The sequence below is a fragment of the Pituophis catenifer genome, unplaced genomic scaffold (assembly GCF_029215685.1).
Source record: "Pituophis catenifer annectens isolate HBS135680 unplaced genomic scaffold, rPitCat1.0.hap2 SCAF_6, whole genome shotgun sequence".
NCBI lineage: Eukaryota > Metazoa > Chordata > Lepidosauria > Squamata > Colubridae > Pituophis > Pituophis catenifer.
In genome coordinates this window covers 94,596,452-94,884,809 of record NW_027256886.1, presented here as the reverse complement: position 1 = coordinate 94,884,809, position 288,358 = coordinate 94,596,452, and the positions used below count along the sequence as shown (strand labels likewise).

At 44.0% G+C, this 288,358-nt stretch overlaps 3 protein-coding genes across 3 annotated transcripts in view; all 3 read left to right on the top strand.

Annotated features, from left to right (window-relative positions):
• Nucleotides 1-52,554: 52,554 nt before the first annotated feature.
• On the top strand, nt 52,555-234,296 carry ANK3 (ankyrin 3). Its single transcript, XM_070944945.1, has 44 exons — nt 52,555-52,668; nt 110,974-111,075; nt 114,241-114,339; nt 116,995-117,093; nt 120,298-120,396; nt 121,994-122,179; nt 124,658-124,756; nt 127,566-127,664; nt 132,299-132,397; nt 137,002-137,199; nt 139,347-139,445; nt 140,618-140,716; nt 142,244-142,342; nt 143,723-143,920; nt 146,382-146,480; nt 147,604-147,702; nt 152,419-152,616; nt 155,106-155,204; nt 159,265-159,363; nt 159,489-159,587; nt 160,246-160,341; nt 162,147-162,219; nt 162,378-162,440; nt 171,673-171,796; nt 176,849-176,951; nt 179,653-179,759; nt 185,308-185,532; nt 191,143-191,297; nt 193,049-193,260; nt 194,687-194,894; nt 195,997-196,093; nt 197,017-197,245; nt 197,498-197,623; nt 198,460-198,582; nt 199,149-199,175; nt 203,266-203,347; nt 207,923-215,593; nt 216,253-216,327; nt 217,810-217,941; nt 218,401-218,544; nt 221,471-221,561; nt 222,711-223,092; nt 231,057-231,142; nt 232,659-234,296. The coding sequence occupies exons 1-43, from the start codon at nt 52,555-52,557 to the stop codon at nt 231,123-231,125; spliced, it is 12,996 nt and encodes a 4,331-aa protein (XP_070801046.1). The 3' UTR covers nt 231,126-231,142; nt 232,659-234,296.
• Nucleotides 234,297-241,559: 7,263 nt separating this feature from the next.
• CCDC6 (coiled-coil domain containing 6) lies at nt 241,560-274,758 on the top strand. Its single transcript, XM_070945178.1, has 9 exons — nt 241,560-241,880; nt 254,828-254,977; nt 260,460-260,588; nt 263,643-263,746; nt 264,614-264,774; nt 266,921-267,077; nt 269,303-269,403; nt 269,972-270,096; nt 271,578-274,758. Exons 1-9 carry the CDS (start codon nt 241,560-241,562, stop codon nt 271,728-271,730), a joined length of 1,401 nt encoding a protein of 466 aa, XP_070801279.1. The 3' UTR covers nt 271,731-274,758.
• Nucleotides 274,759-285,316: 10,558 nt separating this feature from the next.
• Nucleotides 285,317-288,358, top strand: part of SLC16A9 (solute carrier family 16 member 9) — a 13,086-nt gene continuing 10,044 nt past the window's right edge. The window contains exon 1 of the mRNA XM_070945755.1: nt 285,317-285,402. The gene's annotated coding sequence lies outside the window, so the exon portion shown is untranslated. The remainder of the gene's footprint in view (nt 285,403-288,358) is intronic.

Below are 288,358 nucleotides of genomic sequence, written 5' to 3'. Positions count from 1 at the left end.
ATTACATTTTTCTCTTCTGCAGCATACATGCTGCTTTTAAGGGACATCCAGGCCTCTAAAATCTTCAGCTTAATTTTCAGTAGGGATCATGTGATTTTCATCTGCCCCTATATTTTGCTGTAACCTTACTTTAAGAAAGTTTCAAAAGAACTTCCGGGTGATCTTATCTGCATACCCTGTTGTCCTGCAAGAGCTTTGACCACAACTTTGTGGCCACCATCTTGATTTGCTTGGCTACACACTGCAGGTGATTCAACTGCAAGGACAGCCCCTCATTCCTCAGATTTGTTTAGCAACATTGATTTTTTTTTAAAAAAATTAAATGTTAACACTTAGCAATATCATAAAAGAACAAGTCGATGGCATGTTTGCCATTGCTCAAGATGGATTCTTCTTCTTCTTGTGTCATAGCCATCATCGGACGTTGGCGATCATAGTGGCAATCCTATTTTTGTCAACAGCTGCATGAAAAAGTGTTGCTGAGTTTTGTCCAAACCGATCCCTTAGGTTTTGAAGCCATGATGTTCTTCTTCTGCCTGGATCTCATTTGCCTTCAGTCTTTCCCTGGAGGATTAAATTGAAGGATGCCATATTTTTCTGGGTGTTGCATCACATGTCCAAAATATTCTAACTTTCGCTTCTTGATGGTTTTGATGATTTCTCTTTGCTTTCCCAGGCGGCTTATCACTTCCTCATTTGTGACTTTGTTAACCCACCTTATACGTAACAGCTGTCTGTAAATCCACATTTCAAATGCTTCTAGTTTCTTCAAATGGTTTTCTGTCAAGATGGATAGAGAACCAAAATGTACATGATTCTGCATGTCTTAAGAAGGCATCTAAGTGGTGGCCCTCACTGACCCTCTTCAGAAGAAACGGGGCATCCCCCCCACACACACACACCCCGCAGGCAGAGAAGAAGGAAAGAGAATTAAAGGAAGTCAAGACTGAATAGCAAAAGTCAGTGCAGGCCTTAAAGCTGGAGGGCAGAGAAGGGAGGGAATCAGGGGAGAGAACCCATTCTGGCCCTCCCTCTAGAGGGAGTGTGGGAGAAAGACCCACTTCAAAATGTCCCACCTCCTCTGATGGGGGGGGGGGGAAATCAGTGTGCCTCTGCCATTAGCAAACCTGTCAGTCAGCATTTGATGGCCCTGAATTTCAACACTCTTCCCTTGATCAACAAGCTGTTCCTGCTGATTGCAGCCTCTTTCTCGGGGCTGCTATGAATGCCTGCGAAGAACTGAGGAGGCTGCTTAGACTCCAGACAAAAGGTGCCGATGACAGCAGCAACCTGTTCCCAAGGCAATTGGAGTGGACCTGTGCTTGGATGGCAGCGCAACCAGTCAGCCTCTTGCACAGAACGTTCCTGGCCATTCGTCACCAGCCTTTCAGGAAGGGGCCGGGGGCGTTCCTGAAGCAGCACCACAAGGAGGTCCGGGTATCACACGCAGCAGCGGCTCAAAGCTTTGTGCTTCAGTTGATGCATTAAACACATGGAAATATTCACAATTTGAGTAGAGGCTTCCCAAATAAAGGGAAGAGAGGCTCCAGGGCAGGGCAGCATCTGGCTCCTGTGTGTAGGTGGTGCAACAAGTGAACCCAGAAGGACAAATTAATTTTCCATAAACTACTGTCATTAATAGACACATTGGATCTGCATAGAATATGTGGCTGATAATATCTGTGGAGCGGTGGCTTGCCTCTAGACAAGAAGTTCCCACCATGGGGACAATCACTTCCTTTATTGTAAGGTCACAACAACAAAATCAAGTCTGAAAGTGCTTCTCCTTTACTTTTGTTTCCCCCCAAATTAGGCGTTTTCCCAGGAGCACGTAACATAGTGTGGGAAGCCACCTCCCCTAGAAGAATGTGTTGTGATCTGTAGCTGGGGCAGAACAGAATGAAATATTTTGAGGAATATTAAAAAAGGCAGAGTATTATATTTCCCAAAGGGAGAAATGGAGAAACATGTTTTTTTAGAGGCAGAAAGCAACCCCCACTTTCCTTCCTTAAAAGCAACCCCCACTTTCCTTAATCCACAGCAGATGTTAGCACTTAAGAGATAAAGAGCTTATTGAAAGAAGACAAGTATCTAGACACCTCTATTCATAAGCAAATACCCATACTCAAGAGCAAAAACAGGACAAAAGCCACAATAGGAATTACCCAGCACCCTTACAGAACACAAGCCCCTTCATTGCATCAGAGCAGTCCAAACTTCAACCAAACGTAGCTCAGACAAACACCTAGGATTTGTACTTTGCCTACAGAGCCAGCTATGACCCCTACACAACCCTTACATGACCCCATAGGAATCTGGCAAAAGCCAATAGAATACATGTTCTTGCACAGGAACAGGAAGTTCAAATACAAAGCTCAAAGAAGGTATAATACCCCCCCCAACTCCATTTTGTCAGCTCCCAGAACCACAAACCCTGGTGGTTTTGTTCATCATTAAGCCATCTTTCCAATCAGCCTCCAGCCTCCATTTTATTTCCAGTGCCTTCCTCCCAGCTTGGAACTGAACTAGATTTTTTTTTTTTTATTTATATGCCGCCCTTCTCCGGAGACTCAGGGCGGCTTACAATGCGTTAAGCAATAGCCTTCATACTTTTGTATATTTATACAAAGTCAGCTTATTGCCCCCACAAACTGGGTCCTCAGTTTGTGGTATCCATCCAGTTAGATGGATATTTCTTCCCACAATAGGAAACAGTTTCTCCTGAGCACAATCATGAACAGGAGATCCATTCCTATGAAGATGGAAAGCAATAATTTCTATCCCAGCAAACTCTCAAAATGCTCCTGCTTGTGTGTAAGAAATTGAGATGGAAATCTATGCCATTTTCAGGATAGCCTAGAGATCGGAGCAAGAGTGGGTCTCTGTTTACAGCGGAAGACACAAACCCTCCTAATTCAGCATGTTTTTACAATCCTTACACATTTTCGACAAATGAATCAACAGAAAGTGCCGATTGCATTGTAAATCGTGAAATAGGATATCCTGCTCTACTTAACAGTTGCTGGGTATGTTTGAGCTTGCTAATGGGGGGGGGAGGGAGAGAATTGTTAGTGATTTCAAAACTTGTTACTTCTGGTAAAAGGACTTGTCAACCTGGGCACAAAGCTCAATTCCTAAAGTCTGACAGCCAAGTTCATTCTAAACCAAGTGGTGGAAGAGAAAGGAAGAGGTCAAAAGCTCTGCCAAGATTGAAGGCAGTAGAGAGGAGAGATGGTTGGCAGGAAACAAGTCACAAGAGGGGCAACCTGGAATCTGAGACTCATTACACCAGGCTATTCCAGTGCCAGCTGGACTAACATCTAGCCTTGAAAATTAGACCAGAGATCATTCGACTCGAATAATTCAGAACCCATTCAGAATCAGTTGCTCTCTCAAATTATTCATCATAATTTTGAGTTGGGTTTACTGGGAGAGAATTCTGGGAGTCGCAGTTCTCATTTGGGTCAGAGTAGCTGTGGAGTGGGAGTGGTCCGGAAAGATGGCGCTCAGATAGATATTCTCTCTCTCTCTCTCTCTCTCTCTCTCTCTCTCTCTCTCTCTCTTTGGCAGCACCTCCATCAGAGGTGGGTTTCAGCAGGTTCTGACCAGTTCTGGAGAACCGGTAGCGGAAGTTTTGAGTAGTTCGGAGAACCAGTAGTAAAAATTCTGACTTGCCCCACCCCCATCTATTCTCTGTCTCTGAAGTCCCAGCTGATCGGGAGGAAATGGAGATTTTGCAGGAAATGGAGATTTTCCTCTGCCACGCCCACCAAGTCACACCCACAGAACTGGTAGTAAAAAATTTTGAAACCCACCACTGACCTCCATGATGGAACTTTTCCTTTGGAAGAAGACTGATATTTTCTTCTTTCAGAGGAAGGTGGAAGTCTCCTCTAGAGAGAGCAGGATCCATCTTTCAGACCTCACCTAACCTTAGTGGTTGAGGGATTGAGCTATCAAAATTTAACATTTTGTATTTATGTTTTTTAAGGGTAATTGCTTTGCATGTTGACGATTCTGCTCAAGGTTTCTTTTTATCTTGCTGAGGAATCTACTGGGAGAAAAAAAGAACAGTGTAAGAAATTAAGATACATCTGTTTCTTCCTCATTCCACCTCCCAAAAGGATCTTCCAAGTACCTTATTGTTTCTTTTTTTAAAAAAAACATTGCCTCTTGCAAGCCTACACTCTTAATGAGACCAAAAAGAAAAGGGTGGGGAGGGGAGAAAAGGCTGGAGGATGAAGCAAGTCTGCTTCTTAAAATGAGATACTCGATTGCAGTGGCCAAAAAGATCCAGTTTTGGCAAAGGAGGCAGCTGATGGGGCTGGTTTTTCAGCAGAGCTAATGAAATGGCCTGACTTCTCATCAGTGGGACTGTCGGCCAAATTGTCCATGACTCCAGCCGTTTCCTGCTCATTGCTTTATGGAGGAAATAGCACACACCAGTAACTGCACTCATTCCCCAGCCCCTTTGTGCCTTTTGCCACGTACCAAGGGCACCTCTTTAGCCCAGCAATAGGCACCGTGTGTGTGTATGAAGCGAGGAGCAGCCGTCAAACAATGGAAGGCTTTGCTCGCCTTGGCTTAGTTTCTTGCTTCCAATTCCGCAGCTTCCTTTACAGCCTTGTCGGAGGAACCCTCCTGAGCTGCCTTCTGCTTGGCACAGCACCCAGCAACTTTCCAATTATCTTGGTGGCACAGCTCCAGAAAAGAGGGTGGATTGTTACTGGCTTTTTTTTTTTTAAGAGGGCTTCCCTAGCCTGAATTGTTGTTGTTGTTTTTTGTTGCACAGAATGAATCATTAAGGAAGAAGGCAGATTCTGTTTTCAGTTGCTTCCCTTTCTCTTGTAGCCTTCTTTTCCTCCTCCTCCTCCTCCTCCTCCTCCTCCTCCTCCTCCTCCTCCTCCCTCCAAATGCTTCCACAGCCTGCCTTTTGGTAGGGGACAACTATCACCTCATGAGCCATTTCCTGTCCTGTAATATGTGAATCAGTGTTCTTGAATGTCCAGAGGCAACTCAAACACACGTTTCATCTGCAGTTTAGTTTGAGAATGTGATGTGGAACAAAGCCGAAGGCAGATGTTCTGGCACAGCTGCTTCAGATGTTATCAGTCTGGCTGTTTCCTCCCCACCCCCTGCCTTCATTCTCCCAGCTCTCCCTCGGAAAGCGTGAAGGTGAGGAACGACTTCAAACAGCCCAGGGGTTCTCTTAGCACTGCATAGAATGAACTTTCCCTTCCTCTTTCTTTTTTTAAAGAGATAGTTATTTCTGGAACTATTCCAAGAAGGACTTGCTGAAGGAAAGAGTTGGAGACTAGAGACTCAAAAGCAGCTGCTCATCATCGGCTGCCTCTAGAAAAGATTTAGAAAAGGTTGGGAAAGTCATCAGCCGTTGGAGATACAGAGAAAGAACTTCTTCAGTCTGGCCTGGGAACAGGGAAGTGGGAAGGTGGTCAGTCTCCAAGATCCCATTCTGGCAGCTGGGTCCTTAGCATGTGCCCACAGGTTGGTGTCTGAACTGATGTGGCAGAAGAATAATTCATGGAAGCTCAGTCACCAGAAGAATGAAGGACTGGGCATGGATGCAGACATCCTAGTGCAGTGATGGCTAACCTTTTTGCCATCGCGTGCCAGGAGGGGGTGGGTGGGAGGGGGGTCACGCATGCACATGCCCACACCCATAATTCTATGCACTCCATCCCCGCGCATGTGTGTGTGACCCCCCCCCCACTCCTGGCACCCTATGGCCCTGTAGGCCCGTTTTTCTCTCTCACCTAGCTCCAGAGCCTTTCTAGGAGTCTGGGGAGGGCGAAAACAGCCTTCTCCTCCCCCACCTCCCGGAGGCCCACCGGAAGTTGCAAACGGGCCACTTCTGGCCTCCGGAGGGCCTCCGGGGTGGGGTGGGGAAGGCCATTTTCACCCTTCCCAGATTCCTAGAGAGGCTCTGGAGGCTGGAGACAGCAAAAAACGGGCCTTCTGGTCCCACCGGAAGTTGGCAAACAGGCCGTTTTCAGCTTCTGGAGGGCCTCCGGGGGGGGAGGCTGTTTTCACCCTCCCCAGATTCCTAGAGAGGCTCTGGAGGCTGGGGACAGCAAAAAACGGGCCTTCCCCACCACCCCCCGAGGCCCTCCGGAGGCAGGAAACAGCCTGTTTCCCTACTTCTGGTGGGCCAAGAAGGCCCAAAAATCATCTGGCGGAGCTGAGCTTGCGTGCCCACTGATATGGCCATAGGTTCGCCATCACGGTCCTAGTGCTTCATCTATTCTCTTAAATTTTCCATACAGATCAGATTAAAAGAGGACCAATTATTGTTCAAGTGGGAAATGTGTCCTTTCATTCTAGAGGGCAACCGCCTTGGATCTCTGTAGTCCAGGGGGACTTCAAGCCAGTGGTGAAATGTAAAATTTGTTACTACCGGTTCTGTGGGCGTAGCTTGGTGAGGGGTAATGTGACTGGATGGGTGTGGCCAACTTTTTTTTTTTTTACTTTTAAAAGCATTTTTTCTATAACCGAAGAGGTTGCAGAAAAAAATGCTTTTAAAAGCCTTTGACAATCCCAGCTGAGCCACCAGATCATCAGAGGGTTTATTTTTTTTACTTTTAAAAGCATTTTTTCGGCCGAAGGGGTTGCAGGAAAAAATGCTTTTAAAAGTTAAAAAAAAAACCCAGCCTCTGATGATCGCGTGGCTCAACTGGGCATGGGGGGGGGCAGGGATTTTTACTACTGGTTCTCCGAACCACCCACCACCATTGCTACCAGATCGGGTGATCCAGTCCGAACCAGGAGCATTTCACCCTTGTTTCAAGCCTGGGCTTGCCTCTTGTCTTCCTCTTGTCTCCGGCTTCTTGGCAGAATGAGGAGAAGGTTCTCATCTTGGAGTTCCTCCTCCAAGCGAAGGGGAGTTGTCAGCCCTGTCACCAGCTGTGAAATCAGAGACGGGGCTTTCAACAAAATTGCTGCTGATGTACCTGAAAATAGATCATTCCTTTTTTCCCCAAAGAGGCTGGAGCTGCAGCTTGACGCACCGGTCAGGTTTGCAAGGCAAAGTCCAACCGAAGGGACTACTTGTCACTCTGAGGAGCTTCCAAAATCTTGGGGGAAGTAAGCGTAGAGGGTTTAAAGGTTAGCAGTGAAAGCGTTTTTTAAGAAGATACATTTTCTCGGTATTTGCATCTTTTGGAGGACTCTGTGGTGCTTGCTTTTCACTAGAAGTACACAAAATGGAGCTTCTGCTGCCTTTTTTGTGTGTTTCTCCAGAGTCTGGAGAGACAAGATGAAAGGAGGATCATGGTACCCTCTGTGTGAATCCTGCTTTTCTGGGATAAGAAAGGGAAGAACGGAGGCCCTGAAATGTCACCGAAGCAAACCCTGATTGGGTTCCTGAAGAAATAAGGCAGAGGGGGGAGAGAAGCATAGGAGAAAATCATAGGATTTTCTCACTCTCTGAAAATCTCTTCCCTTGAAGGGGTTGGGGAGGACTGGAGACATCCAGGATCACATTGTCCCATGGCTCTCCTTAAGGGGCTCACAGGCTAGTTATAGGGATAAAATGAAAAATCTCTGCCTCTTGACAGGCAGGATCTAAATCTAATTTGTAAAGCAGTAATCTCTTGCTTTTCTTTAAGGAATCTTTGTTGTATGACTGATCTTTGGCAATAGGATGGGTTGGTTGAGATCCCTTGCCTGGATCCCACCCTGCAATAAGATCCTACTGCTGTTAAATCTGCAAATTCTTCTATTTTTCTTACAGAATTTAGGTAATCAAGTGAATTCTTGTAAAACATATTGTCTTCCCCCCCCCAATCTTTCCTTGCAAAGGTGTCCTTTTTCCTTATTCCCAGCAAAATGAGAAAATATCTTGTCCATCAAAATAGAACAAAAAACATCTCTTCGATTTAAATGGTTAAAGGGTTTACCCTCTAAATTGGTTTGATCCCAGCCTGTCTGCAGAGATGAAGGTTTGCCCACAGAGGAAATATTTCCCCCAATTGGATTCAGCTGCCTTTCTCATTTTCCCCTTGCAGCGTTTCACCCTAAGGCTTTGTAGAGTATTTTTAAATGCAAGGAATGGCCATGTCTGTCTGTCTGTTTGTTTGTTTGTTTGTTTTGAATGATGCAGATTGAATTCTCTGCAAGGAAAAAGAGAGGAGAAAATGCACCAGAATTAAAGGGGCTCAGAGCTTCAACCCCAAGGCTTCCCTTGGGGGAAGTGGTGCTGGAGGGGCCCAGCAGGGCAGAGGGACGCATGGTCTGTATTAGCAGAGGAAAATTATGCTTCCCTCTTTTTCTCCCCAGTTTTCAATTTGAGATCGTAGAGCAGAGGTCTTCAAACTTGGCAGCTTTGCTGGCTGGAGAATTCTGGGAGTTGAAGTCCACAAGTCTTAAAGCTGACAAGTTTGAAGACCTCTGTCGTAGAGAATCAGCCTTCCATCCCCTTTCTCTGAGACAGAAAGGAGTAAAAACGGCTCCTGACAAGCACTACCTGTGTTTTGGCAAAGAAAACTGTACATTTTGGAGATGGGTTGGGGTGGACGATAATCTTTTCTTGGAGGGTGTTTATCCTCAGATCAACTGAGACATTTCACATCAAAATGTTACTTTCATGTCCCAAGCAATCACCCCTCCCATTATTTTCTGACAAAGACTTCAAAATGCATTGCTGCAAATCTTTTCTCTTGTATAATCCAGCATTCAGTTTGACTCTGAAAATCTTATTCTTCTTTGTAGCAATGAAAACAGCCGATCAAATAATATGGAGTAAATAAAGCCTTTAGCTTTGGCCTGGATATTTCTGGGAAGCCGTGGTGCTAAATACGTGCCTCCTGTGTCTTTGCAAACATCCTGCTCCAGATCTTCACCGTCTTTGCATTCGGACCTGGAGCTGAGGTCTATTCAGCTGCTGAGCGAGACCATGATAACATTCTCACGTGACTTTTTAAAATGGAAGGAGATGGGTTTCTCATTTTAAAAAAGGAAGACAATTTAAATTGCCATTTGCAACTTAGTTTTAATGCAGAGAAAATAATATTTTTTTTTTAAAAAGGTAGAAGCATTTTTGATTACCTAAACACTGGGGATTAGTTTTTACTTCTCAGGGGTAGCTGAGGATCCTTTGTTTAGTTTCCTGTTGCTGGCATGTGGTTATTCCAAATCTGAATGTGCTGGTTCTGGAGGCAACGTGTATTTGCGATACAAAAACAGCCAAGGAGGAATGAAGTATAAAATCAGGTGTAAGATCTGCCACACATTTTGCTGCATTCATCCTTCCTTAATTAATTCATTAAAGAATCCATTTCTAATTAACAGTTCATTCTTTGCAAGTCATGGGCACTGGTGAGTGTCTTATTTTCCTTTAAGGAGAAATACGTGGACCTTATAGCTTCTTCGCCCACTGCCTCGAAATATTTGAATGCGTTTGTGGCAATGTGGCAAGGATCCAATGCTGCTTGTCCTCTTTTAGAGATCTGAAGGCAAGACGGGAAGGAGAGCCTTCGTTTTCCTGCAGATCCCACTCATCCCTCAGGGCTGCCTGTTTTGTGGGGAAGTCTCTTGTACAGAGAGAGGGACGGGCATGGCCATATGCAAGACGGGGCTTACGGCTGCTATTTGTGGCTCCTTGGAGCAGCCGGTTGCCAAGGTGATGCTGGCACCATCCCAGGAACGGCGGGTGGGCACCACATTGGCCTCTGCCCAGTGGAAGAGCTGCTGCCTCTAATCTGCTGACCATCATTGGATGCTTCCTGAGAAGCCATCGGAGGCCTCTGGAGTTTTCGGTTTCTACCACCTGTTTCATTGCAATGGTGGCTCTTCTGCACAAACAGCTTGGCATGCCTATGAATGCATGAGGCGTGTGTTTCACACACATGCACGCCCACTGCTGCCTATTTTGTCCTTAGGATTCAGCCAAGCTAGAGTGATTAAAAAAACAACAACCCAGGTTAATTACTCCAACCTCAGGAACGTTGCGCTTCTCCTATGAATCAGAGCTAATTAGACCTGATCTTAAAGAGCTTAGTGAACGGTTGTGGATTAACCGGCTCTTTTTTTCCTTTCATGCTTCCTCTTTTATAGGTAAGTCACTCTGGCACTGACCAACCCTGATTTCATCTACTGTATAATCTCTTTCTTTCTTTCTTTCTTTCTTTCTTTCTTTCTTTCTTTCTTTCTTTCTTTCTTTCTTTCTTTCTTTCTTTCTTTCTTTCTTCTTACTTGCCAGTTATGGATTGCGAATCATAAAAGGCACTTGGCAGGAAATAGTAGGGTGCTTGTAGTGTGGATACATTGAAGCATGCGTGTTCTGAGAAAGATGGTAAGTGTATATTTTCCATCTTGGCCTTACTTTACCTGCAACCTCTTGGAGCATCTTTGAAGGTTGGGGGGCAATCGTCTAGAGCAGAGGTCTTCAAACATGGTAGCTTTAAGACTTGTGGACTTCCCACAAGTCTTAAAGCTGTCAAGTTTGAGGACCCCTGTCCTAGAGCCTTCTGAGCCTTGACTTGGACAATAGTTGCTGTGGCTGGAAGTGAAGGAGGTAAACAGGAGCACCCGGAGGTTGGATAGCCGGCTGCTGATTTCCTCCTAAGATTCCTTCTCAAATTGCAAAGACTCTGTAGGCCAGGAGCCCTGCATTGACCTCACATTTTGCAGGAAGTTTGGATGGTTCATTCTGGAAACCGGATAGCTATGCTTGTATGTTGGAGGAGTGGGGGATGGACGGACTTCAAAACAATCTATTCCAAGTAGCCTGAAGAAAACTGGGTGGCAGGAAAGGGAAGGGCAATAGGTAGGCAACTCTTGCTGCAGATTCTCTTCAAAGAGGTATTTGAATGTAAGGAGAAGAGGAAGTTGAATGCATTGTTGTTAAATATAGCTTTCCAAGGGTGGTGCCTAAGACTATGCTTATTTCATAGCAAGAAATTTCATTTTGGCATTTGCAATATAGATTTCATTTGGTTACTACATGGACTCACCATATGTCTTAGCTGGAAATGTTTATTTTATGGCTATAATACCCTAAATGATACCAGTTGGTCACAGTGATGTTCAAGGTTAATTTTGCACTTCACCCTCGTAACATAATAAATGTTGACATTCTTCCATTGGGTTATTTTAAAATTAAAAGAATTAAATAGGAAATGCGTTCACTATTTCAATTCCTATTTGAAGGGCCAAAGCTTGCTATTCATCTTAGGAAAGAGCTCACCTTGATGCAAAAATTTAAAAAATCCATTTTTTAAAGCAACTGAATGTTCAGGGAAACTAGAAATATGAAGACTCAGAGTGGGAGTTGGGCTCTTTGTCACTTTTCCCCCTGGATGTTGAAATGAAACTTGAAAAATATGATGAAATACATAAAACAAATAAGGCATGACTGAAATAATTTGTCATCCTCTTTAACTAATATTTAGAGATGTAATAGGTTCTCTCACTACAGATAAACTAGATTTCAGAAGTCCTCGGAAATGATAAAAATTAAGTTTGAGAGGGAGCCAAAGCGGCTATTAATGATAGAGAAAAATCAGAGGAAAATATATGGAAAACTTGGGTTGTAAAGTGGATTGCAACTTTTTAGTGTACAAAAAAGATTAAATTATGGGATAATTGCATTTTTAAAGTAGTGTATAAAAGGGGGGATTTAGTAAACAGAATTAAATTCCGAGGACTGCAAAGACAGATTGAATACAAAGGATATGAGTGGTGGCCTAGCTGTCATTTTTTTTGTTTCGGTTTCAGCATCTTGGCAGGGTGTTCTCAATTTCTCAGGAACGGTGGCATCTGAAAAGGTTAGAATTAGAATTAGAATAACAGAGTTGGAAGGGACCTTGGAGGTCTTCTAGTCCAACCCCTGCTTAGGCAGGAAACCCTATACCACTTCAGACAAATGATTATCCAATCTCTTCTTAAAAACTTCCAGTGTTGGAGCATTTACAACTTCTGGAGGCAAGTTGTTCTACTGATTAATTGTTCTCACTGTTAGGAAATTTCTCCTTAGTTCTAGGTTGCTTCTCTCCTTGATTAGTTTCCACCCATTGCTTCTTGTTCTGTCCTCAAGTGCTTTGGAGAATAGCTTGTCTCCTTCTTCTTTGTGGCAGCCCCTGAGACATCAGAACACTGCTATCATGTCACCCCTGGTCCTTCTCTTCAGTAGACTAGCCAGGCCCAGTTCCAGCAATCGTTCTTTATATGTTTAATCCTCCAGGCCCCTAATCATCTTTGTTGCTCTTCTCTGCACTCTTTCTAGAGTCTCCACATCTTTTTTACATCATGGTGACCAAAATTGGATGCTGGATTCCAAGTGTGGCCTTTCCAAGGCATTATAAAGTGGTATTAACCCTTCACATGATCTTGATTCTATCCATCTGTTGATGCAGCCTAGAACTGTGTTGGCTTTTTTGGAAGATGTACCACACTGTTGGCTCATATTTAAGTGATTGTGCACCAGGACTCTTAAGATCCCTCTCACAGTTACTACTATTGAGTGAGGTACCACATAGACTGTACCTGTGCATTTTGCTTTTCTTGCCTAAATGTAGGTTGAAGCTTCACAAATGCAGGTTGATAGCTTTCTTTGTTCTTGAACTGTTGCTCATCATCATCGTCATGAAGTTCTTGCCCCTTTTTCTTACTCATGTACTTTCATCCATGTCGTTTAAAGGTGAACAAATAGGACCAGGTAGCCTAATAGCTGAATAAATACAGCTTACTCCTTCCACCTTACAAAAAAAGCAGAAATTATTTCTTGTGTCTGAAAAACTTTGAAACATGCTGGCTCAGATCTAGTTTGCCTGCATTTTAAGGTCCAAGACCCACCATACATGGTCACAGCTCAGAAACTTGTCCTCTTCTTTGATGCCTCCAGAATTTCCTTGTAATATTTAATGCATAAGAGGAAAGAAGCTACTGTCCAAGTAGGGATGGTTTTCTGTGGTGGAAAGATAACATTTTTTCCCCATCTAAATATGAGGCTGGATTGGTAAAGCCACTTTAAAGATGGTTGAGGAGATGATAACTAGAATAACAAATCCAAGCAATTCATCTGCACAATAATGCTAGAAACATTCCCAGCTGCTGCAGCATCTTATTATTGTTTTTATTATTATTATTATTATTATTATTATTATTATTATTATTATTATTATTATTATTACTACTACTAGTACTACTACTACTACTACTACTACTACTACTATAGGAAAGGAAGAAAACATAGCTAAGTACATGATATCAATCTGAGTGAATTGGTGCACGGTTTAAAAAGACATCAGGCATCTGAAAGTGGTGATTTCAAAAATAAAAGTGCAATTGAATATAGTTAACAGTTCTATTCAGGCTCAAGCCTGTTTGTGGATTCCCAGTCTTGCTTCTGGTATGAAAAGGTTTCTTTCTCCTTCTTTTTCAATACACCTGATGAGATGAGAGAACTTTGATAACGGCTTTTGGCAGCCACAAACAATTAACATTGTCTGGGAAAATTTCATTCTATCAGTTTAGCCTGATGAATCTGTTTCCGTTGATGGAAGGCTGGAACTAAATTCTCTCCAGAGACATAGATCTGATGAAGATCCACTGGATGGTCCAGACCCCCAGACTTGCTAGGGGTCTAAAAATTAGAACAGGCGTATTTTGCTAGGAAGGCAAGCAATTACTTGGAGGATTGAGCACCTCTCTGGAGCTCCTTAAAGCAACCAAAGTTTGTCCCCAACTGAAGTGATCCTCTTCAGTTGCAGCACGATGTGATGGGGGACAAAGGAAGAAGACTTTACAGGTTGCCCCTGAGCATGTCAGAATAAGAGAGAAAAGGCTACTTTAAACACAGGTGCAGCAAGGATGGGTTACATCTGCCTCACTCATGGTCTGGCGAAAGGATGATGGGAACATCATGGAGACATGGTCGATGAAAGAGGTTGCCATGGCTCACTCAAGCCATTCTTAGGGGCATGTGGAGGTGGGGGAGACACACTATTAAAAAGAAGAATCTGCAGGGTGATTCTGGAGCATCCTTGGTGGGAGAGCAGGTCCATCTTCCTGGAAGACATCTGTGGGAGATGCAAGCATCATCCAAGGCAACCTGTTGATGGTTTATGGTTAAGACCAGAATTTAGGAAGGTTTATGGTTAAGACCAGAACTTAGAACTAACTTTAAACAGTTCTGTGGTTGGGAAATTAAATGGGTTTTGTATCTCGTTGGGTTTTGTATCTCGTCGAGGTGTTTTAATTAACAGCATTTCATATTAATGCGTTCTAACACTTCTGTCATCTTCCTTGACTTCTTCCCTTTGTTGTAACACATTTGCAAGGCATCAACTTAATTAGCTTAATGGGAGGCTGCAACAATTCGTCTCCTACATCCTCTTGCAAGGAGTTTCCCCAGTTTCCCCCGCATCAAGTTGTTGTGTTGAGTTACATATAGTGTAATAATGGCGGGATTAAATAAGATCTCACAAATAAATTAATAACTAAAGGAAAGAATGAGCATGTTCAGAGATTCTAACTGTGCATTTAGGAAGCTTCTCTTCAGTAAAGCTACAAAATGGCCGTATCAGTCAGCTTCTGCCCTGAGGAAATTTCTGAGCATCCGAAGAGTCAAGCATTGTGGTTGTGTTTGGTGTGGAGCCCGACATCTCCAGGAGAAGCTGTTTTAAAAAATGGCAAAATCCTCTCTAAGCCCCTGGCCTTCTTTACAAAAGGTACCACACGGCCCTCGTATCCAGATGTTGCCATACTCTGTGTGAAGCCTTGCTTTCCAAAGGGGATGGAGATCCTGGATAAATTGCACTGGAGTCCCTCGAAGAGGACCAAAGTACAGCAAGGCGCCATTTTGTTTGCAAATGTGTCATCACCATCAGAATGACACGGGCGTGGTCTTATTCCACATCTGGAGAGGACATCTGGAGATGAGACATTTTCTTTTTGTCTTTATGTATCCTGTTGGAAATTAATTATGAGAGCATTCTTCCTTGCCGCATCTCCTTCCCCAAACATGGGAGAAGAGCCACACGCCTTCCCGCAACCATGGCAGAAAATAAGAAACATCTGCAGAGGTTGGACTGCAGACTGAAAGCTATGCAAGCAGCACCCATTTGGCCATGTGTTGCTGGGTGTGTGTGGCTGCTGCCTACTCTTTGGATGGGCCGGGCAAGGGTGAGGGTCCTTGTGCGATCCTGTTTGAAAATCCTGTTTGGGGTTCCTTCATTGGGTTTTCCATTGTTTACGCCTTGTGCGTTGGCACGGTTGAAAAGTTTGTGTTGGGGAGATTTGTGTTTTTAATTAAACAGAAAAATCTGTTTAGATATTTTTAAAGCATTTGTATGACTGGGCATAAATGGCGATGATTTCAGAGCAGGTGTTGATGGAGGGTCTCAGCTACTTCTGAAGGCTTCCTATTTCTGTCATTGTTAATTTAAAAAAAAGGCAGCTCTTTTCTGTGCCAAGTAACCATGGAAACCCTGTGATCATTTTCTACCAGGGATTACGGGTGGTGAGGCAGAGGGTTGCCCGCTTGCATGCAGTTGGCTGATAACCATGTTAATTGACTGTAACCCTTATCGAGGGGGGCACATTTGGGCGTTTTAAGCAGGCTGAGATTTAAATCTCCTGGCCGTTTTATTTCTTGCCTGGAATAAAGGGTTTGGCTTCGCCTGCAGTGCAGTCCAATGGGATGTGTGTGTCAGATGCACCTTCCAGTCAAGGGGAAGAAAGCACTTTGCATATTTTATGGCTAAATTGTGTATCTGAAAGGAGCAGCCTCAGGTCGGTTGACCCCTTGCATAAAGGACCACTCAGCCGAAGGAGATCCTGAGGCTGCTGTACCATCCTCTCTTTCTGCACTGGTGCTTCAAGGAAGACCCTCTCTTGGGGAAGAGAAGGGCCGGCCGCCACCCGGCAGATCTTGGAGGAGAAGGAAGACTCAGGGTGGCAGCTGTCATTTTTAGCAACAGCCCCACACTTAAGATAGATAGTATACCTTTCACTCGGGAGGAAATAAAGACGGTCAGAAAATTAACATTTTTATTACTGCCTGAGTATTAGACTCCTGTTCCTGGATTTAGGCTCTTCCGTTCCCATTCATCGCACCCACCCACTCCTGTTTTTGGAGTTGCACCTGGGCCCACCAGAGCAGTCCTAGGAGCAAAGGACCCGAGGGGGGAGGGTCTCTGGCATTTTGCTAATGGGGACAAACTACTGCTAAGTCAGAAAAGTGAGACTGAGATGCAGGGACTTCTTCAAATAGAGGTGGAACAGGTCCAGAGGTGTTAGTGGGGCACCCGTTGAGCTTTTCTCTTGGAATCTACAGCTTGGTTTGTTGATCTTGGTTTTGGAGGTTGCCAAAACTGTGCATTGTTTCAGATGCTTTTGCCCCCATAAATAAACAAATAACTTTCAAAGTTGGCTGCACAGCAATTCAGTTTGATGCATTGGGTGCTATCTCTGTTGCAGAACATTGGAAAATAATTCTGGGCAGTGGGCACTCTAAATTAGGATGCTGCAGAGAAGCAAAACTCTGGGTCTCTCAGTTCTTTGCCAAAGTAGCAAAGAACGAGTGGTTTCCAAGTTTGGCCATAGAAAGCAGTTACGGGCATAACTAAATTCAATCTATGCTACCCATAGTTGCTATCTTTGAGTTGGGTGGCCACATAAATAATTTAGATAAAGAAATAAATAAATGGGAGGGGAAAGGGGAGTTGGGAATGTGGGGTTATATTTTCTCTGTGTAGGAAGTCCTTTGACAACGATGCCATCCTGCCTTCTGGAGATTTGTGATGTATATTTGTGTAATGCGTGTTGGAAGTCGTGATAAAGGACCACTCGCTTTTGACATCTGGTCCATCTCTGCAATTTTCCTTGTGAGAGAGATGAAGACCCACAAAGAGCCATTTCCTTTCCAGATCAAAAGAGAGGTCATTGATTTTTAGGATCTATGAAGGACAGGGATTTCTTGGCTGGTAGGCAGTATTGGAAAGGCTACTGAACTGGGCTGCAAAAATCTAGATACCTACTATAACATACAGGTGGCAGCAAAAAGGGAGGGACAATTCTAAACTTTCTGCTGCCATCTAGCAGTCATTTGCATTATTACATTCATGATTCAGAATCTCATTGCTGCTTCTGTAGAAATGTGTGAAGTAGGCCAGGGGTCTCCAACTTGGCAACTTTAAGCCTGGCGGACTTCAATTCCCAGAATTCCCCAAAAGCAAAGCTGGCTAGGGAATTCTGGGAGTTGAAGTCCGCCAGGCTTAAAGTTGCCAAGGTTGGAGACCCCTGAAGTAGGCAGCTTCTCCTTGCTGTAGAGTAGAATCCCAAATGGTGACAAACTGAGGCCCTTTTTTTTGAGAATGGAGAGCCAAGGGAGGCAGGGGCCACACATCTCAGAGTCCATAAAACAGTGTTTTTCAATCTTAGCAAGTTGAAGATGAGTGGACTTCAATTCCCAGAATCTGGGAGTTTGAATTCCACACATCTTCAACTTGTTATGGTTGAGAATCACTGCTATAAAACATTGAGATCATCTTTGTTTACCGAGAGAATTGAAATGCCGTGTGGAACACAAAGTTCCTTGCCTCTTCCCTGCCTTCCTTTTGTGATTTGATGTTCTGAGGACCATGAGATGGCTTCTCCTTTTGGAATTCTTTCAAGCAATGTGTCTATTAACCCTCAAATCAAATCAGGGGAAACAGTTTTACTGAGGGAAAAAAACCTCACAATCTTTTATAGCCTGGTCAGAAATGACAGGGAATTGGATCAGGTATAACGAATGACATGCTTATTTGCCTTAAGGAGTTGTATCCGTAGCTCTTTTATTGAATCATTTTGATAGAACAGTTTCACTAGATAATTCTTTCTTTTAAGATTATTCTGAGGCAAGAGTACGAGATCAACCTGCAATTTTGCTGTCTCAGATTAATACATTTTTATCCCAATTATCTGGTTTACATAAAAATGTTTTTGTATTGTTTCACATAGAGTGATATGCATTAATAATATAAAAGACTACTGTTTAGTAGTTAAAGATTTAATTTTGGTGGTTTGAATAATTATTTTCAATATTTAAACATGCTTGCTAATCAGGATACTGCCAAAGCAGGCTTGGTCTGACCACTAACCCTTATTGCACCCTGGAACATCTCCATGTTAATTCAGTACGGATAACTCAAGGAAGGCATTTTGCACATTGGAAAACAATTTATGTGTTTTCTAAGAAATGAACACTTGGATCCGAAAAAGCAATCAAGAAGATTTCAGTGACTTACAGAAAAAATCTGGAGTGTATTGTTTCAAATGATGATACAGGAGTTATACAGTACTGCATGGCAAAATAGATATATCAAGTAATTCAACATTCCATATTTTTCATTAAAGATCCATTAGTCTCTGATCTTCTGACAATGTTTGGAAGTCAAAAGCCTTGAGAATGTACAATTGAGATATTCTTTTTTAAATTTTTGTGCCACTTTTATTATTCTTAGAAGGCAGTGAGTGAAGATACCTAATACTCCTTCCTTCTCCTATTTTCCCCCTCAACAACAACCCAACTGGCTTTGGGGCCTAAGGCCGGACTACAACTCACAGTGTCCTCTTTTCTAGCCTGGTTCCTTCATTCAGAGCCTGAAAACAAAATGGCAGCATACCCAGATGACCTAAGCATAAAGACTTTGGGGCTTCAGAGGAAGCTCCTCCATTGCATGATAGGGTCTGTGCAAGAGACAGTGACGATTGTCTCAGAATACATCCAGGTAATGGGGACACCTTCCTCATATTCAGGATTTGCCTACTTGCCTCAGGCTGGATCTCATATTTGGAAAATATTCAGCAATTGCTGAAATCATGGTATATTAGCCAGAAGAAATGTGATCCTTTGTGGTCCAAAGAAGCAAGGGTTAACTAACAGCTCTTTATAAAAAATCCCTCTCTCTCTCTCTCTCTCCCTCTCCCTCCCTCCCTCTCCCACTCCCTCTTCCTGCCTCCCTTTCTCTCCCTCTCTCCCTCCCTCCCTCTCTCTCTCCACTCATCTCTCTCTCCCTCCCCATCTCTCTTCCTTTGAGAAATATGACAGAGCTGTGCACTTGCTCAGCACTAATGGGACCGAAAAAACATCAGATACAGACATCTTGGCAAATGGCAGCTATTCAGATCCATTTCTGTATCTCTGCAACGTAATAATTGTTCCATGCATTCTAGTTAAATCATGGTTACAGTACTTGAGACACAATGTTCTTTCCTAAAGGACAGGCTGCTATCCTGGTGGGAGTGCCTTAATGGGTAGGGAAAGAAGGGTTGTGTTACAGCAGCCTTTCCCAGTCGATGCACTCTGGAAACATAGACTGCAATTGCCAGCTTTCCCTACCCATTATGGGCAATGAAGCTGTAATCTATCGCTTCTGGAGAGCACCAGATTGGGAAAGGCTGCAATTCAACCTGAGGAGATAAATCAGGTAATTGTTCATATCAGGCTTCTGAAATTTTCCAGATCCTAGCTTGCAAAGAGATATTTGGAAGCACACAGACTAAACTTCCAAGGTCCCAGGAGTCAGGAGAAGAAAATGTCTAACAGGGGAGAGAATCAATGGGGCAATGTCAGAGCCTGGAATAACTCCTTGTTCCTCCCCAAATAGAAATAGAAAGTGTAGACCTAAGGTAAATTTGCTTTTCTCCTTTTATTTTGGATAGTTCACTTAATTGGAACTCTACTTTGTTCCTCGTGGAATTTGGGTTACCCAGGTGGCAATTTTGGGTCTGAGCTTGTTGTGTACATGTGTGTGCAGTGCATATGTCTGCAGAGGATACATAACTGGTTGTCCTGGGCATATACAAAACTCCCAACAGTTGGAAGTGGAGAGATCCATAAAAAGGTAGAGAAGGGGAAAAGAATGCACAGGGAGTCTTTTTCCATATTGAAAGGAGAAAATTATACCACTGAAGTAGAATTCCAAAGAGTTTATTTTTTAAAAAAATGTTTTTCAATGATTCCTGAGATGCTTTTTGTGTGATACATTGCTTTATTAGGAATAAATAGGCAAATGAGAACATTCCCTTTTTGCTGGTGCATTTGTCTTTGTCTTGAAATATTTATAATCAAAGAAAAAACACGAGTGTTCCATTATAGAATATCTGTAAGTCTTTGTTTTCGATTGAGTGGTAAGCTTGGCTCCAAGGAGAGACAGTGATATATCTGGGTGAGCTCAGAGTGGCATTATGTCATTTTTCAGTTTGTGGGGAAAACACTCCTAATATCCAAATGTGTTATTGCTGAAAGAACATTGGGTTGTTTGAGAATGTTTGAGGACAGCCTCCCAAATTTGGTGTATTCCAAATTTTCACTGCAGCTTTCATCCTCTTTAGCCATGATGCAGGAATGATGGGAATTGTAGTCCATGCATTTTGGAAGTTGCTTGGTTGAGAAAATCCAGGATACCATTAAATAAATGCTAAAAATGGAGAGAGAAGGCATGTTGTCCCTTTCTGATCTTCTCTTTTTTCCTAATGTGTGGAAATTACTATTCCTAATAATTACCAGTACTACTGTATGTTGGTGGATCAGGAATAAAAGGTGAGGAGGTGCTTTAAAAGTGGTCTCTCTCTTACATGCTGTCTGTAAAAATAATACTATAGCATAACTTTCCCCTCATCTCATTTTATCTTTACCTGGGAAAAAGAAATTTGCAAAACATCAATTCAAGCACCAAGCACCTGCAATTTCTTTCATCTAGAAATCTAGTAATGATTTCCCCAGGGCATCAACAGGCAATTAGCAACAGGCTCAAGGAAGCTAAAAAAAACCCTGAGAGTTAAATGTATGCATGCTAAGGAAAACATCTTCGTTATCCAAGTTTTACCCATGTAATTCCCTTTTTTGCTTTCAATAAATCTGGTTAAAGAAGACTAATATAATGTTACTCTTGGTTGTAAGCAGGTCTTGACAAAGGAGTTTTATAACATTTCAATAACATCTGTGGCCAGATCAGAGAAGAATTAGTTTTCCTTTCTCAAGACGAGAGGTTTTTTTTAAAGAAAACAAAACAAAAAAGCAGTAACCAGAAGTTCCAAAATTAAAAGAATTGCTTCCCCTTTTAAAAGTCTCAAATTTGCTGTCTAAGGAAAAAGTTTCACTTCAACTCAAAAAAGGGACAGCTCTGCTTATACAGTAAAATGGGTAAAGATTTTTAGGACTTCATGGACACTATTATTTATCTGTGTCTTTTAAAAACACATTTCATTTGCTTTACTTCTTAATACTTCTTTTTCCATTGAGAAAGGCTCAAAGAAAGAATTAGCTTTCTTTAACAAGACTGTTTCTTCGACTTTTAGTAACCTTGTATGCAAAATCAAGTCCAAATCCCAGTGGTGGAGATTTCATATTATATAATTAAGATGGCATGACTTATTATCTCTGATTCACCTTTATATACTGTAGCTGATACCACATATTAACTCAAAATGAGGGAAATATTGTGTTTCTCTCTCTCTCTCTCTCTCTTTATATTTCCAGAGGTAAACATGGAGGGGAAGAAACTTTCTCTCTGAGAAAAGGCGCCAAGCACTTTATGGATGGGTGGAGATGCCCCAAAATAGGACTTAGACATATACTTCTTCATTGAACTTTAAAGCCCTCTCTAAGCGATTTACAGAATCAGTATATTGCCCCCAACAATCTGGGTCCTCATTTTACCGACGGTAAAGGATTCGAGCCGGCAAGGATCGAAGCCCTGGCAGTCAGCAGAATAAACTTGCAATACTGTATTCTAACCACTGCACCACCACAGCTCCTATTTTAGTAGTTTAAAGGTCTAGGAAAAAATGCAAAATCTCATGAAGACTCTGAAGATTAGTGATGTATTTATAATCTTTGACAGTTTCAAATGTAGGCTTCTACGCGAGTAAATGCAGATTGGTTTATTTAAATCTTACACATCTCTGAAATAAATTAATTATGCTTCTAATATTGCCCTGCTAAATTCTTCTAATGTGTAGTTATAAATGGAGTAAAACCTTAGCAAAAGAGGACTGACTACTAGACTGTGTTTGAAAATGCCTGAAACAGAACAAGATAAAAATGAATTTCCGTGAACACACACAGTTTACCAGTTCTAAAAAGTTAGATAATTTATCACCTCTGATAAGATGGCTGTTCTGTCTCACAGATGAGTTCTCCACATCTCTAAAGGGGCGTGTAGCAGTGGTGGGTTGCTACTGGTCCGCACCGGATTGGGCAAACCGGTAGCAGCGGTGGGAGGCTCCGCCCACCCAAGCGAACCGGTAGCGATGGGTTTTGAAACCTGCCCCTGTCCTGTAGTACTTTTCAGAGGAGGAAGAAGGAAAACAAACTTGTCTTGAAGAAGAGGGAATGGATTCAGGGTTTTGTCTCTTAGCTGAGAAGAATACAGAATGCGATTAGCAAGGGGCATCTTGTTCAGGAATTGCAGGTAGTGGGTGGGTTTTTTTCATTAGATGTCAGAATTTCAGAAAATTTCAGATGTCAGATGTCAGAAAAGAGACCCAGATAATGCTAACTGACCTGCCATCTGGTAGTTGGCCACATTTTTGCTGCCTAGACTGGCTAGCCCAGACAAGATGGAGTTGTTTGAGAAAAGATAGGATAGAAATGTAACAACAATAACAACAAAGTAATGATTTATAATTCTTCAGTTTCATGGATGTTTGAAAGCTGGGAAGCAATAGGAAGCCTATATAGTTTATACCAATTAAATAATTAATATGTTATCAAAATATTCTGAAATCATAATTTTAAAATGATACAAGTCTAATAACCTTGGTGGATTTTACTGCGCAGCAAAAATAGCCACATATTTTGTAATAAAGTCCTTCCCCCCCCCCCATATCTGTGCTTTAAGATACACTTCCTGCTGATTTGTATTGACATTGATCAGGATGCAAACTGACTATGTTACTTTGATTTTGTAAGAGTTGGTTAAAAATAACACTTTCCCCACTTGTGGGAATCATTAAAAGAACACATAGATATGCAGGCTTTTAAAATAACACAAGGGGCATTTTTTGCATGGATGTGGAAAACAAGTTTAGCCATTTTTCTTGATGGTTTATGCAACTTGCTCAATTGAGCCCTATACTGAAAGGAGCTTAACGAGCCTTGACTTAGAGTCCAAATAAAATGTGTCTTTTTTTTCACTGAGCAATATTAAACTTCCTAACATTCAGACCTCGATATGCAGAATTAAAGCACAGGGCACATAAGTGAGGAAACAAGCAAATAAAACATTACAGTAAATGGTGGGTCCTTTAGATTTCTTGATAATTTGGTGGTGAAAAAAAAGACCTTGAAAGGGCAATGAGCCTCCTAAAGGCAGCATTTAACATCCAGCTGCCTGCAATTACTGCAGGTTCGAATCTCCCCAGGCTCAAGGTTGACTCAGTCTTCCATCCTTTCTAAGGTGGGTAAATTGAGGACCCAGTTTGTGGGGGCAATAAGCTGACTTTGTATAAATATACAAAAGTATGAAGGCTATTGCTTAACGCATTGTAAGCCGCCCTGAGTCGCCGGAGAAGGGTGGCATATAAATCAATTTTTTTAAAAAAATGATGAACTGGTTGGTGGAACAGCTCCTGATGGCCACAAGATCAAACCAGTGGTGAAATTCAAATTTTTTTACTACTGGTTCTGTGGGCGTGGCTTGGTGGGCATGGCAGGGGAAGGATATTACAAAATCCCCATTCCTTCCCCATTCCTGGGGGAAGGATATTGCAAGAGTGGGGTGGGAATGGAGATTTTGCAATATCCTTCCCCCAGGAGTGGGGAAGGAATGGGGATTTTGTAATATCCTTCTCCTGCCATGCCCACCAAGTCTTACCCACCAAGCCACACCACACCCGCAGAACCGGTAGTAAAAAAATTTGGATTTCCACTGATTCCCACCCCACTTTGGGGCCAGCCATGGGTGGTATTTGCTGGTTTTCTGAACTGCTCAAAATTCTGCTACCAGTTCTCCAGAACCTGTCAGAACCTGCTGAATTTCACTCCTGGATCAAACCCTGCCTTGGAGACCATGTGTGAAAAGGGTCATCTCTGAGTGACATTTGCATCCTTGTAGCCAGAAAGCTAGAGAGCTTTGGTGGTACCATAACCGTATTTTTCTCAGAATACACAGGATAGTCAAATCATGACTAACAAATATTTGGATTTGTACATCTTCATCAGTTTTGATATGCTCTGTGTTTATTATTCCTCCCTATTTTTCAGTACCACAGCTGGGGAGAGAGTGATTTTTTAAAAACAACTTGAGTTTTATATAGAGGGTTTGTTCAAGTTGACATGAGTGATGTCATGGTCTGCCTTTTGTAGAAGCTTTTGATGAATCTCTGTGCATGTTTCTGAGATTAATCATTCAGCCAAGTCTTTTAAAATCGCTTGCCATAAAGCAGGGGGTCCCTATATCTTTTGGGCACCAGGGACCGGTTCCGTGGAGAGGGGTTTTTTCATGGACCGGAGGGGGCCACGGATGGGGCTTCACTTGTTTCTGCAGCCTGGTTTCTGGCATGCCGTGGCCCGATGCCGGTCCATGGACCAGGGCTTGGGGACACCTGCCATAAAGAATATCTTTTTAATATTTAACTGGATTTTTGCTCTAAGGATGACAAAATGGGATGAAAGGACTTTCCTAGCTGTTTTGCAATAATGCCAATGGTCTGTAGTACTGTGCTGCTTTGCTCACTCACACACACACATAACAGTGGTTTAGTGGGTTTATTAATATTTCCCAGCAATTCCCTTCACCAATAACCCAGAATTGTCCCAATTAAGTCCAGCCAAAAGCAGCCCAATACTAATCCATGGAGCAATGGCTAATAAGTCCACAAAGCACTTGAAAGTTAGCCAATCAAGATACATCCCACCCCCCAGACAAAATTAAACCCACAATACAAGAGGCCTCATGAAGAAGGACCAGGGGAGTGAAGAGAAGGACCAGGGGAGACATGATAGGCATCTTCCAATACTTGAGGGGCTGCCACAGAGAGGAGGGAGTCAAGCTATTTTCTAAAGCACCCGAAGGCCAGACAAGGAATAATGGATGGAAACTGATCAAGGAGAGATTCAACCTGGAAATAAGGAGGAATTTACTGACAGTGAGAACAATCAACCAGCCTTCGGAAGTTGTGGGAGCTTCATCACTTGAGACTTTCAAGAAGAGACTGGACTGCCATTTGTCTGAAATGGTGTAGAGTCTCCTGCTTGGGCGGGGGATTGGACTAGATGACCTACAAGATCCTTCCAACTCTGTTAATCTGTAAGTAAGAAAAGTCCAGAGTTCACAAGGCATGAGCCAAGTCAAGGCACGGTGTCAATCCAAAGCAAGGCAAGAATCACAATGGCCAGGAAACACACAGCTATGAAATGAACATATTGTTCCCAACATTGCCTCCATCTGTCTGCTGTGCTAAATAGCCAGCTTTCGGTGCAGCCCATCAAGAAGGGCAATGTTCTGACTAGGCTTCCTTAGAAATTAAACAACACAAATTTAGTCCCAGCAAACCTCTTTAATTCATACGGCTATAAATTACTTTCATTTACAGTCCGCAAGGCTTGATAAACAGTCTTTCAGAGGAAGGTTATCAACACCCACCTATCTCATGTGGAACACTGCCAGAGAGCTAATTTCCAGACGCGGGGCAAGGCCAAACTTGGCACAGAGTCACAAACAGAAGTTTCAAATCTTGAATCGGCCAGATGAACTAATTGCTTCCTGCAAAAGCTCATGTCCCGTTCGCTTCTCTTTTATGTCTTATGGGAGGGGCCAATCATCTCCAAGCGTTACTCCCAAGCCAATCCTGTTTCCTTAATTGTTCCTGTCTCCTGGCAGCTCTGGGCATGCGCACATTGGGAACAGGCTCCCGCTGTTTTTCTGCCTCGCTGATGTCAGACTCCGGAGTCTCCGGAGGCAACAAAGAACTACCAGATGGCCTTGGCCCCCTCTCTGCCTCTGACTCAGAGCCCTCGTCCGAGGTTTCCCCACACTCCAGGACTGGCCCATGTTCCTCCCCAACCACCTCACTGTCTGAATCTGCTGCCAGCTCTGCTGGCCGCTGGCGGGCCACAACAGGCGAGGCTGCCTCCTCGCAAGTAATCAGGCTGACCTAGTGAGACAAAGTAGACAACTTGTAAAGTTGGCCTTGGCTCTATGTCCCAGTTTATTATTTCCTTCCTTTCTTCTTGGGCTTCTATCATATCTGACTCAGAGTGACATACCTACATGGTACAATAGTTGGATAATATGAGGTACCTAAAAGTATATAATCTTTCGATGTTGATGAAAGCACAACATACACAAACAATAACTCAAATCATGGAGGGGTCCTCAAAAAAACCAGGTCTTTATGGTTCTTCAGCATCTCAGGAGGATGCTAATTAGATCTAATGTCTGAGGGAATTCTGATCCAGAAATGGGGGCAGCAAGTGAGAAGGCCTTCCCCACTTCACCCTGTGAGGGAGGCCTGGAGAGAGCCTTTTCTTTCTGATATTATTTCAATGTCTGCTGTAGAAATTGTGCTTCACCATCTCAAACTGCCTTCTGTTTCTTCAAACTCCAGCATTTTGCAAGGAGTGTGCATGTGATAATGATTGTCTAGCAAACTGAATTTCTTGTAAAATAACTGTCAAATTGAGTTCTTTGGGAGCCCACACTTGCTAGACAGGGTTTCCGTGGAAGCTGCAACTGTCAGATATGTTTTCTGACAAGACGGGAACATTAAAAGCGGCTTTATAATTCAACCATATTATATGCCTTCAAGTAGGTATCTACTCTTAGCTACCACATAGACTGATTTTTCTCCAGGACGATCTGTTCCCCACCTGGTCTTTCAGGTCTTCCAATGGGGCACCCAACAGTGTTGTAATGGAGACCATCTTGCTGTTGCTTCTTTTTTTTCTTTTACTCTTTCCTGCATTATAGATTTTCCAGAGACTTAGATCTCTACATAATATGTCCATAATATCATAATTTGAGCCTGGTCTTTGTTTCTCAAGTAAGAATTCAGGATTGATTTGTTCTACAATCCTTCACTTACCTAAAGTTGTCAGGAAAAGCCATTACCTGTAGTATAGATATAACATCTCAATATCTTTTCCAAATTCCTTCATTGTTGCTATACAAATACTAATCAGTTAGGCAAACACTATCTACCACTTCTCTATCTTCATTGTCAATTCTAACGCTGGTTGTTCTACCAGTTGTCATTGGCTTACTCTTCTTTATATTTAATTATAGTACCATTTCCCCTCTGTTCCTTGATTTTCTAGAGCACGCAGATTAGCAATAGCAATTGCACTTAGACTTATATACTACTTCATAGTGCTTTTCAGTACTATCTAAGCGGTTTACAGAGTCAGCCTATTGCCCCCAACAGTCTGGGTCCACATTTTACCGATCTCAGAAGGATGGAAGGCTGAGAGAACCTTGAGCTAGTTAGGACCGAACTCCTGGCTGTGGGCAGAGTTAGCCTGCAATACTGCATTCTAACCACTGTGCCACCAAGGCTGGGATTGTTTGCATTTTCAGAGTAGCGTCATCAGCCTAGTGCAGGTTATTGATTTTCTTCCTCCAGTTTTAAAACTTCTTTCAACCCAGCTTCCCTCAATATACAGTATATTCTGCATGTAGGTTGAGGTAAGGGGAAAGTACATTTTACCATGCTCCATTCAGATTGTGGTTACCTGCCCCTTGTGTAGGAGGCTACACATTTCCCAAGAGATGTTCTGGGGTTTTCATTTTCCTAAGGACATTCCACAGTTTGACATGGTCAACACCATCAAAGTTTAAAGGCCTTTGTGTAATCTGAGGATCCTATCTTGACTTCTTTTTAGTATTCCTTGGCTTCCTCAGTTCATCCTGACTGGCAAAGGCTGGCCCACTTCGTATGCCCAAAGCATGTCTGGGGAGCCGTCCGCACCTGTTGTGTGTCGGTGGCAAGCTCTCTTTTTCCTGCAGGGGAAACCGTACAGCTGGATGCTGCTGTCACAAACATGACTGGCCTGCAAGGGTTGCTTGGACAGTCGGAATAACCTGCAATTGATGGATGATAAGGCTGTGGCTTGCCTAGGGATAAGGTCTGCCTCTACAAAGACAAGGAATATCTGTGAGCCAGAGAACAGGAGGCTGATCGCCTTATCCTTCAACAAATGAGTAGTGGCAGGAACAGAGGGGCACCCCTGCTGCTAGCAAGACACAGAATAGCATCGGTGACCTATTTTTGTCCTCTCTTCCCAAAACAGCAGAAGATTGAACAGTAACTCCAAATATGTAAATGTTTCAGTTTGTTCTGGGCAGATGCCATTAATCTTCTGGCAACATCCATGGCTTGATAGCTTCTTGGGATAAAATCACAACTCTGCTTTGGAGCAATGCATGGCTTGTGGGTCCTCTGTGTATCAAATGGCAGGGGCTTGAGGTTTCATCTTAGATAGCTGTCTCATCAAAATATTGAAGGACTGAAAGAGGGTTGATGGCCAACTTTGGAAAGTGAAATCTTATTGTTGGGCAACAGAATTGATAGAAATGTTGTAAGAAAGGGAGGAGGCAAAGAACACCTTCTTGCTGAAATCTCCCCCTTTTTTTAACCCTGTTTTCCCCAAAAGCTCGATTGGGCTTATTATCAGGGGATGTCTTATTTTGGGGGAAACAGGGTAAGCCCAAACAGGCTTTTGAGTGCATGGCAATAAGTCCAAGTGCTTATTTCAGGGTTCAAAAAATATATAAGACAGGGTCTTATTTTCGGGGAAACACGCTAAGAAATTGAGGCAAAAACAAGCTGGAATGCCAAGCATGTGATGAAATACTTTCACAGAGCCGGCCTTATTAGTAGAAGTAGTGGTTGAGCCTGTCTCTAGGAAGAGACAAATGTTGCCTTTAAATTCATGAAAACAGTGTGGACAAGGTCCTCTCTAGTTTCCTAGAAGATCCTCTAAATTGGAGAATCGCCCAAGGGCACATTTGTTCAGGACAATGTACTGGAGCCTTAGAAAGCAGTTTCACAGTGGGAGAGAAGTGATAGTTGCTGGCTGGGTGTTAAATTTAAACAAAGTAATTTGGAGACATAATAATTAAATCAACTGTGCTGGTACCCTTATAATATGTATATTCTCCCTTTAATTCTCCCCCCCCCACACACACTTTTAAAGATTTGTCTTAATGTTGCTGAATTGGGTTTAGGAATCATTGGTGGATCATCACCAAGCATCCTCATAATTAATTCTCTCATCATTGATATACAACACTGAAAATGAAATAAACCTTTGAATGAAAAGAAATAATTTCTCTAGCAAAAGGTAACAATGTCATTGTCAATTGGCCCAAGTCCAGCATTAAAATCACCAGCATAAATAGAGCAGAACCCAGCTGCTGTTCCTTTAGGTGGGTGTACCTCAACCTTGGTGACAGTAAGATGCCTGGACTTCAGCTCCCAGAATTCCCCAGAAGGCACATCCACATATCTTAAAGTTGCAGTGGTTGAGCCACACTGCTCTAGGTCAGGGGTTTTACAACAGGTTGTAAAAGAGCCACATTTGCCCACCCCTGCTCTAGGTGATCTCAACTACTGTGAGCTGACTCAGGAGCAAGTAAGGCACCTCCTGGAACCGGGTTTTTCCTACATTGCTGTAAATCAGGCAAAAAGCACACAAGTAGGAAAAGAAATGAGAATATTGAACGCGGAGGCAGTTAGTAGAATCATGTTGGATTCACGAGGAGAGCTCATATTTGTTTCCATATTCTTACTGTAGGTGGCATGATGGAAAGCTATCTGGTGGGCTAAATATCAGGTGTTTAGTAATTCCTTTCAAATGTCTGTGTCTAACGAGAATGACATCCAGACTTTGAAAGGAGATGAATATAGACCTCTTTCAGAGGCAAGTATTTTTATACATCTACCATGATGTCAGATCTCAAAAAGAAAAAAAATCATGTTAATTCAAATAATGTAATTGATGGTGTCATACATAGTGTAGCTTTTTCTGGAAAAAAAAATATGCCCACACAGAAGGAATGCATCATTAGCGAGGTGTTCATATCTTTATAGAATCATCAAGAATTTGAGGAACATTTTAAGGTCTCTGAGTCATAGCTTCTTTCTTTCTGAATTTTGCCTTCAATAGAGTCCCTAAACCAACATATGGGAGCGAGGGGAGAGATTAAATCTATGGATAATATGCCGTTGAGAAGTGTGAACACATCTGTTTTGCATACAGCTCTCCCCCAATGCCTTGCGTTATTACTTATTCATGGTAGAACTCAAAGTGGGCTGCTCTATTTTTCTCCACATTTAGCCAGTGAGGTATACAGAGCTCAGAGGGATGACTGGCCCCAGATCACCCTATGGCTGGGGAATTCTGGGAGTTGTAGTCTATGGATCTTAAAGCTGCCGAGGTAAAGAAACCCTGGTTTGGGGGTTGATGGGATACAAGGCGGAGACCAGCAGGGAGAGGCTTTCAGTGGGCATTCTCTAATGCAGGGGTCTCCAGCCTTGACAACTTTAAGACTTGTGGACTTCAACTCCCAGAATTCTCCCAGAAAGCTTTGCTGGCTGAGGAATTCTGGGAGTTGAAGTCCACAAGTCTTAAAGTTGTCAAAGTTGGAGACTCCTGCTCTACTGTAGCAGAAGATTCAGATGCGGCTGTTCAGCACCTCGGACAGCTCCAAAATGTGGCCTGGCCTGACTCCCATGGATCAGACCGATGGCCACTGAGCTGTCCTTGATTGATCTCAGATGCTAAGCAGGATTAGACCTGTTGGGGTCATCTGAGAATCCCAGAGCTGTAAACTAGCCTGAGAAGGCGAACATTTTAAAAAAAAAATCCTATAAATAGGCAATGGAAAACCATTTTGAGACCATTGTCCAAGTTGATTGGGGATGCCTTAAGTTAATACATTTGCAACTCTTCCAACGGTGTCGTCCATTCCAGCTCTGTTACTCTTGCCTGTTAATTCTGTCTGTCTGTCAAAGAGGTTACGATGGCTGCAGAAGAAGCAGCAGCATTTTTGTAAGGGGCAGAAAGGCAGCCTCCGTCTTGTAGGCGTAACATCAACAACTACCATAGCCAGCAGGAGGATTTGTTTGTTTTTTTGCTGAAATGATAAAGCTGATATTGAAATCAAATTTCTGGGCTGAGCAGCAACCTTTCTGCTTCCGAACATGTCTGTCTCTGATGGCAGTCCGTTCTGTGCCAGCCATTCTTCTCTGGCAGATCAGTCAGTGTCTCAGCACCAGGTTCCCATGGTGAGTCTGTGTTGCCTGCAACGGCCTCTAGTGAGACCAACTATTAACAGTATTGACCTCTCATTCCTTGAACTCAAATGATGCCCTGAAGGAGGGATACTTTGGCAAATGTGGCTGATCCCAAGGCTCTTCCTTCCTCTGAGACATTCCTGCACTGCAGATTTCACACAGTCTGGCAAAAGCTCAAGATCCCGCCCAAACAAAGACCAAGATCTTCCCTTCCGTTAGTCCCACTTCCAATGAAGTTGCTTGACATTTGATCTGGCCCATTGCCTCAGAAGCCCGAGCCCCATCTGTTCATCTTCTGGCAGAGCTCGGGCTGATCTCGCTGAAACTGCCAACGATGACCTGGTGCTTCCTGGGTCTCTCTCTCTCCTCCTCCTCCTCCTCCTCCTCCTCTCTAAGATCATCTCATGCTTCAGCTGAGCCCCAGCAGTGACCCCTCTCAGCCATAGGCCTGGGGGTGACCAGGAGCTCGGGGACTGAGCTGGGCTGCAGGTTATGGACATTTCTGGGAAGGCTGCGGTACCCTTGCTTAATGGGGATTTGGGGAGCTGTAGTCCTCCCGTTTGAAGGGTACCCTGTGGGAAATGGAGGTTCCATGTGGGCCAGGAAGGAGTAGGAGGTGAGAGAGAAAAGAATGCTTTGTGCATGAAGAGAGGCAGATGAGGGGCAGTGATTCAGCTACCGGAACAGCTGATGGAGATAGAAAAGATGGGTAATATCAAGATGAGAAAAAGGAGCGGGGCAGGGGCTGGGCTTGTCTTGGAAACTAGAGTAGATACTCAAGAGAGGGGCAATTAAAATTAACCAGTTGAAGAGCAAGCTCTTATCTGTCAATTAGTTTGCATTCACTTTCCTGTATAAGAGACAGAGTGGCCACTCCAGGTGATATCCCCCCCTGCTTTCAAGACTAAGGTGGTGAAAATGCCCTTGGTATTTAGTGGGCTTTGCTTTTAAGGGCGGCTGCTCTTGCAAAGGAGGCCCCGTCTCTCCCGTTCCCATCCATGCTGTTAAGAGTTATTGAAGGAAAGCCTTTGCTAACCAGAGTCAACTATGGCATTTAATTTGGACTACATATTGCAGCAGGCTGCCTGCCAACAAGAAAGGAATTAATTTCCTGGGATTCCCAAGGAAAGTCCTCCTCACCGTGTCTGTCAGGGAAGAGACTGGTTCCTGCAGTTTTCCAGGAGGGCTTGAAGAGAGATCTTTTTAAAGGCCTCCCTTGAGGACCCAGGATGACTCACTGAAAGGGTTGGAGGGAGCAGAGTTTCCTGAATATTTCTGCCACAAAACCTTTTCACCAGAAGCTTTGCTTTCAACTCTCTTTCACTGACCTTGGGTGATTAAAAAAGCCAAAACCAAATCTCAGGCTGGTTCTGGGATGAGAGACCACCAGGTGATCCCCCAGGATATGGAGACTGGGAAGTAGAATGAATAAAGGAAGGCGCAACCATTTCTGTTCTGCTGACAAGAAAGCTGCTTGTCTGTGTCCTGAATTAAGAGGGTCATATATAATATATAAGATTATATATATAATCTTTCCTCCACAGACCAAAGTAAGCTGGTATCCTGATAGCTGTTCTCACTGGCATCTACATTTCACTTGTCTTGCCTCTCTGTTTTCTTGGATGCTTCTATTGTTAGCATTTAGAGTGAGCTTGTGCATATGTGACACTCTTCAAAGTGTGGTACGCAAGCTATCAATTATGAGGAATGCACATTTTGAAAGGGAAGATCTATTAAAGAAACCTGATCAAGTTTCCTTGAAGGAGTTTCTGCCTCTGTCTTCTGCTCAGCTGAGCCTCGTGCCGGCCTCGAGAATCGGAGAGCCCAGAGCCTGGGATGACCGGTTCATTGCTCTGAAGGGCAGCAGAAGTCTCGCAAGGGCTCAGGAAGGCCCAAGAGACCCCAGTGGATGGTTCAGCTGCCCTGGGAGTTTTAGGATGGGGCCTGGCCACTAAAGCAAATGGTCACTTTGCTTTAGTGGATCAGTTAAGATTTATGATGTGCCACTTTTAAATGCTCACGTGTACCAAAGCCATTGCATGCCTCTTTGAAAATATCGCCAAATATTGACTGGTGGATTTAGCTGCTATTTATTTTGCAGCATTCTTAAACTTACAAAGCTTGAGTGACATCTCATTAATTCAGTTTAAGAAGCTGGGAAATACCTGCTACTTAAATTAGCTTTTTGCTAATTTACCAGGTATTTCCCAGCTTCTTAAACTGAATTAATGGAATGTATTTTAGCTACATGAATGTAGATTTACAAATCTGTTCTGAGGCAACCTTCATTATGACGTTAGACAATAAAAGTATGTTAATAGAATGGGCATTTCTTATCACAGAGTGTCATATGATTATGGATTCCCTTGCTGTCTTTGATTCTTTTTTCTATGTTCAATAGCAGTGTTTCTTTTCAGGCGGTTGGGATTGTCTTATAAAAATCAATAATATGATGAATTACCATACTCCGTTGGGAGACAGAGAAAGATTTTCAGCCATAAATGAGCTAACTACATGCAAATCACATTGTTGCCAGTTTTGTAAACATGGTGAGTTTTTTCCTCTTCGAAATGGATGAGAAACCTGGCCTTGGTTTGACTTCAAAAGCCTCGGTGTTTGGCCAAGCCCTAAATCCAGATTTCAGCCTATCATTTAACTGTTCCATTCCTGAATATTTTTTGACAAGCAAGGCAATGTTGCTACCCAGTGGCGACTTTGGCATATAACAACACAACCAGCCAAATCACAAGGGGAGAAGTTTCCATGGTAAAGGAAATGTCAGTCATCGCTGAATCGCTCTTTGTGTTTCTCAAAACCAGGGGCCGTATCCAGTGTTACTCTAACAGATCCTGTGGTTGCTTTCCCTTCCTCTTCTCCAGCATGCTCCCTGCTCTCTCCCCCAATACTCCCTCCAGCAGTTTGCTCAGCCAGGATTATGCAGACCAGGAGTGAAATCCAGCAGGTTCTGACAGGTTCTGGAGAACTGGTAGCGGACATTTTGAGCAGTTCAGACAACTGGCAGCGGAAATTTTGAGTAGTTTGGAGAACCAGCAAATACCATCTCTGGCTGGCCCCAGAGTGGGGTGGGAATGGAGATTTTGCAATAGCCTTCCCCCAGGACTGGGGAGGGAATGGGGATTTTGCAGTATCCTTCCCCTGCCATGCCCACTAAGCCACGCCCACCAAGGCACACCACACCACACCCACCAAGCCACACTCACAGAACCAGTAGTAAAAAAATTTTGATTTCACCACTGATGCAGACTCTTTGAAAGAGGTGTGAGGCACCTCCCTGGATCAGTTGCTTTGGATAACATCACCCCGTCTCCATTTGCCTCCTTTTAGGCAAGGTTGTTGACATTGGGGTGGAAATTAGCTGTGGGGCTGCCTAGAAGCAGCAGTCTTTCTGGACCCCTTTCAGACAGTATTCAAAGATTGATATGGGGCAGAAATGGCTTTGGTTGGTGTGGTGTGTAGCTTTGGGGGCACCCCTTTTGGTCATTTTTGATCTCTCCATGGGCTTGGGTACCATCAACCATGGTATTGTCTGGGAGCTATAGTGAAGCAGAGGTTTGAGGACTGAAGACACTGTTTGCCATGGCTCTGCTTTTTTCCCAGTGGGCAGTGCTGGACAATGGTTGTAGGGGAGAGGTTGAGGAGTGCTAGAGGGACCTGTTCTCCTCCTCCTCCTGTTGAACAGCAACATGGCACCCTTGGGAGAAGCCATCCAACAGTTCAATACGGCATTGATATCTTGACTGCACCTATCTTGGGAGGAACTGCTAGGAGTTCCCACTTCTAGGAAGTCAGCAGACTGCTGAGACGTTGCTTCTCAGAAGCTCTGCTCGTTCGTTGGAACAGTCTCCCTATCGAAATTAAATTGGCCACATGCCAATCTTATCCTTGGAGTAATGAGCTTTGGCCCAAAATGGCCCATGTTCTCACTTGTGTGTATGCACTAGGACAAGTCAGTTGAGTAGCTGTTAGGACCGTACAGACTTTGAAAAAAATACAGAAGTTCTTTGGAATTTGTATTGACAGAGTACCCACCTGTTCTTCCCAAGACATTTTTAGGGTCCTGCATGATTTTGAAAAGAAAAGAACACCACAAAAACATGTCCCTGTTACAAGTCTCACCCTAACCCTTGAAGGAAAGAGGTGGAATTAAAGGCTTACAAAGAGAGGTAGAATGTAAATGATACGGAGCAGGGTGGAGTATGGTGAGGAGTAGTGGTTGGAAGAATTGCTTTCTGTGTGAAGAGGAGAAGACCTGAATTTCAAGGTGAGATCCAAGACTCGTAGAGACACAGATCCAAGAGAAACAAGGGGAATTTTGATCCCCAAACCCCAAGAGATCAAAAGACCAACAAGGTCATGGACAACTGAGGAGAGGGACTGGAACATCTCCACCACCACCACCACCACCAACAACAACAACAACAACAACAACACTGAGTTGGAAGCTGGTGGGGGAAGACAACAAGCAGCCCCAGCCTGTCTTCCTTCCTGAAACTTGGGAGAAGTTTTCTATACATGGTAGGAGGGAATTGTTGGGAATAAAATTGGCCCCAGTGGAGAGTTACTTAGCAACGGATAGAGGCTAAAAGGAAAGGAAGAACTTGGAGATATAAAGAGAGCTGTGGCAATTGACTGGATGGAAAATAAACTGGATATTTAGGAAATGTAGAATCCTTAAAGTACCAGAATAGCAACTTAGGAGGAGGGAAAATTTTTTTGTGTGACACTGTCAATAATAATGCTTATTTTGTAAATAAACCTGCTCCGAAGAATACAACAGGATGGTTTTATTAGTTTGACTTTGTTTTGGCATTAATCAGAATAAGATGTATTCAAAAGTGTGACACATCTTTAAATTTAATGAGGATTTCTTATAGCAGGGATTCTTCTGAGTTAGCAATAGCAATAGCACTTAGACTTATATACCACTTTATAGTGCTTTTCAGCACTAACTAAGCAGTTTACAGAATCAGCTTCTTGCTCCCAACAATCTGGGCCCTCATTTTACCCACCTGGAAAGGATGGAAGGCTGAGTCAACCTTGAGATGGTCAGGACTGAACTCCTGGCAATCAGCAGAGACATCCTCCAATACTGCATTTTAACCACTGCACCACCACGGCTCTATCTTTTATGATCTTTAGAACATCTCCAAAGATCGTAGAGATGTTCTTTAGATCAGGGGTCTCCAACCATGGCAACTTTAAGCCTGGTGGACTTCAACACCCACAGCTTTTGGGTGTTGGGTGTTTGGGTGCTTTGCTGGCTGGGGAATTCTGGGTGTTGAAGTCCACCAAGCTTAAAGTTGCCAAGGTTGGAGACCCCTGCTTTAGATGGTCCCTCTTCAGATGGTACCTCTGGGTTGTGCCTAACTGAATGGTGGCATGGTTTCTTCCTATATTGTAGTGCAATGCACCCAGGCCCTAAAGTAGACTTGAATATGTGGTTGAAGGAACAAGAAGCCGAGGTGGCGCAGTGGTTAGAGTGCTGTACTGCAGCTACTTCAGCTGACTGTTAGTTCAGCAGATCAAATCTCATCAGCTCAAGGTTGACTCAGCCTTCCATCCTTCCGAGGTGGGTAAAATGAGGACCCAGATTGTTGGGGGCAATATGCTATTTAGTATACTGTTGATTGTTGTAAGTCGCCCAGAGTTCTCGGAGAGTGGGCAGCATAGAAATATGAATAATAAAATAAAAGAAATAAAGAAATAAAGAACAAAGTGAAGCCTCAGGGCTCCTTTCCCCAAATCCTGCAGTCACTGGCCCTGTGCAGCATGTCCCACTTCTATGCCATCCCTGCACTGAAGGACCTCATCTTTGGGTGGGGGGGATGTTAATCTAGATCCCTGGCCCTCAGAAACTCCCTCAGCCCTGCTGCAAGGTCTCTGGTCCCTAATTGGGAACCAGAGGCTGGAACTGATGTGGACCTTGGGATGCTGCATCTGGATTTCAAAACAGCAGATCACCACAGGATGGCATCCCAGTGATGCAAAAAATCCTGCTTCTTTGCCACCATCTAGTGGTAATTCACATTGAAATGTTTCATTGGTAAAGTATAATTAGAAAATATGATGAAGTAAAACCAAAGCTATAACATCGCTAATATAATAAAAAACCACCCATCATATAGTCTATCTATAGAAGCAGACATCATTACTGAGATTGCTGATATTGTGGCTACATTGACTACATTCTGATTCCATTCTTCAAAATTATCCTTCAGCAATTTCATTATTATAATGCTTTGCATTTTATAGGCTTGCATTCATTCTTCTACCTAAAATTTACAGCCCTCTCTAGTATCCAGTTTTTAAATTATGAAATGACTTATTTCTGTTTTGTGTTCCAAAAACAAAACTGATCTATTTCCCATGAGAAGTTGCTTGTTCTCAACTTCTCCAAATTCCAAAGTCGTATTGAAAAAAATTCAATATTCCAAATTGATCTGGACCTTTCTTCTGTTTATAATTTCCTAAACTCAAATTCTGAACTCTTTGTTGTTCATTTCAGTTCTCTAAATTTTTAAATTTATAATTAATTTTTCCTTTGTTCAGGGTTAAAGATAAACTCAGCCAATGAAGACTTTTCAAACCTGTCATTTTAAATGTTTCTAAGCTTAGAAATAGTAAGTGAGCAATTTCCAAAAGTGATTAGAAAGTGATGTTTGTGGGTTTTTTAGAAGTTTCCACTGCAATTGTAAGCAAGATGGCTAATCCCATCATCTCCAAGCGCTGAAACCCATGTAAAACTGTTATCCTGCATCTTCTCATGAGGAGCAGCCATCCAGAACTCATATAGGTGATCTCCCATCTTCTCCTTATCCAGAAAGATTCCAAGGAATTGGTCTACTCCCTGGCTCCTTGGTCTTTGTCACAGTCATTGGCTCCACTTTGGCAGGGCCATCTTCATTTCATCAATAACACCCCCAGAATTAAATGTGTTTTAAATAGCATTTATAAAACTGATAATTCTAAGTCCTGTTTCTTCTTCCTTTCCTGGACAATGACTTAGTCTTACATTTTATCCAGTTTGATTTTGAATTCCTGTTTCTGAAATATAGTTTCAGAAGCAAGGATGTGATGTTCTACTTCTTTAATGTTTGGGATCTTGGATTTGATTTCTCAGATTGTCCTCAGCACTTTGTTTCCGGGTTCTCCTGCACCAACCTCTCTATTCGGTTATCTTTTTCCTGCAATAATGAATAGTTTTCCTTGTAATTAAGGATATGTGAGATTTTTATTAGTCTCCACACTAAACTGTACATTGTCTATTAAGCTAGTGAGAAGACAACCCCATGTTTAAGGGATTTCTGGATAAGGATTGCACTAGTTTCTTTTAAAGATGGCAAAATGGAAGTGCTGTTTATAATTGTAATATGAGATCTAGTCCATGAAGAATTAGGAAAATTATTTCATTCCACCAAGCACGGCGTCTTTATGGATGGACAATCCCATGTGCTTTTCTTGGCAATGTAATTTCCTCCGCTTCCCCCTTCCTTTTATTCCCTAAAGTCCTATTAGTTGCTTTTCTCACCCCAGACCACAAGATGGCAATCCTCTAGGTTCAGCTGGATGAGAAATGCAATATGCAAAAGGTACTCTCATTCTAGAATATTTTTTCAGAAAGTTAATGATTTGGCACTGCAGAAAATGCAATAAAGGCCAGAGTAATGCATTTTTAGTTCAGGGAGTAGCAGCAATGGTGCTGAAGAAGCTAAAAATCACTGGGACTTTAGAATTCAAATAGACAAGCATCTGACACACAGCACCCCGGACTTAACAATTGTTGATAAGAAAGACAAAAAAGCCTGAATAGTGGATGCGGCAATATCTGGAGACAGCAGAAGGGAAGAGAAAGAACTGGAGAAAAATCACAAAATGCAAAGGCCTGCAAATATAAGTAGAACGACTGTGGTAAAAGAAAGCAAAGATAATACCAGTAGCGATAGGCACTTTGGGAGCATTCCCGAAACATTTGGGGAAAACCTGAGCACCATCTTCATCGACAAAATCCCCATTGGTCAACTGCAGAAGGCAATTTTGTTTGAAACAGCTTAGGACCAGTGGTGGGTTCCACTTACCTTTGCTACTGGCTTGCAATTGTGACCACGCGTGCAGCGCTTCTGCATATGCACAGAACCTTCTGCGCATGTGCAGTCAGTCCGTGATGACGTCCGGGCAGGTGGGCGGAGCCTCCCGCCACCGCTGCTACCGGTTCGCAGGGACTGGGGTGAATCAGTAGAAATCCACCAGTGCTTAGGACAGAACTGGCAGAATGCATCCATGATCACCAACTGGCAGTCAGAAGGCATGACGGAAATCCTTTAATTTCACAACATATAGCTAGATTTAACCATAGTTTCAATTGGGAAAATGTGACCATCCTAGACCAGGCCAAATCCAAAAATGCCAGGGAATTTCTAGAAGCCTGGCACGCTGTCAAATCGGCCATCAAGTGACACATAGACATTAACAACATCTATAGACCATGCAAGAGAGACAATCAACCAGCCTAAAAGAGAAAAAGACCTCTCCACCAGTAATCAGCACTCAGATCAGCATGGATTAACTCCAAGGTCAACTTCAGACCAACAATAAAGTAAGTGGTACCCCAATCAAGAAACTGCCAAAGAGCCATTAGTAAACAGCCCAACCAAAGAATCCCTAAGACTGCCCCCACCCACACCGACAGACAAGACACCAGGATATAAACTGACAGCAAACAGCACTCCTTACTAGCACTGATGATGTTACCTATTTAGAGTAATGAAACTTCTGCAAGAAAACAAGCAAGCTCAGAGAGCACCAAGGACCCCTCACTTGGAACCTTTCATATTATTAAACAACAACAGCTGCCTAGCCCAGGTCCTTGGGAAGGACTTGAGTGGATCAAAATGCCAGATCTACTCTAAACACCTGGCTGACTAAGCAGGGAAGCTCCTGTGGCTGGGGATTGGCCTGGCGTTGAGTGCAGACTGCACACGAAATACTGGGAATACCAGAATTTCAGGCCTTTGTTTTAGTCCAGCCATTCTTAATTGTTAGAATAAGAACAGAATAATAATGGAGTTGGAAGGGACCTCAGAGGTCTTCTAATCCAACCCCCTGCTTAAGCATACCAGGGGTGTCAAACTCACACCGTCACGGTAGCATCATGTGATGCAATGGGACTTCCTCCCCCCCCTTTGCTAAACCAGGTGTGGCCAGTGCGTGACACATCTGGCGTCACTCCCGGGATGGGCCTGGAGTTTGACAGCCCTGCCCTATACCATTTCAAATAAATGATTGTCCAGTCTCTTTTTGAATGCCTCCAGTGATGGAGCACCCACAACTTCTGAAGGCAAGTTGTTCCATTGGTTGATTGCCTTCAACATTAGGAAATTTCTCCCTCGTTCTAGGTTGCTTGGTTAATTTCTATCCATTTGTTTCTCGTCTTGCCTTTCGCTGCTTTGGAAAGTAGTTTGACCCCTTTGTCTTTGTAGAAGCCCCTCAAATATTGGAACACTATTATGGTCCCTAGTTCTTCTTTTCACTAGACTAGACATACCCAATTCTTATAACCATTCTTCATATGTTCCAGCCCCTTAATCATTTTTGTTGCTCTTCTCTGCACTCTTTCCAGAGTATCAACATCTTTTTGTAGTGTATTGTGGTGATCAAACTGGATGCAGTATTCCAAGCGTGGCCATACTAAGGCTTTGTAAAATGTAAAGTGGTACTAGAACTTCATGTGGATCTTGATTCTATCCCTCTATTAATGCACCCTAGGATTGCATTTGTTATTTTGGCTGCTTCTGCTTATATTTAAGTGATTGTTGACTAGGACGCCAAGATCTCTCTCACAATTACTGTCATTAAGCCAGGTTTCACTTAGCTCAGGGGTCAGCAACCTGCAGCTCTGGAGCTGCATGTGGCTCTTTCACCCCTCTGCTGCGACTCCTCTGCTGTCACTCAAAATATGCATCACAACCGCCAATGTGCGACACCTGCCAGCACACAATTTATTACCCCGGTAGGCCAACCATGGATAAAACCGAGAAAAGAAAAGTTTCAGAAGAAAACAGAACGTTTAGTTCAACTACATATGCTAGTTTTGTGGCCGCTCAAGAAATAGTCCGGCACGGGAAGGGTTTTGTGGCTCCCGGTGTTTTCTTTTCTGTGGGAAACGGGTCCAAATGGCTCTTTCAGTGTTTAAGGTTGCAGACCCCTGACCTAGCTTGTACCTATACAGTTGATTTTTTTTTGCCAAAGTGTAGAATTTTACTTTTATCTACATTGAATTTCATTTTTCTAGATAGTTGTGGGAGCCTCTTGAGAATCACCCCCAAATGAATCAGATCATTAATGTGTCCTGCACTTTGGGTCCTTATTGGTTCAAAGGTGAGGACTTCCCTCATTTGACTTCAGAATACATTTATGTTGTGGCTTTGTCTGATGAATTTAGGATCTTACTCTATCTTGCATTACAGACTTCATTTGTCTTTTGACTCAAGCTGATGAGAATCCATTTGTGTCCATTTTCAAAGACGATGCTATAAAAAATAGGAAGAAACCTCATTAGTGTTTGGAGGATTGGCAGATAATTTTTCTTCATTCTGCAAGCGTGTTTTAGAAAAGTTGCACCAATACTCTTTGGTCAATGACTTATGACCCAGAGGAATCAGAGATTAGGCTAAGGATGGTCAGCATTGATTGCCAAATTGATCGAAACACAATAACAAGATCAATCCATTTAGGAGTGCTGATTTACAACCTTCACCAGCGGGAGACTTGGATCAGCTCATTCTGCCGAAACATTGCAAGGAGATGCCTTTGGTTCATTAGAATGCCCATCAATTCCTTGAGGAAGACATCAATTTGAGATGCTTGTTTCCTTTTATAAACAAGGCCAGGCTGGTCTGGTGCACTTTAGGTCACTTTCTTTCCCTCTGACCAACATGAAGGGAATGTTTTGAAGAGCTGCCACCTTTGAGTATATATATCACATTCTTCAGCAGTTCGTCTGCAGGATCTTTTAACAGTATGATTTGAAGTTTACTGATAACACTTTATTGTTACTGATGCTTGTCATGTAGATTCATTTTTTACTCTTCCATCAGCTAGCACAATAAAATGTGCATAGTAAGATTTCCAACCCCAGTGCAATACTTGATTTGGGATTGTATACATCACAAATGAATAAATGAGTCCTCTAGTAAGAGAGATGTGGGTACAATAATCTAGTTAAGGCATCCTACCATTAATTTTAATTCCATTTGACATAACCAATATACTTGTAAATGCAATTCTGCATTTCATCATTCTGAATTTTGTCCCCCCATCAAAAAACCGTGACTCTTCGGTCTTGGGAAAGGGAAGTTGGTTGGCTAGCTGTGAACTAGAGGCAAGTATCTTACCAGCCTTAAATGGGACTAACTGGACCATGCTGGGGTTGCTTTTTCCGCGATGGACGCATTGTCATCTAGTTGCCATTCCATCTTGCTTATCTGGGTGCTGGATGATAGTATACCTAAATACATATTAACTCCAAATGAACATTCTCAGGAATAGAGTTTTTTTCTCAGACTTGACTCCTGATTCATTCCGGAAAGAGGGAATTTTCAGTTGTGTACAACGATTAACTGAAGAAGTCTTTCCAGGCACAGAAATGCTCTCAGGTGCTGGCTCTGCACCCACTGGCATCCACTGCCAGTCTTCCTGGCGGAGAGCAGGTTCTCTTGCCAGGAATTCACCTTGCCTGACCTGGTGCTCTTCTGGGCACCCAGCCTCCTGCCTTCCCACTCTGCTGAGGTCAGCCTGCTTGAGAGCACTTTCAAACCGCTCCAGAGCGCCATTACCCCATTACTGACACACAAAGTGGTTTAAGCAGTAAATAACAAAAGATTGTAGCTTTGGAATCCGTGTAATAATATTCTTGGCTTCGGAGCTCATTCAGCACGTGGCTCGGTGCCCCTGTCCTCTTCCCCAGGATCCGGTTCTCGAACGTTTGGTTCAGCCTGGCCTGTGAAACAACTCCAGAGCTGTCGTCACTCTGTGTTCTCCTTCAGTTAGATTGCAGGGAAGTGAGAATCTCCTGAGGGGATGTGGCTCTCTGCACGGACACAGAGTAAATGTTCGAGCTGGGCTGGGCTCTAACAAGCTGTGATGTTTGCTGAGAGATCGGTCCGCTGAAAGAGAAGCTTTCGGACTGCTGCCTGACATGGAGTTTTTGCCAGGCAGCAGAAGTCAGGAACGTTTCTCATCTGGAAAGACTCCAGAGTCAGCATCTTGCTGCCCATGCAAAGAGACTCCAGTCCTCCATCAGAAATGGGCACTTTCCCATGTCTGTTCTGGCCATTTGGGCCCTGGGCCAGGGGTGAAATTCAGCAGGTTCTGACAGGTTTTGGAGAACCAGTAGTGGAAATTTTGAGTAGTTCGGAGAACCGGCAAATGCCACCTCTGGCTGGCCCCAGAGTGGGGTGGAAATGGACATTTTGCAATATCCTTCCCCTGCCACGCCCACCAAGCCACGCCCACTAAGCCACACACCACACCCACCAAGCAACACCTACAGAACCAGTAGTAAAAAAATTTGAATTTCACCACTGTCCTGGGCGGTGTTCCTTTTAATCCAAAGGACAGCATGAACACCCTCTAAGTCTGGGTGAGGCCAGTGCTTCCGTACCTGAGGACAGCTAGGTAACATGTTTCCCCCGCCAGTCTTGGGGAGTAGGCAGGAGACCTTGTATCCTCCAGGTCTCTTGGGACACAAATTTCAGGTCCTGCCAGTTAGAAGCTTGCCAAGGTTTATTTCCATCTCCAGGTTGGAAAAGTGTTGCTGAAGCATCCTCCACAGAGACCTGGACAGCATATAGGCAGTTGCTCCTGAATAGGTAGGGTCTCGTCTTATTGAAACTTTAAAGGGCTGCTTTGCTAGATTCTGAACATTGGGGAGATAGCATTGACATTTGCAAAAGAGTTTTTCGGATAAAATATTTTTGAGTGATTTCAGCTTATGTTATAAAACATTTCAGGTCATCAAGGGATGCTTATATTCTTCTCCATGGTTCTGAGAAACGAAAATGATGTACCTGCTTTTAAATGACATATTCCATTTTTAAGATGACCACAAATGACTAATGACTTTTTTGAACCTACTAAGCTGCCAGTGGGCACAAATGAGCATCTTCCTCCTGCTCGTTGTATGCATTCACATTGAGTAGAGAAACAAATATGCACAGGTGCTTGACAGAAGTTTGCCTAACATTAAAGGAAGCACCTAGAGATTAGCTGGGAACATGGGCTAAAGGTATCAAAGGAGGTGGGAGCCCTATGCATTCAACACAAATCCTCCACCATGTTAAAATGTGCCAGTTGGACATATTTCTCTGCAGTTCTCCATTGAATCAAAATGCCTAGTGATTGGTTGCAAAAGCTACACTGGTCTATTGGGTTTTAGAGGAGAGTCACCATGAACTTCAGATTTCTTAGTCCACCGCCTTAGTCGTCTTCCCCATTGAAGCCCATTTAGTTGGGTTGGGACTGCGAGCTGGGAGTTTGAGGCACTGCAGGGCCAGCTCATCTCTGAGGCTGATGACTAAGAAAGGAGGCAGGTCCTTTCCCACAAGGGTGATCATCAGAGATGGAGTCAAACATCTATGTTGTAGCCCCACATGCCTGGGTACTCTCAACCCAAGGAAGGGAAACAAGAATAAGTTAGAGTTCTCACCCTGGCTTGTACGGGGGTGTTTTTATTTTCTGTGGCTTTGCTTTTTTTCAGAGTAAATTTTCCTACTACTTCTTGCTGCCATTTGTTAGTTCTTGTAGTGGTTTTCAGCTTTACTATAGATAGGGAATATTAGCCTCTCAGAGTCCTGCTGGATTGGTGTTATAAAAACTCCAGCAAACAAGGAAACAAGCAAGTACTTATTTCCTTCTTTCAGCTGACTTACCTAAATAAAACATTTTCTTGCTCTCAAAACTGATAACAAAATATTGGCAAAAGAGATGATTAATACACTTTGTTTCAGCTACCTTATGTTGCAGCTTGGCCAGTTTCTCATTTGTACCTTCTCCAGTTGCTGGATTTTTTTTCTTTTCTAATGCTAAAAATTCAGTCCTATGGACTCAAAAACCTGCCATAAACTCCTTCAAAGCAGATATGCATCCAGTGAATAATGGAAACCAAGAAAATGTGCTTTAATTAATCAGAGACTCTTAACATTAATAACTTTGCTCAACAATTACTTTAAGAATAGGCAACCTCAGAATTCCTGGTGTCTGAAAAGCCACACCAGGTGACCTTGAGACGTGACTGCAGCTTGGAGTCTTGAGATAAGTGGTGCGCCTGATTTATACTTTATGATTCCATCAGTTGCATAGATCTGCCTGGGCTGTGTTTTATATGCTCCTGTTGTCTGAAACTCACACCATCACAGCTGATGGGGAAGTAGCTACAATTGATTTGCATTTTTCTGGCTGCAGTTCCTTGCTTCCACATCATAACCAGATACAATTGCTTTCACTGGATTAATTTACTGATTCTTTTGATGATAACAAAATCAGTATTCAGTGATACAGCTTTCTGTTCATCACTTACATACATACCGGTATATCCTAAATAAAGGATGTGCTTGTCTCCTAGATCAGAGCAGCTTCAAAGTTGGTGTCTCCTAGACCAGGGGTCTCCAACCTTGGCAACTTTAAGACTTGTGAACTTCAACTCCCAGAATTCCTCAGCCAGCAAAGCTTGAAGTCCACAAGTTTAAAGTTGCCAAGGTTGGAGACCCCTGTCCTAGACCAGAGCAGCTTCAAAGTTGGTGGCACCTATTCACTTGGGTTGATTGACCCAGAACTAAACAGGACTGGCCCTAAATACTTATGGGGTAAAACAACATCAGAAAGTTAAAAAAAGAAAGAAAGAAAGAAAGAAAGAAAGAAAGAAAGAAAGAAAGAAAGAAAGAAAGAAAGAAAGAAAGAAAGAAAGAAGGTGGCGGCAACAATTATGGTCTATTTCTTGATTACTCACATAACATAACCCCCTCCATGAATGGGTCTCTGTAGCCAACAGCAGTTGAGAAGGTAACTGGAGTCTTTATGTGCAAAGAACACAACACAATGACTTTGCCAGCTCAAGTATGTGTATTGTCTGGCATGCAAATTATGAGCCAATCAGGTCACTTAAGCAACTCAGAGGTAGAGCCTGCATTCAAAAGAATAAACAGAAATTATTTTGTTTGTAGGCTGATTTCAATATCTGGTCATTCCTTTTTCTGACTATGTGTTGATTGGGTTGTGAATGCCATTGCTCATGGGAACAATTGCTTGACTGTAAAAGCCGTAAGGAGAGAAAGTTCCGTAAAATTCCAAAGACTCACAGAACATGACTTATAAAAGAGAAGATCTAGAAAACAGCAAAGTTGAGGGAGAATGAGAAAAGTGATTGGGAGCATTCCATGGTCCATGTTTTCTTTTGGATTTTACTGGCCATATTCAACCGAACCTCAGATTTTAGTGCTGAAGCCACAGTTCAGCCTTGAATTCATTTCGTTTATATTTTTGTAACATAAATCTTGTATGGATTTTTCTCCTCCACCCCCTCCCTCTCCCCTTCCCAGGCTCTGCCTTTGTGGTTTTAGGAAGCCAAAACCTAGGAAGCTGGTTAGACTATTGTTGATTTTGTGAATCACAGACTGAGCAGATTGAAATCAAAACAAGGCCACTAACTGTCCCATGAAAGTATTTAAAAATTTTATTTTATTTATTTATTTATTATATTTATATAGGTCTTTTATATATTTATGTAGGTCTTTTCTCTTTTGAATATGTGAAAGCAATTTCAAGTGAAAATAGTTTAGTGACCAGGAATTTAAATATAATACGCAGGTGAGAAGATTGACTTTTGATCTATTTGTTTTGATTGCCAGTTTTTAGAGCAGCATAAGGCAAGTTTAGTGCTGTAAGTCCTTATATTTCAGCAATTTATATACCATTATAAATGCTTTTCCTGAAGAATCCCTATTGCAACACAACAACACATGCTTCCTGGGCATCATGTCTTTTAGTTTTTGCCTCTTTTCCTAATAAACATGAATGCTCTGAAGTGCAAAATCAACAAGAGTTGGCTATTTTCTCCAAAATGATAGGATCTCAAGTTCACTTTATACATTTTATTTTTAAGTGCAGTTAGTACAAGTTTACAAAAACTGATATCATGCAAGTTATTCAACAGAGATTAGAGTAGAAACTGCTCAACAAAGTTTGTTAACTGCACAACTGATAAATCCACAATTGTATCATGTAACCTTGTAGCGAATGAAGTGGTCCTTTGGGAACAGATACCCTATGTTCAGAGTTGGCATTTATTTATTCATTATATTTTTATTTTATCTTTTCATTATTTTTAGCATTTTGCAATCTCTGAGTAATGTAAAAATGTCCTGCAAAACTTAATCAGGAACTTGTTAACCATTTCTGAAGCAATAATGGCTGGGTTAGAAATGAGATCCGGTTCCTATAGGACAATGATGGCTAACCTTTTCTGGACTGAGTGCCCAAAGCATGTCCGTGCGCCTCAACCCCCCAAATGCAATGTGCGTACCCTTGTGCATGCACACAGCCCCCCCGCACACACCCTATCCCTTGTGCATGCGCGGCAGAGGCCCGAAGACCAGCTGACTGGCAGCAGACCTGAACTGGGACGACAGCTTACGTGCCCACAGAAAGGGCACTGCGTGCCACCTCTGGCACGCATGCCATAGGTTTGACATCTGGGTTATAGGAGCTACCTCTGTAAATTTTCCAAATCTGCCTTTCCAGTTGGACTTTTTTATACATGTCAGCTTGCCTTAAGGAACTTCCTCTTCCTCTTAAGCCATGTGCCATGGCTGGTTCTGTACAGCTGAAAGGATCTAAGAGGAGAAATCTGAGCTCGTGATCCTCTGGGAGAGCGACACTCCACTTGACGATCTTGTACAGGAGCCAGAGGCCCTCATAGCTATTGGCAGGGGATCTTTTGTTGTAGGCACCATCGTTCATTGTCCTGCCTTAGATACCAGCTATTAAAATGTGGGCAGTGAGCCTTGGGAACAAAGAATTTGGACAGCTGTTGTGCATTGCTGAAATGCTACCATTGAAGAGATGGGGGAAACCTTTGCGTTCCATTTCTAAGGTGTAGAAATCCCCCATCTGTTTATTATTTGCACAGGATGCTATTTGTTGTGCTGTCTTCTTGTACCACGTGGCCGTTGCTACGTATGGACCAATAAGTACTGTAGTTGCTTTGGTCCATGTACATTCACAGTGGAACACGTTTCAGATGGCAGTTTTTTCCCAAGGGAAATCTTCCGTTCTTGGATTTGATGGGTGGGTGTTGGCTCTGAAAACCAGAGCCTTTTTAGAGTTGGATGCGCAGCTGGTTCAGCACAGGGGATTGGGGGGGGGGTCACCTGCTAGAGCGGATGAAATGCAGGTGATGACAGTCCCAGACAGTAGAGGAGTATGGAGTTAAGTGCAAGAACTTTTAAGTAAACCAGGAGGAAGAGGAGGAAGATCAAAATAACCCTGACTTGATTATGGTTGGCATAAAAGGGGACAGAGGGATGTCTTGGCAGAGTTTCAAGATTCTGTGATTATACCCTCTAACAATCAAGTAGAATTTCAGTAGCCCTTCTGACGTGTGCTCTGTGACTTGGTCTACCGCAGAGGCCTGAGTTACAGTGGTTCGGAATTGGACGAAGGAAGGTCATAAGCCTTGCCGGAAGGTGGAATTCTTTGGAAAGGGAATGAATTGAAAGGTAGTTTATTAACTAATTGCATGTATTCATGTTTAGCATAATGATAGACACAAGTTCCATGAGGCAAACCGTGTGCATAGATTTCTGCTGCTTTTGTTTCTAACGTTCGCACAATCTTCTTGCATTCTTAATGGCTTTGGCCTAGTTTTGCCTTTCTCCAAGGACTAGAGGAGAATTGTTCCAAAGGGCAGCAGTGACCCACTTTTTTTTTTAAATTTGATTTATATGCCGCCCTTCTCCGGAGACTCAGGGCGGCTTACAATGCATTAAGCAATAGCCTTCATACTTTTGTATATTTATACAAAGTCAGCTTATTGCCCCCACAAACTGGGTCCTCAATTTACCTACCTTAGAAAGGATGGAAGGCTGAGTCAACCTTGAGCCTGGTGAGATTCGAACTTACTTTAATTGCAGACAGCTGGTGTTAATCACAATGCTTTTAGTCTGCTGAGCCACCAGGCCCTTATGCCACTGTGGTTTCTTCCCGAGATTGTAAGGAAGGTTGTCCCCGAAGCTTTAGACAAATGACAGAAAATTATTCCCGCTGTGATGGATGCACGCTTGTAAATTAAATAATCTGATTGTTTGTTTCCTGAAAAAGGAACTGGATGATGTCTCCCTCCGTCAAACAATTTGGACCTGATGATGATGTGACAGGTCCATAAACCTTCTTGTTCAACTCTTGTGAAAAAGCGCCAGTGAACTGAAAGTCATGGACTTGGACCAGCTGCCAGACAGATGTGAATCTGTTTTCTTGTGATTTCTTGGCATTAGTTCTAATTCTGCTCTGTAGAACCAGGCTAGGATGACTCTCTTCAGTTGAGTCTCACATGGTACAAGAATAGTGCAACTGGGAACAGTGTTTATATATAGGGCAAACAGGCACAGGATCAGTGCAAAAAATCGGTGAGGCCACCAATCTTTCTTCCCCAAGGACCTCTTTTCTTTCTTTCTGATAGGCAGGATACTCTCCATTTCTCCTGGCCCAGAAGATTGCTGGAAGACAACAGGTAGCTTTCGCCACATCCCTGAAATATTGGTTGAAAAATACTGAGGGATGCATTAGATTTGGGCCATAAGCTCTCAGCCCCTGCTGTACCAGGACAAAAAACCCGAATCTGCTCTGTTTTCAGCATTTGGTTGGTCCCTTGAAGTAGCTGATGCCACCAAGGTGGTGGGGTCCATTTCACCAAAGGGAAGAGCCGGATGAAGCAAGTCCAGGCAGGGCAAGCTACTCTTGGCCCTTTCCCACCCTGTTCTCTGAAGAGGACATCCCTCCGGTCCTCCCTTGCACTTGGTGAGGAAAAGCTGAAGGGGCTCCAAAGCAAAGGGCGGGGAAGCAAGGTGTGTGTGTGTGTGTGTGTGTGTGTGTGTGTGTGTGTGTGTGTCTTTTTTTCATTCTTACAAGCCAGGAGCCCGAAGCAGCTTTGAGAGAAATCTTCCTTTGATTTTCCTTTGCAGTGAAGCACCATTGGGAGTTTGATGTGACCGATACCATTGGTTCCCCTTTGATTAACTTTCCACCTCCCAGAATCTGCCATGTTTTGCACTCCCCTTTCTTGCCCTTTCTCTGGGCTGCAGCCTGCAGGACTATATAATCAAACAGCCCAATGGGGGGAGGGGGTCCTTAATCCTAACAAATTGGGCTCCTCCAATACGTGAAGCTCTAATTGCATGACAGTTTTTGAGATGGTCAAAGGTGTTTTGAGTCTCTGCAGTTGATAATATTATCCTGGCTGCCTTCTTTTGTAAAACTACTTCTGCATGTTTTATTGCGATTTTATCCCCATTCCTTGCTTGGAGGGTGCTGGTGTTAGAAAAGAAGCTTAGGACTACTTGGAGTAGGTTGTACCTTTTACAAAGAAAGAGGAGAAAACTCTGCAAAAGTAACTGTGTAATTCTGGGGCTTCCTGAAGGTCACTGGAAAGTCTGAATGGAACCCAGGGACTTCTGCAACCCAAGAGTTGACACACACATGCACACACACACACACAGGTCTTTCACACACACCCTCAGCACCCAGGAGAAGGGTAGGCAAAGTACCTGCATTGCGCTGGGAAGGGAGACTAAGAAGTGGGTCATAGCTCCTTCAGCTGATTGAAACAGAAATCTGGAAGAGGGACATCTGCTTTGATGGGGGGGCAATCTCTCTCTCTCTCCCTCTCCCTCTCCCTCTCCCTCTCTCTCTCTCTCTCTCTCTCTCTCTCTCTCTCTCTCTCTCACACACACACACACACACACACACACACACAGAGAGAGAGAGAGAATGGCATGAATGGACCCCAGGGGAAATCACAATGCCTTTTGTCCCAGAGCTGGGATTCCAGCACAGCTGTAGGGAGGGCTTCTTCCACTAGATCTGATGGGAAGCAATCTTCTCCATTTGACAAGGAGAAATGGCCCTGAAATAATCCCTGCCTGCCTCCTAGGCACACAGGCGTGGAGCTGGGAGCCTGGGAAGGGATGGGTGCCATTGAAGGGAGGTTTGCTCTAAGGCCCTGGGGGGGGGAGGATTGGTGGAAAAGGCCCCTGCAGGCCTTCCATACCAATCCTGGTTTACCTCCCCTAATGAATATTCAAAAGCTGCAGTTGCTGAGGACTCAGAGAGCAAAAAATAGCAAGGTGACATAAAAAACCTCCCTCTGCACCCTGGGTGGGGTGGGAAGGGGGCTGGTTTCGCCTGTTGGAGAAGTGAAGGCCCCCCTCCCCTCTTTTGATCCTGGAGGAGAAAATGGCCAGGGCATTTCCCAGGCATTGGCTGCTGCTTTGATGCCTGCATGATGGCATCTCCAGCCTCCTCCAGAGCTGTGTTGTAATCAGCATGTGCTGGAACAGGGGACGACAACAATGTTTTCTGTGGTCCCTGCACCAAGACTGAACACTCAGCATAAAGGACGCACTGTTGATCCAGCAATGCAGGCATTGTTTCTTCCACCAGGCAGCAGTTTAGGGTCTCCATGGTAAATTTCTCTCTCTCCCACCTCCTCCCTTATTTCTTTGATTTATTGCCACTGCCAGCGGTGGCTCCAAAGTAGGAGCTGCTCCATTTCCTCCTGGCTTAAGGAGCTCAGCCCGCAAACCTGGGCGAGGGAGCGTCGAGCAGCAGCGTCAGGATGCTCTGAGGGGCGGATTTCGGGAGCGGACCTGAGGATTACGGAGGAGCAGGCGGGCGGGAGAGCGGGGGCTGCTCTGCGTCCCTCCGGGGAGAGCCATGGGCTGCAGCCTACCCCCTTCGGAGGCGGCACTTAGGCACTTCCAGCCGGTGGCAAGGCACCCAGCCTCCTTAACCCTGCTCTGCCCGGCCCCGCCGTCTTCCTCACGGGGCTCCAGGCGTTAGAATGGCTGCCCTCTTTCCTCCAGACTCAGGTGCAGGGAGGGCTCTCCGAGGCTGAGCGGGGTCCTGGATGCCTCCCTGCCTCTGGCCGGCGCATTCGTCCCTGGGCTCGGCTGAAGGGCCGGAGGATTTCCCCCACTCTTTCTTGCGCGAGAGGATTGTTCTGCAAGGGGTCCTGAATGCATTATGGCTCACGCGGCATCGCAGCTCAAGAAGAACCGAGATTTAGAACTTAACCCCGAAGAGGAGAATGAGAAAAAGAGGAAGCACAGGAAGAGGTCCAAGGATAGGAAGAAAAAGGTTGGTCTTGGCAAAATCTCCCCGTGGACGCCTTTTGTTTCACTTTGCTCCCACTGCAGCCTGAAATGTCAGAGAGCTTTGATGCAGGGAACTTGTGATGGAGGAGGAGGAGGAAGAAGAGGAAGGCTGCGACATGTCCTCGAGCCCTAACTCTGGGCCAGGGAAAAGGCTTTGAAAGGCAAATGGGCTTCTTTGAAGTTAGATTGTGCTTGAAGTGCTGTGACAACAGATCTGGCTGTCCGTGTGTCTGTTTCGTTCCAGCAGATTGCAAGGCGACCTGGTTCGAAGCCCAGGGCAAAGCAGGGTAGGAGTGGGGAGCTTTACAGGTTAGATAAATCACATCTGCATAGATCTGGGCAAAGAAGAGGAAAAGGGGACCGGGGGGGGGGAGGTTGATGGGTTGCAGAGTCAGGGCTTTGCGGATGCTGAGATTGGTGAAGGACCACAAGGAAACGTTGTCCGGTTTGTTTCTGACCTGGGGGCTGGTTCTCCTTTGGGAGGAGGTGCTTTCTAACTCAACTGCGTTGACCAACTTTCTTTTGTCAGCTTGTCCTCATGCTTACTACGGTGGAGAAGGGATGGCTGAGCCCCGGGGGGGCAAAGGATGCTGAGTTGCCCCTTCCCTGCCTGGGAAGCTGCTGAACCTGGAAGGCCCTCCCCTCCCCTTCTCCACCAGCCCCTTGGATGGCCCCCTCCTTCACGAAGAGGCTTTGTTTCAGCTGGCTCTTTAAGAGGCTCCTGTAAGCATGGAAGAGGCCCAGGGCTCCATCCTCAAATGCCTGTGAATTGTCTTAAAAGGCTCCAGCGATTGTAGCTGGAAGACAGGAATGGGGTCCGGGTGCCTTTGTGACTTTCCCCAATGGGCTCCGAGCAGCGAAGCCTTTAAAGGACGTGACGGCTGTCGAATTCTCTCGGGGGCGGCGGGGGTGGGTGGGCGCTTCGCCTCTGCAAGCAGCTTCACGTTCCTGGGCCGCCTTCCTCCCACCCGCTGCCTCTGCAAAGCTGCAGGGCCGAGCATCGTGTGAAAGCGCCGCGAAGCTTCTCCGTGCAGGGAGACCATGAGTGGGACCGGGCTACGGAGGGGTTGCGGTCGGCGCAGACTGCCGCATGGAAGCCCTGAAGATCCCGTCCTCTTAAAGGGACAGGCGCCTGCTGGTTTTTTTTTTTCTTCTTCTTCAAGGGCTCCCTGTGCCTTTTGTGCAAGGATGGAACTGGCTGGCGGGAGTAAAATATAGCTCTGAATTGTGGTTTGCTTTTCCCCCCCTCCAAGCCCTTTCGCTTTGCTCCCCAGCCTCCCATTTCTGAGGGATGAAAAGTGGAGCTGGGGCCTGTTTTTAGCAAAGTCCTCCTTCCAAGCAATCGGAGGACTACAAAAGGGCTGCCGATGTTTGGTGTTGGGGTGACCCGCATTGTCACATGCATTACAGTGGAACTAGCTACATGCATCCTTCAGTGGGCGTAAGATGCACCTTACAGCAGGAGCGGGATGACTTTGGGTCTGATCCTGCTGCTTTCTTGGAAGGGGGGGGCGGTGTCAGATAGAGAAGCAGAGAAGGCCAGGGAGTGTCTGTTCTTGGTTCAGAGATGAGGTCAACTGCTTTGTTGACAGAAATACTTTACTGTTTAGAGATCCTGATACCTTGGAAGGGAATCACCTAGCAACCACTGGGGACCCCGGGCAGAAATACCCAGTCATCATAAATGTCACCCAATTTCCTTCTTTCAATATTTGTGTTGTGGGAGAAAAGCCTCATACAGAGCTCTGATCCCAACCGTCAGGAAATATTTATTTTCCCCTGCTTTGCTGTGGGGGTGACTTGAGCTCAAAATACTCTGGAACCGTTTAAAGAACTTGAGTCTCATTGGGAAAAACGGGGATTAACTCTGCTGCATCTGCAGGCTGGGCCAGGCTGCCCATCGCCTGTGCTGGGGAGCGTTTGACATTCCTTAGTGCAGCACAGAAGGCAGGTTTCCCTTTTTGTAAATTAGGTAATTATTATTATTATTTTAAAAAAATTAGGCTTCCTTTTTCATGAGCTTCCCAAGCAAGGAGCCTATCCAGACTCCCTTATTCTGGCTCTGTACTAATGCTGGACAATGTTAGAAATACTCCTTGGAAGTTACATTCTCATATTGGCAAGAACTGGGTGTCTGAAATCACCTAAATCAGTCTGAATGGCCCTTTCAATTTACTGCCCTGAGGAGCTTCCACGGCCTTTCAAGAGCAGCCCCTGGGAGAGTTACATCTTGAGTTACAGGAAGCAGTTCTGCATTCCTTACATCTTAGGATCTGGCCAAGTTGATTGTTTTTGGATCCTGTTCTATTAAATAGGGGCTCAAGTGTGTGTGGGGGGGGGGGGGAGCTCAAACTTTGGCAGAAATTGTGATGCTTCAACCAGTACAGTACAACCAGTACAACCAGTACAGAAGCCAGAAGGCTGGGACAGTCAGGATTGGAGGTGTCACTCTGGGTTCCCAGAGAGTTTCCAGTGGCCACATTGTGGGGAGAAGGGTGGAGATGGTGGGTTTCTGACCACACAAAGGCAAATCACAGGACCAGGAGAGATCGACTTCCAAGTAGAACAGCTGGATTTCAGACCTGTGGCCCTGCCGTTGCCTGGACCTGCAAAGCTGACTTCAGTCGACGGAGGAGAATGTTTGTAGTTCAGGGTTGAAATGAGGGGTCCTAGGTTCTCTCTGAGCCTGGTGGTTTTCTTGCAGATGGTTCATGACCCAACTAGGTAAGTGCTGCTGACGTTACCTAGTCTGGGTAATGAGATGTCTGCAAGAAAGCAATTGTTCTGCCCCAGCTCTGGATTCCCGAGGATATTGACACACACCAACGGTCCTTATCAAATTTATTAAGTAGCAAGAATAAACCAAAGTCTGGCAAAGGTTGGCAACCAGCCCAGAAAACTAGATACCATAAGACTTTTCCAAAAATGCTCTGATGATAATTACAAGTTGTTTCCAGCAAGAAATTTACTAACGGCCTGTGACTTAAATAGGCTAAGGGAGTGGCCAATTATCCTCAAGCCTTACTCTCGAGGAGACCTCCTCCTCCTGAGTAGCCACTCCTGCCTTTTGGCAGCCCTGCGTGCTCAAACATTGAGAAGAGGCTCCTCCACTTCGCTCTCTCCACTTGAAGGAGCCTCTGGAGGTTCTGAAGGCCCTGGCTGAGTCTCTGCCTCTGGCACCACATCCTCTTCAGCCTCCTCGCTGTCCGACGCGAGCGCCAACTGCGCAGGCTGCTGGCGCGACCCCACACCAGCCTCATCGTCAGGATCAGCCACGATCCGTGCAGGCCGCTGGCAGGCCACAACAGCAACCAAGCTCCGAGAGCATCCAGGATCCCTGACCTCAGCATTTCCCTCCTAGGGCACTAACTCTGCAGGAGAGGCAGGAGCAGTGGGAACAGCGCCTATTAGAGATCATTTCCAATGATTCTGGGTCTTGTTCAGAGACTTGGGGTGGTGCTAACATAAGGACAAATGGCTTGAGCAGAAAGTTGGCATAGGTTTGTGTTTTAAGCAGAGGGGGGAATGGCAGGTAGAATTCCAGGCAGGAAATCTGTGGCATGGAGAAAGATTTGTGGCTTCTTGGCCTCACTTCCTTTTTCACTTGACCCCACAGTCAGTTATTAGAACAAAGTTCTCAGGAGTTGGAGCCCTGATGGCCAAGCAAAAGGCGCATTATGTGAGCCGGAGCCTAAATTAAGGGCATGCAATGCAGCACTGCCTATTTTGGTGATGGACTTTTCCTCTGTATAGGTAGTCCTCGAATTATGACCACAATTGAGCCCAAAATTTAAGTTGCTAAGTGAAACATTTGTCAAGTGAGTTTTGCCCCATCTAATGACTTTTCTTGGCACAGTTGTTAAGTGAATCATTACATTAGTTAACTTAGTAAAGTGGTTGTTAAGTGAATCTGGCTTCCCCCATTGACCTGGCTTCTTAGAAGGTTGCAAAAGGTGATCACGTGACTCCCGGACACTGCAACCGTCATAAATATGAACCAGCTGCTAAGCATCTGAATTTTGATCATGTGACCATAGGGATGCTACAACGATTGTAAATCATTTTTTGTCAGTTTCCACTGTAACTTTGAATGGTTACTAAATCAACTGTTATAAGTCAGGGATCGCCTGTATATTAATGCAGGACCTTGATATTCTGCCTTAGACAGATGAGCGGAGCAGTCCGAAATGGGACAACTTGCCACAGCCAACTCAGGGGCAGAAACATTTGTTAAGGGAAGGCCACTCCAAAGTTTGCACAGCATGTGGGAACCTGCACTCAAAAGCAGGGGTCTCTCCAACCTTGGCAACTTTAAGCCTGGAGGACTTCAACCCCAGCAAAGCTGGCTGGGGAATTCTGGGAGTTGAAGTCCTCCAGGCTTAAAGTTGCCAAGGTTGGAGACCCCTGCTCAAAAGGGAAGAGGACTAAGAGGCTTCTGTAAGGCTTTTAAAGGGCGGAGCAGATCCCTTTATCTCCTGCAAGATTGAAGGCCCTCTTTTCTTTTTTTTTTATTTACACTGTATTGATTTTTTTTACACAGATAAAATATAATAACAATTCTGTTTGACATCGGATTGCAGTGTTTGTACATATATACATGGGAAAATATCTGGTGTCATTTATACTATACATTTCTAATTAATTTCTACACCTTTTACTCCTTCCTTGATTCTATCATTTATCCATTCGTACCATCTTCCCCACACAGTATCATAATCTGAATTTTCATCATCATTTATCTCGTGCGTTAATTTACTTATCTCTGCACACTCTAATATTTTGCTAATTATAAGGTCGTCTGGTGGTAGGTCTTTCTTTTTCCAGTATTGAGCGTATGCCAGTCTGGCAGCTGTAGTTATGTGTATTAGGAGGTGGACCTTTTCCTTTCCATGCCCTTTCTTTACCATTCCCAGGAGAAATATTTCTGGATTCAAATCGATTTCTTCTTTAAGTATGTCTTTCAACCATCTCTGAATTTTGCTCCAGTATCTTTTTGCTTCGGGGCATGTCCACCACATATGAAAGAAGGTGCCCTGACCATGGCCACATTTCCAACAATTTGGGTGCACATTGGGGAACATCTTTGCTAATCTTGCAGGTGCTAAATGCCACCTATGGAGCATTTTATAATGGTTTTCCTTGTACGTGGCTGCTCTAGTTAATTTATAGTTTTTATTCCACGCCTCTTCCCATTCATTAAAGTTCAAGCTGTGCCCAATGTTTCTCTCCCATGCTCTCAGTTGGTTTCTGATTGTATCCTCATCTCTGTCTTCATCTAATAAGTAATTATAATTATAATTATAATTATTAATTAATTGAAGGCCCTCTTTTCATCCCACCATTCTCTCCTAGCTCTTCAAAAGAGGGAAGGTCATGACCTCCACCTACTCCAAAGGGGCCTGAGGCTGCAGAGAGATGCTGCAGGGATACTGTGAGCTCTTTATCCCTGGCCCAGCAGCCTCTTTGAGTGGTGGTGGCGGCCCTGATGGAAAAGTCCAGCATTTGGATAGCAAAAAAGTCTGGGTTTTGGGGGGGGGGGGTTTGTTCTTGGAGGACAAGATTTGACATCAGCTGTTGGAACAACAAGGAAAATATCACCAGCTATTAATTGAGTGAAAAGAAATAGCATTTATTTCTTCTCCCCATTTTTTTCTTTGCTTTCTTTGGAGGTTTGTTCCATCTGCTGTTGTTTGCTGATTAGATCTTGGGGGATGTTAGGAAAATTTTGCAACAAGTTTGAAGAATAGAATAGAATAGAATAGAATAGAATAGAATAGAATAGAATAGAATAGAATAGAATAGAATAGAATAGAATAGAATAGAATAGAATAGAATAGAACAGAATAGAATAGAATAGAATAGAATAGAATAGGATTCTTTTATTGGCCAAGTGTGATTGGACATACAAGGAATTTGTCTTTGGTATATATGCTCTCGTACCAGTTGGGCTTCAGGCAGGGGTACAGCACAGAAACGGCATTGGTCGCGTTGGTGGATGATCTCTGGAGGGCTCGGGACAGGGGTTGCTCCTCTGTCCTAGTCCTATTAGATCTCTCAGCGGCTTTTGATACCATCGACCATGGTATCATGCTGCAGCAGTTGAGGGGGTTAGGAATAGGGGGCACCGTTCTGCGGTGGTTCTCCTCCTTCCTCTCCGACCGCTCGCAGTTTGTGTTGGCAGAGGGGCAGGGGTTGACCTCGAGGCGCCTCGCATGGGGAGTGCCGCAAGGGTCGGTCCTCTCACCCCTTCTGTTCAACATTTATGTGAAGCCGCTGGGTGAGATCATCCGTGGTTTTGGAGTGAAGTGTCATCTGTACGCTGATGATACTCAGCTGTACATATCCACCCCAGACCACCCCAATGATGCCCTTGATGTGATGTCTCGCTGCCTGGAGGCCGTGCGGGTCTGGATGGGGAGGAGCAGGCTCAGACTCAACCCTTCCAAGACTGAGTGGCTGTGGCTTCCGGCGTCCCGATATAGTCAGCAGGTGCCATCGCTGACTATTGGGGGTGAATCTTTGCCCCCCACAGAGAGGGCTCGCAATCTGGGTGTCCTCCTGGACACACGGCTGTCTTTAGAAGAGCATATGACGGCCATGGCCAGGGGGGACTTTTATCAGGTTCGCCTGATCCGCCAGTTGCAGCCCTTTCTGGACCGGGATGCCTTGCGCATGGTCACTCACGCCCTTGTCACCTCCCGGCTGGACTATTGTAATGCTCTCTACATGGGGCTCCCCCTGAAGAGCACTTGGAGGTGCCAACTGGCCCAGAATGCGGCCGCGCGGGTGATTATGGGTGCAACCCGTTGTGCCCACGTGACACCCCTCCTGCACGAGCTGCCCTGGCTCCCAGTGGTCTTCCGGGTGCGATTCAAGGTGTTGGTCACCACTTTTAAAGCGCTCCATGGCATAGGACCCGGGTACCTTCGAGACCGACTTCTGCCAGCAATAGCCTCCCACCGGCCAGTTCGCTCCCACAGAGAGGGTCTCCTCAGGGTGCCATCGGCCAAGTTATGTCGGCTGGCGACACCCAGGGGGACGGCCTTCTCTGTGGGAGCCCCAGCCCTGTGGAACGAACTGCCCCCAGAAATACGTAAGATCTCCGACCTCCAGGTATTTCGCTGTGCACTCAAGACCCTGTTGTTCCACCAGGCCGGGCTATCAACATAATTTTAAATTGGGTGTTTTAAATTTCTGGGGTTTTAAATTGAGCCGAATTATTTAATAATTTTAAATTATTTTAATTGATGTTTGTCTTGTGCTTTTAATAGGCTGAACACCGCCCTGAGTCCTTCGGGAGAAGGGTGGTATAGAAATAAAATAATAATAATAATAATTATTATTATTATTATCAGTGTACATAAAGAAAAAATAAAATATATTCATCAAGAATAAAAGATACAACACTTAATGATAGTCAAGGTTACTAATAAGCTATCAAATCGTACTAGGAAACAAGTAAAAACATAAATTGAAAGATACAAGCAACATGGTTATAGTAATAAGTGGGAAGAGATAGATACTAGTAAGGAAGAGAAGAATAATAGTAATACAATCTTAGTAAATTATTTGACAGTGTTGTGGGAATTACCTGTTAAGCAGAGTGATGGCATTACGGAAAAAACTGTCCTTGTGTCTAGTTGTTCTGGTGTGCTGTGCTCTATAGGGTCGTTTTCAGGGTAGACGTTGATTGAACATGGAGAAATAAGTTTCCTCCTCTATTTTTGTTCTCAACTTTCTTGGTTGGTCTGGAATGATTCTATTAGTTTACATGTATATTTGGCTCACTTACATGGATATGATATATACCTTTTTGTGTTCTTTATTTCATTAACATGCGTTCGGCTTCAAGGTTTATTTATATGTTACAGCATCTTCCTATTTTCATTTGAATTTATGTTCTATTAAGGATCTTCATCTAGTAGATATATCCTTTGAGAGGTTTACTGTCTTAATTGCAACCACCTTTTGGAAATGTTTTCCCCACTTTGGGGACTGTAATTAGGAATTTATTTTCATCTCAGTCACTGATTGGAATAAGGATTTTTAGAACTTCCTTCCTTCTCTACAATTTTCTCACTTCATTAAAATCCTGGCAATTTTTGGATCCCTGGTTTTTGGATGATCAGTTCTAATGTTTGTGTTTAATTTCGCATGAGACATTGGAAAATGCTGGAGTGATTATTTTTATCCAATTTATCTACGAATAGCTCGTATTATGGAATAAGCTGAGTTTAAAAATAGCCAGCAAATCTATTTTCAGTACAAAGCCTTGTAGGATATTTTAGCCAATTCACTTCTCCTTAAAGAGTTTTTTTTTTTTAAACAAACTTTTGTTGAAGTAAACTCTGCATTTGATTTCTGAGTGTTTCTTGGCAGCTGAAATAAACATTTCCTGCTTGGAATTCTTGATCTTGATGCTGTTACTAGCCCCAAAGTTCCAAATTTGTCAACAGTTTTAGAAAGACTCAGTTGTGATTCCTAAGCCTGTAACTCATTTCTATAAAAAGTTGGAGGAACTGATGAGCTTATATTCATTATTTATGTAACCTTTGGAATAACAAGAAAAAAACCCACTGAAATGTGAAATTAATTTTATTCCTCTAAATCTTAAAAGAAAGTAAATGCAACAAGTCATTTTTTCTTATATATTGAGTTACCTCAAAGAATTTTTAAAAAATCAAATCGTTGCACTTGCGGCATTGTTGAGTTACAGTTTAGAAGTTGGAATATGGATTAATTAATTCAGACATGATTTTATTGTTACCACATTTGGAGTTGAAAGGCACTGGATTGTTAACATTAAACTAATCCTGAAGGTCAAGACTACGTAGGTCTTTCTTGGTTATATTGTCAATATTTGATCTTTATAAAATCATCAGGAACTGGGATGGTGGAGGTGGTGCCTGTAAGGTGAAATGGACAACACAATTCAGCTCCTAGAAGAAAAATCTGCACCTGGTTTGTTTCACATGAATTATTTACATATGTTGTCTTCAATTTTGAATCCGTTTTCATTTTTTGGACAGAGGGGTAATTGATACAGATGTAAGAATGCAGTTTCTTCAGTTGAATAGAATGTCATACTTTTGTCCAAGGGAAAGGATGAAGAGAATGGCTTGAGGGTGGTTAGTGAAAGGAAGAGGGTGAAGAGGGTGATACACAGAGAGCTTTCCAGGAATAATATATCTGAAGGAACAGAAAAGTTAAAGGTAGAGTGCAATCTACTAGGGAAATATCTTGCATTATTTCCTTTGCAATGAATAGAAATGTCTAATTATTTCAGTGGAACTGCCTAGGACAGTTTTGAGGAAGGCAGCAAGAACTAAGTGGAGGAAAACCTGTTTTAAGTCTGATTGAATTCTGGAAATGACTCATTATCAAGACTTTTCTGAGCCCTTCCTGGAAGTAAAGCTGTTCCTCTCTTGTTTCCTCTCCATGTTACCCAGCAGACTTTTCTGAGGGCTTCAGGGCCCTTTTGCATCATATACTCCCTTGGTAGTTCACTTCAATGTGTGTTGAGTAGACATTCTGATGGCTCTATAGTGGCTCTATAGTTTGAGCTGCTGGAAAGTTTGAGAAGTGGAAAGTTCTGAACTCAAAGGAAGATAATTACTATAATCCCATGTGTCCCACTCCCACCTGCCCCTAAGTCAGCCCAAGAGTCTTGGTTTCTGTTGATTGCTAGCTGTCCTGTGAGGGCTGGCAATTGGGTGGCCGTATCAATGTATCCCCTACAACAGGTAACTGTAGGGTGCTTCTAGATCTGTCTTAAATATTGGGTGCACAAGTGGGATTTATGGCATTGTGGTCATGTTCTACAACCTTCATCTTTGAGGGTCTTTTCTGGGAGATCCTGTAGGCCCGTGATAGTGAACCTATGGCTTGCGTGCTGGAAGTGGCATGCAGAGCCATCTCTCTGGGCACGCAAGCCGTCGCCTGTTGCTCTTCCGGGTCTTCTGTCGTGCTGGCCAGCTGGTCTTCACATGCGCCGGAGCACTGGAAACCAGAAGAGCAGCCTCCTGGTGCACATGGGCGCATTGGGAAGATGACCTTCTGATTTCCGGCACGTGCATGCGCACCCGCCAGCTGGTCTTCGTGTGCACATGTGTGCCAGAACCCGGAAGAGCAGCCAGCCAGTGCACGCATGCATACTGGGTGGCTGCTGTTCTGGTTTCTGGCACGCGTGCACACGCATACACACACACACGCTCCCGTTTTGGTACTCGGTGCTGAAAAGGTTCGCCAACATTGCCCTAGGGCAGGGGTCTGCAACCCGCGGCTCTGGAGCCACATGTGGCTCTTTCATCCCTCTGGTGCGGCTCCCTGTCGCTCAAAATATGTGTCACAACCGCCAATGTGCGACACCCACCGGCACGTGATTTATTGAGCTCTTCGGCCCATCTTTTTTTTCAGAGTTCAAAATGTTTTGTTGCATGCAGAAATAAAAATTTGTTTTCTCTATAGCTGTTTATTGATTTCATAAATGCAACACACTATAGTTTTTTTATACATAGCATAAAGGTAAAAAACGATATATGCAGTGTTATCTTCATTTGAGATGTCAAAAGGGTTTTGTGGCTCCCGGTGTTTTCTTTTCTGTGGGAAACAGCTCCAAATGGCTCTTTGAGTGTTTAAGGCTGCCGACCCCTGCCCTAGGCTGGGACTCAATGAGTTGCTACTCTGAAGATGGAAGGCTTTTCATTGGTGGCCCCCAGATGGATGCGGTGCTCCACGGTGGGACAAAGGCCCCGTCCTTACTCTCTTTCTGCTGTAGGCAGAGACGCGTTCATCCTCCCAGAGGGGTTATTATAGCATTAAATGATATGCTGCCCACCGTGCTGTTCCTGCTGTTTTAATACTCCGTTTTATTGCGTATCCTTGTTCATTTTATCTTGCGTATTATATAAAATATTTACACGTAGCTTTGATGCCAGCTGTTCTGAATTGCTGTTTAATCACTTTGAATTTTGTTTTGCAAACCATCTTGAAATATTTCCTGGGAAGCAGCATATAAATGTTTTAAGCAGAGAAAAACAATGGTGGCTTTCTCTCCATAGTCCTACCACTACCCAAAGTCCTGGCTTGCTGGCAATAACCGGCCCGACCTGCTTTGTGGAGATGGAGACGAAACTTTTTTCTTCCGTGTTCTGGGTCTTTGTGGCCTCCGCAAATGCGAGCTTAAAAATGTTTCACCCCGTGGGTGCATTTCAGTGCTTTTTCAGCCGCAGTGGTGATCTTCCAATGGAGTTGGGAAAATGGAACACAAATCATCCGGTTCAACCTTGTGCTTATCTCAGAGGGCTCTTCTAAAGCTGTAAACCTGGTAAAGACTAAAGACTTTGTGGAAAGAATTGTATAAATCAGGGGTCTCCAACCTTGGCAACTTTAAGACTTGTGGACTTCAACTCCCACAGCTGGCTGAGGAACTCTGGGAATTGAAGTCCACAAGTCTTAAAGTTGCCAAGGTTGGAGACCCTGGTATAAATGATCAGCAGTAGCCAAGAGGGCAGGGAGGGCCCAAATGCTCAGAGAAAGATTTTCTGACACCGAGAACATCTTCTGCCATCATTCAGCAACCGGGGCTCTTTGTGTGAAATGCATAATAAAGTATTAAGTCAGGCAATACATTTGTAAACAATCTCTCCTTTTTAAAAAGGGTCTCAAAGATGAACCTTTATTTATGCCTCTTCTCTGCTTCGCCCAGTTTATGTAGATTCTTGCAAACAAGAAGCGAGATTTAATTTCCCTTGTTCTCAAAATCTCAAATGGGTTGGTTAATTTTGCTGCCAAGACTCTTTATTAAATTCAGAAGTGTTTTTGTGCTGGGAGAGGTAAGATTGGCCGTAATTACGTCTTGCTCGGGGACTGTGTGCCCAGATTTGAATCTTATTTTGTTTTCTTAATTTAAACAATTTATATAGCCATCCAACTCACCAAAGTGACTATGGGCAGCTATATAAACTGTCTAAAGATATCCCCCTCCCCTCCCCCAAAGGACTGTGGTATGAAATGGTACAGCTTCAGTCAATGTTTGAGAGCTAAATCTAAAATCTTGGCTACCATTTTGAACAATCTTGATTGCTCCAGCTTTAATTGCTTTTTTTTTTTGTTGTTATAAAATTAGAATTTTATTTTTCACTGTTACACCGTGCCTAAGGAAAAACACCATGGAGTACCTTTAAATTCTTCATAGTCTTCAAAGATATTGGAAGGATAAAGTACCATTGAAGGAGATCTCTAAATCATTTAGGAAACTGTTACAACTTAGTGGCAGCTTTGTCCTTGAAAACTGGAAGTCTGAGCAACAATGGCAAATCACTTCCATGTTATTGCCAAAACACCCGGTGTAGAAGTGTCTTTGTTGTTGCCAAGAACTGAGCTTCACTGAAGCGTGTTTTTATTATTATTTAATGAAACGTGCCTTTTTCACGATGGAAACAGCATATGTGAACTGTGAAGCCACAGAACCAGTGACCAGAAAGTTAAAACTGTTTGAAGTCTTCTAATCATGGGGACCAACAACCAAGACGCCCTTGGCTTTTACTGCTGCTTTGCTTGCCTTTCAGTCTCTCTCCTTCTTTGAATGTTATGCCTTGGTTTGGGCTGAGAAGAAGATCCCTCTCATGGTAGCAGCCAAGGCTTCAGCTACAGTTATTCACGGTTTGTTCTGATGGATCTTCCTCTTTAAGGCCAGGATGCCAAGAGGCTGATGTACCCTTTTCACCCGTTGGAGCCTGGTGGAACTAAATCTTTTTTCCTTTTTTCTTTTGCATTTGGAGATGCATATCTCAGCCCTCACGCTTTCTCACCACTGCAAGCAAATTAGAGCAAAGGCTGGTAGTCTTCAACTCATATGCTGCACACCCTGCTCTAGGCTTAGAGATGGAATATGTGCTGCGTGACAGCACAACCAAATAAATTATTTATGGCCTATTACATAAACCAGTTTCTCAGTGCGTTGTTGGGGGATATGAAGTTTTGTGTAAGACAGTTACAGGGTCCCGTCTGTATCTGCTCAGAAGTAAGTCTTGTGATTAAGAGCATAACAGTCCTTTTCGTTTTATTCCAAAAGCTCAGGGTGTCTGCAGACAGGGAAGACGGTGGCCAGGATGACAATGTGATTGAAATCTCAGTTAGAATAATTTAGATCGAAATAAGCTGAATTAGAAGCCCTCAGAACTGTCAGAAATCACTGTGAAGTTTGATTTGGAATCATTAAACATGGATAGTCATTTGTTGCTTGCTTCTATTTACTGCCGGATCTCGCCACTGTTTCTTTTCCATTGCTTGAGTTTTTCTGTTTTCTTCTCTCCTCACTCTCCTTAATCATTTCTTTTGAGGATGATGAGTCCATTGATAACAGGCCTTTAAAACACAAATTCCTCTCCTACCTTATTTTTCTTGAAGTCTCCATGGTTTTGCAGGCATTCCGTACTTTTCCACCTGGGTTAGTTTTCTTCTGTGCTTATGATGTCTTTTTCCAGCTATGGTTTTCTTTCACTTCTGGTTTTTCCCCTTCCCCTTCTCCTCCTCTTTCTCCTTCTCCTCCTCTTCCTCCTTCTCCTTCCCTTCTTCTCCTACTCCTTCTCCTCTTCCTCCTTCTCCTTCTCCTAATTCAACGAGCTGGCTACTTTTCTCATCTCTTTGCTGGGTGTTTTCATATCCAACTTCCTAGGTGTGTGCTGATTCTTATTTGTCAAATGGTGACCCATTTCTTCTTCTTCTTTATTATCAGGAAGTTTCTGCATCCTCAGTTCTTACCTGATGCCTCTATTTTCTTTCTGCAGGTTCACAGTTACCTCATTTGCAATGTGGGTCACCCTGTCACTTCATTACGTTGGTGCCTGCTTGCATTTTCAGTTAGGTCTTGTTTACAAAATCATGTGGCAAAATTTCTGTTCTCTTTGTTTGTTGTGTATTTTTATTGTTCAACTGGTCATTTCTCAGGATTTTGAGAGAAAATATTTCTCAGCTTTAGTTATAGATTTCTAACTACTGTACCTTTTTTTCTTCTGGAAAACACATCTCTAAGCTCTAAATATTTATTGTCTGTCTGTCTGTCTGTCTGTCTGTCTGTCTGTCTGTCTCTATCTATCTATCTATCTATCTATCTATCTATCTATCTATCTATCTATCTATCATCATGTTTATGTATATAACCACCTAGCTCATGATTCTGGATGGCATAGAATAAAAATATTTCTTCTCGGTTCAATACAGAACCTTGTATTGAAAAGACACAGTTCTTTTTCCTCCCTTGCTTGATTACTGTAAGAGATGACCAGACTGAGCCCAAGGGAGGGGTCAAACGCATCATCAGCCATGAGTCTCTACGCACCCACAAGAGATCCAAGTCCAGCCTACCTTGAATGCCTTTCTTAACTCCCATTCATTTCCCTCGACTATTAGTGGCTCAGATTCTTGTAGAGGGCCTAAGCTTGCAACAAATCTTTATATTCATTTGAACTGCCTGAATCTCCCGATTTCCCTGGTACCTGACAATTATTGTAGCTATCCATATAATAATGCTAAGATAAATAGGAAAAACAGCTCAGGCACTTGCTGATGCCATATTCTTTTTTTTCTGTTAAATTTCATATTTAATCCTCATGGCCAACTAAATGGAGACCAGCAAAGGTTTCATCTCACACTCCTGTGTCTGCTCTCACACTGTTTTGGTACATTAAGGCAGAGATGATCCCAAAGATGTGTAGAGCGGTGGACTATTTTTGGAGGAGCAGAATGAAGCCTGGACTGTTTCTCCTGCTTTTTTTCGGTAAGATGCCATTGAATTAGCATTTTCACTCTGAAGAATTCTGCCAGGGAATCAAAGAAGAAGCGATTCCTCTACCCTTCTGCCAAGGTTGAAGATGGTGATGCCAAGACTGCCTGTCATCTCAATTAAAACTGCTCTTCATTCTTTATGACTTCAGACAGACATTCGGTATCTGATCCCTTCATGCTTCAAGAGCCTCATCAGATGGGAGAATGGCTGAAATGCTCCCATATCATTGTGCACGTTAAGATACATTAGGCGGTACGAGCAAGCAGAGGGGACAAATGTCCTTCGAATCCTTTGTTTACAGTCTGATAATGCTTCCCCTTTCTTTGCTGAGTCTTCCTGGCATCGGTCAATATGGGAATTTGTTTGTAGAGTGAAAATACAGCAGATTGTTAGAGGTGCATTTGCAGAAGGATGACAGCCTTTATTTCCTTTGCAATTCTGAAATTCAAAAAGCTGAAATCCAAACTGTACTTAGGATACATTTCTAGATATGGGGTGAAGATTCCATTTTCAAGCATCAAAATCAAAGGGATACTTTTTTCAAGTTAAGTTGTATACACTTGAAATAACCTCCAATGCCAAATTCATCCTGAATACAGTCTTCAACAGTTCTGTTCTGGAAAGGAGTAATTATATTAAGGACAATTATAAATGAATATTTATGTCATTGTTGTTTAGGAGCCTTCCTCTTCCTGGTGGTCAGTTAAATAGAGCTTATGGCTCAGTTGCTACTGAGCTGGTTTGTTTTCCTTCTGATATATGCAGGGCATTTCAAAATAGAAACAGGACGTATGGATGAGTGCCAAAGATCAGCTATGCCTTAAATGCACCTGCCTTTCTGACTTCTTACTTATTCTCCCCAGGGCAGGAATACTGTATTCTCACATGTGTCTTTCTGCAATCCCAGATGACAACATATGATTTTTTGCCCCCTACTATTTTTATTAGGATTTATTCTGTTGTATCTTCAAAGCATTCTGCTACTAAGAATGGCATTAATATCATTACAAAATAAATAAACAACATTTCCTTGACTCACCAACTTCCCTGCTTTGCAAGAGTGACCAAACCCCCTTGTTGGTGATGAACCATGTTGGAGGAAGGCTCAAGTCTGTTCAAGAAGCCGTCACTCTGAAGGAGGATTGTTTCCCTTCCGAGATACCATCACCAAGCTAACTCAGAGTGGTTGTGCAGTTGTGCCTGGGTTCCTGATAAGGTGCCGAAGGGACTAGGACCAACAAGAGAAGGCCACATTGGGAAGCACCTTCTTTCCCTGAAACTATCTTCATGGAAATGCTGATCATAATCTGGCTCAGACCTAGAAATGAAAGCCTGAGAAGTTCATGGTTTAGCAATAAACCCAGAGCCTTTATCCTGGTTGCCCATCGTGCAGCCTCTTCTCTTTTTCAGGACAGCTGGACTGGCTTCTGAGGTCCTCCAATGACATCAGGCAGTTAATGGCATCGATCAGAGGTCAGTCCCATCTCAAAGTGTAAGGATTCATTTTGTAGAACTGTCCTTGCACAATGCCACTCTTCATGGGGTTGACCTTCCCTTTGACCAACCTCTGGGTCTCCCTACAATACGGCCCATTCTTTCCACCCACACGGGCTAAGGTTTTTCATCATTCCTGGAAAGCCTCTGGGGGCCATCTCTACCCTTTCTCTGCAGTTCTGGCCTTCATCCTAGCTGGGTCAAATTGTAAACCTAGTATGTCAGTATGACGGGGGACGCCACTGAGGGAGTTTTGTCAGATGAGGGGAGCCTCTGGCTGCAATAGAACACTTTGATAAAAGTTTAAGAATGATTTCATCATGATGCTCAGGCTCAATTTTATTAAAAAAAACAATGACTGTTTGGAAATTGCCTTTCTTCCTTTTAACAACAGCTGGGCTAAGGGTACTCCATGTTTTGGATTCTGTTACTGATGCACCAGAAGATGTTCAAATCATAAATGAATTATAAAAGATGTCCAAATTTTACAACATAGAAATCTTAATTTTTTTTTTAAAAAAAAGGTGGGATATAAGCTCAACTCATGGTACATATTGAAAAATTTAATCAGGGTGATTAATGATTAGTGAGATAATAGAATGCTTTCTTTACTACATCAATTTGTATCAGTCACTCCAATTTATTTCAATCAAAGGTCAGAAACAAACAGAAACAAAGTAACATTTTAAAATACTAATAACGGCAAAAATTAGGCACCGATCCTATGGGACAGCCCCGTCCTCCCTGTTCTTCTGGAAGGTTGCAGAGATCATTGGACCAGGATATTATTGGACCCTTAAGTGTAGTTGTGTTGTGAGTTTGTCATGGTTGCGTTATGGCTATTTTTTAATCTAGTTTGCTCTCTATTTAGGTGAATTACTATTATGTTTTTGAGATGGGGGGGGCATGCAAACGGTCTAAATAATTAAAGCATGCATAAACATTTTGACTCAGGGGAACCAAAGGTCAATTGTTGGTGGATATTGACAGCACTATGCCAAACTTTGTAAGATTACGTCTAATAAAAGATTAATTATGTGATAAAAGGCAATTAAATCACCTTAACTTAGGACATTTAACAACAAAGGAGAAATTAGGCTACTTTGACTGTCATTATGAAAGAAGCAGTAAGCACATGTGAAGGAGTCACTGGGGCAGGCCTTCAGGCTACAGGAACTTGGTTAAAGTTCCCATAAATTGCCCATAACATACCTTGCTGAGAGTAAGGTTTTAAAACAGGTTCTAAAGAAAAAAAATGGTTGGAACAATGAAGGTTAGATATAAGTGGAACATTGCCATTTTACTGTAAAAAATCAACTTGGAAACAGTCTTATAGCATCACATTGTGTAAGAATTTGTAAGCAAAAAAGTCCATGAGTTTTCTAAGTACGCGGCAAAATATCTGAGACTTAACATAATAAAATATAAATTAAAAGTTGGACCAGAAAACAGCCCGCTTTGTATAATAATGTTTACAATTATGCACAAAAAGCATATTGCAGGATATTTATGTACAGACTGATCGTTTTCACTTAATCTGAGACAATCGACATTTTAAAGCCATTAAAATGTAAATTGTGATGATGGAAGCTTGCTGTTTTCTGTGTTGGTGGAAGAAAAGATTAATAGTTGAAATAGAGGAACATTACAGAGGCGGGTGCCATTGATATGTTTGTGTAGAATAGTCCTCTTAAATAGGAAGGAAGGTGTTTTCTGCTGAAATCTTAAAATTGTTCTTTCTTATCCTGTCATTTCTTATTGTGTTTATTGGCTCTGTTTTAAGAAGTTGTGGAACTCTGTGAAAACAGGTGGAAGGAACAGCTGAGAGCAATCTTCCCCCTGCTTGCCTGCAGGGAAGAATCCATCCAGGCTGTCTGTTCCAGATTTCCTTTCCCGAGTCCAGCAATGGACAGACGTGGACAGCAGGCATGGGCAGTCAGAGGCCCCAAGAGTGCCCCATACCTTCCTTCCTTCATTCCATTCGTTTTCACCAGGCTACACTTATTTATTATTATATATAATTATAATTATTATATATAATAATAATAATATATCATTATAATATATAATTATTATTATAGCTGGGCTACACTTATTTGCTGAGCATCAAAGAATTGAGGCCTTTGAACTCTGATGCTAGAGAAGACTCCTGCAAGTCCCTTGGACTGCAAGGCGATCCAACCAGTCGGTCCTAGAGGAGATCAACCCTGACTGCTCTTTAGAAGACCAGATCCTGAAGAGGAAACTCCAATACTTTGGCCACCTAATGAGAAGGAAAGACTCCCTGGAGAAGAGCCTAATGCTGGGAAATGAAGAGAACGAGGTGGCTGGATGGAGTCACTGAAGCAGTAGGCGTGATCTTAAATGGACTCTAGAGGATGGTAGAGGACAGGAAGGCCTGGAGGAATGTTGTCCATGGGGTCGCAATGGGTTGGACATGACTTCGCAACTAACAACAAGAACACTTATTTCATGTGTTATTTGCTTTCACAATTAGAATTAGTTTGCTCTTCTTATCTTTGTTGTTGTTGCTTTCAGTAGATGTCACAGCCATCATGAGGTTGTGGTGATGGTTCTGGATAGTCACCTGAGACTCAAGTTCACGTCTACTGTTTACTGGGGAAGCATACAATGACTTGAGACTGGTTACTCTCTTTTAACCCAAACTACTTCACAGGGTTTCTCTTATGAGGAAAAAGGGAGGGAGGAATGTTGTGCTTCTGGAGAAGAGACCAGCTATAAATTTAATATATATATATATATATATATATATATATATATATATATATGTATGTATGTATGTATGTATGTATGTATGTATGTATGTATGTATATATGTGTGTATGTATGTAAATATTTGGAGTATTTTAAGGTTATTTTAAATTCCTGCTAAATTTAAGACCACGATGACAAAAAAAATTTCTTTCGTGGAAGATATGACAAAGCCTGTAACTATCGTTGTCATTTTCCTTTGTCATTTTACTATTCAGAATTTCTTTGTTTGCTATCTAATTAGCTTTCTGGGTGTTCTCAGGAGAGTCAATTTGGCATAGGGCTTCAACGGGGCGTTTGATAATTTATAATCTGGAAAGGAAATGTTTGACCACCAACTGAGGAGAGATGAAAAATATAGGATTAATTGTATGCCGTCGTTAAAGTTCTTTATAAAGCTCTATATAGCCAGTGACTATGGTGTTAGTTGTAAACTGTATTGATTTGAAGGATAAGCATACCTACACAGTTTAAGAGCTACTGCTTCAATGCATTCCCAGAATGCTGCATATCTGTGTCTTCATTTTTAAATTGATTTAACGTTTTGGCTTGTTTAGTTTTGCATTTTTATGGTTTCTTATATTGCGAATTTGCCCATTGGCTGACTACAAGTATTTGTTTTGGTGACGATGAAATGTAAAGCAGCTCACGGAAATTTCCTATAATTGAATTTATGATTTCTGCCTTCTGTTGTTTAGAGACAGATTTCAGACATTCTGGTCTCTTCCATAGATTCAAGCAGAAATAACTGTTGAACAGAGACAGTAAATTCAGAGTGAAAGGCCATATGCACTATCTGCCTTGGGTCAAAAATCCAGGATAGCTGGACAAGCCGTCCTGTTAAAAATATTTCAAATGCTGCTCTCTACTGGAGACTAAAAAATATGCCACTCAGGCTTTTAAGAGAGTACCTCAAAGCAAATAATGCTTTTTAAAACAGGGGTCTCCAACCTTGGCAACTTTAAGCCTGGCGGATTCCAAGTCCCAGAATTCCCCAGCCAGCTGGCTGGGGAATTCTGGGAGTTGAAGTCTGCCAGGCTTAAAGTTGCCAAGGTTGAAGACCCCTGTTTTAAAACATGTCTATGGGTCAAGTCAGTGTGAAAGAGGCTTGACAGCAAAAGAAAAATCCACTGATCCAGGAGCTATAGTTTCACTGACGTGAGCAAGTGAGCAAAGGGATGTAAAAAGCAAACTGCCCTTCAATTTTTTTTAGGCCAGATGCAAAAGTTTCTCTGGAATGAGGAATGGCTGAAATGGCTGAAATTTCCAGCAGTGAAGTTGTTGTTTGTGGACACCTCCAGTTAACCATGAGAGAATTGGGAGGCATCTGAGACAAGCCAGGAATCTGAGATAAATACAAATTTTGTTTCTACTGAATTTAGTACAACTCCATCCACCTTGTACCCCACTTAACGAATAGCTTTTAATATTTCTGTTCTTTTCATCTTCCACTTTCTCCTTCTCTGTGTGTTTCTTTACCCAACTATTACTACACCACCCAACTTCAAGCAAATCAATTTACCAACTAATCAAAATGCAACCAGGTCCACCATCCAGGTTCTACCCACAGACCCCATCGAAAGAAGATGGTTTCTGAGTTTTGAGGTGTGATCTGAGTTTCCAGCAATGACTGAGATTCTGACATTTCTCCATGGTGTTTTTGTGTTCATCTGCTTCTCTCTGGGATTCTACAGGAAGCCCCCCCCTCCCCGCCTCTGCAGGCCATCTCCTAGGCACAGAAGATGATCAAGGCTACCTTTTAGTTCACCCCCAGTGTCTGAGAAGGTTTACCAGACCTCTACAGCATTAGGGAAACTTCAGTGGCACCTGTTGATAGGTGTTTTTTGGTCAGCTGGCCCTGCTATGCATCCTCTTCACACTTCTCGAGCTGTAATATGCTTTCTCCTAGTGCTTTCTTGTAAGCATTAAGCACAGTTTATGGTATATTAGGAAATTATCCAGTGTGGGTAACATCACACAATAAGAAGACAATATTCTGATAAACTATGGAATTCTAATGGAATCAGTTTTTTTGTCATTTGAAATCGAGGCAGGTCTAATTCCTAATCATTCCATTGCCAGTTACAATAAAGCAGTTGAATGGCACATGTTCGTTAGAACACTTCCAAGCAAACACACTTGAGAAGCTAAATAAACAAAGGATCTTATAAAGTTGCATTTTGAGCAGCATTGCAAGCCCTTAGTTCCTTGAAGTTCCCCTTTTCTGCATTTAAATGCAGGCATTTGTTAGAAACCACTAGAGTGATGTAATGCACTTCATATCATGGCACAAATTACATAACCGGCACAATGATGGCATGATGTGCATGGCACATGCCCTTTTGTTCCCTGCAGAGATCCTCTGTTGGCCGAGTCTGCAAGCATGAAGGGATGGTTGCACTAGAAAGACGTTATGGACATCCTGGGAATGAAACAACTTGCTTCCTGCATACAGTGTTTCTATCCAGCCAGAGGAGGGATCTGGATTAATTTATTGGTGACTTTATTAAATCCTGGCAAAGATGTAGGGCATGTTACTGTTCTTTTACATGGAAAAATTACTGGAGAACCATTTGTGAATAAATGAGAATTATTTTTAAGCTAATGAAAATAATATCCTGTTTCCCTGAAAATAAGACATCTCCAATAATAAGCCTAATCGGCTTTTGAGCGCATCCGCTGAAATAAATCCCCCCCGAAAATAAGCCCTCCCCCAAAATAAGCCCTCCCCAAAAATATTTAACCACATGCACAGCCAGTCCTCGCCATTTCCTCTGGTTAAGGTGAGGGAGACAGAGCTGGAAATCAGGTATGACGGCAAGAGGAGCCCCGTCTTGTTCCACGCACCCCAAAATAATAAGACCTCCCCGAAAATAAGGCCAAGCACTTATTTCGGGGTTCAAAAAATATAAGACAGGGTCTTATTTTTGGGGAAACACGGTATCTGTGGAACAGCATTTTAAATATCTCCTTAGGTTTGTGGGGTTTTATTAGATATTCAGATTTCTGTCTGAGACTGATTTAATATAATTATCAGGCAAGTCCAGATATCTGCTGTATGATTTACTCCCTGTGGTAGGCTTTTCTCCTTTTCTAGCAGGTTTCTGCTATAATACCTGAAGGGACACACATTCATACAACAACAAATATTTTTCAGTGGGTCTTCATTGTCAAGTACCAGCTTCTGCAAAGACATTGACTGGCTGCAAGTGTCTCAAGAGATCTGATCAAGGAGTTACTGGCATGCCCAGTTCCTCTGACTTGTGCCCGACTGTGGTGATATGCCAAGGGCAACTTTTCCCAAGCCCGCAGCTTACACGGTTCCTTCAAGCTAGTTTCTGCAATCATCCCCAAAGGAAATACATCCAAGACAGAAACATGAAGCACTTCTTGCAATACTGAACACCATCCATATTCAACTCTCCCAAAAGGCTTGAAATTGATTGATGGGTATCTCTGCTCCTGCCTGTTTAGTCAATTACATTTCCAGGTTACAACCCATTCCAATGTATTCCCATCATAACCTACAGCAGGGTGGTGCATCTTGGATCCCTCCACGAACTTCAAAGTTTCCCGCTGTCATCAGGTCAGTGCAGAGGATGATTGAGGGCATTGGAGATGTGACAGGAGATTTTGGTTGACCGACCTTGATAACCAGAGCTCAAAGGGCCAAGACAAGCAAAAAAGGGCCACCTGATTTTCATGGAGTAAAGAGTGGAGGCATTAGAAGCATTGGGACAATTGAATCTTGTTCTTTACTCATAAAGGGAAAAAAATGTCAGGAACAAACTTAATTTCTGTTCCAATGAAATCTTCCTGAGTGCCCTGGGCAGTTATATACGACTTTCAACAGAAACATGGCGGTTCACAGTTCTGCAAAGTACAGCACCCCTCCCCACCCATATTATATTCAGTGAATAAAAATATGGATGCTTTTATTTAGAAAAATGGGGAAACTTTGAACTATAGCAATAGCAGCAGCATTTAGACTTATATACTGCTTCACAGTGCTTTACAGCCCTCTTTAAGAGTCAGCCGATTGCCCCCAACAATCTGGGTCCTCATTTTACTTACCTCAGAAGGATGAAAGACTGAATCAACCTTGAGCCGCTCAGAATCGAACTGCTGACAGCAGAATTAGAATACTGCATTCTAACCACTGCGTCACTACTGCTCTTTATATAACTATAATAGTAGGAGGTTGTTGTTTTTTACGTTAAGCTGCAAGGACCTGTGGACAATGGCATTCTTGTCTTTGAATGTTTCCATTGGATTTATTATCACCACCTACATAAACTGTGATAGAATTATAGCATCGTTAGAGTTAAAGGGCTTAGTCTTGGATCATCAGACCCTCAGAAGGCAAAAGAAACATCTCCCACAGATGGCTGTCCAACCAGTCTTTGGGCACACCCAATGAAAGGATCACGTGACTGTCTTCCGCAGAACAAGGATGCATATTTTTGATCTTACAGAGCTGTCACATTATTGGGGGCTTTAAAGGGAAGCTTCCTTGCAGATGGAATTTGTGGTTTGATTTGGCACAAGTTCTTTCTCTCAAATCTGCCTCTCTCTAGATTTCCTGTGGACATCTTCTTGGCCACTTCTGTAGCATCAAGCAAATCTTATAACGATTCAGCCATGCCTTGCTGTTTCTCATGAAAACTTGCCACTAAAGTAGAGGTCTTCAAACTTGGCAGCTTTAAGACTTGTGGACTTTAATTCCCAGAATTCTCCAGCCAGCATAGCATAACTGGCTGGAGAATTCTGGGAGCTGAAGTCCACAAGTCTTAAAGCTGCCAAGTTTGAAGACCTCTGCACTAAAGTGTTATTTGTGTTAGCGCATCTTCTTCAGTTGCATGTCCAAATACAGAGGAGTTTCTACCAGCAGGAATGGCTCAAGGACACAAAGAAATTAACAGCTGTCTAAGCTCAATGCTACTTAGCTGCTCTGCCCAAGGTATTATAATTTAATTTTGCTTCTTTGTTTGTTTGTTTTGTTTTCCCCAGAAAGTGCCCAAACCTATACTTGCTAATCTCATTTCATTTTAACTCACAAGTTTTTCTTTCTGGTAACAAACACTTGCTGATAGATAATATCATTTGAAGTAACCTTGTGGCTGCCCTCTATTAATAACAAATTATGGAGCTCCTATCAATTCAATTCTGATTATTTTGCTTGAATTCAGGCATAATTCAGAATGTCTCAAATTCACAATTTACTAGACACTCATTCATCCCTACTTTGTTTTTCCTTGCCTTGTGAATTGCTATGCAACCTTGCACACACAACATTTCTCATTTTTGTCAGTGGGAAGTATATTAAACTTTGAGACAATTTCTTTTAATAAAATCTTAAACAGAAAACTTTATGTTTAAATACTCTTCCTGGTGTATTTCTTATGGAGCATTTTTGTGGCAGCATGAATAAATTATTGATACTTTTTATTGCCGGAGCTCAATTCAGAGCCCAATGGCATAGTTTACAAACTGTAAGGCTGTGTGTGTCCAAAATTCAATTTTCAAACATAGAGAAACTAATCCATATGTGAAAAATAGAGGACTATGCATATGTGTGTATGTTTTGCCTTCCAAAAGATTCTTATCGCTCAAAAAATAAATTTAAGGATTGTAATAATTTTCTTTATGCTGCCATTTTAATTTTATCTTCCCCCAGTTTAGAAAATGTATTAGCAAATGTTACCTGTAGTGATCATGTCTGCGATATATAATGTCTGACTGTCAGGAAAGATAGACTGGCACCATTTAATGCAACTTGGCTCAATCTTCAGAAAGAAATCCGTCATGTAACCCTGCTATTTTCTACATGAACCGAAAGACCATTAAAGTCCCAGATCCTCTCCCATCTGCCTCCTCCTTCCCCACTCCCACCCCAGGGGAGAGGAAAACCAACACAATCATTACACAGAGGTTGTAATCTATGAACAAATGACATGGTGGAATTAATGAACAATTAGCTATGATCATATGTTATAAACAGCCCTGATTAGAGTCAACCCTCCTACCCGCTTTGACAAAACATATCCTTAATTTTCACTTCTACTGTCGTGGGTTCATTCCACCTGAATTACATATCCGGCCTGAAAACACACCATAATTTCCTCAGAGGTAAGACATCATTTTGTCCTCTTAGCAACCAGACAAAGAACTGTGTCTCTTCTATACCACCTGCACTGATCCCCACACTGGGCCCAACACCCAGACAAACGGAATCAGATTGTTGTAGTTGTTTTTTAAATTAATCATTTAACCCTCATCTAAATGGTCTCTTCTGTTTGGCTAACTGTGTCTAAAAAGCTGATGAAAGGGGAGAAATATTCGCACGAGGGAAGGCAAGCCTTTGTTATAACATGTCACCCTGAACAAAGTAAAATTACGCTACTCTGTAATTTGCTGCTTTATTAACCCAGACAAGCATAAACCATGTGTGTAACGGTCCATCTGGATCCTTGGTGGGTTCTCAGTGATTGCTTTTCCAGCTTTGCACCCCCTGCCCGGGGGAGACATGTTAGGTGTCCCATATTATGTGTGTCCTAAAACATGAACGTGCAGGGTAAGCTACTGTGCAGTTCTTTGTGAAGATAATTTGCTTTACCCTGGGCAGTCTGGTGAGTGAGGTTTTTATGTTACAGTGCTTTGTTTGCCTTCCCCCTTGGCATCTGGGTGGAGAGGAAAAGGGAACGAAACAAATGTTTGTTGTAGATTGCAACCATGAGCCTAAGGCAGAAGTCTTCATGGTTCTTATAACATGGCTTGGCATCCTGCGGTGAAAATAATGTGCAGCTACAGAGAATGTCTGGGCTTAGCAAGATGTCAGAAGAGCTTCCATTTTGGGCAGAGTATGGCTCTTTCTCCCTTGCTTGGAAGCATCAGAAAATCTGGGAGTCTTTGGAGATACACCAAGATGCACATGGAATGGAGCCTGACTGTTGTAAGATAATGTAGATCTGATTAATGTGCGTGGTCTTTGTTCAAAAAAATATAAACAGGCTGGCTTGTATTTTTAAATCAAAGTGGGCCACAGATTTTGTAGTAAAATAATTATAACAAGAGGTGGAAAGAACCTAGATGAACTGTCAAGGAGGATGGTAGCCAAGGGAACCAGATAAAAGAGGAAGAAGGACCATTTCTACAAGCGAGTTGAAATGTCCACAGTCAAGGGTGAGGTTTTGGCACCTTCTAGTGAACTCCAGACACCAACTTCCATCCACCTGGATTCTTTATGAGGTGCAATGAAGTCAATTAGCACAAATCACCACACCTGGATCAGAGGCACCAACGCAGCGGGAGAAGAGGAAACCACAGGAAAGGAAGGGAGGTGTCTACAACCCAACCCAACAAGCCAATGTAAAGGCAGGCAGCTAAATTTAAAGGCAATCATTCCTAAATGAAGGGTTTAACTCCAAGGAAAGCCTCAGATTTGAAAGCCATTAGCTTAATGCTTTCTGTTCAAAGGAGAACTGAAATATTGACTCTGAGAATCATCCCATTTAGATCAAGATTGAACTGACAGGCTTAAAGGGTGGAGAGATCCCTTTTAGGTTAGTCAATATGCATCAGGAGTTGGCAAAAGCCTTGTTAATGAGGGTCTTCAAGTGAAAGCATGAGAGAACCTGTCTTCAAATAAATAAGGTGATGCTGTTAGGAACCTTGAAATTTAAGAAGATGAAAAGGTTCCTTTGAACATTGCAATCTGTCCTTTTCCAGTGTTCTCTCATTTGATATGCACCAGTGAATTAAAGGGAGTCGTATGTGTCATCTTCATACATGAAAGCCTTACTTCTAGAATAAAAATGTCAGATGGATAATTCAGATGTTTGAGTTACAAGAAAGCACAAAGGTATCATCTTCCCCTTGGGAGGCTTCTGGGTACCAACCAGAGCCAGGCTGAAGCTTTTGAGGACCCCCAAAGTTGGGACAGTTGTTTAATGTGTTCCTCATGATGCTGTTGTCATTATATAAGCTGCATATGAGGAGCTTACATGCTAACATTACCGATGCATGGACTACTCTTTTTCATGGCTGCATTGGGTTCAAAGAGATTGCATAACTACTCCGATGACACGTAAGTCTAAGTCAGTACTGTAGAAGGTCCCCTGTGTGGTCATTCTCGCCGCTTGGTATGTGTAGCTCGTTCCTGCAGCTTTTTGCTTCTGGTAGAGAAGAGTCTACCAGCAAACTTCGTGGAGCTCTTGGGATCATCCAGCTCTCATCCCGAATGTCTGGGTGTGTTTTAGATGCCTTCACTTCTAGGTAGGGCTTCCTGAAGACATCGGAGGTTTCCTCTTCTGCTTATGCCTTCCCACTGGGTTGCAAGACTGTAGTGGATCCTTCTGGAGAACTTCTTGATTTGGATCTAGTGACCTGGCTGTCCTGAGTGCTCTTTCATGGTTGTGTGTGTGGTGTGGTCCAAAAGGGGAAGATCAAGTTTCACCCATCATTTGTGTGATGCACTGCCAGCGCCACCATCTTGACCTCCTCCCCACCACTCACACACCCCCTGCAGACACTCCTGGGCTCTTTCTTCAACTCCGTTTAATTCTCATGGCAGAATTTGTACTATGGCTCTACTCAGTCTATGGTCTTGTTAGAATTTGTACTCAAGCCTCCTTTCGTTTAAATGCCTTCACTCTTGTGATTATTACAAGTTTTTGCCTCAAGGAGAGGATGGGATACGGTGACCTTTACCTCAGTTCTGGCAATGCAGTTTTCCTGGTTGGGTGAATTGACCTTATGCATGTATGTTTTTATGCAGCTGCAGAAGCTCCGATATTATTTTGTTTAGCTGTTACATTTTTCCTGCTTCTAAAACTACATGTAATTCGATCCCAATATGTTGCTTTTTTTTTTTTTTGGTGGCATATGACTTAATTTGTGGTGTGTGACTTAAGTGGTGTTTAATGTAGAGTAGATTAGGGTTTTAATTATTTTTCAGTCAGGTGCCCTTCTGCATATCCCTTAGAAGAATAAAAGCATTTCTCTTATTATTTCAAGGTGCAGATTCCTAAAAACTCTTAAATTGTAACGATAAACTCTCTCTTCACCCATCTCCACACCAGCGTGGAGAAGGGGAAGAGAAGAAATGGATGGTGAGTACATAGGAGGCCCTGTCCACATTGCTGTCTTGAGAATCATGGCCTCAACCAAGGCATGACAGCCCCTCCTGCTCTTATCTTTACAACACCGTGTAAATGTGCACCATCACCAGCGTGTATGTACGCTCCTCGAGTCAGTTCAGGTTAACACCCACAGATGGGCGTTTAAGTAAATTCCATGAGACATTTGAGAAGCTTTTTTCATTGGGGGTGTAAGAGCATTTTTTGTCTCTTGGTAGAATAACATTCTGTTTGCAAACCTATTTGCAACTGGTTGAGAGGAGGAAGCACAGCAAACCCAAATGGAAGGGGTTTTTTTGGAGGAGATGTAAAAAGATTTGCTTCCCAACAGCCAGGCAGAAAGTGAATCATATTTAAAGATAAACTGGTGAAGAGGGGACTCCTGGAAGGATGTTCTGCAACCCCTTTTGTGCCTAATAGGGCTGATCTGATCTTGCCCCCAAAGGACTTCAGCGCACAAGTGCAGCTCTTGCCTGCCATGCTGGAAAACTTCAGAGTTGGGCCTTGAAATTGATTGGCAGTCCCAGGAAGAGTTGATGCTGCTTGAAAGTGTAACAGGTGTTTCCCGTATTTGTGCCTTGTACTCCTGGTGTGCACACACTCCTGTACAGTACTTTGGCCTTGATTGACGTTTGTTTTTATTAAGATTGGATTGAAGGCAGTGGTGGGTTTCAAAATTTTTTACTGCTGGTTCTGTGGGTGTGGTTTGGTGGCGGCGGCATGGCTTGGTGGGCGTGGCAGGGGAAGGATACTGTAAAATCCCCATTCCCTCCCCACTCCAGTTGAATGTTACTGCAAAATCCCCATTTCCTCCCAATCAGCTGGGACTCAGGAGGCAGAGAATAGATGGGGGCGGGGCCAGTCAGAGGTGGTATTTACCGGTTCTCCGAACTATTCAAAATTTCCGCTACCGGTTCTCCAGAACTGGTCAGAACCTGCTGAAACCCACCTCTGAGGTATAGGTATAAACATAAACAGAGGAAGTAAGTACAGATAAATGGGCTCAGTAAGACAGGGACGGTAGGCACACTGATGCACTTATGCAGGACCCCTTTACGGACCTCTTAGGAATGGGGTGAGGTCCATGGTAGACAGTTCGAGTTTTTGCTCTTGTCGAAAATAGTGTATTTCACGAGGAAATGAAGCTTGGACATAACTTAAAATTTTGAAAAGTTTTGAAATATATAGAAAACATTGGTTAATCATTATTGCTGTGATATATAATGCTTGAGATTTTGCCACCCCCCGTGTAGAGCAAGCCCACCCAAATCCTCTGGCTAAATTGTTGCTCTGTGGTGAATATACTTCTCTTTCTCTCTATCCTCGCAGGTTCTCTGGTCTTTCTCCTGAATAAATCTCAAAATCAAAGCTTCTTATGATGTTTTTAAAAGAACGAGATAGATCAATGGAAAAAACCAACATATGTTGCTTTGTTAAGAAAAATATATCAAAGTATGTTTGGATTATGGATTTATTTATGCTCTTATACCAATTCTGAGTGGTTTTTTTTCTGTATATAAAGCTCCATATAAGTAACATACATAGAAACTTACCTAACAAATAAAATAAGATGGCTATAATGATATAAAATAAATATGATATTTATACCATATAATGTGCTGGGAAATTATATCTACCTTAATGTCATCACTTTGGAAAATTCTGCATCAAAAATAAACATGTTTCGTGATCAAAACATAAGTAATCAAAATAAAAGAATGCAAACACAGAGGACTAGTGAGATGATCCTGCAAACAATATGCAGCGACCATTAATAAACCATGAACTTAGTCCAGGAAACTGTGAGAAAGAACCTCAAGATTGTGCTGCTTTGACTTTGTTTGATATAAGAGAGACGAAAGAGAAAACAGTGTCAGGTTTTTGAGATTCTGTTATAACCTATATTAAGGCAGTTGTGTTTTTTCTTGTGGTATCTGTTTCTTGATTTGGTCTACTTCAAAGGATTGGGACAATCTGAAATATTCTCAGAAACTTAGACAGAAAAACTAGCTTTTGATCCATTTCTGTGATTCTTGTCATTGATTAGGGTATAAACTTAACTCTTTTTTTTTTTTAAAGGTTGCTGTTACTTCTAATATTTAACATCTCCTACTTGGCCAATGGTTGCTAAATAGTGTGCTAGATCTGGATACTTTGTGCATTGCATCTTTTATATATAGAGTAGTACAAAATAATAGTGTGCTTCAATTATATCATATCTCAAGAAACAAATACAGCTAGATTTGCCCTAAGAAAAAAAAGAAGAGCCAGGCCTGACATGATGCCATAAGATGATTTCTCCTTCTGCATTAATAACAGGTCTGCAAAACTGAGGAAGTGACCTCTTTATAGCACAGAAAGTTACAGAGAGAAAGAGAGAGAGGGAGGGAGGGAGGGAGGGAGAAGGAGAGAGAGAGAGTTAACTTGAAGGCTTTGGTAGTGAAGAGAAAGAGAAAACCAACCTAGAACTAAGGAGAAATTTCCAGACAGTGAGAACAATTACTCAGCGGAACAACTTGTGTTCAGAAATCATGGGTTCTCCATCACTGGAGGCTTTTAAGAAGAGACTGGACCAGCCATTAATCTGGAATGATAGAGGGTCACCTACTCAACCAGAGGGTGGGATTAGAAGACCTCCAAGGTCCCTTCCAACTCTGTTATTCTGTTATCTGTTATGATAATCTGTGTGGCTGTTTCTTAAAATGGGAGACGGGACAGATATTAGGCTACCACTGATGGCGAGATGGTTCCAGAATTGCCTCTGGAGTGACTGTATCAAGAAACAAAGAAACAGAAGTAGCTCCCCATTTCAGGAGTGGGGAAGTACAGCAGACGAGGGCAAGGAAGGCTAATATCCCTAAAGCGAGGCTTCACCTGGAGAAGCTGGCATTAACAAAGTCTTCTTTGTGTAATCAGAGGCACACCAGATACCCTCAGCCTGGTGCCCTCCAGAGATGTTGGACCACAGCTCAGATAATTTCTGCCTCGGGGGCCGTGGAGGAGATCTGAAGCCATCCCAGCTGGAGTGGGGAGGGCTGACGTAATGCATGAGTTGCCATGAACTCGTGGGCTGTTTGTTCTTTTCCTGCAGAACAACTTGCGATATCACTGAAGTGAATAATTCTATATTTGGCTGGAAGATTCTGTATGTCAACTGCAGAGCTCATAAACAAGCAGAGGCCCTTCTTGGCAGCCTGCCAGGAATACATCTGGGGACTTATTTATTAGATATGTCCAAATTGTGGAGTAAAGGAGAAAATGCATTCCTGCTTTCAGCGAGTTTGTTGCTCTGAAGGAGGTGTTCTGCTTTCCCAGCACACTCTTACATAATTTGTGGCCTCCCTGATAGGAGAGAAATAGGAGGAATTGGATTTTAGTTGTTTCTCATCATAGGGAGAGCGTTTCAGACATTTTTCTAGATTATTTAAGCTTATCTCTGTCTCTGTATTATTGTTTCATTCCACTCCTTGCTGTAGGGACTTTAAAACAGGAATTTACTTTGTCATGTGCAGTTGCTTTCTTTGCTGGGTGGGGTCTGTCCTCTACGATAAGAGAAAGGGATGCTGATACTGAGCTTCCTGCAGATCCATGTTGCACGTTGAGAGATCTACTTCCCAAGCTTATGTTCACATGCTGTTCAATATAAAGCAACAACAAATTTACCCATGCAAATTTAGATTTAGGGGGAGGATTAAAGGGGGTTTCAGGCCAGTGATGGGTTGCTCCCGGTTCTGTCCGGTTCTTTAGAACTGGTAGTAAAAGCAGTGGGAGGCTCTGTCTGCCCGCCTGGACGTCATAATTGATGATCTGCACGTAATCCTGTTGCGAACTGGTAGTAAAGGTAAGTAGAACCCACCCCTGTTTCAGGCTACCTGGTAAATCTAGATATTGAATGCTTCGGTGTCAGTGGTGGGTTGCCCCCGGTTCAGACCAGTTCTATAGAACCGGTAGTAAAACCGGTGGGAGGCTCCACCCACCGACTCCGACGTCATCAGGAAGCTTCTGCGCGAGCGGCCCCATTGCGAACCAGTAGTAAAGGTAAGTAAAACCCACCCCTGTTCGGTGTCCTCTTTCAGTGGGAGACAATGGGATTTAGCCTGCATAACAACCTTTTCGCCAGATATATACAAATAGAAATGGAAAATGGTACTGTCCACCAGCCACTGGTAGTCTCCACCTCCAAGTTTTTTGTAGCACAGAGGAATCTATCTAGGACCACATAATGACTCTATGGTGCCATTTCATTTACGACGTGAGCATAAAGCATATTTAGCCATCATATTTGGCGAGTGTCTAGAAGCCTTTTATGTTTTTCTACCTGTCTCTACAATGAACTTCCACATGACCAGTGGGGCTTATGGCTCCCTTCTAAGGTAGGAGTAGAGAGCCGGTTTGATCTAGTGGTGAAGCCATCAGGCTACAAACTGGGAGGCCGAGAGCTCTAGTTCCTCCTTGAGCATGAAGCTAACTGGGTGACCTTGGGTCAGTCCCTTCCTCTCAGCCCTAGGAAGGAGACAATGGCAAACCACTTCTGAAAAACCGTGCCTGGGAAACCACAGGGACTTGTCCAGGCAGACTCTGAGAATTGGACACAACTGAATGGAAAATAAATAAATAAAATAAAATAAAATAAAATAAAATAAAATAAAATAAAATAAAATAAAATAAAATAAAATAAAATAAAATAATAAAATAATAAAATAATACAATACAATACAATACAATACAATACAATAAATAAAATAAAATAAAATAAAATAATAAAATAAAATAAAATAAAATAAAATAAAATAAAATAATAAAATAAAATAAAATAAAATAATAAAATAAAATAAAATAAAATAAAATAAAATAAAATAAAATAAAATAATAAAATAAAATAAAATAAAATAAAATAAAATAAAATAATAAAATAAAATAAAATAAAATAAAATAAAATAAAATAAAATAAAATAAAATAAAATAAAATAATAAAATAAAATAAAATAATAAATGAAATGAAATAAAATAAAATACAGAATTACCATTTCCAAAGGAAATAGAAGATAAACTTTGCCCATGACTCACGTGAGCTGAGAAGCATGTTCTCCAAGCAGCCAGCTGAGGAATATAGCTGGCCAAGACGTATTTTATTGTATGTGCATGACATAATCCCTTTCAAGATAAAGAGCAACTGTGAGTGCCTTTGGTGTTGGAGGGAACGAGACAATGGCAAGATAGAAAGTGTCTCTACTGTAATGTGATGCATCATGTACTATTCTATAAGACAGTAGTGGAGTATTTCAGGGAAGGCCTGTCACTCGAGTGTGGCAGAAGTGATGCCTGTGTTTGCTGGATTAGTAATAGAGGAGTGGTTTTGTTATTGCAGGTGTTCCTCGCCTGCGTTTCTTCCAGGAAACTGAGGATGCTTTGAATCTCTCTCTCTTTCTCCCCTTCCCTCCCTCCCTCTCTTTCTCTTTCTCTTTCTCTCTCCCTCTCTCTCGCCCTCTTTCTCAACTTTGAGACCCAGTAACGAACACTCAGGGTAGACTTAAATGCAGATCTCTCCTAAGAGGTAGAAAACCCAGGCTAGGACCCCAGCCACCTCAGTTAGAAAGAAAATATGAGCTGTCAACCAAAAGAGATTATCTCAGAGGTCTTCAAACTTGGCATCTTTAAGATTTGTGGACTTCAACTCCCAGAATTCTCTAGCTAGCATAGCATAGCTGGCTGGAGAATTCTGGGAGTTGAAGTCCACAAAGATGCCAAGTTTGAAGACCTCTGGATTATCTAATGCAGTGGAAGAATAGGTTCATAAAGAAAAAAAAATGTTGTTTATGGGCCTACCTATCTTGGCGGGTATTGCCACCCGAGAACTCACATTATTATGGTTATTACTGAGGAACATGTTGCATTTATGGCAGGGGAATGAAAATCAACTATACTAAGCCCTGTCCAGAATCACAGAATGCTACAGATGACCTGGGCAATGCTCACTTTCTCTTGGGATCCTCTGTAGAAGACCCTCCCTGTTTATCAGAAGAAGACAAGTTGTTCAGCTATAGAGGACCAAGATGGGCTACACTGCAGTGTTCCTAGGAAGGCCTTTCCCAGGATGACCTTCCTCTGTTTGGCATGAATGCTGCCATTTTACAGGTCTGTTGTGAGAATGAGGGTTTCCAAATGTGATAGTTTAATGGCCTGGACGAGATGTCTCTATACTGCCATTAGGAGCCAACATTTCAGAGGTGGGTTTCAGCAGGTTCTGACCAGTTCTGGAGAACCGGTAGAGGAAAATTTGAGTAGTTTGGAGAACTGGTAGTAAAAATTCTGACTGGCCCCACCCCCATCTATTCTCTGCCTCCCGAGTCCCAGCTGATCGGGAGGAAATGGGGATTTTGCAGTAACCTTCCCCTGGAGTGGGGTGGGAATGGAGATTTTACAGTATCCTTCCCCTGCCACGCCCACCAAGCCACGCCCACCAGCCATGCCATGCCACGCCCCCAGAACCGGTAGTAAAAAAATTTGAAACCCACCACTGCAACATTTCCTCTCTGTGTCCATCAGTGTTTTTTTCCAGCCAACTTTTTCCATTTGGAATTCTTCTTTGAAATGTCATTAAGCTTTCTTGTTTTAAGGAAAGCTGAGATTCCCTGTGAAATAAAATCTGTGATGGGACGGACATCTGCATGGGGAAAAGGGATAAAATATGTGCCATAATATCGTAACATGAAAATCGTGATTTAGGTATTAAAATCAGAAGCTGAGACACAAAGGGAGGGATCATCATGGCTTGTTGTGGGTTTTACTACATGATGGGATCTGATTGGTTTAAAACTCTGTAGTTGAAAGGCTGTTTCCAAAGCAGCTGCGTAGATTTTCAAAAAAATGATGAACTGGTCACTTTTTTCCTTTTCTCTTTCTCGCCCCTGGTGGGTCTTTCGATGGAGGTGCTTTAAATTAAGAAAGATGCAGAATATAAAAAGGTTTTCTGCACGCCAACATGGACTTCGTGAAATTGCTTGAACGAAGGAATTTTGCAAGCTCCGTGGCTGTTCCTATGTTCCTATGCACATTTCCCTAAATGGTCCATTTTTCTGTGTGTGTTTTTCAGTTCTACAACTCTCTGTCTTTTCCTGCATCGGAGTATTTTTAATTTATAACAGTGTTGAGTCTCATTTCTTCATGGCGAAATACACTAGTTACTTTTTTAATATAACAACAACGAAATCTGAATATAAATTGTTCCACTTTCCTGATCGACTGTGGAAGCCTCTATGAATACATTGTCAGCACCTTTAAATGTTGCACAAATCTTGAGTAAGAGTTTTGAAGCAATGGATATCTCCCAGAATTTAAGACTTAAGAGTAGATGGTTTTTAAAATCTTGTACTTGGTTGTATATAATTTGATAAGGCTGGGAACTTTCAGAAGAGTGCAAGAAAGGTAGTTCCATGGGATAGCTAGCTAGAGTTGGGAGCAGAGGTGGGTTTCAGCAGGTTCTGACCAGTTCTGGAGAACCGGTAGTGGAAATTTTGAGTAGTTCGGAGAACCGGTAGTAAAAATTCTGATTGGCCCTGCCCCCATCTATTCTCTGCCTCCCGAGTCCCAGCTGATCGGGAGGAAATGGGAATTTTGCAATAACCTTCCCCTGGATTGGGGAAAGAATGGAGATTTTACAGTATCCTTCCCTGCCACACCCACCAAGCCACATCCACAGAACTGGTAGAAAATTTTTTTGAAACCCACCGCTGGTTGGGAGCCTTTTGTAATGTGCCTTAAGCATGCAGGGTTCTGTTTTTTTAAAAAAATATCTTTTTACTGTGATGTTCCTAGAAATGTGTGGTTCTGGAGAAAAAAAAGGGAGCATTTTAGGAAAATGAAGAAGTTGGAGGGAAATGATATAATTCAACTGGTCCTCTGACCCCAAAAGATTGAAAAGCCTGCTCCTTTTTCTTAATTTAGTTTATATAGGACGCTTTGTGGTCATTTTTGTCAAGAACAAAGATTAGATGTACATTCAAGATTATTTAGGTGAGACAATTCTTGTGATATGGTTCAATTCTCCTGGCTGTTGTGGGGCAGACAGATAGCATTTCACTTGTGGGTCATTTCATAAAGTGATACTGTAGCTGCTCATGTTTTCATGCTTTTATTCTTTTGATATTTTAAACAAAAAGACTATTTTTAGAAAGTCTATGATTTCAGGCAGGGATGAAATCTACTTATCTTCCCTATCGGTTCGGAAGTGCGGGTGCGCATCATGTGCGATTTTGGACCCTCTGCACATGCGCAAAGTCTTCTGCACATGCTCAGAGAGTAAAAAACAGGTTACTTCCTGGTTAAAACCAGGAAGTAATGATGTCCAGGTGGATGGGCGGAGCCTCGTGCTGCCGCCACTACCGGTTCTCCAAACCACCCGCCGCCCAAACGGGTGCGAACCGGTAGCATTTCACCCCTGATTTCAGGATCTTATAATCTGCACATTTTGCATCCTTGTAGACTCCCGGCATGAAAACATTGGACATTTTGTTAGCTGTTGTAAATAGAAGTTAGTTTCAAGAGTTGACATGGTAGTTAGAATTTTTTATGGCCTCTACTGTGATATAAAATATTGGAGCATTTATCACAGTAGTGAGTCCAGTGAGTTCATTTAACAAAATTATGTCTGGCCTGTGATAATTGGCTATGCTGTCTGCATAGTAAGCTGTTAAAATAAGTTTGTCTCAATATAAGAAGTCATCTTTGTTCTCAGCTCAGGACTGGGATGATCCTGGCCTTGAAGATTTGGCATTTTCCTGAGGTCTGGGCTAGGTGTTAATGGAGCCTGGCATGCGCTGCATGTGATAGGAAGTGAGATGATTTCTTAGATGTCCTGGTTGCCTTATATTTGTATTGATTGATTGATTATTCATATTGTGCTATTTTGTTCTTCATGTTCTAGCTACCCAGAATTGCTAGGCTGAGATGACAGCGGCATACATTCTTTAAATCAGAGGTCTTCAGACTTGGCAGCTTTAAGACTTGTGGACTTCAACTCCCAGAATTCTCCAGCCAGCTGGCTGGAGAATTCTGGGAGTTGAAGTCCACAAGTCTTAAAGCTTTCAAGTTTGAAGACCTCTGATTTAAATAAATCAGTACATATTTGTAGCCAGAAGGCTTACAGTTAGCAGTATAAACGCAGTGATAAAGAAAGAAACTCTAAAAATGGTCTACTATCTGGCAGTATAGTTCAATTCAGACGAAGCACGATATTCTGCTTCTTATTAGACTTTGCACTTCCTACAACTGCCTAAACCCAGGGTCTCCATTTTTGTATTTTTAAATTATTGCACAATCTTGAATACCTGACCCAGTTTTAAAGGCCTTTCTGCACAAGGCCTGCCCACTTTCTCTGTTAAAGGCTTTCTAGGCATTTCCCCTGCAGCCATGGGTGTTCCCGTGTTTTCATTCTTTCCTTTCCTTTCCTTCCATGAATGAGGTTTAGGAGGGGATGGTCTCAATGGCCTTTCCACTGTTGCAGAATCCAAGAGTTCAGATGTGTAATAGTTTTGATGAGTGGTTTTTGCTCATTATGCACCAGTTTTTTCTGTCCGTACTATTTAAGAACAAGTGGCATTGATTGAATAGCAAAAAGAGTAAAGAATTAGTTAGCATCCCACATTTTCAAGTGCTTCAAGTTGCCCTGGACTCCATTTTTGTTCATTAACAACGGATTGCTAATTGAGTGTTAAAGGAGGCAGAGGAAGTGGGTGGGCCAAGGTTAATTCACTGGAAGAATCAACAGAAGCTTTTCCATCAGGTCACTCACCCGATGCTCAGATGTCACACTGGACTCCTCACATTGGCAGTGCATAGTCTTAGGTCACTTGGACAGAGGGAGACGGAAGCCATAACTTCCCATTTTTCCCTGGCTGGAGAAGGAGTCTTTTCTGGCTAGAGTGATGGATTTTATTTATGTGGCCGTGTAGCATGGTCATTGCTCACCATTTTTAGCACTGAAGGTCAAACATCCAGATTGGCTTATGCGCCCCCCCTTCAATTCTTTCATTAAACTCACGTTTATTGAATGAAAGCCCCATCCCTTATAACTCCAGCCATCAAAAAATGTTGGAATAAGAGATACCTGAATGTTTCACGATATTGACGCTAGGTGTGATGAACATCTGGTGGTGCTTGGATGTATTTTGCTGCAAATGCTTTCCAAGTTCATGCAAATAGGCCAAGAAGAACAATGGAAAAAGGAAAACGAATGAAAGAGTGGTCTCCAATAACCAGCTGAGAAGCTTGTCCCTCTTCAAGTCTGTTGCCAAAATGACACAGCTGCGCACAGCAAGAGCAGATGCAAGCCAATGTGCCACAAACTGCCTGAGTCCTCCTGGATAACATTTCCTCCACCCCCAGATATTTGTGCACCTGCTCATCATTTAGCCTCTTGTTACTAATATTTTCACAGCTTTTGAGACAGGTGCACCTGAGTGTGGGCTGCCTCACTACTCCCAGACTTGTGTTCCCTCCTTTCTAGACTTCTCACAAAACAACTGAGGCCACTTCCTCATTCCCACCACAGCCAACACCCTTGGCCTCCCACCCACCCACCCCCACTCACATATCTGTTTCCTGGACTACATTCTAAGTAGTCTAACCCCGATAGAAATCTGTTGAACAGGATGATATTCTGCACAATGTCCAAGTTGGATAAAGCAAAATGCGTAAGGATTCAGAGAGTCATGTATTCCTTAACTTTCAAGACTGACGGTCTCTCTAAATCAGGGGTCTCCAACCTTGACAACTTGAAGACTTGTGGACTTCAACTCCCAGAGTTCTGGGGAGTTGGGGACTTGTGGGGAAGTCCACAAGTCTTCAAGTTGCCAAAGTTGGAGACCCCTGCTCTAAATCAAGGATGTGGATCTCTACCAAAGCTGTCCTTGCAGTGGGGTTGCTTCAAACAGGGCAGCAGCAGAGGGTAGCAGGCCTAATGGTTGAAAAAGTCGCGCTCAGGGATGACTAGCCTTCTGCTACAAAAAATCAGGATGCAACAAACAGGGATTGGGTTTTGCTCCAGTAAAGTTATTGGAGCTTCAGCTGAAAGTGTCAGGTTGCCTAACATAACAACTGGGACAGGCACAATAGGGCTCTGTCCCTCGATCAATTCAGACTCCAGCCTGGGTTTCTGGCCCTGCTTTTAAGAAGTAAACAGTGCTTACGATTAAATTTTAAAGACATTATTTGGAAGAATGCAATTTGAAATCATGTGTGAAGAGCACATGACGTGGCTTATGGAACGGCTTGTGGGAGAAGCAGCCTCTCCTTTGTTCTGTGGAGGGTATTTGTAATCCTGCCATTTGGACTATCAGCGCATGCACAGAAACAGGGACTTGTAGTATAGTGTTTCTCAACCTTGCAGCTTGAATATGGGTGGACTTCAACTCATTGTCCACCCATTGCCAAGACAAGAGAAACAATTGTTTTTGTACAAAGACTGGATAGTCACAAAGATTTTGCACCCAAGGAAACTCCTTTAAAATACTCAGAGGGAAGAGAGTTTCATTCTGTGACCATCCTCAATTGTTCTTCACCAACTTGGTGCCCTACAGATACATGGGACTTCATAGTGTTCTTTGGAAATTCTGGCACAGAGACCGGTCTTCTGAATTCTTCACTGGACCTCATCTTTCTCAGACTGAGGAAAGGATTAAAAAACACCCTGTATGATGCCCTGTCAGTTTGCAAGGAAGGGAAACTCTTTCATCAGAACATAGTTTAGGATCCAGGAACATACCAAAGGGAATTGTTTGGAAATTGGAGGAATTCACAGCCTTTCACACTCTGTTTTGCATTTTCTAGAGCAGGAGTCTCCAACCTTGGCAACTTTAAGACTTGTGGATTTCAAGGATGATGGGAGTTGAAACTCAAAAGGGCTTCCTTGGGGAAGAAGAGGCGGCCATAAACCAAATTGCTTCGGTTTTTAAGGGAGATGGAGAAATGCAAAATGCATGTTCTTAGAATGCAGAATGACAGCCTTCCTTCTGCTCCCTGGATAGAATTCTATTTCCTTGTTCTTTGTATGGCATCATTCATGTTCTGATGCATCTGTATTTTCCCCTTCCTGCAGTAATGAAATGTATGCCATGCTGTAACCCTGGCCTGAATCTCCAGTAAAGTCCCAAAAGTGGAATTATGCACTGCAGCACATGCCGTTTCATTTTCCTGATCCATTTGAAACCAAAGTGTTGTTTCATTTTTTTGTGGTGTTTGTCAGAAGCACTAAACGGGACCAACCCAGATTTGATAAACCTTGAATATGAATGTGCTGCAGAAGTGGGGGGCGGGGGGGGGGATTTATCACATGTGATTTTGGGGAAAGTACCCAGGGGCTTTAAATATGCAAATAGAAGGGCCTGTCATTAAGCTGATAACACCAGATTCCACGGATGTTGAGCCTCATTGATCCATCATCCGTCTCCGAGACCAGCAAGATAGTCAGCACTTTCCAAAATTCCTCTCCCATGAAGGTGGGAGGGGAGGGGGGGCTCGCTTGCACCGCCTTCCACCAGGAGCGATGAGTCACCTTTCCCTGCTGGGGGAGGAGCCCAGAACGAATTCTCAGGGGACATGAGCGTCTTCCATGACAAGTGATCCTAATTCATCTTAGTTTTGCTTATTTCAGTTTGTACAGTAGCATCCTTTCCTTTGCTTTTATGTTCTTGGGGATTCAGAGTTTGATCATCATTTGTCATAGCAGGAAGACAGGCAGAATTTCAGATCTTCCCGTTGCTTCGGGCCATTATTCATGATCTCTCTCGCTCTCTCTGTCTCTCTCCTTCCCTCCCTGGATTCTACCATCTACCGGCGTATGGGGGGGGATTAGAAAGGATCTGTAGGCACCCCCACTTTGCTCTTCATGGAACTGGAGAGAGAGCTTCTCTTTTGCACATGTGTGGGTGATGCTGCCTTCCAGAACGAAGGTTGGAGCTAGTTTTTGTGCTGAGCTGTCAGCAGCTGCAGCAGAGATGGGAGGAGGAGGAGGAGGAGGAGGAGGCCGTCCAGTTTTATGATCCTGCTGACAAATGTGAGCCGTGGCTAGAATGCAAGTCATTTACTGCTGGCAGCAGGTCCTCCAATGTGTAGAGAAGTTAGCCTTTGTTGGGTCTGGCAGGTGCTGAACACCTCCATGTGACCCCGGAGGTGTGAAGCTGGTAGCCCCTTGCCTCCTTCATAGCCACATGATTCTGTTTCTCTGGCTGGGGTTTTGCTTTGCAACCTGTTGGGCAGATCTGGAGGTGGGGTGGGGTGGGGGCCCAGTATAGTGCTCTTTGGAGATTCTGGGACAGAGACTGAATTCTTCACTGGACCTCAGCTTTCTCAGAGTGAGGAAAGGACTAAAAAACACCCTGTATGATGCCCTGTCAGTTTGCAAGGAAGGAAGAATCTTCCATCAGAACCTAGTTTAGGATCCAGGAATAGACCAAAGGGAATATTTGGAAATTGGAGGAATTCACAGCCTTTCAGACTTTGTTTTGCAGTTTCTAGAGCAGGGGTCTCCAACCTTGGCAACTTTAAGACTTGTGAACTTCAACTCCCAGAATTCCTCAGCCAGTTTTGCTTTGCTGGCTGAGGAATTCTGGGAGTGGAGACCCCTGTTCTAGAGGGTCAAAATTCACAATTTTATGATTAAAAAAAAATATTTTTTTTGTCAAAATAGGGCCCAACGTCTCCAAAACTAGGGTAAAAATGTAACCTCATGCAGTCTGATAATGCTGCCCTAGCCTCACGAGCTAAGTCTGCAGCCTGTAAAGAGTGGCTTCTGGTTGCAAGGAGGCTTCCTGCTCATAAGAAGAATCACCATTGATGTCCCACTGATGCTAAGTGGAGCATCCGACGATGGACCTTTCCTTATGAAGGACGTTTCCTGCCTGCCTGAGAACATGAGGGGAATGAATGACCTGCAGCTAGAGGGACCTTTTGTTCGGACCCTGCAGAAGTCGTCTGAGGTCCTCCTTTCCCTGATGGAATGAAAGGCCTTTATTTGAGCCTTTGATCAGTTTAAATAACACAAAGTGACATGCAATAAGATAAACACAGCCAGCGCAGGTGTTTCCTTTAGGGAGATCTACAGCAGTGGCCCTGCAGAGCTCTGGGGTTATTCAAAAGTAGATCTTCGATGCAAAGTCTGGTGAGCCGATTCGGACTTTGCCCTTGGCTTCGTCAAACCTGGCAAATGGGTGACGGTCCAAGGACCAGTGGCAGCCCCATCTTGGACAGACCTCCTGCTTCTGCCTTCTCTGTTGCCTCCTGCCAAAGCAGAAGGTGGGAAGAGGCAAGGTTTATTTTATTTAGAGCATTTTGTGTATCACAGCCTCAGGAACCTTATTTTATTTATTTATTTTATTTATTTAATTTGTCAAACATGTACAAGATAACAAGTATAGGTATGAACATAAACAAAGGAAGTAAATACAAATAAATAAGGACAGTAGGACAGGGACGGTAGGCCCGCTGGTGCCCTTATGCAAGCCCCCTTTATGGACCTCTTAGGAATGGTAGACAGTTTAAGGTTGAAGCTGTGAGGGTTTGAGGATGCAGCAACGGAGTCAGGTAGTGCATTCCAGGCATTGACCGCTCTGTTGCTGAAGTCGTACTTTCTGCAATCGAGTTTGGAGCAGTTTACCTTGAGTTTGTATCTATTGTTTGCCTGTGTATTATTGCGGTTGAAGCTGAAGAAGTCACTGAAGTTAACCTTCAAGGGAGACAAACTGGTGTTGGAAGAAATATCCTTCTGGGTTCAGCTCCAAGTGGGGGGAAAAGACACTGGATTCATGGAAGTTGCTTGGAAAGAAGATTTATTGATGAACAGGATCACATGGCTTGAGATCCTGGGCAGAAGAAAGGAAGAGATGCTCGGAGTGCCTGGGTTTTATTCCCTCTGTTGGGCTTTGAATTTGAGCTTGTGTTCTGATTGGTTGTCAGATTCCCATGGGGTCATGCAAGGGTAACTCTATAGGTTGTCTTTTGAGTCCCAGGCTTGGTTGAGTCTTGCTGGGTGATGGAATCTCCCCAGGTGCCATGTGGTGAGTTGTTGCTAGATGGGTAGAGGACTAATCCTATCTTTGTTATATAGAATGGACTGGCTCAGGCCTTAATGGCCCATTAACAAAGGGGGAGGGGAGGCGCTGAGTTTCTGCCTCCCTTTTTGGGGAAATATTCTGCCCTTTTAATATTTCCTAAAATATTTCATTTTTCTAGGAGAGGGGTGGGTGCTAACTTCCTACACTGGAATTTCACTTATAACACACACCAAGGATTGTGAGATTGCTTCTGCAAACTTGCTGCTCTCCTCACGTACACAATGCTTTAATATTCGGGTTTCTCTTCTCTCTGGCTTTAACCAAGGAAGAAATGATGTCTTGTAATGGCTCCACCTGGCATGTGATTTAACTTTCTTTCCCTCCAGGAACATAATTTATTTATTCATTGGATTTATATGCTGCCCTTCCCCTGAAGGACTCAGGGGGGCTCACAACAATAAGAAACAGAAAATACAAAAGTTAAAAGACAAATGAAAACAGAGTATCCAATAAGTAAAGTTAAACGTGGGAATACCAATTCAAATTTAAAATTTAAGAATATAAAAAGCTACAAAATCAGTTTAGAGTCAACCCAGACTCGCCCATTGGAAGAGCCAGGTCTTCAAGGCCCGGCGGAAGGTTTGGAGGTCGGGGATTATCCGGAGCTCCAGGGGTAACATATTCCAGAGGGTAGGGGCTCCCACAGAGAAGGCTCTCCCCCTAGGGGTCACCAGTCGACATTGTCTAGCCAAAGGTACCCTGAGGAGGCCAACTCTGTGGGAGCGAACTGGGCAATGGAAGGCCACCGGTGGCCGGAGGTGGTCTCGCAAGTACTCCGGTCCTAGGCCACGTAGGGCTTTAAATGTGATCACCAGCACCTTGAATTGCACTCGGAAGACAACCGGGAGCCAATGCAGACCGTGAAGGAGTGGTGTAACATGGGAGTACCAAGCCACCCCCATGACAACCCACGCGGCCGCATTCTGCACCAATTGAAGTCTCCGAATGCTCCTCAAGGGCAGCCCCTTGGCTGCCATAATGGGATGACATTCATTTTCCTCCTTCCTGGCAGACTTCCATCATTTGGGGAAAAATGGTGGTGTTAAATCAGTTCCCTAGGACCTGATTGTGGGATTCTCAGCCAACCTTCTGGTTCCATAAGAGCTTTTCTTTGCTTACAGCAACAGCTGATGAAAGGTTGGATCTGAAATAATTAGGGGAATCAGCTACATTGGAGTGTAGGAAGTTAGCACCCGCCCCTTTCCTGGAAGAATGAAATATTTTAGAAAATATTAAAAAGGCAGAATATTATATTTCCCTGGATGAGAAATGGAGAAGCATGTTTTAAAGATGAAGCAGCTCCCACCTTCCTGCCCCCCACCCTTTGTCAATGGGCCATTAAGGCCTGGGCCAGTCTATTCTATATAACAAAGATCTACCTCCTTCAGGCAGAGCCATAATAGGAATTGCCAAAGATCCAACAAAGATAGGATTAGCCCTCTACCCATCTATCAACAGAAGCTCACCACATGGCACCTGGGAAGATTACATCAGCCAGCAAGGCTAGCTATGACCCCCACCCCACCCCCTGGGAGTCTGACAACCAATCAGGATACTCTTTCTGGGCCCCAGGAAGTTCAAAGCCAGGGAGAGCATAAAAACCAGTGGACTCGCTGTATTCCTCCCTTCTTCTGTTCAGGCACTCAAGCCACGTGATCCTGTCCACCATTAAACCATCTTTCCAAGCAGTCTCCATGTTTCCAGTGTCTTTTTCCCCATTTGGAGCAGAACCCAGAAGGATATTTCTTCCTACAGGAGGGCTGTTGCTGTGGAGCAAGTGGGGGCAAAGAGAAATTCCAGCTTCATTCTTAGCGACTTCTTGGCACACCCATACCTTTGTCTTGGCGATCTTTACAGGCATTCTTCTGGGATTTCCCATACAAACACTGACCAGACCTGAATTTCCAAATCCAAAAATGCCAGACAAGACCCAAAGGTTTCCATGGAATTAATCCTTCCCTCTTATTTCACTCAATATGTAGCATCCTCACTCCATCCTTCAGTGATTATTTGTCACCTTTATTTGCTTCCAATAAAATTGACTCATGACAGTTAAGACAAGTCCAAAAATATAAAAACCACCCTATACAATACAGTAAATGTCTGAGGAGGGCAACAGGGGCAGAATAATGAAAAATCACTGTAGTTGGGCAACACAACCTCCTCATAACAAATATGAGAGGAAACATCCCTTTTGACTTTCTGACAAAAGCAGTAAGTTCCTGCAGATGTCCCTGTACTCAGCTGTCAAATACCATGAAGCACCAGCTTTTTATTGCTGATAGATCTGAAGTCCTGTTGTGAAATATGCACTCTTGATTCACGCATTGAATTAAATTACAACATTATTTGTTTGGTTTTGGCTTGGTATCGGATGTAATTTGTAAACCATGATATTTGCATCAATGTGTTGTATGAACCAAACTGGTTGTAATTTGTTCTACAAACCATGTCTAAAGAAGCCATGAGATCTCATGGTGTCAAATACCTCAAAGATGTCTACTGAATGTTTTGATCACAGTATTTATAAACAACAACAACAAAATTGGAAGGGACCTTGGAGGTCTTCTATCCAACCCCCTGCTTAGCCAGGAAACCCTATACATTTCAGACAAATGGTTTTCCAATCTCTTTTTAAAAACTTCCAGTGTTGGAGCATTCACAAGTTCTGGAGGCAAGTTGTTCCACTGGTTAATTGCCCTCACTGGCAGGAAATTTCTCCTTAGTTCTAGGTTGCTTCTCTCCTTGATTCATTTTCATCCGTTGCTTCTGGTCCTGCCTTCAGGTGCTTTGGAGGATAGCTTGACTCCCTCTTCTTTGGGGCAGCCCCTGAGATATTGGAACACCCCTATCATGTGCTTTCAAAACAGAGGAAGGTGGTTTTAGTTACAGTTATGAGAACAAAAAAGTGAAAGTAAAAAAAGAAGTAGAGTTGCTTGATCACTGAGTTCTCATACTAGCGACGAGAAATTGTTGTAGACATGCGGCTTATATATATATATGACGATTCTGACATATGTACAGTATATAGCCGTGATGGCGAACCTATGGTACGCGTGCCACAGGTGGTACACGAACCCATATCGGTGGGCATGCAAGCATTGCCCTAATTCAGCTGCACATCTGCGTGCCAGCCAGCTGATTTTCGGGCCTTCTGGGCCCACCGGAAGTCAGGAAACAGGCTGTTTCCGGCCTCCGGAGGGCCTCCGGAGGGGTGGGGAGGGAAAGGCCCATTTTTCGCTCTCCCCAGGCTCCAGGGGCTTTCTAGGAGGCGGGACACATTGCACATGGGTGTGGGCACTCACATGCGTAACCTCCACCCAATGGCAAAAAGGTTAGCCATCACTGGTATATAGGATGGTCCAAGGCACAAAACCTGCCAGTCTGTCTTGCTGTCCAGGCAGGGGGACATTTCCTTGGAAAGTCCATCTTCTGTCTTAAATTTCAGCAGGGAAGAGAAGTGCCATGAGGTGCCTTTCTGCCTTTCACATGGGACAGACGGTTTCATTGGAAAAAAATAAAATAACTGGACACCAGTCTTTGGCAACATATACAGTAGTGGCCAAAATTGTGGAAACCTTTTGGGAAAAGTGTATTTTCTAAAACTAGCTAATAACACCACTGTTTTTTTTTTGAGTAGTAACCATAAAGTTATATATCAATGGAAAGATACTTTAATCAAGAATGTGATGCAATAACTTTTATGAAGGATTTGCTATTAAAATAGCAGTTACGGTATAAAGAAGAAAAGTGAAACACGTAGAAAAAACGAGATATACAAAAATTATCACCATGTCAAATTGTAGGAAGAAATATCCTTCTGGGTTCAGTTCCAAGTGGGGAAAAAGACACTGGAAACATGGAGACTGCTTGGAAAGATGGTTTAATGGTGGACAGGATCACATGGTTTGAGTTCCTGAGCAGAAAAGGGGCGAGATGCAGCAAGTCTCCGGGTTTTATGCCCTCTCTGGCTTTGAACTTCCTGGGGCCCAGAAAGAGTATCCTGATTGGTTGTCAGACTCCCAGGGGGTGGGGGTCTTAGCTAGCCTTGCTGGCTGATGTAATCTTCCCAGGTGCCATGTGCTAAGTTTCTGTTGCTAGATGGGTCCTATTGTGTTGCAGATGATGGTCCATTGACAAAGATTGAGTTTCTGCCTCTGGCCCCTTGACAAAGGATGGGGGCAGGAAGATGGGAGCTGTTTCATACTTAAAACATGCTTCTCCATTTCTCATCCAGGGAAATATAATATTCTGCCTTTTTAATATTTCCCAAAATATTTCATTCCTCTAGGAAAGGGGTGGGTGTTAACTTCTTACAAGTTAATAGTTGGGTAACCTTTAGCATGAATTACAGCCTTGCAACATCTTCCCAAGGAGTGAACCAAGTCTTTTAGATCTGCAGCTGTTATAATGTGAAACCAAGATTTAAGAATGGCTTCTATTAACTGGGTCTGGTTTTATTGCTGGGTCGCTTCTGACTAACAGGTTTCTTTAGTCAGCTCCATAGATTTTCAATTGGGTTAAATGTCTGGGCTATTCCCAGGCCATTCCAGCATTGGAATAGGATTATCTTGAAACTCCAAAAAAAGTGGTGTTATTAGCCATCAAACCTCAAAAATACACTTTTCCCAAAAGGTTTCCACAATTTTGGCCACTACTGTAGCAAAAATATTTCCACTTCCAAGATGTTCTCCTACTAACCCCCAAAGACAAATGAACACATTAGTACTGTATGAAGAATTAGTTCTAAATTAGTAAATTCATCTGATATTCTGACACAAGCTGGGCAATGCATTTATTTGGTTTTAGAAGGATGATTGAACCATTATATTATGCTGTATAAATTATGGTTTATATTACTAAGCATTGCTATGGGCCTACAAACCATGGTTTTATCATGAAAAGTTGAGTCTTGTTGGTTGATACTGTTCCATATCCTTCCTTCTACTAGGCAGCTGCTTCTGTCTTCTGTTTGAATAACCATAGTTTGTTGTTTTAGATGCAATCAACAAACTGTCAGATACGCTGGTTTCCAGTGTGCTTCCAATTTGAGTTTAAGGTCCTTCATGGCCATGGGGCCAGATTATTTGCAGGACTGCCTTTCTCTGAATGCGTCTTCCCATCCTATCAGATCTGGCAAGAGAGACATCTCTGGGTTCCATTTGTGCAGAGTGTCATTTGGTGGGACCCAGGGAGAGATACCCATTGCATGAATCATCGTCTCCCTGGAGATCAAATTGGCCCTGTCTCTGTTGGCCCATCACAAGGCTCTAAGATGTGGCTATTTCCTGCCTGTGGGAATTGGATTTCCCGTGAAGTGGTTGTATTGAGAGTTCTTACTGTTTTTATGGGACGTGATGGCTCAGTGGCCAAGACATTGAGCTTGTCGATCGAAATGTTGGCAGTTCAACGGTTCGAATCCCTAGTGCCGCGTAACGGGGTGAGCTCCCGTGACTTGTCTCAGCTTCTGTCAACCTAGCAGTTCAAAAGCATGTAAAAAAAATGCAAGTAGAAAAATAGGGACCACCTTTGGTGGGAAGGTAACAGTGTTCCGTGCGCCTTTGGTGTTGAGTCATGCCGGCCACATGACCACGGAGATGTCTTCGGACAGCGCTGGCTCTTCGGCTTTGAAACGGAGATGAGCACCGCCCCCTAGAGTCGGAACAACTAGCACATATGTGCAAGGGGAACCTTTACCTTACTGTTTTTATTTTGGTGGCTGATTGTGGGTTCATTTTGTATTTTTTGCTTCTTTGTTAAAGAAACAAATAAACAAATTTTAGTATATTTTGAAACCATTCAGCTCCCAACTTTAGGAAAAAGTTGCATTAACCACAATTTAGGATTGAACTATCACTGCGTGAGCAAAAGAAAGAAAGAAAAAGATTTAGACTCTCTTAGTCTAAAGAGTGTGTTTTTCTCTATCACAAATGGATTTAATAAATCAGAGGTAGTGTTAGTGTTGCGGTCAATTATCGTAAGTTTATTTTCCATTCTTGAATGAAATAAAGGCTACATTTTTTTATTTCCACTGCAATTGGACAGCCCACAGGCCAGTGTGTTGTTTTCTCTCTCTCTCTTTCCCTCTCCCTCCTTCCCGCTCTCTCTCTTTTACATCTGTGCACCTGGCAATGCCACTAATTCTTCAAGCAGCTGAGAAGGCAACTCCAGTCCATCCAACCCATCCATGATGTTATTTCCCCAGGTTTAAAAAGCTCCTGAGCCCCTTTCCCTTTGACAGCATGCAGGCTGGGTAAACGTTGTGTTGCTTCTGGAAAACAAGCACAATGTCAACCCTGAAGCTGACCTGACCGAAGCCATCTTGGAGCTTCAGTGTTGCCTGAGGTCAGGTGAGCTTCAGGGTTGACACACAACCTGGGTCCTTTCCTGGAGAACAGCTGGTCAACAGCATCCCGGAAGCTCATTTCAGGAGTGACACTGCCTGCCGGCCGGGCCTTGTTACCCGCTGATTTGGAGGCTATTTTGGTCCTCCTCATCCCAGGCTTACGCAGCCCGGAAAGGGCTCAAGATTACAATGCAGGGAGGCATCTCCAGGACGTCTCTTCTGCTGGTCTCTTGGTGCTCCTAGCCAGACCCCGACTTGCCTTCCCATTCTTTAGAAATAGTTGGAGAGGTAGTCTATGTGACCATGCTGGCTGGCTTTGCTGCTTTCTGTTTGGCAGCTATTTTGGGCTGACAAGCCGTGTGCAAAGTGTTAACTAATTGAATCATCATGTTTCACATTTGACCACAGAAGATGGCAGTGGAAGAGGGGGAGCACTTCGTGGACCAAGTAAGTGTGTGCAGATGCTGTCATAAGGTTGCTTTTAAGATTTATTTCTCTGCACTTGTGTGCTGGTAATGAGTTATTATTACTATTATTGTTGTGGTTGTTGTCATTCTTGGCAAAAAGAATCCTGGTCTGCAGGTAAATGTGTACGTAGATCTGTTTGCTTCATTTTTTGAGTGTTTTTTCAAGGTTTACCTCTAAAGCAAGCAAGGGAGTCAAGGTTTAGTTCTCTGCCCTCTGTTTCTCCAGCCCTCCGAAAAGTTGCAATGGGGTGTTCTGTTTACTGCATAGAAGATGCGTGGAAGAAATGTAAAAGGATATGTTTGTGTCAAAGAAAAGGCCTAAAATACATCTGATGCGCATCCTATTTTTCATTGTGTGGTCTTCCTTGAGAGAGCTCGGATGACCTTACTCAATAAAACAATTGTACCTGATTTAACTGAAATGCTCATTGATAATAAGGAGCTAGAGCTGCTGAAGTTGAAGTTATAAAATCTGCCAAATTTGAGGATCCTGGATGACCTTCTAGATCAAACTTGGGTGAAAGAGGGATTCTTTGTCCAATTCTTCAAATGATCCTTAGAGCATGAATCTCTAAACTGCATAATAACCTACTTTGGCAATGAGTGAGATGGTTGGGACTGCAGGGGAACATTAAGTATTATCCCTTTGCAGCAGCTTGACTGTCAAGGATCAATCACCCTGAGTGAAGTTTGTTATCCACTGGTATTACTGATACGAGGATAAGGACTTTTCAAAGATCAACAGTGCTTATAGGAGAAATGGTGATTTCCTTGGGTGATAAAAATATTTCAGAATGAATACAACCATATTTTCTTATGCTACTTCATGGCAATTGCAGCAAAATATCCAGTATTAATAACTGTGTGGAATAAGTGCTGATTTTATGACTATTGTTATAATATTCATGCATCTTAATGTACATGTGCTCAATGGATCCGTTCTAAGGATGGTATGTGGTGATGGACCACGTGTAGCCCTTACCGGCTTACCCAGATGTTCCATGCAGATGTATTATTAGTGGTAGGGAGTTCCACCAATGAAATGGGGGGGGGGTTTGCTCTGCAAGAAAAGAAAAGAAAAGAAAAAAGAAAAGAAAAGAAAAAAAAGGGAAAAAAAGAGATTGTTGCGATGTAAAATTTCCCTCTAAGGTAGTATGGAAAATAAACATATTGCATCTGAAATAATTTTTGCAAGCATACCTTTGAAAGTGGCTTTACTTCTCCGATGACCCTTCCTAGTTAAGAGCAAAGTGCTACATGGTTAAGCTTGACTCCCAGTGATTGTGTGAACTGAGACATTTTAAAGATAGGAGCGTATCTTACAAGGCGTTTGTAATCATTTCTTGTAAGAGACCGCTAGGTGGCAGCCTGTTAGCCATGACATTTACAGTATTTCTCTTCAGGGTTTTTTATGCCACCTACTGGTGGGACTCTGAAGTTTCTGTGTCTCTTTGTTGCCATCTAGTGGTTATCTTGCTAGGACCCCTAACTCAGAAGCTGCGGGCCAGGAGAGGTTTGAAGGTTTGTCCATGTGCAGAGAGTGTGGACTTTGATAAGAAGAGAGGGCTTGGACATTTGCTTATAAGCATCTTTTTTTCCTGCCTAAAAACAGAATACTGATAAAATGGTAGGAGAGTATAGTCTTTTTGGTGAAATATCTTCTCCTCTCCTCTCCTCTCCTCCCCCTCCCTCCCTCCCTTCCTCCCTTCTTTCCTCCTACAATATAGAGGAAGCCTGCTTTGCTTAGAGCTGCTTGTGTTGGCTTTAACTTACTGGCTTAAGGGTCTATTTCTTACTTATCAGCGTTTGCTAAATCCTTAGCTGTATAGAAACGCTGAGCATACAGAAGAAAAGTGAAGGTAAAACTGAGGTTTTACAGGACCTCAGAAGGCCTTCTGCCTTTCCACCCAAAAACAGCCAGTTTTAGGCCAGTTTGCTTGGAAGAGATGTCCTGGTGGGATCAGGTTTCTGGCCTTCTGCAGGCTGAAGCTGGGGTGTCAGGCTGCCTGCCTGCTCTCGGCCGAATGTGTACAGAAGGGCTGGGTTGAGGCTGACATGGTCCTGCCCTAAACAGAGGCTCCGAGAGTGCATTGACCTGCTCCCTGTTCATGGGCAATACTGCTGCTCTGGCATTTTACTAGCGACTCAGCAAATGCTGCGTTCTCTCCCCTGAGTGCACGGAGACATGGCGTGCGCAGAGGACACCACGGGCAACACAAGCTGAACCATGGCGAGGAGTGAATCGACAGGGGTATGGTGCTTCTTTGCTTCCAGCAGGGAGTTGTGGTGAATAAGCATTGTAGATTTATGTAGCGTGAGCTTCAAGTGCGCTAAAAGGGACGCCGTACCTGATCCATAGATTAAGGGAGTTCCGCTTGGTAGCCCTTTGGAAGGATGTTCTGGAGAAATCCTTGGTAGGGTGCAGCACGCGTTGGGAGTAGCTACCAGAGATTTATGATGATTCCGTGGATTGGGAAAGTTGTCAGATCAATTATAGACTGCAATCAATTATATTACGGGGAGATTTGCTGAGATTAATAATTGAGATCAGAAGGATTTATAGGAAGCCATGTTTTAAAAGATAAAGAATGTTATGATGTGATGATTCACCTAAACACAAAATTTATCTGGCTGTTGAATTTTTTTTCCCCATCTAAAAAATGACAAAGCATTTAGGAGCGAAAGAAAGAGAAAGTATATCCAGAACGGGCAGAGCTTGCTGTTACAACTAGATCTTTTCCTGTAAAACCTAATTGTACCCCCCTGCTCATTATCTATGCTTTTCCCTCCTGTGTGCTAACTGGAATGCAGCTGGTCCTCTTCCTTTAAAACACCATGAAAGCACATGGCTAGCTTACTGTGTACCATTCTGAAATGCTAAAATTAAGCTACTGTTCGGGTGATGACAGACATAAAGCATTGCTAAGTATCCCAAACCATGTTTTACTACTATGCACAAATAAAGAGGTGGCCTATTTAAATTAAAGTGGAAAATTCAGAAGGAATCTGGAGTAACATCCCACCACTGATCCCTTGCATACTAATTGAAACTGCTTCTTAGCCTGTAAAAAAAAGGGGGGGGATGCATGATCTTTGACAATATTAGGGGCACAACTCTCCTCCCATACTTTTTGTGGCTCTAGGAGCTCTTCAGCCGCCCTCCCCCAATTAAGCAACTATACCAAATATCAATGATTGGGTTTTCTGGCATTATAAGGCTTCTTTTATTATTTTTAAGTAGTAGTAGTAGTAGTTGTTGTTGTTGTATGTTTGTGTGTGTGCCTTCGAATCAGTTTAGATTCTTGGCAACTTCCTGGCAAGTCTCTGAAGATTTCTTGACAGCATTTCTGGAAGTGGTTTGTTCTGCCTGACTAGGTGGCTCAGTGGCTAAGACACTGAGCTTGTTGATCAGAAAGGTCGGCAGTTTGGTGGTTCGAATCCTTAGTACAGGTCTCCTGTGTGAGCATGGGGTTGGACTAGATGACCTCCAAGGTCCCTTCCAATTCTGTTACTGTTACCATATGGCCTTCTTTTTTGTAGGGCAAAGAGAGAGGGACAGGCCCAGAGTCTCCCAGCTGCTTCTATCCCCAAGGTGGGACTAGAACTTGGTGCCTCTTTTTGTTGTTGTTAGTTGTGAAGTCGTGTCTGACCCTTTGTGACCCCATGGACAATGTTCCTCCAGGCCTTCCTGTCCTCTACCATCCTCTGGAGTCCATTTAAGCTCACGCCGACTGCTTTAGTGACTCCATCCAGCCACCTCGTTCTCTGTCGTCCCCTTCTTCTTTTGCCCTCAATCGTTCCCAGCATTAGGCTCTTCTCCAGGGAGTCCTTCCTTCTCATTAGATGGCCAAAGTATTTGAGTTTCCTCTTCAGGATCTGGTGCCTCTAATGCTACTTTTTTAAATCTTAGATGAAGCTTAAGCCATTCAAATAACTCTATAAACCCTGCCTCTTTCAGGTGGAACAAATCTAGACAATACAGCCTTATGTGGCATGGAAAAGCACAGAACCTGGTATAACCTGGAAAACCTGCCCATAGGATAACCACTTGGCACATCCATGTAACTCTTCATAAATGAGTTGTTCTTATTGACTTAAGTGTCCTACTTAAGTCCGCATTGACATACTTTAATTTAACATTGACAAGCTAACAACTTGCCCCAGAGTCAATGTTTCGTTGAGAAGACTTTGTCCCTAAGAGTTTTCAGGAGGGGGCCAGGTGATAAGATGTGTGTTGTGAAATTGTGATATCAACCCTATCAACCCATATCAACCCTATTTGTTGATGTTGATATGTTGTGACACAAGCACAATGGGGCAGTGCTTCAATCACAACAATAGGTTTTGTTGTTTCAGTGTCTCTGTGGCTAGAAACAGCTTTGTTGAGTCAACTCACAGTTGGCATGCTGTAATGCACTCTAAACTGCCCCTGAAGGCCACCTGGAAGCCATAGATGGTCCAGAATGAGGTGGCATGGACAATGTTGGCCTGCCTTGTTACCCCCAAGTGACCTCACTGCATTGCTTTCAATTTGTCTGGCACGATTGTGTGCTCTGAATTGTTCAATCAAACAATACCATTGTTTTAGACTTCTCTATCACAGCACCTACCCGCCCTAAGATCTGTGCCACCCTCACCTGGATGACATTCCAGATGTCTCTAAACACCTGGATATTGTTGGCTCTGTTTTCTGTTCAAGGGGCTGGGTTAAGATGCAAAGAGTTTCGGTTAGTGCCTCTTTATTGTTTCTTATTTTTAATGTAAGTCACTCAGAGTTGGGATCAGACATTCTAAATTAAACAAACAAAGAAACAAACAAACAAACAAACAGCTGTTTCTAAATTTAATGTGTGCATGTATCTATTGGTTTTCTTCAAATAAATAGCTTTATTGTACTTCTTGAATGTGAGAATGTTCCACAATGGAGAAATTCTGCAGGTGACTGACTTTTTCCTTTTACCTTGTGTGTAGAAGCCCCCACTTTATTCTGTAGTAGGAGTTTCCTCCTCCTTTGCGAGAAGAAAGTATCAGAAGGGTACAAAGATTTCTTCACATCGAATATTGATGGTCTAGGAACAAGTTCATTTCTCCAAAATACAGTTATTGCTCCTCTTCCACGGGGAAATCAAAATGAGCTCCATGCTAGGACAGGAGCCAGAATGTGTCCTGCCCTGGTTGAGGACAATGAGATTGTGCTAGAGATTTCCCTGCACAACAATGTTAAAATGGGCCAGAGAGCTAAACAGTAGCCAAGCACTCTTTTGTAAATCCAGTACAATGGCAGTCATGCTGAATGTTGAAATTAACACAAAAATTACTGCTATCATATACGGAATAGTATTTTGTTTCATTGATTAAAAGTATAAGATTTTTTAATGTGTTATGGTGAGGGTCAAAAATATTTCTTTGAGCTCCAGAGATTGGCTGACCATGAGCTCCTCAGTAGTAAAGTCCTTTAGTTTGGATAAGATTCCCTGCATCATGGTTTTCAAACATTTCTCTCCTGATGTATTTAAGGTAGTGGCCAAAATTGTGGAAATCTTTTGGGAAAAGTGTATTTTTGAGGTTTGATGCCTAATAACACCACTTTTTTTTTCTTTTTTGGAGTTTCAGGATAATCCTATTCCACTGTTGGAATGGCCTGGGAATAGCCCAGACCTTCACCCAATGGAAAATCTATGGCGCCGACTAAATGAACTTGTTAGTCAGAAGTGACCCAGCAATAAAACCCAGTTAATAGAAGCCATCATTCAATCCTGGTTTCACATTGTAACAGCTGCAGAACTAAAAGACTTGGTTCACTCCATGGGAAGGTTACCCAACTATGGTTACCCAATGAAGTATTAACTGGCATGGTGATAATTTTTATAGATCTCATTTTTTCTATGGTGATCATTTTTGTATATCTCGTTTTTTTCTACGTGTTTCACTTTTCTTCTTTATACTGTAGCTGCTATTCTAATAGCAAATCCTTCATAAAAGTTATTGCATTACATTCTTGATTAAATTATCTTCCATTGATATATAATTTTACGATACTACTCCCAAACAAAAGTGGTGTTATTAGCTAGTTTTAGAAAATACACTTTTCCCAAAAGGTTTCCACAATTTTGGCCACTACTGTAGCTTGCATGGAGCAAGTTGCGGGCCCTTAAAACCTACTTCTTTCAATTAGCCGGGCTGTCCTGATTTTTTGATGGGTTTTTAAAATTTGAAATTGGTTTTAAATTGAAATGTTTAAATTATGGGCCAAATTTATATAATTATTTTAAATCTATTTTTAACTTTTGTGTATAAATGTTTTTTATCTTGGCTGTTCACCGCCCTGAGTCCGAAAGGAGAAGGGCGGTATAGAAATCTGAAAAATAAATAAATAAATAAAATAAATAAAAATGGTACAGGTAGTCCTTGACTTACAACAGTTCATTTAGTGACGGTTCAAAGTTACAACATCACTGACAAAAGTGACTTATGACTGTTTTTCACACTTATAACCATTATAGTATTCCCCAGGGTCATGTGATCAAAATTCAGATGGTTGACAACCGGCTCATGTTTATGACGGTCGCAGCGCCCTGGGGTCACGTGATCTCCTTTTGTGACCTTCTGACAAGCAAAGTCAACGGGGAAGCCAGATTCACTTAACAACGATGTTACCCATTTAACAAGTGCGTGATTAACTTAACTGTGGCAAGAAAGGTCATAAAATGGAGCAAAATTCATTTAATAGATGTCTCACTTAACAACAGAAATGTTGGGCTGAACTGTGGTCATAAATCGAGGACTACCTGTATTTGCCTAAAAATGAATGAACCAAGCCAACAAACCATCTTCCACAATATTTAGACAACCCTTGGCAGATGTTGGTTGTCTTGAGACACGGAAGCCTTAAAACCAGGGGTGAAATGCTCCCGGTTCGGACTGGATCGCCCAATCTGGTAGCGATGGCGGTGGGTGGTTTGGAGAACCGGTAGCAGAAATCCTTGCCCTCCCTCCACCATGCCCAGATGAGCCGCACAATCATCAGAGGCTTTTAAAATTTATTTTTTAAAACATTTTTTCTACAACCTCCAGCTGAAAAAATGCTTTTAAAAGTAAAAAAAAAAAAGCCTCTGATGCTCGCGAGCTCAGCTGGGATCGTCAGAGGCTTTTAAAAGCATTTTTTTTACAACCTCTTCAGCTGAAGTGGTTGTAGAAAAAATGGTTTTAAAAGTTAAAAAAAAGAAAAGTTGGCCACACCCACTCAGTCACATTACCCCCCCAAGCCACGCCCACAGAACCGGTAGTAACAAATTTTACATTTCACCACTGCTTAAAATGAATGGTGACATTTAGGAGAAAGTCTGGTGGTTTGGTCAGGAGAATTTATTTTCTGGACTTCCCAAGCTGTCATTGTTGTATGATCAGGAGCAAGTCCTTTGCTTTCTTCTGTCAGGGAATAATGGCTACGCTTGTACCTGTTCAGCCTCCAACGCAGCGATGAAATGCTACCGGTTCGCACCAGTTCGGACGAACCGGTAGTAAAAAAAAAGCTACCGGTTTGCCCGAACTGGTATTTCCGACAATCAGCTCTGCTGGGCGATTTAAAGTCGCTAGAAAGCAGGAAATCCTCTTTCTAGTGAATCTAAATCACGCAGCACAGCTGTTCCCTCCTCCCTGTTCTACTTATCTTCCCAAGCCTCCTTTTTCGCATGAAACATGCATTTGGCACACGCTATGCATGCGGCATGCACAGCATGCATTTGGCATACACCGCACATGCCCAGGCAGTGAACTGGTGGCAAACTGGGGAGGATTTCACCACTGCTCCAATGCCAGGCAAGGTGCTACCTAAACTTTTTTTATAAGACAAACTACAGAATTCCTTTCCTGTTTCATTGAAGGCGTATCTAGTTGATATCTACATGGATGTTAATATTTTGTATTGCGAGTATCATAACGCAGTTTACACACAGCAGGCAGTAATAAAATATAAATAATACAATATTTAACAAAGAGGTACCTCGTTATATCTAGTTATGGACGTTCTGCTAATGCTCAACGTTGATTCCAAATGTAGCTCTAGGATCTGGGTGTGATGGCCGGTTATATAAATGTTCCACATCACAAAATTCAGATCGCAACTCATGCTTGGTTTTCAAACTCTTTATTTTCCCTTCTTTTTCTTTCTCTTACAGTCTGACACCAATGCAAGCTACCTACGAGCAGCCCGAGCAGGCAACTTAGAAAAAGCTCTTGACTACTTAAAGAATGGAGTGGACATCAACATTTGTAATCAGGTTGTACAAATATTTCATCCGCACATATTTTGTTTTTACCACTAGCCTGTGTTTGTGTCTGTGTCTTGAGAGTGCCTGTCCAGAACAGCCTCCTCCAGGATAAGCCAGATGTTCTTCTGCCAAGGCTGGCTGGGGAGTATGGGAATTGAAATCCAGCTCACTTAGAGGGTTTGAGGTTCGCTTAAGCAGTCAAAACAGCATATTTCATGTCCACTGGGTATTACTATTACTATGTTATTGTTGATGCTGCTGCTGCTGCTACTAATAATAATAATATGGTTACTGGACAAAAATTAATAATAGTTTCTCCTAAAAAGGTGGATGGAGGGAGAGAGGGAGGGAGGGAGGGAGAGAGAGGGAGGCAGAGAGAGAGAGAAAGAAAGATCTTAGTTGGGTAAAATATGTGGTAAGAAAAAACAATAATATTCATATATATTAAGGGTAGAGTCCCATACATCTAAACTAAGCCCCATTGAACCTCAATCAATCAAAATAGAACTGGAAGGGACCTTGGAGGTCTTCTAGTCCAATCCCCTGTTCAAGCAGGAGACCCTATACCATTTCAGATAAGTGATTGTCCAGTCTTCTCTTAAAAGCCTCCAGTGATGAAGCTCCTACTACTTCTGAAGGCAAGCTGTTCCACTGGTTAATTGTCCTCGCTGTTAGGAAGTTTCTCCTTAATTCCAAGTTGCTTCTCTCCTTGGTTAGTTTCCATCCATTGTTCTTGTCTTGCCTTCAGGTGTTTGGGAAAATAAGTTGACCTCCTCTTCTTCGTGGCAGCCCCTCAAATACTGGAATACCGCTATCATGTCCCCGCTAGTCCTTCTTTTCTCTAGACCAGCCAAACCCAAATCCTGCAATCGTTCTTCTAGTCCAATCCCCTGTTCAAGCAGGAGACCCTATACCATTTCAGATAAGTGATTGTCCAGTCTTCTCTTAAAAGCCTCCAGTGATGAAGCTCCTACTACTTCTGAAGGCAAGCTGTTCCACTGGTTAATTGTCCTCGCTGTTAGGAAGTTTCTCCTTAATTCCAAGTTGCTTCTCTCCTTGGTTAGTTTCCATCCATTGTTCTTGTCTTGCCTTCAGGTGTTTGGGAAAATAAGTTGACCTCCTCTTCTTCGTGGCAGCCCCTCAAATACTGGAATACCGCTATCATGTCCCCGCTAGTCCTTCTTTTCTCTAGACCAGCCAAACCCAAATCCTGCAATCGTTCTTCATATATTTTAGTCTCAAGGCCTTTAATCATCTTAGTTGCTCTTCTTTACACTTTTTCCAAATGTGGTGACCAAAGCTGGATGCAATATTCCAAATGTGGCCTTATTAAGGCTTTATAAAGCGGTACTAATACTTCACTTGATTTTGATTCTCTGCCTCTGTTTATGCAACCAAGGATTGTATTAGCTTTTTTGGCTGCCGCTGCACATTCCCGACTCATGTTGAAGTGATCGTCCACTATGACTCCAAGGTCCCTCTCCCAGTTACTGTTTTTGAGCCAGATTTCACCTAATCTGTACTTGTACCTTTGGTTTTGCCTGTCTAGGTGTAAAACCTTGCTTTTCTCCATATTAAATTTCATTTTGTTGGATACAGCCTATTGTTCAAATCTGTCAAGATCTTTTTGGATCCTGAGCTTGTCTTCTGGGATGTTGGTTATTCCTGCCAGCTTAGTGTCATCTGCAATTTTGATGAGTTCCCCTTCTATTACCTCATTTATGAAGATATTGGAGGGTTCTGGGCCCAAGACAGAACTTTGTGGTACCCTACTTCTTCCTTCCTTCTATGCAGATGTAGTACCATTAAGTATTACATTAAATACCTAGTAGGATTTACTTCCCTAGATTGCATTTGGAGCTTCTGCTGAACCCTAGAACATTTCTTCAAGTTACCCTCATTAGGTACTGGACTGTATTATTACTATTATTATTACTTTTACTATTATTATTATTATTATTATTATTATTATTATTATTATTTTAAAGTCAGCATGTAAATACGTGCCTATTAAGGTGTTTAATCTACATTACAACTTGAAATTAACTCCTCTGGATTTTATGGAGATGCACTAATATCAAACATATGATTCCATCTTTGCTTGACAGGAGAAATTGGCTGGTTTTGATACAAGGGGCATATTTGTACTGATTACAGATGAATTGGGTGCTGAGATTTCCAGACATAAAAGTACTTTGTCCTTTGATACTCTAGAAATGGATACCATCTTAAAATAGGAAGGCTGAAGCCATGACAGTACAGTTTTAGGAATTAAATGGGACTTCCAGCTGAGGAAGTATGCATGAGAGTCCCATTTCAGTGGCATCTGTAAGGTGAAGCTCTCATTTGATAATGAAACAGCCCATGGGTTTTTCCAGGGGATGGGTGGAGGTTGCTCTGTGGCCTCTCTGGGCATGGTGCCCATCAGTGATGCTCCAAAATTGATAACTTCCAGAATTCTCTGCCAACATAGGAATGTTCTCGTTTCAGTACATTTGATGGAAAGGTTGCTGACTATCATCCATGTTCAATATGCTATTCATGTAAAACATAAGGATAACTGGACTTTGTTTTCTGTTGGACTGATGATACATTGAATTGCAAAGGGAGTAAGTAATGAATTAAGTAAGGGACGTGGTGGCTCAGTGGCTAAAGACGCTGAGCTTGTCGATCGAAAGGTCGGCGGTTTGAATCCCTAGTGCCGCGTAACGGGATGAGCTCCCATTACTTGTCCCAGCTTCTGCCAACCTAGCAGTTCGAAAGCACGTCAAAAATGCAAGTAGATAAATAGGGACCACCTTTGGTGGGAAGGTAACAGTGTTCCGTGCGCCTTTGGCGTTGAGTCATGCCGGCCACATGACCACGAAGACGTCTTCGGACAGCACTGGCTCTTCGGCTTTCAAACGGAGATGAGCCCCGCCCCCTAGAGTCGGGAATGACTAGCACATATGTGCGAGGGGAACCTTTACCTTCATCTTAACTAATGAATTAGAAAGACATAAGCCCTTCCTTCCTTCCTTCCTCCCTCCCTCCCTCCCCTTCACTTTCTCCCCTTCTCTCTTCTTTCCCTCAAGTTCTCATCATGCTGGAATGTGACCTTTAGGCCTCTTGAGTTATCATCTGTTGTTCTGAGCGCCCTGCGTCAATCTCTTCCCTCCCTTTTCTTTTTATCAGAATGGGTTGAACGCTCTCCATCTCGCTTCCAAAGAAGGCCATGTAGAAGTTGTGTCAGAGCTGATCCAGAGAGGCGCCAATGTGGATGCAGCAACCAAGGTCTGGAGCTGGTATCTGAAACTTGCATTGCTTTCCTACTCAGGCCCCATGCCTGCAGAGGGCAACTGAAGGAAGGAAAAGGCCTTAAGCCTTTAAGCCGAGAGGTAAAGGGGGTGGGGGGATGTGCAGAGGAAAGGGAAAATGTTTTGGGGAAGGTAGAGTTGTTGTTTCAGAGACCAGAACTAGGCAAAGGCTGGTCAGGAGATGAATCTGCCTCATTTCAGCTTAAGTCCGCTTCCTGTAACGTCTGTGATTATGAAGAACTAGACCAGGGATCTCCAATCTTGGCAACTTTAAGACTTGTGGACTTCAACTCCCAGAATTCCTCAGAATCAGCTGAGGAATTCTGGGAGTTGAAGTCCACAAGTCTTAAAGTTGCCAAGATTGGAGACCCCTGAACTAGACTGATAAAATACCACAGTTCTCTTAACATGCTTTGTTGAAAAGCCACAGCCGCACAGTGGTTTACCATTTCCACGATCGGTATCCTACAATACCCTGAGCCCAAAGGCCACTGTCAACTCACAAAGCATCCCTGGCCTGCTCTTGAGTTGCCATAGGCCAGGGGGGATGGGAAACTGGCGAAATTGCACAGCAGCAAAGACAGATGCATATCCCATGCTTATCTCTCTCAAGGCTGTATCCCAGGGTTACTTACAGCAGCCGAGGGGAGTGACCTCTACAACCTGCGAAATTGCTCTGTTGGCGACGCACACTGGGGGGAGGCGGGGAAACAGGGTCATAATTGGAGCGTAAATTACATAGGGTCAGAACTGGCTTCACTTGGGAATGTGTGATATGAAGCTCCTAATAAATAACTGGATTTCTTTTGAAGCTTGGCTCGAGATTCATGCTTTAATTAGGGCATCCATCGGAACCCTGACAGCCACATCCCAGTCAAGTGGTTTTGCATCTCAAAGACCTTGAATTGGACCGCCACTAGGCCTGGAAAGGCTTTGTAAAGACAGCTGTGTCAGTGGCCAGCGCCAATGTGTTCAAGAGCAGCAATCCAATGCTTACAACATCTGGATTGCCAAGAGCTTATTATTAGGAGGCAGGGAAGAGAATTTGGCCATGGCTTCCATCAAATGTCAGAGTCAGTACCACTAAACCTCCAGTTGGGCAGTTTGAAACATTTTGCACACTCCTAAACAGTCAGAGCTCCCCTGTTGCTCGATTGTTCCATAGTAACCGACTCTCCAGCACTCGGCTGTGTTTGTGCAGAGTCGCTATTTTCATTCTCCTTCAAGGTCTCCGAGGAAGAGCTGGCACGGTTCTTCTGCAGCAGCAGCACACCTGCAGACCTGGGCCCGGGCCCGGCAGCTCCAGGGCTGGTGGAGGGCAGCAGGAGAGGCCGAGCTAGAAGAGAAACAGGATGGGTGCAGCGCACAGTGGCAATATCACAATGAAAAAATGGGAAATTAAATATATCTGCAAATGAAAAAATAAAATCAAACAATAAGAATGTTGCATTTCACCTTGTAATGCTACTTTATGGTTCAGTATAGTGGCTAAGACGCTAAGCTTGTCGATCGAAAGGTTGGCAGTTCAGCGGTTTGAATCCCTAGTGCCGCGTAATGGGGTGAGCTCCCATTACTTGTCCCAGCTTCTGCCAACCTAGCAGTTCGAAAGCACGTAAAAAATGCAAGTAGAAAAATAGGGACCACTTTTGGTGGGAAGGTAACGGCGTTCCATGCGCCTTTGGCGTTGAGTCATGCCGACCACATGACCACGGAGACGTCTTCGGACAACGCTGGCTCTTTGGCTTTAAAACAGAGATGAGCACCGCCCCCTAGAGTCAGGAACGACTAGCACATATGTGCGAGGGGAACCTTTACCTTTACCTTTATAATATGAATAAATGGCAGAAATCTCAGGCTTGCCAGACTGTTAAGATCAAAAGGAATGCAGAAGAATTTGAATTATCTATGGCTTGTCACAGCCAGAGACAAAAGATTATAAACCTTGACTGTGGCTAAAAGAAATACAGCAGCTCCAATAAACTCCGGCAGTCTAATCACTTCTCACTTTGTGTGAAAGAACCGTCCTTTCCCCAAGACCTGACATCCATGTGCAAAAGAGGTCACACCTGTTGTGCAAGTGCCTGTGTCATTTCCATTGTTGCCATGTTGCAGATGCTGCCGTTTGCCCACTAAGGTTGCCCACGGGGTGCATATGCTGGGCCCTTTTCAGATCACAATTGGTGGTGATTCCCACAGCCCACTGAAGCTAAGAGTTTGTATCCTGAGAATTAACTGCATGGGAACCCAAGTTCCACAAATTATCTAGTGCAGGGGTCTCCAACCTCAGCGACTTTAAGCCTGGAGGACTTCAACTCCCAGCAAAGCTGGCTGAGGAATTCTGGGAGTAGAAGTCCTCCAGGCTTAAAGTCGCTGAGGTTGGAGACCCTTAATCTAGTGAATTCTCTTTTGCAGCGTGTCTGCTCCTGAAGCTCAGTGAACTGTTGGAGCAGAGGCGCTTGTTCCTCGGTGCCTTAATCTCTGATCCCAAAGCCGTCCAGTTATGCGCAGAATCCCTGCATGGGTCATCTGGGGACCGCTGAGCTGTAAACAGGCTCATTGGTGTCTTCCTGCTGCCCCTGTAGTTGGAGGGCCTGGCACATTTTTCACATGCCATTCTCATCTCTCCTTACAGAAAGGAAACACAGCTTTGCACATTGCATCCTTGGCTGGGCAGACCGAGGTGGTGAAGGTGCTGGTTACGAATGGGGCCAATGTCAATGCGCAGTCGCAGGTAAAGTCATATTCACTTGAACCCCGTTCAGCTGGCGGGGGTGGGGGTGGGTGGGTGGGATTTTACCTTCTCTTCCTTTCTTACCAAAGTCCTTTAACCTCTTTGCTTTCCTCTTGTAGCTTCCCTGGAATTAACATTGGAAGCCGTCGGGCCAAAGTGGTGGGATTCAAATAATTAGGTTCTTTGCCCTAATGATCGGCTAGGTGGGCATGGCCAAGAGTGGGTGTGGCCAGGGGTATGTGACAGGCAGCACTGCATCCCCGGGAGCAAAGCCTCCTGGGAGCCAAAATGGGGTACGTGGCAACTCCTGGAAGGGGCGGGGTGGGAAGGGGTGGGGCCAGCCAGCAATTTAACAACCAATTTGCCTGAACCTGCTGAATCCCACCACTGGGCAAAATATATTGCATCAAATTATGAATATAAACCAACCTTTTCAGTTACTGTTTTATTCCTCCCTATTAGAAGGATAAAAAAATCTCCCCAGCTCAGATCCCAGGGGAAATCAGCCAGTGGTGGGATTCAAATAATTTAACAACCGGTTCTCTGCCCTAATGATTTCTTCCAACAACCAGTTCACCAAACTGCTCAGAAAGTTAACAACCGGTTCTTCCGAAGTGGTGCGAACTGGTTGAATCCCACCACTGAAATCAGCATACAGTATATATCTGAATGTGGGAAGGAGGGCATCAGGAGGACATAGTGGGGCTGTCCAGTGCTTTGAATTTAATTCCAAAAAGGTGCTTTGGCATATTCAGGAGTTCAGGCATGCCACCTTTCAAGCAGTTGCCTCTTTTCCTGTGCTGACCTGCCAGTTACAGCAGTGCAATGTCAGAAAAAGATGCAGCTGATTTAAAAGGTGACAAATAGAAGCAATGTACTTTCTGGAACTGAGTTTGAAGTATGCCTGGAAGCATCCTTCGTTTAAACCTCCATTAAGGTTTATTGTTTCATGCCCTGTCAGTTAATCTATACTGTGCCTTTGGCCCAATGCAGAAGGTACCTCACAAAACAAATCATCATTAACATTTAGTCAAACTATTTAAAGACCAAATGGTAATGAGATTACAGATAAAATACCCGTAAGATCACAAGGTCACAAAGCTGTGACAAAGGCAGCTAGAACAACAGAGATATTTTGCCCAAATATCAGCTGATCCTGACTCTCCATAAAGTCTGTCAAACATTTTGGGTGAAAAAGCCATTTAACAAAGACTTCATTTTCATTGGCTGTGGAAGGTGGGATAATTTTTTGCTGCCTTTTTTCATGACCAAAGCAGGGGTCTCCAACCTTGGCAACTTTAAGCCTGGCGGACTTCAACTCCCAGAATTCCCCAGCCAGCAAAGGGAATTCTGGGAGTTGAAGTCCGCCAGGCTTAAAGTTGCCAAGGTTGGAGACCCCTGGGCCAAAGGACACATTTCTGTCTCATTCTGATTGCTCAAACGGATTCCTCCATTTGCATTTGTGTTCAGCTTCATCAGCTGCCCTCCAGTTAAGGAGGAAAAGCTCAGCACTTCCTGTCCATCTCATTCACTGGAGACCAATGAAGTTGTTCCTCGAAAGCTCTTGGAGCTTGACAGCTGTTGTCCTGCCATTATGTTCAGTGGTGGGTTTCACTTACCTTTGCTACTGGTTCGCTCGTGCGCATGCGTGCCACTTCTGCACGTGCGCAGAGGGTATTTGATGATGTCCAGGTGGGTGGGCGGAGTCTCCCGCCGCTGCTACTACCGGTTCACCAGAACCGGAGAAAACCGGTAGCAACGCACCACTGATGTTGCCCTTGAGCAAAGAGAGGGCCTCTCAAGGAAAAGATCGTCTGAACCAAATATCTGCAGCCCAGAAAAAGAGGCGGCGTCACACATCTCCTCCTTTGTCTGGAGCCTGTCTGAGTCATGTTGCTTACTTCTCTGCTCCAACATTTCTCCCATTACAGTTTTCAGCTAAGACCCACCAAGGATCTGGTTGTGGCTTATGGCTTCAGTATTCACCCAAGGGATGTTTCAAAAACTATCCTACACTTTTTTCAACAGGATTAGTTTGTACTGCATTTTAGTGGGAAGCATAGAGTCTCAATTCTTTGCTGTGAGGATGTGAGGAAACACTGTTAAGAATAACAGAATAACAGATTTGGAAGGGACCTTGGAGGTCTTCTAGTCCAGGGGTCTGCAATCTTAAACACTCAAAGAGCCATTTGGACCCATTTCCCACAGAAAAGAAAATGTCGGGAGCCCCAAAACCTTGGTGGGCATGGCCAACTCGACGTCACTCACTTTCACCAGTCACATGATCCCCTAGCCATGCCTATCCAGCCAGTCATTAGGGCAGAGAACAAGTTTTTAAAAAACAACGGGAACCACAAAACCCTTTTGACATCTCTCTCTCTCTCTCTCCTTACCTCCCCCTCCCTCTCTCCCCCCCCTTTTCTCTGTATCTCTCTATGTCTCTCTCTCTCTCTCCCCATCTCTCTGTATCTCTCTGTCTCTGCCCCGGCCGCTTCTCCATCCCCTGCTGTTGCCCTTACCTTCTCGGGCCAGGCGAGGAGTGACTGGGAGGGGAGGGAGAGGAGTGGGGCCAGACAGTGGTGGGATCATCCAACAGGGAGCCCCAGCAGGTGGCCCAAAGAGCTGCATGTGGCTCCGGAGCCGCAGGTTGCAGACACCCGTTCTAGTCCAACAGAGTTGGAAGGGACCTTGGAGGTCTTCTAGTCTTCCCTAAAGCTGGTGTTGAATGTCTGTCCTTCTTAGCATTTCCTCTTTCCTTCTCTTCTAAGGAAGAGGCTGCAAACACAATTGTCGTGCCAGATGGGAGCATCCAGGCTGAGGGGAGGGAGTTGTGATCTCATAGTACTCATTCCCCTCCATTTTTACTGGTGACATATCACAGAAGTATGTAACGGAAGTACTTAGCCCATGATTTCCTTCTGAATGTTTCATCCATGGGCATAGCATGGCGAGCTATGCCCATCTCTAGAATAAAAGCTGGCCATTTGCAAGAGTCTAAACCCATGAGGGCAAACCTATGGCACACATATCAAAGATGGCACACAGCACCCTCTCTGTGGGCACATGAGCCATCACCCCAGTTCAGCTCCACTGTGCATGTGCGCGCAACTCCCACTACCCGCTTCAGCCTTCTACAACCCTGTGCTTCCAAGATATGTGGGATTCTGAAAGTTTTCAGTGTTTTTTCCTGTTTTTCCCCCCTAGAATGGCTTCACACCACTGTACATGGCAGCCCAAGAAAATCACTTGGAAGTGGTTAAGTTTCTTCTTGATAATGGAGCTAGTCAGAGCCTCGCTACTGAGGTAAATGCTCATATATATATAAACTTTGTCAAAATATTAAATATATTGTATGATCATGTTATATAAAATAAATGAAGATGATTAGGGGTGAGCCAAGGTCAGATTTGCCTTGTAAGTACTATCCCAAGAGCTGTTCTTAAAAAATAAAAATAAAAAGGGCCCATAGGTGGCTGGTACCCACACAATCTAACTTTTGCACATTGTTTTTATAGCATTCAACAGCCTTCAACCCAACTTTGGTTGATCTCAAAGAACATAAGCTGGGTCAGATCCAGGAAGTTCTTGGATGAGAGATCACCTCAAAACCTAAGCCTTCTAGATCTGGGTCTCCAACCTTGACAACTTTAAGACTTGTGGACTTCAACTCCCAGAGTTCCTCAGCCAGCAAAGCCTGGAAAGTCAATAAAATCCAGGCCAAAGGATTTTAATTGTAACTGCTATGAGTCATTTCAGTCAGTGTTGTTGATGTTACTGGGCAACATGTTTTTCCATCCATAGCTACTGATTGTAAACAGGACCAGGTGGACACCTTCCTCATGTTTCAGAGTGTAAATTAAATGCCTAGAGACCCAAACTGTAGTTCTGATGAATGCTTATTTTCCTGAGTCCATGCATTAACATGCAAAAACATAACATGGACTGTTTGGTTTTCTTCTGTTGTATTATATGAATCCGATCAAAGGTGGCTTGGCAAACAAGTTAAAAGGAATCCAGGCTTTGTGACAGGGAAGAAGGGCTCACATTCACACACTTCCAAATATCCAGATTCTTTTCAGGAATTCAGGAAATTTAAAATCTCTGCCCAACGGAAGACCCGAGGCAGGGAAGGATGCTCTGTGCCACACTTGTTGCCACTTTCTCCAGCATGAATTCCTTCAACTTTTTATGCAGTGAACATCTGCTGTTACTCCATTCAGGACCAAAAGGAGGAAATGATTATGCGCAATGTGGGGTTCATCATATTGATTGAATTCAGTTTCTGTGAATTTAAGTAGAAGTTTGCCCTGTTCTGGGAGCAGAACTCCTCACCTGCCATCTGTAGACAGGTGGCTCTTGGCCAAGAAATCACAGGTGCTGCAGATGCATCAAGAGAGGTTTGCAAGAAACCAAACAGCAGTTCTCAAGTCTACACATTTCACTTCCCATCCAGTTGTCTGGCAACCCCCAATACCTTACTGACTTGGTCACCCACTTAATGTCCTAATCTTGACGTTCCACTTTTGCTGAAAGATATTGTGCCTTCAGCTATCGCTTCAGCTCATTATATGATACCCTCTTTTACATTTATGAGACAGTTATTGGTGATTGTAAAATCCCTTCAGTTTTGTGAAGAAGGCACCATAACCCATTTTTTAACAGGGAAATATAAAATAAGGGCAACGAGAACTTTGTGTATAGTTCTCTTCAGAAAAGTAATTTCCAGATTTTCTCTTCCTTGTATTGAAACGCCGACAAAAGAGATGTTGCAGAAACATCCATTGGTATATATTGCTAAACGTGCTTCTTTGCTGAATTTACTTTAAAGAAAAAAATTCAGTGACCATCTGTGACTGATGTTGTAGCGTCTGCTGATGGCTGCGCCTTGTTCCTTTGGTAGGATGGCTTCACCCCGTTGGCTGTGGCTCTCCAGCAGGGTCACGACCAGGTGGTCTCCTTGTTGCTCGAAAATGACACGAAGGGCAAAGTCCGGCTTCCTGCGCTCCACATCGCTGCACGCAAGGATGACACCAAGGCGGCTGCTTTGCTACTGCAGAACGATCACAATGCCGATGTGGAGTCCAAGGTTAGTTATGCAACATTTTTTTTTCTTCAAAAGGACATTGATTGATGTGTGCTCTTCCTCTGCTGCTCCTAGACAGGCGTTTTGATTATGTAAGACATCTATGTCCTTTGCCGTGGCTTAATTGAAGCATTTTTTTCAAGTTGAATTTAACGTTGAATTTGAATGCACAAACCAATTTTAGCCAACCCATTATAGTTTGACTCTACCAGTTATTGCAAATGTAGAAACAGCAGCACCGGGGGGTCTATGGAGATTCTTGGTCATCCAGGTCATGGTTGTCCCAAAGGTGCTTTTCCATGAGAAGCAGAATGTTTTCAAGAAAAGGAAACCAAGAAAGTCCAGTTGCCTTTTAGAAAAGCATCTTTGGGACAGCAACACCAGGAGGCTGGTTAAGTTGGCTGCTGCTCCAGAACTGGTGGACTTTTGATTTATAAGCGCATGCTTTGTATCTGTATCTCCAAATCGTTGAAGGAAACCTGCAACATGCAACTGATGGTGAGAGGTCCTTCTCTATTTGAAGCATTTGAGGTCCACCAAGGGGCTATTTCAGTCTTGAGTTTACTTTACTGAGCCCACTGTCACTCTGGTGCAGGAGAGCAAAAGGTCCATTCCAGGGGCTACCTGTGTGACCCCATAGCCCATGAACCAAGGACTGGTTAGTCCTGTTTAGTTTCGAAGGGATAGATCAATTGCTAGGGCAAAATAGGGGCCTTTAAGATGCCCGAGAAACCCTTGAAGTGCCTGATGTTCCTTCCCAAAATGGCTCTGGCCTGGCTTGCCTCAGATGGGGCCCAGGACACATGAACGAAGCCTGGCACAGCTTCCAGCCCATGGAAGTGACTCCTTTCTTGTTGTGTGAGAAACTGGCAGGACTCAAAATCAAGAAGTCTAGAACTTGAAGGCTGTCATGGGACAGAGGAGGAGAGAAAGCGGTGGTGGTGGTGTGGTATTTGATTTCTCCCAAGGGGTATTTACTTACATTGTTTAACCATTTGTGTTTCTGCCGGTCAGCCCTGCTTCCCTTCTGTGCTTGTTTGTTATTTTATTTTATCCTCATCTGGCCTTCACAAAGCTTTCTGCCCCATTATGGCCGTTGGAGAACTAACCATTCATTTTTCCCCCTTTCCTTTGCTTCCCAATGTGTTAACCTAGATGATGGTGAATAGAACAACCGAGGTATATCTCTATAATCTATATAAAGTCTTCTCTGTGTTTCAACTTTGAGTCTCTCTGTGCATCATCGCTCTTCTTCTACCACTCAGAGCTGCTGCTTCTTTTCTTCCTTCTCTTCTTCTCTGCGCTGCCTTTTAGAGGAGTAGAGAGCGGCTTCCGACTGAACCGAGGGTGGCATGTGCTGATGGGGGTGGGGTGGGGGTCATTGGGGTGACGGGGAATGTAGTGGAGGGGCAGGGTTTTCTGCAGCTGAGTCCCGTGCTTAAAAAAATCCCCCTTGAGAGAGCTTCAGTGGAAGTCATGATTTCCCCCTCCCCCACCCCAGAGCCAGAAGACGGGGTCCGGCCGGGTCTCCATTGCTGGGCCGAGACTTTATCCGCTCCGTGCACAGCTGCAGACATCTCTGGCCACTTCTGCACCCGGGACTGGCTCCTGCATGACACTTGGTTGTCGGCATCCACCAGAAGGGACGGATTTTTCCCAGGGACTCAGAAATGTCTGAGCTGGAGGCAGAGGGAGCATGGCTAACCAGGCTTGTGGACCATTTCGGAAGCGGATGGGTTCCCGACGAAATTTTCACTCGTGGTGGGAATGGACGGAATGGCTGCATGTTTTAGCATTTGTCAAAACAGGGGAACTTAAAAACAAACAAACAAATCGCTCAAATATCAGAGGGACTCACTGAACATCTTTGTTTGGATGGATATTTCCTAATGAAATTGTAAGATTAATCCCAGCCTGATTGCTCACAGTGGGAGACTTCATCTTATATAGAATATTTTTTTAAAAAACGACCTCTTATTAATTTCTTTTAAAATAGACTCTGGTGTTGTTTCAATTAGTACCTGTCTTCAATCTCTGGATAGTAAAAATAGCCAGCAATTACTTTAGGGGATTTTTTTCTGAACTTCAGCAGGGAAATTTTAAAATATTTAACTGGCGAGGATGCTGAAATATTCATCCCAGATAGATATTTCCAAAAAGACATTGGACTTAACAAACTAAATGGTAGGCATCATTTGCCTTGAATTAGTAGCATTTTTGGGAGTTTCCTTTTGAAATAGCCAAATACGTTTTTCTGCTCTTCCTCTCTCAAAATATGAGTAACATATTTCCTTCTGAGCTCTCCCAACCTCCCCATCCGCAAACGGACCATTAAGCGAAACAGTGGTGAAAATTAGAACGCCCACCCTTATTTGGGGAACATGCATTATAGGAGCTCCTGGAAGACATTTGAAAAAAATAATAATAACAATAATTGATCTTTTGCTGTGTATGTTGTGGTTGTTTTTCTTTATCTTTCAGAGTGGCTTCACCCCTTTACACATAGCTGCTCATTACGGGAACATCAACGTAGCTACGCTTCTATTAAACCGTGGGGCAGCTGTGGACTTTACTGCCAGGGTATGTCACAATCCATTAAAAAAAAACAAACCATCTATGTATTCTGTTTAGGGCTACTCCCTTGACCCAGAACCTTTTCAGCTTTTCGACTACAACCCCCATCATCTCTTTTTAGTAGAAATTGTGAGCAGAAATGCTTCAGGGCCTTGTTTAGGGCAGAGGTCGGAGGCTGATTTGATGTTTGTTGGGTGTCAAACTCAAGGCCCGGGGGGCAGACCCGGCCCGTGGGGTACTTAGATCTGGCCGGCGGGGCCACCCTGGAAACAGCAAAGGACCGGCCCGTGGTGCTTTTGCTGGTGAAAGTGGGCTCCCGAGCTCGATTTTTGGCTGCCACGGCCTCCTGCAACCCTCTGCCGGTGAAAACGGAGCTCGGGAGGGCCGCATTGCGGCCCTCCCGAGCTCCATTTTCACCGGCAGAGGGTTGCAGGAGGCCGTGGCAGCCAAAAATCGAGCTTGGGAGCCCACTTTCACTGGCAAAGTGCTCGGCCGCCATAGGCGCCCCCAACAGGAATGACATTGAGCTGGCCATGCCCACCCTGACCCCTCCACCCTGGCCCCCCAAGGTCAAACACAGCCCTGATGCGGCCCTCAATGAAATCGAGTTTGACACTCCTGCTGTAACATGTAGGAACATTTCCAAGAAAGGTAAAGAAGGGTTTTTCAAATCTGGAGGTTCAGTTTCAAAACTTTGTTCCAATCCCCTCCTCGATTGCTTGGTGGAGCTGATTAAGGGGGGGGGGAAAGGAATCAGGTTCCTTGTAATCTGGCTCTTGGAGACACTCCCCCCCCCCGGGCACAATCATGGGGCTCTCTGGCCAACGGTGTGGAAGTCACTCCTCCTGATATGCATGGAAGAAGAAGTGAAGGTGTCAGGCTTCGAGGTCTGACTTCAAGCTGCATTTACTCTAGTGCTGACAGAAGGTTTCTTCTGCAGGATTAATGGTTCTGTTTGGATGGCAGTTGAGCTTTTGGTCTATTTTTCTTCCCCTTTAAGGATGAGTCTTTTTTTGGGATTCATCTCCAAGGACAACTTCACCGAAGTGAGTCAGCACAAGAAGAGCAGTTAAGATAGTTTAAGAAGACGATCATGCTACAAGCAGGGAGCCAGTTTCATTCCAGGGGAAGGAAAGACACTTCCTTGGAAAAGAGTCCAGTCCTCTCCTATTCTCCCTATCGCTCTTCTCAGCCAGAATGAGGCTTTGGCTAATGATAGGAACATGGAAAGAGGCCCTGTATTGGTTTAGGAGGCAGAGATGTCCTCGGGTCCAGCTTAACCTCTGGCAATTAATGCTTTCTTGGCGGTGTGATAGATGTGCTTTGCTGCTGCTGCTGCCTTCCAGGAAGTTTTTTGCAGCTTCCCAAGATATATTATACTTTTTAAATATGTATGTATGTATGTATGTATGTATGTATGTATGTATGTATGTATATATGTTTTCTTTTCGTAGGCCTTTATGTGTATTTCTCTTTAGCCAGGTTCTTCCTACGTAAACCAAGATTTTTATGCAGCCCTAGTTCCGTGAAATCACAATCCACTCGTTTCTAGGCTTTTTTCAGGCAGCCAGCAAGCAAACTCCTTAGTCTCCCAATGGGCAGCAGGGTGCTTGCTGGCTGCCTGAAAAAAGCCTAGGAACTAGTGGATTGTGATTTCCCTGAACTAGGGCTGCATAAAAATCTTGGTTTACGTAGGAAGAACCTGGCTAAAGAGAAATACATACATACATACATACATACATACATACATACATGTATACAGTAGTGGCCAAAATTGTGGAAACCTTTTGAGAAAAGTGTATTTTTGAGGTCTGATGGCTAATAACACCACTTTTTTTGGGGGGGGAGTTTCAAGATAATCCTATTCCACTGCTGGAATGGCCTGGGAATAACCCAGACCTTAATCCAATGGAAAATCGATGGAGCCGATGAAAGAAACATGTTAGTCAGAAGCGACCCAGCAATAAAACCCAGTTAATAGAAGCCAACATTCAATCTTGGTTTCACATTATAACAGCTGCAGAACTAAAAGACTTGGTTCACTCCATGGGAAGACATTGTAAGGCCATCATTCATGCTAAAGGTTACCCAACTAAGGATTAACTGACATGGTGATAATTTTTGTATATCTCGTTTTTTCTACGTGTTTCACTTTTCTTCTTTATACTGTAACTGCTATTCTAGTAGCAAATCCTTCATAAAGGTTATTGCATTACATTCTTGATTAAATTATCTTTCCATTGATATATAATTTTATGGTACTACTCAAAAAAAAAAAGTGGTGTTATTAGCTAGTTTTAGAAAATACACTTTTCCCAAAAGGTGTCCACAATTTTGGCCACTACTGTGTAGCATGATGCCCTGAATCACCAAGAGACCTTTCTGGCTGAGCCCCTATCGCAATGGTGCCAGCTCAGCACTCGGGGCAGTGCCAAGGCTATAGTGAAAATAGAGCCATCTGGTATTGGGCCCAGGGGTTTCTCATACCGTGGAAGAACTGCCCCTGAGGCTAGGTGTGCAGGCCATGAGACACCTTCCTACCAGCTGTGGTTGCTGATGGCTCTTCCTATGCTGATTAGAAGGGGCAGGAAAGGAGAAGGCAGGAAAACAGAAACTGGCCAGGGACCTCTGCTGCCCATGCTTGAAATCCCTGCAGAAGAGAGATTTTTCCTCTCCCCCACTTCCTCAGAGGTCCTCCAGGAAGGGAGGAGGCCATTTAAAATGGTACAAGAATGAGCATCTTGAAAGTCACAGTGTGGGAAAGAGATTCCACCCAGGTGCAAAATGCAAAGGCTGTTTCTTTTCCCCCCTGCAGAATGACATCACTCCCCTCCATGTAGCATCCAAAAGAGGGAACACCAACATGGTAAAGCTGTTACTTGACAGAGGAGCCAAAATTGATGCCAAAACAAGGGTAAGAGTGACCACTGTTGCTTTATGACTCTGTATTGCAAAACAGTCCTGGATAATCTAGTCAATTCTGCCATCTTCGGCTCCAGGCCTCATTGTTAGTGCAGTGTTTCTACACCATTGACTCTTGCTGGTTTACATATATTGAGCCGATTAAAAACCACACACACACACGCACAAAATCCACATCAAAGCATTCACCTTCTCAGCATTCACCCAACCACACTGCACGCCAAATGAGGGCAGATCTCTTTCACTGCCCCAGGCAGAGCAAGATCTAAGAAGGACAGAGATTTCAGGGAAAAAATGAGGGTGAGCTGGTCAGCGAGGAAGTTGCATCCATTTGAACCACCTAGGGTTGGATACCACTGTGGCCACCTGTGGAGGATGGGCTTCAGGGGTGAAATCCAGCAGGTTCTGACAGGTTCTGGAGAACTGGTAGCGGAAATTTTGAGTAGTTTGGAAAACCGGCAAATACCACCTCTGGCTGGCCCCAGAGTGGGGTGGGAATGGAGTTTTTGCAATATCCTTCCCCCAGGAGTGGGGAGGGAATGGGGATTTTGCAGTATCCTTTCCCTGCCACGCCCACCAAGCCACGCCCACCAAGCCACACCACGCCCACCAAGACACGCCCACAGAACTGGTAGTAAAAAAAATGTAAATTTCATCACTGATAGGCTTCCTTCCCTTGCAGGAGACTTTGAATGGGTCTTCCAGTCCTCCTACAACTTTGGGCCAGGGGGAGTTTACTAGCAGGACGTAAGCTCCATAGCTCCCTTGCAATTGGCCCTGAAAGGGACATAGTATTTAGATGGAGGTCCCACAGATGTCTGCTGGGAGCCTTTGCTATATCTATTGCTTAATGCACTGTAAGCCGCCCTGAGTCTCCGGAGAAGGGCGGCATATAAATCAAATTAAAATAAATAAATAAATAAATAAAATATCTTATGAGAGCAACTTTTACCGGCTGTGCATTGTCTGCAGGACTTCTGGTTCTGTGCTTCCATTATTCATTGGAATAATGAATAATGATTATTCAGAGCTCTGGTGGTGCAGTGGTTATAGTGCAGTAGTGCAGGCTACTTCTGCTGCCTGCTGGCTGCCTACAATTTGGCAGTTCAATTCTCACTGGCTCAAGGTTGACTCAGCCTTCCATCCTTCCGAGGTTGGTAAAATGAGGAGCCAGATTGTTGGGGGCAAGAGGCTGACTCTGTAAACTGCTTAGAGAGGGCTGCAAAGCATTGTGAAGTGGTATATAAGTCTAAGTTCTATTGCTCCTGTGACTCTGCGGGAGGTTTCCCTAGATGGGCCCTGGGCTCCATGTAGATTTATTCCCCTCTTTTTCTTTGGGAGCAGCTTCCTGAGAATCTCACACTTTGGCATTTGAGATACAACAGGATCTTAACAATAAATAAGATTGCCCTCACTAGATGTGATCTCAATGACTAAAGCAATAACACCACTTTTTCCCTGCCTAAAAGATGCTCCCCAGCATATCAGCGTGTTTAATGGAGCACACTGTGCACTCAAGGAATCATCAAAGCTGCTTTGAAAGCACTTCCCAAAAATGCGTGGAAAAGAAGTGATTGATGTAGCTTAAATAAGTAAAAGAGGTGATGTGACAGCTAAATAACATGTTGTATAGATCTTGTTTATGGCGCTAAGCTTGCTGGCATTCCGGAATGTCATTTTCTCTTCATTATTGTACTGATGGGTCCTTATATTTTTTCTGGTGTTTATTTGTCTGGTTTTGAACCTCTTTGAGATGGTGTTCAGGTGATCGTATCTTGTCTTAATAAATTGGCTTATGAATAGCTCTTCTGCCCACGCATTTATCCTCATCTCCCCTCCTTTTGTGGGAGGAACAAGCAAAGCACAAAGTCCCAAATTAGCTGGAATTGCTTTGATTTGTCCAGTGTGGCTCTGGAGATTGTTTTTTTCCAGGCGGTGTCTGCCCTTCCATGAGGCCCATATCCTAGGGAATATTGCCATCTGGGGCCACAAATGCAAGCTGTAGTGCCCCCCACTTAAGAACAGAGATGAGGTCACCTCGTTCCAGAAAGCACCTATAGGAGTGAGTGGCATACAAGCAAAACACTGAAATGACATGAAATGGTTTAGATCTAGTTTTTCTGAAGGGCACTTGGGAAGGATGAGTTGCAAGTGCTTTTGGGTAGAAGTCAGGCTGCCAGCTGATTCTGTTTCCTGCAGTTGTGGTATTTGGTTAGCTTTGGTCATGTGAATGTTGTTATATTTTAACCTGGTGACTAAAGCAAAGGTATAAACCACTCACATTCACATTCACTAAGTGGCTCAGTGGCTAAGACACTGAGCTTGTCAATCAGAAAGGTCAGCAGTTTGGTGGTTCAAATCTCTAGTACAGGTCTCCTGTGTGAGCAGGGGGTTGGACTAGATGACCTCCAAGATCCCTTCCAACTCTGTTACTGTTACTGTTACCTGGAGCATCTGAGCTCCCAGTAAACAAACACCTGGAGGAACCAAAGAACAAGAAAGTCATCTAAAGGCCTGAGGAAGCTACTCAGTCCTGCTTTCCTTCTCGGGATTTTGACTCTGTGGCACTTCCAGGTTTAAATGGAGCTTAGGAGAGTTGTGGGCTTGATGTGTTGTGCAGCCACTGAATGATACAATGGGAAATCACGAGGGCTCAGTCTCATAGACCAAGGCTACGGGTAAAATATGCCTCAGCTGTGAAGTAAAGCAGTGTAAGTGCTTGGCCTGTCACAAACTGCCTCAGCCATCTTAAAGAAAGTGACATTAGCTGACACACTGTCCTGGAGGAACATTGTGAGAAGTGCCAAGGAGCAAAAAATCCAAATAAATGTCAGTTAAATAGGAGAAAGCAGGACCTTCCTGGAGCTTGAAGATCCTGGAGTGTGAAGCTCACTAAGTTGTGGTTTTGTGAATTTGGGAGGTTTTTGAGGTAGTTTTTGAAATGATGACCGCTTCATGAATCCCATGAGTTCCGGAAGCAAAAGAACTGGGGAGAAGTGTTGTCAAACTCAGAAATTCAGGGATTGGGCTTGAACAGCTTGGAATGATTTACCTTTCCAAAAATAGAATATTCTTGGTTGTTTCTCATTAACTCATAGATGAGAGTATATGTTGTGGCCCACCAGCTGCCAGAGGAGCTGGCGACAGACTCGGACAATGAGGAGGTTGAGGAGGAACTTGGGCCAGTTCTGGAGTCTGGGGAAGGTTCTGATGGATGCTCAACATCGGACATAGAGATAGAGCCAGGGATGTCCAACATTTCCCAGCCACTGGAGAGGCAGCTGCCTTTGGAGGCTGATATGAGTGAGGAGGAAGAACAGCTGTGGCCTGTTCCAGATGCACGTATGTGCAGAGCAGTTAGGGGCGGGGAACAATGGAGGACAAGGAGTCGACTCAGGAAGCAAAGCAAACAGGGACACAGATTGGCCCCTCCCTGGCTGGGGAATAAATAGAAGGAAAGGGGTAGTGGTTGTCATAGGAGACAGTTCATATTTCTGAAGATTTTGCTCATGGTGTTTCGTGCCACAAAGATTGCTTGCCAGAGCTTAATTTGCAGCCTTTTGGCTGGGAGCTCACGGCCTTGCAATTATCGCAAGGAACTGATAAGGTCTGTTACTGCAGTGAACTCCTTGAAGGACTATTGCCTGGAATATGTGAATGCCATTAATTCACAAGAGGTAAATAAAGAGGGGATTTTTGTGACCAGGAGTCTGTTTCTTGTGTCTGCTAAGGCTGGGTCAGAACGGTATACAACAAACATTATCCTTTCACCATTTGCAATTCCTGAGGATTCTATGACAAGATGCATAGAGTTGCATCATCTAAATGAGGCACCTGCAGGATCTTTCCCAGTGTGTAAAAACTAGGGGTTTGAGGGTAGGACTGTGGTTAGGGAGGAAAAGCATTCATCCTACCCCAAAATTTTCATTATTGGGTGATGGAGAAAAAGTCCCTCCTGGTAAGAAGAGCATGTGAGGTTGAGTGAGTCCATCAGATGAAGAATTTTGCATGGGATCTGTTCTTTGTGTTTCATAAAATTGTTCTCCAAGGTTTTTCCTGGGAATGCCTTGTTCAGAAATGTGTTTAGAGAAAGTTGGGGTTTGTTATGGTGGGGTTTGAAGTAACTACTTATAAGATTGGACTTGGGAAAGACCAAGAAGAACTTCATCTGGGAGAGGAAGCTACAGTGAACTATTTCTTTTATGCATAAGCCAGAATAAATATTTATTGAACCATTATGCTTTGATATTGGCAAATGTGACTTCTTGATTCTGTTTTAATGAGTAAAAAATTTTAATTAAGATGTAGATTTCTTCCTGGACACTACTCTGCAGGCATTAATAGCAATAGCCCTTAGACTTATATACCGCTTCACAGTGCTTGACAGCCCTCTCTAAACGGTTTACAGAATCAGCCTCTTGCCCCCAACAATCTGGGTCCTCATTTTACCCACCTCGGAAGGACGGAAGGCTGAGTCAACCTTGAGCCTGGTGAGATTTGAACTGCCAAATTGTAGGCAGCCGGCAGTCAGTAGAAGTAGCCTGCAGTACTGAATTCTAACCACTGTGCCACTTGTTCGTTTTTGTTGGTTTTCCCCCAAAAGTGCTGTAACTTTATATCCTTCAGGATGGCCTGACGCCTCTGCATTGTGGAGCCCGAAGCGGCCACGAACAAGTGGTGCGGATGCTGCTCGACCGCGGAGCCCCTCTTCTTTCCAAAACGAAGGTAATGTTGTGGAGCTCAGGATTTGAGGAATCATAGATTCCAAAGTCTCCCACGATATCCATCTTTTGTTTCAGCCAAACACTTGTAAAGAAAAGTGTTTGGCTGAATGTAACATGATTGGAAATTCACTTCAATCCATGATTTCTATTATTTTCCATTTTAGGAATAGCCTTGCAATTAGGTGGGACAGGTAATGCCTTTTAGAATTCTCAGGATGCTTCTTTGTCTACATTATTTTGTGTTATTTATAACAAAATCTCTGTAGCTCAGGCTAGAACTTCTGCATCCATTTTTCAGTTGGGAAATGGGGCAATTGTAGAACTCATGGCAGGTTCCTTAATTCCTTGGTTCACCGTAAGATTCTGTCCTGTGTCTTGGTTTTTAAAACAGAAACATGTTGCTTTCTGTCTTTTCTGCCTATACCTGTGAGCAGGTGAGAATTAAGGGACTTCAAGCATGTAAGACAGACAGATGACAGATATTCAGTATATTTTTCTTCTGGTCTCAGGTGAAAATTTATTCAAACAAGATTTTCAGGTTTTGTCAGTGTTTGGCCAGAGATTAATCAAGCAACAAATCAGCGAACACCTCGAGGCAAACAAAGTCATAACCAAAAGCCAACATGGGTTTGTCAAAAACAGATCATGCCAGATAAATCTTATTGCATTCTTTGACAAAGTGATAAAATGGACCAGAGGAATGCTGTGGGTATAATTTACTTGGACTTCAGTAAGTCTTTTGATAAAGTAGACCACAACCTAGTTACTTGATAAGATAGAAAAATGTGGGTTAGACAGCATCACCACCAGATGGATTCATAACTGGTTGGCCAACCCCACAGAACATGTAGTTCTCAATGGAACTGTATCTACATGGAGGGGAGTATGCAATAGGGTACCCAAGGCTCTGTTTTAGGCCCAACACTCTTCAACATCTTCATCAGTGATTTGTATGAGGGGATAGATGGGAACTCATCAAATTTGCAGATGATACCTAGCTGGCAGGAATAGCCAACACTCCAGAAGATAAAGGCTTAAGATACAGAAGGAACTTGACAGACTTGAACATTGGGCGCTATCTAACAAAATGAAATTCAATGGGGGTAAAGTAAGGTTCTACATTTAGGCAAGAAAAACAAAATGCACAGGTATAGTATAGGTGGTACCTTGTTTAATAGTAGTAACTGTGAAAAGGATCTTGGAGTCCTAGTAGACAATTATTTAAATATGACCCAACAGTGTGCTGCAGCTGCCAAAAAAGCCAACACAGTTCTAGGCTGCATAAACAGAGGGATAGAATCAAGATCATGTGAAATGTTACTACCACTTTATAATACCTTGGTAAGATCATACTTGGAATACTGCATCCAGTTTTGATCACCACAATGTAAAAAAGATGTGGAGACTCTAGAAAGAGTGCAGAGAAGAGCAACAAAGATGATTAGGGGACTGAAGGCTAAAACATATAAAGAATGGTTGCAGGAACTGGGTATGTCTAGTCTGATGAAAAGAAGGACTAGGGGAGACATGATAGAAGTGTTCCAATATCTCAGGGGCTGCCAGAAAGAAGAGGGAGTCAAGCTATTCTCCAAAGCACCTGAGGGTAGGACAAGAAGCAATGGGTGGAAACTCATCAACCTAGGAGAGAAGCAACCTAGAACTAAGGAGAAATTTCCTGACAGTTAGAATAATTAATCAGTGGAACAACTTGCCTCCAGAAGTTGTAAATGTTCCAACACTGGAAGTTTTTAAGAAGAGATTGGACAACCATTTGTCTGAAGTGGTATAGGTTTCCTGCCTAAACAGGAGGTTGGACTAGAAGACCTCCAAGGTCCCTTCCAATTCTGTTATTCTTTTACAATCCTTCCATCTGTCAACTTTTGACCTGCAATGCCTGTGATTAATTTGACTGTTTCGTAATAAACATTTCCCCCTATCATGAGGGAAACCATTTGAGAAGCCTAAATTATGTTATTATTTATTAAATTTCTATGCCACCCAAATCTCAATACGTCTGAGAGGTTCACAAGTAAAAAGCATTAAAAAATATTAAATAATAGAAGAACGAGAAAGGAAATAAAGGACGGCAGATAGCAAAACCCAGACAGGAGCCAAAAACAGATGCCAGAAACTTGGGCAAAGAGCCAGGGCTTCCAAGCCTTATCCAGGCCCAAATACAACTTTTGGGGTGCCAAGCAGCCCAAAAGTAATTCTATCCACCCAATTTGGGCTTGATTTCCCATGTTAGTCTGTCTTTTCAAGCCAGAAGGGATTCAAAGCAGCTTGTGGTACAGAATTGGGCATCAATTGTACAAAGAAGAAAGGGAGGTTCGGGTAGAGTTTTTGTCAAGTCCTCCTATAATGTTTGCACCTCATTTTCATGTGTTGGCCTTCGGTCTTCGGTCTTCCTCCAGTGGAGAATCCTAAAGCTGTATTTTCTACTTGTTTCAGCCGAGGTCTCGAGAAAAGCTCAGATAAACTGTAAGGTTATTTTGTTAAGGAATTCCTAAAATGGCATCTTCTTTGTTTTTCAAAACATATGTTTAATCTGTGTTGACTAGTGTGTGGATTTGATTCAAAAATTGTCTTTTTTTATTTCTTGCACTGTCTTAATGTGCTGTAGTAGCAGAATTCAGCCTAATATGGATTTGGCCATGACCTGCTCTTCTCTGATCATTACTTTTGGCACCAGCAAATGTCTGCTAACAAGAAAAAGGAGATGCTAGTCAATTTTGAAGGAAAAGGTCATGGAGAACATCTTGCCTCCTTCACCTTTTCTGGTGCCTTCAGTTGTGCTTCCTTAGAGCCAGGCTTTCTACAGTTTGTCTGGTCACCCCAAGTGGTCTCAGGAAGTCTTCTGAAGCTCCTCTCCTGTCTCAGTAGGTGGCACCCTTGGCCCAATTTAGTTTAGGCTTGGAAGCTAAGCAGGGTTAGTCCTCTTCGGCTCTTGCAGGAAGCTCAACAGGAAGGAGAAGCTGTTTTGAAACCCTTCAGACCAGGGTTTGCTGGCTGAGAAATTCTGGGAGTTGAAGTCCACAAGTCTTGGAGATCCCTGCTTCAGACTATAATGCTTTTCTGTGTAAACAAGTTTTTAGAGTAATCTTGTTTGGACAAAAGTGGATGTGAGGGATACAGAATACCTCTTTTCCTGGTAAGTCAGAATCCTAAGCATGGGAATGCATATGAACGAGACTATTTTCCCTCTTATCAAACCGCTCACTCACAAATTACTCTAAATTGTGGCTCTCCTGCTAGGATTGTCATAATAGGTGCTCAATATCAAAGAGCAATTCTAAGCATCTCTCATATGGAAATCTCTATTAGCTACCAAATCTGTGCTTGAGGGCTTCTATTCATACATCAAAGATGGATTCAAGGATTCCATTTAGTCTTTGAGAGATGCATCCAGAAGGCATTTTCTGCAACCATTGGCTTTTTTTTTTATTAAAAAGTTTTACAAAGAAAATCCCCCCCATTATTCCCCCCACCCTTTTCCCCCACCCCACCCCTTCCCCCCATCCCATCCCACCCTCCCCTCCAGACTTCCCAGAGCAAAATACAGGGTATTTCAATTAGCAATCATAAGCTAAATTAACCTAACTATTCTTAAACTACCAAATCCCCCCCTGAAACCTTAACTCCACTATAGATAACGTAGTACTTCTAAAGTTTAACATTCATTCATAAGCTATTTGATATTTTCTTGTCTGATACTTATTTTGTATATAATCAATCCATCTTCTCCATTCCAATATGTATCTTTCTTGTGTATAGTCCTTCAAATACGCTGAGATTTTTGCCATTTCCGCTAGATTGGCTTTTTAAAGATCCATACCTAGAGATCTGTGCAAAGTAACTTTAGATTGTTTGCATTCCATCGCTGGGATATTTTGGATGCAGGTCTTTCTGGGTGTATGAGATAGGTTTCTCTTTATTTAAATACAGGGTTCTTACTTGATGAAAAACAATCCTGTGGGTTGTTCTTAAAAGATTAGAAATCTATTCCTGCCTCGGCCTTATTTGGTGAAAAGGTCTGACTTCCAGGTTAAACACTTCTACCACTGTAACTATTTTTTTTCCCTTTCCTGAGATTACTTTGAAGTTCCTTTTTTATATATATATATAATTTTTATTAATATATTCTATACACTAATATACAAATAAAATATACAATCCTGCCACCATGGTATAATATGATTACATTGTCCATAAGTATAAAATCATTCCTTTATACATACATATTTGCCACCATATATATATACATCATCATATATCTATTCTATCCCACCTTTTCTGGACCCAATCGTACCATACTTTCCAACTGTTATAAAATTCTGAGTCTTTTTTACCATTGATCAATCTAGTTAATCTATCTGATTCCGCACACTCATTAATTTTATATATTATTTTCCTGAGATTACTTTGAAGTTCCCATGGATGTGTTGCTTTCGTAAGATAAGAATCACAGCCCATTGAAAGGTTTTGCTGGAGCCTCTCCCTATAAATACCCATCCAGCTGAGCTGCTAGACAAGAACCAGATGTTGGTCTTGTCTTTCTTTTCCAGAGGTGGGTTTCTTACTCTGCTCCCCACTTTCTACTTCTAGAATGGCTTGTCTCCATTGCACATGGCGACCCAAGGGGACCATCTCAACTGCGTTCAGCTCCTGATTGAGCACCACGTACCGGTGGATGATGTGACCAACGACTACCTGACCGCACTTCATGTAGCCGCTCACTGTGGCCATTACAAGGTTGCCAAGGTTTTGTTGGACAAGAAGGCAAATCCTAATGCCAAAGCACTGGTGAGCACACTGGGGTCCCTCTCATGTCCCCCCCACCCCCCACCCCCATTTACCAGCTAGGCTGGGTCTGAGCTGGGAGGAAAAAACATTGCAATGGCAGTAGGGTTCAACAGAAGTGGCTGCAGGCCTCCTTAGAGGGTTTATTTATTTATTATTAATTTATTAGAAGGGAAGGAGGGAAGAAGGGAAGGAATTGGTTTCATTTTGTTGTTGTTGATGTGATTGTTTTAAAAAAGGAAGGGAGGGAGGGAAAGGGAAGGAAGGAAGGAAGGAAGGAAGGAAGGAAGGAAGGAAAGGGAAGGAATTGGTTTCATTTTGATGCTGATGTGATTGTTTTTAAAAAGGAAGGAAGGGAGGGAGGGAGGGAGGGAGGGAGGGAAGGAAGGAAGGAAGGAAGGAAGGAGGGAAGGAATTGGTTTCATTTTGTTGCTGATGTGATTATGTTAATAATTCTTCATACAAAAAGATTATCATAGTCATTTTTTTATCATTCTGAGAAATCTCTCTAGCTGGAGAAAGAAATCTATGAATAACCCCACTGTTGTTTTTTTAAACAAAAGCCTTAAAACAGTTTTAACAATTCTGGTTTTTTTACTCTAAGCAATCTCAGCCTTCTGTAACTAGAGGAGCTCCCTTGAACCCCGTTCCCTGGGAGCTGATTGTGATCTTGCGATTGGCCACGATCCATGCTCAGTCACGCTTCAGGTGGGCTGCAGAAGGCGTACCTTTCCCCCTCTGAGCAGGCGGAGTGGGACACCTGGGCCTCTGCAGTCTCCAGAAACGGCCTGCTGAGCAGGGAGCACAAATGCTTCTGCAGCTGCCTTACCTTTGATCCTCCTAGTCCAGCCTGCACCAAACTTCAATGCAACATTGAATTCTAATTAAAAGTGTCATCTCCTCAGGGCCAAGTAGAAAAAATGATGGCCAGGATTGGAACAAGCTGATTCACAGAATGGGAAAAAAAAAATACAGAGTTTATGGCTGCAAGAAAGCTATTGTGACTCCAGGAACACCAGACTATCAGGGGGTGTCCTAAAACAATAGCAAAAAAGTATACATCCATATTAATTTACTTATTTAAAAAAAATATTATCCAGTTTCCTTCAATAAAGTTCTAATGATAATAAAACACTCATTATACAAGAGGAATAACATACTAAAATTAAGCATACCTAATCCTAAATGATCTCAAAATCATAATTAGCTAGGGACTTTTTCAAGGAAGACAAGCCCTTATAGTTCATAAATTGATAAATTTTGAACCGGAAGGTTTTAACCTCCTACCCGAAGGCAGTGGAAGAGAGGGGTCGGTCACCAAGACCTCCTCTCTCGTGGACCAGCTAGCTCCAGATGGCATGTAGAAAAGTAGCCCTTAGCAGAAAGAGAGACCCTTGGCATGTGCAATCAGAAGATTTCCTGATGATGATGATGATGATGATGGTATTGGTGGTGATGGGGACAACAAGAGATTTTTCATTCAGCTAGACTAGGCAATGACCCTGAAAGTATCTGATTTTTTCCTCCAGTTGAGAAGGTAGCTGAAGTATTTTGCTTCCCAGGTGAGACCCAGTTCTGTCGGTTGCTTTTACAATAAGCGGCTGATGCTACTTCGACTAGTTTAAAAATTTATCGTCAACATCTAAGCAAATGCTGTGAGCAGAAATATATGGATCTTTGATAGTTAGGAAATTCTTTTTAAAAAAAAATCGTGTTGCAGTTGCACTAATGCAGTTGTGTGCTAAACTATACATCCATTTCTTTTCTTTGAGCCACGTTTATCATTAGCATTCTGGCAAGGACAATGAACTATTTTTACCAGCTTATATGACACTATAAATGATGTTTACTGAAGGGGTTGGACTAGGAGCGAGAGACGCCATTTCAAACTCACTTCCATCATGGGAGCTTCCGGGGGGAGGAAAGATTTTTCAGAGTCCCATCCCTCTCTCCCAGCCCAACCTACCTCACCTTTGTGTGGGGATAAAATGGACATCCTCACATCAAACTGCCTTGAACTCCTGGAGAAATAGAAACAAACAAATCATAAAAAGTAAGGCTTAGCGATCACAGAGTGTCAAAGGGGATAGGTAGATTTTGCAAACAATACTTTTGGGGAGTTTTTTTTTAATGGTTTCCAAAATTTTCAGAATGGTTTTACGCCTCTCCACATTGCCTGCAAAAAGAACCGAATTAAAGTGATGGAACTTCTGCTGAAACACGGAGCCTCTATTCAAGCTGTCACGGAGGTAAGGCATCTTTGTAGCTACGGCCGGGTTTAGTTAAATAAGCCACACTTCAGCCTTGGTGCACAAGAGCTCTGAATGCCAAAAGGGATTCTTAGTAAACACGATCACCGTCTTCTATTGCCTTGATTAATATTTCTGTTTCCTAATTTTAAGAAAAAGTCCTTCACCAAAATTTTTGCGTTCATCAATTACTGAGCAGAGCTGTATCCAAAGTTGACCCAGAAAAGGCCTTGTCCTCCTGGTCTTAGGGGCAATAAGTTGACTTTGTATAAAAAGAACACCTCTTAGGGGGGGGCCTAAAGCCCTACTAAGCAGGTATATACAAAAGTATGAAGGCTATTGCTTAACGCGTTGTAAGCCGCCCTGAGTCTCCGGAAAAGGGCGGCATATAAATCGAACAAATAAATAAATAAATAAATAAATAAATAAATAAATAAATAAATAAATAAATAAATAAGGTAATGACCGTCAATGGAGATATAACATTTTGAGCTGCATAAAAGAATTAGCTCAATTTTCACCATGAATTTTTAAGATAGCTTTTACTGCCATCAAACCAAAATAGAAAAGCAAAATCTCATTCCCACGTAGGTGAAGTGGAATATTGTATTCTCTGTGATGCATGTGAACACACAAGTTTGCTCTTGCCTGAATGCTTGAATTTGATCTGCTGATGTGGCCCTTTCCGACGTCCGGTTTCTGCCTTTCTGCACTCAACCTGCTCTGAACTAGAGAAAATACACCTTCTGGAGTGCTGGGGTTTTGCAATCTATGCGTACAGAGTGCAATGGAAGATTTCTTCCAAACCTATGTAGATGCGCAGAATGTGCCCGTAGCGTCAAACTGAACTTGCCACATGATGTCCTTATAATATTGGCAACAGCTAGCTGTGCATATTTTTGCAGCCACCAACTATCAGGTGTCCCGGACCAGGGGTCTCCAACCTTGGCAACTTTAAGACTTGTGGACTTCAACTCCCAGAATTCCTCAGCCAGCTTTGCTGGGAGTTGAAGTCCACAAGTCTTAAAGTTGCCAAGGTTGGAGACCCCTGTCCTAGATAGTTCAGCAGCCTGGGCCCCTAAGCATTCACTTCTCGGGGTGCTCTAATAAGGTTTTGCTTATATTATGCCAGCCCAGGAATGATTCTTTTCTTCTCTCTCCCCATTTCCTAGTCGGGTTTGACTCCGATCCATGTGGCTGCCTTCATGGGACATGTAAATATTGTTTCACAGCTGATGCACCACGGAGCTTCTCCCAACACAACCAATGTGGTAAGTACCAGGGTGGACCTTTCATTACTGGGCAGCCCGGTGGTCTCCTCCGCCTCCTCTTTATCTCCCTTGGCTGGGCCATTTCTCTAGGCAGAGATAATGACCTTGTCTGGAACCACAATTCTGAACCTCCAATTGTTGGTTTTTCTGCTAACCAACTCAACTGGCAGGCACTCGCACTGTCTTTGGAGTTCTCCCAGCTGGATTTCAGAAGAGAGAAGTCCTTTCCATGGGACCTTTCTTGTCTTCATTGTTCTACCCGCAGCACCCCTGTTGAGATGGTTCATCCCTGATCTTCACAGTTGCCCCCCGCCTCCCCCCAAGGAGAGATCTCCTGTACCTATTGACCAGGCTCTAAGCTTTCAGGGGTACTGAAAAAGACAGAAATGGGACAGCACATGCCAATCAGTTCTCTGTAAAGTTTCCAAACATTGACATTTCGCGTAGGCAGCCATCACCAAGCAGTGACATTTTTGACCAGAATTAATCACTCTCTGACATATCCATGAAGTGAAGACTTTATTTCTTTCCACTCTTGTCTCCTGGGCTACGAAGGGATGGGTCCTGCAGCATTTCTCTCTCTAAATCTTAGCCAAATTTTCTTTTTATCCTGATTTGTGCCACGGGGAGAAGATTTGTACATGATAATCTCTAGTCTGTGTCTCCCTTCCTTGAACATCATTTTAAGGCAACCCTGTCCATGGAGCTGATCCCAATCAAACTTGAGTGCCTTTCAATTCCCAAAGGAGGAAGAGAAGCTTTAAAAACCAGGGTGGTTTGGAGCGGATTTGTTCTCCCAAAGCCAGAGAAGATCTGCTTTTGTTTTTGTTTTGCTACGGTCGGCCACAGGCCATTCTTCGCTAGGCTCAGTGCCGTGAGAAGTGAGCCCCAGCCACAGAGAACAGGCACAGCACAATCTGTGCTATGGGCAGGATTTGGCTTTTAACTGTGGCAAACTATGGCTCCAAACATTCAGCTTCCCCTTTTCAGTTTCTTGCTGTCCTTGCCATTTCCCTAGTGACCCATCCTTTGGTCGAAGTGCATGAAGTTCCGCAGGTTGTTAATAGCCTTTTTTATTATTACTATTGATCTGTTTCGATTGGCCCAGCTGTGAGTTTGCCTGCTGACAAACAGGCGTTTCGGAGCCCTCAAGCACAGGGGCAGAGAATCAAATGGGGAGTGGGGGGGGGGCATTCAGATCTGAAGGTCCAAAGCTTGGCACAATCCCATGGATTTATCCTGTGGAAAACGTCGTTTAAGCACAAGGTTGCCTTAATTCCTCCAATAACATCTCTCCTTTTTGAAAACAGCAATGTTTTCATTTGGCAAAGAACAAAACCTTTGTGTGTTTTCAGGGCTAACAAAAAAAAATCAATCCTGAAATAAATTACTTTGTGAGGGCTAGACAGTCTTGGGCGGGGGTCAAAGATGTCCTGGTTTCACATTCTGATCCCAAAGAACTCTGTTGTTGCTAGTAACCTATTTTTCTTCCTTTTCTCTGTCATCCTAACCTCTTTCCACTGACAGAGGGGAGAGACAGCCCTGCATATGGCTGCCAGAGCTGGCCAGTCAGAAGTGGTTCGGTCCTTAGTTCAAAACGGAGCTCAGGTGGAAGCTAAAGCCAAGGTAAGCAGCTTCTCCACTTCTTCTGTGCTGCAGGCGGCCTTCAGCTCTGTGCATTGAGGGGCGAGATACCCCTTCCAGGGCCGCTTAGCATCCTTTTCTGTCCCTTGGCAAGGAGATAGTCCAGGGGTGAAATCTACTTACCTTCCTTACCTGTTCAGAAGCGCACATCACATGCACATGCAGAACTGCGCATGCGCAGAAGGTAAAAAACACGCTACTTCCTGGTTAAAACCAGGAAGTAATGACACCCGGGTGGGTGGGTGGAGCTTCGCTCTGTCATCGCTACCGGATCGCCCAACCATCGGCCAAGATCGTTACTGGACCGGGCGATCCGGTCCAATCCGGGAGCATTTCACCCCTGAGATAGTCCTAGGATTCTCTCCAGGAGACTGTCAATCATTTTGGTTGAAGCGTTTGAGTGTTGACACTTCCTGGGACGCCTCCTTTTCAGTGCAAAATTGCTTTCCCGTGTAGAGCATTTTCTGTGGAGCTCAGAGTGCTAAAAAAACCCCAATCCTATTTCTGCTCAGAACAGCCATTTTACTCTTGGGGAAGGACATTTGGCCAGTGGTGAAATCTAAAATTTGTTACTACTGTAGGCGTGGCTTGGTGGTGGTGGTAATGTGACTGGGTGGGCGTGGCCAATTTTTTTTTTTTAACTTTTAAAATCATTTTTTCTACAACCTCTTTGGCGAAGAGGTTGTAAAAAAAATGCTTTCAAAAGGCTCTGGCGATCCCAGGTGAGTTGCCTGATCGGCAGAGACTTTTTTTCTTTTAAATGCCTCTGACGATCAGGCAACTCGGCTTGGATCGTCAGAGGCATTTAAAAGAAAAAAAGGGTTTTTTTCTTTTAAAAGCCTTTGATGATCCCAGCTGAGCCGCGCGATCATCAGAGGCTTTTTTTTTTGCATTTAAAAGCATTTTTTCGTCCGAAGAGGTTGTAGAAAAGATGCTTTTAAAAGTAAAAAAAAAGCCTTTGATGATTGTGTGGCTCAGCTGGGCATGGGGGGTGGGGCAGGGATTTTTGCTACCGGTTCTCCGAACCACCCGCCTCCATCGCTACCGGATCGGGCGATCCAGTCCGAACTGGGAGCATTTCACCCCTGCATTTGGCCCAGTGTCACACTCAAAACAGTTTGGAACAAAACAGTTGGTGTGCTGCTAATCTGTCCCGGTTAGATGGCAAGGCATCAACATTATCTTACTTGACATGGTCTTCCAGTCAGAACTGAGGGTTTTGGAGTCACCATTTTAATTTATCCAGGCCCCTGTTGAGGGTCTCGTGCTTTCCTCCATGGGCCCTAAGCACAACCCTTGGCTGCCCATTTGAATCTCAGTGTGAAATTTGCTGTATTTTTACTCTTTCCGTGCCATTTCTAGGATGACCAAACGCCACTGCACATTTCTGCGCGTCTGGGCAAAGCCGATATAGTCCAGCAACTGTTACAACAAGGAGCCTCTGCAAATGCTGCCACAACGTCCGGCTATACCCCATTGCACCTTTCAGCACGAGAAGGACATGAAGATGTGGCGTCTGTCCTTTTGGACCACGGGGCATCCTTGAGTATCATTACCAAGGTAAGAACATTTAAGGCAAGAGGTCTTCAAACTTGGCAGCTTTAAGACTTGTGGACTTCAACTCCCAGAATTCTCCAGCCAGCTATGCTGGGAGTTGAAGTCCACAAGTCTTAAAGCTGCCAAGTTTGAAGATCTCTGATTTAAGGTATAGAAAGCAGGCCTTGGATTGATGTTTTAAAAGTGTTGTGGCTGCTCTTTATCCAAGGAGACAACATTATGTTAGAAATTGTTGAAAATATTCATAGCTCGGGTTGTAGCTTTTGGCAGGGGTCTGTTCTTCAAGCTTGTCATTTAGCTCCTGGACATTTCATTACCAAACTAGGTAACATTTTCAGTGAGGGTTTTGGGTGAAGTATCTTATTTGTTTGTATAGGTCCTGAGTGGTCAGTTGGTCTTGTGGCTGGTTGACTCACAAGACTGAATGAGTCACAAGGCTGATTGTGACTCAATAAGTCTTGTGATTCAACCAGTCCCAAGACCAACTGACCACCCAGGGCCTATATAAATGAACAAGACACTTCACCCTCACTGAAGATGTTACCTAGTTTGGTAATGAAATGTCCGGGAGATAAACAGCAAGCTTGGAGAACAGACCCCTGCCGAAACACAATTATGTCTTTGGGAATGACATGGATTCCAATAGAATTATTGTTCTGGACCAACAATGTACCAGGTAAGGTCAAGCTGACTGTTTCAGGACTCTGGAGTTTTTCCATAGGATGCTGAACGAGTAGATAGAAAGATGTAATTCTAGCAAGTAAGGGTTATATTGTTTTTTCCATGGAAAATCCCACATTTTGATTGATTGATTGATTGAGTGAGTGAGTGAGTGCTATTAAATCGCTGTTGACTCCCAGCAACCACAGAGATAGATTGTTCTGCCCAACCTGGTCTTCAGGTTTTCCAATGGTGCCCTCTTCTCTGTCATATTGGAATCCCTCCATCTTGCAGCTGGTTGTCTTCTTCTTTCTACCATTCTCAGAATTAAAAGCTTCTCCAGAGCTAGTTCTTCACATAATTGTCCAGTATATAATAACTTCAGCCTGATCTTTTGTGCCTTGAGTGAATTGTTGTTAGTTGCGAAGTCATGTCTGATCCATCGTGAGCCCATGGACAAAGTTCCTCCAGGCCTTCCTGTCCTCTACCATCTTCTGGAGTCCATTTAAGCTCACGCTGACTGCTTCAGTGACTCCATCCAGCCACCTCGTTCTCTATCATCCCCTTCTTCTTTTGCCCTCAATTGTTCCCATCATTAGGCTCTTCTCCAGTGAGTCCTTCCTTCTCATTAGGTGGCCAAAGTATTTGAGTTTCATCTTCAGGATCTGGCCTTCTAAAGAGCAGTCAGGGTTGATCTCCTTTAGGACTGACTGGTTTGATCGCCTTGTAGTCCAAGGGATTCGCAGGAGTCTTCTCCAGCGCCATAGTTCAAAGGCCTCAATTCTTTGGCGCTTAGCCTTTCTTATGGTCCAACTTTCACAACCATACTTGAGTGAGTATTCTGGATTAATTTGTTCAAAGATCTTTTTGTTTGATTTCTTGGCCATCCATGGAATTCTCAGGAATTTTCTGTACATCAGAGTTCAAAGGCATGAATACTCTTTTTATTCCCCCTTCAAAGTCCAATTTCTGTTTACATAGAGTGTCACAAGGAAACCATTGTCTGCACAATTTTGATATTTTTTTCCCTGCATATATTAACATAGTATATTAGAGAGATAGTTAGCCTCCTTTTCTACTTTCAGAAAATATTTACCTGGGGATAAACTTCCTTGGTGTTCAGGAAGAGAGTTCAACTCTCTCGTTCTGAAACTTCTCCAGAGTTTGTCTTCTGAATGGTCCCTTTAATTCAGAGCCAGTCTAACCTTGACTCAGAGCCAGTCTAACCTTGGCTCAGAATCAGGTCTGATCCTTTTGTAATGCAGAAGGTCTCAAGGGTGGTTGGCGGGGGGGGGGGGATTAGCAAGAGCAGCTTTTCAGCCATTCTGAACAACCTTCCTTCTTCAAAGGCAGTGGAGGACCCTGTACCCAAGATCTCCGTTCTGCTCCAGTTGGCTTCTGTGCTTGAAATGGGGGCCTGGAAGCATCATGTCCTTAACTTCCAAGTGGCAAAATAACTTGGACCAACTCTGTACACAGTTGAGAAAATAAAAGAGGGAAAGTGAGAGGGGGAAAAAAATCAACCAATGATTATTTAAGAGGACAATTTGTGCATGTGAAATTCATCTGTGTGTATTTAGGTTCTTAAAAGGTGGTAGTGATCTCTAAGTTTGAAGTGTCCCATCATAAAATATTATCCAAGGAGTCATTCAAACTGTTTCTGCAGATGAGGTATCATCTTAGCCGCCTTTGTTTATTTTTCTTTTCTGGAACACGGAAACACAACCTCTCTAGTTGCGCCTGGGTTCTGCAAAAATGGTCTTTGCCTCAAATAGAACTGTTAACACAAATGTTTATCTTACAGAAAGGATTTACCCCTCTACATGTGGCAGCCAAATATGGCAAAATAGAAGTTGCCAATCTCCTACTTCAGAAAAACGCTTCTCCAGATGCGGCTGGAAAGGTAAGGCAAATGTTGCTTCAACAGGGCCCACTGGGGTCATTCCAGCATCCACCAAAGCCATCAACTGGTAACAGCCTCAGGATCCCCCTGGAGTATTTCTCCTTTTCCATCACTTCTGTGTAGTATTGCAAAAGTTCTTGGTTTCTCTTGAAAAAAAGGTATTGATTTCTTGAGGATATTGTTCTACTTCAGAATACCTTGATGATTGATTGATTACGTGCCAGCAAGTTGTTTTATTGTTACATATTATTGTATATAGTGACCACAGAGATGGATTTTTTCTCCAGGACAATCTATCCCTAATCCTTCCCTTCAAGCCTACCAATGGTGGGCTCATTGCCACTCTTAACTGAGCACATCTTTACCCTCTGCAGTAGAGCTTGTGGTTGCCCACTTCCTACTAAAACCCAGATCTTTGATGACGTTATTCTGCATAGAAAATGTGGACCACCCATAATGTTCACATGAAATAAGAATTATCTATATTGGGCACAATTGACCAATTTTAGTTTTCATGGCTGCATACGCACATGGGAGTCACTTTAATTAGATGATGGAACTCTTGCTTGAGACCAGAATAGACTTTTCTCTTGATAGGCTGATTTGAATGTGTCTATCAAGAGCAGAGGTCTTCAAACTTGGCAGCTTTAAGACTTGTGGATTTCAACTCCCAGCATAGCTGAGAATTCTGGGAGTTGAAGTCCACAAGTCTTAAAGCTGCAAAGTTTGAAGACCTCTGATCAAGAGCTTTTGGTAAAGAGACATTCCCCGTTAAAGGGCTGAAAGTCCAGGGAGGGTTATAACATTAAACTGAAAAAAAAAACCCAAATATCTTAACTTAACAAACATGTAAATAAAGTATGAATCAACATTTCTTATCCATAGTCTATAAGAGATCAGGGAGGATAGTTATTCAGGTAGGCGAAGTTGACGTCTTAAAAAGTGTGAAGAGCATTCCCATACAAGTCAGTGTTTTGTGTTGTATCTTGTGTTGTAGTGGATCATTTCAAAATCTCAGTTAATACCATCGTAAACTTCATTAAAATGAGTTTAACATAATTCTTCAAGTGTTTCTGTAAAGTGGGTTTCTAACCATGCCTGTTTGTTCTGCATGTGTTTTTAGAGTGGTTTAACTCCACTGCATGTTGCGGCACATTACGATAATCAGAAAGTGGCACTTCTCCTTTTGGACCAAGGAGCTTCTCCTCACGCCTCTGCAAAGGTACTAATGCCACTGAGTGGGGTGAAAATCCAGCCACATGTTCCATCTTTCCCCTCCTTTGGAAGCCCTGCTGGACCTCCTCTAATAACACCATAGGATGATCCAAAACAGGAGAGGAATTAGATCAGGGATGTCCAACCCTGGCAACTTTAAGAATTGTGGGCCTCAACTCTTAGAATTCAGAATGACTGGCTGGGGAATTCTGGGAGTTGAAGTCCACAGGACTTAAAGTTTCCATGGTTGGGCACCCCCTAGGTTAGATGGTAGGTGACCTTTATCTTGATCATCCACACTAAGGAAGACATGGAGTTGGTAGAGGAGGATTTGACAAAGGGTTGATGCTTTGGGAAGTTCATTCTTCTCCCTTGGATTGGGAACCACAAGGTTAAAACTAAGGGCCACCTAAAACTTTCTGATCCAGATGAGATGGGCTTCCTCATTGTGTCTCTTCTGGACTAGTATTGGAAACCTGCAATGTTCTCTTCAGCCCAGAAACTCCTATGGAACCTCTAAACTGTGTTTGTACTTGTGCTTATAGAACGTAATTATGAAAGTGTAAATTAAATCTGTAGTGTTGTAGTTATACCTATGTTGTAGTTATACCTATGGCAGCAGTACAGAATCCCAATGAGTCTCTCAATTTGGCAAAATGTCCCCATTTTGGTACTCTGAGGGGACATCTGGAAAGCTTTGGTGTGCCAAAACATAGAGGACTTTATTTTGTTTAAGCATTATACAGTTTTAGATAGTTATGGTGATTTATGGTCTCAGGAATCTATGGATTGGATGGAGGTGATTATTCTGGCATTGCTATTTGCAGAGCACACAAGATTTAGTCTTTGTGGTTTACAGGGAAGGCAGAGGGAGGAGGAGAGAGAGAGAGAGAGAGAGAGAGAATGTATGTCATAAGGTCAGTAGAAAAACTTAAGGGATGATTGGCACAAGAGGACATCAGAGGTCACCCTAGATAATGTAGGATTCTGTGTAAATAGTAGTATATCCAGATTTCTTGCATCAGTATTAGAGACAGTCTCCATGAAGGAGAGGAATAGAAAGTGCATAGTTCCTTCAGGTTTTTTCACACATCATCAGGGAGATACTTGTTTCTAAAGGACTTTGGCTGCGTTCACACAACATGCTAAATGTGTTAGTTTATTTATTGATTTTCTGGGTTCCCATAATGCATAGAACCATTGGTAAACTGGATTTGTATAGTGCACTAAACCAGAAAAGTTGAAATCAGACCAAGTTAAGATATGGGTAGGGACCCTTTGGCTAGATCATGCCTGGTTAAATGTGTTGTATGAATAGTAGCATTGCCTCTTCCTTTGCGAAGAAGGAACAATGATGAAATATTGTATAGGCCAAGGCTCTCCAACCTTAACAACTTTAAGACTTGTGGACTTCAACTCCCACAAGTTGAAGTCCACAAGTCTTAAAGTTACTAAGGTTGGAGACCCCTGGGATAGGCAACATGAAGTCCCATAGCTTCAGGACTGCCCTGCTTTCTTCTTCCTGCATGGGGGCAAATGTATCACTTGAATGGGCTACTTTTTCCCTATTGTTTCTTGATGTCAAAGGGAAGGAGAGAGTTAAGCAGAAAAAGTCAGGTAAGACCCTTGCATGATTGTTTATCACTTTCATCAGTATCTGTGTGGCAACTCGACTGTGTGTAGATTGATTAGAGATTGGAAAGGTCGAAGTGGAAAATGCCAACAACATGCTTTGCATTCAGTGGAAACTTGGCAAACACAGACATGGATTTCTGTGCATGAGATAACAATCAGAATTCTAGAACATGGCCATTAGATTCAAACCCAACCTCCGATGCTCTGTTTTTCCAGTGCCATCCTGTATGTGCTTCCTTAGAGACTCTCACTCATATTCACTCCTAGAGAAGCGGATGTAGAATTTTGATCTTAATCCGATCCAGCAAAACTCTTGGAATAAACAAAACCATTCATACAAAATGTTGTATTCCTTGAATCCCTGCTAAAATCCCTGTGGTAGACTCATTTAGACTGTTCAGACAGCAGAAGAAACAATTTGGGAAAACGTTTCTGTCTTAATGGAACTGAACTGGTGGAGAGAGTTTGCGAGATGATGGATGAATTGTTCTCCTTTCCTCCTCTGGGGACTGCTGTGCTGTGGCCCGCTTAAAAGGGAAGGTGGGGGGGCACAAGTCCCCTAATTGCCCAATGGAGTGATGTTTAGGGGGGACTTGGTCATTTCCGATGTGTGCCAGACTCAGATACTTTGATAAGATCCTAGGCTCCAGCTTGCTGGCTCAAATCCAAGTGACCGTAGTGAGGAAATGTTACACACCAGTTGTGAGTTAAGGTGGGCTGTGATAAGATGGGATGGGAGAAACCTAACCATCAATCTTGAGGTCTGCAAATCAAGGGAATGACCTATGGCAGGGCACTCCAACCTTGGCAACTTTAAGAGTTGTGGATTTCAACTCCCAGAATTCAGAGGAGCAAAGCTGGCTGAGGAATTCTGGGAGTTGAAGTCCACAAGTCTTAAAGTTGCCAAGGTTGGAGACCCCTGATCTATGGCTCACTGCTCAGGGGGTTTATGCCCAAAGCAAATGTCTGGGTATCTTTGTCGTGTAATCTACAATCCACAGGCATCTCTTCCCTGATTCTAAACTGCCTTGAGAAACACAAGATATTTTATAAATACTGTCATAAAGCTGTAAGGCAAAGCAGCCACTATTTGGTCCATCACGGTTAGGATTGTTTAGGTACAATCCTCATTTTGGGCCACAGGGCTTTCTCATCACAAAGTCCTGTTTTAAGAGTTTGTTCAGAGAACAAAAACTTGCACAAAGGGGTTTCTTTAGGATTGCTTCCCACTGAACGGTGAAACACTTAGATGTCTGATCCTTTTTCTAAAGTAGGTCAGAGCTCCAAAGCTTTATCACTGGGTGCAATAATAAGAAATAACACGTCTTCACAGCGTCAGGATATTGCCTTAGTTTGATGCTGAAAATCTCTTTTCATAGAGCAGGCGCTTCTCTTTTTTCCTCCTGAGCCAGCGTTGCACTAAAACCCAAATGACAAAATGACAGACGAGAGAAAACCAGAAATTGTGGGTTGGCTCCCTTGATTCCTTCACCTTTGATCCAACGGCTGAGCAGCTGCTTACCCGGCCATTTTTGGCAAAGGCTTTCTGAAAGTCACAAAACTGAGCTGAGCTGAGCTTCAGTCGTGGAAGAGCCTTCCTGGCTGTTCACTCATCAGCTAAGATATATCTACATTGGCTGAGGGTTTTCTTTGATATTTTCTCTGGAAAGGAAGGATTTCTCCTGCTCCAGTTGCCTTCATCGACTGGAGGGTGGGAGGTCTGTCATCCCTCCCCCTGTCAAATATTTCCTTTTTCACTGCTCTATGAAAACAATATTGCAAAAAATGCAGATCAACTCTAATATGGCACCAGTCTGTATAACTAACAGACACAGCTTTATGCCAAAATCAGCTTCTGCAAATAGGATGGAAGAAAATGCCGTTTATATCTTTCTTGGAAAATTATCTCGAGTTATTTGTGCCTAGACTATGCAGTGCCAGCCTCTCAGCTTCTTAATCTGTCTTCCTTCCTCAAATAGGTCCTAGAATCAGAAAGTTGTCCAGAGTCTCTGAACAGAGATGATCGTAGTTGAGCTGCCATTACTCTGTTTTCTAGCCAGCTCATGCATCTCCACAGTTAAGAGACAGGATATGACCTACTGACTCTGTATTTATTTTTAATGCAGCTGCTCAAGCAATCTAAAATTGTGGATTTATGCTTGACATTTGTTCAATCCTCTCTTGTGATGAGGAGACCCAGGGTGGGGGTAAAATCAGGCAGGGGGCATATTTCTGCTTCCTAATGTTGTGCTTATTAAAACTATTCTATGTATCTTTTTAAAGTTTTATATCCCCCCCCCAATATTACTCTCTCTTTTCCTTTCTAGACCACCTCCCTAATCATCGCTCCCCTTTACAAATCCTCCTTTCTAGTAGAGTGGTTAAGCTGCTTTCCCCAAACTCTCAGTTGTGCAGAGATGAGGAAACAGCCAGATCTGTCTGTCCAGGGAACATCTATCTTAGTTCCACAACTTCCCTTGATGGAAGAGGTGGGGGGGGGGAGAGAATGCCTCCACTGTGTCACTGGAAGTTGCCCTGTGACATCACCATCACCATCACCATGTCCAGGGTTCTGCTTCAAGACGTTCTAACATCTCAGATGGTTTTCTTCGTCTCCCAATCCCTATCCAGGTTGCCTGCCATCTGAGGTCCTACAGACGCTGTTGCTAGTTTCATATATTAATGGAATTGCTTCCAATCTTCAGATTATTTTTTTTACAAGGGGAGGAAAGGAAGAATGAGGTTGGGCACCAGAAGAGTATTTCTTAATTGAAACTGATCCTTCTTTTCTTAGCGATGTTTTTTTAGCTGAAAGTGTAAGGAAAATCAACACAGGTATTTTCAGACAACACGATTGTCTTGGAAATCAGCAAGCAGGCCAGACCAGAAAAGAAATATTACTTGTAGGGGTGGAGAGGGAGGAAGGTTGCATAATTTCCTTGAAAAAGGAATAGGAAACCTTTTCCCATGGACTATGCAAGAGAAAGTATGTAGTTAAAGGTTTAGAAATCCTCTCCGGCAAATGCCAGTAATAGCTCCTCTGCTATTTAATGAAAGGGCCCATAACCAAAGACGTTTGCCTTGACAGAACGGTTACACTCCACTGCACATTGCTGCCAAGAAGAACCAGATGGACATAGCAACCACATTGCTGGAATACGGTGCTGATGCCAATGCTGTGACCAGACAAGGCATTGCTCCTGTGCATCTGGCTTCCCAAGAGGGCCACATGGACATGGTCTCCTTGCTTCTCACCAGAAACGCCAACGTGAATCTCAGCAACAAGGTGTGTGGGCAACAGAGAGATCCCCTACTCTCCAATGGCTTGGGCTCACTTGTGCTGCCGTCGGTTGTTCACAATAATGCCATAGTCCACAGGAAATCTTGTCCCGTGACCCTGAGTTTTACATGACATTCACTCTCTGCCCTAGACAAGGATGTGGAATAATTTGCAAGCCAGATTTAATAGCATGAATGCTGGCAGGAGAGGATCATGAAAACTCTGATCCAGGACAAATATAGATTCCTGCCTGGCATAGTAGAGTCGTGTGAATCCTGAATGTTGAATTCTGCAAGGGATAAAAAAAAGGTTTAATGAGATGTCAGATTCTCTTAATTCTTTCTCTCTCTCCTCCCTAGATAGATAGATAGATAGAGAGAGAGAAAGAGAGAGAGACAGACAGACAGACATATGATAGATAGATTAGATAGATAGATTAGATGGTGATAGAAGATAGGTAGGTAGATAGAGATAGATAGATAGATAGATAGATAGATAGATAGATAGATAGATAGATAAATAGATAATAGGTAGAGATAGATTAGATAGGGTAGATGGAGATAGATAGGGTAGATGGTGATAGAAGATAGATAAGAGATAGACAGACAGACAGATAGATGAGAGAGAGAGAGAGAGAGAGAGATAAGATAGGGTAGATGGTGATAGATAGAAGATAGACAGACAGGCAGAGTAAGAGACATCTCACACTGATACTTCACTTGTCTTACACCTCTCTTTATTTTTGTGTCCTGGTGTCAAATGATCCTGCTTCTGACTCATAGGACTGAATTACAGGGATATTGTAGTTAAATCCGGTAGTTCTATTACATCTATTGCAAGTTCACTATAGAACCACAGACCATGATCACATAGAGTTGAGTAAATTCAAATTAACTAGTTAATCTTCACTGAATTGATGCAAAACATGTGTAAGATGAAGTGAGAAAATTCCTTTTGCAGCCTGTTGCCTTGGACATCAAATGGTTGGCCCCCAGAAACACAGCAAAAGAAGCCACGTAGCCAGATCATGTGGGCCACCAGATCTGATAGCAAGAACATTTCTTCTGCTCTGAGGCTTGTAGAAGAACAAAGTATGATTGTAGTTGATAAAATGTTGTTCAGGTCAGGCATTGGATGGGCCTGTGGTGTCATTCTTAAAAAGTGCAGTTGCTGCTTTGGGTACCTTTGAGATCTTATGTACAGTCTTTTTCCATTGTAGGAAAATGCAGCACTGAAAGGAACCTCACAGTATCTTTTTGATTAGTTTTCTATATGCCAAATGAACGTTCAGGATGAATAAACCTTGAGGAAAGGGCTCCTGGAGGAGTAGTGCTGCGTCAGCAAGATAGTATCCTACACTGTATTTTACCCCAACACAAACAATAGTAGTCCCTTTATAGAGCATGGCAACTGACCTGTTCCTGTACCATCTATTCCTTTTTCAGTCTTTAATTGTGTAATTGGACATATCTGGTTGAAATGTGTATTGAGCACCACAAGTGCATTTTCTGTTGCCCTCTTGTTAAGCTCAGGAGGAGAACCCCCGGCATTTGCTGGGCATTAAACCCAGGCCCTGATGATACTAAGCTGGCAGGAATAGCCAAAACCATAGAAGATAAACTCAAGATCCAGATGGATCTTGACAGACTTGAACCCTGGACCCTATCTAACAAAATGAAATTTAGTGTAGAGAAAAGTCTTACACTTAGGCAAGGAAAACCAAAAGCACACATACAGACTGGGTGAAACCAGTTTAATAGCAGTAACTGTGAGAGGGATCTTGGAGTCTTAGTGGACAACCAGCTAAATATGAGCCAGCCGTGTGCAGCGGCAGCCAAAAGAGCCAATGCAATCCTAAATTGCATTAACAGAGGGATACAATCAAGATCACGTGAGGGACTAATACCACTCTGTAAAGCCTTAGTAAAACCACACCTAGAGTACTGCATCCAGTTTTGGTCACCACCCTATAAAAAAGATGTTGAGACTCTAGAAAGAGTGCAGAGGAGAGCAACCAGGATGATTAGGGGACTGGAGACTAAAACATATGAAGAACGGTTACAGGAACTGGGCCTGGCTAGTCTAGTGAAGAGAAAGACCAGGGGAGACATGATAGTAGTCTTCCAATATTTGAGGGGCTGCCACAGAGAGGAGGAGGGGGTCAAGCTATTTTCCAAGGCACCCAAAGGCCAGAAAAGGAATAATGGATGGAAACTGATCAAGGAGAGATTCAACCTAGAAATAAGGAGGAACTTTCTGACAGTGAGAACAATCAACCAATGGAACAGAAGTTGCCTTCGGAAGTTGTGGGAGCTTCATCACTGGAGGCTTTCAAGAAGAGACTGGACTGCCATTTGTCATAAATGGTGTAGGGTCTCCTGCTTGGGTGGGAGGTTGGACTAGATGACCTATAAGGTCCCTTCCGACTCTGTTAATCTGTTAAATCAGGTAAAAATCCTTCTGCCCAAAACTGATTTGCTGCATGTGATTTGCAGAGTGGCCTGACTCCACTGCATTTGGCAGCCCAGGAGGACAGAATCAACGTGGCAGAGGTGCTGGTCAACCAAGGAGCTGTGGTGGATGCACCCACGAAGGTAGGTTTTGAGGAAAGATTGTATTTAAACAATCCCGGAAGGGGCAAGTTAAAATGGGTAAAACCAGTCCCAACCCCCACGCCGCCCTTTCTGACTTGGGAATTATTTCTTGTGTCGACGGCACCTATGTTAAAAAAGGTATAAATAAGTAAATATAACACCACAGCTGGGTGGAATTACGGATGCAGTTGATCAGATCTCTTCTGGTGCCTGTCCAGCTGCCTATGGACTCCTTTCTGGGCCCTTCTATTGTATAACTGATGTCATCATTATGTTATCCAGTCTGTGGATGGATGGTCCTTCTCATTTCCACCATAAAGCCTGCCCCGAAGCCTCAAGTACTCTGTCTCCCTCAATCCCAGATGCACTGTTCTGTTTTGGAACTGATTGACCTGTTTAGCTGTGAGACATATGACCTTGTTAGTGTCTTGGACAAAAAATTCAGTGTCAGGAGGTTCAGACTACAACTTCCAAAATCATAATAATCGCTCCCCAGGCTGGCTAAGGCATACAGGTGGTGCGTCCCTAAATCTTTGGATGGTTGAAAGGCAGCAATAGATTTTCTTCAAGAAGCTTGTTGACTCCTGGCCAAAATTGTTGATGCAAAAGGCAGACTGAAGAACTCCTCAAATCGGGAGGAGTGGATCTCGTAAGAGTAGATAAATTGGACAAATTCTCTTCCTTTAGATCAAGGATCTCCAACCTTGGCAACTTTAAGACCTGTGGACTTCAACTTCCAGAATTCCTCAGCCAGCCCACAGGTCTTAAAGTTGCCAAGGTTGGAGACCCCTGCTTTAGATCAGGCGAAAGAAGGTGCTTGCCTTCATTCCCTCTCTAGCCTTAAAAACAATCACCACCACAACCAAAACCCAAAACCCAAACTTGTTTTGAATAGGAGGCCCAACTGCCTACCTGGGTGAAGGCAAGCTGTGTGGTCTCCCTGCCTTCCTGCTCACAGAAGGACCAAGGATCCGTTGTGGACATAATAACAGACATCCCAGCTGGATAGTCTGATGAAAAGGTTGCCAGCCTCTTTCTTTTGGCGGTGGAAAAAAAAGTCTGCTCCAGTAATAATTACCTGCCCTTGTCCTCTTATCAAAGGTCAGAAAGCTGATTACCTGTCATAAAAGTTGGTGCTGGCACGGTAGCCTGCAGTAGCAAAATTCATGGAGGGGAAAACAAGCAGAGAGAGGAGAGGAGAAATCCTAGACATAAACACATCACATAAACCAGAGGGCTCCAATCTTGGCAACTTTTAAGACTTGTAGACTTCAAGTCTTAAAATTGCCAAGTTTTTCTGGCTGAGGAATTCTGGGAGTTGGAAGTCCACAAGTCTTAAAGTTGCCAAGGTTGGAGCCCCCTGACATAAGCCATCACATTTAGGCCCAAATAAATTAGGAAATCAGTTGGGAACAGCTTGAAGAGGAGGAAGTGGTGGTTGTACTTTCAGTTTCTTATTCTACTGCCTCTTTCCAGCACATTCAGTGTCTCCAGTAAATCATTTTTAAAAGCATTTCTTGACACCCAGAAGCCCTGGCAACTTAATTAGAAGCCTCAAGATGGGACTCTGTTAACTTGCTTAGTGCTGATTGTAAAACAAAATAGTCTCAAACTGGGTCTGAAATGCAGTCTCAAAAATGGGGACATTGCTGCAATATTTAGGGCTATTTTCATTGCATTCTTTGCATTATTTACCTGGCACAGAGAATAGTAATCAAGATGTGGGAGCCCTGATAGTCAAGTACAAGGAGCAGCACTTGGATCTCAGGCCAGATCAGAATGAAAAGGTGCAGTCCAAATTGGGTCTCCGTACCAGGAATTCACCTGTAAGAAGCCAGTCATGTAGTTGTTGACTGTATCACTAGATGGCATCACGTATACTTTGCCCTCTGCTAAACCAATCCAGAAATTAAATTCCCTCTGCCAAAAATTATGTAGAGAGAAACAGAACTGTGCTCAAGGGTTGTGTTTGCACATCGTATTTACTAGTGGCTTTATTTGCAGGACATGTTAAGTTTGTTTAGCATTGCACTTGATTAGGTTCGTGTGAGATACGTTCAACCTGTTTGGTTAGCTTACAATTCATTGCATTGTTGAACCCACCAACTGGCGAATTCAATAACCAAGTCAAGTGTAATCTCATTTATTATGTTTCCTTTTTTAGATGAAAGAAAGGAAATTATAATGAATGGAAGATTAATTCTTTTTGTTGTTTCTATTGGGTCTTATATGCTCCACCAATCAGTTCCATAAAGGAAAGAGTGGAGAGGCTAAGTTAATGGTCAAAATATTCACATTTTGACTGAATTAAGCTGAAATAGTATCAGGGGCATTGGCTCTGTTTTATGTGCAATCTAAAAGGCTATTTGTTGTTAAACTAGAAAAGATAGATCAGGATCCAATCTTCCCAGAGGACTGTAGACCACATTTTGCTTAAATCTTCTGGATGGTCTTGCAATACCTCAAATAAATTTTGGGCTGATTCTCAAAGCAGGTTCATGTTCAAGAGTTGCGATGGTGCCAAGGAAGGCAACAGGACTTAGTACATAAAAGCGGATGCTTGTTGACCTCCTGCTGAGTTGTCTGTAGACCATCTGACCTTCTCCATCCAGAGATGCTGGGCAGGGCTGTGAGAAGGAAATGCTGGTCCGTTTCATCCTTGCTTAGCTCTATCAAGCAAAATCTGCTAGCTGGCAGGATCTCAGTACATCCTGTTGGCTTGTGTCATAGGAATATCACTGTATTTTAAAAACAAACAGTAGATGCCACCATAAAAATGTGAATAGAAATGCATATGTTTGTTATCAAGCGTGCAACTAAGTAAATAGCTGCATACTAACTTGCGTCTAATAAATAAATACTGTGTTTCCCTGAAAATAAGACCCTGTCTTATATTTTTTTGAACCCTGAAATAAGCGCTTGGCCTTATTTTCAGGGAGGTCTTATTATTTTGGGGCACGTGGAGCAAGATGGGGCTCCTCTTGCCATCTTACCTGATTTCCAGCTCTGCGTTTAAATATTTTCAGGGGGAGACTTATTTTAACGCATGCACCTAAAAGCCCATTGGGCTTATTATCAGGGGATGTCTTATTTTCGGGGAAACAGGGTACTTGTGTCTCAAGGAGGAGGTGTGGGAATGTGTGGAGGACTTTTATTTGTGACGCAATTATACATCAGAAAAGATCACATTACCTTGACTCTTTTGTGAACTGTCCCTGTCATGCGTTCCCAGCTCAGTTCTGCTAAATAAGCATCTGTCTCAAAAAGAGAGATAATATTATCTTGATGCAAATGATAAGGCTTAAATTGCTCATGACTTTTAAGGGTAATTGTGGTGATCCTTAAAGGTCTGAAGACACCACCGCCTCCTCCTTGTCATCAGCATTTTTGATGGAGCAGAATTTTTTCTCTCTCGGGGTTCCCTCCCTCCTTTTTTTTATTGTGTTGCAATCCTTGGGGGGCTTCCTCAGCCCTACAGTGTCAGTGTATATGTTCATTGTGACAGGAGCCACACAAAAAAGTGAGCATCCTTCTTGCCATGTGTCCACCCAGTGTTTTCATCTTGCATTTCCTCACAGTTGCTCAGGTGAACATTTCTGACCAGCCAGGCCCCTCCCAATTTGTGAGACTTTGTGATAACCCCATGAGATAGGATAGTTGTGAAGGAGCCTTTTAGCTCAGCTTCCTACTTGCAAGGGGACTTGAATCCAGATCTCGTGGCTCAAAGTCCAACAGTCCATCTGATCGAGGCAGCGTTCCCAACCTACAAAATTCCTAGCTAGCATCACAAATTCAGAAATTGGGGTATTGATTAAATATGGCTGCTGCCTTTCTTTGGTGCCCCATTGCAATAGGGATTCAGTAAACTGAGTCCATCTGCTTTTTGGTTCAGTGTATTTTCTGAAACTCTTTTTAAAAACACAACTGGAGCTCCTTTAATCCTTGGTGGGGGTGGAAGAGAAGACTTGGAGCCTAAATGCATTACGTTATTTAATTTAGTGCCATATTAATCATCCTGCCATTCTTTTTTGCACTTTCCTTTGTCTGGATTTAATTTTAGATGGGCTACACTCCATTACACGTCGGGTGCCACTATGGAAACATAAAGATAGTTAATTTCCTCCTGCAGCAATTTGCAAAAGTGAATGCCAAAACCAAGGTGAGATTTTTTTCTCTGACCCTTCTTCCTACCTTTTGCCTGCCTTCGTTTGTGTGGATGGGGGGGGTGGGGGGATTTCTGGAGGGTCTCCTGCAACAGCCCCCTTTCACTTTTCTTCTCTTTAGAACGGCTACACCCCCCTGCACCAAGCTGCTCAGCAAGGACACACCCACATCATCAACGTCCTGCTGCAGAATGGTGCATCCCCCAACGAGCTCACTGTGGTAAGAAATTGGGTGGGTGGGGAGATCTTGGGCCCTACTTTTGGCAGGCTTCCTCTTTGGCTGGTAACCGCTGCTCTTCTGCTTATGTTCATAATTCTGGGGTTCTCAGAATGGAAGGATGCAGCTCAACTCTCCATATATAACCCTGCATGTCATGGGGGTCCTTCATGTCAGACTTGTACCGGGGTCTCCTCATTCTCAAGGAGCAAGTTGCCCATGGACCATCCATCCCTCACTCCTGCCTGTGGGTGGCTTTCATAGAGAAGCTCAAGAGCGATCATCCCTGTCTCAGGACAGTTGAGATGTTTTTGCTATCTGGATTTTCAGCCAACCTTGAAGGGAAGCCCTAAAAACTAGTGTTTTCCTCACCTCTCCGTTCTGTACGGTGCATTTAAAATATCCCTTTTCTTGGAATTCATAAGCTTGGTCACAGATGGAGTGTTGATAACCCCAACTGTCTCTGTTTGCTCTTCAGTAGTTGGTTGTTCAAGCCAGACTTTACTTTTCCACTTGCTTCCCATGGAAACAGCCTCAAACTAACCCTTTCTAGTAGATAGCAGCTAAAAGTTCCTGAAGGGAAGCACGCTGGACTTTTAGTTGCCTCTTCAGTGGAGAAGTTGCTAGAGTCCCTCTTCTTAGCATGCTTTTCCTCCTCTAGAATGGGAACACTGCCCTGGCCATTGCCAAACGACTGGGCTACATTTCTGTCGTTGACACGCTGAAAATAGTGACGGAAGAGACAATGACGACAATTGTAAGTATGGCTACCTGTTCATAGGAAGCTGCTATGTCTTTCCAAAGAAACAAATAGAACAGAAATGCATCTGAGGGCTCCTTGGTGCTCTCTGAGCTTGGTTGCTTTCGTGCAGATAATTTAATTATCCTGATGATGTTTCCTAGTTTGGGTAATGAAACATCTGTAAGAAAGCCGGAAATGGGCCTGTTTCTGGCCTCCAGAGGGTCTCTGGATCCTGGGAAGGCTGTTTTCGCCCTCCTGGAGGCTCGAGGAAAGCCTCTGGAGCCTGGGGAGGGAAAAAACGCACCCCCCACCATGGTGCAGGGGGCTATCTAGTACATGCCCATCATGGCCATGCCCACCCAGCAACCGGGCAGAGAACCCCTTGCTAAAATTTTTGAAGCCCAGCCCTGCCCAGGACCCTTATTTCAACTTTGAGTACAAATATTCTCCTTTATTAGAAATGCATCTGGCTCCATGCCAAGGCAGTCTATCCACCTTAGATGAGAGCTGGTCCTCAGAATGATTCAGGATAGCCAGTTTCTATTACAGAATCCTCTCCGGGTGGGTTTTTTCTTAAAGACGCAGCAGGAAAGAGCAAAAGGAGCCAGTTTTGGAGAGCTGGAAAATTTTCTACACCACCTTTCCTGCAGTCCAGCTCGAGAGAGTAACCTCCCCTCCTGGTTATAAGAAGAGGTTAGCTGGTGCGCTTCAGGCTGCAGAAGTTCCCATGGAGACCTTTGTCTCCACCGCCTGAACAGCCTCTATTTGAGCTGAGAGCTCAGGCCTCAGAAGCAGGAAAGTGAGTGCTGAAGGCAGATGAATATTCAACAGAGGGAAGCTCACAGTAGAACCCATCTCGGCTCTCTCCTCTTTTATTTTCATCCATTTCAGAAATTCCTAACATAATTCTAGGCTTAGAGAGTTGCCTTTGCAACTTGCGAATAATTTTACAGAGGCAGGTTTAAAATAAAAAGAACTAATGGAAAGCAGAGCAGCAGGTCCTGTAAAATGGATCAAGACGAAGAGAAGCAGGTGAAACGGAGCAGTGAACACAATAACTACTGAAACAACAAGGAGCAGCCAGCCGTGTTGTATTGGGAAGGTTGTGTTCTCCTAATGTTGCACGACATTCGTTCAACATCTTTCTTTCTTTTTGTTACCGATTGGCAGACTGATATCCTCCTTTTGTCTCAAATTAATTTCCGCACTTGTGAAACAAATAATGTTCATTGTTTATTAAATTTATATCCCTCCCCCTATTTTTTAGGGTGGGAAAACTCAAGATGAAGTACATTAAATTCCCCCCACCTCCATAGGCTAGGTGGGACCGACTGGCCCAAGAAGTGAGGTGGTTCTGTGGATAAAAAAAAGAGGGGGGGTGTCCTTGAACCCCAGTCTTTCCACCCCGCCCCAGACCTTCCTTATTAGGAGATCCCAGGGCTGTGGAGTAAATGGTGTGTATATGGGGGGTGGGGGAGAAAACTTTTTGAGGAAACCAACGGAAAGTAGCTACAGTAGACTTGCCTGGGAGCAGCCATGTAGAAACATCCCAATGGGTAGCAGTAGAGATCACATTGTATTCAGACAGTGGGGGGATGATGGAGGTCGTAGTCCCACCTACCTGGAGAGGATTGGTCCACACAGTGACACTGGCATCCCTTTGAGTATTTGCTGTAATGATAAAATAGGCACATGAAATACTGCAAGGCGTTAGGGGAGAAAACACACACCATTTCATGTAGATTATTATTACAACAGTTTCTGGAGAACGTTACTGATCATTTTAAATTGAACTGATGCGGCTTCTTTCTTTTTAACAGACTGTCACAGAAAAACATAAAATGAATGTCCCAGAAACCATGAATGAAGTTTTGGACATGTCGGATGATGAAGGTATGTGGAAGAGAAAACGGTGCTAGTTGTGCATGAAAGATAACTTGTTATGAAGAAGACTCCCTTTCTGTGGGGTTTTCGATTAAAATTGCAATGGTAAATTGTTTCCCTGGATTTGTAAAATGAGGCTAACAATTTTGTTCACTTGAATTGTGCAGCATGTAAAGTGAATGCCCCTGAAATACTCAGTGAAGGTGAATATATTTCAGACGCTGAAGAAGGTATTTCTGGCGCCTTTTCTCTCTGAGTTGCAGTGGGCTCTGCCCTTCAGAGTTTCCACTTTTTCTCCTAACATGCCGCCTATCAAAGCTGCATATACACTACAGTTTGTACTTCTGGTGCAAAGCCAACAGGGCTGCTTTGACTCTTTCCATTAGACCTGCCTTGCCCTTGGTTAAGCCCACCCCTCCCTCTGCCTGTGACAGGATGAAGTTTTACAGAAGGAGCCCCTTCTGGGCATGCAAGAGTCTAGCATGATTGTCCTCCATTTGTGGGCCCAAGAAATGGGGCTACCATAGATGATGTGGCCCCAGGGGACCCGTTCTTTTTCTTCCATTGCACAGATTTATTTCAGAGCTGGAGTCCCAACCAGCATTAGTGTACCTGTATAAACAGAGATAGCGTAATGGGGTGAACGTAACGAGGTGAATCCCCATGACTTGTCCCAGCTTCTGCCAACCTAGCAGTTCGAAAGCACGTAAAAAAAAAAATGCAAGTAGAAAAATAGGGACCACCTTTGGTGGGAAGCTAACAGCGTTCCATGCACTTTTGGCGTTGAGTCATGCCGGCCACATGACCACGGAGACGTCTTCGGACAGCGCTGGCTCTTCGGCTTTCAAACGGAGCTGAGCACTGCCCCCTAGAGTCGGGAATGACTAGCATGTATGTTTACCTTTATAAACAGAAAACAGAGAGGTTTGGGCCATATCTGAGTGTTTGGGGATGTATCTTCAGACGGAGGTGCTAATTGTCTCCTCTCCCACAATCTCAAGAGTCCTGCAATAGTGATCTGTTCTGGGAAATGTTTTGCATCAGATTGGCTGATCCCAGTTTTGCAATGACTTTATATTTTAGAGAAGCATGTAAAGAACAATAGTACTGGCTGTGTTTGTGTATAGTTATGAAGAGAAGAGCCCCATTCAACAACATTCCTCATTTTGTCAATAGCAAAGAGTAGAGGTAACTTTTTCTGGCCTTTCAGTTTCTTCCGGCCTGCAGTTTCTTTAGCACAGATGGAACGTGCTTAACTCAGCAAGAATTTTAACCCTGGTCCAACTCTCTCACATTATCTTGCCCTGTTCAAGAACCCCGTGCATCTTTTACTATGCGAAATTCCTTATTAAGATGTCAGCTGAAACTTTTCTTTGATGAAAAGTACTAGTCATACACACTTATGTATATGCAGCAAACTCCTCTTTCACTAACCTCCTTTGTCAATTCTCTTTAGCCACTAAAGTTCCTTCGTGACCTCTTACTTGCTTTAATGACTGCAGTTAATCAGTATAACCTTCTGATTTGGTTCAGGTCGAATCTTTACTCTTTTAATCAAATTGCCATTAATCTTCTTGGGGTATTCTCTTACGCGGCTGTTGCTTTTTTTGTAAAATTAAGAGTTTCTATATTTTTGTATTAATCAGACTGATAAATATAAGGGATGTATATTTTAACTGTCTCTATGGAGGAAAAGTAGCACAAATCTTTCTTCCTAGGGTTGAAAGGAGATGGATGGATGGATGGATGGATGGACGGATGGACAGACAAATATGGGCTATTTTTAACTTTATTGTATATGCTGAAGTCTGAAGTTGATGTTGGTTAAATTTCATTAACAAAAACTCCTTCTCTATAGCTGTCTATTGCCAATTGCAGGTGATTTATTAATTGATTCTTTGACTGTCACATTGAAAGCCATCCTGAGTTGCCCATTAATGTACGGTGAGCCAACGTTGATAGAGCCAACATTGATAGGACAGAGAGTTGAGTTGTAAAGTTGAGTTATGTTTTAAAGAGATAAGCTTACATTTTGATGAATAACAAAATGTATTTTGGCTTTTGGAATGACAAGGAAATATTATTTGGAGGCCAGCCAACCTTGGTTCTTGCTTCTGCACTGTGCAAAACCTGTTCAGCCTGTATATTTGCAAACAAACGTATTAAACGCCTCCCAACAACAGGAAGAAAAACCCTGAGTTCCCAATCCTTGGAAAGTATGAAGAACAAAACAGCACTTACTAGGTGCCACATCCAGAATACATAATAATACTTGGCTGTGTCTTTATAAATGTTTGCCTTAGAACCAGAGACATAGTAGACTAGTTGGTGAGCAAGATGCCTGTCTCTTGCAGAGCAACAAGTCCACAAGGCAATGAGGAAAAACAGTGTCAGTTACTTCTGTTAGTCCTTTTTACAGCAGGGAGGTTTTCATTTGTGCTCAGATCATTCTGTATTATTTTGGAACAGGGTGGATAAAAATTGACGATTTTTTTAAAAAAAAGTAATTTAAAAATCAGGATTTTTTAAACTTTAAATTGGATTTTTAAATTTTTTTTCAAATTTATTTTAATAATATGTTTTTGGAGTAAAAATCTATCTGAAGATATGTTTTTTATTAAAGGTACATTAATAATTTATTCAGCATGAAATGGAGCTTAGTTATGTAGCATGAGGCTGTATATTCTGCAATATTTACATTTTTGGTAAACTCATTCAATGAATCCAAGCTCTGCAAGCTGAGATAACATGCACTGCATTGATGCATTCACACAATTTCATAGTAACCATGAGATAAATCATAAAAATTGAAAGGGCCTGGTGGCTCAGCAGACGGATAGCATTGTGATTAACACCAGCTGTCTGCAATTACTGTAAGTTCGAATCTCACCAGGCTCAAGGTTGACTCAGCCTTCCATCCTTTCTAAGGTAGGTAAATTGAGGACCCAGTTTGTGGGGGCAATAAGCTGACTTTGTATAAATATACAAAAGTATGAAGGCTATTGCTTAATGCATTGTAAGCCGCCCTGAGTCTCCGGAGAAGGGCGGCATATAAATATATAAAAAAAAAACCAAAAACAAACCAAAGTTCAGGAATATTCCTTTATTCCATTGTTTTGCAAATCTATATACAGTTTTATCTATCTATCTACAACAAATCTATCTTTTTTGCAAACTATGATTGTTTGAAGAGAAATGCATCTGTACCACCAGGCTCTTAAGTGTGAGGAGGAAGGGCAAGCCGTAAAAATGAAGGTGAAATATTCTAAGCAGCTTATAAATACAATATTAAAGAGCACCTGTCATTTCAGATCCATCATGGCAGCGGGCATCCACTCACCGGCAGCCCGCCATGTCCCTCACCTTGTGATGTCACTGCAGCATCACCAGCTGTCCCATTAAAGTGAATAGGACTGTTGGTGAATCAACAGTGGGTCAGAGGAGGAGCTGGTGCGGGACAGTTGTTCTTTTAAAATTATGATTTAAATTGAGTTGATTTAAATCAAGCCTTTTAACCAGTGATTTAAATCATGATTTAAATTGTGATTTAAATCGATTTGATTTAAATCAAGTCCACCGTTTTGGAGTATCCATCTTTAATGCCTGCTGAAAGAGAGGGTAAAAGTGAAGACTCCTTTAAGTAAAGGGCAGCTTCTGGTGGCCTCTTGGACACATTTGAGGAGCTTTCACAACAGAATGGAAGGAGTTGGCTGTGGGTGTCTTCTAGAGTATTTCTCAGGTTCTGTGGTCCAATGTAGAGCATAGGGATTTCCTGGTTGGCTTTGATTTAAGCATGAACCAAGTCCAATCTTGCTTAGCTACTTTTCCCTTGAATTGGTGCTTCATGCTGGGAACAGAAGAGATACTAGTGCAAAATAGTCCTTCAATAGTCCCCTCATCATGTGAGAGCCAAAGCACTCAGACCCAGGTATTTTTTTTTAGTAAAGCTAGAAATGTATATTCTTACAAGAAGGACAGAATGTTATCGCTAGTCTAGATTTCTGTTAAATCCATTAAGCGCCCACTACTTTTTCTCATATTGATGAATAAATTCAATAAATAAACTCAGTTACAGTGGCAAAGGCTGCATCATTAGAAGACTTGAAGCATCCATTAGGGACAGAGAAATCACAGAGAAAATTGGTTTGGTACCATCCTTTTCTTAGAATTTCCGTCTAGTCAACAAGTCTTCTTCCCAGTAGCTCCTCCTCCAATTCCTAATCAGCTCCAACCTGGCTAGATTACCTGAGATCTGTCAAGATCAAGTGTTTTTCGCACTATAAGATGCACAGGACCACAAGACGCACATTAGCTTTAGAGAAAGAAAACAAGAGAAAAAAATGCCTCTGCATCCCAGCATCCATCCGGTATTCATCTGGCCAGCGTCCTTGCAGCAAACAGCCTGGTCAACTTCAGCATGTTATCGCAGCCCCGGCACGTGGCTCGTCAGGGCTCTGCTCTATTGCACCCACCACCGGTCAACTGAGCTGAGCGGCTGCCACCGCTGGAACCACACTGGAACCTTCACTGCCGAACAGCTGATTGGTGGTTGGATCAGCCTATTGGAATACTGCTGATCAGCTGTTTTAGGTGGCGGGGATCGCCACCACCACCTATCACCGCTGTCACCTATCACTGTTGCCGATTGCCGCTGATCACTTATCGGCAGTGGGCAATCAGTGATTGGCAGCGGTGGCGATTGGTGGTGGCGGTAAACGGCAATTGACGGTGATCCCTGCTGTCTAGAACAGCTGATAGATGGTATTCTGGGAGGCTTCAACTACCAATCAGCTGCTCGTCGTGTTCCCCGGTGGCAGCGAACAGCGGTGGCAGTGACAGGTGGCACCAACACCCCCCCACACAATATTCACTCTGTAAGATGCACAGACATTTCCACCCACTTTTTTTGGGGGGGGGAAGTGCATTGTATAGTGTGAAAAATACTGGATAGGTGTTATAGTATGGGGAAAACCTCTGGTCCCCCCAGTAGCTCCATGGGGATGGCAGATCTTCAGTGCCTTCACAAATTTTTCAAAACTGAAAACATATAATGCAGTTGTTATTTTAGCTTTTTGTTTTTGTAAGAAAAAATTCTAATTCTGGTCTTTAACATAATTTGGGAAAGCCAAATCCACTGCATTTGACACAGAAACCAAATGAAGCCCAATCAAGCCGCAATCTTTCTGTAAGAAAACTCTTGACACCCTGCTTGCATCCCAAAACTTCAGAGGCCAAAACACCTTTAGGAAAGGTGAAGTGTGAAGCCAGCAAGAGGGTGTCCTGGCAACCATTCCTTCTTTTTTAGTCATTCAGCAATTGAGAAAAGGAAGAATAGCCTTTTAAATGGACTTGGAGAGCGCTGGACAAGTGGTCCATAACCAGAACCGAGGATGGGAACGGCTTGAGAGTCAAAGAAAGGAGCACAAGCCAGCTCTGAGCTCCTCCACACTTTCTCCTGCTCCCCTTTAGACCAGGGGTCTCCAACCTTGGCCAACTTTAAGACTTATGGACTTTAATTCCCAGAATTCTGGGAGTTGAAGTCCACAAGTCTTAAAGTTGGCCAAGGTTGGAGATCCCTGCTTTAGACAACACCTCAGTTGTGAGTTAAGGTGGGCTGTGATAAGATAGGATGGGAGAAACCTAACCATCAGTCTTGAGGTCTGCAAATCAAGGGAATGACCTATGGCAGGGGTCTCCAATCTTGGCCAACTTTAAGACTTGTGAACTTCAACTCCCAGAATTCCTTAGCCAGCAAAGCAAAGCTAGCTGAGGAATTCTGGAAGTTGAAGTCCACAAGTCTTAAAAGTCGCCAAGGTTGGAGACTTCTGCTTTAGACAACACCTTGTGTTTTTCAGTTGGTGCCCTCCTTCTCCCTTTCATTGCTTGCTGCCTGCCAGGGGAAAAATCGCCAGGTGGTGTTAATGATTAGCCAAAGCAGTTGTAGTCTCTGGCCTGGGAGGGAGGAGGCCCTTTCCTGACGTTCAGGAGACAAAGCAGATCCCAGAAGCCCCCCACCTAAAGGGATCTGGGAATCCTCCGACCTGGGCAACACCCCCCCTTTTTCCCCTCAGCTGTTCGCCCCTCGCAGCATCACCCCCACCCACCCACTCCCCCCACTTCTGAGGGCTGATGCGCCTTTTGGTTGGGTTTCCGCCTGTCCCAGGCCTGCAGGCTTAGCCCAGGAGGGAGTTTCATATTACAGGGCGAAGGGGAGGCGAAGCCGCTAAGACACCCAAGCGGTGCCCTCATTTCCATACAAATCACAGGCTCGCCCGCCTGCCTGCCCGCCTCCGGGGTGCCGCTTGCGCTGCCTGGTCCTTCCCGCCCGTCCGGCCGGCCGCGTCGGAAGAATGCCGAGAGGAGGAGGAGGAGGAGGCGGCGGGCGGGCTGGTTCGGTGGCCCCTTCCCTCCGGCAGCCGCTCTCCGCTTAAGAGCTGCGGGGAGTCGCTTTGGGGAGAGGAAGGCGCCCGGGTCCCCAGCGCACGTTGCGGCTTGGGGTGGCCGGAAAGCGAGGAGCCGCCCCAGACCCCGATGCTGCTTTGGCGGCTGAGGATCAACCGCAGGAGCAGCACCAGGAGCAGCAGCAGCAGCGCTTGGACCTCGCGGCCGCGGGCGGAGAAAAGCAGGCGGCCGAGGACGAAGCGGGCGGAGATGGCTCTCCCAGGCAGTAAGACCCTTTGGGGTTCACACACACCCGGGTGTCAGCAGCGACTGGGATAAAGGCGGAGTTCTCCAAGGGGAGCTCGAAGGAATCCCAGTTGGCGGAGAAAGGGGGAGAAAGTTGATCTCGGACTTGGTGGCTGGCGGGGGAAGGTATTTTTAGCCTGGCTGGGAGTTAAAAGCGGGACTCCGGTCATCTTGTTCAGCACCACCCCCACCTGCCCCCCCTCCTCCTCCTCCTCCTCCTCCCTCGCAAGGGTGGTGAGCCTAAAACCCCCAGAGCCGCAGTCGTGGAGGAGGGGAAGGAGGAGGAGGAGGAGGAGAAGAAGGGGCTTCATTCAGCCAGGTTGGGAAACCTCCGTGGGCAACTCTGGTTTGTAGTTGCTGGTGTAACCTCGGGCGGATCCAAGCACCCACGGGAGGTGCGCTAGCTTGCCCTCTTAAGTGGAGGGGAACCTCAACATTTCCAGGGCCTGTTTCAGACGATCTTTGTGGCTGTTGGAATGTGGCTTGGAGGATGACACAAAGGGGGGGGGGAGATTAAGGCAGGGGAAAGTTAACCCCTGGCGCCTCGGCTGTCTTCTGGTTCAGGTTGATGATGAAGGAATCTTCCCTGCAGTCTCCTGGCTGGTGAGATTTAAGGCCACAACCCGCCCTAGGAGAGAGATCAAAGCCCATTGCTATTTTGCCTGGGTGGCTGCTTTAATGGGGTATTTTACTTACATGGTTTTAGAACATGGTTCATAAACTGGTCTTTACCTGAATTATAATAATGAGGGAAGGCAAAGGCTTTGAAGTCAAGTCAAGTACTATAGATTCAATATGTTGTTTTCAAAATGCAAACATCTAGCAGTCAAGTGTGTAGGATGTGTGGCATTTGTACCTAAGCCACATTTACAAGGAAGAATTTATTTTTATTCTGACCTCCTGACATGGAAATCAAGGAAAAGGTGAGGGGGCATTTCATTTTCCTCAATATACACCTCCCAGGTTGTTATGAATTTCACTTCCACAAACCAGGATGCACAAATATCATCTTCTGCCCCATAGATGGATCTGGTCTCTTCTCTGAGGGGTCTCTGGCAGGCAGGGTTGTAACAGAAAGGAGACCAAGTAAAGAGTTTTTTTCTTCTCCCTAAAGCCAGGAGACCCAGGTCTTTGCTAAAATCTGTTTCTTCCTGATCTGTGTCACTCTGAGGTGTCTGTACCTCAAATAAAGCAGCTTAGCTCGGAATGTGAATCCAACTTTGGTCTGTCTTTCTTGGACCAACCTGGACCACCCTGAGATTGACCTACAGACACTGAACTTCTTTTGCCTTGTTGCCCAGAAAGAGAAGGGACTTCTTTGGTGTTTGTCATATCTTTACCTCAACTGTGGATTCTCTGTGCCTGAAGAAAAATATAGAGACAGCTCCCATTCTCTCCAATTCAGACTGCTTCAGTCTGAAGCCCCTTGGGATTCTATAGGTTGTTCTTTTGGGTCACCCTTGTCCCTTGCTCTGAAATGTCCCCAGCAGGAGCTCCTGGAAAAGAATAGAGAGCTATGATTCTGGCAAAGTGAGGAGAGGGTGGGACTCACTAAGGAAACATTCAGTGATTAAGTAAGATTACAGAGCAGAGCGGATGGCCCACCACAAATCTCCACATAAAGTTACACCCAGAATCTGAATCTGGAAAGGAAAAAGTCCCCAGCCATTTCTGTGGTTGGCACCAAACTGGTTAAAAGTTAAAAGCAGTGTGGACAGGTTTGGGAGGGAGAGAGCAGACAGGAGAGATGGAAGCAGAAAAGGGGGTCCTGTGAAAAGCCAAATTTTGAAGAAGAAGATGATTGCTGGTTTTTGAGCCTCCATAATGCTGGGCTACTGTATGGGCGAAACAGACCCATGACTGTCCTAGAGCAGGGGTCTCCAACCTTGGCAACTTTAAGACTTGTGGACTTCAACTCCCAGAATTGGAAGTTCTGGAAGTTGAAGTCCACAAGTCTTAAAGTTGCCAAGGTTGGAGACCCCTGTCCTAGAGAATGTTCACTTCATTTAAAAGTGATCACACTGAAAAAAAAAAGAGAGATGGTGCTCAGCTTCCTTGAATCGAGATTAGATTAACAGCTGGACCCACCTGTATTTTCTTTTCTGCTTGTGGGGAGGTACCAGCCTAAGCAGGAGATTCTCAGGTAATTAATATTTCTAAACTTAACCTTCAGGGCACAGATTATAAACCAGGGAGTGGAAGAATGAAAGGAAGGAGTTGATTTTAAAGTTCCTTGGATTTGGGCTGAGCATCTGGGGGCCAAAAAGCCCACAGCAGATCACCTGAGGCTGTCAGAAAGCAGCTGCCCAGCTGTATCACCCTGTTGTGAGTTCAGGTGAAATGTGATACAGGGATCCCTTTGTCTTTATTAGGTGTTCTGGATGTCACCAGTTTGTCTTTCTTTTTTTAAAGGCTGCTGTTGAAGATGATGATTAATCCATGAGATAACATTAGGCTCAATCTCATCCTTGAGATGCATAATGCCCTCTGCTTTGGCATGTACACAGAGAAGGGCCCTTTTTATGTTTCAGTAGGAATGAACCCATGAAGGAGGATTTCTCTCTTTTTTTAACAAGGAAGAAACAGATAATGGTTGATGTTTATCACCCTTCAGCAGGCCAAACTCTGTGTGTGTGTGTGTGTGTGTGTGTGTGTGTGTGTGTGTGTGTGTGTGTTTTTGCGTGTGAGTTTTATTTCCTAGCAAGGTTTTTAAAGGTGGGCACCCCAATGTTTTGGATATGTTCCTGAGTTCCACTTGCTTTTTTCTGCCGGCAGGTGAAGATGCAATGACGGGTGACACGGACAAGTATCTCGGACCCCAGGATCTCAAAGAATTAGGGGACGATTCTTTGCCTGCCGAAGGCTACGTGGGCTTCAGTCTGGGAGCCCGGTCTGCCAGGTATGAGCACGTTCTCCTCGTAAGCATCTTCTTCCAGAAAACATCTCTTTGTGCAGAAGTTCATTCAAGTCCCATAATGTCACGGCCTGGTTGCTTCCAGCCTTTCAGTGGTGCCTTCATTGTTTTCATTCATCTCTGCCCTGCCTTCCACGAGAGTTCTGTTATGGCAAAAGAGTAGCTCTATAATCCACCGCTTCCATTCCGCCACATTCAATAGGCTCATTCATTGATTCAGGTAAATGAATCGCCACTATCTGCTCACACTCCAGATCCATCAGAAGTTTCCTTTGGAAACAGAGGAGAGCTTTGTGTGTGACTCCCATAGCTGAGCTACCAAGCCCCATTTCGACAGGTCCAAAGAAAAACTGGTTGGTCAGATGTCTCTAAGGTTATTTGGTAGTTAATGGCTCCCTTTCCCCAAAAGAATGCATTATCATCCCCATGGATCATGATCACTGTCTCAGTTTGTTTGCCAGTTGTTGCCTTGCTGCCAAAGCCCTTTGCCAGCTTTTGTTTCGAAAGGAATGCACAGCTTTCTCGCAAGGGAGGAAAATGGGTCACCGGCTGCCCTCTTGCCATGGCGGGATAAGCAGAAAGCTCATATTAGTGAGGGCATCTTCCAATTTGCTAAGCTTGAAACATATAAAGCCATCATTTTGGAGATGATTTTCTCAGTTGGGAAAGAGGAGTCCCTTTACAGGCGGTGGAATTGTTGTGAGGCTAATAATTAAACCTCCCAAGCTCAACCCCGGGGACATTTTCCTATAGCTTAATGATTGCTTGTAGAAGGTCCTTTCATTATCTGACAGCGACTGGTATCTCCCTCAAGGCACAGTGCGGACAGGAGTGAATTTTTGGGGTTGTTCCTGGGTCTGCCTTGGTCCAGAAGCCTGTGCCCCCACTTAGCCCTTTAGACTCTCCCTTCGTGGGAAACCTTTTGAATTATGGAAATCATTTACTCCAGTATTTCTCAACCTTTCCAACTTAACAAGATGTGTGGATTGGCTGAAGAATTCTGGGACTTGAAGTCCACACACACTTTAAAGTTGCTGAGTTTGAGAAACACTGATTTACTCAATCATATGTGAGTTCAGCATTGCACAACTCTGCCAGATAAATAGAAGTCTTTTGGGTGTTAGTCTTCCCAGATTTCTTATCCAAATAGTGTAACATTCCATTGGTGGTGTTATTATCTGGGCTCTTATTCCACAAAATGTAAACTGTGGTTTCAGTTGTTTAACAAAGAATATTTCAATATTAAGCTAGCGAGTAGTACTTACTGGAAGAATGAACAATGAATGAACATATGCACACATCCCAAAGATATTCATGGAATGTTAATCTGTCACTTCCCTATTCTCCCTCCCTTAGGATCAGAGCTGTTTAGCTGTCTTTATTGCTCTTTGGTAGAACCTCAAATTTTTAACTGGTTCACCTAAGGTGAACGCAACAGTCATAAAACAATTCTTTATATCCAGAAACACTAAGGGACAAATGCAAATTGTGATCAGAAGCATTTAAACCAGTAGCAACTATCATGTCACTAAGGTTACAGAAAATAGTTGAAACTTGAAGGTTTTCTTAATAACTGCTGAAATGAACTTCTGTTAGTCCACTTCCATTTCAGAGTTGCAGAGCTGCTACACTAAAGCCTTTTAAGTCTTTTTCCCGTTAATTAGCATTTTAAATTGGCTTTACAAGTATGTTGGCTGAAATTGATTGGTAGAATATAAGTATTGCATGAATTTCTTGTATCTCTTCTGTCAGCAGTCAGGCAACAGTAGCAGAAGTGTTGACTGGAGCTTTCAAAAGATCAGGTTTCTCCAGAAAAGGCTAGAGCTGCCTTTGCTCATTAAGACCATCCCTGACCATTGCTTTCCTGATGGCCTTGGGATGCAGCTGACCCAGGAAGACATCAAAATGATGTATTGGGACTGTCTAGGACAGGGGTCCCCAAACTTGGCAGCTTTAAGACTTGTGGACTTCAACTCCCAGAATTCTGGGAATTCTTAAAGCTGCCAAGTTTGAAGACCTCTGGTCTAGGAGAGCTCAGCCCATCTAAAACCTGTTGCAACCCTCTAAGAGTAGCTCATAAGGATACCGTGCTAAGAACTGCCTAACAGTTTCATGGCAAGTGGTATATATCTTAAATGCATCATTCATTGATAATAGGGTCACACTGTTCTCTTTTTAGCCCTTTCCTTGTGTAAGTCATACGTCAGGGTTCTCATAAAAGGTTTTGCCATAAAAATAAACTAAAAAGAAGGTTGGAATGTATTTTAGGAAGAGCCATGTCGGTGTTGTTTGGCACTGAAAAGGTTTTGCCCACAAGATCAGATCAGAAGCAACTAGATCTCTGCTAGGTTTCTTCAGTACTGACCTTATCAGTACATCATTCTCATCACTAAACTAGCTCTGAACAATTAACCTCCTCTTGAGGCTTAACCACCACCCCAATTTTGTCAGTATCAAAAGTAGACTTTTGCGTAGATTCAAGTCTTCATGCCGTTGGCCATGGGGGCTCCAGTCCAGGCAGAGGGACTTGTGGTTGAGCAGCATCTGCTGGCTACTGGTTCTCCAGCCTGGGTTGAGAACTGTTCCTATCATCCCATAGGAACTGAGAACATGACAGGAGGTTATATTAGGCCGGGAGTTGTCCATGTAAGAGTTGTTGATGCCCATTGGAAGTTCTCCAGGATCACAAGCAGAGTGTTTTCCCATTTTTTCTTACCTAAAGTTCCTTGGATGGAGATTTTATATAGCCACTCAGAGTTAGTAGATGGGCAGTCACATAGATTTCTTTAATAAATAAATTATTAAAACCAAAGAATTTTGTACCACCACTGAGTGGGAAAATCAACCAAGGAAGTTTCCCCCCCCCAACCCCCCAATTCGGTGGCTATGTCATCCCGCTCTGGCACTGTGCTTTTTTTCCACTGATTCTTTGCTTTCTATTTCTCCTTCTTTTTCTTCTTTTCCCTTTTCCCGTGTACATTTCTAAACCTAGTCCTAAGGTCAGGTAAGGAAGCATGGCCGCAGCCTGGTAACGTTTCTCTGATTTTGCCGTTTCTCATTCCTCTGCTTGCTTGTGGTTTTTTTGAGTTAGCATCTCAGCATATCATGACTACTCGATTGCATCCAAATAATGCTGTTTTCCATGACTGCAGTGAAATGCCCTCGGGGGGTTTATAGTGCTTAATCGCTTGATAAGATGGACAGCTTGAATAATCCACCAAATTCTCCTCTTGTTCAAGATGGTGACCAATCCGCAAGATAAATATTCTAAAAGTGAAGGAGTTTTGTAGAAAACCCAATTTGGGAAGGTTTGCTCGGAAGTGCAGAGTGCATGTCATTGTCATATGCTGTTAAGCCACTTATGCATTCTTAGTTTTTTAAGTTAGCCTCCAGACACTCTTCTGTTTGCTGAATGCATATTATTTGACCTTTTTCTTTTGCAACAGTAAGCTTTTTTTTTTAAACATGGCATGTCTTCTAACGTTTGCTCTATGTAACTTCCAGGATTAAAACATTAGACATAAATGCATAGCCTTTGTTTTGGTGGATTCCGATTGTTTTCCTCCAAACTTCAGGAGAAAATGCTAGGTTGGCATGTTCATCCCATTGTATCCCTTGCATACAACGAAGAGACAATCTTACCAGGAGAGTGGACTTGGGATGTCTCCCTTCTGCCTCCTACCTTACCCCACTGAGCTAAGCTCTTGGACTCTCTGCTTATAAAGGGCAGCCTTCTAATCTTAACCCTGGAATTTGAACAAGTTAACCTCCGAAAGGATGGGCCCGTGACCTCTCCTTTGTTTCTGATGGCCAGTTAATCTGAAAGGCCTGAGGTTGGAATGAGCTTCCTTTGAGCAAGCTGCTTTCCCTTGTTGAGGTGCACTTGAAGTGGAAGTCCAGAGTGTGCTTCAAGTGCACAGCCAGGGACCAGAGATGGGGGACCCTCTTAAGGGTAGGGCAGTCAGTTCTTAAGGTGGGCTCCACCCTTTCGAAGAAGGCCAGTATAGACCAGGTAGCCTCTCTGAGAACTCAATTCTTAAAAACAACATGGAAAGATTCTCAATAAAATGGATGAGTTAAAGTTCAGAATAAAGCTGTCTTAATTAATGGGAAATGGTTTTTTTTCCCTATGTTAACCAAAATATTTCTAAATCGTTCCTTGTTTTACAAACTGTTAGCTGTGCATGGTTAGATACACAATCATATTTTTGTGTGATGCAAAATAAAATAAATCCACAGTCCTCAGTGCCATCATTTGAAGGGCAAGTAAAACATTGATTAAAGAAGTATCTACGTAAGTGAAGAGATCTAGGCTAAAGAAATTGAAGGGCAGTTTTGAGAAAATTCTCCTATAAATCTGCATCTGTATAAGTTTTGGAATAAAACTAAATTTGGAATAAATCATAAATTCAAAGTTATTACATCGCCCATTGAAATCAATCATGGTTATACTTTGAATAAATTTACTCGGGATTAAGTTTATTCAAAGTATAACCATGATTGATTTCAATGGGCAATGTAATAACTTTGAATTTATGATTTATTCCAAATTTAGTTTTATTCCAAAACTTATACAGATGCAGATTTATAGGAGAATTTTCTCAAAACTGCCCTTCAATTTCTTGAAGGGCAGGTGTACACCAGGTGTACAATTGGTAATTGTACACCTGGTGTATATCGGGCTTCAATGTTGTATTTTTACCACATTCATATAGATGCCGTCTGATTTTAAATGGATAAAATAGAAGTCAAGACAGCTCCTAATTTCTGCTGAGGGACAATATACGAAGGCTTCCTTTGACAAAACGAAACTGCCAGAATAAATGATGAAACTGTTCAGATTTTGTCAATGGGGGCAGGAGGGAATCACTAAAATCTTCATCAAAACTGCACTTGTAGCATTTTTAAACTCCCCCACATCAGTTACATGTGGTTTAGGAGCTTGAGCTTACTCCCTGGAAGTTGCATGAATTAATTTTTCTTTTGTTCATCTCATCCTCATCATCACACTCTCTGATAAATTGTAAATACAACCAGCCTCCGCTCCTTCAGTTCGGATAGGTCGTACACCTTGAATAGAAGCTCTTACACCCGGGACAGCGTGATGATCGAAGAACTTCTGGTGCCACCAAAGGACACGGTGAGTTCCTTATGACTCTGGTTGGGGGTTGGGATTTAAATACACCCTTTTTGCAGTCCTTCAGCTTGATTGGACTGGGGCTGCCATCCTTACCAGTCAGCGTACCCTGGGTATGCTTCCTGGAATTTTTAGCTGAGCTGATTAGGGGAGGAGAAGATGGACAAGATGTTTCCTCTTTATTTTCTTATTGCAGTAATGCAGAGGTCTTCAAACCTGGCAGCTTTAAGACTTGTGGACTTCAACTCCCAGAATTCTCCAGCCAGCATAGTTGAAGTCCACAAGTCTTAAAGCTTGAAGACCTCTGCTTCAGAGACTGTGTAGTTTAGGAATGACATTATGGATGGCAAGTTTTGGGATTCAGCTTCTTCCCACATTTTTATTCCTCCCTGTTTCATTGTGGATCAAATGCATCATGAATTTAGGACATTGGGGCAGCAACAGAGATAGGCCAGAGGGCCCTGGTTCATTCTGCTCTCCATGATGAGGGGCTGAAGGAGGCAGGGGAAGGGATATGTCCCAAATCAGGTCATACTAGGTTAAATCATAGTTAGCCCCGAGGGTACCTGTTCTTCCTCTCTTTTGCACCCCAATATGGAGAATGGAGCTGTGGCCATCCATCTTCTAGTTACCTCAGAAAGTGACCATAATATATACCAAGGCTTGAAGTTTTTTGGCATAAATTATGGAGTACCAAACTGAAAATGCCCTATAAGCTAGGAATTTCAGCTGGTAACCCCATTTCCGTGACTGTCCATGATTCTTCATAAATTCCAGGTTGAAAAGTTCTCAGTTTGTCGGCCTTCCCAATTTTTTATTTATATATTTACTATATTTGTATACTGCCACCTTCCATGGCTGTGTAGAGTTAGAAAACAACAACAAGCAATTTGCATCAAAGATGAAATTTGAATTCTAGGCTAATGCATCAGTCAGCTGTTGATGCAATTAATCCATTAAAAGCAATCAACATTGCTGAACCACAGCTCCCAACAACCTCAGAGTGCAGGGCCCCTGGAAATCAAAGTTCAGAAAGAGCCCGAGGCCAATGGAGCCCATGCTTAGAATTCAGATTCTTAGATTGTTATTATTGTTAATGGATGCCAGGTGACTAAACACAGGGTTAATTAAGCAGAATACCTGTACATTTTATGTAGTATTGCCTTCAGTTTGCAAAGATAAGGCTCCTGTTTATATCCTGAAATCACATCTGTAGTGAAATGTCCCTTTGATTTAAGACATTGTGGAATTTGAATGCTTTTTTTCTGTAGTTCAGGGAGGAAGGCCACTGAATAAGCTATAGCTACAATTGGTAGCCAGCATGGAAGACTTCAGCTAAATAACAAGATGCTGGCCTTTTTTTGCTAAATTAAACACACATTTCTACTGCATTATACTGTCACAAAATAGGGGCTGTGGCATCGGGACACAGGCAACATATCTGATTGCTGTAGCGGTGCTACCCAGAATATGGTGCGTCCACAGGAGGAGGAGATCAGTACAGTGAAGATAGTGGCCACAACTATGCAGTTGAAGGCCCACCCATTGTTAGGTGTACTGAGATCCAGTGGTGTGCTTCTGGCTGTCATCTTGATTCAGGAACTGCCCAGATCCTGAGTTCCATCAGACTTAAGAGCTGAGCTAGCTGTGAGGTTGCACAAGTTCCAAGAGCGCTGGCCGCCATTACAGTAAGCTCTGCCACTACCTGGCAGACTCTGGTCTGACATAGGCCTTTTGCCCACGTTCCTCCTCCTCCATTTCCTCAGAGATGTCTCGCCCGGACTTCAGGTTGACTTTGTTGTTTTTACTTAATTGGTGGAGCTGCCTCTTCTTTCCACTTTTGACAGAACACCAAATCTGGACCTACCAGTAGCATGAAAAGTGTCTATAGCCAATCTGAATTTGTAAGTTCTCTGGCTAATAGACACCTCACCCACCCCACCCCCGCGGGATGCAGAAAAAGAAGCATTCTGAGAAATAGCAGAATATCTGCATTAGAAACTCAGAATCTCCCTCCTCTTGCTTATCAAGAGAGGTGGAAGGGAGAAGCCTGCGCCTCATGCCAGGCATGCTATGTATTGAGTATCTGCCCCTTGCCTTTTAAAATTGACAGGTTGTTATAAGTGAGGCATCCATTTTCTTATAGGATGATATTGCAATGAAGCAATTGCTGATGAGTTTGATTCAGTTGGCTCACAGACGGGGTTTGATTCCTGGGCAAGAGCCTTGAATGAAATCACTTGTCCCCCTTTCATTCATCTTCTGACTACAATGGATGAAGGAAATGGTTGGGCATTGCGTGGGGAGATGTAGCTCCAAAACCCCATTCAACCCAGAGATTTGGGGGACAATGGCTGCACAGTCATCTTAGTCACCTTAGTCACACAGTCACCTTAGTGTTACAACAATGATAAGTGGAGAACGGAGATTTCTTTGAAGGAAAGGTGGCAGACAACACTAAGAGCAGAGCCAGCCTGCTCTAACCATGTAAGTAAAGCTGGCAAAGTATCCATCAAATGTAAAACAGTGGCAATAACCATGATCATTTCTTCCAGAGGACCTCTTAAGGCAGAGGTCTTCAAACTTGGCAGCTTTAAGACTTGTGGACTTCAGTTCTGTTTTAAGAATTTGATTGTCATAAAGCACAGAATATTTCTCATTTCTTGGGTGAATTAATTGTTTCTTGTTGGCCATGTCTTTGAAGCCCCCGACATTACCTAGAGAAGTGGACTCGGATTCCCTCCGGCACTACAGCTGGGCTGCAGAAACCTTGGATAATGTTAATCTTGTGTCCAGCCCCATTCACTCAGGGTAAGTAGTTTGGTACTTCACTCAGGGTGAAACCAGGCAATGGCTTGGAGAAGAGGGAATATCCTATTCACAGTGACCTTCCTTGACATACACTTCCTCCATACCAACTGTGGAATTTGATATTTATTGTTATTGAATATCTACACCATCATTGTGCTGCTACCAACACTTAGAACAGCTTAAAGTAATCAAGAGAGACAGAACAGGAAACCTAGCAATAAAGTTGATGCTTCTGATAGCAAAACAATGAAACCAATATCTTTAAAAGATTATTTTGACCTGAGCTTGGGCACCACTTCAACAGCCCAGAGCAAGAGAGAGACATATCAAGATAAATAATGAGATGGCTTTTCAGTTAAACATTGAAAGCCATGGGAAGTCCTATTCCATAATAGGGAGCTTTTTAGGCGATCCTGATATCAGTGCCAAATCTCTTATCTTGCTCTGAGATTAATTTGGGATTAGAAGTCAAAACATTTCTCCTTCTAATCCACAATGCTGTAAACATGTTTCATCCATGACTCAACTGGGTGTATTTGGAGGAACTGAAATAGTTGTGAGTTTCTTCATCTTGGATGTATGGAAGAACCTTTTCATTTAATGTATATCTATAGATAGATAGATAGATAGATAGATAGATAGATAGATAGATAGATAGATAGATAGATAGATAGATACAAATACAGATGCAAATTCTGACTCCATTCCTTTAACTAATAAGAAACCTTGAAACTGCTTCATATGCTAGTAGAGATGTGTCTGTTTTGCTCATGGATGTGGCTGATTTTGCTTTATAATCTTAACTCTATGTGCCTTGTGAGCCAGAATCAGTAGAGAGGGAGGTTCAGAGCACACCAGTATAGGATCACAAAGAGGACTGGAGCTCAACCACCGCCTCCCCCGCCCCCACGAATAACTCTGAGCTCAAAAGCTCTTAGTCCACTGTTTTGATTTAGAAGTACATTATGGAAGACAGATATTTTATGAGACTGACATCTAATCTAAGGGTTCCTTTTTCATACCTACACCAGTTGCATTCACTGTTGCAAAGAAATTAGCATTGATAATTAATTAGACTAGGTGCATGACAGAGAAATAGGTACGTGTCAACAAAACAGCTCAAGTTCCATGAATTTCAGTTCCATTTAAGCAAGATTAAGATGATTTGATTTCCCAGTAAGTTGAAAGATATATTATGCCTGCCAAAAAAAGAAGATATATTTTTCAAATGCTAGTAATAATCCCCTCAAAGTTTTTGAAGACTATTTTTAAATGTTTAGACATGTTTGCTGTAATTACAAGGTAGCTTCCATTTCCTCTTCTTCCCTTCAAAAGTGTATCTATAATTAGAGGTAAAAGCAAAATAATCTTCCTACCACCAAATCAAAATATGAACGAGGCTTTTAAAAAGATACACAGTACAGCTTTATTCTTCAGGAACGTTTCCTAATCGTTGTCAGTCTTGTTTACTGGCTTATCCCAAATTGACAGCTTTATTTAAATTCATTCCAGGAGTACAGAAGTCTAGAATAAACTCTCTGGTTCCCCCAAATGTCAACATTGTTTGTGGTACTATTAATATGGTGACAGTCATCTCCTTAGCTGATGCATCCAACATGCATGAAATAGGGATTGGGCAGCTGCATTTGAAAAGGGGCAGTTATTTTCATATCACTCCGACTGAGAATACTTTGCTCCCTTCCCCTTAAATGTTAGCTAGGAAATATTCCTGCAGCATAGAAAGGCCATTTTTATCTCTGTAGGGGGCTGCTAAATCTCTAGATTCCCACAACAGATTAAACAATTGTGAATTGTGCGAGATGGCAAAGACGTGGCCACAAGCGAGTATCGTTCCTTCCCAATAACTCCCACCGAAAGGATTAACCAGCCAGTTCATAGAATGGTTGCCCAAGCACCAGCTGTTAAAACTTGCACATCAGACGCCAAAGACCAGCTGGGAAAATACTTCTTGGCCATACAAGATGGGAACTCTGTAGAGCAGAGGTCTTCAAACTTGGCAGCTTTAAGACTTGTGAACTTCAACTCCCATGCTGGCTGGAGAATTCTGGGAGTTGAAGTCCACAAGTCTTAAAGCTGCCAAGTTTGAAGACTTCTGCTGTAAAGTGTTCTGGTAAAGGGGGCCTTGGTGTCCCCAAATGGCTGTCAGGCCCCACGTTGCTGGCTATCAAGAATGCACTCACCTTCCCCTTCAAGCATGTCCATTAAACCATTCAGTGTAACTCCTATATCTGAAATCCCTTAGTTTTTCCCGCACAGGTAAACGTCAAGTCTTAGTGGCTTTGTACTGTTAAACCTTCACTATTTTCCCCTAGAAATTGGAAACTCCTAGTATCCAGGCATCCAAACAGTCAACGTTTGTAGTTTTGGGCCACTTGTTTCTTTTTTCTGTCTCTGGCCTTGTGCGATTTAAGTTAAACGCTTTCTATAGCCCTTCAAAATTCTTGATCATTTACCACCCAGTGGTGGGATTCAGCCAGTTCGCACCACTTCGGGAGAACCGGTTGTTAACTTTCTGAACAGTTTGGCAAATTGGTTATTGGAAAAAATAATTAGGGCAGAGAACTGGTTGTTAAATTACTTGAATCCCACCACTGCTACCACTCTTATTATTATTTTTTTCCATTTAATTGGATGCTTATTGGATTTTTCCACAGTACTTTTTAAGGCTAACCATGATTTAGGATTCAGATGAAACCGTAAGTGTGACTAATTGAAATTGGCAGCAAATGCTTTTAATCTCTGCACTAGGTCCAAGATATACAGGAGCAGAGAGAATCAGTGCTAATCGATGCAAGGGGTAGGATCTCAGAGCTTTGCTGCAAATGCAGTTTATCCTGAACATTTGCACTGTATTTTCTCCTAGACATGTGCAAACTCAATAAACCATCAGCTGGGAGTTTCAACCAATAGGGGCCCGAGATCAAACAACAAGCTAAACAAAATCAAACATATATGCCCTCATATGTGTTGCATTGTTTCAGATAATTTGCATTCTCAAACATTTAAAATACTTGCTCTCATAAACCAACTGAACATCCTCTGCCATCAGCGTTACATCCTTTAACATAATCCAGGTTCCAAGAATGCTTGCACAATGCAAAACAATCCTTAATTTTTTCCTATCCCATGCCAGAATATGGGTCGTCATCTCCATCCAATTTTTGAGCAAAGGTTTTAATTTCAGCCAAATGTACATCGCTATCGCATAATCTCTTTCGCTTTTAAAACAGGGAAATAACCCCCATCTCTCTCTCCACCACCTAGGACCAAACTGAAATGCTTTGCTTTTGTTATACTGCCTTTGTTTATGATCAACATTTTTGTTGCTTGCTTCTAATAATCTCATATTAATTTTTCCCCAATTTGCTTTCTAAATTATTTTGCAGCTATTCCTCTCCACTCCCACAGTATGATTCAAGGTGATGATGCTGTCTGTGACTTCTCATTTTGCCTCTCTGTGTGTTTATTTTATTTTTCCTCCCCAGTTGCAATGTCTGTAGATGTTTCAGTGCGTCTCCAGTCTTTCCACCTTCTGCTGTAGACTTTTCCTCCTTTGTCTACTTGTTGTCTTTATTATTGTGCCTTAAAAATTGTTCTGTAACTCATATCATTAGTCTTATAATGATTTAGATGGTCACTAACTCTTAATGTCATTTATACAAACTGCATGAAAAAAAAAATTTTGTCTGATGTCTAGGAGGGCTGATAAACAGGTTAGTTAACAAAGGGTCTTGGGCATTTTGATCAGAAATACTAGAAGAATTGCTAAAGTCTGGTATCTGGTGGAATTTGCCAGTGAGGATCTATGGCAGAGAAAGGAACTATTCCTAAAATAATTAACAATCAAACTGCAGCTTGCTTCTGTGGTCTTTCTAGTTAGGGGACCGTAGTTGCACATTCCAGGTACTTGCTGAGCTTGAAAAATCAAGCCATGATCAGCTCTTAACCATGCCTGTATTCAATTTAGCATCAACAGTGTTGTTTAAGCCAAATGGTCAGAGAAAAGCACCAGATTTTTAGAGTGATTTTTGGTTTTTTGGCATGCTTCCATTTTCTATAAATTCAATATTGGTCCACAGCCTTTTTTTTTAATCAAGAATTTGTAGGAAGCAGCTTTTTAATCTACAATCACATTGAGATTTTAGGCCTGGAAATATAGAAAGGATAGTTAATAAACAAAAAACAAACAAATCCTGCTTTAGAATAATGTGCAAAGCAAGTTAAGGAAGCAAGAAACCAACCAACCAACCCAGAGCAGTTTAAACTCGTCTTTGAAGTAGGCGGAATGAAAGCTGCAGTTATTTTGTAGAGGCAGCTCTAAGGGCGAATGGACTGCGGAAACTGGACATGTCCATGATGCTTTCTGAGGAACCGTGTGGAAGTGGTCTGCCATTGCTTTCATAGGAGCACTCTTGGCCTCTTTCAATAAATGGTATTTAATTCCAGCAGAGCCTGAGGGTTAGATGGATCTCATGGCCAATGAGCTGATTGTGTCCCATTCCATTTGAGAGGAGTGAAGGGAACACACAAAGCTATAACTTGCTCGTGGAGCCTCACACCTCTGCCATGTCCAGTTTGAGAAAAACTTCTTCTCAGCTGCACTGCCCTGTTTGGTCTGGCTCATTGGTCCATCAGCCTGCCTGGTCTTCAGGCTGGACTAGGGTAAGACCTGGAGGACAGTCACCAGGAAATCCTGGGGGAATTGCAGGCTAGCCTGGAACGATGAAGGTCAGTCTTGAAGATGGCAAACCTCTTTCCTCCTAAGGGTCGTTTATCACTAAGGAAACCCACCTGGATGTCCAAGAAGTCACCAGGAACTTCACGTGGCTCAAGGAGGTCTTATTTTTGTCCTCTGAGCTCAGCAGAATTGGAAGAATTTTTCAAAAGAAAGCCAGAACATCCTTCATGGGGCAGCAATGGGATCAAAGTTGGCTGCTTTCTTTAAGAAATCAACTATGAGGAACTGCAGTAAAACACAAAGTTCAGGTTGAAGATGAGAGATTTAAAAGAAAAAAGAAAGTTTTTTTCAGGAAGCCTTTTTTTTTAGGGGAAAAAAATGATGTCACACATGCATGTTGCTCTGATAAGTTTCTGAAGAAATAGAGTATAAAGAATTGTTAAATGATTAATTGCTCATGCTGATAAGGCATGAATCATACACTGATAATTTCACTATGGGAGACGCTGTGCAATCCTTAGCCATGGTATCATGTGATCATGTGATCAAAATAAGAAAAAAAAACCCTGCTGTTTCTCCTCCAAGTAATCTCTCATGCAAAGAATTATCTATACCCTTTGCTGAGAAATCAGCTGCCTGAAAGCCACAGAGGCCCCTGCAGTCCTATCCAAATTCAGCCTCAATGGTCTTGGCTGCTCCAGGGAGCAGAGTGGTGGGCTCAATGTCACCTCCTCCTGAGAAGACCTGCACCCAAATGGGGCCAGCTGTTCCTTCTCAGTGCTTTAGGTTGATGTTAGAGATCTTTTGCTCCATCCCAGCTTTTCCTGACGCTGCCCATTCCTCTTCCAGTTTTCTGGTCAGCTTTATGGTGGATGCCCGGGGGGGCTCCATGCGTGGCAGCCGCCACCACGGCATGAGGATCATCATCCCGCCACGCAAGTGCACGGCTCCCACCCGCATCACTTGCCGCTTGGTGAAGAGAGCCAAGCTGGCCAGCCCCCCACCCATGGTCGAAGGAGAAGGATTAGCCAGCCGGCTGATTGAGATGGGGCCTTCTGGGGCACAGTTCCTGGGGTAAGTGGCCCTCTGGGCCAATCACTCAAGTGGCTTTTCCTCCTTAATCAGTTGGATCCTTGTCTTTCCTGTTGTGATCACCCTCTGAGTGTTCGTTGACTTGTTTGTGACTTGTGTTGCTTCCCTGGAGGCCAACTCCCCATGGAGCCCAGAGGGAGCGTCTCTTGAACAGGTGGGATGGGATGGAAGGAGGAAAGGAGGATGTTCAGCAGAGACCTCCCTCTGCCATGGGGTCCCGTCAGCCTTGGCAGTGCTACCCACTCGTGTGCAGAGCAATCCGTGACCATAGACACCCTGTCTCTCTAAAGAAACACTCTGTTCCACCTTTCCTTCTTCCTTGGCTGCGGCCCTCCAAGAGCAGAAGAATTAACCTGCAAATAAGCATACTGTAGCTGTCAACCTCTGGCTCCTAATTACCCCTCTTGTTTTTCTTCCTGCTGCATGGATGCTACTAGTAAACTGCATCTTCCCACCAATCCTCCCCCTTTAATTGAGGGCGAGAGCCTGGTTAGCCGAATCCTGCAGCTTGGGCCTCAAGGGACCAAATTCACTGGGTAGGCTCTTTCTAAGCAAAGATTTCAAACGTCTGCGGCTCTTTTCTTGTTTTCGGTTTTGACTTGCTTTTTTTTTTCTGGTTTTGTGTGTTGATATCATGCCCATCTCTTTTACATTCCCTACGACAGTTACAGCAAAAGCTTCCCGTTGGTTTAAATCTCACAGGCAGTGAAACCATAATGGCTTGATGATGATAGTCTAACACTGCTCCTGTTCAACCTGATCTTGTGCTTTGAGCATGTGGAATTCACGGCAAGCATTTCTGCTTTCATAAGTTCTGTGCTTTTTCTTAATTTTTTAAAGAATAGCTTTTCCTTACAGTCTCGGCTGCATCAACTGTACCTTTCAAAAAGAAAGATCCACCCAAAACACGTGTTTATTTTAATTTTGCTGATAGAATTATTGACAAGGCTTCGAACTCAGTTTGTGGGGGAAGAAGATGGGCCAAAATGGGCTCATTTTCAGCAAGTAATATTTGTAATACAAGGATGGCCCTATTTAAACCTAAGATGGTGTCAGGCCAAAAGAACCAAGAACAACTCTGATTCAAAGCAAAGAAATGTTGAGTAGTTCCTTCATTGTTTTGCTCATCAATAGACAGAATCTTGCCAGGCTAAAGCACTTATCTGCAAGACTATTAGATATACCCTGCAATCTGGTGCATGGGGTGGGTGTGGGTGTGGGTGTCTGCCTTTGCTCTTTTCCTGCATTCCAAAGACTCCCAAGTTTCTTTGTCTCTTTGTCCCTGAGAAAAGCCCCCCCCTCCCAGCTTCTTTGCCAAGACCTCACATATAATTCAAATTCTTGGGAGAAGACCCAGTTGGGAAGATGCTCCTCCTTGTTTGGGTTGGTGATTGCATTACAGGCTGCTCACCAATGAAGCCGAACCCAATGGAATGGGCTGGGTTTGAAGAATGCTCAAGGCTCCCAAACCCTGTTCCCCAATTAAAACTAAAAAAATATTATGTACCGTGTTTCCCCGAAAATAAGACCCTGTCTTATATTTTTTTTGCCACCAAAAAAGGCACCAGGTCTTATTTTCAGGGGATGTCATCCACTGACTAATCTCATGTGCACATGTCACACCCCGACCCCCACCCTCCTTTTTGCTGTCAGAGGCCTTCAGGAACTTATTTAGGGCTTATTTTGGGGGGTAGGGCTTATTTATTTATTTATTTATTTATTTATTTATTTATTTTTTATTTTTTATTATTTAAATTTTTATACCACCCTTCTCCCAAGGGACTCAGGGCGGTGCACAGCCACAATAAAACACATATCTCCATAAAATTTAAAAAAAGTTTAAAGCATATTAAATAATTTGGCCCTTATATTAAAAACTAAAAAACTAAAACACCCATTAAAATTCATTATTTAAGCCAGCCCAGCCTGTTGGAACAGTAAAGTCTTAAGGGCACGGCGAAAGGTACATAGGTCGGGATCATACGTATCTCTGGGGGCAATTCATTCCAGAGGGCAGGTGCCCCCACAGAGAAGGCTCTCCCCCTGGGGGTCGCAAGTTGACATTGTTTGGCTGACGACACCCTGAGGAGTCCCTCTCTGTGGGAGCGTATTGGCCGGTGGGAGGCTATCGGTGGCAGAAGGTCATCTTGTAAGTATATTGGGCGCATTTGTAAAAATCAAGCTGGGACTTACTTTCAGGATAGGTCGTATTTTCGGGGAAACAGGGTAGATATTTAAGTAGCCTGGGGAAACTTGTTGTGTGAGAGTGAATGCAGCCAGACAATCCTTGAAAGGATGAGGAGTGGCAGGTTGGCTAATTCTATCAGCAAAGGAGGAGCTTCTGTTCCATATATTACCATAAATGCCTCACTATCTCCAATCTAGCTCTTCCATATTTAGTTGCATATCTACACACACACACTTTTAAATGTTTATAATTAATATATGTATATAATTTATACATTTATGTGTATGTGTTGGTTTGTGTGTCTAATTTACAAGCATTTATATTTAGAATTCACACACAGGGACACTACCCATTTACACTGATCTGAAAAGAATTCATATTTAGAATAGTTGAACCCATTAAATATATTGGCAGCTGGTATTCCACAGTTGTGAAACTTAATCTATCCTGCTATTCCAAGCCCTCTGTTGAGTCCCTGTCCTACCTTCCCTGTGAGTTTTGTTTCTATTCATGGACATAACTGTGTGGGCTTTATCCAGAGAGACACTAACCAACAAAGATTGCATTTAGAAGGTATTTGTTGGTGTGTTTCAGTATGTGTTCCAGTACATGGGGAGCCCCACGTTAAAGTTAGATTACCAAATGCCACAGGCCTTGGAGATGGTGCTGTTTTCTTCCAGTCGTCTAATTTGAATAACAAACTCTGTTCTTGGGGGGAAAAAAATAAGAAAAGGCACAATTTAAGTAGAGTTAAGAACCTTTCCATCTCATGGCATTAAGCATGTAAGTAATAAAATCAGTGTTGTAAAAGAGGATAAATTGATTGGATGGTGTCCTAAGTGTCATTTTTAAAAATGCCGTTGTTCCTGATGCCATAGTTGGAAATGCAGAAGAACATCTGTGTCCCGTCCTGCTTCTTTATTGACTGTTCACTGCCTGTTCTCAGCATGGTCGGATGCTCTGTGGTGGTAAAAAATGATGAGTTGTCATTGTTTCCCACCGATAAAGCTCAGTAGGAAATTACTGAAATATATTAATCCGTAAATGCTTACCTTTCTGTGATTAAATTTTTCATGTAGGAAATAAAGAGGGTGCCTCTGCTTTGTTTCCACGGTGGGGTTTGCAATTCTGGGTGGAAGGCTCTTGAGTTATGATGTCCGTTACTTACAGGGGGTTGGAAAAGAGGGACAGGGCTTAGCTAACTTGGGGTGTGCATACAGCTACACAGGACTGCTGTGTTGTGTGACTATGCGAATCACCTGCTTCTTGATATTTGGGGAAAGAGCCAGGCGGGTGGATTGTACGTAGCTGATCAGTTTCACTAACTTGGGCATGGTAAGTTACAACAATGGCAGACAGGGGTGTCCTAAGCGTATGGTCAAAAAAGAGAAGAGAGCAGACATGATATTGTGACAGCTAGAACTTTGATGACAGCATGGTGGCCCCATCTTGGCTTTTTTGTCCTGCAGACGCCCCTTCCCAAGAGAGAGCTGCTCTGCTACAGCCATCAGCCCACGGCAGAGTTCCTACTCATTGGAAGATGGTCCCAGAAGGGGAAGAAGAACCTGGCCAACCTCTCATGGCTGGTCAAAATTTAATTTGAATTGTTCGAGAGTTCATCTTGAGCCAGGGGCTGGTCTTAGGGATTTTTTATATTACAGAATTTTAATGGTATAATAAGCCCCGTGGAATCACCATGCATCATCTGGGCAGCCATATAAATGTTGTTGAATAAATAAATCTCAGGGTTGTAAAATAGCTTTGGAGGTTGGAAAACATCTCCAAGAAGAAGCTTGCCGATCTTCCCCTTGTCAGCCAGGTTCAAGCCTCATCTTTTCTATAAAACCAGTGGGAGATTTTGCATAAAGGAGAGTCACCTTGTGGCGAGATGGGCGGCCAGCAAATTTAATAAATAAATAAAAATAAACAAACAAATAAATAAAAGGAATGGGCGGAAACCAGGGTCCAAACATCAGTGGTGGGTCCCTGATGATGGTGGGTCCCACATCTAGGATGTGGTTATGATGGAATAAGTCTCCTGGAACTCAGTAGGACGTTAGCATCTCATTGCATCTTCTGCCTTTTAGTTGCAGTCATTCCGTTGTCTGATTTCATCGTGAGCATTTTGCTGAGAAAGCTCTGCATCTCCATCCAAGGAAAAACAGAAGTAGCATGTCTGCAACGTGGTTCTTCTTTGAGACGCTGTTTTGCAGGGAGGGTTTCTCTCCCTGCAAAGTGGGAAATCCATGGGCTGCAGCACAAACCACCTTCTTGAGACTTGCACAACCTCTCCCTGTTTTCCCTTCTGGGCAGTTCCTAAGCTGGGCAGAAAAGAGAGCTTGAAATGGTCCCTTCTTCGCCAGGAGACAGAGCCTGCTTATTTTGCACCTGTGTCATCTCTCTTTGCAGAGAATTCGGAGGCACAGCGTTAAAAGCAACTCTCTCTCCCTCTCTCCCTTTCCGTCTTTTTCTTCTCCCTCCCACCCCTCTTTCTCCCTCTCCCTCCCTCTCTCTTTTTCTCTTCATCCTCCCTTCTCCCTCTATCTGCTTCCCTCCCTCTTCCTCTGTCTCTCCTTCTCCCTCCCTCCCACCCTCACCCTTCTGTCTTTCTCTCTCACACACACACATGCTAACCCTGAGTTTAAGTTTTGCATTTGGGATAAGGGTAGGACCAGCCCTCTCTCAGTTTGCATACTCAAAGACATCCATCTCTCTGTTTATCTGTCCCATAACCATCCACCTAAATTGTGCTCCACAAAAGATAAAGCCAAATGGGAATTCTCGGGAGTTGCTAAGTAAAATGGCGGCCTCTGTGACTCTAGTGATATCCGTGCCCAAGAAAGGGAGAGAGCTGGGACAGTCTCAAGAGGAGGCCAGGCAGGTACTGGATAAGATTCTCAGTCATTTGGGTTCTTTGCACCGTGTTTTTCTCTTCACGCTTGCCCAAAGCAGAAGAAATTATGAATGCAGAAAAAAATATATATTGTTACGTTAACATCCATTGCATGATGTAGAGCAGCTCAGGTGCAGAAAGCAGCTTTCCTTGAAACTGGCATTGTCACAGCAGATCTTTCTTGCCAGATCACATCTCCTGATTATGATCTCTTTCTGCATAAGCAACTTCCAAAAGTTTCTTTTTCATTTGCTTGTATGTATTTCTGTAACTTCTTGTTTTCATGTGAATCAGCGTTTGCCAGCACTTCCGTGTCTGCTTTCAACTTCAGTTTGGTGTTGGGGTGAATCCAACGGTCACTTGCAGGTTAAGCGGGAAAGGTTTCGTGGCTTTGCCAGTTGTTAATTGCTTGCAAACCGAATGGCAAACCGAGCCCATTTCCGACCCATGGAGACACAGCGGCCGTGGGGAGCCTTCCGGCCTCAGTGGCTTTTCTCTTTCTTTGATGCAGTCCGGTTGTGGTGGAAATCCCCCATTTCGGATCGATGCGAGGAAAGGAACGAGAGCTGATCGTGCTGCGGAGTGAAAACGGGGAAACCTGGAAAGAGCATCAGTACGATAGCAAGCATGAGAACCTCCTGGAGGTCCTGAATGGCATGAATGAAGGTAATGGCACTCGCCTTGCAAAGGTCCTTGGCTAGAACTGAGATGGTGCAAAAGTGAAAAATATGTACAGTCCTTCAGGTCGGGACCATGGAAGAAAGGGTAGGAAAAAAATGTAGCAGATTTCTCTCCCTACAGATTTTCTTCCGGTAGAAACAAAGGATGACCATTTGACCATCACAGTCTATGCTTATAATTTTTGCTATCTTTTTTTTTTTTACAACTTTTGATATTTTTTTTAACACGATGCTGATGTTTTAATGTGTTTGATGTTTTGGTTCTGTCAAGGATAGGGCTCACTAAGCAGCACAAGTATTAGGGAGCCCCCCCCCAGCCTTTTGGGCACCAGGGACCGGTTCCGTGGAGAAAGTTTTCTGTGGACCAGAAGGGGCGTGGTTTTGGGTGCAGTCCGCATTCTACAGACGGGACTTCGCTTGTTTGCGTGGCCCAATTTCTGGCATGCCTTGGCCCAGTGCTGGTCCATTGACAGGGGGCTTGGGCCCCTTGCTCTAACGTTTCTGGTTTTTTCCCTGCATCACTGCTGTTCTGAACCCCTACTTAGGGAGTCTCTAAGAATGCCTGGGTCCTCTCTGTGGGAAAGGGCTTCTTCAAATGAAGAAATTTCTAAATAAGCATTATACCTGCTCTCGGATGCACTGAGCAGTCTCCCAGCTCTCTGGTTCTTTGCTGTCTGCCAAATATTCCCCTCCCTTTGTCTTTTCAAATGTTAAAGCCAACATAGTTTTGCTGAGTGGAGTACCATCTGCTGGCCAAGATAGATATTAAAAGGGACCGAGACATCAAGCAGATTCAGAATGTGACTCTCTTGATCTAGTACAGGGGTCTCCAACTTTGGCAACTTTAAGCTTGGCAGACTTCAATTCCCAGAATTCCTCAGCCAGCTGGCTGGGGAATTCTGGGAGTTGAAATCCGCCAGGTTTAAAGTTGCCAAGGTTGGAGACCCCTGATCTAGCAGATATTGCAGGAGGAGAGTTAAAAATCAGAAAGAGTCGGGCAGACTACAAATGTTATTAAAAGGCTCAGAATTTTTTTTTAATAAGCTTGTGCAGTTTCAGCCACTTAAGATATATTTGGATGGGTATCGGTATCGAATGTGCTTGCCCAATGCTTCGGAGTCAAAGAAAGTGATTTCAAACTGTAAATCCAACTTCTTTTAAATATCTTCTGGTGTGTTGTTATTGAAGAATCTGGATATACTTTTTAAAGTTTTAACAATAAATTGTTAATTTACTTGGGTAGAAAAGTTCAATGTTAATTAAATAGAATATTGGTTCTGGAGTTGTGTAATTCTTGCCTGACTCAGAGTTCAAGCAAACACATTCTAAGAAAAGGCATAATACCAAGCTTGAAAATAGAAACAGAAGAAGTGCTTGCAAAACTAAAATCTGCCTGCTTCGAAGTTAATTCAGAGAGGTTTGAGCGTGAGGCTGACAGAATGAAGGGCAGAGGTGCTATTCAGCAGGTTCTGGAGAACCAGTAACAGAACTTTTGAGTTAGGAGAACTGGCAAATACCACCTCTGGCTGGGCTCAGAGTGGGGTGGGAATGGAGATTTTGCAATATCCTTCCCCTACCATGCCCACCAAGCCATACCACGCCCACCAAGACACGCCCACACAACTGATAGTAAAAAAAATTGAATTCCACCACTGGTGAAGGGATTCTCTGGGGGGTGGGGAGGAATTTCTGTGTGGTGATGTGGAGATGAGTCTTGAGCCCCTTTTCCTTTCCTAGAGCTGGACACTGTGGAAGAGCTGGAGAAGAAGCGGATCTGCAGAATCGTCACCAAGGACTTCCCTCAGTATTTTGCGGTGGTTTCGCGAATCAAGCAAGAGAGCAACCAGATTGGGCCGGAAGGAGGCATCCTAAGCAGCACCACTCTGTCTCGGGTCCAAGCTGCTTTCCCTGAAGGCGCATTGACGAAAAGAATTCGAGTGGGCCTCCAGGTAAGGGAGCTTCTTGTCTTGAGAAACCCCATGGAGGAGAAGACCCAAGTCAGGGACTGGCTGGCTCCATTTGGGCCCAACAGCACAGCAGTCCCATTTCTGCACACCTTTACAAAAGGTCCCCTCTTCAGTCCAGTTGGATTCTGGTGAACAGACAAGACAGGACTTCTTTTCTTGACCTTCCCTAGAGAGAGGCTACAGCTGTCATCCGGTCATCTCTCTCAAGTATAGCTTCCTAAAAGTCCCACAAGGCCTTTTCTCCCTCTTAACATTTTATTAACCTTTTGAATCTTATCCAGCTTCTCAACTCTATTCATAATGAGATGAAGCAGTATATTTTATTGTATCAACACATGGATAGAAGATTTTTGTTCTATCACCACCTGGAGATTTTCTTTAGATTCCCCCCCATTTGGTGGTGAAACTGATTTAATTTACATGAAGTAATTTTTTTATTTATTTATTTATATGCCGCCCTTCTCCGAAGACTCAGGGCGGCTTACAATGTGCTCAGCAATAGCCTTCATCCTTTTGTATATTTATACAAAGTCAGCTTATTGCCCCCACAAACTGGGTCCTCATTTCACCTACCTTAGAAAGGATGGAAGGCTGAGTCAGCCTTGGCGAGATTCGAACCCTGCAGTAATTGCAGGCAGCTGGTCTTAATAACCAGCTTAATAACAGGGTGCCTTAAACCCCTGTACTACCAAGGCTCTTGGAAAAAAGGCTAGGCATTAATCTGCATTATTGGACTGATATCTGTCACAAATGTTTATTGTTAAAGCTGAATTCAGGAAAATTTCACATCACCTACAGAAATGATACAATACATGCCGTTTTTGAGGTTCTGGAATGATTCATGGATCTGGAAAAGCTAATGTTATATTATATGCTGCTGTGAACAATGTGTATCTCCTGCTTAGCTGCTTAGCTTTTTAAAGGATATTAAGAAATGTGTGCTTCTCATACATGGGGGATGACCCCAAAATTAATCCTGGAAATATAGTCTCTTGTGAGATTGTAATTAGGTATTTAAGGTTCAGGACTTTCTGGGCAACTTGGTCAGATCACAAGAAGTTCTTTGTTCAAGACACTTCAGCAGGTGACAAAGGAGGATAAATCAGTGTATTTTTATAAAACATTGATGAAGCCCATATATTTATAGGATGGTGTCATAGTGCTTCAAGGAGGGAATTCAATGACTATCAGAAACCATCCTGAGAAAACCAATCCCATCTTGTGGTTGGAAGATATTGTATGGTCACTAAGTTGCTGAGATTTGAGCTTAGTTTATATGAATATGTTTAGTGAGTTTGACAAGATAAGACAAATCCTTCACATTTTGAAAAAAAAATAGAAGACAATTCACTTTTTCTGGAAAACAATGCATATAGCCATTAAAAACTCTTTCTCAAATTAATAATAGGCTCAACCAGTGCAGGACGAAATGGTTAAGAAGATCCTTGGGAATAAAGCCACCTTCAGCCCCATTGTCACCGTGGAGCCCAGAAGAAGGAAATTCCATAAGCCCATCACAATGACGATTCCAGTGCCACCACCCTCTGGGGAAGGAGTGACCAACGGCTACAAAGGCGACACCACACCCAGCCTTCGACTGCTGTGTAGCATCACAGGTGAGACCCAGCAGGGCTCATGCGCTTCCTTAGGATGAGCTGCACACCCTCTGGCAGCTTCTTCCAATGGTCGTGTGACACCCCCCCCCGGGTTAGTCATGGGTGCCTCAGGCCGCTTCTCCCCAGCCCACTATGACTGGGGTGAGCAGGATGGACAGAAGCTGACTTGCTTGCTTGGTTAGAATTTCAGGCCAACCCAACTCCATTGGGAGGCTGGAAGGAAGGCAATAACTCCAAGAAGTCTGCTAAATTCCTAATGTCTTAAAGCAGGGGTGTCAAACTCAATTTCATTGAGGGCCGCATCAGGGCTGTGGTTGACCTCAGGGAGCGGGGGGAGGGGGGTAACTGGGTGGATATGGCTAGCTTGACGCCACTCCTCAAACTGTTGGCATGTTTCCTCTTCGCATTGGGTAGACCAGGATGGCCCTGCGGGCGTTGAGTTTGACACCCCTGTCTTAAAGTCTACATTTTCTGTGTTCCTTCTGCAAATTTCTGACTGAAGCTTTTGACCTTTGATACACATATTTTCCTATCAGCAGAGATCTGATTAAACATTTTGCTGAACAGTATTTAAAATATTTTACATTTTTGGAGTAAAAGAATCTCTCCCCCACTCCTCTTTCCCTCCCTCCCTCTCCCTCCCTCGCCCCCTTCCCCTATCTTGCTATCATCTATGCACAAAACTGTCTCCAGACTTTCTAGGTGTCCTTACTGAGTGTTGGTCTTGGAAGATACCCAGAGACCATATTTACCAGCTGTTTGATTCTCTTTGTTTTAGCATCTCCTTAGTCAGCTATACTTATTTCAAGGTTGGAGCTGAGTCCTCCCAAGAGGCTCCTCATAGACACACACACACACACACACACACACACACACACACACACACGTGTGTTTTCTCTCCCTGCCCAAGGCCTGTCTCCATCATCCACAGGCAGGGAGGGAAACTTTGTCAGTTTCCATCTGAAACAGAAGACCGGGAATTCAGGGTTATGGGATTTGGGAGCTCATAACTTTTGGCTCAGACAGAAGCACAATTCCAGACTGGGCCAAAGCTGAGATTCTTTCTTAAAAGAGTTGCATGTCTTTTTTGCTTCTTCTGCAGGAGGCACGTCACCAGCACAGTGGGAAGACATCACAGGAACCACCCCTCTCACTTTTGTGAATGATTGTGTCTCCTTCACAACCAATGTTTCAGCCAGGTAGGACAAAAAGCAAGGGTTACAAAGCAGATTACCTTCATCCTCATCTGGAAAGGAAAATCACATTTACTTACTTGGACATATTTATTAATTAATTAATTAATTAATTTTTTAATAGCTGCCCATTTCACAAAATGCAATTCTGGATGGCAACCACAATTTTGAGTGGTTTTCTTCAAAGAGCTCATCAACTGCATTCCTTGTTCCTAATTTCTTATATTCATAGAATATAACATTAGCAGCCCTCTGGGGTAGGTAGAAGAATGGCCCTAAATCACCCAAGCAGCTCCCATGGACTACAGCTCCATCATTTACAAAAAGCCATTAGGGAGTTGGAAAGATTGTCATTTGTTGATCCTCTGTGCACAGAGCACTTAAAAAGTAAGCCATCATCCAGTGTTGCAACTCTGATTTTAATAAGCTTCCTGTGCAACAACTAGAAAGAAAGCTGGGAGGACTCAAAGGTTGGTCTCTGGAGGAAAATCCAAATGTGTACCAGAGACCAAGCTTCAATTGAAGTGATAAGAAAAAGAAAGGAAACATGACTCTCTCTAGTTTGTGCACTTCCAGTTTTGGGGAAAAGCATCTGAAAGTGAATTAAAATTGAAGAAAAGCTGTGGAGCTCTTCATATACATTCAGGACACATTATTCTAGACCAGAGTTCTTCAAACTTGGCAACTTTAAGACTTGTGGACTTCAACTCCCAGAATTCTCCAGCCAGCATAGCTTAAAGCTGCCAAGTTTGAGGACCTCTGTTCTAGACAGATGATGATTATAGAGGAAGAGTCATAATTTGATTGGTATTCCAATGGAATATTTATTTTGTTCATGTCCTCATGAACTAAATGTATGAAAATGAACTCATTGTTTATGCCTTTCTATCTATCTGTCCGTCTAATCTCTTTCCCTTTCCCCTCTCTAGGTTTTGGTTAGCAGATTGCCATCAAGTTCTTGAAACAGTTGGGTTGGCCACACAGCTATATAGGGAATTGATATGTGTCCCTTACATGGCCAAGTTTGTCATTTTTGCCAAAACAAACGATGCTGTGGAATCCAATTTGCGCTGCTTCTGTATGACAGATGATAAAGTTGACAAAACGCTGGAGCAGCAGGAGAATTTTGAAGAAGTCGCAAGAAGCAAAGATATTGAGGTATTCATGATTTAACAGCAAAGGCCTTCATGGTAAAGATGGACTGTGGGCGAGCCTTTCAAAATGTATTAAATATGACATGAAGCCTGTGCAAATCAGCCTCGGTTTAATTCAGTTCAAATCAAAGGTAGATCAAAAGTTTGTAACCTGTCTCATAAGAGCCTGGAAAAATAAATTCGTGAAGTGAGACACTTCCCATTTATTTTAATTCTTTGGGTATTAATCCAGGTTTGTTGTTTCTTTCTCCAACAGGTTTTGGAAGGAAAACCCATTTATGTGGATTGTTATGGAAATCTAGCTCCTTTAACCAAAGGAGGACAGCAGCTTGTATTTAATTTTTATGCTTTCAAAGAAAATAGACTGCCATTTTCTATCAAGGTAAAAGCCATAAGATCAGGGGACAAAGCTCTTGTGATCTGACAACATTGTTCTTTCGAAAGGACATGCTTGGGATATTTCTGGTGATGGCTCTCTCCATGTGCCTCACACGCTTGACGTGAACCTCTTAGGGGAGATGGGTTGGTGACAAAACCAGGCATGGAATGAGCTTCCTGCTGATGGTTGAGGTGCTTTCCAGCATTTCCTCTTAGCCCCTTAGTTGAAGACTAAATCTTGCTGCTCTTTGTATGCATCCCTGCATTGAGACACAATCTGATTTGTTGGTTTGGGGTTCAGAAGGTCCTTTCCAAGTGCTCATCATCACCTCTGGAAACGGTGAACCTGGAAATGGCCAAGATCTTTCTGGTGCCCCCAGATTGATAGTTTTTAGGCAGCCCTCATGGCCCATTCAAGATGGTGTGAAATAGTTACCATCTCTGAATCCAAGGAGTCTTATTCACCATGGGCGTTTGTTTCTTAAAGGGCAGCAGTCTCGTAAGTCTGTTATGAAGAAAAGTTGGGCGTAAAGAAAAATGCTTCCAAACTTTGACCAACTCCTGCAGCTTTATGAAGCTTGGACAACTGAGGGACCTGATGGTTGCTGTCCCAATATTGGATTTTGGCAACCTAGATTGGGAAGAAAAGAGCACAACCTCTCTGGAAAGCTAATCTGTACTGTAGGGGCATAGATGGGGATCCCACCTTAGCGTGTGTTCTATTCTCAAGAAATATTCTTGGATGTTCTTCTTTTGGTTAAATTGGCAAACTAAATGTAGTGGAAATGCAAACTAGAGCCCTCCTTTCCAACCGATGTGTGATGTCTTACTGACTTGTAGATCAGAGACACCAGCCAAGAGCCTTGCGGCCGCTTATCCTTCCTGAAAGAGCCAAAGACCACCAAGGGTCTCCCCCAGATGGCCGTTTGCAACTTGAATATCACCCTGCCAGCACACAAAAAGGTACATCCCGCGGGGCAGCTTAAGATCCCCGGTAGCAACATTAAGAGTTACAGTAGTACGTGCTACCAATAGGAATGACTGTCTTGCCCTCCTCGGATGAAGCCAGACTCCCTATGTCTTAACTGTTTTTGTGTATGCAGAAAGTAGAAGTGTGGAAAGCATCTCGAGTTGGAAATGTCCTGCGCCGAGTGATTCTGAGCTCAACAATTTTGGACTCAGAGTGTTTTGCACACTTTCAGCAGAAAGCATTTTTCAAATTCCCAGTTGCCGTAGTTTCTGTTGTTTTTAAGGCTGGGAAATTTTTTTCGCAGATCCTGCTTCTGCTTAGAGTTCCTAGACTTTCTGCTCTGAGTAATTGTCATGTGTTGATTTGCATTTAATGTTAAGAGTTTTGTTTGTTAACCTATTTTTGTTGTTGTTGTTATTGACATTGGTTTGCTTTGTCTATGATGAATTAGCTTGCATTTTTGTGCTCCCTTACTCGGCCTTTTTCATATCCTGATATTCTTTTCCCTGCTGTCTGTTATAATATTCCTTGTCTCTGCAATTCACCTTGGGACCCAAAGGAAACAGAATCAGATCAAGATGACGAGGTAATACAAAACACTTTTTATTTTACCTTTATTGTAATCAAGAGTTTATATTTAAATTTCTATCATCGTGCAGTAAGGTTTTTCTACCCTAGATTCTCAAACTCTATGCCTGTTTATGCTTTCCTGTGAAATAGAAAAATTGCAAACATCCAATGATGTACCACATACTGCTTAGAGCAATAGAGGCACTTTTCTTCCTAGATTTCACATTCAGCCTCTCACCCCTCTTCCTCCCATGCAAAAAATTGAGCCACATTTTGTGCAAGTATTTGTGGAGGGAAATATGACTTACTAGGATGCAGTCAATGGTCTGCACTTTCCTATGACCTGCCCTCAGCTAAAAGCTCCTTGTGGGTAGCTGGGACCTACCAAATTCTCTTATTCCAGCACCAGGCTGTTATGAGGCAGGACACAAACAGATCTGAGAACTTTAAATCAGTTCAGAAGTGGGATGGATCTGCGTGAACCCCCAATGATTCACCTTTACACGTACATAAATGCAACTCATACAAACTACAGTCACATTTGCTAAATCTGTGTCACCTTAAATATCTGACACCCCCACCCCCCCAGGAAAATACTGCATTTTCCTTCCAATAAGCAGAAAACCATTTTATGGTTTAAAATCACATGTTGACTTCCTCTTCAAACTTTCAATATACAATTTATATAACCCTTTCTCTATTATTATAACCCTTTCTCACACACACAAACAAACATCTCTCTCAAATCTTCTACAGTGTTTGAACCACAAAGAGTTAACACTCAAGAATGAGCTTGTGAATATCTAAACCGGATGCCTTCCACATTAATTGGGATTACAGTGACCTGAATTATCAGCTGTTCTGACATGTTAGTCACAACCCATTTGGAAAGGACTACACTGAAGATACTTGGTCAGGACCTTGGTTCTTGGTGCAAAACTGCCAGCTATTGGCAAAGTATGAGGAGGAAGAGGAGGAGGAAGGCTGTCTCAGTGAGATTTATAGTTGTGCCAACTGTTTCATATTGGCTTGATAGGGGACATTATATACATACATACATACATACATACATACATACATACATACATGTAGGTATTTGGTTATTCGGGTTTTCTCCCACATAAAATTGGAAGTATCTCATTCGTCATCTTCAGGCTGGTGTTTTCGGCTTCGTGCTTCTAGGAACAATGAAGCTGAAAACACCAGCCTGAAGATGACGAATGAGACTTCGTCGAAACATCGCCAAGACACTTCCAATTTTACGCGGGAGAAAACCCGAATAACCAAAGACCTACATACAAACACCCACGAAAACCTCAGAAAACATATATATGTGTGTGTGTGTATATAAATCAAGAATCGGCTTGAGTTAAGCTTGTTAAACTCAATAATTTGAGCAGAGTTAAACATGGGCTTTATGCTGCCTTTACAGTTAATGGAATTTAAATCACCAATTCCAGCATCTTTTAAGTCACTTGGGATGTTCAACCATTCTGGTACCCTTCCCAGCTATCAAATACCTATTTTCTATCAGTTCCAATCAAACATCCTTTAAATTCCCCCAATCATTTTGCTTCTTTATAGATACTCCTATAACTATTGCTAAATAAAAGTATGAAACGTATATAGGGATGCAGGATAGAAACTGCTGAAAGCTGGTTTTTCTAATCCCCCTTCCTTGCCCTTGTGCATATTGAAAGAAAAACCAACCCCTTCCATGCCTTTTATTTGTCCTTTCTGTACTCACCTTAAAGTGGGTGTACCTTGTCATTTATGTGCTTTCTGTGCAAATTGATTTTGGCAGAAGTATTTGATTGGCCTCAATTAAATCTGCCCCAAATTTGTTCAGTGTATAACTGTAACCTTGTGTGGGGGTGCTCTCATTTGTAGCCAGAAATCATCATTGTGATGTCACTGTGCAGTGTGATGGAGAGCTTATATACCAAGGGGACATTGTGATATGACCATTAAGGCTTAGCCTTGCTAGATGATTGTCTGGCACTCTTCAAGGGAGCTGCATTTGGACTTGGATCACCAGATCCCAGGTCAAGGCATTGTGTGGAAAGTGTCCCTCTTCAAAGGCGGTCACATCCATTGGAAGACTCGACACTAATGCTTCAGAGGCCTTCTTAGGTTGCCTCCGTGATCCAGTCCTGGCACAGACAAAACTGTAGTTGCACTTGGAACACGCACTTGTGGGAAAGTGCTAGCACCATGGTAGTAGATCAGTGTGCCCGCCTTGGAGGAAGGGTGCTTGGCTCACATCAAAGCCGTCTTGCAAATGCTTTGCATGATTCTGCTCCATAAAATGTGACTTCAGAGCAGAGGTTTTCAAACTTGGCAGCTTTAAGAGTTGTGGACTTCAACTCCCAGAATTCTCCAGCCGGAGAATTCTGGGAGTTGAAGTCCACAAGTCTTAAAGCTGCCAAGTTTGAAGACCTCTGCTTCAGAGACTGCATCTGTATAGTTTAGGAATGACATAATGAATGGCAAGTTTTGTGGGATTCAGCTTCCCACATTTTTATTCCTCCTTGTTTCATTGTGGATCAAATGCATCATGAATTTAGGACACTGGGGCAGCAACAGAGCTAGGCCAGAGGGCCCTGGGTACATTCTGCTCTCCATGATGTGGGACTGAAGGGAGCAGGGGAAGAGATATGTCCCAAATCAGGTCATACTAGGTTAAATCATAGTTAGCCCCAAGGGTACCTGATCTTCCTCTCTTTTGTGCCCCAATATGGAGAATGGAGCTGTGGCCATCCATCTTCTAGTTACCACAGAAAGCGACCATAATATATGCCCAGTTATGTGAACAATTAAGCTGAATAAGAGAAGGGTGACATTTATTTCATCTTAAATTGAACTTTTAAGATACACCAATAGAATTTGCACAAACTGGACCCTCTTCCCCCCCCCCCTTGGTAAGGTGAAATATCCTTCCATTTTTCTATTTCTTGCAAGCACTTACTTAACTGTTCAAAATTCAAGCTTTGAAACTGGATCAAAACACACCTAAGTGGAGATCAGCTGGAGGGGTGGGCAAGAAGGGGCTTCATCTTATGGAAAGTTGGATGTTCTGAATTGCAGGGCCAGGAAAAGATAAACCAGATTGTGTAGCCTGTAGGTAGTCCTGTGGTGGGTTGCTACCGGTTCTCCCCGGTTCTTGCAAACCGGTAGTGGATATTTTGAGTAGTTTGGAGAACCGATAAATACCACCTCTGCCTGGCCCTGCCCCCAATCTATTAGCTGCCTCCTGAGTCCCAGCTGATTGGCTAGAAGGAAAACAATCAGGGCTCACTTGATGAAGAAGAGAAGAAAAAAACAAGATACCGTAGCTTTAAATTGAGAAGCCAAGAAGCCTCCCAACTGATTGGCTAGAACCGATCCGCTCCTTGTAAACCGCTCGGTGGTGGCAGATTGGCAATTGAGGCCAAGCTGCCTGAAAGCGGTTTCCGATGCTCTCGGTGGTGGCAGAGCGGCAAAAAACTGTTTAAACTCTTGCCGCGGCGCTTCAAAGGGCCAACCTACAGCTGATCAGCGGTAAAAGGCAGTGTGGTGGTAGACCAGTGCACTCCAAAAACAAATGGGTAGACTGGTACAGCTGTGCAAGCCTGGTAGACCAGTACCTCTGCTAAATCCTAAAGAATTGTTTGTCACATGAGCATCAAACCACGCCCACAAAATAAGCCACACCCACAGAACCGGTAGTAAAAAAATTTAGAACCCAACCCTGGGTAGCCAATATCGCTTTCAAGCCCTTAAGACTTCTTAGGTGCAAGAATTTTTTTCTTTAGGCACCACTGGCTCCCTGAGGCCTCTTTAAGCCTGGGAATGGGATGAGGAGAATATTCCCTGTTTTTTAGAGCAAGTCTTTGCCTACCTCGACTGTTGCTTTAAAACAAGGCTGGGATAATGAAATAGCACAGGCTTTACTGCTTGAGCAGGGGGTTGGACTAGAAGATCTCGAAGGTCCCTTCCAACCCTGCTATTTTATTTTATTTTTTGTTATTTTCTGTTAATAAGACCATGATTGAAATACAGAAGGGCATCTGCTTTCAAGGGGGATGTCTCTTCCAAGTTCCAAGGAGAAATATGTTTTCTTACAGACGGAGAAGACCGACCGCAGACAGAACTTTGTGTCCCTCGCTCTACGTAAGCGCTACAGCTATCTGACTGAGCCTGGCATGAGTGAGTTTCCTAATGTACTAAGATTGTAAACTAATTTTTCATTAAAAGAGACATTTTTTCTATCTGTGTTGCATTTTATGTCATTGGAAGAGGTGTGAGTTAGTAGGCAACGCCCTCCAATTATGCAAGTGCTCTTCTTCTCGAGCACAAACAACTTTGAGAAACTCAAACAAGGACACCAATCATATTTTATTGTGGAATATTCGTGGACCACATGAATTGTTTGTGGAGAATTGGTTTTCTGTGCTTACCTAGCCAAAGAAGTTGGTCTGGCTCCTTTTCCAGAGATGGTGATATCTCATGATTGACAGCTAATCCAAAAATGCACACTGTTGTGTTTCAGTTGGGGACCAACTACATCAGGGATGTCAAACTCATTTTCATTCAGGGCCGCATCAGCGTTGTGTTTGACCTCGGAGGGCTGGGGTGGGCGTGGCCAGCTCGATGTCACTCGTATCGTGGGTGCCTGTGGTGGCCTGAGCGCTTTGCCAGCAAAAACAGGCTCCCGAGCTCCATTTTCGGCTGAGACACCTCCTGCAATCTTCTCCCACTGAAAACAGAGCTCAGGAGGGCCCCGTGCGCCTTCCCGAGCTCCGTTTTCAGCTGCGATGGCCTCCAGCAACCCTCTGCCAGCGAAAACGGAGCTTGGGATGGCCACATGTGGCCCCTGAGAGCTCTGTTTTCGCTGGTAGAGGCTTGGCGGGCCAGTCCTTCGCTGTTTCCAAGGTGGCCTTGTGGGCCAGATCTAAGCACCCCCCGGGCCTTGAGTTTGACACCCGTGAACTATGATGTAAATCAGGGATGTCAAACTCGATTTCATTGAGGGCCACATCACGGTTGTTGTTTGACCTCAGGAGGCCAGGGGGGCATGGCCAGCTTGATGTCACTTATCTCAGGGGTGCCTGTGGTGGCCTGAGTGCTCTTCCAGCAAAAACGGGCTCCCGAGCGCCGTTTTGGCTGCGATCGCCTCTTGCAAACCTCTGACAGCGAAAACAGAGCTCGCTAGGGCCGCACACAGCCCTCCCAAGCTCCATTTTTGCTGGCAGAGGCCCCATGGGCCGGTCCTTCACTGTTTCCAGGGCAGCCTTGTGGGCCAGATCTAAGCAACCCTCAGGGCCTTGAGTTTGACACCCCTGAACTACATGTTACATTGAGCCGCTCTCAAATTAAGCTTATTTTAGAAAAAGCAACTGCCTAGAGCGCTTCTGTTCTGGAATGTCATGAATTTCCTAATAAAAATCTCCCTTTTACTTATAGTTAACGACACTTAACAGGCACGGAATCTGGGTCTCCCTGTGTATTTGTATTACGGGCCTCCACATAGGAATTGGATTTTGCATTAATAGGTTGGACCAAAGTATTATCAGACATAGTCACAGAATTCCAACCTATGGAATTAAAGGTTGGAATTTTAATTTAAAATTCTATATTTATTCACTGTACAGTTAATCTTACAGAAGTCCAACCTATGGACTTCATTAGGGTCAACTGTACAGTGAATAGATACATAGAATTTTAAATTAAAATTTTCATTATACGATGAGGCAAACCTACTAGAAAAATGGCCAGGTTGATTTGAAATATTATCAAAGTAACTTTAAGAAAAGCATACAAGAAGGTTATTTCATTGACGTGGAGGTTATGCCTTTATCATTTTAATATCAGCATGCCATAAATTAATTAGAACCTTCAGGGATCGAGCTCAGGACGATGGTCCTCCCTTTTCTTCAAAGCCTCTGTGACCCAGGCATTCCATGGATGCAAAGTTAGCAGCACCCTGGACCTTTTTTGGTCCATTGTCATTCTTTTGTTTTGTTTTGTTTTTAGCTCACATGTCAGAGTTCCCCTCAGCAAGCTCAACTCTTCAAAGCTTCCCAGAGACTCAGCGTGATGTGGTAACATGAGCCATGGTCAGCAGTTGGCAGTCTCTGGCTGTTGTAGCTGATTCTCAAACTCATATCTTCTGGATTAAATCTTGGTGCCCTCTTAGCTTACATTTTCCACTGCATAGCAGTTTGTTTGTTTGTTTGTATGTTCAACGTACAAACCTGTTTACATTTTTTACATTCCTGCACTGGGAAATTCTAGCTACTATATTAAGAAAACATTGGTGTCACAGGCACAGAGCTCCCAACTGCTGGTACTGGATTGTCACCTACCACACTGCATTTCCCCCTAGCTTCCTTAATATAACAACACACGGGAAATTAAACAATGAGCATTCTTACCTATCAGACCAGTGGTGGGGTTCAAAAATTTTTGCTACCAGTTCGATGGGCGTGGCTAGGTGGGGGGGCCCCATGTGTGAGTGGGCGTGACCAACTTGACATCACTCACACCCATACCCACTCAGTCACATGACCCTCCCACCTAGCCACGCCCACAGGAAAACGTAGGAAAATTTTGGAAATTTCCACCTATCTGCCCCCACCCTCCCTTCGCCAGTTGCCCCTGTTTCTCCTCCTTTAGTGGCCCCGACCCTAGCCCCACTTCTTCTCCCACCACCGCGCCTCTGTTCGGGCTGCTTACCCTCCGTGGCGGCTGGTCCAGAGTACGGAAGGCAAGCTGACCAGAGTTTTTGGTGGCCCTCAGCCAGCTACCGTTGCTGGAAAGCAGCTGGCAAAGAAGCCTCTCAGCTGCTGCTTTTTTGAGAGCCACTTTGTGGCTGCGGCATCTTACCACAAGCCGCCAAAAAGTACCAAAGGTTGCAGAAAAAGCTGCTGCCATCACCGCCATGTTCTTCACGTGTGCGCATCCCCTTGGACTTGCAAGGCAATGGGATGCGTGTGCATGAAGAACATGGCAGTGACAAACATGGCAGGCGGGGTGAGCGAGCGGCAACCGGGGGACTGGTTCGGGGGCGTGGCCAGCCAGCCATCGGTTCAGCGACCTTGGCCAAATTTCTGCCAACAGTTCGAGTGAACCGGTGCATACCGGCTGAATACCACCTCTGTACCAGACCCCACCAGTCTCTCTACTAGAAGGGAAGAAGCTGGTGATAAAACTCCATCAATGTAGCTAAGAATCTCCTAATTTGAAATTGACCTTCTTTTTATAGAGTATCATCTGATGCCCCCATGTCAGTGCCTCCCAGAATCACTGTGGAATCAGGGCAGTGAATGAATGAATGAATGAATCAAATCAAATCATCACTTGTATCTTATGAACAGGAACTTTGAAGGCCAATGATAGGACTGTCAACTTAGGGTCGACAGTTCAGTCTTAGAATTTAAACTTAGTCTTAGAAGGATAAATTCAGTTGTCTTTGGAAGGTTTTTTTGAAAGTTATACATTTTAATAATCCCAGCAGCCCTCGGGATCAGATTAAACTAGCACGCTCAGATCAGCAGCAGAGAAGCCAGGAAAACCATTTTCACAAATAACATCATTTGCTTTTAAATGTGGGATATGAATTTTGCATTCCTTGCTTTGAAAAAATATTCTCAAAAGGTACCAAGACATTTCGGCCTTGTAGAAAAAGTGGGCTCTTCTTTTAAAATGTTTTCTGTGGAAATAATACTGAATATTGATGTATTCTGCATAGCACACACCGCACATGTCATTTTATTCCTCATGCTTGTTTTGACATGATAAATCATGCATGAATAAAAGTGAAAAGTTTTGGTTGCTTCGCTTGCCATGTTTTTTCATTAATTGTACTCTTTTTTTCTGTATGACAAATGCTTGTTAAAGTCATTCCACATGAAGCTTTTTATTTACGTTTTACCAAGCTAAAGGACTATTGCATGAATAATTTGACTTTCAGAGGATTTTTTTATTCATTGTTGTTTTAATCTTTGAGTCAGAAAAGCTCTTGCTCTTATTGGCTTTGTGAGCCTGAAGCATTAACCAAGCGTGCATGGGAGAGAGGTCTGACTTTATTCCCCTGGCTTCACACTTTGCACATCAACTGCCTGTCACTTTGAGAGATTTCGGGAGAGGGGGAGAGGGGAGGGGCTCTGCATGAAAGATTTGGGAGTGTTTCTCAAGCAGAGTTGCTCAGAGTCACACGCACAAGCCTATACAAGAACTTAACAAAATGGTTAAAGCCCTTAAAAGTAGACAATCCTGAGGAAATTGTGACCCTTGCTGGCAGCAAAGACATATAAATTAACAGGCAAATGGAACTGAAAGATTTAAAACTTCAAATTCAGCACGTCAGAAAGTCAATAGGAAGTGAGAGAAGAATTTTTGGTAGTGGCTGTTACTTTGGACCAGCGTGGACTTCTGTTTTTTAGCCTTTTCTGTTTTCTTCATTGTCTGCAGATTCGGTTGCCTTGTGCTTTTCTGTTTTTCATTTCTTGTTGTCTTTTTCCATTTCCCTTTTTATAAACATTTTTGATTATCCATTATGACATGGCTCATTCCTATTTTTTTCCCCTCCTGTTAGCCATTGATTGTTACCTGTTTCATTCTGATTTCATGCGAACAATTGTATTTGCTTTTTTTGTAATATTACAAAACGTTTACTGACCAATTTTTTTCTCTGGTCTCTCTGTTTTTCAACCATTTTTGTTGATTTTTACGTTTTATATATCTCTATATATTATTTTGGTTTAACCATTTAAGAAACAGTTGAACGGAGTGCCACGGCTACGAGATCCCTGCCCACCACCTATTCCTACAAGCCATTCTTGTCCGCAAGACCCTATCAGTCATGGACCACAGCACCCATCACTGTGCCTGGACAAAGCAAATCGGGCTTCACGTCCCTCTCCAGCTCGTCTTCTAACACACCAACCGCTTCCCCATTAAAGTCAATCTGGTCGGTTTCCTCTGCTTCGCCCATCAAATCCACGCTAGGAGCCTCCACCACATCTTCCGTTAAATCCGTTAGTGATGTAGCCTCTCCAATTAGATCCTTTCGGACAATCTCGCCTATGAAAACCATGGTTTCCCAGCCTCCCTATAATGTGCAAGTTTCTCCCGGGTCCTTGGTCAGAGCTCCTACCGCCACGGAAGCTGCTGGTTTGAAAGGGCTGGTGTCGGCTTCTGGGTTCCCCACTCGGACATCTCCTGTGACCACAGCTGGGTCTCTCTTAGAGAGGTCATCCATTACCATGACGCCTCCGGCCTCTCCCAAATCTAACCTTAACATGTATTCTTCAGGCCTGCCATTTAAGTCCATCATCACATCAGCCTCTCCTCTCTTGTCTTCACCTTTAAAATCGGTGGCGTCTCCTGCTAAATCAGCAGTTGATGCCGTGTCACCCTCTAAAGTCACAATGGCTGCATCCCCCGTGAAACACACGGTTGGGCACCCAGAGGTGGCCATGGTGAACGGATCCATATCACCTTTGAAATACCCATCTCCCATCAGCTTGATCGGCGGTCCCAAGGCCACGGCTGCCTTTCAGGAGAAGATGGGGGTGGCAGCCGCTTCCGCAAGCTGTGCCGTTAAAGCAGCCAGTGACACAGTTGAGAAAATGCTGCCGGCGACTCCTGCAAAGCCATTTTCTCCACTCAGGTCGCACGTGTCTTCGACTCCGTCCGCCTTTCAGTCAATCAGAGCTCCTTCCACTGGGGTGCTCTATGCGTCTCTCGGGTCAATCTCAGCAACTACCTCGTCAGTAACTTCATCAACCATCACGGTGCCAGTCTATTCTGTAGTCAATGTTTTGTCAGAACCAGCACTAAAGAAGCTCCCCGAGACACCCTCCCTGGCCAAATCAGCAGCTGCCTTGCTCTCGCCTCTTAAAACATTGACTACAGAGACATGCACCCAAACTCCCTTTAATCGAACCTCATCTCCCGTCAAATCATCTTTGTTCTTAGCACCCTCTGCCCTTAAGTTGTCCACACCGTCATCTTTATCTTCTAGTCAGGAGATATTAAAAGATGTGGCTGAGATGAAAGAGGACCTAATGAGAATGACAGCAATATTGCAGACAGATGTAATGGAGGAGAAGGCGTTCCAACCAGAGCTGGCCAAAGAGGGTAGAATAGATGATGAAGAACCTTTTAAGCTTGTTGAGAAAGTCAAAGAGGACCTAGTCAAAGTTAGCGAGATACTGAAAAAAGATGTCTGTGTAGAGAATAAAGCCTCGGCCAAACTCTCTCAGAATGATAAAGGACACTCCTCTGAGGAGGAATGGGTAGAGTTCAGTGCAGGTGAGATTGACGAAGCCAGATACCAGGGCATGATCATCCCTCCTCTGATTATCCCAGAAAAGGTGCAGCTCAAAGCTAAAGCTGTCTCCGAAAAGGATTACAACTTGAGCAAAGTCATTGATTACCTAACGAATGACATTGGCAGTAGCTCCCTGGCGAGTTTAAAGTACAAGTTTGACGACGGGAGAAGGGAAGGGGAAGAGAGGCAGAAAAGGGTTCTAAAACCAGCCATTGCGCTACAAGAACATAAACTTAAAATGCCGCCAGCCTCCGTGAGGCCATCCACTTCTGAGAAAGAATTGTGTAAAATCGCCGATTCCCTTTTTGGAACTGACACTGTTTTGGAGTCTCCCGATGACTTTTCCCAGCACGATCAAGATAAAAGTCCTTTGTCCGATAGTGGCTTTGAGACCAGGAGTGAGAAGACCCCTTCAGCCCCACAGAGTGCAGAAAGCACGGGGCCAAAGCCCCTTTTCCATGAGGTGCCGCTCCCTCCTGTGATCACGGAGACCAGAACTGAAGTGGTGCACGTGATCCGTAGCTATGAACCCTCATCGGGGGGAGAGGCCTCTGAGCCTCACGCAGAAGAACCACCCACACCCAAAGTGGTCAGCACCTTCATGGAGCTGGAGCCCCGGCCCAATGGGAGCTCCCTGAAGGGGAAGGGGAATGCCTTTCAAGTGAAGGCCAGTAGCGAAGACGAGTGTGCCCTGGCTAAAGGTGTCCATGTGAAAGAAGAAACCCACATAAGTACCACCACCAGAATGGTTTACCACAAACCCCCATGCACTCAGAGTCCTTCAGAGAGAATTGAGGAAACCATGTCCGTTCACGACATCATGAAAGCTTTTCAGTCAGGACGGGACCCTTCCAAGGAGCTGGCAGGTCTGTTTGAGCATAAGTCTTCGGTCTCCCCAGAGGCTGGCAAATCCACTGAAATGTCACCCCAGCCCGCAGAGAAGGACTACAAAATGAAACCCAAACTGGAGCGTATAATAGAGGTCCATATTGAAAAAGGTAATCAGGCTGAGCCTACTGAAGTCATTATTAGAGAAACCAAAAAGCATCCAGAGAAAGAAATGTATGTATATCAGAAAGACTTGTCACAAGGGGATATGGAAAAGCAGGAGGCCCTTCCTTGTTCGGATGAACAAGGTCAGCCCGAAGAAGAAGAACTGACAGCCGAAGAGTCCCTGCATTCTTATTTGGAATCTTCTAGAGTAAACACTCCTGTCTCCCAGGAAGAAGACAGTCGCCCTAGTTCTGCCCAACTTATGTCTGATGACTCGTACAAAACCTTGAAGCTTTTGAGTCAACACTCAGTAGAGTACCATGACGATGAGTTGTCAGAACTAAGAGGGGAATCTTACAGGTTTGCTGAGAAAATGCTTCTCTCAGAAAAGCTAGATGTGTCTTACTCAGACACCGAGGAGTCAGTTACTGACCATGTCCCCCCCCTTAGCTCAGACTTTCAGGGGCCTGATAAACGATCCAGAGAAAAAGTAGCCCCAGCATCCCCACAAGACATCCTCACCAAAATCTCTAAAGAGATATCAGAAAATGGTGTGGGTAAAATATCAAAAGATGATCCTTATGAGAAAGTGACAGTGTTGCATTATTCCGGAGATGTTAGTAGCCCAAAGCATGCTATGTGGATGCGTTTTGCCGAGAACAGATTAGACAGAGGTAGAGAAAAGTTGATGTATGAAGATAGGGTGGACAGGACGGTTAAGGAGGCTGAAGAAAAGCTGACCGAAGTATCGCAGTTCTTCCGGGACAAGACAGAGAAACTGAACGATGAGTTGCAATCACCAAAGAAGCAGCAGAAAAGGAATGGGAGAGAAGCTGGTGTGGGCCTTAGATCAGCAAGCAGCAGTCCGGAGAAGGTGACTGCTTCTGAGTCACAAAGCGACTGGGCAGGAGGAGGAGGAGGAGGAGTCTGTGCTCAGGATGGGAAGGGCTGGCCAAAATCTGAGGAGAGGAAGGCAGCCAGTTTGCCCAGCAGCCCAGAGAGGCAGATTCTCTCTCCGCCGAGCAAGGACTTGAAGGGAGCAGCTCAGAAGAGCAAAATCCCAGAGGCTCTGCCAACTGGGTTCCAGCTGAAGCAATCCAAGCTCAGCTCCATTAGGCTAAAATTTGAACAGAGCCTGGGCTCCAAAAGTAAGGAGATGCTTCCAGAGGAGAAAAAGCTGGATGCGCCATCTAAAATCCCAGTGAAAAAGTTGCAGGACAGCAAGCTCCCAGTCTATCAGTTTTACTCCCGAGAAAAACAGGCCAAAGAGATAGACCTGGTGGATGGGAATTTAGCATTGCAGAAGGAACCTCCTGCCGGCTGCTTTCAAGATGGCCCCAGGGGCAAAGGCAAAATTATTGAGGATGCATCTCCTCTGAAGGTCCCCAAGGCCAAGGATGAAATACCAAGCAAGACCGTTTCTGCCTTTGCAGAGCAAAAGGTGAAGGGCTTGGCCTATGGTGCCAGTGTGGTGCCTGTCCCAGCCAAGGGGCACTGGGATAAAAAGATTTATAGGACATGGGAAAGTCCTGGGACAGCCTCCCCTAAAGCCCAGAGAGAAAAACTTTCCCATGTGCTTGTGCAAGATGTAGTCAAAGAAAACCAGATTGACCCTCTTGAGACTAAAGATTTGGCCAAATCTGGTGAACTGATCACTGTGACTGAATATGAGCAGAAAGTGTCCACAAATGGATCAGGTTCTAACGAGGTGAAGGAAGTGACTGTAAAGTCTCCATCCAAAAAGGTGCTTTATAGAGAATACCTTGTCAGAGAAGGGGACTATCCCAGCGAAGTGAGGGATAGGATTTCTAAGAAAAAAGAACCACTGATGGCACCCCAGATTCCAGAAAGAGTTTCAGAAGAGCAAAGTATGTTGGCAGGTGGCATTCTTGAAGGACAGTCCCCAACTGCACGCCACGAACTGCCAACTCGCTTGCCCCACATCAGAATGGATAAGGAAAAAGTAGAGGGACAATTTGATGAGATTGAACAAAAGAAAGGGGTAGAATATAGTCCAGCCAGCACCAGGCAACTCAGTTGCTTCCAGTTAAGTCCTCCTCAGGGGGAAGCAAAGTCATCCCCTAGTAAGACACCCGATTCCTTAGAAGTTAGCCCAGGAAAACTGTCTCCCGCAAAGAAATTTGACCTGATGAAACCATCCCCTTTAGCAACAGAGGAATCAGCGAAGGAGATAAAAACACTACCTGTTTATGTCAGTTTTGTTCAGGTAGGGAGGCAGTATGAAAGAGAGGTACAGCAAGGAACTATCAAAAAAATTGTAAGTCAGGAAAGTAAGACAGTGCAAGAGACGAGAGGGGGGTTTTATACCACCAGGCAGCAGAAGCAGCTTCCCTCCCCCCAAGGTAGCCCAGAGGACGACACCTTAGAACAGGTGTCCTTTATGGACAGTTCTGGGAAAAGCCCCCTAACCCCAGAGACACCAAGCTCAGAGGAAGTGAGTTACGAGTTTACCTCCAAAACACCCGATTCACTCATTGCTTACATACCCGGCAAACCGAGCCCAATCCCCGAGGTGTCGGAGGAGTCTGAGGAGGAGGCCGAAGCCAAGTCCACCTCCGTAAAACAGTCGCCCCCAACTGAGCAAGAGCTGCCCGTTAACTTGGACAGGGAATCTAACAAAAGGCCGAAGGGAAACCGGGTAGCCTACATTGAATTTCCACCACCTCCTCCATTAGATGCTGATCATTCAGAACCAGAAAAGCCGCGTCCCTCCTCTGAGAGCGACATGGAGCTGACAGAAGTCAACCTTCAGGATGAACTTGAGAGGCGTCAGCTGGCTGAACCAGTCATCCGCGTTCAGCCCCCTTCTCCTGTGCTGCCAGGAGAAGATCTAAGCGACTCCAGTGATGATGAGTCTTTGTACCAGCCCGTTCCAATTAAAAGATACATGTTTAAACTGAACGATATCGAAGACGACCGGAAGGAGATCGCCACGCGCAAATTCTCTGAAATGAAGGAGACCAGAAAGTCCAATGAATTTGATTTGGCTCTTGAATCCCCCCAAAATGATGTGGCACCAAATGGGAACAATGACCAGTCAGTTACCGAGTGCTCAATAGCAACCACCGCAGAATTCTCCCACGATACAGACGCCACCGAAATTGACTCTCTCGATGGGTACGATCTGCAAGATGAGGACGATGGGCTGACCGAGAGCGATTCCAAGAACGCGTATCCAGCAGTAGAAACTAAAAAAGATAGCTGGGTTACTGAAGGCATCTTGAAACAGACTGATCGGAGTTTTAGCCAAAGTAAGCTGGAAATTATTGAGGAGGAGGAAAAAGTCGGCTCTGAGGAAAAGAAGAAACCCTTATCAAAATGTCCAGCAGCTGAAAAAAATGTCGATAAGGCTGAACAAAAGTCGGGGGCGCAGTTCTTCACTTTGGAAGGCCGACATCCTGACAGGACCGTGTTTCCTGACACTTATTTCAGTTACAAAGTAGATGAAGAGTTTGCCACTCCTTTTAAAACTATAGCCACCAAGAGCCTAGATTTTGACCCTTGGTCCAGTAACCGTGGAGATGATGAAGTCTTTGAATCCAAAAGCAGGGATGATGACACCAAGCCTTTTGGCCTGGCGGTGGAAGACAGGTCTCCAGCCACCACCCCAGACACGACGCCAGCTAGGACGCCGACAGATGAAAGTACCCCAACTAGTGAGCCCAACCCCTTCCCATTTCATGAAGGGAAGATGTTTGAGATGACTCGCAGTGGTGCAATTGACATGAGCAAGAGGGATTTTGTTGAAGAAAGACTCCAATTTTTTCAGATTGGTGAGCATACTTCTGAAGGGAAGTCAGGGGACAAGGGGGAAGGGGATAACAATAAAGTCACTGCCATCACACAGCCGCAGTCAGGGGACAAAACGGTAGAGAAAACCATAGAGAGAGAAGTAGAAATGCCAACAGTTGAACCTAAGCTCATCCTCCAGGCCAGTGGAGATGGCATGGAAGCAACACCTGGTTGTAGCTCACTGGAGAAGTCGTCCGTGGCGCTTCACGCTTCTAAAGTCGATCCCAAATTGCGCACACCGATTAAAATGGGCATTTCGGCTTCCACCATGACGCTGAAGAAAGACATGTCTGGGGAAATGGCAGATAAGCTAGAGACGGTGACACCAGGGACTCAGGGGTTAGACTGCGAAGCTGTAGAGGAGGTTGCAGACACAGTTGTGCTTAACCAGACCAGCAGTAGGGAAGCAGAAAAGTATGATTTTCCAAAAGATAATTTTAATAACAACAACAATTTGGACCCATGCACCACACCTACCAATCACCTCACTTGTACAGTAGTGCTAAATGAACACTTTGAGTCCAAATGTCCCACCCAGAAAGCTAATCCAATGAAACACCCTTCAGGAAACGATCCCGGTGCAACCCAAGGAGTCTGTAAGCAGAAAAGACTCAGAGAGCAGCAGGCGCCCTCCGAACCAGTCGGGAATCGAACACGCTCCCGGCTTCCCGTAAAAGCCAAAGACGCTGTGCTGCATAGCATTAGCCAGACCGGTAGGGGGAGTCATGTCAGGGAGGCCAGGAGGGCTGCCCCAAAGAAGCCGTGCAGCTCTTCTCCACCCGTAGAGGGGAGGTCTAAGATTCCCATAAAAAACACACAGAGGCATAACTTGGCCTTAGCTAGAAAAGTGCCACCAGCTCAAAGCCAAGGGCAGATAGAGAGAAGCAAGGCCAACTCTTTTCCTTCTAAATTACCATTAAAGGTAAGGTCTACCACCACCGTCACTGCCGCAGCTGCAGCCGCAACAACTGTTAAAGCAAAGCAAGGTCAGCTTAGGGAGGTATGTAAACATTCTATTGAATATTTTAAGGGAATTAGCAGTGAGGCTTTAAAGTTTGTCGACCGACTATCTGATGAACAGAAAAAAATGCCACCAGGAGTATCTGAGGAGGTGGAGGAGGAGGAGGAGGAGGAAGAAGAAGATAGTACCTCAAGAACCACATCCCTGTCCGAAGCCACTCAAGTTTTCCAGCCATCCATTGCAACGAAGCCCGCTAGAGATATGAGAACAGAGGCAGCACCTTTAAAATCAAAGATTGAAAAGTCCGACAGTGACAGGAGGAGGAGGAGGAGGAGTAAGAGAAGGACTGGTGAGAATGGAGGGAGTCAGGTTTCTGGAGCTCTCCGGGCTCACCCTGTGGAAGTCAAGCCTAGTTTGTAAAACTTTAAACTTGTTGATCTTAGTGCATGAACTGTTGTGATTGCCTGTGCAGTGACTTCCTCTAGTTCTCATTCTGTCATTGTCATCTCTATGTTTTGTCTTTTATACTCTTCTTTCTTCCTTTATGTGAAGTCTGTATAGTAGATAGCTAGGGACGCATGCCGAAGACATTCATGTCTGCCCCCAGATGCCCCCAGTCAAACGCCCTTTGTCAAAAGAAAGAATATTTTTTTCATTCTTTAGTTCCTGGTGGGCAATTTTTTTCCCTCCCCTCCACCAGTAATTAAATCATGTTATTCAACTCATTAGATAGATTGTCAGCATGCTTGGTTCCATTTACACAATATTTACATCATGTAGATGAACACTACTAGCCTTTCAAAGGGGAAAGTTCCAGATCTGCGAATCTGCATATATATATATATCTATATATATATTTTAAAAAAAGAACCAAAACAGGGCATTCCATTCTTTTTAGTAATTGGACTAAAAGCACCTATTAAAATAACACAGTGTATTACAGTTATGTTTGTCAGTGCTGAGCACCCTTTCACATTACCCTTTTAATAGAAGAATTGTAAATCACAGGTCCACAGAGCCCATGCGAGCGGACAGATATAAGGATGGCTATTGTGGCTGATCACCTGGGACTTAGCTGGACAGGTAAGGGTTTGGAATATTATGATGCACTAGAGCAGGGGTCTCCAACCTTGGCTACTATAAGACCTGTGGACTTCATCTCCCAGCTTTGCTGGCTGAGGAATTCTGGGAGTTGAAGTCCACAGGTCTTAAAGTTGCCAAGGTTGGAGACCCCTGCTCTAGAAAGTAGCAACCCTCTGAGAGGCTCACCTTGTTGTGTCTCCCTGGATGTGTGTATGGCGTTGATGGATGGGGGAGGGCAGGGCAAACGTATTCGTCCCAGGTCCATCCTGCTCTGCTCTTCAGCTGAAAAATGGGAAAGAGCAGAGTTCTTGGAGCTCCTGGTATTTTTCAAAAATAAATAATAGAGCTGGTAAGAAAAGATAAAGAAAAACATCCTTCCACACTATTATTGGAGTTAAGGATGGTCCTGTTGAGCTGCTGCTTCCGTTGATGCATCCATGTCATTTTTGTGGGCAGCAGCACTACAGTGTCAGAGATACTACCTTTTTCTAGATGATATTTTGTCATCTCAGTCCTGTCTGCAGCCCTGGGGCTGCCTGGAGGCTCCTCTCAAAATGCTACCCAGATTAAGGTCAGCTGAGGCCAGTTAAGGGCTGCTACAACTGGGACATTTGCTTGTATCATGTGGAGTCTTCCCCTATGACTTTGGTATCTCCTTTCTTGCTGTGTAATAAATCATCACAATAGCCAAGCAAGCCACAAAGCCAGATTCTTTTCGTTGTTTCCTACTGGGGTTTTGGAGGCTGCCCAGTTGGCATTCATCTCAGATATGGAAGGGGAAGGATTGAGCATTGCACTTGTTATCCGGTGGGGGTGGGGGTGTTAGGGAGGAGGGAGAGTTATCCCAGACGAGTCCATTCATTTTGCCCTCATTCTGGCCACAGCAGATGTCCTTCCAATTCTGGTCCTTTGATGCAGTGCTGGGAGCAAATGGAGCTGGGTTGTGATGATGACAGGGGAGTCTCTGGTGTCAGCTTTGTATATGGAAACTTGGAGTCCAAACCATAATGTTGTATGTTTGGAGGTTGTCAAGGGTTGCCCTCCCCCTGCCTGGACCATTGTTTCGGTCCAGACTGAGACCAACAAAGTAAAAAGAACTTAGAATGGAGAGAAGACCCATAGCTATCTTATCCTCGCTTCCTGAGTCTGCGACTCAAGGTTGTCTCTGAAAGTGACTCTCATTATTCTCTGTCTACACCAGGGGTCTCCAAACTTGGCAACATTAAGACTTGTGGACTTCAACTCCCAGTGCTGGCTGAGGAACTCTGAGAATTGAAGTCCACAAGTCTTAAAGTTGCCAAGTTTGGAGACCCCTGGTCTACACCCTTTGACCTTTGAGGTGTGTTGGGAAGTTTAGGCTGAATTTTCTGAGAATAAAAACTGGTGGTGTCATTTGATGTCAGAAATACATTTGATTTTTAAATGGGCTGTTCAAATAAAACACGAATAATTATTTTTTCTTCTCTCTTTCCCACACTGTAGAACTGGCAAGAGAGCTGAATTTTTCTGTTGACGAAATTAATCAGATTCGAGTGGAAAACCCAAATTCTTTAATTGCTCAGAGCTTCATGTTGTTAAAGAAATGGGTTATAAGAGATGGAAAAAATGCTACAAGTAAGTTTAAGATTTGTGTAGAAAGGGCTGCATCTTGAAGTTCCTACTTCCCTACAGGGATATGTATGAATGAACACTCACAGACCAAACCCCTCTGTGTCCAGAGTGCTTATATTCTTTATCCAACAGCCTTGGTCGTCCAACCTTCGTGCATGTATAGTATTGCAAAGAGACACAATGCCTTGGAGAATAAGTTGCCAATACACACTGTTAAGTGTTTTTGATTTACGCAGCATTGTTCATTCACTGATCAAAAGACATGCTGGGATTTGATAAATAAGCAATTCAAAATGTACAGGGCACTGCAGCTCATGTGCTCCCATCTCTGATATTTAATTGATGCCTCCTCTTTTGTTTAGAGACCTCTACACTTCCTATGGGATCGATGAAACCACCTACCCAAAGAATTAAAAGTTGCACAAAAGAATTTTAATGTGTTTTGTCCTTTCCCCCCCACAGCTGATGCCTTAACTTCTGTATTAACAAAAATCAATCGGATCGACATTGTAACTTTGTTGGAAGGACCAATATTTGATTATGGCAACATATCAGGCACCAGAAGTTTTGCAGATGAAAATAATGTTTTCCACGATACTGTTGATGGTAACTGAGTTTGTTTCATTTTATGTATTTTTTCCCCAAGTGAGTAACAAATATATATGTTTTTGATCTAATAACATGGGACTTTGAGATTTTTTTGTCCACTTAAAATACGTTCTTACTTAACAAAATACAATTTAGGGTATGACTAAACCAGCACTTGTTTTGATTTAACAGAGTTGCAAATTGCTTCTGTAGTCCTGAGGTGCGATTGCAAACTTTGCAGTTGCATTCTGAAACTTCCCCTAATCAGGCAATGAAACTCCAATGTTCCAATTCAGCACCCAGAGTTTTTCCTTGAGGTTGTTAATGTTTTGCTTTCAAATACGGAGGTGCAATCAAGAACAAAGTTACAGCAATTACTTTTTGGCTTTTGACATGTTGCTAGGCTGCTTATGAAATACTGTGCTGGCCTGAACATGCAAGATGAGTATATATGCATGTGTCGACTTGCATATGCATACATCCAAGAATCCATGTTCTGGGGTGCTGCCTCCTGGGGGAGGGGAACATTTCCTGGCTCAATGCAAGGCATCAAGCATTCCCCGTCTCTGAGCAGCAGGGCTGGCCCCTAAATCGCTGCAATGCAGAAATATAAGTTCTGTGGACATTTTAAGAAATTTGTTCTTGAAATGTGGCTTGTGCTGTTCAATCGTGAAATGGGTTTCTTCCCTCTAAAAAGAATGTGCTTCTCTTGTTTTGCGTTCTGTCCTTCCTCTTCTCCAAGCATCTCTAAAGCTCCTTATCCTCACCAAGACCAGACTGCATCTTAACTTTCTCTCAGTGGATTCAGAGAACCAACCAACCAACCAACCAACATCATAATTAATGCACGTCGCTTCCAGATGCCATATCTCAACGCTGAACGTCCCATTTTTGTCAGATGGGCTAGCCTAATATTTACCTGTGGGATTATGCAACTATACCATTCATCTGCCATTTCATTTCTATGCTGAAACTAAATGCTAGGACAGGCATGGTCAATGCTCAGTCTCCTGCAATGTTTTCCTTACTCTGGCTGTTGTTCTGGATGCTGGGAATAATTTTCTGACAAGCACACAGTGCCACAGTCAATGGTCAGGTTGACATGAGCTGTGGTGGTGCAGTGGTTAGAATGCAGTATTATAGGCTAACTCTGCCTCCTGCCAGGAGTTCGAGTCTCTCCGGCTTAAGGTTGACTCAGCCTTCCATCCTTCTGAGGTCAATAAAATGATGACCAGATTGTTGGAGGCAATATGCTGACTCTGTAAACTGCTTAGTTTAGAGGGCTGTAAAGCACTGTGAAGTGGTATATAAGTCTAAGTGCTATTGGTAATTGCCGTGCTTCCTTCTAGTAAACATGAGGAGCACATTCATTGATCCCCTTAGAAGGATGTGGAACCTTCTCTAACATTTAGAGCAGGGGTCCCCAAGCTTGGCAACTTTAAGATTTGTGGACTTCAACTCCCAGAATTCCTCAGCCAGCATGAGACACCCCGATTTCCACATTTTGGAATTCACCTTGATTAAAAATTGACAAGGGCGGAACCTGCTGCCTTGGCCATTCCTGTCCTGGGGAACAATGGCTCCTTTGTGTTCATGCTTCTCCTTTCCTTTTCTTTATTTGATCTCAGTGTTTCTGATTGTACCTGTGTCACCAAGATCGCCTGTGTCTCCAAGATCACCAAGGTCTCTTCACTCATCACAATACTCTCCTCTCTAGAGTTACACGATTCCTGGAGTTGATCTATAGATTCTCTCCCCTCCCTCCTTCCCCCACTCCCATAGGTTGTCTTTTCCTGTCATAGATCAAGAACTACCTTTTTCTGTCCTACCTGAAATTTATTTCTATTTTCTACATCGAATCCATTTGCAAAGGGCACTGACTAAATTGAAGAATGTAGCACAATAATCATTATGCGTGGTGTTATTAGGTCAGTATTAAAAAGAGATGCCTATAATAAAAATGAAGGCAATTTTTAAAATTCTTGTAAAATATTTGCCTGTTTTGCAGGCAGCTACTTTATTTATTTTTTCCATTTAAACACTGTGAGCCATAATAAAAGCAGAAATGAATTGTTATGCTGCAGATCACCATTATTCATATATATATAATCGTTGAACAAAAATTGAGATTCTGTCCAGCTGATTGAGAAATCATCAAAGTAGCTGTGAATAGAGAGAGACCAGCTGCCGGTGTGTGCTGTGCTCCCAATTCTGCTGACTTCAGTTTGGTTGTGCTCTCTGAAGAATTCTTTGTCCCATTCCTGATTCAATTGTTCTTGCTGTTTCATGCAGTTCTCATGTTCTAAGTACTCAGCCATTCTGAATGCTTGATTTTATGTTACTCCATTCTTCATGGCAATCAGTCCAAATGTGCTGTCTTCCTTAGGTTACCCCACCTTTCAAATGGAACTGGAACCCCCCTCTGGGTTGTGCTTCGTGCCACCCAGCCATTTCCATCAAGATGATTTGGCTAGCGATTTCTCTAGCATAGAATCACCCCTTAGAACTCCTAGTAGACTGAGTGATGTCTTAGCAACTTCACAGGGAAACCTAGAGGAGACGGCTGAAGGACCTCCCGTGGTCATTGAAGAAGACACCTCACTGGAAGATGGCAAATACTCGGTGCCTCTAGAAGGAGCCTCTAAAGATGCAGGCCAAAACCCACTGGAAGAAATCCACCTGAAGGATTATCCTCGCTATCTCGGTAGCTATGCTGGAATGCAGATGCTGGGCGAAGAGAGTAGTCAACCCTTAGTGAGGACTGAACGCCACGAGAGAAATTGGTCTGGTACTGATGAGGAGCTGACGGACAAAAAGCTTAAGTCTCTGTTTGAAGATATTTGCCTTGAAGAAATTGCCGAGTCTGAGGAAATGACAGAAGAGAAAGTCTTGTCTATACTTAACTATGTGCAGCAGGCCGAACAGGAAATGTGTTCAATTACAGGTTGGCAGAACGAGGCCCCCCGAGTCAAGGTGGAACCAACGTCTTCAGGACGCAGAATAAGCGGAGAGTTGCTAAATCGATTGGACGACAGGTACGGGGCGATAAGGCTGACACAGCCAAGTCTCAGACTGATCAGTTCTTCTGCTTTTCTCATATTGTGGAGGTTTTTTTTAAAAAAATACGTGTCTTAATTTGTTTCCTGCTAGATGGAAGCATGTAAATATTTGACACGTCAAAAGAAGGGACCAATAGCTTTAAGTATTTAGTTAATGGTATTTTATAGACCAATTCTGATGTTCTCAAGACATAGATGTACACTGATATTTAGGGCAGTGAAATCAAAGCCAGCACTTAAACATCCTCATTCAAAGCAGAGATAGAAAGAATTCTAGGAGACTGAGTGTAGCTCTCAAAGGATTTAAAAGAGCCCAAATATGAGAGAGAGAACGAGAGAGAGGGGAAGAGAGAGAGGAAGGGAGAGAGAGAGGGAAAGAGAGGATGAGGGGGAGGGAGGGAGGGGGAGAGAGGAAAGGGAGAGGGAGGGGAGGGAGAGGGAGGGAGGGGCAGAGAGAGAGAGAGGGAGGGAGGGAGAGAGGAGGGAGAGGGAGGGAGGGACAGAGAGAGAGAGAGAGGGAGAGATAGAGAGGAAAGGGGGGGAGGGAGTGGCAGGGAGGGAGAGAGACAAAGACAATCAGGCTGTGGGGAGGCCATTCCAAAGCTCCAGAAGGATCACCAAGGGTTCCTGCTCCTTGTGGATGTGCCTACAACATCTGGCAATTTTATCAGGATCTTGTTAGCTGTTCCAATCACCTGGGGAATACAGAGAGAAAATTTCAGAAGCTGTAGGCTGTTCCCACAAGAATCCAGGATCAACCCAACTGTGTGTCAATATCCATCGGGGGAAATCTTTTTTCCTTTGGAGCTTGTCTGCTGTTCAAAAGCATCTTGCCATTATGGAGCAGAGGAGCAAGCCTACTCACCTTGCTCAAGTCCAGATTTATTTCCGAAGAGGATCACGATGATCCTTCAAGACTCGTATTGGCTAGAAGCTAGATACATCCCATGGCATATCTGGAATGATATCGATTTCCAGAGCCACAACTTGTAGATAATTACTTACCTTAGAGCTGCAGTCACAGTTTTTTGTAATCCCTAAATGCCAGCCTGTTGAGTATCTGTGGAGAAGTGATTTAATGATACCGTTACTTATTTCTTGGGTTTGGCTCTTCCTCTCTTGCAGCCTTGGTCAATGTAGAGATTCTATTACCTCATATTTCAAAGGGGAAGCAGGAAAACTGGAGACCAACGGGAGCTACTCGGAATCTACGCTAGAAGCAAAGGCTAAGACTTTTGTCCAGGACTCTGTGAACAGTCTAGGGAAACAGAGCGACAAGGAAACTCTGAAACCAAAAATGCAAAGCTCTCTCCGAACTGAGCAGCAAACAATCTCACTAACATCCCACCAGAAATCCTTGCAAGAGGCAAGCAAGCCAGCAGTTGATACACCTAAAACCTCTGTGCCTGTTAGCATGAAAAAGACAAGCTGGAATATTTCTGACAGCAGCAAGCCAAGATCAAAAGCTCAGGAAGACGATGGAACAGCGGCTGCATCAGAACACAAGGTATAAATGCCACAAACTTTGGTTTGCTCAGGGAGGAGGAGATAGGCCACCATTTGCCACTCATTCTTGCGTCTCAGGGTCGGGAGACGAGCTGCTGCATGCCAGGGTCCCCGTGATGGCCATGCGGGAATCAAATGCGCAGAGCATCATGTTTTTATTCTGCAGTTCCCCCTCCCCATCCATTCACCAAACTCCCCTTGATTAAAGCCAGGTTCTCAATGTGAGTGTAGATACACACATAAATGAGGTGCTCGTGCAAAATGGCTGAGACATGAGGAAAAGTCCCACAAAGGGCAGGAAATGTATGTAAGATCAGAGGTGGGTTTCAGCAGGTTCTGACCAGTTCTGGAGAACCGGTAGTGGAAATTTTGAGTAGTTCGGAGAACCGGTAGTAAAAATTCTGACTGGCCCCACCCCCATCTATTCTCTGCCTCCCAAGTCCCAGCTGACCAGGTGGAAATGGGGATTTTGCAGTAACCTTCCCCTGTCACGCCCACCAAGCCACACCACACCCAAGCCACACCCACAGAACCGGTAGTAAAAAAATTTGAAACCCACCACTGTGTAAGATGCACCCACCTTCCAAATGCCGTCAAATCGTAGCTTAGCCCATTTTGGGGTGGGGAGAAATCCCTAGAAAGTGCTTCAGTTGTGTAGCAGGTTGACCTTACTTCCAACTTGAGGGTGGATTCTCCATGCAAATAGTGCACTTTTCAGCCATTCTTTCCTGACATTCCTGACAGAATATGCATTGTTGGCTGGGAAAATATACATAAAGCTGGATGGAGAGCTAAAGCATAAGGGACTATTTTGCCTTGGTGGTCTGCAGAATTAAGCAAAATTCTTGGCATAACTCAAATTTGAAACTGCTTTTCGAAGTAGTGTTTCAAATCCTGTTTAACAATAACAACAACAACAACAAAAGAAGAACGTGCCACTAATCTTAGTTTGGTCTAGAAAGAGATGGGGCATTGGGCATATAACACTGCGAGAATAGCTTTGGTTTTGGAAAACAGAGCTGTTGCTATAAAATGAAAGGATCTTTGAAGGTAGCAAGGAATAGTGGGGAAATGTGTAAGGAAGGTGTATCTGCACTCTGGTCCCTCCTTGCTCATAAAAAGCTTGTAGACACAAGAGTTTACAGCTGTTGCACAAGCATGTGCAAATCTGTTTTTATGCCATAAACCGGGGTTTTCCAACTTTGGCAACTTTAAGACTTGTGGACTTCAACTCCCAGAGTTCCTCAGCCAGCTTCATCTCTTACACAAGCCTTAAAGTTGCCAAGGTTGGAGACCCCTGCCGTAAACGATATCAAGGCAACATGGCTGTGTGCCCCTCATTTAGAAGTGTGGTCCCCAGGATGGTAGTTGGGGGAGGTGAATCTAAATTTGGGGGAAGCCATTTCTCCTCTCTTCTTGCTCAGATTCATTTTTATGTTTTAAACGAGCCAGTAAAAATGTTACTAAAACTGCATTTATCAGGAGTTGAGTGACAGTGACAGTGAATGTGAGATTCAGAGTGATTCAAGTTCAGGTGAAGAGCAGAGGATCGTTACGAGGGTTTATCGCCGGCGGTTCTTTCTGAAGGTATTGTGTGATGGTGGTGCCCCTTGGCATGGAGTGGACTTGGACTGCAGTGCGGATCGTGTGGCTCACCATTAGACACTCTCTTTGTATTGTCCCTTGTACAACCTACAGACCTCTTGGGAGGACCTACCAGATTGCAGTCTGGGTTGTTGCGCATAATCCCGTCCTGTGTTGCATGGCTGTATATGCATGATTCTAAATGCACTGGAATGTAGTTGAATACATGTGTTTAAAAGCGGTGTAATCAGTGGTGGGATTCAGCCGGTTTGGGCAAACCGGTAGTTAAATTGATGGCTGGCCCCGCCCCTTCCTGCCCCGCCCCTTCCAGGAGTCCCCACGCACCCTGTTTTGGCTCCCAGGTAAGTGCAGAAAGGCCTCCTAGGCCCAAAATGGGGTGCGGGGGGGTGCATCCCTCCTCGCGGCCCATTTACACTCCCAGGAGGCTTCAGGGAGGTCTCCTAGGCCCAAAATGTGGTGCAGGGGGCAGCACGTCCCTCCTTGTGGCCCATTTTTGCTACCAGGGTGTGCAGGAGGCCGAGTGCTGCCTATCACACCCCCTGGCCACACCCACTAAGCCATGCCCACAGAACCTGTAGTAAAAAATTTTGTATTCCACGACTGGGTGTAGTAACTGGGGGACTCTACAGATGGAAAGATAAAATCAGGGGAAAAAGTCAAGGTCCTTGGAAAGGCCTTCAACTTGTCTGTTGCATTGAGAATCAGGAGCCAGTCTGTTCCACAATCAGGGTTGCAGAAGGGTTCAACTATCGATCCTGCTCGTGTTTGTCCATGCATAGTTGATGCCATTTTGCCTTTCATCTTAAGAGGAAAAATGTCCTGAATCATCCCCATAGCTTAATCAATGACGCTCTCCAAACAAATGTGTTAACTCAATTTCTCTTTCTCACAACATTCTTCTGGATATCTTCCTCAAAGCCGCTTGTGTAAATACAAGCGCACACAATTACTGCTGTTGAACAGTAAAGAATACTGTGAGCATTAAGGGTGGGAGAGAGATTATTACAACACCTCCATCCAGACCTGCGATCTAGATCAGGGGTCTCCAACCTTGGCAATTTGTGGACTTCAACTCCCAGAATTCCTGGGAGATCCAAGGTTGGAGATCCCTGATCTAGATAGTCCAAACCACAATGTAAACAGAGACATTGGACCTCTTCCAGTTTTGTGCGATTGTGGACCTGTTTGGGCTTTGCTCCCGATCCAGTTTGACAGGAATCCCGGGGACGTCACAAGGCTCCTCGTGAAGGTAGTTCTGGGGAACCTGATCTGTTGTTGTAGGTTGTGACATTGATTTGCTGGTGCTGTTGGGATAATAACAATGATGATTCAGTTTACATCCTATCTTGTATGAACACTCAAAGCTTGCTCAGCTTTCCCCAGCGTTGTCAAGAGATGGAGTAAAACAAGGACACAGAAGAGTTTGTTAGCATCATAAAGACAGGGTTATCAACTCTCTAATCTTTCTATGTGGTTAATTTAGCCCCCAGCCATCCTGGTATTATCTAAGGCTCTTAAAACTCTCATCATTGAGTGTTTTGCCTAATATGATGATGCTTCCCATACAAGGAAACATCTTGCACAAGCAGTGTGATTGTGTGCTAAATAATGACCAGCTGGAGCTTCTTGAGATAAGTGAGAAGCCTTATCTGCCCAAAGTCATTGGGAATAAAGGAGCTCTGTTTTTTTACTCATCTTTGGAGAGATTCTGGTAAACTGTTTTTCATGAAGAACTAATCTTAGTTCAAGGGTTGTATTAGGACCAGCACAACTAAGCATGGGCTTCTCCTGAATAAAGATCCATAAAATTGTACAAGTAATAACTTTGTCTTCAAAAAAAGATTTATGGAGGATTGAGATGGCAGCAGGGAAGAATTATTTCAGAGGTTCTCAGGGCTATCAAAATGAAGTAGTGATTGCGCCCTATAACTCCCTTTGTAGGGAGTTCTTACAAAACTTTCTCCATGGGTTTAGCCCTGAGTTTCCTAGACGAATTTCCTAGGTATACAGCACCAAATCCACAGTATAAATTGCTCTCCTGAAAGCAGCAGCCACCCATAAATGGCCTTTGACAACATAAGTATATGTTCAGCATGATCCACAGAATTGAAACCATGAATCATGTGTCATAAGACACTCTAGATGTCTGATTGTCTCTAACAAGAAAATCTGGCCTGGCTTGGCATGAGTTTATTGCTTGGACTGGTGTTGAAAAGCAGAGATGGCCCCAAGTGAGTAGGGCTAATCCTTTGACCTGTTCTCTACTAGGGCGAGGAAGCCAAAAACATTCCAGGTGAATCAGTCACGCAAGAGCAGTTCACGGACGAAGAAGGCAATACCGTCACCCGAAAAGTAAATTCTCTCCTGCAGATTCCTTTTTCTCCTTCTTTTTGAGTCCTAAATTATGGATTCTTTGTCCATCAACTGTGTCCTTCCAGACTCGGGCAGAACACGTATCGACTTTTGTTTTTCCTATGTTATTTCTCACAGGTTACCCGGAAAGTATTAAGACGCCTTGTTATCCCACACGTGAAAAATCCTATCAGGGTAATGAAAGAGCTGAGCAGGGTGCAGTGGTCCCTCTGGGCTCAAAACGCGGTTGAGTGGCTGGTGGCTTGCCAATTAACCTCTGCCCCCCCCCCGCCCCCCTAAGGCAAAATGCTTGTGCTTTTAGCAAGTGGTGCGCCTGATCTGAAAGAATAAACTGTGTTTGGCCGGCAGCTGCTCTTTCACCGTCTGGCTCCAAAGGACCATCCCCAAGGCTGTTCTGGCTAGGGGGGCTTTACTAGCAAGACTTGTGAATAACCGTATCTCAGGCTCTTCCCTGTGGGCTCTTTGTTCTTCCCATCTTCTGCCTCCTGGCCAGTTTCATCTACCAAGGGACGACAGGGTGCTGAGCATTTCCTTTGGTACTAACGAAGAGGATTTGGGAGGGTTGAGGGTGCAAAATTAGACTAAACCTTCCAGAATGAGCCCTCCACCCCATAAATACTGCAGGATGTGCACGAGTTCAATGTGGCAAGGGATCAAGAGTCCAAGCATGAAACGGATTATGGGATGGCCATCCAGTGGTTTTCAACTCCTGGAGACTACATTGGTAGCTATTTCCCCTGATGATCCATCCCATGACCTGGTTTTTCAAGTCCAAATGGATATTCTATATGTTGTCTTCCCTTCTCACAGAACACCCTTATTCTTTTCTCCCAGTGGATCAGTCCTCACACACTGATGGCAATCAAGTTTTCTATTAGCTGGGCAGAAAGATTTTTTTTTTTAAAAAAAGAAGACATTCAATCTTTCTAATCACCTGTCTTCTTCTAAATAATAAGGTATACATGACCGCACAAGGCCCAGGTTCTCACCTGGATGCTATTTTTGACAAACTGGAGGATGATTGAGCCTAGGGGTTAACAAACAGGCTATTGCTCATCCTGAAAAGAAGACCCCATTGTTAGTACTTTCCTTCCCTCTTACAATGACACCAGTCCACCAGAAAAGCTCATCAGATCAAACAGCATTTGAGATTGGCTGCAGGTCTTGGCCTCTGGGGCTAGCGGTGAGTTGGGAGAGGTCCATGGACCATCAAAGCCAAAGAGAAGAGAAGGCAGATCCTGGGGATGCTTGATGGGTGTGGGTGAGGGATTCAAATGCTCCTTGGGGGGATGCATACCTAACTATGCATTCACTGGCTATAGCAAGGGAGATGGTGTGGCTGTGGGTGAGACAAACATATCTGCTTGCCAGACATCTGGGAGCTGAGATCTCCATCCTTCTCTGTCACTCCCTGTTCTTGGGAAGATGCTCCTTACACCTGGAATCTGGAAACACTGGGGCAGAACAGGAAATGTCTTTCCCCAAGGCTACCAGGCCCAAGCTGCTTTGGAGTTTGCCCTGCTGATTTGTAAAACTAACATTGAAGTAATAATAATAATAATAATTAAAAGGGCTGTCTGTTTTAATTAGGGGGCAATGGGAGGATGTGAAAAAGAAGGCCAGGTGCATCAGGTTGGATGAGGTGAAGATTTGCAAGAAAACTAGTAACTGTTTACCAGAACTAACAAATCAGGACAAGGAGGATATGAAAACTTTTCTTGGAACAGCAGAAGCAGTATTGAAACTTAAAAAGTCCGTCCCAGGTCTAAACTTTCTCTATCAGCCTGATCTGATTATCCCCAGTTCTCCAAGGGCTTTGGGGACAATTGTCCAGAATCACAGGCCTGGTTCAGAAACTTCCTAATTATCTAAGCCCCCACCCCAGCCATGGGGTTCCCCACTTCCTGTTTCCTTCAAACTTTCCCACTGCCTTTCAGAGGGATTAGACCTCAGGGTTAGAAGTTGTAGAAGACCTAAACATAAAAAGCTGGCCAGAAGCTACTCCAATAAAGTCCCCCTCAAAGCTGCTACAACTCGTCCTCAATTTACGATCACAATTGAGCCCAAATTTATGTTGCCAAGTGAAACTTTTGTTAAGTGACTTATGCCCCATTTTACAATCTTTCTTGCCACATTTATTAAGTGAATCACTGCAGTAGCTACGTTAGTAACATGGTTGTTAAGTGAATCTGGCTTCCCCAGTGACTTCGCTTGTCAGAAGGTTGCAAAAGGACACTGCAACCGTCATAAATATGAGTCCATTGCCAAACATCTGAATTTTGATCACATGACCATGGGGATGCTGCAACAGTTAGGAGTGTGAAAAATGGTCATAAGTCACTTTTTTGGTGTCGTAACTTCAAAAGGTCATTAAATGAACTGTTGTAAGTCGAGGACTACCTGTAACCCTGGATATCCCTCTTCTATATTCCTTAGCAAAGTGCAGCAAAACCTCAAGTGAATGGACAGTTGGGGTGGAGGAAATAGAATTGATAACCTTGACCTAATTGATATCCTTTGTGTAATTATATTGTCAGTGGTTTTCCCTGATTTGTCTCCATTGTCTGCCCTTTCTTCAATTCTGTCATTACTCTAATGCAGGGGTATCAAACTCAAGGCCCGGGGGCCGGATCCGGCCCTTGGGATGCTTAGATCTGGCCCACGGGGCTGCCCTGGAATTAGTGAAGGACCGGCCTGTGGTGCCTCTCGAGAGCCATGCATGGCCCTCCTGAGCTCTGTTTTCATTGGCGGAGAGTTGCAGGAGGCCGTCAGAACTGAAAACGGAGCTCAGAAGCTCATTTTTTAACGGCAGAGTGTTCAGGCCACCACAGGCGCCCCCAACACAAGTGACGTCATGCTGGCCATGCCCACCTAGTCCCCTGAGGTAAAATACAACCCTGATGCAGCTCTCAATGAAATCGAGTTTGACACCCCTGCTCTAATGGCACGGAATGGAGACAAATGGCGCAAAGGAACATCATGACGGAAGTATTGCAGTTGATGTAAATTAGATCAGTTGTCTGGAATGTTGTGGAAATCATGGATTTTCTCCACTATTTAGGGATGAAGTCCAAAATGAAAACAAAAACAAAATGCCCATGGCATATGCTGTCTGCTGGAGGTCTGAAGAATCAAGGTTTTGACTGTATTGCTAAGCTGTGAATTTTCAAATGGGGGAAAAATATTTGGGGGACTTTTAGTATCTTTATTGCAGATAGGTTTCGCTTTGGCAAATATTCCCTTTTCCCAGTTGCATCTTTCGTGACTAATCAACTTAATTTAAAGCTTTGAACCTTCCTTAAATCAGCAGAATTTGGCTTGCAAAGGGTCTGCTAACTTGGAATCACCCAGCATGGGATATTTGTAAAGCGGGAGAAGAAGTAATGAAATATTCAGAATTCTGTTTGATGTTCAAAAACCTATTTCAGGATGATGAGCCCGGAATTATGCTACATGTGTCATCATCACACATGTCATCATCTTGCGTGGCTACTGGCTACTTGCCTTTCGCCGCTCCCAGTAGTCTGTGTAGATCAGGGGTGTCAAACTTAAGGGCCGGGGCTGGATCTGGCCTGTGGGGTCCTTAGATCCATCCCATGGGGCTGCCCTGGAAACAGCAAAGGACCGGCCAGCAATGCCTCTGCCAGTGAAAATGGAGCTTGCAAGGGCCAGGGGCAGCCCTCCCGAGCTCCGTTTTCATTGGCAGAGGGTTGCAGGAGGCCGTTGCAGCCAAAAGTAGAGTTCAGGAACCCATTTTCGCTGGCAGTGCGCTCAGGCCGCCACAGGCGCCCCCGACACGAGTGACGTCGAGCTGGCCATGTCCCCTAGCTGCCCCAGGTCAAACACAACCCTGATGCGGTCCTCAATGAAATTGAGTTTGACACCCCTGGTGTAGATTTTACAGTTTAGTACTGATTCCCTATCTTGTATAACTGCTACGATGAGACCATCCACTTGATATCTGATGGTGTGTCCTCTTTTTTAAAGCAGGGAGAAGGGTGTAAAGTGAAAATGAAAAAAGAAGCCCGGCATGCAGAGAAGACAACCTACTCATAACAGCCAAACAGTGAATGGTCAGTTGGATATATAACTCTTGTATTCTTCATACTTGGATTAAGCAATTAAGAAATCTTTATGAAGCAATGTGAGACTCAGAGCTTATTTTTTTGGCTTAGCAATTTCTTCGGGGCTTAACAATTTCTGCATTGCCCTTCCATTGTTGGGCTGATGGGGCTCCCATCATTCAGTGAGTTGGGGGCAGTGGTGGGATTCAGCCAGTTCTGTCTGGATCACGTGAACCGGTAGCAGCGACTGCGGGAGCCTCCGCCCACCCACCCGCCAGGAGACCGACTAGGCCATGCCCACCATGGCCACACCCACGCAGCAACCAGGCAGAGAACCCCTTGCTAAAAATTTTGAAGCCCACCCCTGGAATAACCATGGATTTAGGGCTGGTTGAAGATGGTTGTGGGGGGGGGGGCAGCTACATATTGCAACAGAAAAGGCCCATTTTCTAGGTTGACAGGACTTAATTGGTGGAATCTGAATGGAGCCAAAGCTGCCTGATCCTACAGATATGATGGGGGACAGGCAGTCCTTCAGAGGGCTGGGCGTTACGCCACTTAAATTTAGTCATCTACTAGTAGCCTAATCAGATATGAGTTACATTTTGTAACCTACAAACCAGATAACTTCCAGCTTGGAAAATTTTGTTCTAATCTCATTTGTTTACTTTAGCTCATTGAATTGGGAAACATTTTCCTGAACAGGTGGCTGAAAACCAAGCTTGTTTAACCAGCGCAGGACTTGAAAAAAACTGGATTTATGTGTTGCTCTGGCTATGCTTCCGTTTTGTTCTAATATAGTAGCTGGGGGTGGGTAATCCTTGTACTTCAGGTACTAAACCTCTTGGCCCTGGATAACCAGTGGTGGGATTCAGCTGGTTCGGGCCAGTTCAATCGAACCAGTAGTTAAATTGCTGGCTGGCCCAGCTCCTTCCAGGAATCCCCATGCACCCCATTTTGGCTCCGCAATGAGGCCCATTTTCACTCCCAGGAGGCTGCAGAGAGGCCTACTAGGCCGAAAATGGAGTGCAGGCAGGTGCAGTGTGGGCCCCCCGCAGCCTGTTTTCACTCCTAGGAGGCTGCAAGGAGGCCTGCTAGGTCCAAAATCGGATGCGGGGGGTAGGCGTGTCCACCCCCCCTCCCGTGGCCTGTTTTTGCTCCCAGGGCGGTGCAGGAGGCTGGGTGCTGCCTGTCACACCCCTTGGCCACGCCCACCATAGCCACGCCCACCCAGCCGGTCATTAGGGCAGAGAACCGCTTGTTAAATTATTTGAATCCCACCTCTGTGGATAACCCTCTTGGTGGCAGCTGTACCTCAGAGATCTATGGGCAGCCGAAGCTGTGGTCCAACATGGCCCACTCTGGGCCAGATGAATGGTCAACACATTGGGGGCTGTAAGATGGGTCTTTTATTTTATGGAAGAAATGCAGAATTATTATTTGCAGTTGAAAGGCTCAATGCTATTCTAACGTCGGTTTTCTCTTTCTCTTTCTCTCTTCCCCATCCTTTTCCACTTGACCCAAGACTGTGTGCTTTTACTGCCAGTATTCTAGAGAGAAACTCGAGGACGAATGAAATCAACAGGAATTATCAAGTCACGGACAAAAGTGTGTGTGTGCGTGTGCGCGCGTCTGTGTGTTTGCTGCTTCCACACATTAACCGCATGGTTTTTATGTGAAGAACACAACAAAAACAAATTTAATTTAGCATGAGCCAGTTCTACACGAGCATGGAAACCCACTTTCATTCACACCATTAGAGAGGATGCAGCGAGAGAAGAAGGGACGAGTGTCCAGGGTGCTCCTAGACGACAGCTTCACAGAAGCAACGCAAAGCCATGGCGGAACCAAGGAATTCCTGTTGCGAGAGAGATTCAAATGACACTGGAGAATGGTTCAAACTACCGAAAGGCACTAAAAATTATTAAAATCCACAACAGCTCGCCTTATTTTTCTCAGACCCAAACTGTCAGGGTACTAAAATACACCTTTATTTTTTTTTTCATTTTTTTTAAAAAACAAAACAAAGAAGACTAACATTTGCTTGTCTCATTGTAAATAACACATGTTGTAAATTCTAAAGAGAAGTAGGGGATGCAGGCTGATCAGGCACTGCCTCCTAGTTCACAAACTGAATCCTGCGTTTGCATTGAACAGAAATCAGTGTCTCGGAGGTCCCGCTACACCTGACGGGGTATTCTGGGTGTATCTTCACAGATTCTTGTACATTTAGCGATTATAATGTTTGTATATGCAAAAAGGCTAGCTTGATTTTAAAAAAAAATCTTTAAAATCTGCTGCAAATTTAATGATTCCTAAGATGGGGAATTCTGTAGTTCTGTGAAATCAAGGATTCTCTCCGGAGTACTAATATTTTGATGCATGCGTTCCGCCTTATTTTGATGAACTCTTTTCCAGTTTTGCAAATATATTAGATTGCGACGTAAGAGACGGGATCCTGGGGCGCAGTTCATCAAGCACAGCTGCTAAGGAAAGCCTCCTCATTTCTGCTTGCAGTGGGTGGAGGATCGAGGCTGCCTGAGCAGGGCGGCTATTCAGGAGCAGGGCTGCTTGTGGAAGCCTATCCATAACCTCTAAACATAAAGCCCCTCATCTAATGTTTGTTGCTCTTGCCAGTTTTTCTGCTGGAAATGATCTCAAACTTAAACAGACACCATAACATATACAGTAGTTGCTTTTGCAGAGGGCGGGGGGATGCTACCTGTCCTGCTTTCCACTGGGGGAAATGCTTGCAGCTTTCGGCAGTTTGGGGTGATGCTCTTGGGAGCCCCAGTGGGGGATATTTAAAAAAAAGAGGGGGGGGGAAGGAAGGAAGAGAATTTCTTAGCTAACAAGAGTGGCAGCACGCTGTAAAAATATTACTATATTGTGTACTGGCTCTAAGATGTAGAATCTTTCAGGAAGCCAATCATGTGTAATCATCCTAGCAGATTAATATTAGGTTGTTAAGGCTGCTGTGTTTTAAAGGGCATTTTTATTTGGGTTTTTGGTGAAATACTTTTAATTTGTTAATTATCTTCATATGGAAACAGGATTTGTTGATAATAGCTCTAATTACATATGTATGAAAAAAAACCCCACCAACACTGGATGATCTAGTTGATAATTTAAGCATAAAATAAATTGTGTTAAAACACTTCAATGACATGGCAGTCAGAATGCTTTGTGCCTGGTGTTAATCCCCTGAGCAAGCTTTGCCTTCCCCTTTCGCCCCCTCAGGATTGTGAATTACTCCACCCCTCCTCAGAAACAGTTTCAGTAAGTTTCAAAGGCAATTTGTTCCACTGGTTGATTGTTCTCAATGTTAGGATTTTTCTCCTTAGTTCTAAGGTTGTTTCTCTCCTTGATTAGTTTCCATCCATTGCTTCTTGTCTTGCCTTTCTGGGATCCCACCTGTGCCTTCAGCATCTACTCTCTTTGTTCCTCTTCTTCTGCCTTCTGTATTTCACCTTTCATCCAGGTCTGCCTTTTATCAAAAGTAGATTCCCCCACTCCAAATTCTCCTTTTCTTTCCCAGAAGCTCTTGTTTCTCTTCCTTTTCACGCCTGCTGATGGTTGCCTCTGAGATCTTTCATTTCAGATCTTTGGGGGGGGGGGCTTGGAAGGGATGGGAATGCTCAATTTTCAGAGCCAAGGACCCTGAGTTTCTCCTCCCACCCACCCACCCTCCCTCCCATCTCATCTCCCTCCTGAGCCAAGTGCTTCCGGATCCGGGATCCTAGGCAGGGGTGAAATCCAGCAGGTTCTGGAGAACCGGTAGCGGAAATTTTGAGTAGTTCGGAGAACCGGCAAATGCCACCTCTGGCTGGCCCCAGAGTGGGGTGGGAATGGCGATTTTGCAATATCCTTCCCCCAGGAGTGGGAAGGGAATGGGGATTTTGCAGTATCCTTCCCCTGCCACGCCCACCAAACCATGCCCACAGAACCAGTAGTAAAAAAATTGAATTCCACCACTGATCCTAGGCCTTCCTCACAAGCACAGACATTTCTGTACTTCAAGTGATCAGTGAACCATTAAGAGGGTCTGGAGTTTGTTTTACTGATGCACAGCGGAAGGGTGACTGAATCACAGATGGAGAACAAATATAATTCTGGAATTACAAATGAAATGAAAGTAGTAACTTTCTGTTTCAGGGAATGGTAAGATTGCCAACAATTGTATCATTTAATAATCAGTGGGAACGCTACCTATTTTAAAGAAAATTCAGTCACCGAGCTGACTGCCACGTAGACCACTGAAGGGACTGTAAGGATTGTTTTGGGAGCCTCTTGAGACTTTTCCATTCTTTCAACAAGACAATGGTTGGTTGATGTATAAATTGTACTGCTTATCAATGTCAAAACTACTATTTCAGTAAGGAGAGGATGGATTGAAATTATAATGTTTTCTTAATCCTTTTGCAAACTATTGTTCTTTTGAGAAGTTTTCTGGAAGACCCTGGATTTACACCTCTTGTGTTATTTGTGTAATGCCCAAGGACTTTCAGACTCTCATCAGATTTCTTTAGGTGAACACCAGATCAACAGCTGGGTAATTTAACATTACTATTTCTTCCATTCTGATTTGCCCTTCCTTCCTTCCTTCCTCCCTTCCTCCCTCCCTTCCTTCCTTCCCCCCATCCATCCATCCATCCATCCATCCATCCATCCACAGTGCTTTACAGCCCTCTCTAAGCAGTTTACAGAGTCAGCACATTGCCACCAACACTCTGGATCTTCATTTTACTGACTTTGGAAGGATGGAAGGCTGAGTCAACCTTGAGCCGGTCAGGATTGAACTCCTGGCAGTCAGCAGAATTAGCCTGCAATACTGTATTCTAACCACTGCGCCATCACAACTCCATTATGGCCAATGACCAGGGATAATTTTCTGCTCTGAAAAAAGGTCTAAAATGATTATTAATAAATACTGTCCAGCTTTTTTAAAATCCAGGGGTTCTCCATGTCTGATACAAATATCAATATATAGGGGACCACTGTTTAATTTCTATCTTGAAGCTATTGAAAATGTGCATTCATCAAACAAACATAGACTGGGGTGAGTGAATGAGATAAGCTCTTTGAGCCAGAGAGAGGAATGAAGAATTTTGCAAGCTGATGATTAGTGAAAATGATCTATTAAATTTGGGGAGAATTAACTGACAGATTCTGTGGAGTGGCACATTCATCTCTTTGTTGAACAGTTACTGGGGAGTTGGGGGGGAGGCTGACAACTCAAGCTGACTCACTGATCACGTAATCAGCAAATGGGGAGACAATATTCTTTAAGGAGAAGCTCATTTAGCAGCAGTACTCTTTAGAACAGGGGTCTCCAAACTTGGGAACTTTAAGATTTGTGGACTTCAACTCCCAGAATTCCCCAGCAAGCATGGCTGGCTGGGGAATTCTGGGAGTTAAAGTCCACAAGTCTTACAAGTTCCCAAGTTTGCAGAGCCCTGCTTTAGAAGAAGGAGAGGCAACTGGAAGAGTGGAGATTAGGAAAATTAGTAAGAATAGGGGAGTGTAAAGCAGCAAATTAGTCTCATATCCTGTTGAAAAGACAGGCACAAGGAAACCCTAATGATTTACTAGGTGTGCTGTGCTTGTCTTAACCAGAAAGGCAAGCTAATCATACAAATGCAAACTTCTCTCCTTGCTGAAAGAGAAAGTGAAAGTCCAGAGGCCAATGTTTTCTTCTTAAAGACTCATCAGAGAAGATAACAGATCTTCATGAAGGCCAGCAGGACACAATCTCTGAGGAGGGTAGAGCATCTGTTCAGGAGCGAGGGAGACAGGATGGTTTCAAGGAGAAAGACAATATCCCAATAGGAATAAATGGGACTTGAAGAAAAAAAAAATTTCTTGCAAACAATGGGGTTTTTCCTCCCAGAAGATGGGAGAAGAAACAAGGGGGTCAGCGATTCTGGATTAATCCCAGCTCTCAGATTGACAGTCTGAAGATGTCAATATAACCATGTCACACTGGCCTCCAAGCTACCTCAGCGAGGAGAATTTGAAGAAGCAGTTTATGTACTTCGGACTACAGGAAGCTAGATTTTAACAAACATGTTAAATGAGCAATGTTCCAGGCCTTGAAAATGCAGGCAGAAATGAGTGTAATGAAATGAGGAAAGCTTAAGAGATGAACAGAGACCTCATGGACACACTAAAAAAGCAAAAGGGAGATGAAAAGGCCTTACCCATCCATAGTGGGAACCTGTATCAGGAAACTTAAAAGATGAGCTGGCGAGGAAGGCCTGGGATGGAAGAGGGTCTCTTCCACAGGGAAGTACTCATTTCTAAAGATCTAAGCACCAAAGCCCACGGTAACAACATTGCCAAAAAGGCATTAAGAGTTGTAAACCTAATCTTGCGTAGCTTCTCTGGTAAATATTGTACTATTAACTAGAGCATACAAAACATTTGCTAGACTAATTCTCGAATACAGCTTATCTGTCTGGAACCCGCACTGCATATCAGACATAAATACAATTGAGAGAGTCCAGAGATATTTTACGAGAAGAGTCCTCCATTCCTCTACCAGCAATAAAATACCTTATGCCCCCAGACTTCAAATTTTAGGCTTAGATAACTTAGAACAATTCTGACTTCGGTCTGACCTAAATGTAGTACATAAAATTATCTGCCACAATTTCCTACCAATGACTACTTCAGCTTCAACCACAACAATACACGAGCAAATAATAGATACAAACTCAAGGTAAACCGCTCCAAATTCAATTGCAGAAAATATGACTTCAGTGGTCAATGCCTGGAATGCACTACCTGACTCTGTGGTTTCTTCCCCAAACCCCCAAACTTTAATCTTAGACTGTGTACTGTTGACCTCACCCCATTCCTAAGAGGTCTGTAAGGGGCATGCATAAATGCACAAGCGTGCCTACCGTCCCTGTCCTAATATTCCTTTTTACTCTTACTCTTTTCATGTATTCAAATTATGTTTATACTTTTACCTGTTATCTTATATATGCTTGACAAACAAATAAATAAAAAGTTAGATGGGGGAAGGGCTGCTTCATGCCTCCCTTCTATCAGAAGAGGGAGAGAGCCATGGTTAAGATGCCTGAGGAAGAGAAGGGAACCCAACTTCTGGGGGAATAAAGGAGGTATCCTAAGAACCTTAGCCACTGAACATAAATAAATTATGTTCCCATGATCTGAAATGCCTCTCAGGGTGTTCGAAGTAGCTGGAAGAAGTGCAGACTATAATCTTAAGAAACTCCAGAGGTGCCAGATTAGAGAAGAAGAAAGGTAGTCTCAGTATCTAAAAATGAGGAGGAGGAGGCACCCTATCTGTGAGCACTTTGGAATACAGATGATCTCAGAAGCCAGGGTGAATTTGTCAAGGATGTATCCAAGCACGACGACATCCTAGTCCAAGGGTCTCCAACCTTGGCAACTTTATGACTTGTGGACTTGAATTCTGGGAGTTGAAGTCCACAAATCGTAAAGTTCCCAAGGTTGGAGACCCCTGTACCTAGTGGACAAGATGGATAAAGATCTGTAGCTTATTCCTTTCCAGCTCATACAACCCATGTATTTTTTTTTATGGTCTCCAGGTCTATTAGTTAGAAATATTGGGAACTGAGGGTCACAGCATCAGGTCGAGAAAGGCTGCCTTACACCACACTTAAACTCTGTTTTTGAATTAAAATTCCGCTCTCTATGAGACCACAAGGTAAGCTGTAGCCCAGGAGGTTGCCTGGGTCAAGGAGGGGGATGTGTCCAGCAGATCCAGAAGGTCTCCCCACAGACTCCCCGCTGCTGCCGGCCCCCAAGGGGACTTTGGGATGCTCCAGCTTGTCTGATGCGAAAGGCTGTGACCTTGAATGGTGAGATCTGCCTTAGGAAGTAAGGAGAACAAGGCTGGCTCTTGGTACCGGCAGTCCCGGTCAACAAATGAGGCTCTCTGCCACTGGAAGGCTAGAAAGACGAATACCCAGAGCCTGAATTACCCACCAGCCCCAGAGTATTGCCCCCCCCGCCAGCTGTTGCCCCAGGAAAGCCAGATTTTAGGTTATTTCTGTTAAGGCTGTGCTGGTTGAGCAGGGGATTGGACTGGATCAGTGGTGGAATTCAAATTTTTTTACTACCGGTTCTGTGGGTGTGGCTTGGTGGGCGTGGCATGGCTTGGTGGGCATGGCTTGGTGGGAAAGATACTGTAAAATCTCCATTCCCTCCCCACTCCAGGGGAAGATTACTGCAAAATCCCCATTTCCGCCTGATCAGCTGGGACTTGGGAGGCACAGACTAGATGGGGGTGGGACCAGTCAGAATTTTTACTACCGGTTCTCCGAACTACTCAAAATTTCCGCTACCGGTTTTCCAGAACTGGTCAGAACCTGCTGAAACCCACCTCTGGGCTGAATGGCCTCCAAGGTCCCTTTTGACTGTGATTCTGTAACATTCTCCCCCTGGAGCAGAGACTTGGCCTCAGGGGTGAAATCCAGCAGGTTCTGACAGGTTCTGGAGAACCGGTAGCAGAAATTTTGAGCAGTTCGGAGAACCAGCAAATTCCACCTCTGACTGGCCCCAGAGTGGGGTGGGAATGGAGATTTTGCAATATCCTTCCCCCAGGAGTGGGGAGGGAATGGGGATTTGCAGTATCCTTCCCCTGCCACGCCCACCAAGCCACACCATGCCCACCAAGCCATGCCCAGAGAACAGGTAATAAAAAATTTTGGATTTCACCCCTGGTTGGACTACATGACTTCTAAGGTCCTATCCTACTCTATTATTCTGTCATTCCATAATGATCTTGTGCTCAAGCAGAGGGTTGGACTCAGAGGTGGGTTTCAGCAGGTTCTGACCAGTTCTGGAGAACCGGTAGTGGAAATTTTGAATAGTTCGGAAAACCGGTAGTAAAAATTCTGACTGGCCCCGCCCCCATCTATTCTCTGCCTCCCAAGTCCCAGCTGATTGGGAGGAAATGGGGATTTTGCAGTAACCTTCCCCTGGATTGGGAAGGGAATGGAGATTTCACAGTATCCTTCCCCTGCTATGCCCACCAAGCCACACCACGCCTACCAAGCCACGCCTACAGAACCAGTAGTCAAAAAATTTGAATCCCACCACTGGTTGGACTAGAAGATGTTAAGGATATTGAACCAACCAGCAGAGTGTAGAGCACAGGGAAATGGTGCTGAGAGCAACGAATAAAATACATACAAACTGGTTTATCAAAGTTTTTACTTTATAGTAATGTGAATGATGCAGGATCAGCTATATGAACACTGAAGGGCCCTCCTTATTCACATTATTGTAAGAAAGAAATGTGCTGGTTGGGAAGAACAATACTTGTTTGGAAGATTACACTAAGTCAGCTAAATTACATCCTGGGATATATATATATATATATATATATATATCTTCTGAAGAACCTAGTTGTCAAGAATGTAAGAACCTAGTTGTCAAGAATATGGAACAAGAAGTTACTTATTATCAAAGGAAGCCATAAATCTACGCATCAGCGGATACAGAACTAAGGAGGATGTTTAGCTAAAATTATCTCATGTACTATAAATTAGGGCAGGAATTTAGTAATTAGGAAATGTCAATTATCATGTAACGGATGTATGTTAACCATATATGGAAAACTGCTGTGCTAGCAAAATCCTTTGTCTTGGAAAAGTATAAAACAGGGGTAATAGATCTCTTTCCTTTGTTCAGATAGCAAGAACCAATCTGCCTCTGAACCTTGCGCAATAAAAACTGTCTCTGGCTGACCCAGGAATGTTGTTTGGTCCCATCATTCTACAACAATAGTGAAAAGCAATCTCATAGTCTTTAAACAATCCAAGTCTTTGCCAGTCAAATCAGTCCAGTGATACAAAAATCTTCTTACCATACAAAAACAGCAGTAGATAATAAACAGCAGCACGCTTGTCATGCTGGTAATAGATCACGATGATAGCATCTCCACCCACGATTGTAGCATCTCCACACACGATGGTAGCATATCATAAGGACCCAGTTTGTGGGGTCAATAAGCTGACTTTGTATAAATATACAAAAGTATGAAGGCTATTGCTTAACGCACTGTAAGCCGCCCTGAGTCTCCGGAGAAGGGCGGCATATAAAAATAAAATAAAATAAATCACTACATTTCAGCTCCCTCCCAGGTCCCTTTCCAACCTTGTTTATTCTACGATTCTAAAAGAGGGCAAGGGCGGAGAAAGGGACTCCTTTGGAGGCTGCAGTGCCGGAGGGCGCCGGAGGGGCCGCTGTGGGCGCGGCGGGAGGCGTCGGCGGCGCTCCTCTTGGGCGGGCGGGCGCGCGCGAGGCGGAAGGCGGCGCGGCGGGGCGGGGCCGCGCAGGGGCGGCAGGCGGAGCAGCGGCGGCGGCGGCAGGAGCGAGAAGGACGCCTGGCTCGGCCTCCCTCCCTCCCTCCCTCCCTCGGGCCGGCATGGCCGACAGCGCCAGCGAGAGCGACACGGACGGCGGCGGCGGCGGCGGCGGCGTGGTGGTGGCGGCGGGGGCTCCGGGGGCGGCGGCGGCGGCGGCCTGCTCTTCGGGGCCGGGCGCGGGGGCTCCGGGGTCGGGGTCGGGCCCCGGGAAGGCGGCGGGCATCGTGATCTCGCCGTTCCGCCTGGAGGAGCTGACCAACCGGCTGGCCTCGCTGCAGCAGGAGAACAAGGTGCTGAAGATCGAGCTGGAGACCTACAAGCTCAAGTGCAAAGCGCTGCAGGAGGAGAACCGGGACCTGCGCAAGGCCAGCGTCACCATCGTGAGTGCCCCGCCCGCGACTCCCCGCAGCCGCCCAGGCAGGCAGGCAGGCAGGCAGGCCCAGTTGGGGGGGGGGGAGAGAAGCAGTGGGCGCGGCGCTTTCTGCCCCCCCCCCCACCCGCCCTGCCCTCCGCAGAAGCCCCCCTGCCCTGAGGGGAGACCCTCCCCCTGCGGCTCGGCCAGGGCTCCAGGCGGGGCCCGCCCCCTTCAGGCGCCCCGCCCCCCTTCTCTGCATGCCCGCCCCTCCCCCCCCCCGCTCTCCGAAGGCGCCCCTCCCTCAGGTGGGAAGGAGGCCGCCTCTGACTCCCACCCGCCCACCCGGCTCAGGCAACCGGGGCGAAGGCACCGGCCAGGATTCCCCGGGGCTGCAGCTGCCCAGCCTCCCCGTTTACTCCCTCGCCCAGCCCGGCCTCTTCCCAGCCAGGGATCGCCGCCACCCCCCCCGGCCCCCCTCAGCAGCTGCGAGCCAATTCTGGGAGTCTTGGAAGGCCAAAGCCGCCTCAGGATGGATGGATGGATGGATGGCGCTGCTTTTCTGGGCTGGGCAGGCAGTGCTGTCTGTCTGTCTGTCTGTCTGCCTTGTCTTATTTTTTTTTTTTTTTGTGGGGGTTTCTGGGGTTTCCTTCCATTTAGGCCAGATCTTTCCTTGGCTGAGGCTTCTGGATGGTGTGTAAGGCGTGTTGTGTGTGTGTGTGTGTGTGTGTGTGTGTGTGTGTGTGTGTGTGTGTGTGTTGGCAGGGAGGAAGTCACCTTGGGAGACAACTAGGAATAAATAAATATATTTATTTTTTTATTTATTTTTATTTTATTCGGTTTATATGCCGCCCTGTCTCCCAGTGGACTCAGGGCGGCTCACAGTAATAAAAACACAAGCCACCATACAAAATAAAATATAAAAAAATTAAAATTTAACTCTTAAAACCCCATCAGTCCAGGTCGAGGGATTTGAAAAGCCAAGTTTTTAATTCACGGCGGAAGCTGCGAAGGTCAGGCGCTAATCGGAGCTCCGAGGGGAGTTGATTCCAGAGGGTGGGCGCACCCACAGAGAAGGCTCTACCCCTGGGGGCCGCCAGCCAGACACTGTCTAGCTGATGGCACCCTGAGCAGGCCCTCTCTATGGGCGTGAACCGGGCGATGGGATATATATATATAACTTATATTTGCTGATAAAGAAATAAAGGGAGACTAGTATAGATCTATTTCAGGCTATTTAGCTCTCATCAGCTAGCCATACCCTTACTCGGATTCGAATTCTTGAATGTGGATAAGGGCTCCTCCCCTCACCTAATTAGGAGTAATAATTTTTAAAAAACCTCTCTCTTAGGACAGGAATGCATGCCTCCTCCTGAGTTAGGTTTCAAGATGTAACCGACAAGAAATCGAGGTGCACGCTTATTTATTTGCCTGTCTGCTGGGAGGTCATTTGGTCTGCTTTCTATTCTTGCTTGAAATGCTGCAGTGACCTGCAAAATCACTTTGACTTTCCAAAGTGTGTGTGTCTCTGTCTGTCTGTCTGTAACCGGCGGTGATACAACAGCAATGTTATTTCCTGCTCTCCGAAAGGCTGAGAATAACCCAGCAAGCCCATTTCTGGACTAAGCTGTGTAAGAGGAGTTGAGTGGAGAGTTGAGTTGGATGTGGAACTCCCCTGCGACTTTTAAATGTCTTCTGGTGTTAGAAATGGACATGCTGAAGGATCTCATTGGATGTGTCCTTCATGGTCCTAATGTTTGAGTGGCTTTGGCTTCTGAAGATTGGATCCATTCCGGGGGTCCAAAGTAGTAAGCATTTGATGTATCTACTGAATTATAGTGTCCACCATCCAGCTCAGAGTTATTGAGATTTCTTTCCATCTCCTCTTCAGGAAATCAGAAATTAATGTAATATGGCATTTCTAATCAGAAGTAATCTGACGGGCACTTTCACCTTGACACTAAAGAAAGTTTTAATCATGTGAATGCACAATTACATGCAAATGAGTTGCAATGAAAAACCTTGTAAAAATGCTGAAGTAGACCAGGAGAAGATCTTTTAGTTTATAAAACTGTAAGTTTCTTCTAATAATTTGTATTTATTTAGGGAACCTCTAATGAGACATACCAAGTGTACAATAGAAAGTTAATAATCACACTGTTTTATTCATTACATTAGTATTAACTATCTGGCTTTCAAAGTTATCCCATTAAAAATCAGTTTATAACAGCAGAATTCAAGCCATAAAAATAATAATGTATATTATTAATCACCACAAATTTAGAGTAGCAGTCAGAATGCTAGCTGGTTAAAATTTACATATTAAAAATAATATAACTCCTTTCTTTATCATGATGGACTTGTTCACTTACAAATGCAGTGCTCTAAAGTCAGCACAAATAAATTCTTACGGACACCTTGCAAGTTATGGTATTTCTCCACAAATTACTGCTTCCTTTTATGGTACTATAGAACATGCATACTTATGCTGTAAATTTAATAACTCTCAATCTGCGTGTAAGTTCATGAGAGTCATTCTAATATTACAGAACTATAATTTGCAAGTTTGTTTGCTCCGTTTGTTGATGAACTCTGTGTTGCAAGATGTGGCCCTGATCATCCAGCCATCCAGCCTTAAATATTCAAAGATTGCCCTTCATAGTCATGAGTCATGAATGTTAAGCAATGTTCAGCATCAGAAGAAGCAAAGCACATACACAAAAGATGTGATAATGGTTTGAATGATTCTTGTGTGAAAGATGTTGGTCCTTGCCATAATTTTCAGTTTAAAAATTGACAGCTTAGTCATTTAAAACATTCAAATGTTAACACCGTCGCTAAAAATATACTTTTGAGTCTCAAAGTAATAATAATCAATTAGATTTTGAAGGATAATCTGCAGGAAGATGAAATGAAGAGTAGTATTACATCAGTCTTCTGGATAGCTAAGAAGAAGGTCCTATTTTCCCTTTAATAATTTAAAAAAGAAGACATCATAATCACCCCAATTTATCTTCTGCACTTCAGATTGAGGACTGTAGAAGGAAAAGAAAGAAAAAACATGAAACAATGTAATCAAATGTTGTTTTTCTCCAGAATTCACTTTGAGCATTTTCTTAATCCATTGCCATATAATCAACATACCCCAGCAATTGACAAGGAGCTGCCATTCCTTGTAACAAGGGAAAATCAGAAAAAGAGAGTGAACAAAATCCATGGAAATGAAGATAAAGAATTTTGAGAAGATGCTTAAAAAGGAGCGTTGCGGGTGCACACACTCACACAGGCTTACATTATGCTGCCTCCCTGAAATCATCTCTTAGTAATGTCATCTTACATGGTCAGAACTCGGCCTAAAGACTTCTGTATGTTCAGAATTTCAGGAGCATAGGTGAATTGTCAGATATGATGGAAAGATGAGGAAACACATGGACATAGTACAGCAGTCCTCTAGCTAGCAACCTGTTGGCATCCCTCCTTTTACATTGGTGAATATCTTTGTAAAATGAGCATTTAACTTATTTAACATCTTGGTTACAACACCTGTTTGGATTTTGAAAAATCCAGTGAAACACGGAGAGGTGTTGATAGAATCACTTGAAGCAGATGGACAGACCATAGCCACTGGCACAATACAAAGATGTTGACATAAGTCTTGGACGCTTGCTATTGTCACAGTGCTTCCTCTTTTTTCGGTGGTAAAAATTCCAGTTCATGTTTTAAATAAAAATAGGAGTATATATAGACTATATATTTGTCTATCTTTATCTATCTATCTATCTATCTATCTATCTATCTATCTATCTATTTCAGGCATTTCTCCTGATGAATTTAAAATGAAGAGAATTGAATTAGCATTAATAAAAGGTTAGAACAATAATGTTTATAAGATAGTTCTGTCTTGGAGGAATAGTGGACCAATTTGGAAACTGGAGAACTACCCTCACCTAACACAATACATCTGTTTCCCAAAAGAGAACCTGGGGAGGGAGTTCTTTGCTGCCACCAATCCTTCACTTCCTGAGAGGTTCTAAGATCCTTGAATTTCTTGGTTGGTTTCTGCAGCCCTATTTTAAAAAAAAAAAAAATTGGGGAAAGATTATGATACCTGCAAATGAAGGCAATCTGTTTCGATCCTAAAATCAAAATGGAGCAGAGTGTATGGTCTGTATCGTCGGAGGGGTGAACATCTGTTGAAATCGGCCAGTTTCTGAGAGCAGATGCCTTTCTTCTTCTGAAAAAGAAAGAAAAATGGGGACAGCCTTCAGTTGAAGGCCCTCAAACAAACCACTTTGCTACCTAAGAGGATTGGTTGCCAGAGGAGCTTTTCTCCAAAGGCTGAGATTATTTGGAGTAAGCCCTTTCTGAGTGGAAATCGGAAGTAATTGCTTTTGATTCAGAAATGTGGCACAATTATCTGGAATCCGGCTGCAGGCTGAACAGAGGAGTTACATCGAGGTGTAACTGCCTCCTCCAAAAATACTTTGAGTTGGAGGTATCCTAATGCTCTTCTCAGTGTTTCCTCTGTACTCTGGCTCTACCCAGGGAGACCACTGGACAGATTTTCTTAATTCAGCAAAAGAGTGTTTTCCCAAGCATTGCCCTACTAGGTGCCTGATCCAGATGGCTCTTGTGTCATCTCTGATGGTAGTTGATCAGCAGGCCATGGCTAAGCATTTCAACACAAGGATGAAAGCTTATTGGAGTTTCTCATTCTTGTTGAGGCACAGTGCTAAGGGGTGCCTGAGGTACTTGTTGATGAAGGTGCTTGACGGGAGAAGGGTAGCCCTCCCTCAGCCCTCTCTCCCTGGGGGCCTCTGGGTCTCTCCCTCTTCTTGGTCCCCCTGAGTCAATGTGGAGCTGAACTAGGAGCAGAGAAGTCCAGGTTCCTTCATTGGTCCTGGAAGCTTATTGCAATTGGATGAAAATGGAGCCTGTGTGCAGTAGAGTTTCTTTTCTGTGTTAGCTCTTGGTAGAAGAGAGATGGGGTACAAAGGGGTTCATCCTACTCTTGGTTAATAAAATAGTCCATTCTTTTGCCCCCTTTCCATACTAAGGGCTGCCTCCTGGCATGTGCATATGGACCTGGGCCTGAACTTGGCTGACTTGAGGTGATCCCAGGACTGCCTTGTCCTGTAGGTCCTTTCCCTGCTCTTGGAAAGGAGACTTCAAGAGATCTCAGGGCTCATCAGAAGTCAAACATAGTTCAGAAGAGATATAAGGGGACTTAGGCCAGAGTCTGGAGGTTCTCTGGGCCAGAGGTCTCCAACCTTGGCAATGTTAAGACTTGTGGACTCTGGGAGTTGAAGTCCACAGGTCTTAACGTTGCCAAGGATGGAGACTCCTGCTCTGGGCTGCTTAGTTGCATTAAAGACTGCTGCCAGTTGAGCAGTTGCTACCAGCTCATCCAGAATCCTTTGGTCGTCTTCTGCTTCCTTGCAGGAAGAGAGTGGCGCCTTCCCTTAGAGAAGGAATAGGCCTCCTTTCAAATGCAGCTCCCATAACTTGGGGGGCTTTGCGGGGTAGGAGGCTTAGAGGGGCTGCAGCCCAAAGCCTGTTGGGGCTTAAGCAGCTGCTGCTCTTTTTTTTCCTCTTTTTTTTTTCTTTTTACTCCATCCAATTCATCCTGCGGGTTCTTCCTAACGCACAGCGCATGGCATTTACATTGTTTTAATAATTGTACATTCCCCTCATAAGAGAAAATCAAAAGGAAATTTCAGGAAGAAGGCCATAATGGAAAGGAGCAAGGGATTTGATAGAACAGTTGAGGACACTGGAAATTTGACTTGCCTTTTTTGTTGTCTCTCCTCCACGTGTGCTATAAAAAAGCCACCAACAACTGAACTCTGCAGTTTATAGGGCAGAAATGCTAAATATTGTGGCAGGTAAGCTTTTTCAAGTTGCCAGGAATAAGACTTACTTCCTGCCAGCCTTTTGACACCAGCACTGTTGTCTTCCACCACATTCTGTTTTTCCAGTTGCTTTCTGTGAGAGACTGCAAGAAAACAACTTGTGAAATAACAGCCTTCTTAATTTACCAACATACTCACCTGGTAGGGAGTCTACCTGGCCTTGAGCATTGCGCCAAAGGTCTTCCACCACCAAGGTGAGCCCAACATGTCTTTGGGAACTGAGGGCTTCCCACCCCACTTTATCCTGCAAAGGAGAAGCGGAGTGGAGAGCTGGAGGAAAAAGTAGAATTAGTTCTTGACTTATAACCATTTAACAACGATTTTAAGTTACGACAGCCTCTGGGAAAAATGACTTGCCAACTTGTTCTTAGTGTTCTGACCACTCTTGTTTCTCACTCCATCTTTGAAGTTAAATGATTACATGTTGGGGAAACTAAACGCCCAGGGGTCTCCAACCTTGGCAACTTTAAGCCTGGAGGACTTCAACTCCCAGAATGCCCCAGCCAGCAAAGCAAAGCAAAGCTGGCTGGGGAATTCTGGGAGTTGAAGTCCTCCAGGTTTAAAGTTGCCAAGGTTGGAGACCCCTGTTCTAAAGCTTTAACTTTTTTTTAAAGTTCCTCTGGCTTTGTAGGAAAAGGTGGCCTTTCTAAAAAGCTCTTGAGGAGAAGTTCTTGAATACTTTGCCATCCTTCCATTCGTCCAGGGGAACCCAAGATGCTGCTTGTGAATTTTCACTCTCTAGCGCTGATAGGTGTGAAGGCTGTGGCTGTGTATATTTTATTCCTTCTAAAAGTCAAATGAAATTTGTTCTATTTCAGGAATACATTTTAATTTGCATGAAAATACAGATTCATTTGTCATTGAAACCACTTTAATCCTTTTGACTTACTTTTCGCATCTTATTGATGACTCTGGCTGCTTCTTCTGTCCCAAAAAAGCCCCAGCTAAACCCAGTTCTTTCTGGGAGCAATGCGATTCATTGATAGCCTAATGCTGGAGCTTGGTTTCTATATGTGGAAACGTTTTGGGTCAAAAAGATTTGAAAAGCCAAATCTGTTGCAAATTAAAGGCAGGATACTCTGTGGAGGCGGGTACCTTTTAGTGGGGCTTTATGTACTTTTCAAAATAGAATTTGGAATTCAAGTAACAGAACCTTCGTGCAATAAAGATGCAAATGCAGTATCTTCCTTTAACGTTTGTGATGGAAAGAACAGTTGGAAGGCTCATCTGTAATTCTAATATCAGGAACATATCCTGAGGTTAATCTCAGCATCTGTAGTCATAATTAACTTCCAATTCCAGACGTTTAAAGAAACGAGGAAGTTAAGATGGAGACCAAGGGGTTGCCAGCCAGCAAGTCGTTTAATTCCATTTCTCTCTTTCTATGCCTCATTTCCTTCTCAGGATCATCAAGCTGAAATTCCTTTGCGTAGATTTGGAAGTGTCCCCCCCCCCCAGTTTCCTTGATGCCTTGTCTTCGCACACCAAATCTAGTGGGTGGATTGGAACTGCCCCCATAATGCCCTTTCAGGAGGAAATCGGGAGGACCTCCCGGAAGCCAACAGCTCCTTTGCCCATTTTTTTACCCTCTGGGTTCCTGCCTTTGTGGCTGTGTCGGTCTCTCGGAGAGAGAGAAACTAGTGCAAAGGTTGAATTTCCCCACAGAGCTCTCGCAAAATGCCTGATGAACTCCGAGACTAATGAAAGTTTAAGCCTCTGGAGATCCATTCCAGCTCTGTAAACACAAAATAATCCTCCCTTCCCCTTGATCTTATTATGCCTTCTCAATACGAAAGCAAGTATTACAGCTTCAGGCTGTGGTTTGTTGGTTTGTTTTTGGTTTTTTTTTTAAAGACCCATATGCTCAGCCTAAACTCTGCAATGTCTGGACCTTTTGGCTAGGCAGAGGAGTCTTTCCAGAGGGAGATAGAGGACCTTTCAGGATCTCAGATCCTGCTCAGAATCATCTGGAGCAGGGATCTCCAACCTTGGCAACTTTAAGACTTGTGGACTTCAACTCCCAGAGTTCAAAGCAAAGCTGGCTGAGGAACTCTGGGAATTGAAGTCCACAAGTCTTAAAGTTGCCAAGGTTGGAGACCCCTGAGCTGGAGGTTGCCTGGCTTTTGAGGAGAGGAGGAGGTTGGAGCTCAGCTTGGAACAGCCACTCCATCGTAGCGCATTGAAGTCTCCGTCATGGTCCTGTAGAATATTCCTCCTCCTTTTCCTTTCCCTTCATTTTAGCCCTGTTGGTTTCCCTGCTTGAAAAGTTTTGGCAAATCTTTCTTGTTTCTTCTTTGTAAGCCTTTTTGCCTCAGCTTTATGACCTCCCCTTTCACGGCCTGTTGCTTTGGGGAGAGGCTCCCCGCTGAAGATTTTCACCGCTGCCAGGGCTCATTAAGTGAACTCAGTTCAGGGCCTCGGGCCCACCTGGGACCAGTCCTTGAAGCGATGCCCTGGAGCCCTTTCAGCTTCCTCGAGAGCTGTTGGCAAGGAGTTGCCTGGGGACGATGGTCTCTGCTGCTCCTGGGGGTGTGCCTGAGGGAGATTCTCGGGCTTCGGCTGTGCTGCCTTTTGCCCTCGAGAGATCGCTGGATCAAAGGTTGCCTTAAGGTAAAGGTAAAAGTTCCCCTCGCGCATATGTGCTAGTTATTCCCGATTCTAGGGAGTGGTGCTCATCTCCGTTTGAAAGCCGAAGAGCCAGCGCTGTCCGAAGACGTCTCCGTGGTCATGTGGCCGGTCATGACTCAATGCCAAAGGCGCACGGAACACTTCCCACCAAAGGTGGTCCCTATTTTTCTACTTGCATTTTTATGTGCTTTCGAACTGCTAGGTTGGCAGAAGCTGGGACAAGTAATGGGAGCTCACCCTGTTACGCGGCACTAGGGATTCGAACCACTGAACTGCCGACCTTCCGATCGACAAGATCAGCGTCTTAGCCACTGAGCCACCGCATCCCTACAAAGATTGCCTTACCTACTCCTAATCCAGGCAAGAAGGAGGGGGATCAACCCCCTCTGGCAGTCCAGTCTTTTTCTGCACCATCTTTCCATCTCTACCTGTTCTGACCTAAGCTTCCTGAGAAAGCATAAATCACAATCTTAGTCCCAAAAAACCTCTTTTATTGAGACGGATGTGAATTATGGTCATTCACAGCCCATAATAATTCACAAACAGTCTGTGAAGATTCCGACAGATATCTGCTCGAATTGACACAGTCTTTCAGGATAATGTTGATAAGCACCCACCTTTATCTCCCTTGAAACACTGCCAGAGACCTAATTGCCAATTAGTTTTGCAAGGCCAAACGGAGCATAGAGTCAAACGGACTTCTCAGAGCTTGAATTGACTATATGAACTAATTGCTTCCTGCAAAGCTTTTATGTCTTATAGGAGGGGCCAATCATCTCTAAGCCTTACTCCCGAGTTGCCCTTTTTTTCCTTAATTGTTCTTGCCTTCTGGCAGCTCTGCACATGCACACATTTGGAACAGGCTCACACTGTTCTTCTGTTTCGCTGATGTCAGATTCTGGAGGCAGCACATAACTCACAGATGGCCCTGGCCCCCTCTCTGCCTCCAACGCAGAGCCCTCGTCCGAGCCTTCCCCCGACTCCAGGACTGGCCCATGTTCCTCCCCAACCTCCTCACTGTCCGACTCTGCTGCCAGCTCTGCAGGCCTCCAGCGGACCACAACACCACCATTGGTAAACTCACTGAGCCAGAGTCTCAGGTTTCTTCTGCGTCTTTGAGGTCTGGGGCTGCGTTTTGGAAAGGAGAGATTCGCGGTAAACATCCTTTGCGGTCTTGTTCTTTGGTCCAGGATTTAAGGTTCTCCACCTCCTTCTCAGCTCAAATTTCTTTGCCTAGTTTTGGGAGAGGACTTGGAGCCTCCTCCCAATTTCCTTGATACCATGTCTTCCCACCAGCCTTTCTTCTCTTGCAGGATTCACCGCTGGGCCTCACAGTATTAACCTCACCCCTCTCCTGGTCAGCCAGTGTTCGTAAACCTTTCCATTTTGTCTCTCAGTAGGAGTGTCTCTCTTCTTAAAGTAAGGCTTCCTGGGCGCCACAGGCCACTGATGGAAAAGCCCGATGCTCCCCGGTGTCTCCCAGAATTTCATAAGTATTGGCCTCCTATGATTGCATGCACCAAATGTGGGACTTCTACTCCCAGAATTGTCCTGCTGCTCCATCTGGGTAAAGAAGGCTGTCTTAGAAATCATTCAGTCTCTGCAATAAAAAATGTCTTCTATGACACCAGCACAGCTTCTGCAAAAACTGGAAGGTGTGAAAATTTGCAAGAACAACCATCAAGGAGATTGTGGTGGGCTGTGGAGTTGCAGACGGTGGTAGCTAGAATCCATGCACTAGATTTGATGTCAGGTGCCGCCTCCTTGCAGCTCTGATAGCTTTCCAGCACGGCTTCCCCTGAGGTGTCTTTTCCTGCATGGATGATTAATGGCATTTATGCCACTTCTCCAGCCATAAGGAGGAATAAAAGATGGCAGATTCATAATTGCAGTCAAATATACAGAGTTCTGTTCTCTGTACTGCTGCATATAGTGCTAGCCAAGAATTTTAAAGTCATGGTTTGCAGAAAATGTCAGAATGACCTTTTCTGCAGTTGACAGCAAATCATAATATGAATTGCACATGTCTTACAGAGCTTAAGAGAAATGTTGGTTTTGTGTGAATCAGATTTTACTTCCAGCAGGGGATGCAGAGTGTCCTATTCCCCCTCCCTCTTACACACACACACACACACACACACACACACACACACACTAATCCAGTTCTGAAATTGCTCTCCTACTTTTCTAAAACTAAATCTTCCAGACCAGGATATTCCAGACTTGGAGATCCTGGATGTAAGTTCCAAAGAGACGGTTAAATAAAAACCCAACAATAGAGTCAACTGTGGTTTGGCTCCAGTTAACCATTTCCTGGGGCAAAGGGGTCACAGTGGTTTAGCAGAGGAACCAACTTTTCTAGCGCTCTCTAAAGATTTTTCATGTACTACTTTCTCCTGCACCTTTGTGTGTCTGTCCATCCATCCATCATCTGTCCTTTCCCATCATGTACCTCCCCCCACCTTTGCATGCACCCCACCCCAGAGCTCTTCTAAACCTCGTGCGGTCTGTGCTTTTCAATGTGCTTCAACAGGGTAATCATTAATTTGGGAGGGGTAATCATAAATTAATCCGTTGAATTGTAAATCCAGCCCTGCCAACTTGGCTTCCATCCCTTTCTCTTGGCCCTAATCTTTTGCCTGCTCTTCCTTCTCAAGTTCAAGGCAAGGCTGTAGGGCATTGATCTCTTTCCCACTGCTGGCATCACGCAGAGATCATTTACGGGCATTTCGTGAGATCCAGGGAAGGCGCAGAGTTCTCACATTATATTCGACTTTCTAGCCAGTTGGGTTGCTTTGGCTCTAAACTGTTAGGCTCAGTTAAGTAACCCTTGTGTTCATACGCTCCTTGTTTCATCGGTTTTGCAATTGCCTGGCAAAACCAGAATGGCAAACCAGATTGGCAGGTTGAACTGTTACACCAATAAGATTTGCTTCAGTCCAGGAAAGTCGTAAACTCCATTGGACACGGGTGGAGCAGCTTGCATGGAAGCCACGGCTTGGCTCCCTTGTTCATGGTTTGTTCATGCTTTCAAGTTTGCTTTTAATTTTATTCTCCGGACTGTGAGATCTGGGGTCTTATAAGAGTTAGAAGCATAGGAAGCTTTGGGAAGAGAAAAGAAAATCTGTTGGGTTGCCCTGTGTTTTCGTCCTGCCCAGGATGGGTCGATGGCTTCTTGTTCACCAAGCATAGGCTGTGCTCTTTCCTCCTCTTCATCCCTCCCTCCCCCCCAGCGGTACATAAACTTGTTTACACTAAAGCCAAGCACGGTGGGCAGTTGGGACTGGAGACTGGACTTTGTTCCAAACGGCTGGCTCTGTGACTGGTCTGATCTGCCGTTGAGGAGTAGGAGAGTCTGCATCAGTGACGGCTAGAAGTATTTGCAACCTGTCCCAGGAAGCTCAGTGCAGTGACAGGAACAGATCTCTGCCCACAAACTCCTTGAAGCTGAAAAAATGTGCTGTCTGTGTCGGAGTATTACAGAAAACACCCCCCCTCCCCCCAATATCCTTTCCATCCTGGTTTGTGGTTGGTGTGGCTTCATTTCTGGAGCCAAGCACTCTTGACTGCAAGAGAGCATTTATGGTGCCGGGATCCCTACCTTTCCTCTGTGGCAGCCTAGAGCAGAGACCTAGACCCGTGATGGCAACCTATGGCACGCGTGCCAGAGCTGGCACGTAGAGCCCTCTCTGCTGGCAAGTGCGCCGTTACCCCAGGTAAGATCTCTGGCGATTCTTTTGTGAGCTTCTGTTTCCCTGCAAACGATGAAACGGAAGCTCACGAAAGAAAAAAGTCTTGCCTTTTGCTGCGCTGCCGATGTTGGGATGCCCCGCCTCCTGCTGGCCAGCTCTGCTGCGCATGTCCGCATGCATGTCTGCGCATGCGCACATTCACACGTGTCCATGCATGTGCATCAGAGGCAGGTTCTGACCAGTTCTGGAGAACCGGTAGCGGAAATTTTGAGTAGTTCGGAGAACCAGTAGTAATAATTCTGACTGGACCGGCCCCCATCTATTCTCTGCTTCCCAAGTCCCAGCTGATTGGGAGGAAATGGGGATTTTGCAGAAACCTTCCCCTGCCATGCCCACGAAGCCACGCCTACCAATCCACACCCACAGAACCGGTAGTAAAAAATTTAGAAACCCATCACTGATGTGCATGTTTGTGTATGCGCACATTCGCATGCACACACACCTTTCCGTTTGGGCATGCACGCTCAATTTGGGCACTCGGTGTCTAGAAGGTTCGCCATCACTGACTTAGACCCTCCACAAACAGGGTGATATTCACGGTGGTTGCAGCAAAGATACCAGGCTTGGGTCTTCAGGACAGAACTCTTGGCGACCTTGTTTAGTTGAGTGGCCCCAGAGCATAAGCAGAGGAGGCTGCAGGATGCCTTCCAGAGCAGTTCTGAGGTTGTGTTTTTCTCTTCCAGCAAGCCCGAGCAGAGCAAGAAGAAGAATTCATCAGTAACACCCTGTTTAAGAAGATTCAAGCTTTGCAGAAGGAGAAGGAGACGTTGGCCGTGAATTATGAAAAGGAGGAAGAATTTCTCACTAATGAACTCTCCAGGAAGCTGATGCAGGTATGGCTTCTTTTCTCTCTCTCTCTCCCCCCCCCCCCCCACCCCCACTTCTAAAATAAAAACTGCTCGGGCCATTCTTCTTGTTAGATAGGAAATGCATTTGTTGGCACTGGAACCATCATTTCAGCCCCTTAAGCAACAGGTATTAGAATGAAATATGGATTCTTCAGAGCTGAAGAAGCGAAACGTCTTCAAAGAAAAACAAGGAGATTCAGTCGCCTTGAAAAAGCATCTTTGGGATATCAAAAAGGATTATGTGTCTAGGAAAATGTCTTAACTGCCATTATCGCCTAAACATTCCAAACAGGGGAGGGAACAAACCAAGGGAAAGAAGGAAGATGGTTGCAAAAGAGAATATTTCTCCATATTTTATTTTTTTAAAAAAATAGAGGTCAGGGAAAACCAAGCTTTAAACGTCCATTTCCAAAAATTAAATGATAAAGGGCTTTTTTCAAAATCCTATAGTAAAATTATTACTATGTGAGTTGCGGTGTGTGAGTCATCCCAAGATCCTATTCAGTGGAACAAGTGAACTCAACTCTGTGGTGTTTGCTGCTGTGCAGAGATTCCCCAAGGCAGGGGTTTCCAAACTTGGCAACTTTTAAGACTTGTGGACTTCAACTCCCAGAATTTCAACTCTCAGCTCTGGGAGTTGAAGTCCACAAGTCTTAAAAGTTGCCAAGCTTGGAGACCTCTGCCCCAAGGCTCCTAATGCAGTGTTGGGTACCTGTGAGATGTGTGGACTTCAAGGCCCAGAATTTCCCTTCCAGGGTTAAGGTTAGGGATGGGAAAATCTGGGCATCTCAAAAAGTGCCAAGTTTGAAAAAAAAAAAGTGATCAAGTGGCTCTGATTCAGTGCACGGATTGAGCAGATTCATCACCCAAAGGGGGTGATGTGTTTGAATTACTTTGGAATTTGCCTTGGATCAACTCTTTGTACTCCCTTCGCACTTCATCAACTCAAAACATTTGTGTCTGTGTGTGTGTTGACTTCCAAGGCTGCCAAGGGGAACAGCTACAGTGTTTATATTTCATCTTTGCTCTCTTGACAGTCCAGTCTATATTTTTTTCCTTCCAGGATCCGCTAGGAATGCCCTCTATTTAAATAATGTTGTATATCCAAGTAGCAAGGTTCAGATGATACTATCCAGAACCTTAAAAAGCAAAGTACAACAGCTCTTCTTCCTCCTCTTCCTCCTCCCCCCTTCCTCCTCCTCTTCTCTAGTCCAGCTCTTCTTCATTGCAAGGTTGCTAATGCAGAGTTGCTGAATTTATCACTCTTGGATCGAGGCCTTTTATAATTTATGAAAGCAGAGTTTATTTGTACCTTCATCTTGGAGAATATTCCTTAGCTTCAACCACATTGAAAAAAGTTGCCAGCCTTGGCTTTTTCATAGGCATCTTCAAACCCTTCTGTGGCTTCTTGGGGTCCCTGGGGACCACCTTTCTGGGCCCACACACCACGTTTGCTCAGGTGTGACAGGAAGCAAGATATGAACCTGTTGTTGCTAGATGCATATGTCTTGGTTCATCACAAAGAGGTGCACTGCAGAGAGCAAAACTAGTAGATGCTGGGTTTCTCTGTGGAGGATGAGCTGGGCTCCTAGATTGCCTAGAGAATCCTGGATTTTCTCTGAAGAACCTGCAGGGGGTGGTGTTGCATCAGTTGTTCCTGCCTTCCTGGGAATGAACAGCCCTGCAAGGAGAGGAGAGGAGAGGAAAGAGGTGAGAGGGGAGGACAGGACAGGACAGGATCTCTGTACGGAGATACTTTGCTAAGCAAATCTGAATTTTACTGCCTTCTAATCCCTTACCCTGTTTTAATTGGCTTATTTCCCACTTCGTAAATTAGACACATTTGGGTTTCAGCCAACCTAGAGGTAGAAATGTTTTGTGTTTTTTGCAACTGTATTAGATTTGAGGTTTTCTTTTCTATGGGATTGATAGTGTTGCAACTGTTCCAGGGTTTGTTTATTAAATGCATAAAATTAGTTACTCTGTTTTCAAAACCCTCTGTTCTTCCTGAATCATTCAAAAAGTACTTCTGGTACTTTGAGATGTGGCAACTTTTATTGTTTGAGCAGGTACAATAACCAGGATCCGTTTTGAGATCTAAAGTGCAGATCTTGTGGCTGAAAGAGAGAATCTTTTGCAGGGGTTCTCCTGGTTTTGCAGGACCTTCCTTGCTAAAGAGCTTCAAAGAAGTCAGAAGTGTGTATGTCCTTTGTAACATTTGGACGGGGTTTTAGAAAGGCACTCGCCAACAATCCATCTGAGATATTGTTTATATCTTAAAGCACAATATTTCCAAATGTTTATACTGTATGTTGGAGGAAAGGAAATACTGTAGCTGAATTTGCCCTTGTCTGCTCATCTAGCAACTCTCTGGAGACTGTCCACCTGTCATTTCTTTCTTTTGAAGTTTTTAGTGCTGCTTGGTTCATGGGTGTACATAAATTAATGGAAAAGATGTGCTTGAGTCTCTAAAACTGTCTGCCACAGCTTTCAGACTTCCCTAAACTAGTTTGCATAACCATTAAAGAGAACTTTATTAGATAAACAGTTAAAATATAGAAGTAAGGGAACATATTTTTCTCCCCCTCCCCCATAGGTGCCAAAACATTGTGTTGCTCTTGTGTATAAGTGTAAGTAAGTCTTCATAAATGACTTAGATGAGGGAATAGAAGGGGAACTCATCAGATTTGCAAATGACACTAAACTGGCAGGAATAGCCAACACCCCAGAAGGTAAGTTCAGGATCCAAAAAGATCTTGACAGATTTGAACAATGGGCCCTATCCAGCAAAATGAATTTTAATGTGGAGAAAAACACGGTTTTACACCCAGGCAGGAAAAACCAAAGGTACAAGTACAGATTAGGAGAAATCTGGCTCAAAAACAGTAACTGTGAGAGGGACCTTGGAGTCCTAGTGGATGATCACTTAGGCATGAGTCGGCAGTGTGTGGCAGCAGCCAAAAAAACTAATAGAATCCTGGGTTGTATAAACAGAGACATAGAATCAAGATCATGTGAAGTATTAGTACCACTTTATAAAACCCTAGTAAGACCACACCTGGAATACTGCAACCAGTTTTGGTCACCATACTACAAAAAAGATGTTGAGACATTGGAAAAAGCTCAGAGAAGAGCAACTAAGATGATCAAAGGCCTGGAGGCTAAAACATATGAAGAACAGCTGGGCTAGTCTAGAGAAAAGAAGAATTAGGGGTGACATGATAGTAGTACTCCAGTATTTGAGGGGCTGCCACAAAGGAGGGGTTCAAATTATTCTCCAAAGCACCAGAGGGCAGGACAAGAAACAATGGATGGAAACTCATCAAAGAGAGAAGGAACCTGGAATTAAGGAGAAACCTCCTAACAGTGAGGACAATTAACCAGTGGAACAGCTTGCCTCCAAAAACTGTGGATGCTCCATCACTCGAGGTTTTTAAGAAGAGACTAGACAGCCACTTATCTAAATTGGTATAGGTTCTCCTATTTGAACAGGAGGCTAAACTAGAACACCTCCACGGTCCTGTCCTACTCCACTCCACTCCACTCCACTCCACTCCACTCCACGCCAGTCATCTGGTGCATATTGCCCTTGGAAGATCACTTCGTTCTTTTAGCTTTCAGTAGCAGCATCATTGGTTCCATAATCTTCTGCAAAGATACTGTGAGCCCTTGCTAGCAGGTACCTTGGAAGGGAAGACCCTTGTTAGTAGAAGAGGTGAAAGGTGAGGAAGGAGATTATTGTAGAATAAACATACATGGACCTGGAGCCATGAGATATTCTGGGTATAAGAACAGCCGTCTCCCTTGTGACCCTCAAGTGTTTGCATTGTGACATCTATTTGATATTTCCAACCTCCATATTTCTTGTAAGCCCTGTTGGATTCGCACCAGGCACCAGATCCTTTAGTGTTTTCAATTATGTGGTTGGAACCCTCCTAAGAAAAGTTATTTCTTGATTTGGTATCCAGCTGCTGCTTATTACTTTGAATTTTTTTACCCTTAGGTTTATAGAATTACGGTTTGCCCTGCATCCTTCTCAGAGAATTTGAGAAATTGATTTCACAAAACAGAAAATCGACAACTGGATTTCCAGCCCTACACAATAAGGCCGATTGGAAGGGTCCTTGGATATTTGTTGCTCTCACTCGGAAATATTCAGTCTTTGTCTGAACTTGTCTACAGTTTAGACTTCTGCACATATGGAGGAAGTCGGCTCCAAAAAGCGAGGAGGGCTTGTTTGATCTCTGTCAGTTCTGAGTTAATATATTTTATCAAGGAAGTCTGGATGATAAGACCAGTCTTGTATGTCTCTTTTTGGAAAGAACCAGGGTAGAATAACTGCTTTTAAAGTGACATCAGCCTTTTTTTTAAAAAAAAGGAACAAAAAGATTAGCAATAAAATATTCTTTTGAGAAAACAAAGTCCCTAAAATAATGGATCAGAGCACTTGCTTGGCACAGCTGGCAAGCTCCACTCTGCAGCGCCTTGCAAGAGCAGCCCAAATGTTTCAGAAAATGGGTGGAGGCAGGAATCCTCATGGAGAGGCCAGGGGCTCCAATTGAAGTTACTCTTTTGGTATGGGGTCCGATCCTGTGTCGTCCTGGTGATCTAGCGTGTGCCTATTCAGACAGGAGGTACATTAAGTTCATCCCCAAGGTTCATGACAAATCGAGTTTATCTTAGCAGTGGGTTCTAGGATTCAGGCATATCCAGGATGCTGGGCTCAGAAGGTCCTTTCCAGAATGTGATGCTTTGTGATGGAGCAACCAGCAGAGAAAGGCTTGGTGCTTTCAGGTGTCCGTGTGAAAAATACACCAGGGACTTTGGGGAGGAGCCCACTGTGAAACTCCCCTCCGGATTTAGGAGCGTGGTAAAAGTGAACCCTGTTAAGACAGGGGTTGCCCCGGAAGATCAGGAGATAGTCAGGGGTGCCCAGTAGAGCCCTGTGTTATGCAGGAGAAGAAATATATGGAAGTCAGGGGGAAAAAGTTAAGAGAAAGTCAGAATAGAACTGGAAGGGACCTTGGAGGTCTTCTAGTCCAACCCCCTACTCACTCAAACAGGAGACCCTATACCATTTCAGACAGGGGGCTGTCCAGTCTTTCTTTAAAAACCTCCTTGAGCCTCATCCCCACATGAAATGTCTAGAAATCCAATTTGCTACAGTTTGCTATATTTTGTCCTTATTTGTAGAAAACTTACCTGTTCCAGAGAGCAGGTAAGAGAGAGCAAACAGAATAGAAATTTCCTCCTGTGCTGAAGTTGCCCCTTTCAAAAGGCACAAAAGCATTTTCTGGGTGGAATTGCCTCATACATTATGTGCCCTTCATATTTACTGTTAATATTGCGTTTCACTTCCAATCTGGGTTTGACCAGGGCCAGATTTTATATATTTATGTAAAATACAAGTTGGTTTGCTGCTGCAAAATGCTGACCCTTTGGGCTTTGACTTCTCTCCTGATCTTAGCTGCAGCATGAGAAGGCAGAGCTGGAGCAGCATCTGGAGCAGGAGCAGGAGTTCCAAGTCAACAAGTTGATGAAGAAAATTAAAAAACTGGAAAACGACACCATTTCAAAGCAGCTCACTCTGGAACAGGTAAGTCCCAGAGGCAGGGGAACATTGGCAGCGATGGGGGTCTGGTGGCCAGCACAGCCTGCAGCCCAGCTTTGTGGGGAAGGGAAACATTCCTTTTGCAGGGATTGATCTATGAGGAGACGGGCTGGGAAGGTGCTGCGTCTGGAGGGAGGTTCAGTGGAGGATTGTGCTTAGGGAAAAATCCAGAGCACGGGTGTTCAACTCAGGACATCATGTTGCCGTCATGTGACATTTTGTGATTCTTTTCCCATTTGCGGAGCTGCTAATTGGTGACATGCACTTGAAATTTAGAAACCGTTTTCCTCACCTCTATGGTGAGGATTCTGCCACTTTATTTTGCCTTTATTTTTTGTTAAATTTATTTGCCATCTATCTAGCTGTGAGGCTACTCTAGGCGTTTTACAACAGTAAAAAGGAAGAAATGAAAAGAGTGTGATCAGCACAGAAGTATGGTAACAAAGCAATAAAATGAACAACGAAGAAGAGCACAACTATATGATTGTGATAAAAGAAAAATGGACAGGTAGAGAGCAGAGGGCAAGGAGGAGGAGGAGTCTGCCATCAGTCCAGCAGCCACCTCCAGCTGCTAAATATAACTTTATATTCAATCTTCCATTATTGATTGGAATGGTTTTGTGGGATGTTGTAATAGTATGTGAGAAAGGATGAAGAAATGCTGCCTAGGGAACAGTTAGATGAAAGAGGGCATAGCCTTCAGCTGCCTAGCAGGAGGAGAAAGAGAGAATCCTCCGGAACTTCTCGGACTGTAAGGGAGAAGGCAGGAGACTTGTATTTTCAGACCTGCAAGTTTCTGTCAGTGTAGCTTTACAATAAATGTTGAGTTAGCTCATCTGGTCATGTTTCCTTTCTTGTCTACTAGTAAGGGTGACATCTGTTTTCTAAATTTTATGCAGATAAATACTTGGTGTTAAGAATAAGCAAGGCTAGCCAAAGACCTCCCTGATAAAAAAGATTTTGCACTTTTGCAATAGAAGGAAAAGGATCCCAAGGGGGCCCTTGCCACTTATTCACATGCAAGAGACTTAACAGTATTTTATCTGCGTTTTGCTACAGTTTTTCCTCATTCCTCTTGCTTTTATAGTCTAAGAACCTTTTATAGCCTTATTATTAAAATTACTGGTGGAGTCTTTGGTCTTACCATTTGATTCCTGGATTTGATTCTACTATCCGTTTCTAAAATAACGGTATTCTGTCGAATACTGTCGAATACTGGATTCTTCCCTTAAAAAACAAAAAGAACCTGCCTTTACAGAGCCCTGATGTGTTCTCTGCTCTGTCTTTGTGCTAAAAGGAAGTGTGTGTGTGCACAGACAACCCTCCTCGGCAGCCCTGCCCGTAGTGGGTTATGTTGCCTTTGGCTCCCGATTAAACCAGAAATGTTCCCTGTGGTTATGCAGGGTGGGTGGCTTTTGTTCAGCTGAGAACTTCCTTGGCCAGCCCATCACATGGGAGCAGGGAGAATTGTGGTTACTCTGGACTCCGAACACCACAGCAGTGGTTGTGTTCCTCGGGCCTGAGAATTAGAGGTTACCTTCTGCCTCCTGCCAGCCTTTGTGGGAAGCTTAGTTCTGTCCCTGAATTCAGCACTAAGGGCTAATGCTAAACTGCAAATACCTTTAGGGAGTTTCCTTTGATTGCCACATCCTTACCAGGAAATCTCTTCCCTCTGGCTCTGCTTCAGTAGCTGACCTAACCCGTCACCTCTTTTTAGAACGGTTGTTTGGGTTTTTTTTGAGTTGCACTGCAGCAGCTGGGGCCGTTCCGGGCAATTGTTAATTTGCTCATTGAACTTGAAAGTGTCCTGTTACTACTTTGGGTGGCTATTCAATTGGTTCAGTTTTCCTAATACGAGTGCAACTCAGAGAGGTTAACAATCATTGATCCTGGGGGCTCATCCCATTTCATTCTGACTTGAAATGCTCCTCCCCCCCTCCGAGGAGCACTTCTTCTGCTTAGTGGCAGAGAGTGGTTGGTTGGCTGGCAGGGCAGTTGGCTCCATTCGTCTGCAGTGTGGATAACACAGCAGAGGCAGAACAAGCCCACTTTGTGCCTGGAGTGCCATTTGAACCAAGGATCAAGGATTGGTAATTTGAGGGGCACCCATTTCCTAGATTGGCAACAGGTCTGTTTGCTTCTTTACACCAGTCATTCTGTGCCACTTTCCTGCCAAGAGACCAGGCCCTTCTCCCAAATTGTTCTGCTGCTGCTCCCCTTCCCCAAGTGATCTTCTGCTCCTTCTTGCCATCCTGGCTGGTGACCAGTGTCCCCTCCTTTCCATCAAGCCCCACGAGCAGTGGGTGCCTTTAGAGCAGGGGTCTCCAACCTTGGCAACTTCAAGCCTGGTGGACTTCAACTCCCAGCTTTGCTGGCTGGGGAATTCTGAGAGTTGAAGTCCACCAGGCTTAAAGTTGCCAAGTTTGGAGACCCCTGCTTTAGAGGAAGAGAAGGGCCCAGCCCAGCCCTGCAGAACAGCTCAGCCAGCCTGCCGATGGAATGGGAATTGCTCCAAGCTGGAATAGAACCTTCTGCTCTCCCAGCAGGACATTGGGATTGGTCCCTGCCTCTCAGCTCACCTTCCTTCTTAGGATTTTCCCCGAGACTTAAACACATCTATAATATTGGGCCATTGCGTGAAAAGCTGGAAAAAGAGTTGGACCGGTGCCAGAAGCCTGTAAGAGGGATGGTGGGTGGTGGGAATAGGCTAGGGAGGTCATCTCTGGCCAACAGATGGAACAGCGACCCTTGGAAGGCAGCACCCACTTGTCAACTCCAAAAGTCACCCCCACCCCCCGCCTGAGATAATCCAAAAGTCACTAATCTGGATGTTGGAGCTGGCATTCTTAGATCTTTTGCTTCGGTAGCCTCTCCAAAGAGCTGCCACTGAGTTTGGGGACCCAGTAAAATTTATGCTTTGATTAGTAAACCAAGTGAGACTTAACAATTGTCATGAAAAGGGAATTTGGCACAAAGCATCCCTCGCTTCCCAAAACTTGCAAAATCGCCACTCTTAACCAACCTCACTTTGCCTCCTAGCTAAGACGCGAGAAGATTGATCTGGAAAACACACTTGAACAAGAACAAGAAGCTCTCGTGAACCGTCTCTGGAAGAGGATGGACAAACTTGAAGCTGAAAAAAGGTGAATTTTCTCCTCCATTGGGGTGGGGGGTGGGGGAGGGGCAGATTTTACAACTTCTCCCTGAAACGTAGCTATTGCAAGGGGCAAAACAAAAAACACAAGAAGAAAACAGTAAACTATGTTATGTTGCAACGCCAGAGAGCAAATATAACATGGCATTTAAGCTTGGTTCACTGCTAACGGGCCCTTTCTGTCCCGTTACTAGGCTTTGCTTTATGCGTCTCACATTAAATATTAGTCACTGCTATTTATAAACCTTTGTGCCCAATCCCGATTTTTGTCCTTTCCACAGCGTTCAGAAAATTTCACAAAAGCAGCAGAACTTGAAGGATCCACAAACACATGAATGTGGATGCTAGCTAATGAAAGGATGGGCCTCACTTTGATCCTTTGTTCTCCCAACCTTTTTTTTTTTAAAAAAAAATTTAAACCTGTAAAAAAAAATTAAAGTGGTGCCATGAATCTTCCTTCTGAGACGGAGGCAATCTTGTTCAGAGAGAAGGGAGCAAAAATGGACCTCATGCTTGTGGGAATCCCTGCCTCCTTCCCACCCTGGACATGGAGTAAGTAAGATGACCACTTGCCTGGCCTGTTAATCAGAAATCTGGAGGCCACCAGGCTTGGCTTTAGCCCTGACTCTTCATGTGGATTCCCCAGGCATGTGACAAGTGGTTGCCCTCATTCCAGAGGTGTGGCAGATAATGCTTTCTCACAATTCCTACGTGTGCGGATTTGATTTCTTCAGCGCTCACCTTTCTTTGCCAAAAAGAGAATATTGCCCGTTTCAGATCATCTTGATTTCTGTTAACACACTCCAAAGAAACGAAGCCAAAAGTGCCAATATAAACATTTTTAAAAAAATTTCAGAATTCTCCAGGAGAAACTGGACCAGCCTGTGTCTGCTCCTCCATCGCCCAGAGACATATCAATGGAAATAGACTCTCCAGAAAATATGATGCGGCATATCAGGTTTCTGAAGAACGAGGTAGAGAGGTTAAAGAAACAGCTCCGAGCAGCTCAGCTACAGCGTAAGTCCTGGCTTCTTATCTGGCTGCCCTGCCTCCTGCGTCATGTAAAACTATCCCTGATCCAGAAGGGGGGATTTCCAGGCCAAGTTCAGAAGCAGAATGCTGTTTTTTAGGTAACAGACTGTCCGTACTGCAATCTATGTTTTCCTTGGTGCTCTCTGAACTTGTTTGTTTTCTTCCAGATATTTCATTACCCAAACTCAGTAACATTATCAGCGCTGATGTTATCTAGTTTCAGTAATGAAATGTGTGCAAGAAAACAATCGAGTTCAGAGAGTACCAAGGACCCCACAGTCCAGCCCTGAGCTACAAATATTCCCCTTTATTGTTACTACATTTCCCCCTCAAGTAGGATGAATACAAGTTTCAGGTCATTTATCTTACTTTAGTTCACCATAAAATGATTAGGTCCGCTTTGCTATAAACGATAGTGGGGTGTTTTTCTTTACAGTCCCAAATGGGGAAGACCATTGACCATGTTTAGCTCCATTTAAATTGCCAACTATTTGGACAAGGTCTTTTCGAAAGATGTGAAAATGCCACAGTCTGAGTTTTGTATATTATTATTTTTCGGAAAGGAACATTGGTGGCTCTAGAGAGAAGACTTTAGCTGTTAATGCCTTAATATTATTTAAGAGCATTATGCCATTCTCTGGACACACAGAGTGCAAGGTCCTTTTGCACTGAGCAGCTTGTTGTGAGCTAAGAAGTGCAATGACATTGACAAGGAAGGCCACAAAGCAGCACAAAATGGAAGGAAGGAGAGGCCTTCTCCAAGGAACAAGGATGGAGGGGCCTTCTCCAAGGAACAAGGAAGGAGGTGCCTTCTCCAAGGAACAAGGAAGGAGGTGCCTTCTCCAAGGAACAAGGATGGGAATGTAGGGTGTAGGGAATAAGGGTAGGATCCTGAAATCTGTGCTTAAGACAGGGAAATAAATAGGCCCTGAATTTCAGATTCAAACTGAAAAAGCAAAGAGAGCAGCCATCTTGGCTGATTGTATTTCTTCCAGCCTTGGATAATTGTGGGTCGGTGACTCCTCTGCCTACTCCCTGCGTTCGGAATAGGTTGAACTGGCAGCCTTTTTTCTAGGCAGAAATTAGTGGCAATATTTCAACTTGGCTTTCTGAGACAGAGCATTTAGTGGCAATCAGCATCCTTTGAGGAGGGAAATGAAGAAGACATTTTGTTTTTGGGCTGAGTCCTCGTTGGCAAGGTGTGCAAAATTAGTGCTGTCACTTCAAAGGGGATCAGAGGCTGTAATCTTCGTGTCCTTGCCTGTCCCTTGGAAGCAAGCGTGACAGATGTCTGGGAATCAGGGTGGCCAATGTGCAAATGTTAGCCTAGAGCATTAGAATTCAAAAGCCTCTTGTGGGCCTCTACCCTTATCTTCTGTCTGCCCCACAGTTGTCCTTGAGGGCCTGGTGGGTGACTGTAGCAACAGGGACGTGACCCAGGACAATTTTTGGATTTCTGGGCCTCCATCAGGTTGCAGCACTCTGGGTTATCTCTGAACTCTGTCCCCAACTCTCCCGTTTAGGCCAAAACTCTAGGAAGGGATCGGCAACTTTAGCAACTTTACTGACCTGTGGACTTCAATGCCCAGAATTCCTGAGCCATCTTCTCCTCCCTATACTCCCCTCCCTAAGTTTTTGGACATTTATATTGTCATTTCTGCCATCATGACAGAGACAGTTGTCCAAATTACTCCTTCGGGACAAGAAGTGTTGAGATTTTCTCAACTAATATTAATGCTTTGCCAACTGGTGGATTTGTGGACTTCAACTCCCAGAATTCCTCAGACAACTCTGGGAGTTGAAGTCCACAAGTCTTAAAGTTGCCAGGTTTGGAGACCCCTGCTTTTGAGGATGGCTGCTAAGCCTGCCTGAACCAGGCACCGCCACTCTCACTTTTACCTAACTCAACAACTTTCTGATAGGTATGATTTGACCTTGGGGAACCATGGATGGTTCCAATTGTAGTCAGTTCAATGCCAGTTTAAGGTTAAACTGTGATTTGCTCAGTTCTCCATATTCACCTTCTTTGATTCAGCTGAATTGAGGGTTGAGTTGTGCAACGTTTGCCAATATCTGCGGTCCTTCTAAAGCACAGTCGTGGGTTTAATAACCAGCCATCTTGAAACCCCAGATTCAGAGAAGATGGCCCAATACCTGGAGGAAGAACGTCACATGCGAGAGGAGAACCTGAGGCTCCAAAGGAAACTGCAGAGGGAGATGGAGCGAAGGGAAGCCTTGTGCCGGCAGCTGTCTGAAAGTGAATCCAGTCTGGAAATGGACGATGAAAGGTTTGGGCCTATCTCTAATAATGATAGATAGATCTGAAGATACTTGTTGTGTATATATTGTATATATGTAATTGCACGATACCTCAGATGTTACCTGAGATTTTATATTTTCTTTTTAAACCTTTTTTTAAAATTCAATAAAGTATATTTAAAAAAAAAAAAAGAAAGGTTTGGGCTTAGCTTATTCTGGAGTTCAGGGCTCTGGGGCTTTTCCAAGTCTGTCACTTCCTCTTCTGTAATTGACAGAACTGGGCCTAACCTGAAGCCAAGGGTCACTCCAGGTCTCTGCAGGGACAGGCCAGCAGCAGCCTCAGAAGCAGGGATGATGTTGGGCAGGCAGGGCCCTGACCCAGCCTGGTGGCCCCTCTCTTTCAGGAGGCAGCCCTGGCTTTCTTATATCGCAAAGGCATTTCTAGGGGAAACAACATTTCAGTCCTTCTGCCCAGATGGCAAGGTCTGCTGAGCTGATGGGGATTCTCCTGCTGCTTGATCTGTATGGCTCTTGTTAATTTTGAGGAGTCCTTCTGATGTCTGGAGTCTACCAGCTTTGTTGGTTGGAAGGGATGAAATGCCGGCAGCTTAGTTACTTTGAAGTTAGCACTGTTGTCCAGTTAAGCTGGCATAGCCAGCCTGTTAGTTTGAATGGATAACTCAGTTAAACCTGCAGAGAATTCCTCTGAAGAGCAGACAACGCTCTTTGAAGAAGGTTGGATGAGTTGTGGTTGGCAGCACCAGGAGACAATTCTAAGCTTTTGGCATTGAAGCATTTCGGAAATGAGCTTTGTTACCCATATTCCTTACACATTTGTGTAAAAGTGTAATGCAGTATTTACGGTGATCGTGTAAAATACTGAATATGCCTTAAAATATCTGCTTTATTAGGATCATCCTTGTAAATGATTTAAAATGTTCTTATTTAGTCAGTTGTACTAACTTTATCATGAAGTTCCTTTAGAATCTTAGATTAGATTAACAGAGTTGGAAGGGACCTTGTAGGTCATCTAGTCCAACCCCACCCCCACCCCCGCCCAAATTGGAGACCCTACACCATTTCTGACAAATGGCAGTCCAATCTCTTCCAGTCTATATGTGTACTTTTGGTTTTTCTTGCCTATATGCAAGACTTTATTTTTCTCTATGTTGAATTTCATTTTGTTAGATAGGGCCCAGTGTTCAGGTCTGTCAAGATCTATCTGGATCTTGAGCCTATCTTCTAAGCTGTTAGCTATTCCTGCCAGATTAGTATCATCTGCAAATTTGGTAAATTCCCCTTCTATTCCCTCATCTAAGTCGTTTATGAAGATATTGAAGAGTACTGGGCCTAAGACGGAACCTTGTGGTACCCCACTACTTTCTTCCCTCCATGTAGACTTAAACCTATTAAGGACTACTCGTTGAGTATGGTTTGTCAGCCAGTTACGAATCCATCTGGTGGTGATGCTATCTGTCCCACTTTTTTCTAGCTTACTAAGAAGTAGGTTGTCTTTGCCTACTTTGTCAAAGTAGATCTACTTTGTCGAATGCCTTGCTGAAGTATATTATGTCCACAGTATTTTGCTGGTCTACTAATTTAGTCACTATGTTGAAGAATGAAATAAGATTGGTTTGGCATGATCTGTTTTTAACAAACCGGTGCTGACTGCTAGTTATTACTTTACTCATTTCTAGATGTTGGCAGATCTGTTTTTTTATTATTTTTTCCAGTATCTTCCTGGGTATTGATTTTAGGCTGATTGGGCTGTAGCTTCCTGGGTCTGGTTTTTGTTTTTGTTTTTTCCTTTTTTGAAGATTGAAACCACATCAGCTCTTTTCCAGTCCTCTGGTAGTTCCACGGTGCTCCAGGATTTTTAAAAGATGTGGTACAGAGGTTCTGAGATGACATCTGCCAGCTCCTTTAGAACTCTGGGATGTAATCCGTCAGGTCCTGGTGATTTGTATTCATCAAAATCAGACAGGTGTTCTCTTACTATTTTATTTGCTTATTTCAACTTTTATTTCTGGTCTGTCTTTTACAATTACGTTTTTGGTAGCCTGGGCTATAGTTTCTTTTTGCGTGAAGACTAATGCAAAAAATGAATTAAGCAGCTCTGCTTTCTCTCTCTTGCCTATTACTTCCTTGCCATCTTCTGTTTTTAGTGGACTGACTGTTTCCTTGATTTTTTTTCTTTCTAAACTAAGGAAATAGATTTGTGGCAAATTAAAATTAATTGATCTGTATCTCTTAGATACTTTAATGAAATGTCTGCGCAAGGATTAAGACCTCGCACTGTGTCAAGTCCAATTCCATACACACCTTCTCCAAGTTCTAGCAGACCCATCTCACCAGGTAAGAAATGCGGAAAATTCTGTGTTTTTGCCTTTGGCGCACGCGTATCTTGCTTGGGTATGTAAGTCATATTCCACTAGAACCAGTGAGTGGAGGCTCTTCAGACTTCAGGAAGTTAAAGCAGACAGATTATATTGAAATCTGGGTATGTAATTAGTAAACAAACAGAGCTTAAAGCATTTTTATTTCAGGGATTTATTGGAAACCACAAACACTTGTTAAAGTTTATGTAACTCAGAAAGAGATTTTATAAGTTTTTCGACATGTTTCCTTTTATATCCTTTCTTAGCCTTAGATTTTTTTAAAAAGTTTCATTTTATTCAGATTTTACCACCCAGCCACTCCTAGCGTTAAATCTCCAATTCAGATAGGGCCATTTTATTTCCTGCTTTGTAACTTCTGGGTTGGGGCAAACGATACGATTATACGCTTAAATGGCGTCGCCCCTTTTGGCCTGACCAGGAAGCACCAGTACCTTGTCAACAAAATTGCAGACCTCTTATCTGCCTTTCCTTCTTCCTCTTGGACGGGCATGTTGCTGCCTCTCCCTCTCGCTTTCTGGTTGCAGGTCTCTCGTATGCAAGTCACACCGTTGGCTTCACTCCCCCAACTTCACTCACCAGAGCTGGCATGTCTTATTATAACTCTCCTGGCCTTCACGTGCAGCATATGGGACCATCCCACAGCATTACGGTGAGTCTCTGTGGCAGGGCTGTCCAACCTTGCCAACTCCCAGAATTCTCAGAACTGCTGAGGAATTCTGGGAGTTGAAGTCCGTAAGTGTTAAAGTTGCCAAGGTTGGAGAGCTCTGCTCTACAGTTCCTTAACCACCTAGGGCAGAGGTCTTCAAACTTGGCAGCTTTAAGACTTGTGGACTTCAACTCCCAGAATTCTCCAGCCAGCTATGAAGTCCACAAGTCTTAAAGTTGCCGAGGTTGAAGATCTCTGCCCTAGGGTTTGCTGCTTCCTGGTTTTTTCAGACTGGAATGCTACCAAGCCCATTTTTCTCTTTTTAAACTAGAACAATTTTTCTCTTTTGACAACTTTATTTTGGGTGGGTTTCAGCTCCTAATGGCTGGGGAATTCTGGGAGTTGGAATCCGCACACCTTAAAGTCGATGAAGTTGAGAAACGCTGCATTGGACACCTGATTGATGATTTTCCCACGATTACGAACAGCTCTTCTTTTTTTTGTGTTATGCATTTGTGTGCCCCATTTAGCCGCTGCTTCTCACCAGCACCCTCTCCAGAACAAAAGGCCAAAGACTTTCCTGAGCATGAAGATTTATGAAGCCCATAAAACCCCCAAACCATAAAGAATACAAGCTGCAAAGTTGATTTTGTTTCCTTTGCCTCCCTTCCTTGACAAATGAATCATCTCAGGCTGATTCAGGTTCAGGGCCAACCATCAGTTTATCATCATAAATGGTATCTTCCATTTTTTTCCTCTCTTTTGTTAGTTTATTAAGCTTTCACTGCCCAGTTTTCTAAAATCACAAAAAGACATCAGACTACTTTTTGCTGTTGCAATGGATGAGGGTTTTCTACTCAGCAAGTAATTTTGAATTGGGGCAACATTTTGAGTTCAACAAGGAACTGAAAGCCTTGCCACAATGATGTACCCTATTGACTAATATATTCCCCCTCCATGTGTGATCAACTCTAGCATTCTTGCCTCCAGCTCCCCCATCTTCCTTTGCCTGCAGCCCTTCCAGAATGGAAGCCCATCTCCTCTGGAGACCACCAGGTGGGCAGTGGGGTGGGGGCACAGAGGAAGAGATCAGCGTAGAAGGATCCTCTGGCCCGGTTTTAAGAAGTGCTCCAGCCAGATTTCAGTTGCAGAGAACATGGCTGGAAGTCATAACCGTAAATGTAGCATGGGACAAGGGTCAGGGAGGTGTCACGGGTACAGATGGAAAATGTTTGTATGCCCCTTCTAAAAGAAGCTATTAATGCAGCGTCATAGTTGAGGCTGTGCTGCCCTCCCTGGTGGAAGCATCTCTTTCTCCTCACCGGCTTGGCCTGCTGAGGGTGAGCCTCGGAGAAAGGCAGCCCTGCCAGGATTCCCGGTTGGGACTAGCTCTCCCAGCAGCTCATGTGTGCCAGCATGAGGGCATCTCTCCGGTTCTGGTCTTGGCTGTCATTATCCCAGCCCTTGTTTGTTTCCTCCTGCAGAGGCCTTTGCCGCGAAGAAGCAACAGCCCGGACAAGTTCAAGCGCCCCACACCCCCTCCCTCTCCGAACACGCAGACCCCACTGCCGTCGGCACCCCCGCCTCCCCCTCCGCCTCCCCAGCCGGCTACTTTCCAGCCCTCCACTCAGCCTTAGTGCCCCGGCCAGCGATCCTGCCTTCAGAGTTGGACTCATCCCCCGGAGCAGTTTACTACAAGCCAAAGGCTTAACCACGGTCAATTTAGAGTTGACTGACTTGCACTGAAGTTGTCGAGGCTTCACCGTTTCATTGTGTTGTACCAGTTTGCCCAAGGACCTCCTCCGGCGTTAGCACGTGACCCGCATCCGAGGCGCTTCCTCCCAGGGAAGGGGGTGGGCCGTGGCGCCTGAGCATCGCCCACCCCGGTGGGGGGGGGGGCCGTCTGCACAAGAAGCATCCTCTCTCGGTTTCTCCAAAACGCAGCCGTCGGGATGAGATCTGCCACATCCGTCTGAAGCAAGCCAACCCAAACCCATCAGTGTTGACACAGGAACATCCATGTACGCGCCTGCCGCGGCTGGCACACCAGTGCCTGCGTTGGGTATTGCGGCCTCCTGTTTTGCTGAGCTCCCCGGTACAGCGTCTCCTTTAAACCCCCTCCCTGCCATCTCCCCCCTACCCTCCCCCCGCTTCCTCCTTGCTGAGATTCAAAAGGGAGAAGTTCTCTCTGGTTCTTCACAACATCTTGCATTCTGCGACTTAAGGCATGAGCTCTCCATTACAAGCTCCCAGGTATGACGGTGTGTTTCCAGCGTATACGGCAAATCAGCTCTACATTTCAGTACAGCTTTTAGTGCGAAAGTGAAAGGCCCGACACCTCATTTCTCGAATTGTGTCCCTTAATTTCCAGACTCAAGTAGAGCATACATGCGCAAACCCTCCCCCCATTTATCCAGTGTGTTGGTACTGTCTGAAATGTCAGACCCTGTAAGATGTATGGATCTCCCTCCCTCCCTCCCTCCCTCCCATTTCCTTTCTCCCTTCTTCCTTCCATCCGTCCCTCCCTCCCTCCCTTGTAAAGCCCATCCTGCTGCTTCATTATAATGCTTGGGGCCATCTACAGCTGTTCTCTGATTTTCTGCTGTAGGAAAGCAGTTTTTATGAAAAGCAAAAAAAGAGAAAAAAGAAAAAAGCCTGATTTCCCCCTTGTTTAAAATATTTTAATGGTGTGGCCCTTCCTCTCTGAAAGTTTAAACTGCGATGTTAGGCTTTTGGAAGAAGAAAAATTAAAGCAGATGGGAGGTGCTCCTTTATAGCAGCATATGGTAAACAGCCAAAAGTGTTGTATTGCTTGGTAGAAAAGGATCAAGAGAAAGTTAGGTGACAATAGCAAATGCGTATTTAGCAGCATAAGCCGGTACAATGTATAAAGAAATGTATTCTGGAATACATTCTTTTCAATTCATTTAGCACAAATAAATGGTTTGTTTCACTTTGCAGTGGAACGAAGTCTCTTTTTTTCCCTCCCTTTCTTGAGGTTCCTACTTGCTAACTTTGAAAAGTCTCCTTACTCAGGTCCTTAAGAGAGTACGAAGCAGGAGACGGTTCTGTATTTTTGTCATACCTAAACGTACTACTGAAGCCCAGGCTTAAAAAAATCTGATTTGCAACGTTTGTATGGTTTCATGTTTATGAAATGGAAAGTAGGCATTGAAGGCATAATCCAGGAGTGTCAAACTCAAGGCCCGGGGGCCCGATCTGGCCCACGGAGTACTTGTATCTTGCCCACAGGGCTGCCCTGGAGGCCGTGGCAGCCAAAAATGGAGCTCAGGAGCCCGTTTTTGCTGGCCGAGCACTCGGGCCACCACAGGAGCCCCTGACAGGAGTGATGTCCAGCTGGCCACGCCCACCCTGGCCACACCCACCACAGCCCCCTGAGGTCAAACACAACCCTCATGCGGCCCTCAATAAAATCAAGTTTGACACCCCTGGCATAATCCCTTCAAATTTGTGGAGCACGGCTGCTGCTTCTTAATTTTTGTTTGGGAGTCTTTAAGCACAGGTTGAAAGAGACCTAAAGTTTTCCCCTGCCTAGTCGTGACCGACTCGAAGGGGAGGTGCGTCATCTCTGATTCTCAGCCGACGGAGCCTGCGTCATCTGAGAGATGCTTCTGTCATCCTTTGGCCAGCATGAAGCTGTTACCTTGATACCTATTTACCTACTCGCATTTGCATGCTTTCAAACTGCTAGATTGGCACGAGCCAGGGTGAGTAACGGAAGGTCACCCCGTCAGGACTCGAACCTTGGGCTGTCGGCTTTCCAGCTGACAAGCCCAGCATCTTAACCAATTTAGATTGCTTCAACATTTCTGGTGACTGTTTTTGGCTTTTAGAATCAGATACTTGTATTAAAGTATTTTGGGGGTCACTTTAAGGAGCCAGACTTGAGTTTAATTTGCACTGTGTTTGAAATAGTTATCAAATATATTGGCACTCAGCTAGGATCCCATTAAGAGGTGCATTTTTAACATACTGCCTGGGAAATATATAAATATATATCCTAAAATAAGTCAATACCTGAAAATCGGTGCATGGTGCTCTCTCTCCCCTCCCAATACTATAAGATAAAAAACGTAAAAGGTATAGCATGTGTTTCACGTGGTTAAGCATATATAAATCCAAGACCAGGGTGGGTCGGGGGAAGAGACAGTGCCAGAAATGAAACCTTCTCCCTATTTCCCCCACTTTTAAGTGTGGCTTCTGAAGGTCAAGAGTTTGTCCATCACTGCATGAAAGGACCAGAGGAAGTCGGTGTGCGATGTGTAAATGTGAGAGCAGGGAGCCAGATCTCTTGGCTCGGACGTAATGCTAGACTTCCGCTTTGGTTGGTTGGTTGATTATTTTAGTTGCTTTGGCTGGCAGGAACAATTAGGGACCTGCTAGTGGGCCCTTTGAGACGGGTGAGCCTGGCTTAGTCCTCCCATGTTTCTGCATGGCCGCCTGCAAACAGAAAGTAGATTCTGGCAAGCTAGAGATACCGTGATCCAATCAAACAATTTTCCCCATGCGGTGTTAAGGTTTGGACAAGTGACGTCCACTCATTGGGCTGCTGAAATAAGAAAACAGACTCAAGTGAATGCTTGTCTCCCGGGGCCACAGGAGTGTCAAAAAAGGTGTAATATAACATTAAAGTTCCTCTTTAAAGCTGCAGTCACAAACCATTGTCTTTTTAACATGATCCCCAATCTCCCCCAAGCACGCGATTCCTGCTACTGTATAAATGAAAACCATCAGAGTATCTTGCATGCTTTTTTTTTACAGATTGCATGGAAAAACATTCAGAGAAAATTCATTGGATCTGTGTGTTGTGCAGAGGGTCATTCAGTGGCTTAAATCTTGGGCAAAGTCCATATCTAGATTAGACAGATAACCATTAGCATTTGAACCTCCCCTGTTTCACTTGGGCCTCTCTGTCATCATCTCCAGGACTTCTTTGCTCTCAGCATTCGGAAAAAACACACACACGTACAGACACCCACACAAACACACACACACACACCTACCTTTCTTTGGAGCCTCAGAGCTGTGGATGGTGACTGCCTCCAGCAAAGCTAGTGAACCTACATCCTTGGAGTTATCCTGCACCCATCACCGCCTCCGTTGCTCTGCTGAAGAGTCTTAGTCCTTGGAGAGGGGCAGGGGCTGTTTCAGTCAAGAAACCGAAGAGCCAAAGCCTTTTGTTTGGCCAACCAGATTTTAAAGCTTCCCTCCTGTAAAATAATCCAGCTAGGCTGTATTTCTATGAGTATTTTTTTTAAAGACGTCTTTCCTACCCATTGGGTTTACTTGAGGGTTTTCATGGAGAAAATCCCTAGAGCGGCTCTATCAGCTCCTTGGACATAGTTCTAATTTCCTAGGTGCAGTTAAAAAGCCGCTCTTCTCTTGATCTAAACTGGCACTGCCTGTTTTCAAGCCGGTGAGGTAGAAAAGAGCTGTTTATCTTGGCTTGGGGAGGGAGGGAAAGGCAATTGGCACCAGAAGCGTCAGAAAGACATAATTGCTTTTCCGTTAACGGTCATGGAAACCCCATAACCTTCCTCAACTGCTCTAGACAGTGGTTCCTTTTGTTCTCCTATTGTCTAAGCTTTAGAACTTTTAAGCCACAAATGCCACCTAAGGGGCGCATTGTTTAAAGAAGCTAACATAGGAGTGACAAACAGCAAGCTGTAGGGTTTTTGTTGTGTCCCAATAAATCATGCTTTCCTTACTTCTCCCGAAAGTTTGGAAAGAAGAGCAGCGGTCCCTGACCTGGTCCCCAACCTTTCCGACTCTGGACTGGCAGAGGCAATGGCAGGGGATGGAGGACAGGACGGTTTTGCCCGCACAACCTAATCCCATGCCTGTACAAATGGAGCTTCGTGCAATTGCCCACCACTTGCGCTTCTGTTTCCCAACAGGCTGCAGACTGGTACTGGTTGAGGACCTCTGTACGAGAGAGTTAATTAGCTCATTTTTAATACTTAAGGAATTAGTATCCTGGTATGAAATACAAACCGGAATTGGTCTGCTGATAAGACCATCATTAACTGGGTAACTTCCTTAGTCAGGTATGAAAATCTTAATATAGCTTGACTTTAGGAAAGCACCTGATCAATATCTCACAATGTTCTGATGAGCAACTTAGTTTACGTGGATTGCAAGGCCTGACAATTACAGTAAGTGAATGCATAAATGGCTCCAGAAAACACTCAAAGTGCTCATTGATGCAGAGAAAGATATTGGGGTGTTTTCCCAAGAATCCGTCCTGTATTCTTTATTCATCCATATTTTCTCTCAATAAGGCCTCAGGGAAGAAGCTTACCGGATTTACAGGTAACAGAAAATCAGGTAGGATGGCGGATATTCCCTCAGATAAATGGAATTTGAAACGATCGTGTTAAAGAAGTGAATATGCATAATGATTTTTTTTTTAAGTCAAACACCTGAAAAGTTGTTTAGTTGGAATGCCAAAATTATATGCACGGGGCAGCAAATACCTGGTTTAGCAACAGTCCACAATACTTGCGAAAAATGTTGGCACATGATGGCAAAGTGCCAGCCAGTTTGGTGGTGTGGTTGCAGAAAAGCACATGCAGTTGTAGGCTGTGTGAACTGAAGTGTCATTTCCAAAACACAAGGAGCCATCACTGCATTTTATCCTGTGTTAGTCAAAGCACACACAAACCCTTCCCAAGGTCCATCTCCAATTCCAGACAGGATGGTTTAAGGCAGGGGTCTCCAACCTTGGCAACTTTAAGCCTGGTGGACTTAAGCTTTGCTGGCTGGGGAATTCTGGGAGTTGAAGTCCACCAGGCTTAAAAGTTGCCAAGGTTGGAGACCCCTAGTTTAAGGAGAGTCGGACAAACTGGAACAGGTTCAGGGAGGTGTTGGGGGTGAAGCCTTATGAAGAGCCATGGATAGAGCTGAGCAGAAGTCTGGCCGAGTGCAGGTCTCGCCTGCAACAAGGCAGCCCAGATGGCTTCTCTCGCACTCCTTGAGTGCAGGACACAGAAAAAAAAGAGTCCAGGTACAGCAAAGCAAACTCAAGCCAGACACCAACAGTTGGAGGGTGGAACCAGTGACCCTGAGAAGATGTACAAGCAGAAGCTACGATTGGGGGTGGGAGGGGGAGGCTAATATGGAGCCCTGCCAGCCTCCCAAGTGGACCAGACAGGAAACACAACAAGGTGAGCTAATTCTAACTTTACTCTAAAGCTACATTAGCAGAATCTTGCAAGTCTGAAGGTACAAATCTCCCACTATCTCTTTTACAGCCTGATCCATTAGGGCGGGACCTTCCCAATTTTTTTTCTCGGCCTCTGATTCAGTTGTGGGCACCTGCTTAAACAGCATTCCTCCCCCTCAAGTTTTTTTGTTTTTGAGAAGATCCTTAAGGGTAGGGTGCCGAGCTGGCTTCCCCCCAGCTCTTGCTTAAGACACCACGTAATTGGCAAACCAGTAGCTGTATTTGCATTGGTTGCAGCTTCTGTAAGAGCAACCCCCATGTAGGACATGTAATATTTAGATTTGGGTTTCTTCTCCCAAAAGAGTTGTGTTACTTCCTCTCCGCCAAACATTTAAGAGGATGCATCGCTTCTTGTTTATGCGGAGACTTACGCTCATTGTCATGCAGCTTTCTTGAAAATAAATGCATTTTGCTTGGGTTCTTTTCCAAGCACCTGTTTTGGAAATGGCAATATTTTAAAATGTCAGCTCGTTTAAAAAGCCTGCAGTGCTAAAGTTCCCACGCCCTGTTAGGTTATTACCTAGGACTGAGTGTTTGTTTTTGGTTAACCGTGGCCTAACTTAATCCTTAATTCTTCTAGTGTAATTAAGGGTTTCCGGATTAAGCTCAAGAAAGCTTTCCTATATGCGATGTTTATTAAAAAGAGTTAATCGAATATCTTTTTACGGTCCTTTGCAAATGTGAGCAGAGGGTGGAATTTCATTTTAAAAAGGTGACCCAGAGCAGAGGTCTCCAACCTTGGCAACTTTAAGGCTTGTGGACTTCAACTCCCAGAATTCCTCAGCCAGCAAAACAAAGCTGGCTGAGGAACTCTGGGAGTTGAAGTCCACAAGCCTTAAAGTTGCCAAGGTTGGAGACCCCTGACCCAGAGTGTCTCTCTCACCAGACCAAATTGGAGACAGGGATGAGCAGCTGCCCCAGAGGGACTGAACTAAATCTCCAAAGGGTGCCAAAAAGCAGCATGTGAAGTAACAGAACCTGGGGAAAATCAAAACTTCACCTGTGTGGATGTAATTGATAGATTTGGTTCCCCTTTTCCTTTTTCTGGTGGGAGTGACAGGTGATTGTTTTACTCTTTCTAGTCTTGGGGTCCCTGGAAAGAAAGGATATAGAAGAGGGTGCCGGTTGGTTACTAAGATCCTTCTCAGAAAATGAACCAGAGGGGTTTGGCTGTGGGGAGAGAAACCAGCAAGAAAAAAATCGGCTTCAAATCTGTATTAACAGAGGGATACAATCAAGATCAAGGGAAGTACTAATACCACTCTAAAGCCTTGGTAAGGCCACACCTAGAGTACTGCATCCAGTTTTGGTCACCACACTAAAAAAGATGTTGAGACTCTTGCAGAGAAAAAGCAACCAGGATGATTCAGGGACTAGAGGCTAAAACATACGATGAACAGGTGCAGGAAGTAGGCATGGCTAGTCTAGTGAAGAGAAGGACTAGGTGGGACGTAATAGCAGTCTTCCAATATTTGAGGAGCTGCCACAGAGAGGAGGGGGTCAAGCTATTTTCCAAAGAACCTGAAGGCCAGACCTAGAAATGAGGAACTTTCTGACGGTGAGAGCAATCAACCCATGGAACAGAAGTTGCCTTCGGAAATTGTGGGAGCTTCATCACTGGAGGCTTTCAAGAAGAGATTGGACTGCCATCTGTCAGAAATGGTATAGTGTCTCCTGCTTGGGTGGGGGGTTGGACTAGATGACCTATAAGGTCCCTTCCAACTCTGTTAAAAATGGGGCCAGATCTGGCTGGGGCTGTAGCAGGAGACATTCCGAATCCCACCCCTGCTCTGACTGGAGGAGGGCAGCAGCTCAGAACTGCCTACCAACTGCTCCTTATAAAGACCCCCTTCTGGGCAGAGACCCCAGGAAGAGTCCATAGCCCAGGGTGGGGATAGTCTTCAAAGTCCTGCCCCACTGTTTCCCCTTCCCTCTTGATATACCCTGCATGTCGGTTGGGGGGGGGGAAGGGATTCCATCAGAAGATGCAAATGCTCCTCTGCCCCACTCATTCTGGCTGCCACTGTCTCTTGTTGGGGTGGCCTCTGGATCTCTTGCAGGCTCCAACTCATCTCTGCCCCACATGATCCAGCGGCAAAAAACAACAAAGGGTGTGTGTGTGTGTGTGTGTGAGAGAGAGAGAGAGAGAGAGAGAGAGAGAGAGTGTCTACATTTGTATTTCCGCCTCTTGTGTGTCTGGAAAGCAGCCAAACACCAGCATGAAGCCACTTTCAGATTTCTCTGGCTGACATTTTGCACCTCCAGATCCTCGGTGCTGTTTATCAACAGGAAGAGGAGGAAGTGAGGAAAGACATTCCGCTGTGCTGATCAACCGAGTTTTGACTGCAGGGGGGGAGATGTTCAACAGAAAAAAGACCCAGCACAAACCAGCTGTTGGAGGAATAGCAGGTGGCTCCCATTTGCCGCTCACAAAGACCTCTGTGAGTGCGGAAAGGAGCAAGCACCTCACCCCAACAGAACAATAGCCTGCTTTCTATATACCCCCTGCATCTAAAAGAGAGCTTGAACCCAGCCGTGTGGCCTGCAGCTGTTCTGGTTGACTCTCTCCCTCTAAGCAACTAAAAACTTTATTATTTTTTGGTTGCCTTCAGCTCAGCCAGGCCTGCGGACCATCTGTGGTCCTGTTTTTAGGGGGCCCTGGCAGATGTTTTCAGAGGGATCTCACGACGCAGCCAGGGGTGTTTCTGCTCCAAGCGACTCCCTTAATTTCAGAAGTGACAGGCCTCCCTGCCTCTGGGAAGTCCTTGCCTCTGGGAAGCCAGTCCTCCAGAGACTGGCCCAGTTCCTTTTAGAGATCGCAATAGCAATAGCACTTAGACTCATATACCACTTTACAGTGCTTTACAGCCCAGGGGTGGGTTCTAAAATTTTTTACTTCTGGTTCTGTGGGCGTGGCTTATTTTGTGGGCGTGGCTTGATGGTCATGTGACAATTATTTAGGATTTAGCAGAGGTACTGGTCTACCAGGCTTTTAACTGCTTGCAGAGCTGTACCGATCTACCCATTTATTTTTGCAGGCACTGATCTACTCATGTATTTTTGTAGGCATTGATCTACCCATTTATTTGTGCAGGCACTGATCTACTCATGTATTTTTGCAGGCACTGGTCTACCCATTTATTTTTTCAGGCACTGGTCTACTCATGTATTTTTGCAGGCATTGGTCTACCCATTTATTTTTTCAGGCACTGGTCTACCCATTTATTTTTTCAGGCACTAGTCTACTCATGTATTTTTGCAGCCACTGATCTACTCATGTATTTTTGCAGGCACTGGTCTACTCATGTATTTTTGCAGGCACTGGTCTACCCATTTATTTTTTCAGGCACTGGTCTACTCATGTATTTTTGCAGGCATTGGTCTACCCATTTATTTTTTCAGGCACTGGTCTGCCCATTTATTTTTGCAGGCAAAAATAATATATTTGCAGGCAAAAATAATATATTTGCCATTTATTTTTGCAGGCAAAAATAATATATTTGCAGGCAAATACTCATGTATTTTTGCAGGCACCGGTCTACTCATTTGTTTTCTTTTAACACTGATCAGCTGTGGGGCGGCCCTTTGAAGCCCCCTGGCAAGAGTTTAAACAGTTTTTTTTCCCTCTAGCCATCAGCTGGGACTCAGGAGGCAGCAATAGATTGGGGGTGGGGCCAAATAAAAGGTAAGAATAACGCAGGGGCTGGGGGTGGGTGGGTGGGGGCAGGGGGGGCAGAACCGGTTCGGTGATGTCATATCACCGCTACTGGCTCGGCGGAACTGGGAGGAACCCACCACTGTTACAGCCCCCTCAAAGCGGTTTACAGAGTGAGTCAGCCTCTTGCCCCCAACAATTTGGGTCCTCATTTTACCTACTTCGGAAGGACGGAAGGCTGAGTCAACCTTGAGCCTGGTGAGATTCAAACTGCCAAATTGCAGGTAGCCAGACAGATCAACTGAACAGCATCTAACTCGCCCTTGAATTGTGAATGGTCTTTTGGATAACCCTGACCTTGTGGGGAGGACTGTGTGTGTGCAAAATTACAGAGTCCCCCACCGTGTTCCCCTTATCTGCCTATCTTATCTATCTTCCTGCTCCTTCCCCTCAAATACTGATATATATATATATATTTCTGGAGAGAAAAGACAAAACAAGCCCAGAGATGCTTTGTACAGCCACGGGCGGAGGGCAGAGAACACTGCTGGACTGATCTTTGAGAAAGAATTCAAGGAAAGAATGAAAGGTATTTTGAAAGAGGATGTTTAATTATTATTAAGAGATTTTTTTTTCTGTCTAACGAACACGGTGAAGGGAATACTAGCTTTATTCTCCAGTAGAAGCTAGAAATCCAGCTTCCTACAGCCCTAATTCCAGAAAGGTAAATTTTGGGGCACAGAATGCAAAATGGCACTGAGTTTAAATTAGGCCGTGTTCTCTTAAAAGGAGCATTCTCCCACATTTTCATCCACAGACCTCAAAGCCGATAGCAAGAAATCTAACATTAAATCAAAGATCACAGCAATAATGAAAAGATTTGTAAAGAGGGGTCCAAGATAGAAGTGTGAGACTCAAAGGCTCTTCTACCAGGATACAATAATTCAGGATTCTAGTTTTATAGTTTATATTTTATAATTTATACAGGTAGTCTTCAACTTACAACCAAAATTGAGTGCAAAATTTCCGTTGCTAAGTGAGACCATGGTTAAGTGAGTTTTGCCCCATTTCACAGCCTTTCTTGCAAGTGAATCCCTGCAATTGTTAAGCTAGTAACATAGTTGTTAAGTGAATCTGGCTTCCCCATTGACTTTGCTCCTCAGAAGGTCACTTGACCCCGAGACACTGTAACCGTCATAAATATGAGTCAGTTGCCAAGCGTCTGAATTTGGATCACATGACAGTGGGGGATGCTGCAGTTGTCTTTACAGTGAAAAATTGGTCTTCTGCAGAGGTGGGTTTCAGCAGGTTCTGACCAGTTCTGGAGAACCGGTAGCGGAAATTTTTGAGTAGTTCGGAGAACCGGTAGTAAAAATTCTGACTGGCCCCGCCCACATCTATTCTCTGCCTCCCAAGTCCCAGCTGATCGGGAGGAAATGGGGATTTTGCAATAACCTTCCCCTGGATTGGGGATGGGAATGGAGATTTTACAGTATCCTTCCCCTGCCACGCCCACCAAGCCATGCCACGCCCACCAAGCCACGCCCACAGAACTGGTAGTAAAAAAATTTAAAACCCACCACTGGTCACAAGTCACTTTTTTCAGTGCTGTCATAACTTTGAAGGGTCACTAAATGACCCTGTAAATTCAGGACTACGTCTTCTGGTTTATAGATGGTTTTGAAATCTTCCCTTTCCGTTTATCGTTCCAGGAGACAGCAGGGACTTATCCACAGGTGGGCTGCTGCCAGTTTGGACCAGTTCAGGAGAATTGGTAGTTGTGACCAATGGGTGCAACCTGCCCTGGCGCTATCCAGTCCGATATTGCTGTGTTTTTGAAGCCACGCAAGCGCTCACATTTTCGGTGCTGGGCGAACCAGTTGTTACATTATGTGACCCTCATCTCTGGAGTTATCCTTCTCTTTCCACAGGATGTGCCAGATGCCTGTGGCACATTTGCTGCTGCCCCTCCCTTGGGCAAGACTGCCTTGAGAGCCAATGAAGATGGCAAGTCTGCTTGCTGGAAGTCATTTTGGACCCCCCTTTATTGGCTTGTTGCTCATTTATGTTTTGCATAAACATACTCTGGTTTCTCTTCAGATCGTATAAATCTTTCGCCTTTTACCAAAGGTGCAACTGGACTTCTTTTGCTTTTTGCTTGAAGACATTTCGCTTCTCATCCAAGAAGCTTCTTTAGTTCTTCTCAGGGCTGAAGAAGCTTTTTGGATGAGAAGCAAAACATCTTCAAGCAAAAGCAAAGGAAGTCCAGTTGCCTTTTGAAAAAGCACCTTTGGGACAACCATGGCCTGGATGACTGAGAAACTCCATAGACATAAGTTGACATCTTAGAAAGACATCTAGCTGAGACTTTGGATTTCCATGTGAAACCCCAGCATTATAAAACTATTTAATCTTATTTAATGTAGATTAATTTAACCTAAATTAAGCTTTTCTTTTCTATATTTTTAAAATGTTTTCTTAAAGGAAACTAAGACCAGTCTAATTCCAGATTCTTACTTACTCGGAATCAAACTAAAAGACGTGGGCAAACAAGATTGGCACCTATTCATCCATATTACAACAGCAGCGAGAATGGCACTGGCCCAGCAGTGGAAAAATGCAAATGCACCATCAGATCAACTTATAATAAATAAGATATTGAATTGTGCCGAATTGGACAAATTAACATATATCCTAAGAGAGAGAAAAGAATCTATATACTACAGTAACTGGGAACGCTGGTATATATGGCTAAAGAAGAGGACAAACATAGAGTAAACAATATAGTATTACATACATATATACTTAGTCATAATTAGATAGCGTTTGGTATTTAAAATAGTCAATGTTATCTGAACAAACAGATTTACTGGGATGTAACTCTGAATAGGTATCTGGGGGATTGATATGACCCCTGGTTAGTCCTTCTATGTGGTTGTGTTTATGTGTTGTGTTGTGTACCTATATATAACTCATATCTGTTTGATAATTACATTATATGTTTTTTTATTTGTAAATAATTAATAAAGATTAAATTAAAAAAAAAGAAACTAAGAAGGTCATCTAAGAAGTCAATGAACTTTCTTTCACCCAGTGTCTCCTCCATCACTACTTCTTAACTTCCTCTTTTACTGCTTTGGGTGTCCAAGGATCCTTCCTCCACCATTTCTGAGAATCAGAGTCCATATTTATTTACTCATCATATGTAACCCAAGACCCAATAAACAAACAGACCAGGAAAGAAGCAAATAATTGAAAAAGAGGAGGGGGGAGGGGGAAGAGAGAAGGAAGATTTAAGAGACAGAGAAGGAAGGAGGAAGACTGACAGAGTTCTGTAGAAGTCTCTTGCGCTTGGCTTTACCCACTCCAGCTTCTCTTCTGTACTCATCCTGGACTCTGTTTTCTGCTTTCTCTTCCCTCTCCACATTAGTTTCTTGAGCAGCTGAAGTTCTCAGACCTGGTCTCCATAAACCCTGATGACCACCAAATAGTAGCTGAAGAGACACTCAGTGTCTCCTCATGGTCATTGGGATCCAGCTCATGTTGTCTTTTTGCCCAACTGTTGTTTTCAGACAGAACTCTTGAATGGAGCAGCTCAGAAACTCGAATAATGGCCGGTCTCTGAGTCCAACCTCACCTTAGCTGAAGGTCTCCAGGTAAGAAGAAGGGATGAGGAAGAGAAGGAACCAGAGGCAGGGAAGGAAGGATTCTGCTGCCCAGAAAAAAGATTTGGCTGAATCTCTGGCCACATATGGAAGGCTTTGGGGAGTGGGGTGGGGGGGGAGGCAGCAGTTCCTGCCATGAGTTGGGTGGGGGGGAATCGCTCCCTTTCTCAGCCATGGGGCTTGTCTCCTTGAGAACCCCAAGGGCAAGAGGGTCGCCCCTTACCCGGCCTTCCAACTCTCCCCAGGGGGCTCATTTCATAGGATTCCCCCCTGACTCAAGGGGAAGCGGTTCGGGGCCGGGATCGTGGCCAAGGGGCCAAGGGAGCTGCCAGGCGCGAAGGATGGCGGCAGGGATGCGCGGCCAGGCCCGGCGCTCTCCAGCGCGCAGCCTGCAGCCCAGATGGAGCTGCGCGCAAGGCGGATGCCGGCGGGGGGCGGGCGGGCGCAGGATCCGGCCCTGAGCCGGGCGGGCCCCTTTCTGGCGGACGGCGACGAGCGGGCGGGCGGGCGGAGTAGCGCAGCTCGAGCCTCCGCGATGCCGCCGCCTTCCTCTCCCGAAAGCGCCTCGCCGCCCTGTCGTCGGTTCCAACCGGTTTGGACCGGCTGGCTGGCTGCCTGCCGGCCGGCGGCTCCTCTGTTGCAACGAAGCGGCAGGAAGGGAGCCCCGCGGACACTCGCCAGCCAGGCTCCCCAAGGCCGGAGGGCTGCGCCAGGCAGGGCGCACCAGGCAGGGCGGGCGGCAGGTAAAGGGAAGGCGGGAGAGAAGCGGAGGGGAGCGGAGGGAGGGAAGGAAGGAAGGAAGGAGGGAAGGAAGGGGGCGAGCCTGCCTGCCTGCCTCCTCCTCGGTCTCTGCCGCCGGAGCCCCGGGAAACCGAGGCAGGCGGAGAGGGATGGAGAGCCAGGCGCAGCTTTTCCGCGGACGAGGACTTGCAAAGAGCCCCGGCCGGCTGCCGGGAAAAGAGCTGGCCGTTTAACGGGGCGGAGGGAGGCGGGCGAGTCCCCGGCTTGATGCGTGAGCACCGTGGCCGCCAGGCAGGGGAGGGTGAGCTTTGTAGTCCGAGGCATTGGCCAGGAGCTGGGAAGGCGGACTTGCCAGCAGCTGCTGGGCTGCAGGGAGGCTGCCTCCTGAGTAAAGACGCCGAAGGTTGGGGCCCTGGAGGGAGTTTGGCTGTGTGTGTCCGGGGGAATTGGGGGGGGGGGGTCAAAGCCTGAAGCTTGGTCTTCGGGCCTGTCCCAACTCTGAAGGAGGCGCTTCTCCTCGTCCGAAGCTGCTTTTCTACCCGCGCTGGCCGTCTCTTAGCCCATCATCCCCCGGCCGGCAAGAAAAGGGGGCCCCTCGGCCCCTCTCCCTCCGCTCCTGGCGGGCGAAGGGAAGACCTTGCCGGGCTCACCTGTCCTCGCTCGGTGCATCTGCTAATCGGCGCTCCAAGAACACGCCAAATCCTGCATCTTGTTTATTTATTTATTTATTTGTCAGATGGTTTGCTGCTGTGGAACTCGGCATGTGACACGGACTCGTCCTTGTGGTTTGGGAAGCCTCTGTTGTGGTTTCACGCTCATGTGTGGACACATCCACAGGGCCCGTCACGAGGGAGACTTCCCCTCTGCTCCTGGCAGCCTGCGGTTGGGTGCAGAGATCCCCCAACAAGGCGATAATCTCCAAGCAGCTTTTTGGGGGAGTGGGTGGGTGGGAGTCTACCATGTTTAAGGTGTATCCTTCCTCCTTCTCAGTTTAGGTGCAGGAATACTTTGAGTAGAAACACCCCTCCCCCCCCAACCAACAAGCAAAAGCATCGAAGCCAATTAATTGGGCTTAGCATAAGGAGAGGCTGCTGAAAATCAACTCAAGAGTAAACCTCACTGAAGTCAACCTTTCCATGGATTTGAAAAGTGGGGATTCCCCAATCCCGGTGACTCATATCTGGGGAGGGGGGCAAGCAGGGTCCTCTTGTGGAGGGCAAACATCCATAGAACAAGAGAGCAAAAGGTTTGAATTTCAGTTTCCAAGCTTCTTAAAAGAGGACGAAGTTTGTAAGTTTGAAGTATAGGATTATCTATTGCAAAAAGTAACATTCTTGCAGTTACCAAAAGTCTGAAGGAGACCATACTTATCAGATGTAGAATGCTCTTTTTTTTTTTTTAATCTTGGCAGCAGTCTTAGGGAGAAAAAGAAGAAAGAAAAGAAAATAGAGAAGAGAAGAAGAAAAGAGAAGAAAAGAAAGAGAAAAGAAAGGGAGACAAGGAAAGCCTTAGGATGCAAACATTATGTTGAAGGAATGCTGGATGAGAAGGAATTCCACTGATGTGCTGAACCTAAGCCTGAATGAAAGCTAGAATAGATCATTAGGCAGGAAGCATTGAGTGGGGTGGGAAATTTTGGGGGAGGGGGGAAGGAGGGAGGGGCTGCAGTGATCCTATCCTGAAAACACATTCTTGGCTGTCCCTTCACCTCTATCTAGGCACAAACGAAATGTTCCATCAGTTAAGAAGGAAGCAGTCTTGAGGACATGAGGAAGCCTTAAATCTGCAACATAAACATTTATGAATGGTGTTACCTAACCTGGCAACAAAACATCTGCAGGAAACAAAAAAAAAGAAAGAAAACAAACGTGGACAACCAAGAGCACAGCAGTTCAACCCTGAGTCACATCTACTCTCTATATGACTGGAGATGGAAACAAGATTCTTCCAGGCTCAAGGCAGCTGTTGTGTTCATCTGCATGTGAGATGAAGTAGACTGAGGTGGCTTGAGGCAATTGTCACAGGGAGGGCTTGATAAGCAGGCTGCCCTTCACCTCTTCTTGGTTGTGCAGCTCAAATGCAGTCCAGTGCACGCAGGATGCCAAGTTCTTAAGCCAAACCTGTCTTCTTTGGACTCCCACTGCAGCTGCAGAGACAGCCCCACAATCCTGGGAACAGCTGCAGGTGGATGCAACATGACACCCAAGGCTGCCAGAAGCCCCTTTGGGTCTTCTAAATAAATCATCTCAGTCCTTCTGATGTTCCTCAAGAATCTTTAGGATTCATTGGTGCCTTCACCGTCTGGACAGACCCTGTGTCTGCACTTCTGAGCCAAGAGGTTTCAGTGGAACAACTCAAGCAGAAAGCAGGCCAGAAGACAGGGTGGTGAGGCTACTCCTGTATTTTAGGTCCTTTCCCACATGTGTGGACGGAAGGAGAAAAACATTCTGACTTGGTGATATGTCCTAATGTGTTGACCCTTCCTCTGTGTTTCAGCTAATGGGAGCAAAATAATATTTTAGTGAATAAAAGCTTTTAAGCATTTTTACTTTCTTCCGGCTGAATGTCATACATGTTCGAGAAGAGCTCCTTTTCCTTCCCATTGTGGTCTAGATATCCCAGTATAATACACAGCTGCAGTACTGGGAAGGAAATTTTGCCCCAGGGCTGAGGAGGTGTAGGACAACAGCCTTATCAACCTGCAGGTAAAGCAGGTTATTGAGCCAGAGAGGAGATTTTGGAAAGAACCAGCTTGGATTGTTGAAAATTAGAGTGTTGAGCCTTTTGATGGGGACATTAATGCTTGCTGTAAGGACAGGAATGGCAGGACAACTTATTTCTATCTTGCAGCAAGATTAACTTGCTTTCAAGTTAATTTAAACAGTAATCCAAAGTCCTTCTCCAGGAATGCATTTTGTTCACCAAATGGGACAAGGCACCCAGCTCCCTTAAGGAGGA

Bases quoted from the DNA above. Each gene is read 5' to 3' on its own strand.
- CCDC6 (XM_070945178.1), top strand. From the start codon at position 241,560: ATGGCCGACAGCGCCAGCGAGAGCGACACGGACGGCGGCGGCGGCGGC. The intron at 260,589-263,642 runs GTAAGTCCCAGA...TTTGCCTCCTAG, and splicing joins AGCAGCTCACTCTGGAACAG to CTAAGACGCGAGAAGATTGA. The intron at 267,078-269,302 runs GTTTGGGCCTAT...TGTATCTCTTAG, and splicing joins CTGGAAATGGACGATGAAAG to ATACTTTAATGAAATGTCTG.
- ANK3 (XM_070944945.1), top strand. From the start codon at position 52,555: ATGGCTCACGCGGCATCGCAGCTCAAGAAGAACCGAGATTTAGAACTT. The intron at 117,094-120,297 runs GTAAAGTCATAT...TTTCCCCCCTAG, and splicing joins ATGTCAATGCGCAGTCGCAG to AATGGCTTCACACCACTGTA. The intron at 127,665-132,298 runs GTAAGAGTGACC...TATATCCTTCAG, and splicing joins AAATTGATGCCAAAACAAGG to GATGGCCTGACGCCTCTGCA.